This window comes from Bufo gargarizans, chromosome 1 (genome assembly GCF_014858855.1).
Source record: "Bufo gargarizans isolate SCDJY-AF-19 chromosome 1, ASM1485885v1, whole genome shotgun sequence".
Taxonomy (NCBI): Eukaryota; Metazoa; Chordata; class Amphibia; order Anura; family Bufonidae; genus Bufo; species Bufo gargarizans.
Window position 1 is genome coordinate 748,009,433 of NC_058080.1, and position 288,358 is coordinate 748,297,790.

The following is a 288,358-nucleotide window of genomic DNA, read 5'->3' on the forward strand; positions in this document are numbered from 1 at the left end:
AGGAGCAGGAGTCTCAACGGCCAAGCAACACAGGGGGATAGAAAAACAGCTATGGCAGTGGCAGGCAAATGGAAACAACTCATCACTCACCTGCCACAGACAACACAACCAGGAACCCATGTGCAGGTGCTGTGAGTATAAGACAACAACGGACACAGCACACACCAGACATCACACAGGAACCCTGGACCATAGGCTGCAATAACACAATCCCATTCACACCTAAATAACCCCGTGAAACATAGAATTAACTGACAATGGTTTATGACCAGAAGGATGGTCCCCACCAGGCAGATGGAGGAGACAGGAGGCTGCTCCAGCCAGCATGGCTGAGAGCAACCTACTGAGCCCAGCCAGGGACTGAGGCTTTATAGGCCAAGAGGCCACACCCAACGATCAGCACACACCCAGTGAAATCACACACACTGGGAAGGGAGTTAACCCTTCCAGCAACACAGAAGGGAAACTCACAAAAAGGGGAAAGCACACAACCTTACTCACCTGTCTCCGACGGCAACGGCATGCGTGGCAACCGTGTCCTCCAGAACAGCCCACAGGCCGAGACACTTCCACAGCATGCAAACATCACCAGACGTTGCCGCGGACAACCGCAGGTGAAGGGAGGAGTCCAGGTGCATATTAAACATCACCTCGTGCACAACAAACACACAAAGGGAGTGCACATAAAACACGTTGCCAAGGGCAACCGCATGCATGCGTGTTATCCGCGGCAACCGCACCTGAGGTAAACCACCAAGTGCCCCCAGCTGCGGTTGTCACAACACCAAAACCGCGGGTAACTGCATGCGGCTCCCAAGGAGTCACGACCATGACCAAGGGTCGTGACAGAGAGACACCATATTTATGTTGAGAATGTGGGAAATGTTTTGCAGGTAAATCAAGTCTTGTTACACATGAGAGAATTCACACAGGAAAGAAACCGTATTCATGTTCAGAATGTGAAAAATGTTTTACAAATAAATCGCATCTTGTTACACATGAGGGAAGTCACACAGGAGAGAAACCGTATTCTTGTTCAGAATGTGGGATTTGTTTTGCACAAAAATTGAATATTATTAGGCATAAGAGAAGTCACAAAGGAGAGAAGCTGTATTTATGTTCAGAATGTGGGAAGTGTTTTACAAAGAAATCAGATCTTGTTATGCATGAGACAATTCACAAGGAGAGAAGCTGTAATGCCAAAATGCTATAACAGCAAAATGGAATTTTATTTCTATGTTTTTTTTAATTTATTTAAGAAAATAGTTTACTAACCAACCGCATGGAAGTAAAGAAGCAGTACATAAATAACCGTATCAATCACATAAAGCTAATAAAGGAGTTAACTGTAAAACAGACGAGGGTGCATGCATCTTAAATATTTCTCATCAAGCAATAACTAGAGTTCTGTCCATTTCAAAAATCACAATATGTAAGACCCAACGTAGAAATTCAAACAGTATAAAAAGGAAAAATAATTAAAACAAGCTAACTCCTCTCGATAGGTCATAAATATCAGATCAGCAGGGGTCTGACTACTTGCACCCCTGCCGATCAGCTGTTTGAAGAGAAGGCCGTGCTCCTACCAGTGCTGCCTTCTATTCATTGTTTACCTGCTTGCCATCGTGACCGCAGCGGTGAGCAGGTGTAATTTCACCTAGGCCGTCCCATTCACCTCTATACAATCGCTCTCAACTATACACTTGAATGGAAGGAGCCATCCCATAGAAGTGAATGGGACGGCTTGGGTGTAATTTTACCTGTTCACTGCTGCAGATGCGACAGTGAGCAATAAACAATGAAGAAAAGGCAGCGCTCGTAGGAGCAAGGCCTTCTCTTCAAACAGCTGATCTGATAAAACCTCCCTCACTTGGCCAGACCTATAAAGGGAAGCTTATTTATCTGACTTCCAACTATGGGCCCTGCTCCTTCTTTGCCCGTCCTGTTAAAACATCTGGTTTGACATGTCCTGCAGCCAATCACTGGTGACTGGATAGCCTTGCATCATGTGACATGATGTAAAGGGAACTGGCCACTGCCACACCCCGTGATTGGCTGCAGGAGATGTCAAACTTCAGTCCAGTCCTTAAGTATGTAAGTTTACAACCCCCCCCCCCCCCCCCCCGGTCATACACATATACACACATTCTTGCACAGCCCCTTTAACACCAACCATCCACTCAGGAGTACTGGAGAGGCAAGTAGCAGCACCCAGACAAACAACAACAATTATTAATCAAACTTTAGGAAAGTGTCTATCAGAAAATTAACTTTTGTTTAATTCACACTTTTATGTTAAACATGTTTTCAAATAATTTTTGGTGATGTTATACTTTATTTTTAATGTTACTATCTATATTTTAAAAAAAACAACAACATAAAATCCTCAATTTTTCGCACTGGCTGCTGAGCGCCATATTCCTGGCATTTGGCCTAATGTACACAGTTACATAAAGTATGCAACAGTTTGTAAAATACTATAATTCACTGCCTGTATGGACGGGCACTGTACTGTGTCGTAACTGACCGACACAGCTAGTTACATGTGAACTATCCCAGAAGCATATCGCTACCACCAGAAACCATCTAGCTGTACTATCTCAGCCTGCTCGACGCGTTTCTCTGTCGATAGAGCGGACACTTCTTCAGGAGCATGGGCAGTAAGACTGAGAAGCAATAGTCTGCCTAACTGCGGGAGCCGGCGGTGAGTGCTACACGTGTGGCAAGCAGCATTATCGGCGCTAGGGTGGCTGTACGCAGCTGACCGTTCTCACTCATTAAATAGGGATGCACCAGAGAGAGAGATTGGCAGCTTGAGACAGAGCCTATCATTGGAGGGGCTCTGTCCTCAGCCTGTCCATGACTACAGTTTAGCCTGATGCCTCATTACTCTGTCCGCACTAATTTCTCACAGGACATCTGTCAATCATACAGAGCAGCCTGGTGGTTGCCCGTTCTTTTTTACTTGAATAGGAATGAGCCATTCCATTGAAATGATTGGCAATATCAACGGTGAGCAGGTAAACAAACAAGGGAAGGCTTCGCGCTCATGGAACGCAGCCTTCTCTTGAACCAGCTGATTGGTGGGGGTGCCGGGTGCCAGACCCCACCATTCTGATATGTCATCAATATTAAAATCTCATAAAACCCCTTTAAAGGGGTTATCCCATCATAATGATCACTGTTAAATCTGTTAATAATTTGACAGTGATCAATTTTGTAAATATATTGGATTAAAAAATTCCCACCGTTTAGGATAAAATTCATCCCCACTTACCTCATTGTTGTCATTCGGTCTCCCCTGGTTACGGTCACCGCTCTTCTCCAGAATCCCAGTGGCCGCGCTTGCGCAGAAGACTCCTTTTCTCCTGGCCGGGCCGCTCGCTGTCCTGAACGCGCACGCCGCCGCGCATGCGAGATGGTGACTTCTATCCAGCCAGAATAGTACAGAGCCGCAAACGCGCACGCCATCCCTGTACTATACTGGCCAGGAATAAGTCACCATGGTGCATGCGCGGCGTCGTGCACGTTCAGTCCAGCACGCGGCCCGGCCGGGAGAAGATTTCAATCAAGATGAAGCCCAACCCCAGCCAGAATCCAGGAAGTGAACGGCGCACTGGCAGCAGGTAAGTATGAAACTGTGAAGTGGGATAACCACTTTAATACCACTTCAGCCTGCCTGAACACCTTAACCACTACCACTCTGTGACACAGCGAGGCGTTTTGTATGGGAAGGCAGGTATTTTCCTCCCAACATGTGCAGCTAGGCTCGTTTTCATCCAGGTGAGCTCAAATACCGGACCGGAGTTTAAGTGCCGGTCCGGGTTTTGGCAGCACCTGGTTGTTCTTTAATAGACAGCTGGGCTCAGAACCAGGGTTGTGTCTGTGTATGAGGCTTGTGGCTGGATGCATGCCTGCGACTTGCCTTAGAGGGCAAGGGAACGACATCCAGGACTGGGACTCTTTAAGCGGTACCCGCAGCATGGTGTGAAGTGAACACCAGGATTTAAACTAAGGTGACTTTGTTTATATTTTGTTAACCTGCCAAGTTTGAATAAACACTGAACTGTTTAAGTTAAAGACTTTGTTGTTGCCTCTATACTGCGTCCGCTAACCTGCCTACCAGAGCGAATCCCACGATTGGTGGCTTGGAGAGGGCACACGCAGTGAGGCTGGCCTGAAGGCCGAAAAGTTTTAGTTTTTCCGGGCACGGGTGTATGTCTTATATCAAGCGGGCAAGGTTACGACCCGTGTCCCCTGACAAAATGGAGACGGTCATGAAAGCCCTCGTGGAGGCTAACTTGCAGCAGCGGGAGGCTAACAAGCAGCAGCAGGAAACCAACCAGCTGCTATTACAGCATGTGATAGCGTTGCAAGCAGCAGGAGCGTCCCAGAACGTCCACGATGCCCAGAAAGCTGTCCGTGTGGCGATCCCTAAGATGACCCCCTTGGATGACATCAAGACCTATCTGCCGGTATTCGAAAAGGTGGTCATGATGGAGAAGTTACCTCGAGACCAATGGGCTGAGGTCGTCACTCCGTTCCTGGCATCTGAACCCCAGCAGGTGTTTTTCGACCTACCAGATAATCAAGCAGCCGACTACCTGACCGTAAAGGGTGAGATTCTGGCAAGACTGGGGGTGAATGTATTGGTCCGGGCCCAGCGGGTGCATCAGTAGGAATTTAACCCGGCTAAACCCGCCAGACCGCAGTATTATGATCTGCTACACTAGTTGCAAAAATGGCTGCAGCCTGACGTACTGAGTCCCACTGCTATGCTGGACCGTCTGTTGTGTTCTGGAGGGCTTGCCGTACCCTCTCCACCACTGGATCAGCCAGGTATCCCCTGATAATGCCCTAGATATGGTCGACCTGGTAGAGCGCTATGAGGCCACCAGGAATCTACAGGGGGGTTCTTTTGGGAGGGGGTCAGTTAAAACCTGGAAATCTCCACCCTTGAACAGGCGGCCAGTGCCAGCAAAACCCGCTCGGGATATACTCCCTACAGACCCAGCTCAGATGGTTTGTTGGCAGTGTCAAGAGCCTGGTCACATAAGGGCCAACTGCCCCCATCGGGGGGAACCCATGGACACTAACTATGGCTACCGCCCCTCAATGTATGCCAGGAGGTTGTGTGCAACCGGTACCCCTGAGACAATAGTCACCTATGCCAGGTGCAAGTGGGAGATACACTGGCGGTGCCGCTGCTGGACTCAGGGAGCCTGGTGTCCCTGGTAAGAGCTGCCCTGGTGTGGCCCGTCGAGTATACTGGCTGAAAAGTCGGCGTCATGTGCATCCATGGAGACTTAAAGGACTATCCCACCGCCATGGTGTCTCTATCGACGGTGGCCAGCAGGTGGACTCATGAGGTGGCCGTCGCCACAAAGTTACGTTGGGAACTAATAATTTAAGAGACTTCTCCGATTTCCCGTCACTGTGGCCTGAGGCGAGAGTCACCAATACCCATGAGACAGGGATAACCCTAGCAGAGTGGCCCAGCTCAGGGGGAAGACCAGATCTCTGGGAACCTGAGACAGAAGGGCCAGCAGTAGGGGTGACCGCCACTTCGGTGGAAGAGGGGAAGACAACCCCGTTAAGTGTGATGGTTGGAGACGTGGAAGATTTGCCCCCGGCTCCAGAGTTGGCAGACCTCAACGACTCCGAAGACAATTTTGGTACAGCACAGCACCAGGACCTGACTCTATCTTAAGCCTGGGAAAATGTGGTAGTAGGTTGAGGCTAAGCCGCAACAAACGGGGGCTAGACAAAAGTCTATGATCCCCCATTTTGTGGTTCAACAGGAGATGCTGTACCAGGTAAATTAACTACGGGGTGAGGATATTGAACAGTTGGTGGAGCCCAAGGCGTATCGCAAGCTCGTGTTGGAGTTAGCCCACCAACATGTTCTTGGGGGACACCTATGCCAGCAGAAAACTCAGGACCAGATTCTACAGCGGTTTTTATGGCCCAGTGCGTTCAGAGAGGTGGAAGAGTATTGCAAGTCCGTAGTCCCCTGGTCCCTCTCCCGATTATTGAGGTTCCATTCGAGCGGATCGCTATGGATCTCATAGGCCCAGTACCGAAGTCCGCTAGAGGGCACCAACACATCTTGGTAGTCCTGGACTGTGCCACCCAGTACCTGGAGGCAGTGCTGCTGCGACATACCTTGGCCAAACTCATAGCCAAAGAGTTAGTGGAGATATTTTCCCAAGTAGGCCTACCGAGAGAGATTCTTACCGACCATGGGACTTTTATGCAAAAAGTCATGAGGGAACTCAGCAAACTACTACAGATCAAACATTTGCAGACGTCTGTCTATCACCCCCAAACGGACGGCTTGGTAGAAAGATTTAATCAAACCTTTAAAAACATGCTAAAGCAGGTGGTGTCTAAAGATGGGAGGGGTTGGGATATTTGACTGCCCTATCTCATGTTCGCAGTCCGAGAGATGCCCCAGGCCTCTACTGGGTTCTCGCCCTTCGAACTTCTGTATGGCTGACATCCGCATGGTTTGTTGCCAAAGAGGCATGGGAGCAACAACCCACACTGCATAAAAGTGTGATTGAGTATGTCACTCGGATGCAAGAACGGATGGAGACGGTGTTGCCGCTGGTTAAGGAACATATAGAGGCAGCGCAGCGAGCCCAGAGATCGGGTTTTGGTTCTAGTGCCAACAGTGGACAGTGAGTTCCTGGCTAGGTGGCAGGGTCCCTATGCACGAAAAAGTTGGGGAGGTAACCTACAGGGTACACCAGCCAGGGCGAAGAAAGCCAGAGGAGGTGTACCATGTAAACTTACTGAAACCGTGAAAAGATAGGGAAAACTGTGCTGAAGACAGCCCGCGGCCAGGTTTTCTAGGGGAAGCGGTTTCGGTCCCAAAGTCTGATACGAGGGAAGCAGTTGCCACAGTAAAGATTGCTGACAACATTTCCTCTAAACAGACTCAGGAGGCCAGGGAGTTTGTCAGCAGAAACACGGATGTGTTTTCGGACCTCCCTAGATGCACTTCTATTATTCGACATGACATTGTCACTGAGCGTCATGCTCAGAATCAGGTTGAAACCCTACCGGGTACCTGAGTCGTGGCGACAAGCCATCTCGTAAGAAGTGCAACTAATGTTACAGCTAGGTTTCGAGGAGTCAAAAAGTGAATGGGCCAGTCCAATAGTCTTAATACCCAAGCCGGACGGGACGTTACGATTCTGTAAGGACTTCTGAAAACTTCTGAAAAGGTTTCCAAGTTTGACACATATCCCATGCCCCGAGTGGATGAGCTTATTGAGCAGTTAGGCCAAGCCCAGTATTTTTCTGTTTTGGACCTTACCAAAGGGCACTGGCAGGTACCCTTGACGGAGGCTGCCAAGTTAAAAACGTCTTTCATCAAACCAGAGGGGCTTTATCAGTACAAGGTATTACCCTTTGTTCTACATGGCACTCCCGCCACGTTTCAAAGCCTAATGGACATTGTACTCCGACCACATCATCGGTACGCTTTGGCGTACCTAGACGATATCGTTATCCACATCACTGACTGGGAAAGTCACCTACCTAAAGTACAGGCCGGAATCCCTTAGGAATGCTGGCTTAACCGCTAACCCAAAAAAGTGTGCAATAGGGCTAGAAGAGACCAAGTACCTGGGGTATGTGATTGGGCATGGAATTATCTAACTTGAGGTGAACAAAATTGAGGCAATTCGGAATTGGCCCCGACCTGTCACTACTCGACAAGTAAATTAAAGAAAAAGATGTTACAGCAGCATCCCCAACGATCTCCTTTATTGTGGTATTTCAAAGCATATGTGCAAACAGACAATGCAATGTTTCGGCTGTCCTCAGCCTTTGTCAAGCATACAATGGACATCCCTTGATTTCACATATAAATAGTAAAATACTTATACCGCCCCCAACAATCCACTCCAATCATCAATGTGTGGGTAGATACCTATTCCCCAAACAAAGACATCTCATTGGGCAGAAGGACAATTTGGCTTCACTACTTGTGATTCCGAATCTACAGATGCATCCTCTACACCTGCTTTTTTAGGGGTCAAAAGATTAGGTGGCGAAGATGTAGGAGAGGCGGAAGGAAAAATCACCAGCCCTGGAAGAAACATGCCACCCTTACATCCGGGCTCCAACAGGAATGCAAAGATGAGATCCACGAAACGCAACCCAAAGAAATGACACAATTGGTTGTCAACATATCCTCAGTAGAACTGAGTGCTGATCAGATCCAGGTGTTAAGCCGGGGTCTCTCTTTCTCCCTACAGATGGATGTGATTGGTTCAACCTTGAATTAGACCTACAGAGGTTTGTTAGGAGGCTACGCTTGAAAAATTATTTTTCATTGAGACACACTGATGATACTTTGTCACATAATAGAGCTAAAAAAGAGGTTGAATTGAGTTTGAGTAGGTTTCAACTGTCAAAAAAAAAATAATAATTCCCCACCGCACGACAATCACGTTGTTGAATCATACATTGAAATTGTACACAAACAAATAGAGGTCTTGAAAAACACGGAGACCAAGAGTGTGAGGGGGAATCTCTCTGCATGGGAGAGACAAGCCGTCAAAACTCTCAAGCAAAATAGGTGCATCACCATTAAACCAGCTGACAAGGGAGGGGCCGTGGTCGTTATGGATACTAATAAGTATACAAAAGAAGTCATGAGACAATTACAGGATATTGAGGTATATGAGACACTGAAGGGTGATCCCAAATGGGAGATTATGCGTGACATAGAAGTGATCCTGGACAGGGCCTTGCAAGGTGATATAATTGATGATGATCTGTATGATTATCTGAAAGTGAGTTGTCCGGTCACTCCTATGCTATACATACTCCCAAAAATACACAAACGGTTGGAGGATCCACCTGGCCGACCTATTGTGTCGGGCAGGGGATCAGTGTTCAACCCCCTTTCGGTGTTTCTTGATAAGCTGCTTCAGTATCATGCGACCACGGCTCCTTCCTATGTCAAAGACACAGGACCTTTTTTATCACTAAGTTACGGCAGTTACATTTACCTGCACAGTTTTTGCTCGTGAGCTTTGACGTTGTCTCTTTTTATACATCTATAGACCATACCTATGGATTAAATGTCGTCGATGTGGCCCTGGCCGACACGGGACTCTCCCTAGGGGCTGGCCGATTTGTCCTTCACCTTTTGGAGGTGGTCCTGAAGAAGAGTTACTTCCTCTTTGGGGACACCTTCTATTCACAGAAGCGGGTTGTGGCCATGGGGTCCAATGTGGCCCCAACCTACGCTAACATCTTCATGGCCGAGGTGGAGGACAGATTGGTCTATCAATTCCCTGTTATTGGGCGAGTCCTGTGCTGGTGGCGCTACATCAACAACATTTTTATGGTTTGGAGTGGTACTAGTGGAGTGGTCTGGAGTGGCCCCTAGGAAGAACAGCAATCTTCCATGTCTGTCCTGTTGCAATTGCAGCAGTATCATGAAATGGGATACGTTTTCGCATCCATATAGTGGCAAAAAAATCCGAATTAATGGATTTTTCACTTGTAGATCGAAATACGTTGTGTATATGGTCCAATGTCCCTGTAGTCTCATATATGTGGGCAAGACCACGATGGAGATCAGGGAACGGATCAATAAACATAGCACAATTAGGAAGAAGATGCTGGACAAACCAGCGGCGAGGCATTTTATTTGGGCGTCGACACTATCAATCAACTTCGGTTCTGGGTAATAGACGCAGTGGGGACACTCACAAGATGGGGTGATAAGGACAAAATATTGAGGAAAAAAGAACTCAAATGGATATATACTCTAAGATTAATGCAGCCACATGGGTCGCTCCAGCTGTTATTATTATATGGATTGTGCGTTCTTTTTTTCCCTCTCTTGAGGGATTTGATTGCACTTAGTAACTAGCGAGTGTTGTGTCCTTGGCAACATGATGTCAGGCGAGTGGGAGGAACGAGCTGTTCGCAACACATAGGTCAGGTGACCATGATGACGTCTGGTGATGCGGAGGTATGAACATGTGATTGTGAACGAGATCTTGCTGATTCCCGTGATGCTAGATGTGCGCACGATGTTGCCATGTACACACAGGGCGCTTTGCAGTCAGGCATGCGCAGTAGCGCTTGATGGACACCAACATGCAGCTGGAATGTACTTAGACATGATTACTCCTTGGAGGTAAGAACTCAGTTGCGATCATCTACTATGCAAAGCAAGCATTGGGATTTCTACCAGATGGGATGTCTTTGCTTGGGGAATAGGTATCTACCCACCCACTGATGATTGGAGTGGATTGTTGGGGGCGGTATAAGTATTTTACTATTTATATGTGGAATCAATGGATGTACATTGCATGCTTGACAAAGGCAGAGGACAGCTGAAACGTTGCATTGTCTGTTTGCACATCTGCTTTGAAATACCACAAGGAGATCGTTGGAGATGCTGCTGTAACATCTTTTTCTTCAATTTTTCTGTGTCCATGTGGGATCCGTGGTGTTGGATACAGCTGTTGCATTCCACATATAAGCTCTGGGATACCATTGTGTGCTGCTTCTACTTCCCTTGATTTACTTGGCAAGTAAACCCCTTCAGAGTTGAACAAAGGTGGGGGGGTATGGGAAACAGCGAGGGGTTTTGTATGGGAAGGCAGGTATTTTCCTCCCAACATGTGCAGCTCGGCTGGTTTCCAGCCAGGTGAACTCAAATACCGGACAGGAGTTTATGTGCCGGTCCGGGTTTTGGCAGCACCTGGTTGTTCTTTAATAGACAGCTGGGCTCAGAGCCAGGGCTGTGTCTGTGTATGAGGATTGTGGCTGGATGCAAGCCTGCAACCTGTCTGGGAGGACAAGGGAACAACATCCAGGACTGGGATTCTTTAAGCGGTACCTGAAGCATGGTGTGAAGTAAACATTCTACTTTCCCCATGCTATGAAGGTGACCCCAAGTTATGCCAAGGATTCTCAAACCAGCGTACCATACGCTTCGAGTTACAAGCCCATCAGTTTCCTTCTGATCATTCCAAGGTTGCATTTCTGGTTTCCCTCCTCTCTTGTGAAACACTGGCCTGGTAGGGAAGTGATCCACTGACCTATAATCTTTTGACTTTTTGGCTACCCTCCGCTAGGTCTTTGAGTAGCCTGGTTGCACGACTTCTGCAGCTTATTACCAAATCTTCTGGACCAAATGACTACACACTGGATCTTAAGCAGAGGAGAAACCAATTAGGTGAAGACATCTGGCCAATTGCGGGGCGAAGAGCTGCATTTATATGCAGCGATCAGTTGCACAGTATGAGAACAATGGATCGCTAATCCTTATACAGCTACATTGTTTCTGGGCAGCAAAGTTCTGTTCAGACCGCACAATCTGCTGCCCAGAAATTATGATTTACTGGTCTGCAGTTTCACCAAATAAACAAGAGTTTACCTTGTTCATCAGGTGTTTGGCTGCACCTTTACACGAGCATATTGTTGGAAACAAGTGTTCGCAGGAATGTTCGCTGCTGTTAATCTGCCCAAATATCAGGCCGTGTAAATCCACCATTGGTAGAACAAATCACTCCTTCTCTCTTGAGCTATTACAACAATGTCCTACACACAGACTCGATGCTGGATTCTTATACAGGTGGCTTACAGCAAAGTGTTACCCAAAAGGGAAACAATTCCACAAGTTCATAGCACCGGATTTTCTTGACAGACCTTACCTTAAAGCTATTGTCAAAATTGCTGAGTAGTAGATTGACCTCACTGCTTCTTAATAAATTCAGTACATTCTAGGTAGGATTTGTTGAGGGATGAGCGTCTCTTATCTGACAGCTATACGTAGGTACAGTATACCACTTTATTAGCATTACCGGTACATGCAAAGAAAACTTCTAATATTGTCAGGTGGAGCTGGCTGGCATAGGTTCAAGACAAGATGAGGGATAGGGGAAATTTCAGAGTGTTCACCTTGGACCTATGTGAAAATCCTACAGCTCAAATACAAACTCAAGGTTTTCTTTTAGAACCATGGAAATTGACCAGGGAAACTACTCAAGTTTGCTCCCTGAAGGCCTTACTATGTAATATAGTGTAGCTTTTGAAGCACTGGACTATCTCGAGGACTAATCAGGAAATTAAAAGAAATCTGTCACCACTGGAAAACCCTATTAAACCCAGAAACACATCTATAAAACATCTGCCGCTGACTCCATATCAGTAGTTATGTCGATGCTAACTCCCATTCCCCCGCTGTATGAAACAAACAGACCATGGAATGAATGAAGAATCTGTGCAGACCAAAGCGTTCTATATTATGAGCTCTCTCTGATACTGCTCATGTCCTATGTTTGGACCATATGGGATTTGTATGCATAAACAAAATGGCAATATAAATAAGAATTACGAGTGTCGTGGTAATACTTTACTTTGGACTTGACGTTTGCCCCCTGCAGGATCCATAAATATAATAATTGGAGTGTGCGTCACATTGGTTATTCTTCGACATACAAATTACTGACATAGAGTCAGCAGTATTACTGTACTTAATAGGGCTTGCCAGAGGTCGAAAATTCTCTTTAAACCCCCACCTTCTACCAAAACTGAAAAACTCATAGTGCATTTGTGTATGAAAGGTTTAATTTAGTGATTCTTCTACTTTAAGACTATAAAGGACAGTTAACAGATATCAAAGCTGGTAGCTAGCAAAGATTATAACTATATCATATTGGTGAAATTTTGACAAGCAATATAGTGGAATATTCAGTATTTATCCTAGTGGTGGCACTAAGCTATAGGAATACTCCTTTTCCTGGACCTTCTATGGCAGCACACAATAGGTTAATCTTGTAGCCCCCCACCCCCTTAGAACAGAAGACATGTTAATAGCAATTATGCAAATTCAACAATTAAGACCTACTGTATTTTATTTTCTTTTAATACTACTGAAGGCACGTTAGTAGGTTCACCTACTCTAGATCCCTTTGAATCCTGCCTATTTATCAGACTGAGAGCTCTGTAAACCTGAGCTGTCCTGGGTCCTTCAGATATGTTCTCCAGATTTAAGAGATCCAGATTTAAATTCCCAAGTGGGAAGCTCCACCTGAAGTTGATCTGGCTGTGGTGAGACTTTCAAAAAGGTATATTCTTGTCAGAGGAATCTTTGTTGAAAGATCCCATGGACAGAAAAGCAGAGTCCTTCCTGTGGCAAGAGCACTTAGGATTTAGCTGAGCCAACTATCTCAAGATATTCAAGATGGAGTAAGCAGAGAGGATGCCTAGAATACCTGCCTATGCTAAAATCTGCAGCCGATTTTATATGCGATAGGCCGCTGGACATACAAAAAAATAAAAAAGTAAAAATCCATGGTTGCATCGAACTCTGCTAGAAGAGATTTAAGGTTAAAGCAATGGGCAGGAGACACCACGTCCCAAAAACATTTTTGTGTGCTTCCTTTTCAGCCCACAGGCCTCTTTGGTCCTCAGCTTAAGAATATTTTGAAGAAGCTAAATTAAGGAAAAGGTGTGGCATTACTGCAGTAAAGAAAAGAAAAGAAAAAACATGCTCTCAGTTCCTTTCGCAGGTAGTTTAAAAAATTGCTAAATTTCCAGGATAGGTTCTCTTCAGGGAAAGCCTAATGTATCAGACTCCAAGAAGAAAGTAACTTCCCAAAAAACAGCTGGTCTATGATGCCAGTCCTCCAGGTACAGTAGGAGATTGACTCAATTTGCTCACATTTAGGCATCTACCTTCACAGATGTTTGGTTCTCTTCTCTCATCAAAATGTTCTCTAAAATTCAGACAAATACCTCCCGATCGTTTCTTCCTAAATACTGTCACAAGTCCGATTATACCACAGTTGGTTCAGAAGTTCATTGAAAAGAAAGCTCTGGAGGCAGTTCTATTTCCCCAGTGTGGCAAAGGAGTATAATCCAGAATTTTTCTGTTACCAAACTAGGGGGGAAATGGCAACTTATAATAGTCATCACATTTCTAAAGAAGTTCTTAATAAGAAAAAAGTTTAAAATGGAAAACATTTGCTCTGTTATTTCCATCCTATGATAATAAGACTTCTTAGTAACAATAGACTTGCAAGATCTCCACATTCACATCCTTCCAGCTAACAGGAGATTTCTAACAGTTGCCGTGAAAATGAGGTGTCAAGAGAGTCACTATCAGTTTACCTGCCTACCTATCAGTAGCGTCTTGAGTATTTACTAGGGTAGCCGTAGTGCTGACATCAGCCCTGAGGTTACAAGGAATTTATATAGTTCCATGTATCAATGACTGGCTAGTAAAGGCTTCTTCAGAGCTTCAGCTAAAGTCCCACCTGCAGACTACACTGTAAATGTCCAGGCATGGCTTTATAGTCAAAGTCCATTCTAGTGCCCACCAAGGAATTCAGGTTCCTCAGTTGTTATCAATTTGCAAGCAATGACCATCAAGACAGAGCGTGGAAGATATGGAAAGGGGTCAAAATCCAAATCAACAGGCACAAGGTCTCTGTCAGAACAGCAATGAAGGTATTGAGGTCCTTGACCTCTTCCATAGATACAGTTGCCTGGCTGAAAGATCATTTCAGGATTTTTCAGAAAAACATACCGACAAAATAAATTAACCTCTCTGGACCAACTCGACACGATATCTCTGCTCACGAAAGTAGATCTTCAGTGATGGTTAACGCCTCAGCAATTGTTAACAGGGATTTGTCTGACTCAACAGTCTCTGATTATCCGCAAAACGGATGCATCCAGTTGGGGCTGCAGTGCTTATGTAGAGGAATTATAGATCCAGGGAAGATGGTCCCCAGAAGAAAGCAGTTTGTGTTCCAATATGAGAGAAATCAGAGTGGTAGAGTCGGCCCTCAAGCTTTTTCATAGTGATCTTCATCACCTGGTGGTACTGATACAGAAGGCAAACTTGGCGAATTATATTCTATATCAACAAACAGGGAGGGACAAAATGTGCCCTCCTAGAGAAGGAATGTCAAGAGATCTTCAAGTGGGCAGAATCAGAAGTGAACAGCATTGTAGTAGTCCATATTCAAGAAACATCCAGTGTCAGAGAGGATTGGCTAAGCTGCAGTCTGATTCATCCAGGAGAGCAGAGTCTAAATGACCAGATAACATGCAGGATAGGAAAAACAGAAATACATGTGATGGCCAACAGGCGCAACAAGAATATTGCCTCTAGTAATGAGGGTGTTGAACAAGATACTGAAAGACCAGGCAGAATCAATAGCAATAATTACATTCTGGATATGCATAGCCTGGTTCCAGCTGGCACTGTCTCTCTCAAAGTTAAATTACTGAAAGATACCAATGATTCCAAATCTGATCTTGCAAGTGGAAGTCCTCCATCTGGAGATCAACAAGCTACACATAACGGTCTGGAAAAGGAGCAGGAAGACTTACAAAGTCAGGGGATGTCAGATAACCTTATCTCCAGTCTGCTGTCTTATAGAAGACCTGCCATGGTTGAAGTCTACTCCAGAACCTAGAAAATATATTGCGCATGGTTTTCCAACTTACAAGTGTCATCTACTGATCTTACAGTAATTCTTCAATTACTACAGGCAGGTCTTGAGTAGTGATGAGCGTCGGGGGCAATATTCAAATTCGCGATATTTCGCAAATATTTTGTAGAATATTCGTCATATATTTGCAAATTCGAGAATATTTTCTTGATTGCGAAAATCGGCAATGTAATATTTGCGTAATGCGTGCAATACAGGCGTGGGTCACTTTTGCTACATGTTTCCTGAGACTGTAGAAAATGGTTGGCACGACAGAACATTACAATAGCAGGCCCTATAGAGAAGCACATGAAACCCCAAGTGTCCTTAATCTAATTTTTTTACATAAACACAACTTCAGGTGTATGCATATGGAACAAGTCAGAGTATGTTGGCATTATTTGGGTGTTAATTAACATCTGATATATAACTCTGTTCCAGTATCTAGATAGGTTTACCATTAAACCATAGGAATGTACATATGGGAGTTAATTATAATAATTAATCAACCAAACCTGGTCATATAAATCAGTGATATAGTCATCATGCCACCAATACCACTGTCTCCACACAGGAGGGTTAGTCTGTAGAAGCAATGAATGTCACAGCACTAGGGGAAAGTATAATATGAGCCAAGAAGACAATGTCTGTCAGTGACAATGGTGACGCTGTCGTGGAGAAAATAGATGTCATTTTATCTGTAAAAACAGTTTGAAGCTAAAAAATGTATATGTCCACATACATTATAAAACTATTACATGGGGCGTCGTTACTTCTCCCCATGTAACTCTGGACTCTCCCGAAGTGTGGGTGGAGGTGTAAATACAGTGATAAGAAGCAAGGTTCATGGGGACAATCTTCACTGCTCTGGAAGTAAACAAGGCTCTTCTTGCCTTCCTTATATCCACAATACTTTTCCTTCATGGATCCCACGTTCACAGTTAACCTCAGAGAAATATAATATGGTCGTTTGGCAGATTCAGGATAATTCCACCCAAAAAATAAATATTATTATTGGCTTTTAAGATCTATAAAATCTACACAGTGATGTGCCAGGTAATATAAAAATCTCAATGTTGTATTGTGACACTGGATCGAATAATAGTCAATAGGGTTACAACATGAGAGTCACGAATAATCCAACACTTGGATTTCTGGTCACAGGCCATATGTGATTTTGCCATCATAGAACACAATGTAGATCACATGCGGCTGCAATTTGATTGTGACTTTTCTGCAATTTGGATGATTTTATTTTACAGCCATATCTCAGATCTAAAATAGCTGCACAACAGTAATTTGTAGACCAGTTGCGGGACTATCCCGAGACTGTGGTGTGACACATTGCCATGTAGCCTTTGTATAACATGGGGTGAAAATTAGTTCCCATATTCTAAAAAATAATATAGTTTCTTGTGATCCGAGTTTTAGAATTTTATTTTCTTACAAAACATCTTCCACATATAAAATATTAAAACAGCTGATCTTCTGTGTGACTTCTCTGATGCTTCATAAGTTTGGCTTTAGTAGTAAAACATTTCCCACATTCTGAACATGAGTATGGTTGCTCTTTTGTGTGACTTCTATGATGTGTAACAAGATTTGATTTGCGTGTAAAGCATTTTCCACATTGTGAGCATGAATATGGCTTCTCTCCTGTATGACTTCTCTGATGTTTAACAAGATATGATTTTTGTGCAAAACATTTTCTACATTCTGAGCATGAATATGGCTTCTCTCCGGTGTGAAATCTCTGATGTATAATGAGATGTGGTTTTTGTTTAAAACATTTTCTACATTCTGCGCAGGAATACGGTTTCTCTCCTGTGTGAAATCTCTGATGTATAACAAGCTTTGATTTCTGTGTAAAACATTTCCCACATTCTGAACATATATATGGTTTCTCTCCTGTATGAATTCTCTCATGTTTAACAAGACCTGATTTATCTCTAAAACATTTTCCACATTCTGAACATGAATACGGCTTCTCTCCTGTGTGCATTTTCTTATGTGTAATAAGATATGATTTCTGTGTAAAACAACTGCCACATTCTGAACATGAATATGGCTTCTCCCCTGTGTGACTTCTCTTATGTATAACAAGACTTGATTTCATTGTAAAACATTTCTCACATTCTGAACATACATATGGTTTTTCTCCTGTGTGACGTCTCTGATGTTTAACAAGATATGATTTCTGTGTAAAACATTTCTCGCATTCTGAACATGAATACGGCTTCTCCTTTCTATGACATCTCTCATGTATAAAAAGACTTGATTTATCTTTAAAACATTTCCCACATTCTGAACAGGAATATGGCTTCTTCCCTGTGTGCATTTTCTCATGTGTAAGAAGAGTTGATTTTTCTGTAAAACATTTCCCACATTCTGTACAGGAATATGGCTTCACTCCTGTGTGAATTCTCTGATGTGTAACAAGATGTGATTTCTGTGTAAAACATTTCCCACATTCTGAACATGAATAGGGCTTCTCACCTGTGTGAATTCTCTCATGTGCAACAAGACGTGATTTATTAATGAAACATTTCCCACATTCTGAACATGAATACAACTTCTCTCCTGTGTGACTTCTCTGATGTGTAACAAGATGGGATTTATATGTAAAGCACTTCCCACATTCTGAACAGGAGTATAACTTATCCCCTGTGAGAATTTGCCTGGGAATAGAAAGACTTAATCTGTTTGCGGATTTTTCTCCTGACGAGCGCGGCATGATATCTTCATCGTCTACTTTATAATTTAGTGATAACATGAAGTTTCCCTCAAAGTTCTTAGTGTTATCTTCTGTGAAGATAAAAAAAAATAATTTGTGATCAAAATATAGAACATTTATATTAGACTAGAAGTGGATCCAGGAGGAACTAAAGGTATGTAGCAAGTCATTGATTTTGAATGCACTTCTGGCTTTGGCTCAAAAAACTGCATGTGTGATGCCAAGTGGGTATCACATTAATACAATAAATTGTCAAGCACAAAGTGAGAAGCTCTTAAGTGTACCCCCTCCTCTGCTGCTGCTGAAATCTCAGTACAAGCTGCAGTCTCACTGACTCAGCAGTGAAAGATCCCTTTTCTTCTGGCAGCAGTTTCAGAGTGGAATTTACAGCTTCTAATAACATCTGCTGCTGTATTTTACTGCTGGATGCACTCAGCACATGTGAGATAGCAGCAGGGGAGAACATACACTGAAAATAGCTTGTCAATTAAGCTATAGGTGAACGGAGAATGAGTTTAGCTTGTGAATACAGGACTCATGAGCTCTGCACTCTCTAGCTAGAGTCATAATATGCTCATTTTAACATCATACAAGAAAATGTTCAAAAACAATTATACAGCCATTAGGACATGGAGTTTGAAAGTAAGTACACCGGCCTCCTCAGGTCTAAGAAATCAATTTAATGCTACAAGCAACTTGTATTGTTAAAAAGTCTAGTGAGAGATCCTCTTTAATATTGATATAGACAACCTGATCATGGGTACTGTATACATTTAATAAGCATGGGTGCACCATTCATGAGGCAAATTGAGTCTCTGGCTTTATGAGTAACTCTGCTAGGACTGCAGGAGGCAAAAGATTAGCCTCCAGCTCTGCACATCTTATTCTGTGTATATGGACACTGCACAGTACCACCTCTCCTGTCCTGTATACTGGGTGTAATTCTCAGTATCTCCTCTTATTCTGTATATATGGACACTGCACAGTACCACTTCTCCTGTCCTGTATACTGGGTGTAATCCTCAGTATCTGCTCTTATGCTGTATATATGGACACTGCACAGTATCACTTCTCCATTCCTGTATACTGGGTGTAATCCTCAGTGTGCAGGAGCCAGTGGTCGGGTGTGGTTGTGTGTGGAGGAGCTCCTGCTGATTGCAATTAGACTTCCAGGGATTTTTCCAGCTATCCCAGCCCAGGCCCTGCCTCTCTCTCCCCAGGGAGGTGGTGGGGTCCTGGGCTATGAAGCTGTGCCGGCATACATACATAATTCCTTTGGGTAGCCATCTTATATGCTTCTGGCCTATGTAAAAAACTGTGAACTCTCATCTTTCTGAAGCCTGGGTCGCCTATGATATAGATGGACACTTTTATTACCACTACTCTGTAAGGCCAGCAATAAAAGGTCATAAAAGCTACACCAGGCCCAGCTCATCCTGTCCAAGATCAGCTCGCTGTCAAGCCTGGCTGGAGCGTGACGTCATTAATTTCCAGGTCTGGTTTGAGGAGAGCTAATAGCCCTTAATTAGCTCTGGGGATAAAACCAGTCCACTTTCATATTTCATTTATGAATCAACTTATGCCCTTTCTGACACCAGATCCAGGCTCTACAGAGTATTGTGGTTAATTGGGTATCAAACATGACTAGAGGATGCGATTCCTTAGCTGACCTATGGGTGGTAGAAGAACTACAGGTCCCAGCATTACCGTGTGTGGTCTCATTCTGTAGGTAAATAAATAAGGATCGCAAATATGTATTCTGTATAACAATATGCCGATGTATCAAGGAGATACGGGCTTAAGTATATTTCCTCATTGTAGGAACTGAACTTTGATGGGGTCATAAAACACTTGGGGGCAATCCCTAGGATTGACAGTCACTCTGCTGCCATTGGCTGACAGGAGTAAGTCTCCTGCCCATGGCAGAGTTCATAAAAATCCATGCACAAGGACAGAGGAGAGAGACCCATGGAACATCACCAGACACTTCATTGGACATTGACGGCAGATCCCTGTATCAGAAGAACTTTGAGGGTCTCCCCTGATACATACTGAAAAGGGGTTTGCAAGGATTCAAAAAGGACATATGAACGACCATCTGAAACCCTGCAGAGAAACTAAGTATTCTTTCCTCTTTTTCCCTTTCATTTGAACTGTCGTGATTATTTATATTGTTATTATTATTCTGTAGATTTATAGTCATTGTCATTAGACTTGTCTGCACTGCTTTTTACCGCTTATTAAAGATTATAAAATCTAAGTGGCCAAGTCTTCCATATTCTAAGCTGCTGAACAACGTACCTTGCCTTTGAAGAGACGTTACCAGGTAGTTAGTTAAATTGCATTTAGGAATTGTAGCTGGGGGTGATTGACTGCGGTTGGTCAGTAAGTGATATCCGGTTCATCCACTGATCTGTGTGATAGTGAATGACCCGGATAGTCGGCTCGTGGACCGGGAACCCACGTGGTGGCAGTTACCGAAGTGTAGTGGGGGGTGTTAGCTCCGCCCCTCCCAAATTGTGTGCCCAAGTCCTTGCCGGGGTTCCAGTCTCCTCTGCCCCGGTCTGCTCCGCTTCGGTCACTTCCGCTGGTATTGTCGTGGCGGCGGGGAGTGGAGGCGCAGTGGGAGTGGGGCTTCGGAAATCCACAAAGGAACTCAAAGCAGTGTGTCTGTAGGCAGAGAGGGAGGGGGCGGTCCTGATGCGAGTATGGTGCGCACCGCCTCTCCCTCCTGCACTGTCCATCAAGTGGATAAGGCCGGCGGGGCTGGGACCAGTAGTTCTACAGCCCGCTGGCCCGAAAAATCAGGAAAGACTTTTAAAAATGTGTCCAGCAAAGAATTGCTGGACAAAACGAATAAACTGACCTCTGTCCCCTCTGGCCCAGCAGTGTGTGTGGGTGGAGGGGAGAGTGCGGTAGTGGCCACTGAAGAAGTGGTCACTTGTGTGAATACGGTTTATGTTAGTGGTGTTGCCCCGGGCCCTGATGGAGGGGTGAATGTTGGAGGTCGGCCGGCCACTGTACAAGTGGCGGGTGCACCTCATGTAGCCCCTTCAGAGGGGTCTGGAGTGACACCTGCTGTAGATAGGTCTGGGGGGGGTGGGGGCGGGCCCGGTCCGGCTGCCCCTCCTGCGTCGGTTACGCCTGGCAGAAGTTATGCTGGTGTGGTCGCCGGCGCAGGGGGGGAGGGGCGGCCCCCATTGTCCTCCCCATTACCAATGTCTGGTGACGGTAACTTGCAGCGGCAACTTCTAGAGGCTCTTAGGAGAGGGGAGAATTCTATTACAGTAGGGGGGCAGCAGGTGGATCTATCCTTCTGGATAGACAGGCATGGCCTGCGTGCCTTCCGAGAGCAAGGCGGGGGCGAGACCACCTGGTCCTCACCCACAACCGGCCCTGGGTCAGCCAGACGGAATGTTGTCTGTCTGAAATGGAGAGGCAATGAAGCGTGCCCTACCACGCTTCTATGGTGGCAGAGCTTCTCTTTCAGATGGGCATCAGGGCATGTGACATCTTGATACATCCGTATGGCACCCGGGAGTTTGATGTCAGTTTTGCCCGGCCAGAGGGTCTTGAACTTTTCTGGTCTGGGTATGAACTGGCAAAAGACCAGCCGGACTGGCAGGGGTTTTTTGTGCAAGCGATAACCCGCCAGAATGAGGTCAAGAAAGTGACCGTTCTGACCCGTAATGAGTCACTTTCTTGTGTTGACATCTTGACCTGGTTGAGCAGGTACGGGGACGTCCAGGGTCTTCCTAGCAAGAACCTGGATGAGTTTGGCATCTGGTCGGGTGCCTGGACGTTTCAGATTAAGTTGAAACATTCAGGGGGGTCGGTTTCCCACATACCGTCATCTGCTTTCCTTGGTCGGGATAGGATCATGGTGTTCTACAGGGGGCAGCCTAAGCTGTGTTACAAGTGCGGCAGCCCTTCGCACTTCAGCGCCAGCTGCCGAGTGCAGAGGTGCGCGTTGTGCGGGGGTGAAGGCCATCTAGCTGCATCTTGTGGGCAGATTAGATGCAACCTGTGTGGTGAGCTAGGGCACCCGTTCAGTCGTTGCCCTCGCTCTGTCGCCAACGTGGCTCGTGCACGCGCAGAGGCGAGCCGGGAGGCCCCCACTTCCGAGGCGAGTGCTGGCGAAGGCGACAGGGCAGTGGGGTCGATGAAGAGAAAAGAAAGCCCGTCCCAGCAGAGACGGAGGGAGAGGCGTCAAACAAGAAGGGGAAGGGAAGGAAGAAGGCCGTCTAACTTAATCACTCTGTATGGCGGCACTCACTCAGTTGACGCTGGCGACCACTAATGTCGCCAGTATTAAATCGGATGCGGCTAGGTTTGCAGCCTTTGATTTTTTTCAGCCGGGTTGAAGCTGACATTTTATTTTTGCAAGAGACCAGGCTGCCAGATTTGGCGGCTGTGTATAAAGCAAAAAAGGAGTGGAGGCGTGGTCCATCATATTGGTCTCTTGCGGCTGAGCCGTATAGCGGAGTGGCGGTTATTTTTACCGCACCAGTAGAAAGCCGACGAGTGATTGAGTTAGAAATGGGGAGGTGTTTGATTTTAGATGTCCTCATGAAGGGTCAAGAGCTTCGCCTGATAAACATCTATGGTCCCCAAACCAGGTGGGATCGGAAGCGTCTCTTTATGAGGATCAAACCTTTCCTTTTTACGAGTCGGCAGGTGGTCTTTGGCGGGGACTTTAATACAGTCACAAGGTCCCAAGACCGGGGAGGCGCCAGGCTAGCCTGGTGGATGTCCACATTAGGCACACCCCAGGCCACGGTGGTTTCACTTATTATAGAGGTAGTCAGATTAGGTCTAGAATAGACAGGTTTTATTTAAAGGAGGAGACTACTTTTTCACCTTTAGAGGTGGTAGAGGTGGAATTCTCTGATCACTGTATGATTATGTTCTCTTTGAATGTTGCAGAATCCCCCCAAATGGGAAGAGGCTATTGGAAGCTAAATTCGGCCCTCCTGGAGGAAGCAGAGGTGAGACAATCCTTTAAGGACTTCCTTCAGAGTCAGGTAGAGTTGCTGGATCTTTGTGACACTAAGTCTGAGTGGTGGGAGATATTCAAAGATCGGGTGGCAAAATTCTTCCGCCAGCTCTCGAGCCTCAGGTCCCTGGGCAGGTACCGCTTGTATCAGGGTCTGAGGAGGAAACTCGAACAACTGGTCTCGACTGGAGGTAGCCGAGAGGATATCTCCAGGGTGAAATCTTTGCTTAAGAGGTGCCAGTACGATAGGCACACATCTTTGGTTTTTGAGAGGGATTTCGGGAAGTACCGCTCGCCCGACCCTTACAGAAACTGTAAGATGTCAGTGAAAAGTAAGTTGGTGACGGGACTGGTCGATGGTACGGAATCTCTGGATAGGTCCAGATCAGGGATCTTGGAAATCGTCAAGTCCTTCTACTCGTGCCTCTTGAGGAAGAAGGATCTGAATCGGGACAGGATTTCGGCTTTCCTGGCTGAAACCATCCCTGAGTCAAGAGTAGACCTCTCTCTTGGCGTTTTGATAGAAGAAATCAGAGAAGAGGAAGTCAGCCTGGCGATCGAAGGGCTTGCCCTAAAGAAGTCGCCAGGCCCGGATGGCTTAACATCCGAGTTTTATAAGACCTTTAAGGACTCCTTGGTTCCCCTCTTGACTAAGGTATTCAATGAGTGCCTTTCCTCGGGTGCTCTGCCGAAGTCAATGAGGAGGTCAGCTCTGATCCTTATATCAAAGGGTAAAGATCCGAGCCGTATTGAGAATTGGCGTCCCATAGCGCTTCTCAATACGGACAGAAAGATCCTGGCCAAGATACTGTTTAAACGGTTGGTGCAGTTTGCGCCCCGGCTCCTTTCGGAGACCCAACATTGCTCAGTTTCAGGACGAAGCACGTTTAGTGCTGTGCTCGGTGTCCGAGAGGCAGTGGAGCAGAGTAGGGTGGGTAACTGGAAGGGGTACATGCTGGCTTTAGATCAGGCAAAGGCTTTTGATCGGGTTGACCACGAGTACCTCTGGGCAGTCCTTCTGAAATATGGCCTGCCGGGGGGGTTTGTCGATTGGTTAAAGATCTTGTATGCAGGGGCAGAGAGTTTCCCGCTGGTGAACGGTTGGTCTGGCAGCCCTTTTGAGGTCGGGTCTGGAGTCCGCCAGGGTTGTCCATTGAGCCCGCTCTTATACGTGTTTGCGATTGATCCTTTTATTAGGAGGATTGATCGAGGACCGTTGGTGGGAGTCAGGATGAGTCTGGAGGAGCCGGAAGCCACTCTGAGGGTGGTGGCGTATGCCGATGACGTCACTGTTTTCGTGTCCTCGGGAGGGGAGGCGGAATACGTGATGTCGGAGGTAGAACGCTACTCGGAAGTTTCCAGGTCCGTGATTAACCGGGATAAGTGTGAGAGTCTCTGGCTGGGAGGGGGTGATCCATCTTTCGGTCTCCCGGACACCCTCCCAGAGCCCCAGTCGTCAGCCAAAGTCCTAGGCGTTCAATTCGGCCATGGGGATTATCCCACCCAAAATTGGGACAGCAGGCTCACGATCGCCGCTCAGAAGGTTGACCAGTGGAAGGGTTGGTCTTTGACCCTCAGGGAAAGGGTGAACCTGATCAAGACTTAGCTTCTCCCTTTGCTTATCTATTTGGCCAGTGTATGTGTCTTGCCAGAACCTCTCTGGACTCGGGTTTACAGTCTGTTCTTTCAACTGTTATGGGGGAATAGGCTGAACCTAGTCAAGAGAGAGGTGACATACCGTACGAGGAGATTAGGGGGGTTGGGTATGGTCAACCCAGTGGTGTTCCTCGTGAACACCTTTGTTAAGATCAACCTGGCAAACCTCTGGAAAGAGAGGGCTCCTCCGTGGGTAGTCTCTTGCAGGGGTTGGTTTCGGCCTTTCTTCCAGGAGTGGGAGACAGGAGGGCAAGTGAAGGATTTGCGTACACCTCATGGATATCTTCCGGCTTATGTCACCCCGATTCTGAAGGTGATCCGCCGGTGGGGTTTGGGAGTGAGGGAAATCAAGACCCAGTCAAGGAGATCCCTTGACGAGAGGGTCTTGTTGACCCACTTCCGAAAGCCCCTGGCCCTTAAGGATTGCCCAAGCCGGGATCTAGACAGGGGTTTACAGTTGTTAAATTTGGCAAGGATCCCCTTGAAGTTTTGGGACTTGGCTTGGCGCTGCTTTCACGGGAAGCTGTATGTAAGGGGCAACTTGAGGTATAGGAACTCTGATGAAAGGGGTTGTCCCCGGGAGGAGTGTGGTGACATACTGGAAAGTATGGAGCACTTCCTGCTTCAGTGTCCCTTTAATGCAGAGGTATACAAACGGGTGGGCGCATCCATTGGCTGGCCTAGGCTAGCCAACCTCTCCTATGCGGAATGGGCTTATGGAGCATTCAAAGGTTTGGGAAGAAGGGACCCATGCACAGCTTTTGTAGTTAGCATAGTGGTCAGGTACTTCACATGGAACGCACGGTGTTTAGTTTCAACCCAGCAGAAAGTCCTCCCTGTGGAAGAGGTGTGTAGGAACATTCTAGGTGACCTGGCAAAGGTTCGCTCTCTTGAGTGCGAGAAGGTGGGTACGGATGGGGTCTCTTACCTCTGGAGAGGCTTCACCTTTGATGTACCTTAGCCTCAGTAGCACTTTTCCTGGTGTTGGGCTGAGGCTTTCACATTAGGTTTTTGTTTTGTATTTAAGATGAGTTTTTGAAGAAAGGTTTGCAAATGACTGAACTTGGGCCTTCGGGTGGATTTTAATATTGGTTTGTATAGATAGATATGGTTGTTATAAGATGTATATATTGTATGATAGGGTAAGTGGGGTGTAGTTAGGTTGGGTGGGATGGGGTGGGGGGGGGGGTTCATATTTATTTATTTATTTTCGTGTGGGGAGGCCTGCATCCAGCCCTGGACTATGCGGACATAGGAGGACATGAGGCGAGGGGCTGGGTGTGGGTGGTGGAGGAAGGGCTGGCCTCATGGAGGGACAAGAGGCGGAGGTTGGCCCTGGGTGAAGGTGATGGGATAGATAGATTGGTAGGGTTAGTATAGGTTTGTTTTTGTTTTTCTCATATATGTGTGTGCATATAAAAAATAAATAAAAAAAAGTTATTATTTATTGTGACAAGTTGTCATTTATTTCTGTTAGAAATAATTTGTATATATTTGTATATAGTCGGGGTTCAGCCGGATCGGATGTTTACATTAGGCTAGGTTTTATTTTCTCTTTTCAGTAGGTATGAATGAGATAGTATGCATGGAGCTGGGCCAGTAGGGTAAGTGTATATATTTGTTTTATATATTGTTTGGAAATTTTATGGCAAAGTTTTGTATTTTTGTATAAAATTAAAAAGAGTTCCTCAGTATCTGCTCTTATTCTGTATATATGGACACTGCACAGTACCACTTCTCCTGTCCCTTATACTGGGTGTAATCCTCAGTATCTCCTCTTATTCTGTATATATGGACACTGCACAGTATCACTTCTCCTGTCCTGTATACTGGGTGTAATCCTCAGTATCTGCTCTTATTCTGTATATACGGACACTGCACAGTACCACTTCTCCTGTCCCTTATACTGGGTGTAATCCTCAGTATCTCCTCTTATTCTGTATATACGGACACTGCACAGTATCACTTCTCCTGTCCTGTATACTGGGTGTAATCCTCAGTATCTGCTCTTATTCTGTATATACGGACACTGCACAGTTTGTATATTTGTGGACAGTCTAAATATTGTAGGTGTTTTTTCTGCCATCTGTAGTTTCTGATAAAGAAAAAACCCTGTCTGATTTTTTTTTTCGGTTTCCATTATGCATATGCAAATACATGTGATGTGAAGTGTAGACCACTTGCGTTCAGCCTTTTCTGCAATCAGGGCTCTGAGGAAGGGGTCTAAATTAAAAGGGACAGTCCTGGATTTTTTTTAACATGGTGCTAAAAGTTTTTTTTACTTTAAAGGTATTTTTCGAGATTTTGATACTGATGACATATCCTCAGGATAGGTCATTAGTATCTGATTAGTGAGTGTCCGACACCCGGAATACCTACTGATCAGCTGTTTGAGAAGGCACCAGAGATCCTGTGAGTGGCGCAGACTTCTCGTAGCTTACCAAGCACAGCGCCGTACATCGTATAGTGGCGGTGCTTGGTATCACGCTCAGCCCTACACTGAAGTGAGCGGCGATGCCTTCTCAAACAGCTCATCGGCTTGGATAGGTCATCAGTATCAAAATCTCAACCCTGGAGTGTGGTCTGGTCCGAGGTCTGTAGTTGTTTTGGTGATTATACTTCTTTTAAGTCTGAGGTCTGTATTTATTCTTAAGTTTGGAATATACTTTGGGGTCTGGGATTTAAATTCACTTTCGGATGTGATAAAGATGTCGAATGCACGACTTAAGTAGAAGTTAGCGATATTGGGGGGGTATGTAAATGGTGAGCATCACATAACACATTCTGTGTATGCATCGGAATCACACTGAAAAATAGTGACATAGTTACATAGTAAATACATTTGAAAAAGACATAAGTCCATCAAGTTCAACCAAGGGATAGGTGGGGACGTGAATCCCAGAAGGAAGTTAGATTCTAGCTAGATTTCTACACGTTTTCATAAGCATTAATGTCACTTACTTTTAAGAATTCATCTAAACCCTTTTTGAAACTGTCCACTGCTCCTGCTGTGACCACGTCCTGAGGAAGTCTATTCCACAGATTTACAGTTCTTACAGTAAAGAAGCTTTGACGCTTCTGGAGACTAAACTTTTTCTTCTCCAGTCGGAGGCAGTGCCCCCTTGTCTTTTGAGGGGATTTTACATGAAACAGTTTTTCTATGTCCCACCATTTTTCCTAATGATTGCTCCCCAGACAAAACGAGCCATTATAAATAATGAAAGGTATCTGGGAATACATTTATAATGAAGTAATATTTAAGTATTTTCATTTTCTTAATATCACGATCGGCGTGACTATCACATACGTGACACAGAGGGAGGGAAAGAGGAAGGCCCTGCCCAAGTGAGAGGGAAGGTGGTGACCCCTGACTCACCTTGCGGCTGGCACCTGGCTGCCCTGACGTCCCTAGACGGGTTCCTCACCCGTACGCCGATCACGTGCCTAAAACCCTGGCTTTCCCTAAGATGAGCCCTAGATAGTGAACAGGGCGGTGGGAACACTAGTCCGCACCACTAGCTCTAAAGGAAAACACCAAGGGGAGGACAGACAATACAGACTCAACATATAATCCCAGGTGGGCGACAACAGGAGACAACAAAAAGCCCAACAGGGATCCGGAGGGTAGCACTCTGGAACAACAACCAGGATTCACAGCTCCAGTGGGTCAGTATAGAAGTCCAGGCAGGAAGCTCTATAACTGGCAACTAGAGAAGTGTGAGAGGAGAATATAAGGAGGTTGGGAGTGGCAGACAAGAAACAGCTGAGGAGGAGAAGCTACGGATCCCTGAGTGAGACAAAAAGGATTGCAAGGCAAACACAGAAAACAATCACTAAGAAACAACGTGATCTTTAGACATAGAGCGCGCAGCCACCCGCTGCGACTTCCTGACCCCTGGGTATAACGGAGTCAGACGTGGCTCTTGACACCCTCGTGACAGTACCCCCCCTTTCACGAGGGGCCTCCGGACACTCAGGACCAGGTCTCTCAGGATGAGAGGCATGGAAAGCCTGAATTAACCTGTTGGCGTTTACCTCTGATGCTGGAACCCACATTCTTTCCTCGGGACCGTAACCCCTCCAATGCACCAGATACTGAAGAGAGCGGCGGACCCGACGAGAATCAACAATTCTGGATATTTGAAACTCCAGATTACCATCCACAATAACAGGAGGAGGTGGCAGCGGTGATGGTTCTAGAGGTGGAACATACTTCTTGAGTAACGACTTATGGAAGACGTTATGGATCTTAAAAGTCTGAGGTAGCTCCAGGCGAAAAGCCACAGGGTTAATGACGGCTACTATTTTATAAGGACCAATGAACCTAGGGCCCAGTTTCCAAGAGGGAACCTTCAACTTAATATTCCTAGTAGACAACCACACATAGTCATTCACTCCTAGGTCCGGACCTGGCGACCGTTTCTTATCGGCCATGCATTTATATTTACCACTCATATTTTTCAAGTTAGCTTGCACCTTCTGCCATACCGATGAAAGAGATGAAGAAAACCGTTCCTCTTCGGGAACCCCAGAAGACCCCCCCTCTTTGAAAGTACAAAATTGGGGATGAAAACCGTATGCACCAAGAAATGGTGACTTGCCAGTGGATTCCTGACAGCGATTATTTATGGCAAACTCGGCTAACGGTAAATATGATGACCACACCTCTTGGTTTTCAGACACAAAACACCTTAAATATGTTTCTAGGTTTTGGTTGGTACGCTCAGTCTGTCCATTCGACTGAGGATGGAAAGCTGAGGAAAAGGACAAGTGTACCCCCAGACGGGAACAAAAAGCTTTCCAAAACTTAGAAATAAACTGGGTTCCCCGATCCGAAACCACATCGGAAGGGACCCCGTGAAGCTTCACGATTTCACTGATAAACACCTGAGCAAGAGTCTTAGCATTAGGAAGTGCGGGTAGCGCAATAAAGTGTACCATTTTGCTAAACCTGTCTACTACTACCAAGATAACTGTTTTACCCGCAGACAACGGTAAGTCAGTGATGAAATCCATTGACAGATGTGTCCATGGCCTATTGGGGATGAAAAGTGGCAATAAAGACCCTGCTGGACGTGTATGAGAGACTTTCGCGCGTGCACAAGTAGAACAAGTAGACACGAAATCCATTACATCCTGACGCAACCTTGGCCACCAAAAACGACGAGACAATAGCTCCAAGGTTGCTTTACTACCCGGGTGCCCAGCAAGTGCCGAATTATGATGTTCCTTTAATAATTCAAGACGCAGGTTTAACGGTACAAACAATTTCTCTGAGGGGCAAGAGGCCGGGGCGTCCCCCTGGGCCTCTAACACCTTTCCCTCTAGAACAGAGTGTACAGCAGAGACAACCACTCCTCTTTGTAAAATAGGTACCGGATCACTAACATTACCCCCTCCAGGGAAACTACGAGATAATGCGTCTGCCTTGGTATTTTTTGCCCCAGGACGATAGGCGATTACAAAGTTAAATCTGGTAAAGAATAGCGACCACCTAGCTTGTCTAGGGGTGAGACGCTTAGCCGATTCTAGGTACAGAAGGTTTTTGTGATCCGTAATCACCGTGACGGGGTGGATTGCTCCCTCTAAGAAGTGACGCCACTCTTCAAACGCCAGTTTAATCGCCAACAGTTCCCTATTTCCAATATCATAGTTCTTTTCTGCAGTAGATAACTTTTTGGAAAAGAAAGCGCAAGGACGCCATTTGCCAGGAGACGGACCCTGAGACAATACAGCCCCCACTCCCACCTCTGACGCATCTACTTCAACAATAAAAGGCTGGGAGACATCAGGTTGAATTAGAACAGGTGCCGAGGTAAATCTCTCTTTTAGAGAGGAAAATGCAATTTTAGCGGCGTCAGACCATTTAGAAAAATCAGTCCCCTTCCTAGTCATGTCAGTAAGGGGTTTAACGATCACTGAATAATTTTTAATGAACTTTCTATAGAAATTCGCGAAACCCAAAAACCGTTGTAGAGCTTTAAGGTTCTCAGGAAGATCCCAATCTAAAATTGCCTGGACCTTCCTAGGATCCATACGGAAACCTGAAGCAGATAATAGATATCCCAGGAACTGTATTTCCTGAACAGCGAAGACACATTTTTCAATTTTCGCATATAATTTATTCGTCCGTAGGACCTGCAGTACTTGCCTGACATGTACTTCATGTGTTTTCAGATCAGCCGAATAAATTAAGATATCATCTAGGTAAATGACTACAAACCTGCCGATGAGATGACTAAAAATATCATTAACGAAATGTTGGAAGACAGCAGGGGCATTGGTCAGACCGAAAGGCATGACTAAATTTTCATAATGCCCCTCAGGGGTGTTAAAAGCTGTCTTCCACTCATCCCCTTCCTTGATACGAATCAGATTGTAGGCCCCCTAAGATCAAGTTTGGAGAACCACCTAGCACCCGCAATCTGATTAAAAAGGTCAGGAATGAGAGGAAGAGGGTATGGGTCTCGGATGGTTATCCGGTTTAGCTCACGGAAATCTAGGCAAGGACGCAGGCCCCCATCTTTCTTTTTAACAAAGAAAAACCCTGCAGCCACGGGTGAAGAAGAGGGTCTGATGTGTCCCTTAGCCAGACTCTCGGAGATATAATCTTTCATGGCTTGTCTCTCGGGACCCGAAAGATTATACAACCTGGACTTGGGTAATTTTGCACCGGGAATCAGGTTAACCGGGCAATCATGACGATGAGGTGGTAGCTTCTGACAACCCTTTTCAGAAAAAACGTCCTCAAAGTCCGAAATAAATGTAGGTAGGGAAGCTATGGAGGCGATTAAGCAATTGTTATTTAAGCAATTCTCTCTGCAATGCTCACTCCACTCCAATATCTCCCTGGCCTGCCAATCCACCACTGGATTGTGCGCTACCAACCAGGGAAGACCCAATACCACAGGAGAGGGAAGGCCCTCCAGAACGTAACATGAAAGACACTCATTATGGTGGTCCCCTACCCGAAGGTGTAAGTTATGGACAATGTGAGTGAGGTTTCTCTGAGACAGAGGAGCAGAATCAATAGCGAATATGGGAATAGGTCTCTGCAGCGTACAGAGAGACAAACTCATAGTGCGGGCAAAATGGGCATCTATCAAATTTACCCCTGCTCCACTGTCTAGAAAAAAAAGAAATAGACTCCGTCTTAACACCAAAAACAATAACCGCTGGCAACACAAATTGAGATGTTCGTATGGAGGAAACATATACCCCCCGGCTGACATCCTCCGCACAGCCTGGGGTTAGTAGTTTTCCGACGGTCTTTTGTTTTTGAGAAAGGAGGGACAGACATTAATGAAATGACCCCTCCCCCCACAGAAAAAACAAGCCCCCCACCTACGGCGAACCTCAGGAGGACGGACCTGACGAGAAGTTCCTCCTAGCTGCATAGGCTCAACTAAGTCAGTACAGACTAACTGTTGCCTGGGAGAGGTTACCAATTGCTCAGGAATTTTCGATCTCTCCCTAAGACGTCTATCTATTCTGATAGAGAGGGACATAACAGCATCAAGGGAAAGGGGGGTCTCATACAGCGCCAGCGCATCCTTAACCCTTTCAGATAACCCAGAGCAGAACTGACTCCTGAGAGCCGGGTCGTTCCACTGAGTATCCGTAGCCCACCTACGGAACTCTGAGCAATATTCCTCTGCTGGCCGATCTCCCTGTAGGAGTCTCCGTAACTTCGACTCAGCCAGGGCGACTCGGTCAGGGTCATCATATATGAGACCCAAAGCCCCAAAAAATCCCTCCACTGACCGGAGAGCCTGGGAACCAGGGGGTAACGAGAACGCCCAGGATTGCGGGTCCCCCTGAAGCAGGGAAATAACAATCCCCACCCGCTGTTCTTCATTACCTGAGGAGTAAGGGCGCAGCTTAAAATATAATTTGCAGGCCTCACGGAACGTCACAAATTTGTCCCTTCCCCCAGAAAATCTGTCAGGAAGAACAACCTTGGGTTCTGTAACAACCTGGTTACCCATAGCAACCGCTGGGCTTGCGGTCTGCTGCATTTGCTGCTGTTGTTGGAGGACAGACGCCTTCAATCCTGCCACCTCCAAAGACAGGCCTTGAAGCTGTTTTGCCAAAGCAGCAATAGGATCCATATTGGAGTCTAAGTAGAGAAAAAAAAGAATTTCTTTTTTTTTTTTTTTTTCTCCCAAAAAATAAGGGCCAGTTATGATATCACGATCGGCGTGACTATCACATACGTGACACAGAGGGAGGGAAAGAGGAAGGCCCTGCCCAAGTGAGAGGGAAGGTGGTGACCCCTGACTCACCTTGCGGCTGGCACCTGGCTGCCCTGACGTCCCTAGACGGGTTCCTCACTCGTACGCCGATCACGTGCCTAAAACCCTGGCTTTCCCTAAGATGAGCCCTAGATAGTGAACAGGGCGGTGGGAACACTAGTCCGCACCACTAGCTCTAAAGGAAAACACCAAGGGGAGGACAGACAATACAGACTCAACATATAATCCCAGGTGGGCGACAACAGGAGACAACAAAAAGCCCAACAGGGATCCGGAGGGTAGCACTCTGGAACAACAACCAGGATTCACAGCTCCAGTGGGTCAGTATAGAAGTCCAGGCAGGAAGCTCTATAACTGGCAACTAGAGAAGTGTGAGAGGAGAATATAAGGAGGTTGGGAGTGGCAGACAAGAAACAGCTGAGGAGGAGAAGCTACGGATCCCTGAGTGAGACAAAAAGGATTGCAAGGCAAACACAGAAAACAATCACTAAGAAACAATATGATCTTTAGACATAGAGCGCGCAGCCACCCGCTGCGACTTCCTGACCCCGGGTATAACGGAGTCAGACGTGGCTCTTGACACCCTCGTGACACTTAATTCCCGGAGAACCACTTTAATGACACAAGTCCAAAATAATCAATACCCAGTCGAAGGAACCTGTCCTTTTTGATGAAGAATGCTGCTCCTGAAGGGGAAGAGGATTCCCAGATCAAACCCCTGTAGTCAGACATGGCCTGGGTCTCAGGCAGGAACAGCACACAGCCACGTGGCGGAGTGGCTCCAATGAGGAAATCAGGTCAATGAGGAAATCATAAGGACGACTTGGAGAAAGGGTCTTTGCATCCTTCTTGTAAAAAAACATCAATATACAGTAGGCGGAGAAAGGCGGAGGCTGGCCCTGCAGACTGTGGAGCTCAGACAGGCATCATTGGACACAACAGGCAGAACCCCATCGAAAAACCTGCCCGAGTTCCAGTTAAGAACTTAACACCCAGGTCAGTCCCAGCAGAAAGGGACTGGGAGACACAGGTAGGAAATAGAATGAAATCTTATCCAAGTGAAGTGCACCCATGGGCACAATGATGTACTGGATGGATTCTGGAAGCGCCATCCCCACCAAGAATTTCTGTAGGCACTGGGTAGGTATAGGGTATTGGTTCACTAAGGCCTGATGCAGCACATTACTTTTGTCAAGAACGTATTTTACCCCACAGTCATCTCTCCTACTGATCCTAGGCTCTGGAGTTTCCTGCCTTGAGAGCGCAGGTACAGACATATGGGGTCATTTATTAAACTGGTGTAAAGTAGAACTGGCTTCGTTGCCCATAGCAACTAATCAGATTCCCCCTTAATTTTCCAAAGGAGCTATCAAAAATTAAAGGTGGAATCTGATTGGTTGCTATGGGCAACGAAGCCAGTTCTACTTTACACCAGTTAGATAAATGACCCCAACAGTGATTGTTGGCTCTGCAGTAGACACACAAGTCGTTAGTGTGATTGTGCCCATGCTCTTCTTATAACAGCCTGGGATGCTCCACCTGCATGGGTTCCTGTACTGGAGCCGGAGGAGTTAGGGGTTTCTAAAAGGATGGTGCCAGGCTGGGAGCTCTCCTAGCATGTACAACCTCCTTGGTTAGCTCCCTGAATCGGAGGTCAATGCAGATGACCAGGGAAATCAGGTTGTCAATGTGGGTGGCATGCGCGGCCGCCCGAACAGAAGGAGAAGGCTGTAGGGGGGGGGGAGAATGATTTCCTGTCAGCGGAGGAGGAGAGGAGCTGTCCGGGCTTTCAGTGTTCAGCAGTGCAGCCCGGATCTCCTCAGTGAATGGTGAGGAGATCGGGGCTGCGCTGCTGTGTATAACTGTGCCAGCCCCCCCTTTCAATTTCAGGATGGCCGAGCGGAACCCCATGCCTGCACTGATGTCGGCCGTTAACCCCTTCCACCCCTCTGTCCGTAGGGACCGCTGTATGGAAGGGGGCGCTCCCTTCCCCATCGAGCGCTGCGCTGCTGTGTCAGCCCCGATGGTCACCATGGCAACCGGACGCCTTTACAGGCATTCGGCTTGCCATGGTATATCTAAGGCAGGAGCCTGACCAGGCTAAGTGTAATAGAAAATACACTGCAGTACACTATACAATGTACTGCAGTGTATTAGAGAGGCATCAGACCCAATGGATCTTCAAGAACCAAGTGGGTATGGGTCAAAAAAGTGTAAAAAAAAAAATGGAAAAAAAAGTTTTAAAAAATTTCCCATATATGCACTTTTATAATTTAGTAAAAATTAAGAAAATAAAATACCCTAAACATGTTTGGAATCGCCACGTCCGTAACGACCAGCTCTATAAAAATATCACATGAGCTAACCTCTCAGGTGAACACCGTAAAAAATTAAATAAAAAGTGCCAAAAAATAAAAAATTTTGTCACCTACTATCACAAAAAGTGCAACACCAAGTGATCAAAAGGGCATATGCCTCCTAAAATAACCGTCACCTCATCCCGCAAAAAATGAGCCCCTACATAAGATAATCGGCCATACAATTAAAAAGCTATGGCTCACAGACTATGGGGACACTAAAACATTATTTTTTTTGTTTAAAAAAATGCTATTATTGTGTAAAACTTAAATAAATAAGAAAAAGTATACATATTGGGTATAGCTGCGTCGCCCATAACGAACAGCTCTATAGAAATATCACATGACGTAACCCTTCAGGTGAACACCATAAAAAAATTTAAAAAAAGGTGCCAAAAAAGTTATTTTTTGCTACCTACCATGACAAAAAGTGCAACACCAAATCGATCAAAAGGGCGTATGCCCCCCCCAAAATAGTACCAATAAAACCGTCATCTCATCCCGCAAAAAATGAGCCCCTACCTAAGACAATCGGTTAAAAAATAAAAAAACTATGGCTACTAAATAATAAAAAAAAAAGCTATGCCCTGCTGTATAGGAATAGGCAGCCCGACGTGCTCTTATGAGGTAGTAAATTGCCATAGAAGCCAAGAGGAAGCTTGTTTGGCCTCCATCAGGTGAACACAGGACTATGGCTACATACGCCAACTGCGTCCACCGACTGCAGTGTGAACGCAGGTTTATCAACACTGGCGCATGGTACAGAGCAGCGCTTCATAAATACAGCATTTTGTCCAGAAAATTGACAGATATGCCCCGTTATTTTTCAGTTATTTGCGTAAAAGGACATGAATAAGGGTAGGTTCACACAGAGATTTATGGAGGAGGTTTTGAGACAAATTTTCCTGCAGGTTTTTCATTCAAAACCAGAAGTGGGTTCGAAAGGAATCGGAAATGTAAAACAAGGACGCAACGTCGCCTTCCTTCTGGATTCACTGCTGACGTTGGCTGAAAAAAATCTGAATGGAAATCTGCCTCAAAACCTGCTTCAAAAAACCTCAGTGTGAACCTACCCTTGGGGCTCATGCACAAGAAAGTATTTTTTGTCCGTTCCATATTTTTTTTTTCTGCCTGTATATGGAACTATATACAGTCAGGTCCATAAATTTTGGGACATCAACACAATTCTAACATTTTTGGCTCTATACACCACCACAATGGATTTGAAATGACGTGAAGATGTCCTTTACCTGCAGACTGTCAGCTTTAATTTGAGGGGATTTACATCCAAATCAGGTGAACGGTGCAGGAATTACAACAGTTTGCATCTGTGCCTCCTACTTGTTAAGGGACCAAAAGTAATGGGACAGAATAATAATCATAAATCAAACTTTCACTTTTTAATACTTGGTTGCAAATCCTTTGCAGTCAATTACAGCGTGAAGTCTGGAACGCATAGACATCACCAGACGCTGGGTTTCATCCCTGGTGATGCTCAGCCAGGCCTCTACTGCAACTGTCTTCAGTTCCTGCTTGTTCTTGGGGCATTTTGCCTTCAGCAAGTGAAATGCTCAATCGGATTCAGGGCCGGTGATTGACTTGGCCATTGCAGAACATTCCACTTCTTTCCCTTAAAAAACTCTTTGGTTGCTTTTGCAGTATGCTTTGGGTCATTGTCCATCTGCACTGTGAAGCGCCGTCCAATGAGTTCTGAAGCATTTGGCTGAATATGAGCAGATAATATTGCCCGAAACACTTCACAATTCATCCTGCTGCTTTTGTCAGCAGTCACATCATCAATAAATACAAGAGAACCAGTTCCATTGGCAGCCATACATGCCCACGCCATGACACTACCACCACCATGCTTCACTGATGAGGTGGTATGCTTAGGATCATGAGCAGTTCCTTTCATTCTCCATACTCCTCTCTTCCCATCACTCTAGTACAAGTTGATCTTGGTCTCATCTGTCCATAGGATGTTGTTCCAGAACTGTGAAGGCTTTTTTAGATGTCGTTTGGCAAACTCTAATCTGGCCTTCCTGTTTTTGAGGCCCACCAATGGTTTACATCTTGTGGTGAACCCTCTGTATTCACTCTGGTGAAGTCTTCTCTTCATTGTTGACTTTGACACACATACACCTACCTCCTGGAGAGTGTTCTTGATCTGGACAACTGTTGTGAAGGGTGTTTTCTTCACCAGGGAAAGAATTATTCGATCATCCACCACAGTTGTTTTCCGGGGCCTTCTGGGTCTTTTGGTGTTGCTGAGCTCACCGGTGCGTTCCTTCTTTTTAGGAATGTTCCAAACAGTTGTTTTGGCCACGCCTGATGTTTTTGCTATCTCTCTGATGGGTTTGTTTTGTTTTTTCAGCCTAATGATGGCTTTCTTTACTGATAGGGACAGCTCTTTGGATCTCATCTTGAGAGTTTACTGCAACAGATTCCAAATGCAAATAGCAGACTTGAAATTAACTCTGGACCTTTTATCTGCTCATTGTAATCGGGATAATGAGGGAATAACACACACCTGGCCATGGAACAGCTGAGAAGCCAATTGTCCCATTACTTTTGGTCCCTTAACAAGTGGGAGGCACATATGCAAACTGCTGTAATTCCTGCACCGTTCACCTGATTTGGATGTAAATATCCTCAAATTACAGCTGACAGTCTGCAGTTAAGGCACATCTTGTTTGTTTCATTTCAAATCCATTGTGGTGGTGTATAGAGCCACAAATTTTATAATTGTGTCAATGTCCCCATATTTATGGACCTGACTGTATATATATATATATATATATATATATATATATATATATATGTGTAAAAGAAGTAGGACTGCACTCCGGAATAGTGGTAAAAAGGAAATAGTGGTTGTTTCACCCATGATATGGCAAGTCTTGCAACGTTTCGGCTCACAAGAGCCTTCCTCAAGCATGGAAACAGTGAAAGTGAAGACATATAAAGGCATTTCAAAAGTGTCCAACCCATCAGGGTGTGGTTACAATCAATTGAAATTACATACATCTGATACATGTGAGTAAATAAAGTGCATGTGCATAAAGTGACAGGTGCCGTACGATCTACACCTTCAGGATACTATCCCCTTTGTGTAGAATAAAATATGTACAAAACTTTGTTTCGATTGAATTCACAATTACATAAGTGATAATATAATGAATACGGATCATAGAAATTCGACCTTAGGCAGCCATGGGGCCCGCATATACCATTGCGTTCATTGAGCGTCTCCATCTCTTCATTGCGCAAGACCAGACTGCCATCATCATATGAGTCATAGTGCAGAGGTCGTGCGCATGCGTTCTGTGAGATCAACTTAGAACCGCCATTTTTCTTGAGGGAAACATGCCCTATCGTTCCGTTCGTATTCAATACCTAAGTGCTGACTAGACGGAGTAATTACTGAGAGAGATATATGACCGCTGTAGGGATCTCCTACATGCCCCAGAATCTGGACCGGGATCCCAACCTTTCGGGAAGGACACCAGACCAAACGGCTGCGAGTGTCAGAGGGGGACACTTCCATGATCCCCGCCGACAGTCAAAGTACTTTGCTGAGATTGATCCTTGAGAATAATTACTTTCTGTTCCAAGACACTTTCTTTAATCAAAAACGTGGCGTTGCGATGGGGTCCAATGTGGCCCCAACGTACGCAAATATCTATATGCGCCACATGGAGGAGGACTTTATCTATGTATCCCACCACTTTCAGCATGTTATTAGGTGGTGGCGGTACATAGATGACGTCTTCCTCCTGTGGTCTGGTACGGAATTACAATTGAGTGAGTTTCATACATACCTCAATGGTATTGACGCTGATCTTCAATATACTATATCCCATTCTAAAACACAATTGTCATTTCTGGATACTAATGTCAAACTGATTGATGGTACAATTAGTACAGGCCTGTATGTTAAGTCAACAGACAGGAATACGATTTTACATTATGAAAGTAACCATCCCCGCAGCTTAGTCAAACATCTCCCTCATTCACAATTCTTACGTACGAAACGTATTGTATCGGACCATACTGAGCTGGTGACCACACTACAATCAGAGTATGTGGACATGAATTTAGGGAACGGGGTTATCCCCGTAGACTGTTAGATGAACAAAAGAGTAAAATCTTACACATCAATACAGAAACAATACCAACTACCCCTGAAAAAACCCAAAGGATACCATTCATGTCCACATACTCTGACTGTAGTATGGAGATAGGACGTATCCTTAAGGATAACTGGAGTATCTTAAGTAGGTCCATCAAAGATGTACCAGAGTTCAAACTTCCTCCCCTTCTATCATATCGCAAAAATAAAAATATTAAAGACCATCTGGTCAAAGCGGATGTAGGCCCCAAAAAAATCTGTATACAGCGAACATTGACGCACCCGGGACTTGGATGTTATCCATGTCTCAATTGCGTCAATTGTCGCCATATCTGTAAATCTAGCTCCTTTATACATCCATCCACAAACAAAGAGTATCCCATTAAATTTCATCTGAACTGCTCTTCATCATATGTAATCTATGTGTTGGCTTGTCCTTGCAACCTATTATATGTTGGAGAAACGTCCACAGAATTGAAATTGAGGTTGAATATTCATAGAAATTCAATAAGGAAAAAACGTACTGATCTACCAGTTTCCAGACATTTTGGATCCCTTGGGCATTCCGAGCGGGATCTAAGATGCTGGATTATTGACCAAGTTGCACTCCCTAGAAGAGGCGGCGATCGCCTAACAATTTTGAAGAAGAGAGAGTTACGTTGGATATATGATCTGGAGAGCTTGCACCCTAGAGGTCCTTAATGTGGAGTTCAGGTGAGAGCCACTGGATTTGCGGCTCGCTCTCGTTTCCTCTGCATGTGTGTGGTGGACTTTTCTCACACTTGTATAATAGTGTAGGAGAACTGTGAAAGACCAATGTGTAATTGTAACATAATAATATATATCTAGAAACTAAAACATTTATCTCTCTTTGCCTTTTAGAAATTTTAATCTCCACTACATTGGATGCGGATCTTTGAACCTTGAGCTTTCGGAAGCGATGCGGCCCAATGTGGACATTAGCGTTCTCTATTTTATGCGCCACTCCAGACATATAACTGTCCTTTAATATGATGCTGCCTCTGTAACGTTAGAGGGATTACCCCTCCACGACTGCATTATTGCCAGCAATTGGGCTTTGACTGTCGGCGGGGATCATGGAGGTGTCCCCCTCTGACACTCGCGGCCCTTTGGTCTGGTGTCCCGCCCGAAAGGTTGGGATCCCGGTCCAGATTCTGGGGCATGTAGGAGATCCCTACAGCGGTCATATATCTCTCTCAGTAATTACTCCATCTAGTCAGCACTTAGGTATTGAATACGAACGGAACGATAGGGCATGTTTCCCTCAAGAAAAATGGCGGTTCTAAGTTGATCTCACAGAACGCATGCGCACGACCTCTGCACTATGACTCATATGATGATGGCAGTCTGGTCATGCGCAATGAAGAGATGGAGACGCTCAATGAATGCGATGGTATATGCAGGCCCCATGGCTGCCTAAGGTCGAATTTCTATGATCCGTATTCATTATATTGTCACTTATGTAATTGTGAATTCAATCAACACTTTTGTACATATTTTATTCTACACAAAGGGGATAGTATCCCGAAGTTGTAGATCGTACGGCACCTGTCACTTTATGCACATGCACTTTATTTACTCACATGTATCAGATGTATGTAATTTAAATTGATTGTAACCACACCCTGATGGGTTGGACACTTTTGAAATGCCTTTATATGTCTTCACTTTCACTGTTTCCATGCTTGAGGAAGGCTCTTGTGAGCCGAAACGTCGCAAGACTTGCCATATCATGGGTGAATAAACCACTATTTGTTTTTTACCACTATTCCGGAGTGCAGTCCTACTTCTTTTACATATATATATATATATATATATATATATCTACAGTATATATAGTACAGACCAAAAGTTTGGACACAGCTTCTCATTCAAAGAGTTTTCTTTATTTTCATGACTATGAAAATTGTAGATTCATACTGAAGGCATCAAAACTATGAATTAACACATGTGGAATTATATACATAACAAAAAAGTGTAAAACAACTGAAAATATGTCATATTCTAGGTTCTTCAAAGTAGCCTCCTTTTGCTTTGATTACTGCTTTGCACACTCTTGGCATTCTCTTGATGAGCTTCAAGAGGTAGTCACCTGAAATGGTCTTCCAACAGTCTTGAAGGAGTTCCCAGAGATGCTTAGCACTTGTTGGCCCTTTTGCCTTCATTCTGCGGTCCAGCTCACCCCAAACCATCTTGATTGGGTCGAGGTCCGGTGACTGTGGAGGCCAGGTCATCTGGCGCAGCACCCCATCACTCTCCTTCATGGTCAAATAGCCCTTACACAGCCTGTAGGTTTGTTTGGGGTCATTGTCCTGTTGAAAAATAAATCATGGTCCAACTAAACGCAAACCGGATGGAATAGCATGCCGCTGCAAGATGCTGTGGTAGCCATGCTGGTTCAGTATGCCTTCAATTTTGAATAAATCCCCAACAGTGTCACCAGCAAAGCACCCCCACACCATCACACCTCCTTCTCCATGCTTCACAGTGGGAACCAGGCATGTAGAATCCATCTGTTCACCTTTTCTGGGTTGCACAAAGACACGGTGGTTGGAACCAAAGATCTCAAATTTTGACTCATCAGACCAAAGCACAGATTTCCACTGGTCTAATGTCTATTCCTTGTGTTCTTTAGCCCAAGCAAGTCTCTTCTGCTTGTTGACTGTCCTTAGCAGTGGTTTCCTAGCAGATATTCTACCATGAAGGCCTGATTCACACAGTCTCCTCTTAACAATTGTTCTAGAGATGTGTCTGCTGCGAGAACTCTGTGTGGCATTGACCTGGTCTCTAATCTGAGCTGCTGTTAACCTGCGATTTCTGAGGCTGGTGACTCGGATGAACTTATCCTCCGCAGCAGAGGTGACTCTTGGTCTTCCTTTCTTGGGGCGGTCCGCATGTGAGCCAGTTTCTTTGTAGTGCTTAATGGTTTTTGTGACTGCACTTGGGGACACTTTCAAAGTTTTCCCAATTTTTCATACTGACTGACCTTCATTTCTTAAAGTAATGATGGCCACTCGTTTTTCTTTACTTAGCTGCTTTTTTCTTGCCATAATACAAATTCTAACAGTCTATTCAGTAGGACTATCAGCTGTGTATCCACCTGACTTCTCTACAACGCAACTGATGGTCCCAACCCCATTTATAAGGCAAGAAATCCCACTTAATAAACCTGACAGGGCACACCTGTGAATTGAAAACCGTTTCAGGTGACTACCTCTTGAAGCTCATCAAGAGAATGCCAAGAGTGTGCAAAGCAGTAATCAAAGCAAAAGGTGGCTACTTTGAAGAACCTAGAATATGACATATTTTCAATTGTTTTACACTTTTTTGTTATGTATATAATTCCACATGTGTTAATTCATATTTTTGATGCCTTCAGTGTGAATCTACAATTTTCATAGTCATGAAAATAAAGAAAACTCTTTGAATGAGAAGGTGTGTCCAAACTTTTGGTCTGTACTGTATATATATGTAGCAGAGCTGTATCTGAAGCGGTTCTGCCAGAGTGCTAGAGGGTACTGGCGGAGACGGATGTAGCAGAGCTGTATAGGAAGCGGTTCTGACACAGTGCTAGAGGGTACTGGCGAAGACAGATGTAGCAGAGGATCCTGATCAGTCAGAAAAATGCATTGAAATGCCAGATCCGTCTTTCCGGTGTCATCCAGCAAAACGGATCTGGCATTTATTTTTTTCGGTCTTCGGTCCGGCATTCCGGTATTCAGGCAAGTCTTCAGTTTTTTTTGGGCCGGAGATAAAACCGTAGCATGCTGCGGTATTATCTCCGTCCTGAACAGTCAAAAAGACTCAACTGAAGCCATCCTGATGCATCCTGAACGGATCGCTCTCCATTCAGAATGCATAGGGATAAAACTGATCAGTTATTTTCCGGTATTGAGCCCCTAGGACAGAACTCCGTGCCGGAAAAGAATAACGCTAGTGTGAAAGTGCCCTTAGGTTTATACACAACTGTAGTAGACCTGTAATGGAAACAAATCTGCATCAGTGCTGGTCAGTGGGGGATGGTAATATTTTAAGCGAGGCAAAAGCACAGATCATTTGGCTACTAGCTAACATGCTTTTGGGCTGATGTAAAGTAGTGAATTATTGTTTTGCTGCTTAGAATGGGTTTTGTGTGTGAAACTGTATTAGAATGCAGGACAGCCACACGTTCCTGTACACTGAGCTCACTTATCACAGCTCTCTGATGATTCCCAAGCCGGGGGGAGGGGCCTCACAGACACTGCAGGCTGCCAGACTGATGACTCATACTCTTCACATGAACTAGCACGCAAGGACTGAGTTCTCAGTGTGATGTCATAAGGAGGCGTGGCCAGCCTTCACTCAAACTTCCTAAGCCCGCCCAGCCTTTGCAGCAGGAAACCAGGAAGTGAACAGCAGAGCTGGCAGCAGGTGAGGATGAAATAGCAAGATGGGAATACCCCTTTAAAGGAATTATCCAGTACTATAAACTGCCCCCCATACGCCCGGGCCCCTCACAAGGAATATACTTACTCCGCTTGCTGCGCCGCTCCTGGTCCCCGCACCGCCGCTGCTGTTTCTCCCCGTGTGCCGATGAAAACATCCGGTGTCGGGGGGGAGCAGCCAATGGCAGACGGGGGGAGAGCCTCCCTAGCATCGCGGGTGACGCTAGGGAGGCTCGTCCCTGCCTGCCATTGGCTGCGCCCCCCTGACACCGGATGTTTTCATTGGTGCACGGGGAGAAACAGTAAGGGAGTAAGTATATTCCCTGTGAGGGGCGCGGCACATGTTGGGACAGCTTATGATATTGGATAACCCCTTTAACCCTTTATTGACAGGGCTGCTGAAGCCTGGTTGTCATTTAATTACCAAGAACTTCTTTTCGTCACATCACATGACCCACAACTTTTAGATTTTCCTGTCAATGTAGTCGAGGGCTTGTGTTTTGTGTGTCGAGTTGTACTTTATTAATGTACGTCATTTATTCTTAGGTTTCATTAGTTTTTTTTTAAGAAACACAAAAACCCCACTAATTCCCCCACTGTTCTTTGCAGTTTTTTTTTTTTTTTTGCCGTTTATCATCTAGTAATATAATGTTAATCTATGGGGGATTCATGTCACATGACCGCTGCTAAGAAAGAAGAGTCGCAGCCCAAAGTGAAAGAGGAGAGCACTTAGTCACGTGTCTTAGGAGGACAGTTTTACAGCAGTTATTTCCTTTTTTACTGCAAAAATACTTTAATCTTCATAAAGAAAATCATCAAAATCTATAACTTACTGTTTAATATTTCTTTACTATCCCAACATCATGGTTAACCCTTTCCTGCACAAGGAGGTACATGTAGGTCACTGGCAGCATGTAATTGCTGCACAATGCCGTACATGTATCTATCATGAAAGCACAGACACAAAAGCTGTGCCCCCATAACCCCCAGTGGGTGTGTGGATGTGACTGACCGTCATGTCCTGCAGGAACAGCCGGGATCAGAGAAGAATCTGATTAGAGATCGCCGTCAGCTGGATAAGGAGAACACTTCATGATGTGATGGGGACATCTACAAATCATCAGATTCTCCTCCTGCCCTGAAGGCACCAAGGACAGAATCTGAAGTCACTTTCTCCATTCATGATTCCATACCTGTGGTGACATCTCCTGGAATGTTCTCCTCCACCTCACTCTTACACGGGGGATCGCCCATCATCCTTTCTTCTTCATCCTCCACTTTAATATCAGTCAGATCTTCCCCCTGATTTGTCATCTGTAACAATTCAGTACAATACAGCGGACAGGTGGGAAATCTAACAGATCCACATAAGAGACCCCCACAATCTATAACCCCTCTATGACTGCAGGACCCCCCTATATAGATGTGTATAGGACTCAGCTCCATCTACCTGAGGATTCTCTGGGACCTTCTCCTCTGGACAGTCCTGGGAATACAGAGGACGGGGACATCTCTCTGGTGGATTTGTCCTCCTGGATCCATCTGTGGAGACACAAGCACACAGTGACTGAATACATGGCCTCCTGTAGATCTGTCTATAGACCAGACACTTCTCTGAGCTCCTTCACTTCTAGGTTTAGTTATCAGGGGAAATAACAATGTTAACAATAATCACATGTGACATAGGAGCTTCCTGATAATCACGGAGCTGAGGACAGGAGTGCACCGGAAGGAAGGAAAAAACACAACAACCAAACAGCTTTAACCACTTAATTACTAGGCTGGTTGTCATTTAATGACCAATTTTTTTTCTTTCTTTCACTGGAACCATTTACATATAATTTATTGTTTAGCTTTTTTTTTTTTTTAATAACATAAAAAGCCCAGATATCGTCTCATTTTGTTTTGTTTTTTGCTGTTCTCTTTGGCGTTCTGTCATAAAGGGAGTTTAAAGAAATAAGTGTGACATTCTGTCTAAGGGATGGGGCAACAAAGAGGGGAAGTCATATGGTCGGCAGATATCATCTGGATAAGGAGAACACTTCATGATGTGATGGGGACATCTCCAATCAAAGAACAGCAGCCGGTGATCAGATTCTCCTCCTGCCCTGAAGGCATCAAGGACAGAATCTGAAGCCACTTTCTCCATTCATGATTCCATACCTGTGGTGACATCTCCTGGAATGTCCTCCTCCACCTCACTCTTACACGGGTGATCGCCCATCATCCTCTCTTCTTCATCCTCCACTTTAATATCAGTCAGATCTTCCCCCTGATTTGTCATCTGTAACAATTCAGTACAATACAGCAGACAGGTGGGAAATGTAACAGATCCACATGAGAGACCCCCACAATCTATGACCCCTCTATGACTGCAGGACCCCCCTATATAGATGTGTATAGGGCTCAGCTCCATCTACCTGAGGATTCTCCGGGACCTTCTCGTCTGGACAGTCCTGGGAATACAGAGGACGGGGACATCTCTCTGGTGGATTTCTCCTCCTGGATCCATCTGTGGAGACACAAGCACACAGTGACTGAATACATGGCCTCCTGTAGATCTGTCTATAGATCAGAAAAAACAACCACTCCCAGTCTCCTCTCCACTAGGCACAAGAAACCACAAAGGATAAAGCTCTACATTTACGTATATATATCTGACAACATTGGTTTTCTCTGACAAAAACATGAGAGGAACTGCCGCCTTGCTGGACAGGAACAGGAACCTTGAAGATCACTGAGAGACAGCTTCATTAGAAGGACTGTAATGCCCGTCTTGTGTTGATCCTGCTGCAGTTTTATTGATACATTTTTATAAAATGTACACTTATGGCAGATACAACATAAAAACCTCTAAATGGAGAATACGCCCCAAAAGAAGTTGAAACTGAGGCAATACGGGTTCAACATTGTTGATGTGCTGTGAATTTAATATATCTTGGGATTAGAGTGAAATTGGATTTAATTGGCCGCCTAGTATTCTACAACAGCAGAGCAAGATGTGTTTGTGTCAAAATGTCGCATCCTGCAAGTGCTAAGCAAAGGTGGTCAGCGCTCCACTGTATCAATTGCTCACATTGCAGTGCATTGGAGCTACAGATACAGTGAAGAACAGCAAGCTATGCTGTTTCCAAGTTAAGCCCCGCCCCCGCAGAACTTTCCTGTTATCTACTGTCTCCATATGGAAGTGACATTACCCCAGATCCACATGTCACTGCACACACGTGTATACACTGCAGATGATGGCTCTTACCTTGTGATATAAGAGGCTGGTGCTCCTCCATTACATGTCACTGCACACACGTGTATACACTGCACATGACGGGTCTTACCTTGTGATATAAGAGGCTGGTGCTCCTCCATTACATGTCACTGCACACACGTGTATACACTGCACATGACGGCTCTTACCTTGTGATATAAGAGGCTGGTGCTCCTCCATTACATGTCACTGCACACACGTGTATACACTGCACATGACGGCTCTTACCTTGTGATATAAGAGGCTAGAGCTCCTCCATTACATGTCACTGCACACACGTGTATACACTGCAGATGACGGCTCTTACCTTGTGATATAAGAGGCTGGTGCTCCTCCATTACATGTCACTGCACACACGTGTATACACTGCACATGACGGCTCTTACCTTGTGATATAAGAGGCTGGTGCTCCTCCATTACATGTCACTGCACACACGTGTATACACTGCACATGACGGGTCTTACCTTGTGATATAAGAGGCTGGGGCTCCTCCATTACATGTCACTGCACACACGTGTATACACTGCACATGACGGCTCTTACCTTGTGATATAAGAGGCTGGTGTCCTCCATTACATGTCACTGCACACACGTGTATACACTGCACATGACGGCTCTTACCTTGTGATATTAGAGGCTGGTGCTCCTCCATTACATGTCACTGCACACACTGCACATGACGGGTCTTACCTTGTGATATAAGAGGCTGGTGTCCTCCATTACATGTCACTGCACACACGTGTATACACTGCACATGACGGGTCTTACCTTGTGATATAAGAGGCTGGTGCTCCTCCATCACATGTCACTGCACACACGTGTATACACTGCACATGACGGCTCTTACCTTGTGATATAAGAGGCTGGTGCTCCTCCATCATGGTCTCCTTGTACAGATCCTTGTGTCCTTCTATATACTCCCACTCCTCCATGGAGAAATAGACAGTGACATCCTGACACCTTATAGGAACCTGACAACACAATGACACCGTCATCACCCAGACCCCTCCAGTGCCGTTACTGGAGAATTTCCCAGCATTCCCAGCAGTGTCACCTCTCCAGTCAGCAGCTCCATCATCTTGTGGGTGAGTTCTAGGATCTTCTGCTCATGTATCAGGGGGTGAGGGGGAGGCTCTGTGATGGGGGGAGGGGTCCTGCTCCGCCCTCCTGACTCCTGGAGATGAATGATGGGAGTCACACAGTCCCCCGATGTCTTCTTCACTATTGTGTACTCCTGTGGATGGAGAGAGACACTTAGGGAATAAACCCTTCAGGGGCCATGTGCTCTCCTCCGGCCCTTTCCTCCTGGGTACAACGTGCCTACTTACCTTCTCATGGCTCCTACAACATGACTATTGGTCACTGGTCACATGATACATCACTCACCATACTGGGGGCTGATCTTCAGGGTCTCCGTGACTTGGAAGGTCTGGAGGCCGTTCTTCAGGACCCTGGACTCTTCCTATCACTTCCTATGATGGATTCTCCTTCCCGATGTCTGACTTGTTACAGAATACAATAAAGAGGAGAGAAATCTAGAAAAGTTTACCTCTCCGCTCAGCAGGGAGATGATCTCCAAGGTGAGGTCTAATATTCTTCTGCTGATCTCCTTCCTGTCCATCCTTGGTGGTCATTCAGGAGAAGAGGAGAGAACTGGAGGAGCTGGAGGCTTCTAGTACTGCAGGCGCCTTTATGAGAAGAGGAGAGGAAATTATCCAGGGGACAAGACCAGATGTCACCTCCAGAACCGCACTTCCTGAGCCTAAAGGGGCCCCGCTTCTCAGAGCCCCCACCACATGGATTCCAGGGGCCCCAACATGGAGATTTCTGGTGGCTCCACAGGAGATAAATGTCTGATAGATGCAGGTCCCACCTCTGGGCTGTGCTCAGCTGTGTCCACAACTCCTAGAGAAGAGACTGGAGAGAGCTGAGCTCAGGCCGGGCCCCCACTCCATTCATTCTCATCCTGGAGGCAGGGGCCCCTCACCAGGACAGAGTCCAGTGAAGGATGACAACCCCCACTATCCCCACTACTCCTCCCCCCATCATACTAAGCTGAGGAGCGGAGAAGGATTCCTTGTGTGTAATGGAGGAGAATCTCCAGAGGTGACATGTCTGAGCTCTCCACCACACTGTCTCCTCACAGCTCATCTTACCTGCAGGCTGGAGGAATGGCTGATACCAGAGAGAACAAGAGCCCTGACTACCGACCAGGAACTGCCCAGTATCTGCTGCACTGCCAGAGCTGAAGGACCTGCGGTGACATCACTGTCATGTGATCAGTGCAGGGGGCGGGGTCCGCAGTGGTGAGAGGAGGTGATGATGAAGGACCTGGGGTGACATCATAGTCATTTGCCCAATGCAGGCAACCGAGTTCCGCCCCCTGCACTGATCACATGACGGTGACGTCACCCCAGGTCCTTCAGCTCTGGCAGTGCAGCAGATACTGGGCAGGTCCTGGTCGGTAGTCAGGGCTCTTGTCTTGTTCTCTCTGGTCAATGTAATTGTCTATCTGAAACACTAGGAGTCAGGGCCCTGCTCTCAAGAGCTTACAATCTATGTAGAAGTGGGGGTGACATAAGAGGTAGTTGATTGTTATATGAAGCGGCCCGGCCATCTCTGTACAGAAAGTAGTGATGACGGCCGGTCTACTTCAGGTGTGGGACTGTTAGAAGATTGAGTTCAGGCCTGGGGGGTTTGGTGAGGTGACCCGGGGAACAGTCTGTAAGGGAGCTCGATAAGCTTGTCTGAAAAGAGGTGTTTTTTAAATGGAGTCTTTCACCTAAAATCACCATTATAGAACACTAACATCAGGATCTCCATTACATTCTCCATGTTAGAATGCTGCCTTCCGTATTGCTGTCCATCACCGATTTTCTGAGGAAAACACTTTTATTCAATACGTTAATTCGCTTCTGAAGGTGCCCGGGCCCCTCGTCGCTTTTCATACGAAACCCCTCCACATTTTCCCCTCTGGCCCGCCCCAGGTTCTTCTGATTACGTCCTCCTCTTAGTGAGAACTCCAGCGCCTGCGCACTTCATTCCCCATTATGGGCAGAGGCACAAAAGCGTTTACTGCGCATGTGCCGGCCCGTACATCTAGCCGGCCTTGTGCCTTTGTGCATAAGGGCGAATCTGTTCAACAGCGCTGGATTTCTATTCGTGGCATGATGACTATATCACTGATTTATCTGACTGGGTGATCGGTGATAATTAACCCCATATGTACATTCCTGCGGTTTAATGGTAAACCTATCTCGATACTGGAGCTGAGGGATATATCGGTGGTGGGAATCGCTGGTGATGTCACATCTGTTAATTAACCCCTGAATAATGGGAACATGAATTCAGTGACCAAGTGATGCTCATATATGTGTTTCATATGTATCCTGCCTCCTTCATTACCTGCAGAACATGAATGGAGACATGTGGATGAATTATTAGTATCTTGTTTGTCTCAGGTAAGTACTGGTCAGTAGGTCGCCCTCTCATTTGGTCTGTGCGTGTTGAATAACGAATACACTTCATGCATTTTTTTATTTTTAACACAGAATTTCAGTTAATTTTCAAACATTTTAACAGATTTTATCGATATAACATCGAACCCTGCGTGTTGGGAATTATAAAACTATAGCAAATAATAAAATATACAATTGTGCAGGAGCGACACAGTTATACAGCTAAATGGTGTGACGCAGTGAGAGGTTTGGTCTGGGAAAACAGGTATTTTCCCCCAGCATGTGCTGCTGGGCTGATTTACAGCCAGGTGAAGCCAAATACCGGATTTTAAGTGCCGGTCCAGGTTTTGGCAGCACCTGGCTGTCCTTAACTAGGCAGCTGGGCTCAGAAGCCAGGTCTCTGTGTTGGGATCTGGAATCCTTGTGTCTGGATGAAGGCTTGCTACCTGTTTGGCATGAAAACAGGTTGGTGCTGCTATAAGCAAGGACTCTTTGAGCCAGAATTTCCGCATGGTGTGAATTACCATCAACACCGCTAGGTGACTTTTTGCTTGAATATGACTGCTTGTTTTGTCACTTGCCTAAAGTGTGAATAAAACACAGAACTTCGATCCAAAGAACTTGTTGTTGCCGCTATACTGCGTCCGCTAATCCTGTCTACCAGAGCGAAACCCCACAATGGTTATAGAAAATGGTAAACACTATTGGGGTCATTTATCAAACTGGTATAAAGTAGAACTGGCCTAGTTGCTCATAGCAACCAATCAGATCTTCCAAAGGAGCTGTGAAAAATGAAAGGTGGATTCTGATTGGTTGCTATGGGCAACTAGGCCAGTTCTACTTTACACCAGTTTGATAAATCTCCCTCTTAGTTTGCACTGTTCTGATCTTGTAACCATCGTTGAATAAACCATTAGTTTTGTGCCCATTCTATGTCCTGACGCCTTGTCTGAGTGTTTGATACGTTCAGAGGTTCTCATAACCCCAGAATGTGACATTCATTGTTTTTCTACATTGTTTCTCAGTGTTCACCATCTGGGAGGTTGTTTTTTTTATGTCCCACAAGGGGACTTGAACATATGATGGTCTGATCACTAGTACAATACACTGCAATACTTACATATTGCGGTGTATTGTACCTGTCAGTTTTGCCTCTCAGACCCCGCCTCTGACAGGGCCTGATAGGTTTCCATACATGGCAGACCTGGAGGCCTTTGTAGGGAATTCAACCACTGGGACCCTATGATTGCACCTACCTTTCAAACGATCTGCTAATCTTAAAGGTTCACTTGTGGTTATTGGATCTTCTTGGACTTCATACGGCAGCACACAATGGGTTAACTCGATTGACCAACCCCCCCCCCCCCAACCCAAAGCAGAAGACATGTTAATCAGCAATATTAATTAAATATGAAAACAATCAATCACTTTGGCGCATCACCTTTTGGTGCCTATAAAGGGTTGCACACCAGCGGCCCTCGAGCTGTTGCAAAACTACAATTCCCACCATGCCCTGCTGTAGGCTGTCCGGGAATGATAGGAGTTGTAGTTTTGCAATAGTTGGGCCGCAGGTTGAGCATGCCTGCTCTAGTGCAAGAGCTATTGGTGCAGGGTGACATCTGGCTAACCCCATTCAAGGGGTTAGAAGGTTATGAAATTCCCATAACAGGAAACGCAAATCTAGACACAGAGTGTGTTCACACTGCCAGCGGCCCCTACCTGATGATATCGAAGGGAGCATATGTCTGAACTGCCAACAGCTTTTCAAACCCAGGCCTCTTCATTTATGGACTGGTTCAAGTCTCAGGAGACATTGCAGAATCTGCTTCCAGTTCATGCGGCTAAAAAAGCTAAAAGAATGTACAGAGAAACGACACCACAATTGGTACAGACTGCCTCCGATTCTGACAGCGCGGAGGAAGGGATATCTTCAGACGATTCATCTATCATTTCCTCTGAGGATCTCTACCTGTTCCATCGTGATAGAGTCTCCTCTGTCATGAAAGAGGTTAAACTGAATGTGGAATTGGAAAAGAACACAGAAAATAAATCTAAAAAAGATCAACTCTTTTATTTCCCTGCAACTAAGGGCAAATACTTCCCTTCTCATCCTGTGCTCAGAGTGACTAGAGAGTGAGTGGCCAAAACCAGATAGAAGAACAGATCAAGGTTTAATGCAGTTTACAGACTTGACCCAATTTTTTCAAGTTGGGAAGTGCCGCCTATGGTAGATTTGGCAGTCGCCAGGCTCTCGAAAAGATCTGTGTTCCCTTCTCAGGATTCCTCTCTGCTTAAAGAGTCTTTGGACAGAAAGGCGAACTCCTTTATAAAGAGAGATTACGTGGCCGCAACCTCATCTGCACACATTGCCTTGTCTTCAGCTCCAGTAGCAAGAGCTCTAAGGATCTGGCTTCGGCTACTTTCACACTCGCGTTTGGTGCGGATCCATCATGGATCTGCACAGACGGATCCAATAATACAACCGTCTGCATCCGTTCATAACGGATCAGTTTGTATTATCTGTAACATAGCCAAGACGGATTCCTCTTGAACACCATTGAAAGTCAATCGAGGACGGATCCGTTTTCTATTGTTGATTGATCGTGGGGATAAGCGGGTCTCAGTGTCACTGTTGCTGGTTGTACCTGTATTGTGGTGACAAAAATAAAGACCGGGATTTTTCACTACGTCCTTCTGGTGCCGGAGCCTTTTTCTACTTTGTGTATTTACCTTCGGACTGGCTTGAGTCCGCCCCGTGCACCGTCACACAGGATCGGAAGGTGAGCTGGCTACAATCTTTTCTACTATATACGTTTTCTATTGTGCCAGATTGTGTCATAGAAAACTGAACCATCCCCATTGACTTAAATTTTGTGTCAGAACGGATCCGTTTGGCTCAGTTTCGTCAGACAGACACCAAAACGCTGCAAGCAGCATTTTGATGTTCACTTCCAAAGCGGAATGGAGACGGAACGGAGGCAAACTGATGCATTCTGAGAGGATCCTGATCCGTTTTGGACTGCTTGTGAGAGCCTTGAACAGATCTCACAAATGGAAAGGCAAAACGGCAATGTAAAAGTAGCCTTAGTCAACTGACAAATGACCTACAAGAAAGGGTTCCTAGGGAAGAAATGTTGGAGGATCTTCCTATCATGAAATCTGCAGCAGATTTTCTGTGCAATTCTCAAATGGATGCGCTGAAGTTCTCCTCCATATCCATGGTTTTGTCAACAGCAGCCAGAAGAGCGTTGTGGATCAAACTGTGGTCTGGAGATGTACCATCGAAGTATCACTAGTCATGAAAATAAAGAAAACTCTTTGAATGAGAAGGTGTGTCCAAACTTTTGCTCTGTACTGTATATTTGTGAGATTAAGATGTTCTCGCGAAAAAACGGCTGCCATCTTAATCTGGCTTCATCAGAAAGAACATATTTTAACAGCGCAAAAAAAATGTGGTGAATCGCTTTGCTCATCAGTAGTATAAATATACATACTAGGAGGGAAGGGATGCAAATGAGCTCTTTACAAGCTCTGCCTCTAATGCCACCAGATGTAAGGCAGCTATCCTAATATACATACTAGACATAAGCAAATCAATTCTATCAATTTGGGATTCATCCGGAGTTTTCCAAAAAGTTTGGATTTTAATCAGACAGGAGCAAAAATCTTTAAATTTGTTTCAGGTCTTGTTTGTCAAACTTTTTGAAAAGTTAATTTAGGGCTCAAATTGACTTTGGCCTAATCAAATATGATATATAACACCTTCTGGTATTCAAAGCATCACTGAATAAACATGTCTAGAAATTGAGAGAGACCTCCACACAGAATATTCAACTGAAAGTGGGGCATGCAATCCAATTCTCCAACAACAAGAAAACTAGAATATCCCATCCAGGCTTACATCTAATGAGACATGCATGCTAGATCTCCTTCCAAAGGTGGGGGGGGGGGGGGCAGTACATCTCAAAATATAATTGCCTTGCTAAGCTGACTGACTTCGGGGAGTATTGTTTGCAGTGCTCTTTATCATTAGGGGGACCAAAAAATGTTCATAGACTTGAAAATAGAGGAAAATCAAACATAGCGCAAAACATAGGGTGAAACCCAACACATATGGTGCAGTGGTGTAATGCAATTATGCTCACCTTAGGAAGTTGTGAATAGTCACAATTAGAAGCACATGTATGCTAGATCAGCATATAGGGAGACGCTTCCTGGCTGGGCTTTATTGGCCATGTCCCAATGGTTTGTGCCACAATCTAGAGCTGGAGATGATACAAGCTTATGTATAAGAAAAATAACCAGGATCCTGCCCTTCCTCAAAAAAATAAAAATAAATTTATTAACAAAACAAACGTATTAAAATAACTAAATAAAAGATAAAACGGCTATAAAGTGTAACAACTTGGTGCGTTGTTGCAAAAAGTCCATATAATGCGTTTCAGGGATTGGTCCCATCTTCAGAAGCTGGACTGATACAAGATGATAATCCTAGTTGTATATACACTACTCACAAAAAGTTAGGGATATTTGGTTTTCGGGTAAAATTTATGGAAAACGTATAAAGTTCACCTTACAGTTATATTATATCATGAAAGTAGGACATTTAAGTAGAAGCAGCAATGATGATTTCTTCATCTCAAACAATTTATTAAAACAAAGGCCGACACCAGTGGTGGGTATACCGCCACAAAAAACTTCAGTGTCTCAGTAACTTGTCATGTGGCATTGAGCATCAATTACTGGGGTACACTAATCACATGACCCTACATTTTCACTATGCATTTCATTTGAACCATTGATTTAAATGAGCAGTTCACTGAAATGATCATTTAAAGGGGAAGGCACAGATTCTCCAGGAGTTTCTTCACTGGTTGCAGAAGAGGTTTTCTTCTCCCATAACTTCCAAAACAATGGGAAGCCCCGGCCAAATATCACATCATGCACCATATGTCACAGTTCCAGCCGGAGTCACTAACTTAACCCGAGCCACCGGGTAAGACTTGGCATCCCCGTGAATATACAGCACATTTTTGCTTTTATCCGCACATAGTTTCCAGCCACGAAGCTGGACATGCAATAAGGTGACTAGACTACCGGAGTCCAAAAGAGCCCTGACTGAGCAGTCATTTACCACCATGGTACATATCTGTGGCTCAGTCTCTAGTCCTGGGGAGGCAGCACAAACTGGCACTGCATACAGCGACTGTCTCCGGCTAGCCTCACACTCCATGGGCTCTGAGGTAAGAGGGCAATGGGCAGCAATGTGTCCCTATTTACGGCACCTCCAGCACTGGAGCATCCCAGGTCTCCTTGGTGGGATGACCTCTCCGGGACCAGACTGCCCGTGGGACTCAGTCTTATGCCTACGCCCAACCTCTAGAGCCTTGCTCCCTCTTGCACCCTTCCACACACCCCCAACAGCCAGAACTCTCTTACCGACAGATGACACGGGTCTGATACTCCGGAGAGGTGTTGGTGTGGCACGGACATCACGGGAGGTATTCCTCAGTCGCCAGAAATCTTTCCACCAGATTGACGAGCAGATCAGCAGTTTTGGGGTCTCCATGTCCGACCCACCGTTGTAGCTCTGCAGGGAGGGCTCTGAAATAATAATCGACCGCCACTTTTTCCACGATCTGGGCCGGTGTAGAGGACTCAGGTTCCAGCCACTTCCGTACCAGATGGATGAGGTCATACATCTACGATCGGGCAGGCTTGTCCATGGTGTAGCTCTACGTGTAGACCCTCCCGGCACGAACCGCTGGTGTAGCGTCCAAGCGAGCAAGGACCTCCTTTTTTTTATTTGGCATAGTCCCGGACATCCTTCTCTCTGAGGTCATAGTAGGCCTTTTGTGGTTCACCGGACAAGAAAGGGTGCAAGGACCTCTGCCCACTCTGCTACAGGCAGTCTCTCTCTCTCCTCCACTCTTTCAAACACTGTGAGGTAGGCCTCAATGTCGTCATTAGGCGTCAGCTTTTGCAAGGCCCGCTGCACAGCCCTCCTCACATTGAAAGCCTCTGAGGGGCTTACTTCCACTTGTTGGGCTGGAGCTATAACAGTCTCTCTCAATGCAGCAATCTGCTCCAACATCAAACAATTGGTTTCCTGCTGCTGGACCTGGGCCTCAACATGAGCCTGCCGTTATTTATTTATCCTCAAGGTTGGCCTACAAAACAACTTAATCATTTCCTCAATGCTTTGCATAGTAACTGCAGCATTAACCCAGGACATAAAGCACCAAGTTGTCACGCTGTTGCCCGCATCCTCTACCAATTGTAAGGGATTGCTCTCTCAAGCAGGGCGGCGATGACAGATTCCTTCGCAGACAACAGGATTCAAGTCCAAACAATGCTTTATTTTATGGCACTTCGGCAATTACAGCTGAACCCAGTTATAACTCACTGGGTAAGATAAGGTTCCAGCATCGCCAAAACATTAACCAAACAAAATAAACTCTTGCCCATCTGGGCTCTAGCTAATACAAATTTGTTTCTAGCTCACCTATTGAACTCAGGTCACACTCAGAGAATCAGGCTTCCCTAGCCAGCAAGGCAGCCAGCTTCCTAGGCTTTTTCCAGGCATAACTCCTTCTCAGACTGACAGCCTGGGATGAACTTTTATTTCCCCCTAACCATCCCAGCTAGACTACACCTGGGGATCCCTCAGGCTAGGGGAAAACATTCCCTAGAATGGGGTTGGAGTGGGGAGGTCCCACTACCAAACCTACTTTCGCAGTCCAAATAAAATCTAGCCTTTGAACTTTAACAAAAAAAATAGCTCCAGCAACTAGGTTTGCTGAAACCAGCACCACGTTCCTGGATTTTACTTACCTCACCCAGTTGAGGAACCTGGGTGGGATATACACCCCTTCCAGGACTTTACCATACACTTTACCACAACAGTTACAAGCTTCTGAACGGTGACTCAGCTGATCTCATAGGTTTTCAATGGGATTCAGGTCAGGAGAAAGTGCAGACCAGTACATTTGAGGTCTCTAGCAGCCATTACCTAATGATTCAACCTCGATGAGCTGGTGGATTTTCCTCCATAAAGATTAAATTAGGCCTGTGTTGTTCATGCAGAGGCACAATGACTGGATTAATCATGTCATTTAAGTAGTATGGGCTTGTCACTAGACCATTCACAAAGTGTAGGGCAGTTCTGTATTGACTAGACACACCTGCCCACATTGCAACACCACCACCAAAGGCTCTTCTGGTGACAACAGTGGCTGATGCATAGCGCTCTCCTTGACGTCTCCAACATCGTTGGTGGCCATCATTTCTGCTCAGTGTGAGTCGACTTTTATCAGTGAACAGCACTGAGGCCCATTGGTACCTCGTCCAGCGTTGATGCTCCCTGGTCCATACAAGACGATGATGCCTGTGCCTGGTGGTGTGGTCAGGTACCCTTGCAGGTCATCTAGCACGCAGACCACGCTGATGTAAACAGTTTCAAATGATATGACGTGACACTTGGGTGCATCTCACCTCCCTTAGGCCTCTTGCCCACGATCGTATACCCTCCCGTGCCCACGATAAATGCTGCTCCGGGACATATGGCCCGCTCACGGACCATATATCTCGGAGGGCATACGGTCGTGGGCAAGAGGCCTTAAATGTGCCTGGAGCTGTGTGGCACTCATAATCCGGTCCTGCAGGGCATTGTTCACAATTAAGCGGTCATCAGTGTGAGATGTGGCCGAAAGGACGTCCACTTCTCTGCCTTTCTGCGACTCTTCCAGTCTCTCTGATACAACCTGCTGATGACACTCTAAGTTCAATGGCCACTTCCATCTGAGAATATCCTGCTTGAAGCCTCGCAATGGTGAGGTACTGTTGATCAATTGTTAGGTGTCATCTTGGTCTCATGATATTAAAATGTGAACAGCATGATGAGGAGGACTGTTTAAATACCAATTCTAATTGAACCCAGAAATGTGATGGGTGACTCACAGATGAAACACCTATTGTGAATTTTGCCATTAAGCTCCTTGTTAAAGAACAGCAATATGTGCAAAAAGTACTGAAACATTGAACAGTGGGACATGTGCATTCAAACGTTTAGAGAAGCTCACATTAAGTTCACCAGTAAAGGTTAGAATTCATTTTTAGGTTCATCCTGATATTTCACCCACAAACCAAATATCCCTTTTTGTGAGTAGTGTATATGCCTGCAAATATACAAAAGGCCTCCAAGACCACCAAAATGGGGTTGGGCTATTGTCAGAGAGACATAAGGGCAACAACACTGCCGAAAAGGGACAGGACTACTGTCAGAAAGAAATCAGGGAATTCAACAAGGTGCTGCAAATGCATATTTATTAGCTTTTCTTCCAAAAAAGAAAAAATGCTAATCTTATCTGATGTCAGCCAAATTAAGATATGCTAATTAGCATTTTTTTTCCCCTGGTCTTCCTAATAATAAAGAGCACCCTAAAGTGTACCACCAATGCCTCTTTTGTCCATCTGGAAAGAGAGCTATCTTGGTTTTCTCATTGAGGGAAGTGTAATCTTGGGTGGGATATTCTAGTTCTCTCATCGCATATTCAGTTGCACCTTATGTTGGGGATCTAGCTCTGGTTTATTTGTGAATTCCCCAAAAATTGTCTTGCTTAGAATCTGAATATTTTGGGGGGACACTTGTGATGGATTTTGAAATAGTACAATAGATTTGCTCACTCGTAATTCTAACAAGCCCAAATAATTTGCAATCAGTTTCAGGCAAATAAAGAGACATCCGCTTATAAAAAAAAAAAAACGCCCAATGCAGCTTTCTTTCCAAAAGAATAAAAAAAAAGCCTGAGTGTTTCACAACTACATCATATACTTTAGTCATTGTTCATACTTATTCATACATAGCTCATGGTCATAAATAAACAAAGCGGGATGATACTAAACACCTTCTAAAAAATGTCAAATCTGACAAAACTGCCAACTGAGTCCCCAAATGCTTTCTTGTTGGTACTCCATGACTGCCATTGCGGCCCTTCGCTCCTCTCCACCGCAGAGCACCATCTCTGCAGAAAATTATGTATCCAGTGCCAACTACAAGGAGCCCCCATTAGTGAAGGAGAGCACATTGTGCATGTGCCACTTGTACTGCCTTCACTACTATGGGAGTTCCAAAAAAAGCCCAGCAAGTGCACATGTGCACAGCTGTTCTCTTCACACTTAAGGGTCCTATTCTGGACATGGGTGTCAGTCTCACGTCTGGGACCAATACTATCTGACATTGATGGTATATCCTAGTGACATGCCCTCAATGTCTGAGATGGGAATACCACTGTAATTCAATGGTGTCTGGAGGTAAAGAGGTCTGAAGGTCATCAGGGCTCATTCAGAAGGTTTTTAGGGCTCATTCAGACGGCTGTATGAATGATACCGCATCCGTTTCTGAATTTTGTGGAACAGGTGCGGACCCATTCATTTCAATGGGGCGGCTCAGCGGAAAAGATAGAGCTTGTCCTATTCTTGTAGAATAAGCATTTTCTATCATGGTTGCGGCCATCTGCGGTCTGCAAATTGCGGAATGCACACGGCCGGTATCTGTGTTTTGCGGATCCCCAAAGCACTGTGGCCGTCTGAATGGGCCCTTAGTCTAGGATCTGTGAGCTTTATATGTATCTAAGCTCCTGGCATTGCAGCTTGTGGAGGCAGGAGACTCAGAGCTGCAATGGCCGGGTTTGCAGTGGCCCCAATGCTACACTGGGTCCCCTGGACACCGTCCAGGTGTCACCACGTGTTGCTGCTCACCGGAAAAGTTGGTAAGGCGTGGTGCACCCAAATGGGAAATAAGTCCAGAGAGTCGGGGTCTGCAGTAACCAGGGTGTTTCTTTATTGAAGGAATTCAGGTGCAAAACAATACAGGAGAGGCATAGGGCCAACTTCTCCAGTATCCTCCCTGGCAGAAGAAGGGTTTGATGCTGAGGAAAGGCCTGAGCTAGCTGTCCCTCTCTCTCAGAAGGCTGGTACCGTGGTCAAAGGCCCACGGTCTGTAGCTCAGTAGTCCAGGTGGCTTGTTGGTCACAGGGCTGGTGACCCATGGCTCAACGTCCCCATCTCAGCGTCTTCTTCTAGTCACTCATGCAGACTGGCATGAGTCTCCACTCCAACCACTGGTCCCTAACTGCAGCACACTAGGGGCTCTGACTGCTCTGCTTATTTACAGTTTTAGCTAGACTGGAACCTTCTAGTGGGAGGGGTGGAGTGGAGAATCTCAGCACAAACAGATACATTGTTACACTTTCCATCTGTCATAGACTTACATTAGAACTTCAATGATACTCAATGGCAATGACACAGCAGTTTTTCCAAACAAAAACAAGTTTCTAGATATAACAACAGAGCTAAACCAGACATTCAAAAGGTCAGTCTGTCTGGTTTGGTGGTAAACAGTGTCTGGCTCTTTAAACTCTATGGCAGCTGTTGAAAATTACCAGCTTCTCATTCAAAGTCATAACAGTCTCTCAGTATTCATTACCCTTTCCACAGAGTCTTGCAAATACAGGGATAATGAACAGGATCTATATATCAGAACATATAAAATACAGTAACACAGTAATAAACAGTATAAGTTAACCCTTTCAAGTGAAATAAAGTAAGACTCTGAGCTCCTTGTTTATCTAAGCTTCTGGCAGTGCAGTGTGTGGGGGCAGTAGACTCTGAGCTCCGTGTATAGCTAAGCTCCTGGCAGTGCAGTGTGTGGAGGCAGGAGACTCTGAGCTCCCGACATGTCCTGAGTTTCCTGGCATGGCCCCTCAGTCTGTGACTTGTACCGGTCGTCTCACAGACCATTGCACACGCAGATCGCACATGGAGGAGAACACACGCGTGTGAATCAGGCCTAAGGCGGCCGTACACCTTCTATATCGCTGAGATTAACCCTTCTTCTCCCCCCGAAGCTCTTCCTCTAACCCCTCATACAAATACTCCAGGGTCTGCTTCCATGTCTTGTGAATTGGGAGTTGGCAGGTAGCTGCTGCCAGACAAGAGAAACGGGCATGATGAACTCAATCTGCCCGATCCTTCTTCCCCTCACACAATCTTTTTGGGGTACAGTCAGGAGCCCCCTATACACATCAGATAGTCGTCCATTCCCGCCAACATCAACCAATGGTAATTTATTCTGTACAGACACTTTTTCTTTTATTCTATATTCTTTGTTGAATCACATAAAACATCCATGTAAAACAACACATGCTGCCACATAGACCTAACGTTAATGTCAAAGGGAATCTACCATCTGAAAATGACCTATTGGTTAATATCGCCAGACACAGCCTCAGCCAACAAAAAACAAATCACTGCATGCTGCTGCTCTTTCATGGGGCAGCCATTCTTTCTCTCACTGGAGTGACAAATAAACTGATTTAACACGTTCAAACCTATGCAGCCGCGACTGGGATTATTTAAAAATGTAATCTGTTTTTTTTTCTGAAATTTGATTAAAAAAAATTCCTTCAGCCAGAGGGCAGATAATTTTTGACTCACCCTTATAGATAAACACAGGACCCACCATAAACAACAGGTCATATTACAGTTTATCTTCTCCCTCCCGACCTCTGCACAGGTCTTAGAGCATGCCTAGTAAACTCTCCCATTGAAAACATAGAAGTCAATGAGGTCCTCTCCTGTCCATTGTGTCTATGGCCCAGTTGGCTGCTGTAAAGTATATCTCTAAATCGTATTAATAACAGCTCAGGCAAGGTGGCCCCCATAATCATGTTCAGGATATAATAGAATAGAATAAATAGACTAAAAACATGTACAATCCATTTTTTAATTTTTTTTTGCTCGTATAGCATTTTAGCTTCTCTCCTGTGTGAACTCTCTCTTGACTAATGAGACTTAATTTGTTTGTGAACCACTTCAAAACATTCTGAACAAGAGTATGGCTTCTCTCCTGTGTGAAATCTCTGATGTGTAATAAGATATGATTTTGACTTAAAACACTTCCCACATTCTGAACATGAATATGGCTTCTCTCCTGTGTGAATTCTCTTATGTGTAACAAGATGTGATTTTAGTGTAAAACATTTCCCACATTCTAAACATGAAAATGGTTTCTCTCCTGTGTGATATCTCTCATGTGAAACGAGATTTGATTTATCTGCAAAAGATTTTCCACATTCTGAACATGAATACGGCTTCTCTCCTGTGTGAATTCTCTCATGTATTACAAGATCGGATTTTTTTGTGAAACATTTCCCACATTCTGAACATGAATATGGCTTTTCTCCTGTGTGACTTCTCTCATGTGTAACAAGATTGGATCTTTGTCTAAAACATTTCCCACATTCTGAACATGAATATGGTTTCTCTCCTGTATGACATCTTTCGTGTGTAACAAGATTTGATTTATCTGCATAACATTTCCCACATTCTGAACATGAATATGGCTTCTCTCCTGTGTGAATTCTCTTATGTGTAACAAGATGAGATTGATTTGCAAAACATTTCTCACATTCTGAACATGAATATGGCTTCTCTCCCGTGTGAAATCTCTGATGTGTAACAAGATTTGATTTTAGTGTAAAACATTTCCCACATTCTGAACATGAATACGGCTTCTCTCCTGTGTGACTTCTCTCATGTGAAACAAGACGTGATTTATATGTAAAAAATTTCCCACAATCTGAACATGAATATCGCTTCTCCCCTGTGTAAATTCCTCTTTGTGTAGAAAGACTTGATCTCTTTGAGGACTCCTTACCACACTGAAACCTTTTCCGACCTTTCTGATGTGTACTTGTGGTAACAATGTGTGATTGGTCAGAAGAAGGTTCCTGATGATTAGGGGGATTACATGATAGATCAGTAGAATGAAGTCCTAGGCGTACATTAACAGTAATGCGGGTTTCTCCTGAAGGGCGCCTCATAATATCTTGATCTTCTACGTTATAATTTAATGATATCATGATGCCTCTCTTAAAATGTTTACTGGCATTCTCTGTGAAAATAAAAAATTTAATTTTTACTTTTTTCATCATTATCATCATCATCATAACATCAGTAAGCAAACTTTCCTACTAGGGTGCAAGTCAGGCTATAGTTTAAAAAAGCATATGTGATTCTAAACTTATAAGCCTTTCTATAACTATATATTCTGGTGGTACAACTGGTCACCACTTTTACTTACAGAAACAAACTGTAGCTTAAAAATCTAAAAAACCCTATTATCGGGCTGTGGGAAAATCACTTAACTGTTCTGTCCGAGCTGGGCTCAGGCAGAAGTGGAAGAGGGGGTGGCAGCTTTAGCTGCTGATATCTCCTGATTGGTAGCAGCTAGAAGTCTTTCATACAAGATCAAAATGACAGCTCAAGATAAGCAGGAGACATCACTGTTAGAAATCGAGTCAGGAATAATGGCGGATAAAACCTGATTTCACTTTCAGCCTCATTTAATGCATCTCGATTTCTAACAGTGATATCTTCCCATGTAGTGAAGATAATTATATTCTGGTTTTGTTTGACAGCTTGGAAAGCCCATATCTCTAGCCGCTACCAAACCTGAGATATGAGCAGCTAAAGCAGGCACCCCCCTCCCTGACAGCCTGCAGGAGGAAAAGAAAATAGTAAAAAATATATAGAAATGTTGCATTACCATCATTGTCCGGACCACAGTAAAAATTATGTTATTTGTACCACACAGTGAACTGCGTAAATAGATTCCACAAAATAATGTTAAAATTGCTGTCCCCCCCCCCCCCCTAAAAATAAAATAATTATTTACTACACTTGGGCTGCAGCTAACGATTATTTGAATAATCGGGAAAAAACACCAAAATGACAAAAAAAGGGGTTTATATGATTTTACTTGAAAATTTTTGTTCAAAGGCCATATTAAAACAAATTGTGAATGGCACTGTTATGGAGGGGATCTGTGGATGGCACTGTTATGGGGAGGGGGATCTGTGGATGGCACTGTTATGGGGAGGGGGATCTGTGCACTGTTATGGGGAGAGGGATCTGTGGATGGCACTGTTATGGGGAAGGGGATCTGTGGATGGCACTGTTATGGGGAAGGGGATCTTTGGATGACTATGCTATGGGGGGATCTATGGATGACATTATATAGCATCTTATGCTATATGTGTCATCCACAGATCCCCCTCCCCATAACAGTGCCATCCACAGATCCCCCTTTCCATAACAGTGCCATACACAGATCCCCCTCCCCATAACAGCCCCGGCCCCGCCGCTCGCAGCAGTATTCCTTAACCGGAAGTAACTTTTACTTTAAAGGGACACTGTCAGACCCAATAAGCCTTTTTAGCTATATATATATATATATATGCAGGCATAGGTCTTCTAATGTGTATTAAAAACATATAAGTATACCCCCTGTCCACCTTATAAATACAGTAAAATCATGTTCGATAACCTGATAGAATCGATCTCCTTTGCGCCCAAGGGGCGGCGTTTCAGCTGCACTTGTGCCTAGCCGCGCCCCAACTGTTGTTTTCAAGCGCCGCCCAGCTCATCAATATTCACTTTGCTGGGCGGCTTCTGCTGTCCCTGACGCAGGCGCTTTTTCACACATATCTGCAGCAAGACATGTAGTGAATGTGATCACAAAGCCGGCGCAGGCACAGCTGAAGCCGCCTCAGCGATGTTTATAGGACGCAGGCGCAGTATCATTGTGGCCACTGGGAGTGCCGGGCAAGGTATCCCGCGCATGCCCAAAAGCTGCAAGTGAGGCCGATGCCCATAGCTTTCTATTGGGCATGCGCGGGATCTCGGAGCGTCATGGACAGCGATTCTATCAGATTATCAAACATGATTTTACTGTATTTATATTGTTAGAATTACAAGACCCAGACCTACATTTTGACGCTTAGTATGTCTCTGAAATATTAAAAATGAAGGCACAGTCGCAGTTTAGAAATTGCCCTTCAAATTTGAGGTGGCTAGAGTGGAGTTTCAATGAATGTCAATGGGCAGCATGAGTTGCAAACAAATGGTCATATTGTGAAAACTATCAATATGGCTTAGCCGTGGACATTTTTAGTGGCAGTGGTGGCAGTTTAGAAATCATGTCCTGATTTTTCAGCTCACACTCTAGCTTTTGTCAGCTCCCACTCTAGTTTTGAACATTCCGCCATTCATTCCTATGTGACCAATTTCACCACAAAAACGCCGATATTTTGTGAACCATTCGGCGAAACGTTCCATAAAGTGGCCCCTCAGATAAATCAGGTGGTTAGTACCTGCCACTACCAGCTGAAACTTCTGGGGAGGATTTTAAAATACATCGAATCCCCGCTCAGGGAAGCCTTGGTCGGAGCAGCGATCAGCAGTTGGTTGGACTATTGTAATGCCTTGTACATGGGACTCCCTAAGAAGAACTTGCATAGACTTCAACTTGTGCAGAATGCCGCAGCAAGGCTCCTAACGGGTGTTGCCCGCCGAGAGCATATCACTCCCTCTCTTAATGCCTTGCACTGGCTCCCCGTCCAACAACGGGTGATGTTCAAGATTGGATGCTTCATGCATAGGGTATTCCATGGTGTGGGGCCCTTGTACCTGCAACGTAAATTCACCAGGTACTAGACCGTTGAGGACATTGAGGTCTAGTAACTCTGCGAATTTTAACATCCCGCAAGTTAACAAGATCAGACGTGGAGGTAGATCCTTTTCGGCTCAAGGGGCCAGATTTTGGAACCACCTACCTCTGGCCCTGAAAATGATTCCCAGTCCTCTCTCATTCAGACGTGCACTGAAAACCTTACTTTTCAAACAGGTGTTTGATCTTCCTATATAACACTTATTTGGTTTATATAATTTTGGTTTTTTTTCTTAAATCTTAGGGCTCTTTCACACTTGCGTTCTTTTCTTCCGGCATAGAGTTCCGCCGTCGGGGCTCTATGCCGGAAGAATCCTGATCAGTTTTATCCTAATGCATTCTGAATGGAGAGAAATCCGTTCAGGATGCATCAGGATGTCTTCAGTTCCGGAACGGAACGTTTTTTGGCCAGAGAAAATACTGCAGCATGCTGCGCTTTTTGCTCCGGCCAAAAATCCTGAAGACTTGCCGCAAGGCCGGATCCGGAATGAATGCCCATTGAAAGGCATTAATCCGGATCCGGCCTTAAGCTAAACGTCGTTTCGGCGCATTGCCGGATCCGACGTTTAGCTTTTTCTGAATGGTTACCATGGCTGCCGGGACGCTAAAGTCCTAACAGCCATGGTTAAGTGTAGTGGGGAGCGGGGGAGCAGCATACTTGCCATCCGTGCGGCTCCCGGGCGCTCCAGAGTGACGTCAGGGCGCCCCCACGCGCATGGATGACGTGATCGCATGGCAGGTCATCTATGCGCATGGGGCGCTCTGACGTCATTCTGGAGAGCCCCGGGAGCCGCACGGACTGTAAGTATACCGCTCCCCCGCTCCCCACTACTACTATGACAACCAGGACTTTAATAGCGTCCTGGCTGCCATAGTAACACTGAACGCATTTTGAAGACGGATCCGTCTTCGAATGCTTTCAGTACACTTGCGTTTTTCCGGATCCGGCATGTAATTCCGGCAAGTGGAGTACACACCGGATCCAGACAACGCAAGTGTGAAAGAGGCCTTAGTCTATAAATTCACGGTTGGTAATGTTCTTTTATTTTAAAGATACTTTTTCCCTACGTTTATTAAATTGTTCTCTTCACATTCTCTATATCTCGTCCGAACCCTTTGACCTTGAGATCCCCCTACCTTCCCTCCCTTTTTCTTGACTCTCCATTTGATAAGTGCTAGGAAATTGGTCTCTGGAATAGGTGCCTTATTCTCTAGGCCTTTGTGGCCCTTGGCAAAGTGTCAAGCCTTTTTTTCCTCCCTGTTGAATTAGTCAGTTAAGCGCATCGAGGCCCGAAGTGTAAGACTGCGTGTACACAAGACTATACATCATCATCATCACCATCAAAGTAATAGCACACCAATCAAGAGCAATCCGAACGTTTCGGTATACTACTGTCTATGTAGTGTAAAAACTGTGGGAGGCGTTAGGGTGGTAAATTTGGCTATAATAAGAATATACACTCACCTAAAGAATTATTAGGAACACCTGTTCTATTTCTCATTAATGCGATTATCTAGTCAACCAATCACATGGCAGTTGCTTCAATGCATGTAGGGTTGTGGTCCTGGTCAAGACAATCTCCTGAACTCCAAACTGAATGTCAGAATGGGAAAGAAAGGTGGGCTACAACAGCAGAAGACCCCACCGGGTACCACTCATCTCCACTACAAATAGGAAAAAGAGGCTACAATTTGCACAAGCTCACCAAAATTGGACTGTTGAAGACTGGAAAAATGTTGCCTGGTCTGATGAGTCTCGATTTCTGTTGAGACATTCAAATGGTAGAGTCCGAATTTGGCGTAAACAGAATGAGAACATGTATCCATCATGCCTTGTTACCACTGTGCAGGCTGGTGGTGGTGGTGTAATGGTGTGGGGGGTGTTTTCTGGGCACACTTTAGGCCCCTTAGTGCCAATTGGCCATCGTTTAAATGCCACGGGCTACCTGAGCATTGTTTCTGACCATGTCCATCCCTTCATGACCACCATGTACCCATCCTCTGATGGCTACTTCCAGCAGGATAATGCACCATGTCACAAAGCTCGAATCATTTCAAATTGGTTTCTTGAACATGACAATGAGTTCACTGGACTAAAATGGCCCCACAGTCACCAGATCTCAATACAATAGAGCATCTTTGGGATGTGGTGGAACGGGAGCTTCGTGCCCTGGATGTGCATCCCTCAAATCTCCATCAACTGCAAGATGCTATCCTATCAATATGGGCCAAAATTTCTAAAGAATGCTATCCGCACCTTGTGGGATCAATGCCACGTAGAATTAAGGCAGTTCTGAAGGCAAAAGGGGGTCCAACACCGTATTAGTATGGTGTTCCTAATAATTCTTTAGGTGAGTGTATATGTGAGATAACAGTAAGTGGTCATGCAAGAACACTTAATTAGAAGCTCAGATATTCTGTTTGCACCGAGCTCCTACTAGTGGTCTCTGCAGGTCTTTAACATGATGTTAAAAGAGCATAACTTGTGTAGTTCCACCATTACATGTCACTGCACACACGTGTATACACTGCACATGACGGCTCTTACCTTGTGATATAAGAGGCTGGTGTTCCTCCATTACATGTCACTGCACACACGTGTATACACTGCACATGACGGCTCTTACCTTGTGATATAAGAGGCTGGTGCTCCTCCATTACATGTCACTGCACACACGTGTATACACTGCACATGACGGACTCTTCACCTTGTGATATAAGAGGCTGGTGCTCCTCCATTACATGTCACTGCACACACGTGTATACACTGCACATGACGGCTCTTACCCTTGTGATATAAGAGGCTGGTGCTCCTCCATTACATGTCACTGCACACATGTGTATACACTGCACATGACGGGCTCTCACCTTGTGATATAAGAGGCTGGTGCTCCTCCATTACATGTCACTGCACACACGTGTATACACTGCACATGACGGCTCTTACCTTGTGATATAAGAGGCTGGTGCTCCTCCATTACATGTCACTGCACACACGTGTATACACTACACATGACGGGTCTCTACCCTTGTGATATAAGAGGCTGGTGCTCCTCCATTACATGTCACTGCACACACGTGTATACACTGCACATGACGGCTCTTACCTTGTGATATAAGAGGCTGGTGCTCCTCCATTACATGTCACTGCACACACGTGTATACACTGCACATGACGGCTCTTACCTTGTGATATAAGAGGCTGGTGCTCCGCCATCATGGTCTCCTTGTACAGATCCATGTGTCCTTCTATATACTCCCACTCCTCCATGGAGAAATAGACAGTGACATCCTGACACCTTATAGGAACCTGACAACACAATGACACCGTCATCACCCAGACCCCTCCAGTGCTTTTACTGGAGAATTTCCCAGCATTCCCAGCAGTGTCACCTCTCCAGTCAGCAGCTCCATCATCTTGTGGGTGAGTTCTAGGATCTTCTGCTCATGTATCAGGGGGTGAGGGGGAGGCTCTGTGATGGGGTGAGGGGCCCTGCTCCACCCTCCTGACTCCTGGAGATGGATGATGGGAGTCACACAGTCCCCCGATGTCTTCTTCACTATTGTGTACTCCTGTGGATGGAGAGAGACACTTAGGGAATAAACCCTTCAGGGGCCATGTGCTCTCCTCCGGCCCTTTCCTCCTGGGTACAACGTGCCTACTTACCTTCTCATGGCTCCTACAACATGACTATTGGTCACTGGTCACATGATACATCACTCACCATACTGGGGGCTGATCTTCAGGTTCTCCATCACTTGGAAGGTCTGGAGGCCGTTCTACAGGACCCTGGACTCTTCCTATCACTTCCTATGATGGATTCTCCTTCCCGATGTCTGACTTGTTACAGAATACAATAAAGAGGAGAGAAGTCTAGAAAAGTTTACCTCTCCGCTCAGCAGGGAGATGATCTCCAAGGTGAGGTCTAATATTCTTCTGCTGATCTCCTTCCTGTCCATCCTTGGTGGCTCATTCAGGAGAAGGGTCGTATTGCTGGTTTTCTTCATGATGCCTCCAAAATAAAGGAATAAAGGTTAATCAGTGAGTCCCATGTCCCCGATAATGAGGCTGAGAAAAAGTACAACTCATCCCGCAAAACTCAGACCCTCATTAAGCTGCACTGACGGGAAAAACCCTGAGCTCCGGGTGTATCCAAGCTCCTGGCAGTGCAGTGTGTATCTAAACTCCTTTGATTTGTCCTTGTCAGCGCACAGTCTACTGCACACACGGATCACACATGGAGGAGAATACACATGTGTGAATCAGGCCTAAGGAGGCCATACACTTTCAGTAACGGTCACATTAACCCCTCTGCTCCTGGAAGCTCTTCCTCCAACCCCTCATACAAATACTCCTGCGTCAGCTTCCATGTCTTCAGGATTGGGAGACGGCAGTGAGCTTCTGCAGGACACCACTAGTCGAAGAGAGAAACGGGCATGATGAACTCAATATTCCCGTCACATTATCTTTTTTAGGTACAGTCAGTAGACCCCAATACACATCAGATAGTCGCACTGCCCCTCCAACATCGGCCGAGTGTAATTTATTGTGTATGGACACTTTTTACTTTATTCTATATTTTCTGTATTAAATCCTATAAAACATCCGGATATAACTTCTCTCCGGTAAAATCTGCTCTTTATTCAAAAGGACTTCTATAAAGATCCCGTCTGTGTGAGCTGAAGCGGGAGGTGGAAGCAGTGGCCCCCCAGCCACTCCGCGGTCACTCCTGTCCAGACCGCTATTAACTCGCCTTCTATTTCTTCCCTCCATATCCAGGGAGTCACCGACGTTCCCTACATCTTATCCCATCCCCTGACTGGATCAAACCAAGAGATCAAAATTCAACCCCTTACTTGCCTTATATCCAGGCTCTTAAAGGGGTTGTCTCATCTCAGACAATGGGGGGCTAGGATATGCCTCCATTGTCTTATAGGTGTGAGTCCCACCGCAGGGACCTATCGGGAACTGAGCCCCGCAAAGTGGTGGCTGGAGGACTCCGAACCGGCCACCAAGCGCTCTCCCCATAAAAGTGAAAGAGAGCGCACCGCTCATGACCGGCCACCACTCACATTCACTTATATAGGCCCAACGGAATTAGCTGAGACGGTTTCTGGTTATTTTCGTCGAACCCATAGAAATGAATGGAGGGTGGCTGCGCAGTGATTCCTCCACCACTTTGAGGGCTCCATTCTCCATATAGGTGTGGGTCCTAGCAATATGCCCCCATTGTCAGAGATGAGACAACCACTTTAACCCTGCACCACACTATATGAGTGACCATTCACCACAATCCAAACAAGGCACCAACCTTATCTCCATTTACCTAGGAGGTGTATGATCACCTGTAGACACAGGACAGAGCGCCCCCGGTACACAACTTCTAGACTCTTGGGTGCCTTCCACCAAGACCAAATAGTAGGGCTCCTCCTTATAAAGAGCGGTACAGACTGTATATCACTGCACACACGTGTATACACTGCACATGACGGGTCTTACCTTGTGATATAAGAGGCTGGTGCTCCTCCATTACATGTCACTGCACACACGTGTATACACTGTACATGACGGCTCTTACCTTGTGATATAAGAGGCTGGTGCTCCTCCATTACATGTCACTGCACACACGTGTATACACTGCACATGACGGCTCTTACCTTGTGATATAAGAGGCTGGTGCTCCTCCATTACATGTCACTGCACACACGCGTATACACTGCACATGACGGCTCTTACCTTGTGATATAAGAGGCTGGTGCTCCTCCATTACATATCACTGCACACACGTGTACACACTGCACATGACGGGTCTTACCTTGTGATATAAGAGGCTGGTGCTCCTCCATCATGGCCTCCTTGTACAGATCCTTGTGTCCTTCTATATACTCCCACTCCTCCATGGAGAAATAGACAGTGACATCCTGACACCTTAGAGGAACCTGACAACACAATGACACCGTCATCACCCAGAACCCTCCAGTGCTGTTACTGGAGAATTTCTCAGCATTCCCAGCAGTGTCACCTCTCCAGTCAGCAGCTCCATCATCTTGCGGGTGAGTTCCAGGATCTTCTGCTCATATATCAGGGGGTGAGGGGGAGGCTCTGTGATGGGGTGAGGGGTCCTGCTCCGCCCTCCTGACTCCTGGAGATGGATGATGGGAGTCACACAGTCCCCCGATGTCTTCTTCACTATTGTGTACTCCTGTGGATGGAGAGAGACACTTAGGGAATAAACCCTTCAGGGGCCATGTGTTCTCCTCTGGTCCTCTCCTCCTGGTACAACGTGCCTACTTACCTTCTCATGGCTCCTACAACATGACTATTGGTCACTGGTCACATGATACATCACTCACCATACTGGGGGCTGATCTTCAGGTTCTCCATCACTTGGAAGGTCTGGAGGCCGTTCTCCAGGACCGTGGACTCTTCCTATCACTTCCTATGATGGATTCTCCTTCCCGATGTCTGACTTGTTACAGAATACAATAAAGAGGAGAGAAATCTAGAAAAGTTTACCTCTCCGCTCAGCAGGGAGATGATCTCCAAGGTGAGGTCTAATATTCTTCTGCTGATCTCCTTCCTGTCCATCCTTGGTGGCTCATTCAGGAGAAGGCTCGTATTGCTGGTTTTCTTCATTCTCCTCCAAAAAAAGGAATAAAGGTTAATCAGTGAGTCCCATGTCCCCGATAATGAGGCCGAGAGAAAGTACAACTCATCCCGCAAAACTCAGACCCTCATAAAGCTGCACTGACGGGAAAACCCTGAGCTCCGGGTGTATCTAAGCTCCTGGCAGTGCAGTGTGTATCTAAGCTCCTGGCAGTGCAGTGTGTATCTAAGCTCCTGGCAGTGAAAACCTTATTCACATTAAACAGATTCTCTCCTTTAGCAAAGAGTGATGACAACCCCCACTATCCCCACTACTACTTCCCCCCATCATACTAAGCTGAGGAGTGGAGAAGGATTCCTTGTGTGTAATGGAGGAGAATCTCCAGAGGTGACATGTCTGAGCTCTCCACCACACTGTCTCCTCACAGCTCATCTTACCTGCAGGCTGGAGGAATGGCTGATACCAGAGAGAACAAGAGCCCTGACTACCGACCAGGACCTGCCCAGTATCTGCTGAACTGCCAGAGCTGAAGGACCTGCGGTGACGTCACCGTCATGTGATCAATATAGGGGGCGGGGCTCAGCTGTGGAGAGAAGAGGTGGTGAAGGACCTGGGAGTGACGTCACCGTCATGTGATTAATATAGGGGACGGGGCTCAGCTGTGGAGAGAAGAGGTGGTGAAGGACCTGCGGTGACGTCACCGTCATGTGATCAATATAGGGGACGGGGCTCAGCTGTGGAGAGAAGAGGTGGTGATTGGTGAAGGACCTGTGATGAGGTCAGTTTCATGTGATCGACATCTGAGATGCGGTTCTCAGCGGAATAGAAGAAAAATAGTAGGGGAGGATCTGTGATGACATCATTGTCATGTGGTCAGTGACCACTCCGAGCCCCGCCCCCTCAGTATACTCACTACTAACCTGCTGGATGGGAGAATCTGCTCGGGGACATATTTCCAGCATCCAGGCGCGTCTTCCGTGCTCGCTTGGTGGAGGGGAAGGTGAGAGCTGCTTTGTGCTTCAGTGTGATAATCCGCTCCGTGTGAATGAGGTTTTATTATCTATTGGGGGAAATCCATCATGTAATACAGAAATGTCCAGTGTCCTCCTCTCCTCACAGGCCGGACTCAATAGTTACTACAGATTGGCGTGGTATTAAAAAGCAGGAAGTGCTCAACCCCATATGCAGTGGCGCATCTATACCGGGGGAGCAGATCCTGCACTTGTGGCCCGTTGCTAATGGCAATCCCCAGAAAAAATGCATACGGTGGAGGATGCCTGCAGCGGACCACAGGTACCACAATGGACATCCTACACAGGATAGCAAATGTGTGGATGTGATAAGCAGTCAAAATAACATAACAAAAACAAAGACAGGTGCACTCTGCGGTCTCACTGACCCTTGTACTGGTGTAAAATTGAGAATTAGCCAAGATATCCTGCTTGGAGGACGTGTCTGAGCCCGAGCACCGCGCCAAGGCTTCTCAAGTAGCTCGGAAGGCTAACGCTACACCCAGGTACGTTTAGCATTAGGTCCCGAGCTACTTGAGAAACCTTGGCGCGGTGCTCGGGCTCAGACATGTCCTCCAAGCAGGATATCTTGGCTAATTCTCAATTTTACACCAGTACGAGGGTCAGTGAGACCGCAGAGTGCGCCTGTCTTTGTTTTTGTTATGTTATTCGGACTCAATAGTTACCATGGAGACTGTACCCGCCCATCGAGTATGTGGCCAGGGGTCTATTAATGAGGGAGGAGCTTGGAGGACGCTGTAAGGCGATAACTCCCATCGTCCTTGCTGACAGCCTCATCATTCCTGCTATGTGGTGAATGTGAATTGTGATGTAACGGGTTAGGCGGCTTTCACATCTGCGTTTTCCTTTCCAGTTTTGAGGTCAGCACAGGCTCTCAGAGCCGCAGCTCAGCGCTTCAGACAATTCATCGTCAATGGGGAGAAAACGGAACGGAGGGCACCAGACTGCATTCTGTTCCGGTTTATTGCCTTGCAATCTACGTTTTTGTGTGCGACATGGCAAACTGAACGTGTCGGATCCGGCACCAAAAACCATGGAACTCAATGGCGCCGGATCTGGTCTCTTAGTTTTCAATATAATACAACCGGATCAGAACCGCATGTGTAAAAGCAGGAAATGTCTGACATCACATGACTGTAGATGCAGTCAGCGGCGGTGTGAGAGGAGCAGATGGGGGACAGTGGAGGGGGAGCAAGGATAGCGGTGGTTGTCATTATTCGCTGGCCCCTGACTGTCCTTGTGAGGGGCCCCTGCCTCCAGGAGGAGAATGAATGGAGTGGGGCCCGGCCTGAGCTCAGTTCTCTCCAGTCTCTTCTCTAGGAGTTCTGGACACAGCTGAGCACAGCCCAGAGGTGGGACCTGCATCTATCAGACATTTATCTCCTGTGGAGCCACCAGAAATCTCCATGTTGGGGCCCCTAGAATCCATGTGGTGGAGGCTCAGGAAGTGCGGTTCTGGAGGTGACATCTGGTCTTGTCCCCTGGATGATTTTCTCTCTTCTTCTCCTATAGGCGCCTGCAGTACTAGAAGCCTCCAGCTCCTCCAGTTCTCTCCTCTTCTCCTGAATGACCACCAAGGATGTACAGGAAGGAGATCAGCAGAAGAATATTGGACCTCACCTTGGAGATCATCTCCCTGCTTAGCGGAGAGGTAAACTTTTCTAGATTTCTCTCCTCTTTATTGTATTCTGTAACAAGTCAGACATCGGGAAGGAGAATCCATCATAGGAAGTGATGGGAAGAGTCCAGGGTCCTGGAGAACGGCCTCCAGACCTTCCAAGTGACGGAGAACCTGAAGATCAGCCCCCAGTATGGTGAGTGATGTATCATGTGACCAGTGACCAATAGTCATGTTGTAGGAGCCATTAGAAGGTAAGTAGGCACGTTGTACCAGGAAGAAAGGGCCGGAGGAGAGCACATGGCCCCTGAAGGGTTTATTCCCTAAGTGTCTCTCTCCATCCACAGGAGTACACAATAGTGAAGAAGACATCGGGGGACTGTGTGACTCCCATCATCCATCTCCAGGAGTCAGGAGGGTGGAGCAGGACCCCTCACCCCATCACAGAGCCTCCCCCTCACCCCCTGATACATGAGCAGAAGATCCTAGAACTCACCCACAGGATGATGGAGCTGCTGACTGGAGAGGTGACACTGCTGGGAATGCTGGGAAATTCTCCAGTAACAGCACTGGAGGGGTCTGGGTGATGACGGTGTCATTGTGTTGTCAGGTTCCTCTAAGGTGTCAGGATGTCACTGTCTATTTCTCCATGGAGGAGTGGGAGTATATAGAAGGCCACAAGGATCTGTACAAGGAGGCCATGATGGAGGAGCACCAGCCTCTTATATCACAAGGTAAGAGCCATCATGTGCAGTGTATACACGTGTGTGCAGTGACATGTAATGGAGGAGCACCAGCCTCTTATATCACAAGGTAAGAGCCGTCATGTGCAGTGTGTACACGTGTGTGCAGTGACATGTAATGGAGGAGCACCAGCCTCTTTATATTATAAGGTAAGAGCCGTCATGTGCAGTGTATACACGTGTGTGCAGTGACATGTAATGGAGGAGCACCAGCCTCTTATATCACAAGGTAAGAGCCGTCATGTGCAGTGTATACACGTGTGTGCAGTGACATGTAATGGAGGACCACCAGCCTCTTATATCACAAGGTAGGACACATCATGTGCAGTGTATACTTGTGTGTGCAGTGACATGTAATGGAGGAGCACCAGCCTCTTATATCACACGGTAAGAGCCGTCATGTGCAGTGTATACACGTGTGTGCAGTGACATGTAATGGAGGAGCACCAGCCTCTTATATCACAAGGTAAGAGCCGTCATGTGCAGTGTATACACGTGTGTGCAGTGACATGTAATGGAGGAGCACCAGCCTCTTATATCACAAGGTAAGAGCCGTCATGTGCAGTGTATACACGTGTGTGCAGTGACATGTAATGGAGGAGCACCAGCCTCTTATATCACAAGGTAAGAGCCGTCATGTGCAGTGTATACACGTGTGTGCAGTGACATGTAATGGAGGAGCACCAGCCTCTTATATCACAAGGTAAGAGCCGTCATGTGCAGTGTATACACGTGTGTGCAGTGACATGTAATGGAGGAGCACCAGCCTCTTATATCACAAGGTAAGAGCCGTCATGTGCAGTGTATACACGTGTGTGCAGTGACATGTAATGGAGGAGCACCAGCCTCTTATATCACAAGGTAAGAGCCGTCATGTGCAGTGTATACACGTGTGTGCAGTGACATGTAATGGAGGAGCACCAGCCTCTTATATCACAAGGTAAGAGCCGTCATGTGCAGTGTATACACGTGTGTGCAGTGACATGTAATGGAGGAGCACCAGCCTCTTATATCACAAGATAAGAGCCGTCATGTGCAGTGTATACACGTGTGTGCAGTGACATGTAATGGAGGAGGTGCACATGTTGGGCTCTATTAACATCAGATTAGGGCCTTGTATTTTCCTCATCAGTCAGACATATGGATAAGGCTCCGCGCTGCTGGACGGACGGTAAGTGGTCTCTCCTATTGGTATCTGTCGGGCCGGTATATTCTAAGCAAAATAAAAGTATTATGACGCATTCATTGCTTTTTAAATGGAAGTCTATGAGCGATGTGCACATCTGTGACTATTCAGTGTCATAATGTATCCACGAGATTCCAGCTCGCCTCTGCTCCCAGCACTTCCACCGATCTCCATACACGGACCTTGCTAGGTTCAGGTAGGTAACAGCGTTCAATGATGATGTCCAGCACCAGAATATAATCCAAGGTCTCTTTACTGAAGACACGTAGGATCACAGCGGTACGTGTGGGGGGGCCGCACTTGTTAACGAGACTTGTTGGGGTGCTGTCTCCCCATTATGTACCGCTATGTCTTCAGTAAAGAGAACCTTTGGATTTTCTCCTGCTGCTGGACATCATAACTGAACAGTGACCAGCCTGTTTGGGGCCTTACTAACCAAGCGTTTTTCTTCCTTTTTTCATCATAGCCTTCGAAGAGCTATAACTTTTTTATTTTTCCATCCATGTAAAGTGTTAAACAGCCCGTATTGGCACTCCTCGGTCATGTGAGAACTGAGCCCCCGCTCCTGTGCAGCGCTTAGACTGGGCTGCCGTGAAAAAGCGGTGGCCCAGGCTAAGGCCCCTTAGTGAATGCCGTAAAAAGGCGTATGGGTGGTCACTCGGGGGTTAAAGGGGTCATCCCATTATTAATGTAGAAAATTAAAATCAGACCTCATATAGCACATGGCACAACCTCTTTCTAACAAAGCCTAGAACCAGCCCTGCACCTCACATGGATCCAGAGATCTCCACATTCATTGCTCTGCTAGATTTATATCAATCTGACAGATCAAAGGTTGTGTCCATTCTGCTGCAGCTCAGGGGGCGTGTCTCAGCTCTCCCTATCACAGCTCAAGGGGCGTGTCTCAGCTCTCCCTATCACAGCTCAGGGGGCGTGTCTCAGCTCTCACTATCACAGCTCAGGGGGCGTGTCTCAGCTCTCACTATCACAGCTCAGGGGGCGTGTCTCAGCTCTCCCTATCACAGCTCAGGGGGCGTGTCTCAGCTCTCCCTACCACAGCTCAGGGGGCGTGTCTCAGCTCTCCCTATCACAGCTCAGGGGGCGTGTCTCAGCTCTCCCTATCACAGCTCAGGGGGCGTGTCTCAGCTCTCCCAATCACAGCTCAGGGGGCGTGTCTCAGCTCTCCCTATCACAGCTCAGGGGGCGTGTCTCAGCTCTCCCTATCACAGCTCAGGGGGCGTGTCTCAGCTCTCCCTATCACAGCTCAGGGGGCGTGTCTCAGCTCTCACTATCACAGCTCAGGGGGCGTGTCTCAGCTCTCCCTACCACAGCTCAGGGGGCGTGTCTCAGCTCTCCCTATCACAGCTCAGGGGGCGTGTCTCAGCTCTCCCTATCACAGCTCAGGGGGCGTGTCTCAGCTCTCCCTATCACAGCTCAGGGGGCGTGTCTCAGCTCTCCCTATCACAGCTCAGGGGGCGTGTCTCAGCTCTCCCTACCACAGCTCAGGACAACGAATTAGGAAAAAAACTAACAGCAGATGGCGCTATACAGATACATTTTATGGAATAACTCAGAGGCTATGCAAAATGTTTAATTACATTCAATTACAAAAGAATTCAGATCCAGGTGCTCGTTTGCAAACTGTAGAATATTTTTTGTGGCACAACGCCTTTAAGGATCGGGTCAATTTTCATTTTTGTGTCGTTTTTTTTTCCATTTTTCTTCCCCACCTTCTGTTCATTTTTCCGCATTTCTTAACTGCATAATTTAATTGACTATATCTTGTACTGTGAAATGTGGAAAAAAATCTTTGTGGGCGAAATTGACGAAAAAAAGGAATTCCACCGGGATTTTTTGGGTGTTGCCTTTATGTCATTTATTGTATGCTACAAAAGACATGATAACTTTATTCTGTTTGCCAATACGATTAAGACGATATCAAGAAAATGCCGAATCCTGCATTTTTATTCTTTCTCTTTATGGCAGTCATCGTTTTTTGACATGGCCGTTTTTTTTTTTTTTTGCTTTTTTTATTGGGATAGAAGGTGGTTTAGATTTTTTTTGTGGACGGGGCAGACAGACTGAGAAACCTGCAACATGAACCAAACTAAATTGAAAAGTGCAGGAAGACAAAGGGAGGACAGGTGCAGAGCTGGAGCACAGGCAGGAATAATTCACGATAATCACAAAACATCTTTGCTGGTCACCAGGGAACCTTATGCTCAGGCACCTTCTGCCTGGTCATGCTTAAGAGGTCTATTTAAAAATGAATACATAATGTGTTGAGGGATGTGGTAAAAAATTACTTGGCATTGAAGGTGAAATGTGTAGGAAGCAGGCTTTATTGTTAGGTATAATTAGCTTTTTCAAATTTCAAGCTACAGCACATTTGTGTAATAAAAGTGGATACCAGGTATATACTAGGACAGGGACAGGCAAACTTGGCCCTCCAGCTGTTGTAAAACTACAAATCCCAGTATGCCTAGTCTGCCTACAGCTATCAGCCTACAGCAGGGCATGATGGGATTTGTAGTTTTACAACAGCTGGAGGGCCGAGTTTGCCCATCCCTGTATGGTCCCCTTTCACACGGGCGCAGTATTCCGCGCGGATGCGATGCGTCAGTTGAACGCATTGCACCCGCACTGAATACCGACCCATTCATTTCTATGGGGCTGTTCACATGAGCGGTGATTTTCACGCGTTGCGTGAAAATCGCAGCATGCTCTATTTTGTGCGTTTTTCACGTAACGCAGGCCCCATAGAAATGAATGGGGTTGCGTGAAAATCGCAAGCATCCGCAAGCAAGTGCGGATGCGGTGCGATTTTCACGCACGGTTGCTAGGAGACGATCGGGATGGAGACCCGATCATTATTATTTTCCCTTATAACATGGTTATAAGGGAAAATAATAGCATTCTGAATACAGAATGCATAGTCAAATAGCGCTGGAGGGGTTAAAAAAAAATAGAAAATATTTAACTCACCTTAGTCCACTTGTTCGCGTAGCCCGGCATCTCCTTCTGTCTCCTTTGCTGAACAGGACCTGGGGTGAGCATTAATTACATGAACAGGACCTGTGATGACGTCACTCTGGTCATCACATGGTCCATCACATGATCCATTCACCATGGTAAAGATCATGTGATGGAACATGTGATGACCGGAGTGACGTCATCACAGGTCCTGTTCATGTAATTAATGCTCACCCCAGGTCCTGTTCAGCAAAGGAGACAGAAGGAGATGCCGGGCTACGCGAACAAGTGGACTAAGGTGAGTTAAAATTTATTATATATTTTTTAACCCCTCTAGCGCTATTTGACTATGCATTCTGTATTCAGAATGCTATTATTTTCCCTTATAACCATGTTATAAGGGAAAATAATACAATCTACAGAACACTGATCCCAGACCCGAACTTCTGTGAAGAAGTTCGGGTTTGGGTACCAAACATGCGCGATTTTTTTCACGCGAGTGCAAAACGCATTACAATGTTTTTGGTATGGTGTTCCCGTAACGCACCCGCACATTTTCCCGCAACGCCCGTGTGAAAGGAGCCTATTAGAATCTAGACCCTTGTCAGGCAGTGTTATAAAAAGCTTTATAAGGCTAGGATGATACATGCAGTCTTTGGGGCAGATTTTGGGGGGGGGCTTTTAAAGTAAATGACTTACTGTATACTTCTGGTTTCTGCTGGATCCACTTACAGCCTAATAGGAATGTTGTACGTTTGTCTACTCTGTTTGAAAAAAAATCACAAATTCCAATTTTTATCTTCACAGAGAATCCCAATAAACAGTTTAAGGGAAGCTCCATGTTATCACAAAATTCTAACACAGATGAAGATATCATGCAGCTCTGTTCAGCAGAAAACTTACATTCAGGACTTCACAGTACAAATCTCTCATATAAGTCCTCTAAATGTGCAGAACCTTCTCTTGACCAATCACAAATTGTTACCACAAGTACAGGTCATAAAGTGGGGAAAACGTTTCAAGGTGGGAAAAAGTTTAGAAAAAGATCATGTCTTCCTTCACACAGAAGAATTTACACAGAAGAGAAGCCATATTCATGTTCAGAATGTGGGAAAAATTTTACACATAAATCACGTCTTCTTGTACATGAGAGAATTCACACAGAGGTTAAGCCATATACATGTTCAGAATGTGGGAAATGTTTTACACAGAAACCAAAACTTGTTATACATGAGCGAAGTCACACAGGTGAGAAGCCATATTCATGTTCAGAATGTGGGAAATGTTTTACACAGAAACAAAAACTTGTTATACATGAGAGAAGTCACACAGGTGAGAAGCCATATTCATGTTCAGAATGTGGGAAATGTTTTATAGATAAATCAAATCTTGTTGCACATGTGAGAATTCACACAGGAGAGAAGCCATATACATGTTCAGAATGTGGGAAAAGTTTTACACAGAAATCAAATCTTGTTGCACATGAGAGAAGTCACACAGGAGAGAAAAGATATTCATGTTCAGAATGTGGGGAATGTTTTACTAGAAAATCAAGCCTTGTTAGACATGAGAGAATTCACAGAGGAGAGAAGACATATTCATGTCTAGAATGTGGAAAAAGTTTTATACACAAACCACATCTTGTTATACACGAGAAAAATCACACAGGAGAGAAACCGTATTCATGTTCAGAATGTGGGAAATATTTTACACGTAAATCAAATCTTGTTCATCATGTGCGAATTCACACATTAGAGGTTTAATGCTGAAATGTTCTAAGAGCAAAAACAGAATTTTAACCAAGTTATTTAAAGTTGGGGCTACATGGCAACATATGTCACATGACTGCAAGCCTCAACATAGTTTTGTAGCTATTTGTCTGTAAAAAAAAAAAAAAAAAAGCCAAATTGCAGAATAAGTTGCATTCGAGATGCAGTCGATTTGCTTTGTGTTATATGATGGCCTGCATATGGTCTCTGACCAAAAATCTAAGTGTTGGACTTTTTGTGACTGTCACATTGTGACCCTATTGACAGTCATTAGACATATAGGTGAAACTCGAAAAATTAGAATATCGTGCAAAGTTCATTTATGGCTTACAGCTTATAAAAACCCCTAAAGTCGCAATCTCGGGTACCCTTGTTCAGGGGGTATGGATTAATTAGCTGACTAGAGTGTGACACTTCGAGCCTAGAATATTGAACCTTTTCACAATATTCTAACTTTAAGTTGCATTGCTGAAATAAATGAACTTTTGCACAATATTCTAATTTTTCGAGTTTCACCTGTAGTGTTACGGACGTTACTCTCTTAATATCACATGACCCATGTCACCATGTAGCTCCAGCCTAACAGCCGATAAGAATATGTATTTTTTGGGGTGGCATTATCCTGGATCTGCCAAGTGACTAATATTTCTTAGAAGAGAAGAAGAGCCTTGTTTACTTCCAGAGCAGTGAAGATGAACTGTCCCCATGAACCTTGCTCCTTATCACTGTATTCACACCACCACCCACACTGTGGGAGAGTCCAGAGTGACATGGTGAGAAGTAACAATGATCCATGTAATAGTTTTATAACGTATGTGAACATATTAATATTTCATCTTCATCCAAACACTATTTAATCCCTACTACCCTGGGGCCAGTTTTCACCTTTCTGCCATTTTTTTGCAAATCTGACATGCCCATTTTATGTGGTAATAACTTTGGAACACTTTTACTTATCCAAGCCATTCTGAGATTGTTTTCTCCTGACACATTGTACTTTAGGACAATTGTAATTTTCAGTCGATATGTTTTACCTTTATTTATGAAGAAATCCAAAATTACCCAAAATTTTAGAAAAATTGGCAATTTTCAAAATGTCTTTCTCTGCTTTTAAAACAGATAGCGATACCTAATAAAATATTTATTACTTAACATTCCTCGTGTGTCTACTTTTATGTTGGCCTCATTTTGTACATATCATTTTATTTTTTAGGGTGTAGAATTTTAGAAGCAATTCTTAAAATTAAGAAAATTTCCAAAAACCCACTTTTTAAGGACCACTTCAGTTATCAAGTCACTTTGTGGGGCTTACATAGTAGAAACTACACCCCTCAAGTTATTCAAAACTCATTTTACAAACTTTGTTAACCCTTTAGGTGTTCTCAAGAATTAAAGGAAAATGGAGATTGAATTTCTAAATTTTACTTTTTTGGGTAGATTTTCCATTTCAATCAATTTTTTTCTGTGACACGTCAAGGACAAACTCAATATATATTACTCTTATTCTAAAGTTTACAGAAACATGTGGTAAACTGCAGTAAGGGCACACGGCAGGGCGCAGAAGAAATGGAGCACCGTATGGTTTTTGAAGGCCAGATTTTGCTTGACTGGTTTTTAGACACCATGTCCTATTTGAAGCCCCCTACAGTAGAAACTACCAAAAAGGGACCCCATTTTGAAAACTACAAGATAAGGTGAGCGTTTTATTGATACTATTTTGGGGTACATATGATTTTTGATTGCTCTATATTACGCTTTTTGTGAGGCAAAGTAACCAAAAAAACGGCTGTTCTGGCACAGTTTTTGTTTTACTTTTTTTACAGTGTTCATCTGACAGTTTAGATCATGTGCTATTTTTATAGAACAAGTTGTTATGGATGTGAAAATATCAAATATGTCTACTTTTTTGTTCCCGTTTTACATAATAAAGCATTTTTGGAAAAAAATATTTTTGTGTCTATTTTCTGAAAGACATTTTTATTTTTATTCTGATAATCATCTTCTGCAAGGGCTCCTTTTTTGCAGAAAAATTTAACATTTTTTATTAGTACCATTTTTGGGCACATATGTTTTTTTGATCATTCAATATTATACTTTATGGGGCAAGGTGACCAAAAAATGTGTTGTTTTGGCACAGTTTTTATTTTATTTCTTTATGGCATTGACTTTAGGGCGTAGATTATGTGATATTTTTTTAGAGCAGGTTGCGGGTGCAGTGATACCTAATATGTCTCCTTTCTCTTTTTTAATTTATTTGAGTCTTACACATTAAAAGCATTTTTAAAACAAAAAAAATCATGTTTTATTGTCTCTGTTTTCTGAAAGCAATATTTTTTTGGGGTGATTGTCTTATTATGGGGCTCATTTTGATGAGGTGACTGTTTGGTACTATGTTGGGGTACATATACATTTTTGATCGATTAATATTGCACATTTTGTGATGTAAAGTGACAAAAAATTACTTTTGGCACAGTTTGCCACATTTATTTTTTATGGCATTGATCTGACATGGTGGATTATGTGATCTTTTTATACAGCCAGTCGTTATGGACACAGCAATACCTAATATGTATATTTTTTTTATTTATTTCACTTTAAACTAAAGCGCACAAAGCAGACGCACGATGCGATCCCGGCCATTGAGGGTGCCGGGCGCATGCACTGAAGATGGCCGGGGACACTAGTACAGCACTTCAGAGCAGCCGCCCAGCTCAGTGAATATTGATGAGCTGGGCGGCGCTTCAAACGGCAGTTGTGGTGAGGCTGGCTGGGCGCAAGTTGATATGAAGCACCGCCCCTTGGGCAGATTGAACACCAGGAAAGCAGGTTATAAAACTTCAGATTACTGTATTTATAAGGCGGACAGGGGGGATACTTAGATGATTCTAATACCCTTTATAAGACCTATACTGTCATATATACCCCTAAATATGCTTTTTGGGCCTGTCAGTGTCCCTTTAAAGAGAACGTCCGGAAAGGTCTGGTACAGGCCAGACCTGAATGAAGATCATTACAATCTTTCATTATGTTGCAAGTTGCTAAAGGAGTGGAAACAGAACTTATGCGTGGCTGCCATTATGAAAGAAGGCCAAAGCAGGAACCCAAGGCCAAAGCAGACGCAAATGCAGCAATTAAAATTCTCCCATTCATATCTGAGTTATTTTCAAAGACCAAATCTACCAATCTTTGCTGGTGTAAGATGATGGTATTTCTACATTCTCCTGTGACTGTATCCTACTTAAGTCTGAATAAGGACTAAGAGTTGGTGCAGCCCTAGATTGATAAGATTGGTCCGGAACACCTCTGACTGGCAACATAGGGGCCACAACTGCAGGCACATTTGTAGCTGGTGGGACATACAACATAGAAGGATTGTTGGCTGATACTACTGGATATAGCCCTGTGCTAGGGGCAATAACTAGAGTTGAATGATGTCTAGGTGCAGATTGCCCCCATTCTTGGTCTTTCAACATGCAACATCTCTCAAGTGCAACTCTTTAAGTGCACAGACTGAATTATACCAGAATGTAATATTATGGATATTGATTCCACTTTGTCATCACTGCTTACTGACCATCACCCAATTCTCTCATCTCCAGGTATGTCTGCATTGAACCTTACTGCTACACCCAGCTTTTCCAGTCTGATATTGTCCACCCCCTCTCATCTCTCCTTCTAAATCCTGGTATGTCTGCATTAAACTATTAATGTCTCTTTTCCTGCTGGATTTATTGAGTATTTGTTTACATTGACTATTTCACCCCTGTATCTGGTCCTATCTTGATTAGGCCATATGTAGCCCCCTCCCCTCTTGGTCACACCTGATTGATCACTGAGTGGTATAACTCTAAGGTCTTAGGTCTTTTCAGACCTTGGTCTTTCAACATGCAACATCTCTCGTGCAACTCTTTAAGTGCACAGACTGAATTATACCAGAATTGGACCAGAAGGGGACCACAGGTAATTCCAGACATAATCAATGCAAACAATGTTTACATTTTTCCTCTTACTCCTCCTACTTTTCCACAACCTCCTGAAATACCCCCACATCCATTCACCCAGCAAGGAACTATTCATCTCTTCCTCCATCTTACCTTCTCATCTGACCGCTTGCACAAACCTGTTTGCAAACATAAAACACTTCCTTCCCAAACACACACAGACACCTCATGCCCTCTCCTATTCTCATCTATTAACACTTTCTCTGCTTCTCCTTACTGCTGGTGATATCTCTCCAAATCCAGGACCCCCTCAGCAAATCCCCACTATCACTTCCATGTCCCACTACAAATCTCCTTCTGCAAAATTCTGCAACCCCTTAAACCTAATTACCATTCCTCTGACCCCTGCCCCTTTGGTTCCTCTTGCAGGAGCATTATGGAACGCGCGCTCTGTCCGTAACAAACTGTCGTACATTCATGAACTGTTTATCTCTCAAAACCTTTCCTTTCTGGGTCTCACAGAAACATGGCTGACACCCTCAGACACCTCCTCCCCTGCTGCACTCTCTTATAGTGGATTTCAATTCACTCACACCCCCCGCCCCGGCTGCAAACATGGTGGAGGAGTTGGTATTCTCCTATCAGACACCTGCTCCTACAGCCCAACTCCACTGCCACCCTCCATTACGCTCACCTCATTTGAAGTACACTCTGTTCGCATCTACTCTCCCTCCAACCTTCAAGTAGCAGTCATTTACCGCCCTCCAGGCCCAGCCACCATCTTTCTTGACCACTTCAACACCTGGCTACTACACTTTCTTTCTGCCGACATCCCCACTATCATCATGGGTGACTTCAACATCCCTATTGACACCTGCCACTCGGCCACCTCTAAACTCCTGTCGCTCTCTTCCTCCTTCGGCCTATCACAGTGGTCTTCAGCTCCCACCCACAGAGATGGTCACACTCTGGATCTGATCTTTACCCGCTTTTGCTCCCTATCTAACCTTTCTAACTCGCCTCTCCCCCTATCCGACCACAACCTACTCACCTTCTCTTCACTGGTCTCTTCTGTAGCCCCCCCGGTCCACACACCAGCACACCCCCGCAGGAACCTTAAACATCTCGACTTTCGCTTGCTTTCTGACTCTCTTCTCCCACTCTCTACCATCTGTTGCCTCCAAGACCCAGAAGCTGCTACCACCCTATATAACACCACAATAAGTACAGCTCTGGACACTGTTGCCCCCCTCACACATAACAAAATCCGGAAAATCAACAGACAACCCTGGCACACCAACCTGACCAAGAAACTCAGACAAGCTTCCAGGGCTGCTGAGCGGCGATGGAAAAAATCCCCTTCTAAAGATCATTTCACTGCATACAAGCAATCCCTTCTCATATTCAAATCCTCACTCGCTGATGCAAAACAGGCCTACTTCTCATCTCTCATATCTTCCTTGTCACACAGCCCTAAACAACTTTTTAGCACTTTTAACTCCCTTCTCCGCCCCCCAGCGCCCCCACCCTCTCCTCTCTTCTCAGCTGAGGACTTTGCCAAATATTTCAAACAAAAGATAGTCCACATCAGAGAAAGCTTTACTACACAGTCCCCACAGACCCTCTACACAACTGCTCGGTCCTCTCCCCCCAAAACCCGCTTCTCCACCATTACAGAAGAAAAACTCTCCACTCTACTCTCCAGATCACATCTCACCACCTGTGCACTTGACCCGATCCCATCCCACCTCATCCCTAACCTCACCGCAGTGTTTATCCCAGCCCTAACTCATCTCTTCAATCTATCACTAAACTCTGGTGTCTTCCCCTCTGCTTTTAAACATGCTACCATTACACCCATCCTCAAAAAGCCTTCACTTGACCCATCTTCCTTGTCCAGTTATCGCCCCATATCACTTCTTCCGTATGCCTCAAAGCTACTTGAACAACATGTCCATTCAGAACTGTCCTCCCACCTCTCCTCCTGCTCCCTCTTTGACCGCCTACAATCTGGCTTCCGAACCCACCACTCGACCGAGACTGCCCTTACCAAAGTCACCAATGACCTACTGACAGCCAAAACCAAGAAACAATACTCTGTCCTCCTTCTCCTTGACCTGTCCTCTGCCTTCGACACTGTTGACCACTCCCTTCTGTTGCAAACTCTCTCATCTCTTGGCATCACTGACCTGGCTCTCTCCTGGATCACATCATACCTCACAGACCGGACGTTTAGCGTCTCCCACTCCCGCACCACCTCCTCGTCTCATGCCCTCTCTGTTGGTGTCCCGCAAGGCTCTGTCCTAGGACCCCTGCTCTTCTCAATCTACACTTTTGGCCTGGGACAGCTCATAGAGTCCCATGGCTTTCAGTATCACTCCTATGCTGATGACACACAAATCTACCTCTCTGGTCCAGACATCACCACCTTACTATCAAGAATCCCACAATGTCTATCTTCTATATCATCCTTCTTCGCCTCTCGCTTTCTTAAACTTAACATGGATAAGACAGAATTCATAATCTTTCCCCCATCTTGTTCAACCCCCCCAACAGACCTATCTATCACGATCAATGGCTGCACATTATCCCCAGTCAACAAAGCCCGCTGCCTTGGAGTGACCTTAGATTCTGCCCTTTCCTTCCGACCGCACGTCCAAGCCCTTTCCACCACCTGCCGCCTCCAACTCAAAAACATCTCCCGCATCCGTGCTTTCCTTAACTTTGAATCTGCGAAAATGCTCGTACATGCCCTCATTATCTCCCGCCTAGACTACTGCAACATTCTCCTCTGTGGCCTTCCATCTAGCACTCTCGCACCCCTCCAATCTATCCTCAACTCTGCTGCCCGACTAATCCACCTCTCACCTTATTACTCCTCTGCCTCTCCCCTCTGCCAATCCCTTCACTGGCTCCCCATTGCCCAACGAATCCACTTCAAAGTACTAACAAACACATACAAGGCCGTCCATAACCTGTCCCCTCCCTACATCTCTGAGCTACTTTCCCGATACATCCCCACACGCACTCTCCGATCCTCACAAGACCTCCTTCTCTCCTCTCCTCTTATCGCCTCTTCCCACAATCGACTCCAAGATTTCTCCCGTGCATCCCCCATACTCTGGAACTCGCTACCCCAACATATCAGACTCTCACCTACAGTGGAATCCTTCAAAAGAAACCTGAAAACCCACCTCTTCAGACAAGCCTACAACCAGTGACCCTGCTGCCTCTATACCGCCATGACCAACTTAACCCGCACCTACTGTGTCCTTCTCCCATACCATGTAGATTGTAAGCCCTCACGGGCAGGGCCCTCTCTCCTTCTGTACCAGTTTGTAACTCATCTTGTTTATGATTAGTGCAATTGTCTGTGTTATGTATGTGCACCGCTTATCATATGTACAGCGCTATGGAATGAATGGCGCTTTAATAATAAATAATAATAATAATAATAATAATTCTGGGTATTTTGTACTCTTATCCTCCCAGCCTCCTCCATATAGGGGATGGAGCATTCTGCACGTTGGAGGGGGCTATTACTTCAGGAGTACCTGAGGGAGGAGAAGAAGAAACACTACACACAATGGGAAGTGTTCCTGTTGGAGCACATTCCAGGGAGGGGGCCAAAGTACTCCTCACATCAGTGGAGGTAGTTTTAGGAGTGGTACTACACACGGTGGTGGGGGCTAATGAGGAAGTGCGTGGCACCTTCTTTTCATAAAAATACTGGCCATTCTTTTCAACTTTCCATCAGTTACTTCTGCAGACGCTTTCCACCATAATTCAGCCTGCTCTAACCTGTCGTTGTCCTTCAACCAACCTCTCTTTTCCTCCAGTATTTCTTTCCATAATTCCTCATTCAGTCTACCTCCTACTGGCATTCCTACAGACTGCATAAATGATATAACTTTCTAACTGCACTTCTTCCCTCTCGCTCTAAAAACTCTCTGAGCAGCAGTTAAAGACTGAACATTACACCCTGTGATGTTAGAATTACCCATTTCCTCCAAATCTTAGCAGGAATTTGTGCCATACACACAATAAGATTTGGCCCAAAATCTAAGAGGGAACTCGTATCCACACTCTGTTTGAAATAAGTGAATTTCTCAGCGGGAACTCGTATCTAACACGCTCACCCCTCAGACCCTCGTCAGAGCCTGGTTTCCTAATGGGTTTCCTAATTTGCTTTCCTTCTTATGCAGTTTCGATATGCAGCCTCTAGGGAGAGCTCCTACACAATACTACGTACTTCCAGATATTACTGGATAGCTCTTCTACACAGTATCGCAAAATAACATAAAAACCATCACAAAGAGGGAAACTTCAGGTTCTTTCGATTTAAAAGACTAGGCAGCCTCACTTACATAGTTACATATATGCTGTCTCCTTCCTCTTTGTGCGGGTCTGAATCACTGAGACAACAGGCTGGCTAAACACGTGCAGGGCTCCACTTACCATTCATGATTTACTTACCTGTACTGTCGCACACTGTGGCGCGTGTGATCGCAAATACGTGGTCTCCTTCCTCTTTGTGTGGCTCCGAATCACTTGGGAATATGAGCGCTCATAAAGCTTCACATAAACACCAGAGCATTTGTATTATATAAAAAGTTCCCTTCCTTTATTCACAGTACACGTCCTTATATAACAGAAATGACATACAGGAGTTTACAGACGTTGGTTACATTGTAATGATTGGTTTTCTAATAAGATGGGAGTGTTCACTATTAGTTGGTCCCTGAGTTAACTGGCTCCTTTAAACCATAACTTCCCCCAGCTGGCCAGATTTTCACCCAAAGCTTTAACCCCTTCCTGACATATGACGTAATAGTATGTCATAGCGGGAAGTGACTTTCTGCAATTTGATGCACTAGTACGTCATGCTGGTCAGACAGGCCCCGGAGCGGTACACGCCCGATCAGTGCAGGGGCCTGACAGTCACTGTATCCGCCGGCATCACTGTAAAAGCCGATGCTGGTGGATTAACCGCTGACCACGGCATAGATGGTGTTTGGGGACGTATTGTAAAGTATTGTGAAAAAAGTGTTTTTAATAATAAAAAAAAACCTGACATATTAGGTATCGCTGCATCCGTAACGACCTTCTCTATAAGGATATCACATAATCTACCCTGTCAAAAAATAAATAAATAAAAACTGCCATTTTTTGTCATCTTACATCGCAAAAAGTGTTATACCAAGCGATCAAAAAGTTGTATGTACCCCAAAATAGTTCCAATCAAACTGTCACCTCATCCCACAAAAAAGGAGCCACTACATACAGTAAGACAATCAGCCAAAATGTTTGGGGTCACCTTGCCCCTTAAAGTGTAATATTAAATGATAAAAAAATCATATGTACACAAAAATGGTACCAATAAAGAAAAACTCTTGCAAAAAAATAAGCTCCTGCACAAGATGACCGGCAAAAAAATAAAAAACAATATGGTTTTCAAAAAATGGAGACACAAAAACAGAATTTTTTTCCAAAAATGCTTTATTATGTAAAACGGATACAAAAACAGTAGACATTTGATATTTTCACATACATAACAACTTGCTCTATAAAAATAGCACATGATCTAAACTGTCAGATTAACATTGTAAAAAACTATAAATTAATACTGTGCCAGAACAGCCATTTTTTGGTTACCTTGCCTAACAAAAAGCGTGATATCGAGCTATCAAAAATCATATGTACCCTAAAATAGTATCAATAAAATGCTCTCCTTATCCTGTAGTTTCCAAAATGACGTCACTTTTTGGTAGTTTCTACAGTAGGGGTGCATTGGCCTAAAAAACTATCTAGCTAAATCTGCCTTCCATACGCATACGCTCCTCAGTGAGCTACAACTACAATTGCAGAATGGCTTGTGGGTAGGGAAGGGACTAGTAGGATGGAATAGACCATATACCAGAGAAAGATAAAGACATATAGTGTAGTATAGTATATCCAGCTGTATTCTAGTCCGGAGAGCAACCGGAAGTGCGCAACCAGAATCTAATAGGTCTACTACGAATGAAGTTGATACTTAATATGGGATATACAGTCAGGTCCATAAATTCTGGGACATCGACACAATTCTAACATTTTTGGCTCTATACACCACCACAATGGATTTGAAATGAAACTAACAAGATGTGCTTTAACTGCAGACCGTCAGCTTTAATTTGAGGGGATTTACATCCAAATCAGGTGAACGATGTAGGAATTACAACAGTTTGCATATGTGCCTCCCACTTGTTGAGCAACCAAAAGTAATGGGACAATTGGTTTCTCAGCTGTTCCATGGCCAGGTCTGTGTTATTCCCTCATTATCCCAATTACAATGAGCAGATAAAAGGTCCAGAGTTCATTTCAAGTGTGCTATTTGTATTTGGAATCTGTTGCTGTCAACTCTCAAGATGAGATCCAAAGAGCTGTCACTATCAGTGAACCAAGCCATCATCAGGCTGAAAAAACACAACAAACCCATCAGAGAGATAGCAAAAACATTAGGGTGGACAAAACAACTGTTTGGAGCATTCTTAAAAAGAAGAAACGCACCGGTGAGCTCAGCAACACCAAAAGACCCGGAAGACTACGGAAAACAACTGTGGTGGATGAGCGAAGAATTCTTTCCCTGGTGAAGAAAACACCCTTCACAACAGTTGGCCAGATCAAGAAAACTCTCCAGGAGGTAGGTGTATGTGTGTCAAAGTCAACAATCAAGAGAAGACTTCACCAGAGTGAATACAGAGGGTTCACCACAAGATGTAAACCATTGGTGAGCCTCAAAAACAGGAAGGCCAGATTAGAGTTTGCCAAACGACATCTAAAAAAGCCTTCACAGTTCTGGAACAACATCCTATGGACAGATGAGACCAAGATCCACTTGTACCAGAGTGATAGGAAGAGAAGAGTATGGAGAAGGAAAATAACTGCTCATGATCCTAAGCATACCACCTCATCAGTGAAGCATGGTGGTGGTAGTGTCATGGTGTGGGCATGTATGGCTGCCAATGGAACTGGTTCTCTTGTATTTATTGATGATGTGACTGCTGACAAAAGCAGCAGGATGAATTCTGAAGTGTTTCGGGCAATATTATCTGCTCATATTCAGCCAAATGTTTCAGAACTCATTGGACGGCGCTTCACAGTGCAGATGGACAATGACCCAAAGCATACTGCAAAAGCAACCAAAGAGTTTTTAAGGGAAAGAAGTTGAATGTTCTGCAATGGCCAAGTCAATCACCGGACCTGAATCTGATTGAGCATGCATTTCACTTGCTGAAGACAAAACTGAAGTGAAAATGCCCGAGGAACAAGCAGGAACTGAGGACAGTTGCAGTAGAGGCCTGGCAGAGCCTCACCAGGAATGAAACCCAGCGTCAGGTGATGTCTATGCGTTCCAGACTTCAGACTGTAATTGACTGCAAAGGATTTGCAACCAAGTATTAAAAAGTAAAAGTTTGATTTAGGATTATTTTGTCCCATTACTTTTGGTCCCTTAACAAGTGGGAGGCACATATGCAAACTGTTGTAATTCCTGCACCGTTCACCTGATTTGGATGTAAATACCCTCAAATTACAGCTGACAGTCTGCAGGTAAAGCACATCTTGTTCGTTTCATTTCAAATCCATTGTGGTGGTGTATAGAGCCAGAAATGTTTGGATTCTGTCGATGTCCCAATATTTATGGACCTGACTGTATATCCATATGAATGTTTAACAATACCTTGTAATATATATGTAAGGTTCCCTATGAATATGACTATAATAGGTTTTATGTATATAAAAAAAACTTTGATGTTGTCATGTATATCTATATCTATATTTATGGATTATTTTTTCAATTGTCACACAGTGTTTGATAAAGGTCTTTTGACTGAAACGTCACATTTGGTGAAGTTGCCTTGCAAAATAAAAAAGTCTGAACTGAAGTTCTCAACAGAGTGCGGTTGTCTATTTCAGTGTTTCCCAACCAGTGTGCCTCCAGCTGTTGCAAAACTGCAACTCCCAGCATGCCCGGACAGCCTTTGGCTGTGTGGGCATGCTGGGAGTTGTAGTTTTGCAACAGCTGGAGGCACACTGGTTGGGAAACACTGGTCTATTTCATGATCGATGATTCTGGCTGGGAAGCCAGCACAACAAACGCCACCATTTTATTAGACAAGAGTGCCACTTCTGTAGTTTGCAGAAACACCCCATATGTGGCAGTAAACTACTGTACAGAGTTATTGTCAAATGGAGATGAAATTTAAGAATTTCAATTTTTTGGGCAAATTTTCCATTTTAATCCATTTTTTCCAGTAACAAAGCAAGGGTTAACAGCCCAACAAAACTCAATATTTATTGCCCTGATTCAGTAGTTTGCAGAAACACCCCATATGTGGCCGTAAACTACTGTACAGGCACACAGTAGGGCGTAGAGGGAAAGGTGCGCCGTGTGGTTTTTGGAAGGCAGATTTTGCTGGACTGGTTTATTTACACCATGTTGCATTTGAAGCCCCCCTGATGCACCCCTAGAGTAGAAACTCCTCAAATGGGACATGGTGCCAAAAAAAAGGCCATCAAAATCTGCCTTCCAGAAACCATACGGTGTTCCTTTCCTTCTGCGCCCTGCCGTTTAGTCATACAGCAGTTTACGACCGGATATGGGGTGTTTCTGTAAACTGCAGAATCAGGGTAATAAATATTAAGTTTTGTTTGGCTGTTAACCCTTGCTTTGTTACTGGAAAAAACCTGTTAAAATTGAATATTTGCCAAAAAATAGCTGTTTTGGCTTTTTTTTTGGACCGTGTTCATCTGAGGGGTTAGGTCATGGGGTATTTTTATACAGCAGATTCTTATGGACGCGGCGATGCCTAATATGTCTACTTTTTTAACATTTATTTAGGTTTTACACTATATTATCCTTTTATTTAAAAAAAAAACATTTTAGTATCTCTATAGTCAAAGAGTCATTTTTTTTTTGTTTTTATCTTAGGTAGGGGCTCTTTTTTTGCGGAATGAGAGGATAGTTTTATTGGCACTATTTTGGGGGGCATATGACTTTTTGATCGCTTGCTATTAGACTATTTGTGATGTAAGGCGACATAAAAATACCTTTTTTTGCAGTTATTTATTTTTTGCACCGTGTTCATCTGAGGGGTTGGATCATGGGGTATTTTTATAGAGCAGATACCTGATACAGTATGTCTATTTTTTTATTTTTTTTTCGTTTTACAAATTAATATAAAAAAATAAAAAAAAAAAGAAGTTTTTTGTTTTAGTGTCAAGTCTGAGAACCATAGTTTTTTCCCCCCGATCGTCAGTGGCTAAATGGAATCAAAATTTGGGAAAGGGATTAGAAAATTTAGTACTCCATGGAAGTGTGGTACTCCCTGAAGCAACCAATAATGCAGAGGCCCGGATGATCGGGGCACGTGTCACACTGAGTAGTGGTGTCCTTCCGTATCCCCCTCCTGTGACACACTCTGCACCTTTTTTGGGTCCATCCCTTCTTTCCAGTATGGGGGACCACACCTGGAAAGTGTTGGCCAGGGACGATCCGGGCGCCTCCAGTTCCCGAGGTACTCCGGCCTGCTCTTTCCCGGTCAGAAAAAAATCAGGGCCTTGAGGACTGCCTCATAGAACTGAAGGGATGTCCCTGTGTTGCCAGCGCTCCGGGACAGCACAAAAGAGTTGTACAAGGCAACCTGCACCAAGTAGACCGCAACTTTTTTGTACCATGCCCGGGTTTTGCGCATGGCATTATATGGCTTGAGGACTTGACCAGAGAGATCAACTCCTCCCATATACCGATTGTAGTCGACGATACAATCGGGCTTGAGGACCGTTACCACGGTACCTTGCACAGGGACAGGGGTGATGCCGTTACCGTGAATTGTGGACAGTACAAGGACATCCCTCTTGTCCTTATATCTGACCAGCAACAGGTTTCCACTGGTAAGGGCACCCATGGGGATAGGTACCTGGAGGGGGTGGATAGAGAGGCCCCAGAGCTGCTCGTACTAGTGTGGGCCACAGGGTCCCTGGCATGGCGGGCCCCTTGCTCCGCCTTGGGGGCTCATCATCATCCTCACTGGGGCTCTCGGAGTCGGAGGCAAGCTGGGCGTATGCCTCCTCGGCCAAGAACATCCGGCAGGTCATAGGGGAGTGTGTGTGTGTGTGCATGCATGTGTGGAAATCTTTATTTAGTGTGCGTGTGTGTGTGGGGGAACGGGTGTTCACGTACTTATCCCTGAAACTAACAGAAAAAAAAAAACCACTAAATAAAAAAAATGGGCAAAAAAATGGGAAAAAAAAAAAATACATTATTCAAAGTCGCTGATCAGCCGTCCGAAGCTGATCAGCGGTGGGGTGTGCGATGCACTAACAGTGGCCGGACGCTAAGAGTGCCGGCCACAGTCAGCATACGCAGAATAAAAAATATATAAAAGCTGCAGCACCCCTGGGGGTTCTAGGTGGACCCCAGACACCCGATTAGGGTGATGCAACTTTTTTTTTCCACTAAACTTTCCCTGCATATCCCTGCCTAACCTAACCTTTCCCTAATTACCTTTTAGTGCTAGTGGAGGGTCAGAAGGGGGGGGGGGGGGGGGTGCTGGGCAGATATGGGGGTTGCTGGGCACAGATCAGATGCAGCCTCCTCTCTCCACGGGCTCCGGACACAGAAAGGAAGAGGAGAGCTGCATCAAGTTAAACCTCCCGCCCGCCCTGCAGCCAATCAGAAGCAATACTGAGAGATGATGTCACAATCACCTGTCAGGATCGCAGGATGGCGATTAGTGGTGTTTTATCACACCACCGATCACCATCCTGTTCCAGGTTATTGGGTCACCAGAGACCCGAATAACCCGGAAACGCAGCAAACCGCAGATCGCCGATACAGGGGGGTGGGTCAGAGGACCCCCCCGCGCATTGTCCCAGGGTCCCTGCTGATTGATTTTAGCAGGCACCCAGCTCCAATCACCGCCCGCCGCACAGCGGTGATCGGAAATACACATGACGTACCGGTACGTCATGTGTCCCCAACAGGTTAAAGTGGGTTTTGGAAATTTTCTTTAAAATTTTTAGAATTACTTCTATAATTCTACGCTTTCTTACATCCTAAAATATAAAATGGCATCTTCAAAATAATAGCAACATAAATGTAGACATATGAGGAATGTTAAGCAATAAATATTTTATGAGGTATCACTATCTGTTTTGAAAACAAAGAAATAGAAATGTTGAAAATTGCAAATTTTCTAAATTTTTGCCAAGTTTTTAATTTTTTCATAAATATAGGTGAAATATATTGACTTAAATTTTCTACTGCAAGCTGCACAACTATTTTGAGGCTTCCAGTCATGTGACATATATTGCCATGTAGCCCTAAACATTACACCTCTCCTGTGTGAATTTTCATATGTTGAACAAGATTTGATTTACGTGTAAAACTTTTACCACATTCTGAACATGAATATGGTTTCTCTCCTGTGTGAATTCTCCCATGTTCAACAAGTACTGATTTCTGTGCAAAAGACTTTCCACATTCTGAACATGAATATGGTTTTTCTCCTGTGTGACTTCTCTCATGTCTATCAAGAATGGATCTTTGTTTAAAACATTTGCCACATTCTGAACATGAATATGGTTTCTCTTCTCTGTGACATCTCTCATGTCTATCAAGAATGGATCTTTTTTTAAAACATTTTCCACATTCTGAACATGAATATGGTTTCTCTCCTGTGTGAATTCTCACATGTGTAATGAGATTTGCTCTATCTGTAAAACATTTTCCACATTCTGAACATGAATATGGTTTTTCTCCTGTGTGAATTTTCTCATGTTTAACAACTCTTGATTTATTTGCAAAACATTTCCCACATTCTGAACATGAATATGGATTCTCGCCTGTGTGACTTCTCTTATGTGTATTAAGATGGGATTTTTGTCTAAAACATTTGCCACATTCTGAACATGAATATGGCTTCTCTCCTGTGTGAATTCTATCATGCATAACGAGATGTGATTTATTTATAAAACATTTCCCACATTCTGAACATGAATATGGTTTCTCTCCTGTGTGAATTCTCTCATGTGCAACAAGTGTTGATTTCTGTGTAAAACATTTCCCACATTCTAAACATGTATACAACTTCTCCTTTGTGTGAATTCTCTCATGTCTAACAAGGCTTGATTTTCTTGTAAAGCTTTCCTCATATTCTGAACATGAATACGGCTTCTCTACTGTGTGAGTTATCTCATGTGCAACAAGATATGATTTCTGTGTAAAACAGTTTCCACATTCTGAACAGGAATATGGCCTCTCCCCTGTGTGAATTCGTACATGTGCATCAAGACTTGATTTATTTTCAAAACATTTTCCACATTCTGAATATGAATATGGCTTCTCACCTGTGTAAATTATTCTGTGTGTTGGAAGACATGATCTTTTTCTAAACTTTTTTCCACCGTTAAATGTTTTACCCACATTCTGAACTGTACTTGTGGTAACAATTTGTGATTGGTCAAGAAAAGGTTCTGCACATTTAGAGGACTCATATGAGAGATTTGTACTGTGAAGTCCTGAATGTAAGTCTTCTTCTGAACAAAGCTGCATATCTTCATCTTCTATGTTAGAGTTTTGTGATAACATGAAGTTTTCCTTAAAATGTTTATTGGGATTCTCTGTGAAGATAAAAATTGGAATTTGTGATTTTTTTTTAAAACAGCAAAGTAAACAAACTTACAACATTCCTGTAAGTGGATCCAGAAGAAACCAGAAGTATACAGTAAATCATTCACTTTAAATGCACTTTTTATAACCCTGCCTGACAAGGGTCTAAATCCTAGTAAATACCTGGTATCCACTTTTATTACACAAATGTACTGTAGCTTAACATTTAAAAAAGCCAACTATACCTAACAATGAAGCCTGCTTTCTGCACATTCCACCTTCAATGCCAAGAGGGCATTGTATTGATGCAACAAATTTACTTAGGATTTCTTACGACATCCCTCAACACAAACTGCATTCATTATTAAATAGACCACGTAGAGCTTAAATGACAAGCTCTTTGCAACCCTTTCATCACTGGGCTAAAAAAAGGCTTGAATGGCCAGGCAACTTTTTGTGATTTTTGTGCACGTGGTGGTTTACGGACCCTAGATTTTTTTATTTGTTTGACTACCAAAATAACTTTTGCAATTGTTCCCCCCCCCCCCCCCCATTTAAAGGTTTAAAGGGGTTGTCCGGGTTCAGATCTGAACCCGGACATACCCATATTTTCACCCAGGCAGCCCCTCTGATGTAAGCATCTTAGCATGTCATGCTCTAATGCGCTCCCTTGCCCTGCGCTGAATCGTGCAGGGCAAGGGCTTTTTTATTTACAATAGTACACTGCTGGGCAGAAGCTTCCACCCAGCAGTGTATTCGGTGACGTCACCGGCACTGATGGGCAAGCTTTAGCGCTGCCCTAGCCATTTTACAGGCAAGGACAGAGCTAAAGCCTGACGTCACCGGGCTCACTGCTGGGCGGAAGCCTCCACCTGGCAGCCCTAGGGAGAGCCCGGTTCATCACCATAACTCCTGAAAATGCCTTTGCCCTGCGCGATTTAGCACAGGGCAAAGGAGAGCATCGGAACATGAACTGCTCAGATGCTCTTGTCAGGGGGGCTGCCTGGGTGCAAATATGGGTATGTCCGGGTTCAGCTCTGAACCCGTACAACACCTTTAATTTGGAGGAAAACTGCTAATTATTATTAAAAGTACATATGTTTTAACTATAGCTTTTTATTTCTTAAATATTAAAACTGAAACAAAAATTAATTATTGCAATGGGTTCCCTATTTTGTGACAATCGTTTTCAGATATAACATTTATAGGTTTGAGCGAAAGGGGTGACGGTTTCTGTTAGCAACTGCATTTTTAATTTAATTTTTTAAAACTTTTTTAATTAGTATTTTTTATTTTTACTTTACTTATATTTTAATTTATTTTTGGCACATATGTCCTCTAGTAGGTCATTAAAAGACCTCTGGAGGACACTGACTTTTTTTATTCCACTGTTTCCACTGTAACTGGGACATCCACAGGAGCCCCTTGTGGGGGCATGACAGACTGGCAGAGCAAATCAGGGTCTCCTTAGATCCTCCAGCTCTGCTCCTGCCCCAGACACCCCTGGTGGTCATGTGACCACTGGGACTAACAGAGGAAGCGGCTTGGCCCTCAGAGAAAGCAGTAATAAATCGCTCCTGTCTTCTCCTCAGAGTCCCCGCTGTGTATCACAGCTGGGACCCGACCTGCTCCTGAACGTTTATATACGTGCTATCTCCACGGGGTATGTGCAGATAGGAGGTATATATCCAGTGGGCACTAGGGAAGGGGTTAATGTACCTCCTCCACTGCTGCTGCTGAGATCTCATACTTGGTCAGTACAAGCTGCAGCCTCCCTGACTCTGCACTGACAGATCCTCCTCCTATCAGTAGTTTCAATGTGTTTCAGCTTCTAATTTCATCTGCTGCTTTATTTTACTGCAGCCTGTAGGGAGCAAGTGTGAGACAGAGGAGGAGGTGCACTGGAAGGAACTTGTCACCTGAGCTATAGGTGGATGGAGACACAGTTTAGCTTGTGAACACAGGATTCCCGAACACTCTCTCTAGCTGAAGTCATAATATGCTAACTTTAATATCAGACAGTAAAATATTCAAAAAGGATTATACAGCCATTCTGACAAGGAGTTTCAAAATAAGAACACTGGCCTCATCAGATCTAAGAGATCTGACTGGTTACGTAGAGGGTGGGGGCTCCTGTTGTCCTCCGATCGATGGGCTCTGATCGGCTTCTATGACAGCCTGGGGCCTGCAGCATAGCTTTACAGGAAGCCTGTTACAATTCCATAGACTGCAATCGTATTCTAGCAATCAGGAGATCGAATATTCAAATAACCCTTAGAAGACTAAAAATTACTGTTAGGACAGAGATCCATGCACATCGCTGCCATGTGGTTTCTTGTGAGTGTGGACGCCATCCGGCGTCCTCTGAATGCCGCTGCATCCATGCTCCTGCCTAGTGCTCCAACCTCTGTCTCTTTAGGGTGCGTACGCCACTCCAGCATCTTAAAGGGCCAGTACAATTGCTTGCAAATCCTCCCCCACCTGATCGCATGGGTATTTAAGGCAAACTCTCCAGGCAGATGGTGCCTGAGCATAAGGTTCCTTGGTGACCAGCAAAGGTGTTTTGCGATTCACCTGAGTTTATCCTGAATTATTCCTGCCTGTGCTCCAGCCCTGCACCTGTCCTCCCTTTGTCTTCCTGCACTTTTAATTTAGTTTGGTTCATGTTGAAGATTTCTCAGTCTGTCTGTCTTGTCCACAAAAAAAAAATCAAAACCACCTCCTTTCCCAATTAAAAAAAAATAATAATTTAAACATTAAACATAATTGGCCGTGTCCAAAAATGATGAATGCCGTAAAGAGAAAAAATAAAAAATGCAGGATTCGTCACATTCTTTGATCATCTTCCCCCCAACATACTGAATTAAAAGTGTAGTCTGCACCCTAAAATGGTACCAATAAACACAACAGCTCATAACGCAAACTTCAAGCCCTTACACAGCTTTCTATGTGGAAATATAAAAAACTATGGGTGTCAGAATATGGTGATGCAAAGAAATATAAAATTTTTAAGTAATTAAACAAAATGAAAAACAATATAATTTGATATTGTCGTAATCGTATTGGCAAACAGAATCAAGTTGTCGTTTGTAGCATACAATAAATGATATAACGGCAACACCCAAAAGAATCCCGGTGGAATTCATTTTTTCTTTAATTTCGCCCACAAAGATTTTTTTTTTTCACATTTCTAAGTACAAGATATAGTCAATTAAATGATGCTGTCAAGAAATATGGAAAAATTAACAGAAGGTGAGGAGGAAAAAGGGAAAAAAAAAGGGGAGGGGAGGAAAAACACAAAAATGAAAATTCACCCGATCCTTAAGGGCGTTGTCCCACAAAAAATATTCTACAGTTTTAAAACCAGCGCCTGGATCTGAATTCTTTTGTAATTAAATGTAATAAAAAAATTTGCATAGCCTCTGATTTATTCCATAAAATGTATCTGTATAGCGCCATCTGCTGTTTGTGGTTTTCCTAATTAGTTGTCCTGCTCACTGAGATGGCCGCACATGCTCAGTTTCATCCTTCAACTGCCGCCTGAGCTGTGATAGGGAGAGCTGAGACACGCCCTCTGAGCTGTGATAGGGAGAGCTGAAACACGCCCCCCTGAGCTGTGATAGGGAGAGATGAGACACGCCCCCTGAGCTGCATCAGAATGGCCACTCCCCTTGTCAGATTGATATAAATCTAGTACAGCAATCAATATGGAGATCTTTGGATCCATGTGAGGTACAGGGCTGGTTCTAAGCTTTGTAGCCATGTGCTATATCATGGCTGATTTTGATTTTCTACATTAATCATGGGATGACCCCTTTAACCCCTGGGTGACCACCCATAAGCCCTTTTACATAGGTCACTAAGGGGCCTTAGCCTGGGCCACTGCTTTTTCAGTCTAAGCGCTGCACGGGAGCGGGGGCACAGCTCTCACATAACCGAGGAGTGCCAATACGGGCTGTTTAACACTTTACATGCCACGGGCAATGACGCCCCGCTTCATGTAAAGCAGTGACAGAGGGGGAAGACTCCCTTTGTCTTCCGTTGACATCCCGCAAATGTTATCGCAGGGTGCCGATCTGTGTAAAGGCTGGGTGGGGTCTGATATAGGCCCCAAGCCTGCTTTGAGTAGTTTCCAGCAGTCTGTGCCTCACTGGTGCAGCCTGCTGGTCAATGTCAGTATAGCTCTAACATTAAAATGCAATGCACTATAGGGATAATGTATTGTATTTTAAAATCAACCAAAATGTTGTCTGTTATAGTCCCCTTGTGGGACTATTAAGTGGTTAAAAAAAAACACATTTATTAATAAAAAAGTTCCAGTAAAAAAAAGACAATGCTTGTTAATGAAAGAATTGCAAAAAAATACCCCCCCCCCCCCATATGTATGGTATTGCCGCCTCTGTAACGACCCGCACTACATAAATATTATGTAAATTATACCCTATACCCTACGGTGAAAAAAAATAAACTTGCTAATTTATTCTTAGTTGCCACCAAAAAAAAGAAATTACAATTAATAGCAAGCGATCAAAAAGCGTAATTTACTCCAAAATGAAACCAATGAAAACTACAAGTTGTCCTTCAAAAATCAAGCCCTCACACAAATCCATAGAAAGAAATTATAGGTTATAGGGTTTTATTGCACAAAAGTAGCAAGTTCAGAGAAGAGCTAGTAAACTAGTACATGGATTGCAGGATAAAACTTACCAGGAAAGATTAACCCCTTAAGGACTTAGGGCGTACCGGTACGCCCTGTTTCCCGCCCATATCGGCGATCGCCGCAAACCGCAGGTCAATTCAGACCTGCGGTTTGCGGCTTTACCTGCGGTTTGCGGCGGCGATCGGGCGTGCCATCGGGTCCCCATGCGGCTGTACGAGGGACCCCATGGCATAGAAGGCAGCGCGATGTCTAAGGAAGGGCTGCCTTCCGGTGACGAGCCTGTGAGATCCAGCCCCCAAATGCATTGTAAAGGAATAGACCCCCAAAGGTTCAAGTCCCAAAGTGGGACAAAAAATAAAAGTAAAAAAAAAATGGAAAATCAAAAAAGTAAAAAAAAATTGGTCAAAAATAGGGGGGGAAAAAAAGTATACATATTAGGTATCGCCGCGTCCGTATCGACCGGCTCTATAAAAATATCACATGACCTAACCCCTCAGATGAACACCGTAAAAAATAAAAACTGTGCTAAATAAACCAATTTTTGTCACCTTACATCACAAAAAGTGTAATAGCAAGCGATCAAAAAGTCACACGCACCCCAAAATAGTGCCAATAAAACCATCATCTCATCCTGCAAAAATCAAACTCTCAGACTATGGAAACACTAAAACATGATTTTTGCTTAAAAAAAGAAATCATTGTGTAAAACTTACATAAAAAAGAAAGTATACATATTAGATATCGCCGCATCCGTGACAACCTGGTCTATAAAAATATCACATGATCTAATCGGTCATATAAATGTTGTAAATAACAAAAAATAAAAACGGTGCCAAAACAGCTATTTTTTGTTATCTTGCCTCACAAAAAGTGTAATATAGAGCAACCAAAAATCATATGTACCCTAAACTAGTACCAACAATACTGCCACCCTATCCCGTAGTTTCTAAAATGGGGCCACTTTTTGGGAGTTTCTACTCATGGGGTGCATCAGGGGGGCTTCAAATGGGACATGGTGTAAAAAAAAACAGTCCAGCAAAATCTGCCTTCCAAAAACCGTATGGCATTTCTTTCCTTCTGCGCCCTGCCGTGTGCCCGTACAGTAGTTTACGACCACATATGGGGTGTTTCTGTAAACTACAGAATCAGGGCCAAAACAGCACAGATGGTGCAATCCATACATCTGACCATCTTTAAACATCTGCATAGAACATCTTTTACGACCAATTGTCGCAGGGACTGGTTCGTTCTCAGAAAGGCTATCTGAATGGATTGACTCATTACTTCAACCCCTCATTTCACAGATTCCAGGTTATTTGAAGGACACTAGGTCTGTACTACAGGCGTTTTGGGCCTTTGAATGGAAGATTGAATACACCTGGGTGACGGCAGATGTAACTGCTTTATATACCAGCATCCCACACAATTTAGCTTTAACATCACTTCATTGGTTCCTTAACAAATATAGTGACTATTCAGAAGAATTACAGGAATATATGGGTTTAGTGGTGAAGTTCCTTCTCCAGCACAATTTTTTTTATGTTTGATTCCATTTTTTACCTACAGGTTACTGGGGTGTCGATGGTGGCCAAGTTCTCTCCCTCTATAGCCAATATTTTTATGGCATGGTGGGAGGGGTGCTTTCTCCTCATCGACACCCACCCTTTTAGTGGTCTGGTGCAGTGGTAAAGTCGTTACATCGATGACCTGCTGTTAGTATGGTGTATGGGGATGTGGCGGCCATACCACTGTTTTCTGACTACTTAAATTCTTGTGTGGAGTCTATTTCCTGTAGTCTCCAGCATCATAGTTTTTGTTTTCTGGATTTGTGCTTGGCGGGGGGGAGGGGGGGACCCCACCACTTCCCGGGTCACCACTACCACATACAGAAAGGAACTTGCTGGTAATACTATTTTACATGCTTCTTCGTGTCACCCGCCCCACACCATACGCAATATTCCCAAGGGTGAACTAATCAGGGCTCGTCGTAATTGTTCTGACATGCAAATGTTTACCCAGGAGGCTAAAAGTATAGCGAAGAGACTAGTTAGTAGGTCATACTCACAGAGGTGCATTTCATCTTTCATTAATGAGGTGTCAGCGACAAAAAGAGACTCTTTGATTTTTCCAAAAAGAATGGTACGGGCTCAATGCGGGGATACAGCTGAGCGCAAGCGCGCCTTTACCTCCTTTGTGACACAATATAGTGAGGAATTTGATCACATCTTCCACTGTTATCTTGTGACAAACAGTGGATGGATATTGTCACAGATGGGGTGAAGTGTGTGGCTAGGAAAGCTCCGACATTGGGGAATAGGTTAAGACCGAGTCTTTATCAGGAACACAAAATACAGAGGCCGGTCTGGCTGGTGAACGAAGGAAGCTACAAATGTGGCCATGGCAAGTGCATCTGCTGTGACCACACAAAAATAGACACTTCAGGTCTGCTGCAAACAATAAAGAGTCTGTCATACAGTCAGATATTAATTGTAATACTAAGTTTGCAGTATACCTGATAACAGGTGAGCTGTGCAGATTACAATGTGTGGGTTGCACCACAAATGAAATAAAAACACGGATACGTAAACACATTTCTGATGTTCCACATTTTAAAAACCGCAATGTATCTGCTGTCAGTGTACAGTCATGGCCAAAAGTTTTGAGAATTACACAAATATTAGTTTTCACAAAGTTTGCTGCTAAACTGCTTTTAGATCTTTGTTTCAGTTGTTTCTGTGATGTAGTGAAATATAATTACACGCACTTCATACGTTTCAAAGGGTTTTATCGACAATTACATGACATTTATGCAAAGAGTCAGTATTTGCAGTGTTGGCCCTTCTTTTTCAGGACCTCTGCAATTCCACTGGGCATGCTCTCAACCAACTTCTGGGCCAATTCCTGACTGATAGCAACCCATTCTTTCATAATCACTTCTTGGAGTTTGTCAGAATTAGTGGGTTTTTGTTTGTCCACCCGCCTCTTGAGGATTGACCACAAGTTTTCAATGGGATTAAGATCTGGGGAGTTTCCAGGCTATGGACCCAAAATGTCAACGTTTTGGTCCCCGAGCCACTTAGTTATCACATTGCCTTATGGCACGGTGCTCCATCGTGCTGGAAAATGCATTGTTCTTCACCAAACTGTTGTTGGATTGTTGGAAGAAGTTGCTGTTGGAGGGTGTTTTGGTACCATTCTTTATTCGTGGCTGTGTTTTGGGGCAAAATTGTGAGTGAGCCCACTCCCTTGGATGAGAAGCAACCCCACACATGAATGGTCTCAGGATGCTTTACTGTTGGCATGACACAGGACTGATGGTAGCGCTCACCTTTTCTTCTCCAGAGAAGCCTTTTTCCTGATGCCCCAAACAATCGGAAAGAGGCTTCATCGGAGAATATGACTTTGCCCCAGTCCTCAGCAGTCCATTCACCATATTTTCTGCAGAAGATCAATCTGTTCCTGTTTTTTTTTAGAGAGAAGTGGCTTATTTGCTGCCCTTCTTGACACCAGGCCATCTTCCAAAAGTCTTCGCCTCACTGTGCGTGCAGATGTGCTCACACCTGCCTGCTGCCATTCCTGAGCAAGCTCTGCACTGGTGGCACTCCGATCCCGCAGCTGAATCATCTTTAGGAGACGATCCTGACGCTTGCTGGACTTTCTTGGACGCCCTGAAGCCTTCTTAACATGAATTGAACCTCTTTCCTTGAAGTTCTTGTTGATTGAGGTGCAATCTTAGTAGCCACAATATCCTTGCCTGTGAAGCCATTTTTATGCAACGCAATGATGGCTACACGCGTTTCTTTGCAGGTCACCATGGTTAACAATGGAAGAACAATGATTTCAAGCATCACCCTCCTTTTAACAGGTCAAGTCTGCCATTTTAACCCAATCAGCCTGACATTATGATCTCCAGCCTTGTGCTCGTCAACATTCTCACCTGAGTTAACAAGACGATTACTGAAATGATCTCAGCAGGTCCTTTAATGACAGCAATGAAATGCAGTGGAAAGTTTTTTTTTTTTTATTAAGTTAATTTTCATGGCAAAGAAGGACTATGCAATTCATCTGATCACTCTTCATAACATTCTGGAGTATATGCAAATTGCTATTATAAAAACTTAAGCAGCAACTTTTCCAATTTTCAATATTTATGTAATTCTTAAAACTTTTGGCCACAAATGTACATTTTGGGGTTATACATGGGGGCGACACTTCAGGATTGATTGCACAGAGAATAGAAAGAGTTAGTTTTCCGGTCAGAGGGGGTGATCATAGAAGAAAACTCCTAAACAGGAAAACCTTTTGGATTTTTCAGCTTTGTTTGAGACAACCAATGGGTTTAAATAAAAGACATGACCTTGTATTACACTATGAGGAGAGTTATTGTATATATACAGGGCTGCCCATAATTATTCATACCCCTGGCAAATTTTGACTTAAAGGGACACTGACAGGCCCATAAAGCATATTTAGGGGTATATATGACAGTATAGGTCTTATAAAGGGTATTAGAATAATCTAAGTATCCCCCCTGTCCACCTCATAAATACAGTAATCTGAAGTTTTATAATCTGTTTTCCTGGTGTTCAATCTGCCCAAGGGGCGGTGCTTCATCTCCACTTGCGCCCAGCCAGCCTCGCCACAACTGCCGTTTGAAGCGCCGCCCAGCTCATCAATATTCACTGAGCTGGGCGGCTACTCTGAAGCGCTGTACTAGTGTCTCCGGCCATCTTCAGCGCATGCGCCCGGCACCCTCAATGGCCGGGATCGCATCGCGCGTCTGCGTCCGCTTCAAACGGCAGTTGTGGCAAAGCTGGCTGGGCGCAAGTTGATATGAAGCACCGCCCCTTGGGCAGATTGAACACCAGGAAAGCAGGTTATAATACTTCAGATTACTGTATTTATGAGGTGGACAGGGGGGATACTTAGATGATTCTAATACCCTTTATAAGATCTATACTGTCATATATACCCCTAAATATGCTTTTTGGGCCTGTCAGTGTCCCTTTAAAGTTACTTTTATTCAACCAGCAAGTCATTTTTTGACGGGAAATGACATAGGTGTCTCCCAAAAGATAATAAGATGATGTACAAGAGGCATTATTGTGGGGAAAAAACATTTCTCAGCTTTTATTTACATTTGAGCAAAAAATACAAGATGTTCCACACTGTGGAAAATCTCAGAGGACGTGGTCGGAAGCCAAAAGTGACACCTGTGCTGGCCAGGAGGATAGTTAGAGAGGTGAAAAAGAATCCAAGGATCACCACCAAGGCCATCCTGGTGAATCTGGGCTCTGCTGGTGGCAATGTCTCAAGGCAGACAATCCAACGGACACTGGTCAATGCAGACTAAGGAGGACGCCACTTCTCCAGATAAGGCACACAAAAGCTTGCTTGGCCTTTGCAAAAGCACATCTGGACAAAGAAGAAGACTTCTGGTCTTCTGTGTTATGGTCAGATGAAACAAAAATTGAATGGTTTGGTCACAATGATGTTTCCTTCATTTGGCATAAAAAAGGAGAAGCCTTCAACCCAAAGAACACAATCCCCACTGTCAAACATGGTGGTGGGAACCTAATGCTTTGGGCGTGTTTTTCAGACAATGGACCAGGGAACCTGATCACAGTAAACGGCACCATGAAAAAAGAGCAATACATGAGGATTCTCAATAACAACATCAGGCAGTCTGCAGAGAAACCTGGCCTTGGGCACCAGTGGACATTTCAGCATGACAATGACCCAAAACACACAGCAAAAGTGGTGAAGAAATGGTTAGCAGACAACAACATTAACGTTTTGGAGTGGCCCAGCCAGAGTCCAGATTTGAATCCAATTTAGAATCTGTGGAGGGAGCTAAAGATCAGGGTGATGGCAAGAAGACCCTCCAACCTGAAAGATTAGGAGCTCATTGGTAAAGATAAATAGGCAAAAATACCTGTGGAGACCTGCAAAAAGCTGGTCTGCGATTATAGGAAGCGTTTGTTCTCTGTAATCGCCAATAAAGGCTTTTCTATTGATTATTGAGAAGGGTATGAATAATTTTGGACTGGACACTTTTTGCTCAAATGAAAAAAATAAAAGCTGAGAAATGTTTTTTTTCCCACAATAATGCCTCTTGTACATCGTCTTATTATCTTTTGGGAGACACCTATATCATTTCCCGTCCAAAAATTACTTGCTGGTTGAATAAAAGTAACTAAGTCAAAATTTGCCAGGGGTATGAATAATTATGGGCAGCACCGTATGTGTATATTTTTTGCTAGATATATATACAGTTGCAAGAAAAAGTATGTGAACCCTTTGGAATGATATGGATTTCTGCACAAATTGGTCATAAAATGTGATCTGATCTTCATCTAAGTCACAACAATAGACAATCACAGTCTGCTTAACTAATAACACACAAAGAATTAAATGTTACCATGTTTTTATTGAACACACCATGTAAACATTCACAGTGCAGGTGAAAAAACTATGTGAACCCCTAGACTAATGACATCTCCAAGAGCTAATTGGAGTGAGGTGTCAGCCAACTGGAGTCCAATCAATGAGATGAGATTGGAGGTGTTGGTTACAGCTGCCCTGCCCTATAAAAAAAACACACACCAGTTCTGGGTTTGCTGTTCACAAGAAGCATTGCCTGATGTGAATGATGCCTCGCACAAAAGAGCTCTCAGAAGACCTACGATTAAGAATTTTTGACTTGCATAAAGCTGGAAAGGGTTATAAAAGTATCTCCAAAAGCCTTGCTGTTAATCAGCCCAAGGTAAGACAAATTGTCTATAAATGGAGACAGTTCAGCACTGCTGCTACTCTCCCTAGGAGTGGCCGTCCTGTAAAGATGACTGCAAGAGCACAGCGCAGACTGCTCAATGAGGTGAAGAAGAATCCTAGAGTGTCAGCTAAAGACTTACAAAAGTCTCTGGCATCTGCTAACATCCCTGTTAGTGAATCTACGATACGTAAAACACTAAACAAGAATGAATTTCATGGGAGGATACCACAGAGGAAGCCACTGCTGTCCCAAAAAAACATTGCTGCACGTTTACAGTTTGCACAAGAGCACCTGGATGTTCCACAGCAGTACTGGCAAAATATTCTGTGGACAGATGAAACCAAAGTTGAATTGTTTGGAAGAAACACACAACACTATGTGTGGAGAAAAAGAGGCACAGCACACCAACATCAAAACCTCATCCCAACTGTGAGGTATGGTGGTGGGGGCATCATGGTTTGGGGCTGCTTTGCTGCGTCAGGACCTGGACGGATTGCTATCATCGAAGAAAAAATGAATTCCCAAGTTTATCAAGACATTTTGCAGGAGAACTTAAGGCAATCTGTCCACCAGCTGAAGCTCAACAGAAGATGGGTGTTACAACAGGACAACGACCCAAAGCATAGAAGTAAATCAACAACAGAATGGCTTAAACAGAAGAAAATACGCCTTCTGGAGTGGCCCAGTCAGAGTCCTGACCTCAACCCGATTGAGATGCTGTGGCATGACCTCAGGAAAGCGATTCACACCAGACATCCCAAGAATATTGCTGAACTGAAACAGTTCTGTAAAGAGGAATGGTCAAGAATTACTCCTGACCGTTGTGCTCGTCTGATCTGCAACTACAGGAAACGTTTGGTTGAAGTTATTGCTGCCAAAGGAGATTGAACCAGTTATTAAATCCAAGGGTTCACATACTTTTTCCACCTGCTCTGTGAATGTTTACATGGTGTGTTCAATAAAAACATGGTAACATTTATTCTTTGTGTGTTATTAGTTAAGCAGACTGTGATTGTCTATTGTTGTGACTTAGATGAAGATCAGATCACATTTTATGACCAATTTGTGCAGAAATCCATATAATTCCAAAGGGTTCACTTACTTTTTCTTGCAACTGTATATGTACATATTTTTTGCTATTGTTTTTAGTGCATTTGTATATGTTGTACATTTTGTGTATGGTTTCTATTTAATTATGTGCTATTTTGTGACATGCATATGAGGATGGTCAGATGTATGGATTGCACCATCTGTGCTGTTTTGGCCATGTGATCCTTTGATTACATGGCCAGGTGTGTAAATGGCATGTATGTTACAAGTATTTGGAAGTTCAATGTGTCATGAGGAAGGACCGCAAACTATTTATGGTCTGAAACGCGTAACTGAACTTGTCCTGTATTTAGAAGATTTTAAATAACAGCAAATAAAGCTACGATTTTCCGCTATTCTGGAGCTGGAATTTCTTCATTTTGTTGCTTAAAAAAAACAATGTACTTGGTATCGCTGTAATCGTACTGACCCAGAGAATAAAGATATATGTTATTTATACCAAAAAATGAACGCTGTAAAATTTATAATGTAAAAACTCAATGGCAGTATTGCTGTTTTTTCCATCTCCCTCCCAGAAAAAGTTCATAAAAGTTAAATTAGAAAAATTTGAAAGTTATGTGCACCCCAAAACGGTGCCATTAATACTACAACTTGTCCCGCATAAAACAAGCCCTCATACAGCTACATAGATGGAAAAATAAAAAAAGTTATAGCTCTTGGAAGGGGACAAAACAGTCTGGTCACTAAGGGGTTAAGGTGCTAATGACCTTTTTTTTGTATTTTCATTGTCCGATTCCAAGACCTTAGTACGAGGGATTGGTTTTCAGTGGCAGAATTTAGATATAATTTATTTTTATTTTTTTTTCCTTAACCATCTATTGGAGGAATACATGTCTGACACTGAACAGCGTTCAGTAATGGTGTCCAGCACCAGGAGAAAATCCAAGGTTCTCTTTACTGAAGACACAGAGGATCACAGAGGTACATAATGGGGAGACAGCACCCCAACAAGTCTCGTTAACAAGTGCGGCCCCCCCACATGTACCGCTGTGATCCTACGTGTCTTCAGTAAAGAGACCTTGGATTATATTCTGGTGCTGGACATCATCACTGAACGCTGTTACCTGCCTGAACCTAGCAAGGTCCGTGCATGGAGATCGGTGGAAGTGCTGGGAGCCGAGGTGAGCTGGAATCTCGTGGATACATTATGACACTGAATAGTCACAGATGTGCACATCGCTCATAGACTTCCATTTAAAAAACAATGAATGCGTCATAATACTTTTATTTTGCTTAGAATATACCGGCCCGACAGATACCAATAGGAGAGACCACTTACCGTCCGTCAGCAGCGCGGAGCCTTATCCAGAGCCTAACATGTGCACCTCCTCCATTACATGTCACTGCACACACGTGTATACACTGCACATGACGGCTCTTACCTTGTGATATAAGAGGCTGGTGCTCCTCCATTACATGTCACTGCACACACGTGTATACACTGCACATGACGGCTCTTACCTTGTGATATAAGAGGCTGGTGCTCCTCCATTACATGTCACTGCACACAAGTGTATACACTGCACATGACGGCTCTTACCTTGTGATATAAGAGGCTGGTGCTCCTCCATTACATGTCACTGCACACACGTGTATACACTGCACATGACGGCTCTTACCTTGTGATATAAGAGACTGGTGCTCCTCCATTACATGTCCCTGCACACGTGTATACACTGCACATGACGGCTCTTACCTTGTGATATAAGAGGCTGGTGCTCCTCCATTACATGTCACTGCACACATGTGTATACACTGCACATGACGGGTCTTACCTTGTGATATAAGAGGCTGGTGCTCCTCCATTACATGTCACTGCACACACGTGTACACACTGCACATGACGGTTCTTACCCTGTGATATAAGAGGCTGGTGCTCCTCCATTACATGTCACTGCACACACGTGTATACACTGCACATGACGGCTCTTACCTTGTGATATAAGAGGCTGGTGCTCCTCCATTACATGTCACTGCACACACGTGTATACACTGCACATGACGGCTCTTACCTTGTGATATAAGAGGCTGGTGCTCCTCCATTACATGTCACTGCACACACGTGTATACACTGCACATGACGGCTCTTATCTTGTGATATAAGAGGCTGGTGCTCCTCCATTACATGTCACTGCACACACGTGTATACACTGCACATGACGGCTCTTACCTTGTGATATAAGAGGCTGGTGCTCCTCCATCATGGCCTCCTTGTACAGATCCTTGTGTCCTTCTATATACTCCCACTCCTCCATGGAGAAATAGACAGTGACATCCTGACACCTTACAGGAACCTGACAACACAATGACACCGTCATCACCCAGACCCCTCCAGTGCTGTTACTGGAGAATTTCCCAGCATTCCCAGCAGTGTCACCTCTCCAGTCAGCAGCTCCATCATCTTGTGGGTGAGTTCTAGGATCTTCTGCTCATGTATCAGGGGGTGAGGGGGAGGCTCTGTGATGGGGTGAGGGGTCCTGCTCCGCCCTCCTGACTCCTGGAGATGGATGATGGGAGTCACACAGTCCCCCGATGTCTTCTTCACTATTGTGTACTCCTGTGGATGGAGAGAGACACTTAGGGAATAAACCCTTCAGGGGCCATGTGCTCTCCTCCGGCCCGTTCCTCCTGGGTACAACGTGCCTACTTACCTTCTCATGGCTCCTACATCATGACTATTGGTCACTGGTCACATGATACATCACTCACCATATTGGGGGCTGATCTTCAGGTTCTCCATCACTTGGAAGGTCTGGAGGCCATTCTACAGGACCCTGGACTCTTCCTATCACTTCCTATGATGGATTCTCCTTCCCGATGTCTGACTTGTTACAGAATACAATAAAGAGGAGAGAAATCTAGAAAAGTTTACCTCTCCGCTCAGCAGGGAGATGATCTCCAAGGTGAGGTCTAATATTCTTCTGCTGATCTCCTTCCTGTCCATCCTTGGTGGCTCATTCAGGACAAGGCTCGTATTGCTGGTTTTCTTCATGATGCCTCCAAATAAAAGGAATAAAGGTTAATCAGTGAGTCCCATGTCCCCGATAATGAGGCCGAGAAAAAGTACAACTCATCCCGCAAAACTCAGACCCTCATAAAGCTGCACTGACAGGAAAACCCTGAGCTCCGGGTGTATCTAAGCTCCTGGCAGTGCAGTGTGTATCTAAGCTCCTGGCAGTGCAGTGTGTATCTAAGCTCCTGGCAGTGCAGTGTGTATCTAAGCTCCTGGCAGTGCAGTGTGTATCTAAGCTCCTGGCAGTGCAGTGTGTATCTAAGCTCCTGGTAGTGAAAACCTCATTCACATGAAACAAATTCTCTCCTCTAGCACAGAATGATGACTACCCCCACTAATAGAGTTGAGCGAACCCGAACTGTAAAGTTCGGGTTCAAACCTAACTTTACGTTTTTTGGTACATGGACCCGAACCCAGACTTTTTCACTGAAGTCCGGGTTCGGTGTTTGGGTTATTTAATTCTAATACAGAGGTGTTCCTGTGGTGATGGGGACGCTTGAAGTTAAAATATACCATCAGATTGGAGAAAACTCAGATCCGATGGTATATTCTAAACCTGAGGCGTTCCCATGGTGATGGGGACGCACCTCTGACAGGGCACTGCCACCCGCGGCACCTCAGGGGCTAATTGCGCGACGGCAGCTCCCTGTTAGAGGTCGGGTGCCGGGAATGTTTCTACAATGTTTGCATTGGTGGGAAGTGCGCCCCCCCTCCCCAGTATTAAAATCATTGGTGGGCAGTGCGCCCCCTCCCCAGTATTAAAATCATTGGTGGGCAGTGCGCCCCCCCCTCCCCAGTATTAAAATCATTGGTGGGTAGTGCGCCCCCTCCTCCCCCCCATCATTGGTGGCAGCGGCAGTTCCGATCGGAGTCCCAGCAGCGTAATCCTGGGGCTCTGATCGGTTACCATGGCAGCCAGGACGCTACTGAAGCCCTGTCTGCCATCTTCAGTTATTCAGCAGCATTATACTTACGGCGCTCCTTTATGTAACTCACAGGTCTGTGCGGCGCATTGCTTATGCTTACGTCCTAACCCCGGACCTGTTTTCACCTTCCTGCCCAGGCCATTTTTTGCAAATCTGACATGTGTCACTTTATGTGGTGATAACTTTGGAACGCTTTTACTTATACAGGCCATTCTGAGATTGTTTTCTCGTCACATATTGTACGTCATGACAGTGCTAAAATTGAGTCAAAAATAATAATTACCCAAAATCATTTTGAAAATTACATTTTGGGGGGGGGGGGTGGGCGTTAGGAGGCTTAGAAGTTTGGAAGCAAATCTTGAAATTTTTCGGAAAATTTCCAAAACCCACTTTTTAATTCCCAGTTCAGGTCTGAAGTCACTTTGTGAGGCTTACATAATAGAAACCATCTAAAAATGACCCCTTACGGGATAAGGTACCAGTTTTGTTGGTACTATTTTGGGGTACATATGATTTTAATTGATCTATATTATGTTTTTTGTGAGGCAAGGTAACCAAAAAATTTATGTTTTGTCACCGTTTTAATTTTTTATTTTTACAGCGTTTACCTGAGGGACTAGGTCAATTCAGACCTGCGGTTTGCGGCTTTTACCTGGTGCGGCGGCGGTGGTCAGCGGTGCCATCAAGTCCCCATGCGGCTGTGGGGGGGGACCCGATGGCATGGAAGGCAGCGCGCTGCCTTCCGGTGAAGAGCCTGTGAGATCCAGCCCCCTGGATCTCACAGGCCGGAAGCTGTATGAGTAATACACACAGTATTACTCATACAGCCAATGCATTCCAATACAGAAATATTGTAATGCATTGTAAAAGGAATTAGACCCCCGAAAGTTCAAGTCCCAAAGTGGGCCAAAAAATAAAGTGAAAAAAATAAAAGTTTTCCCCCCAAAAATTAAAAGTTTCAAGTAAAAATAAACAAAAACATAATTTTCCCCAAATAAAGTGAAAAAGAAATTGGTAAAAAATAGGGGGGGGGGGGAAAAAAGGTATCGCCGCGTCCGTATCGTCCGGCTCTATAAACATATCACATGACCTAACCCCTCAGATGAACACCGTAAAAAAATAAAAATAAAAACTGTGCTAAATAAACAATTTTTTTGTCACCTTACATCACAAAAAGTACAACAGCAAGCGATCAAAAAGGTGTTTGCCCACCAAAATAATACCAATCTAACCGTCACCTCATCCCGCAAAAAATGAGCCCCTGCCTGAGACAATCGCCTAAAAAATTAAAAAACTATGGCTCAGAATATGGAGACACTAAAACATCATTTTTTTAGTTTTAAAAAAGCTGTTATTGTGTAAAACTTACATAAATAAATAAAAAGTATACATATTTGGTATCGCCGCGTCCGTATAGACCGGCTCTATAAAAATATCACATGACCTAACCCCTCAGATGAACACCGTAAAAAATAAAAACTGTGCTAAATAAACAATTTTTTGTCACCTTACATCACAAAAAGTGTAATAGCAAGCGATCAAAAAGTCACACGCACCCCAAAATAGTGCCAATAAAACCGTCATCTGATCCCGCAAAAATCATACCCTACCCAAGGTAATCGCCCAAAAACTGAAAAAATTATATGGAAACACTAAAACATGATTGTTTTTGCTTCAAAGAAGAAATCATTGTGTAAAACTTACATAAATAAAAAAAGTATACATATTAGGTATCGCCGCATCCGTGACAACCTAGTCTATAAAAATATCACATGATCTAACCGTCAGATGAATGTTGTAAATAACAAAAAATAAAAACGGTGCCAAAACAGCTATTTCTTGTTATCTTGCCTCACAAAAAGTGTAATATAGAGCAACCAAAAATCATATGTACCCTAAACTAGTACCAACAATACTGCCACCCTATCCCGTAGTTTCTAAAATGGGCTACTTATTTGGAGTTTCTACTCTAGGGGTGCATCAGGGGGGCTTCAAATGGGACATGGTGTCAAAAAAAAACAGTCCAGCAAAATTTGCCTTCCAAAAACCGTATGGCATTCCTTTCCTTCTGCGCCCTGTCATGAGCCCGTACAGTAGTTTACGACAGGGCTCGACAAATCCCAGGCACCAGGTCGCCATGACGACCAGGAGTTTTGTCCTGGCGCCTGGGTATTTGCCCCTGCTTGAAAATAGGCCCAGCACACCAGCAGCCGGGCGCAGCCACTGGATGGTTAAGACCCCGAGCAAAATGAAACTCTTTTTTTTTATTTTATTTTTATCACTTGCTCCCAGGCTCGGACTGCTACCCTGCCCGGACCCCTCAGCATTCGGCTCCATCGTGGTTTGGCCACTCTCTCTCGCCGTCTATCGGTCGCAGTGTAATGATGTCGCCATGCTTCATCTCCAGGACTGTTGAAAATGGCGAAGCCTTTACCGGAGCCCGGCCGGTACTTATGTGATAACTGTCCGGCAGACATCGGAGCCCGTGTCCCGGTGAGAGAGCCTCGGCAGGGGAAGAGGAGTTAGTGCAGGGGAGGCAGAGCTGGAGCACAGGTAGCGGCGCTGCACTCGCTGACAAGTGGAGGGAAGACAATCAGCCCATCATCATTCCTCCTGCTGTATACCAAGTGCTGCCAGGTCCCTGCACGGCCGGCTCTGCGGCGGTAAATGATGCGCTCTGCACTTATCCGCCAGGCTTAAAGTTTGTAATGTCTGCCTGCGGCAGCCAAGTTGGCCTCGAGCACGGCCATGAATCCAGCGGGGAGCTGCATAGCTGCTGCCGTCATTAGGCCGGAGCTCCTGCTAGCCTCAACTGGTGGCCATTCCTGCACCGTGCGCCATCCCTGCAGTTACCATTCGGCCATTTCTTAGTTCTGTCCCTTTCTAGGAAAGCTGGGTGACCGCCTGTATACCACACAGAAAGCCGGGTGGCAGTCCCCAGGAGAGCTGTGTGGTATACAGGCTGTCTGTCACCCAGCTTTCCTGGTCTCCTGAGGAGAATATATCTCAGTATAGGAACATTTAGATACGTTATCATATGATTTACCCATTTAGGAGTCTTGGAAAGCCGGGTTGCAGCTCCTATGAGAACTAAGACTACTGAATGGCCAAATCATCTGATGACTTCTCTATATGTTCCCATACTGAGATATATTCTCCTCAGGAAAGCTGGGTGACAGGCTGTATACCACACAGGTCTCCTAGGATCTGCCATAAGACTCCTGAATGGCTAAATCCTCTGATGACTTCTCTATATGTTCCCGTACTGAGATATGTTCTCCTCAGGACTAGGAGACCAGGAAAGCTTGGTGACCATCCATGAGAGAGCTGGAAGGCCCCTCAGTCTTCCTAGAGTAATTCCAATGGAAATATTTTCCACAGAGGATTACCTGTTGTGGATTTTTATCAAACTCTACAGATACACAATGGATGTCGTATATCTGGACTTCTCCAAAGCATTTGACACTGTACCACATAAAAGGTTAGTATATAAAATGAGAATGCTCGGACTGGGAGAAAACGTCTGTAAGTGGGTAAGTAACTGGCTCAATGATCGAAAACAGAGGGTGGTTATTAACGGTACACACTCAGATTGGGTCACTGTCACTAGTGGGGTACCTCAGGGGTGAGTATTGGGCCCTATTCTCTTCAATATATTTATTAATGATCTTGTAGAAGGCTTGCATAGTAAAATATACATTTTTGCAGATGACACTAAACTGTGTAAAGTAATTAACACTGAAGAGGACAGTATACTACTACAGAGGGATCTGGATAGATTGGAGGCTTGGGCAGATAAGTGGCAGATGAGGTTTAACACTGACAAATGTAAGGTTATGCACATGGGAAGGAATAATGCAAGTCACCCGTACATACTAAATGGTAAAACACTCGGTAACACTGACATGGAAAAAGATCTAGGAATTTTAATAAACAGCAAACTAAGCTGCAAAAACCAGTGTCAGGCAGCTGCTGCCAAGGCCAATAAGATAATGGGTTGCATCAAAAGGGGCATAGATGCCCGTGATGAGAACATAGTCCTACCACTTTACAAATCATTAGTCAGACCACACATGGAGTACTGTGTACAGTTCTGGGCTCCTAGAAACAAGGCAGACATAGCAGAGCTGGAGAGGGTCCAGAGGAGGGCAACTAAAGTAATAACTGGAATGGGGCAACTACAGTACCCTGAAAGATTATCAAAATTAGGGTTATTCACTTTAGAAAAAAGACGACTGAGGGGAGATCTAATTACTATGTATAAATATATCAGGGGTCAGTACAGAGATCACTCCCATCATCTCTTTACCCCCAGGACTGTGACGAGGGGACATCCTCTGCGTCTGGAGGAAAGAAGGTTTGTACACAAACATAGAAGAGGATTCTTTACGGTAAGAGCAGTGAGACTATGGAACTCTCTGCCTGAGGAGGTGGTGATGGTGAGTACAATAAAGGAATTCAGGAGGGGCCTGGATGTATTTCTGGAGCTTAATAATATTATAGGCTATAGCTACTAGAGAGGGGTCGCTGATCCAGGGAGTTATTCTGATGCCTGATTGGAGTCGGGAAGGAAAATTGGCTGCTACCTCACAGTTTTTTTTGCCTTCCTCTGGATCAACTTGCAGGATAACAGGCCGAACTGGATGGACAAATGTCTTTTTTCGGCCTTATGTACTATGTTACTATGTAGCGTGTGGATTTGCTGTGGAATTCAGCCACAATCAGTTACACATGGTGAAATCCTATATTACCGCGGTGCGGATTGGAAATGTGCACAGTACGTTCATTTCCGTGTGGATTTTATGAAGTGTGAGGATTTTTGGTAAAATCTTATCCATTTTGCTGGTATTTGCTACAATACGCTGTGGATTTCATAGCTGCAGTTCTAGGAGATGAATGAGCCCGGACCAAACATCCTGGGGAAGGGATCTCCGTTCTGTCAGCTGCAGCGCAGTGATTATACACGCAGTGACATCACAGTACACTGATAATAAACAATGCCCATGTTGTTTGGTTCTAGACTTCTTTATATGTTAAATTTAAGAGGTGTTATTTTTGTCGCTGAAAATAAGGCTTTATAAGGTAAAAAAAACAAAAAAAAACAAAAGGCTCCTAACTTTTTTCGCTGGCTCCTAGATTCCAAGGAAATTTGTCAAGCCCTGGTTTATGACCACATGTGGGGTGTTTCTGTAAACTACAGAATCAGGGCCATAAATAATGAGTTTTGTTTGGCTGTTAACCCTTGCTTTGTAACTGGAAAAAAAATATTAAAATGGAAAATCTGCCAAAATTTTGAAATTGTATCTCTATTTTCCATTAATTCTTGTGGAACACCTAAAGGGTTAACGACATTTGTAAAATCAGTTTTGTATACCTTGAGGGGTGTAGTTTCTTAGATGGGGTCACTTGTATGGAGTTTCTACTCTAGGGGTGCATCAGGGGGGCTTCAAATGGGACATGGTGTCAAAAAAAAAAACAGTCCAGCAAAATCTGCCTTCCAAAAACCGTATGGCATTCCTTTCCTTCTGCGCTCTGCCGTGTGCCCGTACAGCGGTTTACGGCCACATATGGGGTGTTTCTGTAAACTACAGAATCAGGGCCATAAATATTGAGTTTGGTTTGGCTGTTAACCCTTGCTTTGTAACTGGAAAAAAAATATAAAAATGGAAAATCTGCCAAAAAAGTGAAATTTTGAAATTGTATCTATATTTTCTATTAATTCTCGTGGAACACCTAAAGGGTTAATGACGTTTGTAAAATCAGTTTTGAATACCTTGAGGGATGTAGTTTCTAGAATGGGGTAATTTTTGGGCGGTTTCTATGATGTAAGCCTCGCAAAGTGACTTCAGACCTGAACTGGTCCCTAAAAATTGGGTTTTTGAAAATTTCTGAAAAATTTCAAGATTTGCTGTGATATAAGAGGCTGGTGCTCCTCCATTACATGTCACTGCACACACGTGTATACACTGCACATGACGGCTCTTACCCTGTGATATAAGAGGCTGGTGCTCCTCCATTACATGTCACTGCACACACGTGTATACACTGCACATGACGGCTCTTACCTTGTGATATAAGAGGCTGGTGCTCCTCCATTACATGCCACTGCACACACGTGTATACACTGCACATGACGGCTCTTACCTTGTGATATAAGAGGCTGGTGCTCCTCCATTACATGCCACTGCACACACGTGTATACACTGCACATGACGGCTCTTACCCTGTGATATAAGAGGCTGGTGCTCCTCCATTACATGTCACTGCACACACGTGTATACACTGCACATGACGGCACTTACCTTGTGATATAAGAGGCTGGAGCTCCTCCATTACATGTCACTGCACACACGTGTATACACTGCACATGACGGCTCTTACCTTGTGATATAAGAGGCTGGTGCTCCTCCATTACATGTCACTGCACACACGTGTATACACTGCACATGACGGCTCTTACCTTGTGATATAAGAGGCTGGTGCTCCTCCATTACATGTCACTGCACACACGTGTATACACTGCACATGACGGCTCTTACCTTGTGATATAAGAGGCTGGTGCTCCTCCATTACATGTCACTGCACACACGTGTATACACTGCACATGACGGCTCTTACCTTGTGATATAAGAGGCTGGTGCTCCTCCATTACATGTCACTGCACACACGTGTATACACTGCACATGACGGGTCTTACCCTGTGATATAAGAGGCTGGTGCTCCTCCATTACATGTCACTGCACACACGTGTATACACTGCACATGACGGCTCTTACCTTGTGATATAAGAGGCTGGTGCTCCTCCATTACATGTCACTGCACTCACGTGTATAATCTGCACATGACGGGTCTTACCCTGTGATATAAGAGGCTGGTGCTCCTCCATTACATGTCACTGCACACACGTGTATACACTGCACATGACGGCTCTTACCTTGTGATATAAGAGGCTGGTGCTCCTCCATTACATGTCACTGCACTCACGTGTATACACTGCACATGACGGCTCTTACCTTGTGATATCAGAGGCTGGTGCTCCTCCATTACATGTCACTGCACTCACGTGTATACACTGCACATGACGGCTCTTACCTTGTGATATAAGAGGCCGGTGCTCCTCCATTACATGTCACTGCACACACGTGTATACACTGCACAAGACGGGTCTTACCTTGTAATATAAGAGGCTGGTGCTCCTCTATTACATGTCACTGCACACACGTGTATACACTGCACATGATGGCTCTTACCTTGTGATATAAGAGGCTGGTGCTCCTCCATTACATGTCACTGCACACACGTGTACACACTGCACATGACGGGTCTTACCTTGTGATATAAGAGGCTGGTGCTCCTCCATCATGGCCTCCTTGTACAGATCCTTGTGTCCTTCTATATACTCCCACTCCTCCATGGAGAAATAGACAGTGACGTCCTGACACCTTATAGGAACCTGACAACACAATGACACCGTCATCACCCAGACCCCTCCAGTGCTGTTACTGGAGAATTTCCCAGCATTCCCAGCAGTGTCACCTCTCCAGTCAGCAGCTCCATCATCTTGTGGGTGAGCTCTAGGATCTTCTGCTCATGTATCAGGGGGTGAGGGGGAGGCTCTGTGATGGGGTGAGGGGTCCTGCTCTGCCCTCCTGACTCCTGGAGATGGATGATGGGAGTCACACAGTCCCCCGATGTCTTCTTCACTATTGTGTACTCCTGTGGATGGAGAGAGACACTTAGGGAATAAACCCTTCAGGGGCCATGTGCTCTCCTCCGGCCCTCTCCTCCTGGGTACAACGTGCCTACTTACCTTCTCATGGGTCCTACAACATGACTATTGGTCACTGGTCACATAATACATCACTCACCATATTGGGGGATGATCTTCAGGTTCTCCATCACTTGGAAGGTCTGGAGGCCGTTCTCCAGGACCCTGGACTCTTCCTATCACTTCCTATGATGGATTCTCCTTCCCGATGTCTGACTTGTTACAGAATACAATAAAGAGGAGAGAAATCTAGAAAAGTTTACCTCTCCGCTCAGCAGGGAGATGATCTCCAAGGTGAGGTCTAATAGTCTTCTGCTGATCTCCTTCCTGTCCATCCTTGGTGGCTCATTCAGGAGAAGGCTCGTATTGCTGGTTTTCTTCATGATGTCTCCAAAAAAAAGGAATAAAGGTTAATCAGTGAGTCCCATGTCCCCGATAATGAGGCCGAGAAAAAGTACAACTCATCCCGCAAAACTCAGACCCTCATAAAGCTGCACTGACGGGAAAGACCCTGAGCTCCGGGTGTATCTAAGCTCCTGGCAGTGCAGTGTGTATCTAAGCTCCTGTCAGTGCAGTGTGTATCTAAGCTCCTGGCAGTGAAAACCTCATTCACATGAAACAAATTCTCTCCTCTAGCACAGAATGATGACAACCCCCACTATCCCCACTACTAGAGTTGAGCGAACCCGAACTGTAAAGTTCAGGTTCGTACCGAACTTTACGTTTTTTGGTACATGGACCCGAACCCAGACTTTTTCACTGAAGTCCAGGTTCGGTGTTCGGGTTATTTTAGTCTAATACAGAGGCGTTCTCGTGGTGATGGGGGCGCTTGAAGTTAAAATATACCATCGGATTGGAGAAAACTGAGACCCGATGGTATATTCTAAACCTGAGGCGTCCCCATGGTGATGGGGACGCACCTCTGACAGGGCGCTGCCATCCACGGCACCTGAGGGGTTAATTACGCGGCGGCAGCTCCCTGTCAGAGGTAAGGTACGGGAATGTTTCTACAATGTTTGCATTGGTGGGCAGTGCGCCCCCCTCCCCGGTATTAAAATCATTGTAGGCAGTGCGTGCTCCCCCCCCCCCCCGTATTAAAATCATTGGTGGGCATTGCGCCCCCCCTCCCCAGTATTAAAATCATTGGTGGCAGCGGCAGTTCCGATCGGACTCCCAGCAGTGTAATGCTGGGGCTCCGATCGGTTACCATGGCAGCCAGGACGCTACTGAAGTCCTGTCTGCCATGTTCAGTTACTCTGCAGGATTATACTTACATGCGCTGTGGCCGCCCGGCGCTCCTTCTTGCAACTCACAGGTCTGTGCGCCGCATTGCTATAAGCATCAGCAATGTGCCGCACAGACCTGTGAGTTACAAGAAGAAGGAGCGCTGGGCGGCCACAGCGCATGAACTGCTGCTGCCACCAATGATGGGGAGGGAGGGGGGGGGGGGGGCGCACTGCACACCAATGATTTTAATACTGGTGAGGGGGAGGGGGCACTGCCCACCAATGATTTTAATACTGGGGAGGGGGGGGCACTGCCCACCAATGATTACTGGGGAGGGGGGGCACTGCCCACCAATGATTTTAATACTGGGGAGGGGGGGCACTGCCCACCAATGATTTTAATACTGGGGAGGGGGGGCGCACTGCCCACCAATGATTTTAATACGGGGGGGGGGCGCACTGCCCACCAATGATTTTAATACGGGGGGGGCGCGCACTGCCCACCAATGCAAACATTGTGGAAACATTCCCGACACCCGACCTCTGACAGGGAGCTGCCGCCGTGCAATTAACCTCTCAGGTGCCACGGATGGCAGTGCCCTGTTAGAGGTGCGTCCCCATCACCATGGGAACGCCTCTGGTTTAGAATATAACATTGGATCTGAGTTTTCACGATTGTGAAAACTCAGACCTGAAAAAGCTAATAGTATTATTTTCTGTTATAACCATTTTATATCGGAAAATAATAAAGTGAAGTTTGGGTCCCCATTGACTTTAATAGGGTCCGGGGTCAAGTTCGGGTCCCAAACCCGAACTATGACCTGAAGTTCGGCCAAACCCAGTGAACCCGAACATCCAGGTGTCAACTCAACTCTACCCACTACTACTCTCCCCATCATACTAAGTAATGGAGGAGAATCTCCAGAGGTGACATGTCTGAGCTCTCCACCACACTGTCTCCTCACAGCTCATCTTACCTGCAGGCTGGAGGAATGGCTGATACCAGAGAGAACAAGAGCCCTGACTACCGACCAGGACCTGCCCAGTATCTGCTGCACTGCCAGAGCTGAAGGACCTGCGGTGATGTCACTGTCATGTGATCAGTGTAGGGGCGGAGTCCAAAAAGAAAAGCAAAGATCACATGACGGTGATGTCACTTAAGGTCCTTCACAACCTCCTGTCCACTGCTGAGCCCCGCCCCCTGCACTGATCACATGTTGGTGACGTCACCGCAGGTCCTTCAGCTCTGGCAGTGCAGCAGATACTGGGCAGGTCCTGGTCGGTAGTCAGGGCTCTTGTTCTCTCTGGTATCAGCCATTCCTCCAGCCTGCAGGTAAGATGAGCTGTGAGGAGACAGTGTGGTGGAGAGCTCAGACATGTCACCTCTGGAGATTCTCCTCCATTACTTAGTATGATGGGGAGAGTAGTCGTGCGAATAGTGGGGGTTGCCATCATTCAGTGCTGGATGAGAGAATCTGTTTCATGTGAATGAGGTTTTCACTACCAGGAGCTTAGATACACACAGAGCTCAGAGTCTCCTCCCTCCATACACTGCACTGCCAGGAGCTTAGATACACACTGCACTGCCAGGAGCTTAGATACACACTGCACTGCCAGAAGCTTAGATACACACTGCACTGCCAGGAGCTTAGATACACACTGCACTGCCAGGAGCTTAGATACACCCGGAGCTCAGGGTTTTTCCCGTCAGTGCAGCTTTCTGAGGGTCTGAGTTTTGCGGGATGAGTTGTACTTTTTCTCGGCCTCATTATCGGGGACATGGGACTCACTGATTAACCTTTATTCCTTCTTTTTTGGAGGCATCATGAAGAAAACCAGCAATACGAGCCTTCTCCTGAAGGACCCACCAAGGATGGACAGGAAGGAGATCAGCAGAAGAATATTAGACCTCACGTTGGAGATCATCTCCCTGCTGAGCGGAGAGGTAAACTTTTCTAGATTTCTCTCCTCTTTATTGTATTCTGTAACAAGTCAGACATCGGGAAGGAGAATCCATCATAGGAAGTGATAGGAAGAGTCCAGGGTCCTGGAGAACGGCCTCCAGACCTTCCAAGTGACGGAGAACCTGAAGATCAGCCCCCAGTATGGTGAGTGATGTATCATGTGACCAGTGACCAATAGTCATGTTGTAGGAGCCATGAGAAGGTAAGTAGGCACGTTGTACCAGGAGGAGAAGGCTGGAGGAGAGCACATGGCCCCTGAAGGGTTTATTCCCTAAGTGTCTCTCTCCATCCACAGGAGTACACAATAGTGAAGAAGACATCGGGGGACTGTGTGACTCCAATCATCCATCTCCAGGAGTCAGGAGGGAGGAGCAGGACCCCTCACCCCATCACAGAGCCTCCCCCTCACCCCCTGATACATGAGCAGAAGATCCTAGAGCTCACCCACAAGATGATGGAGCTGCTGACTGGAGAGGTGACACTGCTGGGAATGCAGGGAAATTCTCCAGTAACAGCACTAGAGGGGTCTGGGTGATGACGGTGTCATTGTGTTGTCAGGTTCCTATAAGGTGTCAGGATGTCACTGTCTATTTCTCCATGGAGGAGTGGGAGTATATAGAAGGACACAAGGATCTGTACAAGGAGGCCATGATGGAGGAGCACCAGCCTCTTATATCACAAGGTAAGAGCCGTCATGTGCAGTGTATACACGTGTGTGCAGTGACATGTAATGGAGGAGCACCAGCCTTTTATTTTAGGCCTTTGGCCCGCTAGGTGCTGGGACCTCAGCTCAGGTGGTAAGGAGCACAGTGTTATTTCCCCCTGATAACTAAACCTAGAAGTGAAGGAGCTGAGAGAAGTGTCTGATCTATAGACAGATCTACAGGAGGCCATGTATTCAGTCACTGTGTGCTTGTGTCTCCACAGATGGATCCAGGAGGAGAAATCCACCAAAGAGTTGTCCCCGTCCTCTGTATTCCCAGGACTGTCCAGAGGAGAAGGTCCCAGAGAACCCTCAGGTAGATGGAGCTGAGCCCTATACACATCTACATAGGGGGGTCCTGCAGTCATAGAGGGGTCATAGATTGTGGGGGTCTCTTATGTGGATCTGTTAGATTTCCCACCTGTCTGCTGTATTGTACTGAATTGTTACAGATGACAAATCTGGTGGAAGATCTGATTATTATTAAAGTGGAGGATGAAGAAGAATGGATGACGGGCGATCCCCCGTGTAAGAGTGAGGTGGAGGAGGACATTCCAGGAGAGGTCACCACAGGTATGGAATGATGAATAGAGAAAGTGACTTCAGATTCTGTCCTTGGTGCCTTCAGGGCAGGAGGAGAATCTGATCACCGGATGCTGCGCTGCTCTTTGATTGGAGATGTCCCCATCACATCATGAAGTGTTCCCCTTATCCAGCTGACAGTAATTTCTAATCAGATTCTTCTCTGATTTCGGCTGTTCCTGCAGGACATGATGGTCAGTCACATCCACACACCCACTGGGGATTATGTGGTCACAGCTTTTGTGTCTCTGCTATCATGAAGATCTATATGTTAGCCATTGTACAGGAATTATATGCTGCCAGTAACCTACATGCCAGAACGGGTTAAGTATTATTTTGGGACTGGCCTACTGTGAGAATTCCTTAGTGGGGAGGCCGCGGAGGAAGTATGCCTAGGTTCCTGAAAAACTTTCCAAAATGCGCCCAAAATCAGTTGCAAATTATTTGTGATCGGATCACTTTTCTCCCTTAAAGACTTATTCCAGGCTAGTGCTTCACCATACAAATGAGAAATCATAAATGCCCCCTTGGCATGGTCAGAAAAAACTGTAGGGGTAACAACTCAAAATGGATTGTGTCTTGATTTATGTGGGAGATGACAGACTTGGGCCAGAACCTACTCTGTGAGTAACTTAAGGTGATATGGAATGTTGCGGTTCTGTTACAGTGGTAGTTAGGGTGACAAGGCTGGCGGACACAATGTACAGATATGCTAGTATTTGATCCTGGTGATCATGTTGCTGAGCAACTTCTTGAAACCATTCAGGCAGACCCATACGGGGTGGGCCAGAGAGATCCAGGGTCAAAGCTTAGTGTTACGGGCAGTGGGCATGGACCCATAGTGGCAACTAACCAGTTTTACTTTGGCTAAATCTGAGCAGTGTGAGATTTTAGCAGCAGCAGAGGAGGAGGTACCCTAGAAAGTGCTTGTCGGTTAAACTCTAGGTGGACATTATAGCATGGGTTTTTCTGGTGAATACACCCGTTTCATCAGGTCTAATTAATCTATTTAGCAATGAATGCAGTTTGTGTTGAGGAATGTAGTAACAATCCTTTTTAAGTTATCTTATACATTAATGTGATGCCCAAATGTCATTGAAAGGCCAATTTTCTTGAAAGAATGTAATCTTGATTGCCATACATGTCAATTTTTTATATATTTTTAGCTATTTTCGTGTAAGGAAAGTGGTGACTAGATGTTACACAAAGCTTAGTATAAGGCTGGAAACCATTTTTGGTGAACCAAAGTCGTGAGTGTATTCAAAATGAATGGTGTGTACCTCTAGTTCCTGCTGTATACACTTCCAGCCTAATAGGAATGTTTAGGTTTGTCTATTCCGTAGTTTAAAAAAAATCACAATATCTATTTTTTACCTTTCTTCTTTTATCTATCTTCACAGAAAATCCCAGTAAAAATGTTAATGAAAGTATATTATCACTGCATTATAAAGCAGAAGATGAAGATACCATGGACTGCTCTTCAGAAGAAAACCTCATTACCCTTAATGTACATCCAGGACCTCACAGTACAGATTTCTCATATAATCCCCTTAATCATGAGGAGCCTTTTTCTGACCAATCACAGATTGTTACCTCAGGTACAGGTCAGAAAGGTGGTAAAGAGTTCACAAAAAGATCAAGGCTTTCTACAGGTGGAAGAATTCACACTGGGGAGAAGCCTTACTCCTGTTCAGAATGTGGGAAGTGCTTTAGATATAAATCACATCTGGTTACACATGAGAGAATTCACACAGGAGAGAAACAGTATTTATGTTCAGAATGTGGAAAATGTTTTACAGAAAAATCTAATCTGGCTAGGCATGAGAGAATTCACAGAGGTGAGAAGCCATTTCCATGTTCAGAATGTGGCAAATGTTTTACACTGAAATCACATCTTGTTGCACATGAGAGAAGTCACACAGGAGAGAAGCCATTTTCCTGTTCAGAATGTGGGACATCTTTTAAATACAAATCAGATCTTGTTACCCATAAGAGACGTCACACAGGAGAGAAGCCATATTCATGTTCAGAATGTGGGAAATGTTTTATAGATAGATCAAGTCTTGCTATACATGAGAGAAGTCACACAGGGGAGAAGCTGCATTCATGTTCAGAATGTGGGAAATGTTTTACATATAAATCAAGTCTTGTTTCCCATGAGAGAATTCACACAGGAGAGAAGCCGTTTTTATGCTCAGAATGTGGGAAATGTTTTACATATAAATCACATCTTGTTGCACATAAAAGAACTCACACAGGGGAGAAGCCGTATGAATGCTCAGAATGTGGGAAATGTTTTACATATAAAACAGATTTTGTTAGACATGAGAAACGTCACACAGGAGAGAAGCCGTTTTCCTGTTCAGAATGTGGGAAATGTTTTATAGATAAATCACATCTTCTTAGACATGAAAAAAGCCACACAGGAGAGAAGCCGTATTCATGTTCCGAATGTGGTAAGTGTTTTACTGATAAATCACATCTTGTTAGACATGAAAGAATTCACACAGGAGAGAAGCCATTTCCGTGCCCAGACTGTGAGAAGTGTTTTACTACTAAAGACAAACTTAAGGATCATCAGAGACGTCACACAGGAGAGAAGCTGTTTTGATGTTTTATATGTGGAAAATGTTTTGTTCTGAAATTAGTTTCTAAAAATCATCAGCTCAGAAGAAACTATTCTTTTTTGGAATATGGAATATGTCACAAGAGCAAAAAATAATTTTAGACCCATTTTCTTCAGACAGGTAAATAACTGGGGCTACATACCAACATGTCTCATACTTCAAGTCTCTGAATAGTTGTGGAACTTGTCTGCAACTCTCTGTTGTGCAACTACTTTAGAGCTGAGATTTCGCTGTAAAAATTCAGCCAAACTGCAGAAAAGTTGCAGTGAAGTTGCACTGGCATGTGACTTGCATTGTGTTCTATGACCTGCAACCAAATATCCAAATGTTTTATGACCATCATGGCATACCATGTGTCACATTGTGACCCTTTTGACATTCATTAGATGCAGTGTCACAGTGCAACATTCCGATCTTCATATCACTTGACACATCACCATGTAGCTCCAGCCTAACAGCCCATAAGAATAGGTATTTTTGGGTGGAATTATCCTGGATTTGCCAAACAACCAAATTATATTTCTCTGAGGTCGACTGTGACCGAGACCCATGGAGGAAAAGTATTGTGGATATAACGAAGAGAAGAGCCTTGTTTACTTCCAGAGCAGCGAATATGAACTGTCCCCATGAACCTTGCTTCTTATCACTGTATTCACACCTCCACCCACACTGTGTTAGAGTCCAGAGTGACATGGGGAGAAGTAACGACACTCCATGTAATAGTTTTATAACGTATGTGGACATATTAATAATTCTTTTTTTTTTTTTAAATAGTATTTAAAAATTTAAGTAACTGTCTTTTTTTGGGGGGGTTTCTCGTAGGGCCATTTTTGTCATTTTTGTAATATACTTTAGTAACTGTAATCATCCATTTCTAAAGTGACCCATTTTGTGCCTTAGCAGCACTGTGTGTCCTCTGATTACTTAAAGAGTAACTAAACTTTTGATTAAATTTTTGTTAAAATGTCCCTAAGCCATAATAGGACTTTTTGTAATATACTTTATTAGTGCTTTTTGTATTTTTAATAGACTTTACCCCCCCCCCCCCCCCCCCCAAAGCGCACCTTTCTCTGTGCGCTTAAATAGATTTTTCTGTACACCACTGAGAGCTAAGAGCTGACACGCAGGACTCTTAGCTTAGCGGAGCTGGCAGAAGCAGGAGCCGTTCCGCTCAGCTATTCCTGAAATAGCATGTGGTTACAGTGCTATGCCAGCATTTAGTTGAACTGCGGGGGGCTCGTGCAGGAGCAGCAATGTGCCGTCCCTGCCCGTACTCCCTGCGGTCCCATTGAGAAACTGTAAACTCGTTACAGAGGCGCTAATAAAGTATATTATAAAAAGTGTTATTATGGCATTAGGGACATGTTAACTGAAATGTAATCAAAAGTTTAGTTACTCTTTAACTGTGGAAACACGCTCCACGCTGACTGCTGCTGCCCTCACTGCCTCTCTCTTCATATATATAGAGAGAGAGAGGCAGCAGCAGTCAGTGTGGAGCGTGTCTCCACAGTAATCAGAATATAGAGCGTTGCTAAAGCACAAAATGGGCCACTATAGAGCTATTTTTCGAATAGAAATGTATGATTTTAATAACTAAGTTATATTACAAAAATGATCAGCGTCACTGTCCCTACACATTACAAAAAAATAATTATATTTGCAACCATCCTGCTTCTGTCATGATGTGCCTCTTAAAGTCTGTTGACTGGGAAAAAATTAGCTTTTTAGATGAATGTCTAGCAATCAACAATCTCTCACAAAGGTACACTACCCAAAAGTAACCTCTCAGAGGTTTTTTTATAGGGCAGTAGGGGAAGCACTTTTATGTCCTCTTGTGGCAAAGGGTCTAATCAGATGACACCTGTAATCATTTACATATCTGCCAAAGACAAATGTTTTTCAGCAATAAAACATTTCTAGCTGAGTGCATTTATTTTATTTTTGTCAGTAAATTAATTTCTCAGATGAGTACCGGCCAGTAGGTTGCCCTCTTATTTGGGTTTTGCTTTGGGTTTTGAATATCAAATGTACTTTATGCACGTTTTTATTTTAGTTCCAAACATTTTATTAGAGTTGGGTGTGGGGATTAATAACACTATAGCAAAATGAATATCATATAATATATATATTGTACTTATTGTATATTTGTAATCTTACAATTAAAGGGGTATTCTAAACCCGGAGAACTGAGAGAGGAGGCCTGGTTTGCAGATACAGCCAAGCTCACTGTGCTACGCTGTTTCGTTAAGTTTCATTCACTTCTATGGATGTTACAGAAACAGTATTGCAGGTTGTTTGGCTGTTTTTGTAAACTCAACCAGATCTTGTAGCTTGCATATGGTGGCCCAGAAGTGGAACCCACATCTCAGATATGCCATCAATGTGTGAAATAATAAAACAACTTTACTATTTTAATGATCTTGAAAATAGCATTATATAAAATTGTCGGAAGTTAAATCCTTTATGACTCTCTACTTCTGTGAGTTACTCCATTTGCTGTGCTCGAGGAAGAATTTAGATTATCCAATACTAAAATAAAGGCCCAGACCTGTCCGACCGAGACCTGTCCGACCCATGCTTATCTGATCCCCACCGCTGTATTGGCTCTCTTGGACTCCCAGGCCGGCAGTTCTGCTCCCACATCCATAGACATCACATGGGACGCAGGGGGAGCAGGTCACTGCTGTGGGCTGTGATTGACTGCAGCGGTCACAAGTGCCCCTGTCGACAGATGTTGTCCTCAACACACATGGGAGGGTAACTGCCAACCTGGGAGCCCAAGAGACTGGATCCAGCAGTGGGGATCAGGTAAGCATCACCCCCTACCCTGGGTCGGGCAGGTTTGGGCCACTATTTTAATATTGGATAACCCCTTTAAGGACACTCAATTCCTTGAGGTTCACTGTAACAAACCATTGAGAGCATTGATGTGTTGTCATAGACTTGACTATTTTTGTTCTCGGACAATCTTTACCAATAAGGTGATTTCACCTGTCAAATAAATTTTGGTGTTTGTGATCTACTTATGTCCTCTCTAGACTCAACAACTTCTTTAGCTATTAGTTTTATTCTTGGGTTTCTTAAGAATGAGTACGATGTCTGGTGAACAATGCTATTTTAGATTTACTGAACTCCATTTCAATTCCCTGATAAAGGGATGAGTCCTTGAGTCCCACAATCCAGTAATTCCCTGGTACAGTTAAATTGTTCTAAAAGAAAGCTTGAGTAGGGATTTGAGCTGTATTCTCTTCATATAGGTCCAATATGAACTGTCTAAAATTACCCCTAACACCCATCTTGCCCTGAAGCTTCCCCAGCCAGCTCAACCTAATAGTTTTTAAAGCTCTCTTTCTGTGCAAGGCTAGCATCGTGGTATACTTACCTGGCTAAGGATGGTTCTGGACCATGTCTGAAGTTGTCAGGTCCTTGCAGATGTTTATAAGTGATACACAGTTGGCCTGGGGATGCCACTGTCCTGCTTATCTTGTCCGGTGGGACAGACTTTCCTACTGCTGTCTTTTTTGTGGTGGGTCTGGTCACCAGGTGTACTCTGTTCCTCCTTGCAAGCTGAGGACTGCATAATGGCAAGGCCTCTCCTCCTTTACCCATAGGACACGGGGCACCTGCTCCATCTGGCTCAAAATAGGCCAGCACGCACCCTGATTTTCAACAGCCACTGGATGGCATTCTGTTTCCTGTGGGAGGTGCCTGACAAATAGTTTGTCTAGCTTGCTAGCTCCCTGCAAAGGTTTGTTTAGTTGTCTGCCCTTGTACTGACTCTCTGCCCAGTTACTGAATTCTCACCCTCCACTGCCTGATCTCTGTGCTAACTATTCTCTGCCAGTCTTGCCCTTTAATCGTTTACTGTATAGCACATACTTCGCCTGCCCTTGGTCCCGTTCCCTGGCGATTTTTCCTGACCCCTCTGTGTGCCCCACATTGGTGTCTCTGACCACTGTGGATCATCTTTCAATCACACCAGAGATCATGGCCTGTTGGATCTGCCAGGATAAGGTCCTTAGGTTTAAACCAAAGTCAAATCTGTTGGTTGACACAGTAGATCTAAACTCACTACAGTAACAGTGTACTTAGGCCATGGAACCCACTAGCCCACCCAAGAGGAGCCTATCTGAAGTATATAAGGAGTTTACTACTTATAGTGGTGCCCACATAAATGACTTGTCCTCTACAGTAACTACAGTGTCTGCACCATCACCACCTGTCACAGTTTATGTTGCCTCCAGTTTATATCTCTTACTCTCCCATGCTATGAAGGGTATCCTAAGCTATGTTGTGGATTTCTGAACCAATATACCATCATTTCTACCTACTGGTTTAAAATTGCATTTCTGGTCTCCCTTCTGTCTAGTGAAGCACACACTTGAGCTACTCCCCTATGGAAATGCAGTGACTCTGACCAGTAATCTCTATGAATTCTTGATTACTTCCCACAAGGTTTTTGAGAAGCCTGGCTGTACCTCTTCTGGGCCTCTGCCAGGGAAACTTCACAATTGGACAACAGCTTACAATTGGACAACAGCTTACGTCACTGGATAAAGTCTGATTATCTGAGGAGAACTTTCAGCATAGATGTATGTGCATACCTGCCCTCTCAAGGAGGCTAACTCCAGTACTTAGAGTCGATTGGAGAGATGACCCTTTCTCACTTGCTGTAAGACTCCGTTTACCAGGTACAGGCCTTCCAGGACTCTGGCTTGGCAGTAAACTTCCTGCCTCAGGCCTTGGTAATCCGCCACCGCATACCCCCGAGTGTCTGGAGAATTCCTTGGTGATGACATTTATAAATGGGATGACACCTCCAGAATCTATACAATATGTCACTATGCCCAGGGAGCTTCAAGTGAAAATTCTGAGCACAGAGAAGATGTAATTCTACATCCGACACATGTCCACTAGTTATCTCCTACTGGATCTGCCCTGGCTTTGCATGCACAGTTCTATTTTAGACTACAACTTGGGGCAGATTCAACATTGGAGTTATGCCAGTCACACTCACTGTCTAGCATCAGTACAGCTTGACCAAGTTCCACCAGTTCTTCAGAATATTCAGGGCCTTCGTCCTGCCTATTGTATGCTAACTATTTGGATGTGCTTAAACTCTGCCACATTATCCCTATGACTGTTCCATCAACCTGGTGCCAGGTACTACTCCACCATGGGGCTGTGTTTACTCATTGTTTGTACCTGAAACACAGGCCATGGCTGATTATATAAAGAAGAACCTTGAGAGGGGCTTCATTCGGAAGTCCTCTTCACTGTCAGGTGCTGGTTTTGTTTGTTTGTTTTTTTCAAGAAAAAGGATATGTCCCTCCAGCCAAGTATTGATTACTCAATAAAATTACTGTGAAAAACAAATACCCTTTGCCACTAATACCGGATCTCTTTAGTAGACTCCATGGGGCCAGGATCTTCACTGTGGATCTCCAAATAGCTTATAATCTTATTTGGATTCAAGAGGGAGATGAGTGGAAGACTACTTTTAACATCTGAAACAGTCACTATAAACATCTTGTCATGCCCTTTGGCCTCAGTAAAGCACCTGCAGTTTTTCTAGAATTTTTAAATGATGACTTTTGTGACCTCCTCTATACCCATGTAGTGTTTAATTTGGATGACATCTTCTCACCCGACCTGACTTCACACCCTAGAGACCTAGAGAAATGTATTCACAGTCCTCCAGCACTTGATTGACAATAGACGTAATGCTGAGTTTGAAAATCGCATCCATGAAAAAAAAACTCTCTTCCCTTCGAGTGGTTCCCGGGCTTCGCTAATTAACAGAAAAATAATTTCTCACTTTTCCACCTTGACTACCCCAAAGGAGTGGTCTCTAAAGGCCAAGTCAGCGTTCCAGTCTCTCAAGCCAGCCTTTTCTTCTTCTTCTTCTTCAATTCTTTATCTTCCAGATGTCTCCAAACCCTTCTTTCTGGAGGTGGACACATCCTTCATGGAAGCAAACATGTTTTCACTCAAAAAGGTGCCTCTTGCTAGATGCTTGCTGCTTTTTCTCTGCGACAGAACTGAATTATTCCATTGGTGACAGAGTTGCTTACAGGAGTAGTGTCATTTGCTAGAGGGTGCCTCCCATCCTGTCATTATTTATACAGACCACACAAACGTAACTGATTATTCAGTCAAACACCTCGATCCTCGCCAAGCTTGTGGTTGTTCTTTGAACACTTCAATTTCATTCTACATTTCCATTCATCTGATCTAATATATAAAGCCGAGTGTATGTATGTATGTCCGCTAAGGGAATCCGCACCGTCGCATCTACAATAACAAAAGGTACATCAGGTGTCCGGGAAGGTTTTAGACCAGGTCTCAGCTCTCATGTACCATTCCTGAGCTATTCCCCAAAAATGCAAATATGGCACCATCACATGACTCTCATTACTACATTAGCCAATAGAAGCCTACAGGTCTTTCTCCTCATATCCCAACTGCCATAAACATGGTCACATGATCAGCCAATAGAAGCTTGCAGGTCCTTCAGTTTCGACATGCACACAGTTTTACACCAGGTTTCCATAACAACCCAGCCATTTTTCCTCACTGCTGTAGGTCAGCTTTAAAGGGGCAGGGTGCTGTGGATGACACTGCTAAGGGAGCAGAGTGCTGTGGAGGTCACAATTAAAGGGCTTCTGTCACCCCACTAAATTCATATTTTTTGGGGGGCTAGTTAAATTCCTTATACTGCGATATATGAAAATATAATGGTGTTACTTACTTTCCTTCAGCAGTTTCTTATAAAAACAAACTTTTATAATATGTAAATCCGGTCTCTACCAGCAAGTAGGGCGTCTACTTGCTGGTAGCCGCCGCAAAAAACCGCCCCCTCGTCGTGTTGATTGACAGGGCCAGCCGCGATCTCCTCCTCCGGCCGGCCCTGTCAGCATTTCAAAAATCGCGCGCCTCTGTTCATTCGGTGCAGGCGCTCTGAGATGAGGAGGCTCGCCTCCTCAGCACTCCCTCAGTGCGCCTGCGCCGATGACATCACCGAAAGAGAAGACATCATCGGCGCAGGCGCACTGAGGGAGTGCTGAGGAGGCGAGCCTCCTCATCTCAGAGCTCCTGCGCCGAATGAACAGAGGCGCGCGATTTTTGAAATGCTGACAGGGCCGGCCGGAGGAGGAGATTTCGGCTGGCCCTGTCAATCAACAGGAGGAGGGGGCGTTTTTTTGCGGCGGCTACCAGCAAGTAGACGCCCTACTTGCAGGTAGAGACCGGATTTACATATTATAAAAGTTAGTTTTTATAACAAACTGCTGAAGGAAAGTAAGTAAGAGCATTATATATTCATATATCGCAGTATAAGGAATTTAACTAGCCCCCCCAAAAAAAAAATATGACTTTAGTGGGGTGACAGAAGCCCTTTAAGGCGGCAGGCTGCTGTGGAGGTCACAGTTAAGGGGAAGGTCTGGTATGGAGGTCACTGTTAAAGGGGTGGGCCGCTGTGGAGGTCACTGTTAAGGGGGCGGGGTGTTGTGAAAATCACTGTTATGAAGATGGGGTACTGTGGAGGTCACTGTTAAAGGGGTGGGCTGCTGTGGAGGTCACTGTTAAAGAGGCAGGCGCTATGGAGGTCAGTGTTTAGGGGCGGGGTGCTGTAGAGGTCACTGTTCAGAGGGTGGGGTGTTGTGGGGGGTCATAGTTTAAGGGAATGGAGCTCTGTGGAAGTTACTGTTAAGGGGCAGGGGACTGTGGATGTCACTATAAAAGGGGCAGCTGCTGTGGAGGTCACTGTTAAGGGGGCGGGTTATTGTTGAAATCATTGTTAAGGAGACGGGGTACTGTATATATCACTAATAAAGGGACGGCCGCTGTGGAGGTCACTGTTAAAGGGGCGGGTGCTGTTAATGTTACTGTTAAGGGGGCAGGCCACTGTGGAGGTCACTGTTAAAGGGGCGGGCGCTGTTAATGTTACTGTTAAGGGGGCAGGCCACTGTGGAGGTCACTGTTAAAGGGGCGGGCGCTGTTAATGTTACTGTTAAGGGGGCAGGCCACTGTGGAGGTCACTGTTAAAGGGGCGGGCACAGTGGAGGTCACTGTTAAGGGAGGAGGGGACTGTGGAGGCTACTGAAAGGAAAGGATAAGCGGGGTACTGTAAGGTTACTTTTAAGGCAGCTGGGTACTGTGGCAGTCACTGTTAAAGGGGCAGTTGCCCTGGAGTTCTCTGTTAAGGGGGCAGGGAATGGTGGAGGTCACAGTTAAGGGTCCATTCAGACGTCCGCAAAATAGATCCGCATCCGTTCCGCAATTTTGCGGAACGGGTGCAGACCCATTCATTTTCAATGGGGCCGGAATGTGCTGTCCGCATCCACATTTGCGGATCCGCACTTCCGCATCCGTGCTTCCGTTTCCGCAAAAAAATAGAACATGTCCTATTCTTGTCCGCAATTGCGGACAAGAACAGGCATATTCTATTAGTGCCGGCAATGTGCGGTCCGCAAAATGCGGAACGCACATTGCCGCTTTCCGTGTTTTGCGGATCTGTGGCTCCGTGTATCCGCAAAACACATTGCGGACGTGTAAATGGAGCCTAAGGGGAGTGTAACCTATGGTCAGTGTTAAGGGGCGGGTGCTGTAGAGATCACTGTTAAAGGGGAGGGCCCCTGTGGAGGTCACTGTCAAGGGGGTGGGGTACTGTAGAACTCACTGTTAAAGGGGCGGGCTGCTGTGGATGTTACTGTTAAGGGGGCAGAGAACTGTGGAGGTCACTGTTAAAGGGCTGGGCACAGTGGAGGTCACTGTTAAGGGAGGAGGGGACTGTGGAGACTACTGAAAGGAAAGGATAAGCGGGGTACTGTAAGGTTACTTTTAAGGCAGCTGGGTACTGTGGCAGTCACTGTTAAAAGGGCAGTTGCCCTGGAGTTCTCTGTTAAGGGGGCAGAGAATGGTGGAGGTCACAGTTAAGGGGAGTGTAACCTATGGTCAGTGTTAAGGGGCGGGTGCTGTAGAGATCACTGTTAAAGGGGAGGGCCCCTGTGGAGGTCACTGTCAAGGGGGTGGGGTACTGTAGAACTCACTGTTAAAGGGGCAGGCTGCTGTGAAGGTCATAGTTAAGTGGGTGGGCTGCTGAGGAGGTCCAATTTTAAGGAGGCAGGGCACTTTGGGGGAAGGTCAGTGTTAAGAGGTTGGGGGGCTGTGGAGGTCACTGTTAAGGGGGTGGGGTACTGTAGATGTCACTGTTATAGGGGATACTGTCGATATTTTTTAAGGACACACAGACATTAAATGAAATATACTAAATATACCTGTGCAAAGCCGGGTCCTTCTGCTAGTTAGAATATAAAGGCAAATACCCTCTCCCATTCTTTTGACCCTGTAGATCGAACAGAGGGTCCCCAGCAAATCATTGATCCAGCCCACATCCTCCCTGCTGCTCCAGTTCAGCTGAAGAACATCCCGTCTGGCAAGATATTTATCTCCGTGGCAAATGGAAAGCAGGTTCTTGTCTGAGAACATCACTCCAAAGGTACTGATCACCTTGATCTAAATAAAACAGTTAATCTTATTTTATATTATCATTTACAATTTATAATGATGGATGAGACTTTCTTGCTGCCTGTCCTACCTGTGCCCAGAACAAACCTCCTAAACAAAACCCTGCAGGCCTCCTACATCATTTGCCAGTGACCGATATCCTGTGGCAACTTATTGCTATGAATTTTAGCAACGACTTGCTTTCTTCCTAACAATGCACAGTACTAAGGGTGGTGGCTGATCAATTCCCGAAGATGGCTCATGACGTACCTCTATGGCTATGTCCCAGACAGCTGTAGACCCCAAGAGTCCTCTATGACTATGTGCTAGACAGCTGTAGACTCCAAGAGTCCTCTATGACTATGTGTTAGACAGCTGTAGACCCCAAGAGTCCTCTATGACTATGTGCTAAACAGCTGTAGACTCCAAGAGTCCTCTATGACTATGTCCTAGACAGCTGTACACTCCAAGAGTCCTCTATGGCTATATGCTAGACAGCTGTACACTCCAAGAGTCCTCTATGGCTATGTGCTAGACAGCTGTAGACCCCAAATCCCCCTATGAGTAGGTGCTAGAGAGCTGTAGACTGTAAGAGTCCTCTAGAGAGCTGTAGACTGTAAGAGTCCTCTAGAGAGCTGTAGACTCCAATAGTTCCCAATGGCTATGTAATAGATACTTGTAGACTCCAAAAGTCCTCTATGACTATGTCCTAGACAGCTGTAGACCCCAAGAGTCCTCTATGACTATGTGCTAGACAGCTGTAGACCCCAAGAGTCCTCTATGACTATGTGCTAGACAGCTGTACACTCCAAGAGTCCTCTATGGCTATGTGCTAGACAGCCGTACACTCCAAGAGTCCTCTATGGCTATGTGCTAGACAGCTGTACACTCCAAGACTCCTCTCTCACTATGTGCTTGACAACTCTAGACTCCAATAGTCCTCCAAGGCTATCTGCTAGACAGCTGCGGACTCCAAGAGTATGACTATTAGTGATAAGTGGCAGGGGCAATATTCAAATTTGCGATATCTCGCAAATATTTGGGTGAATATTCATCATATATTCACGAATTCGTGATTATTTTCTTGATTGTGAAAATCGGCAATCTAATATGTGCGTATTCCGTGCACAATACAGGCGTGGGTCACTTTTGCAAAATTTTTCAAGCTGCTAGAAGTTTCCTGAGACTGGAGAAGATGGTTGGCACGGCAGAACATTCCAATAGCTTTATATGCAGATGGAGCGCTCCAATATATTCGTGAGTGCACAAATCGGCAATTAATGATGCGCATATTTTGGCGCAATACGTGCAACTTCACATTTTTGCAGGTCTGACCACATATTACTGATTGGTGCACTAAGTATTGTTGTGACATCCCAGCACTATGTCTGTAGCAGGTATGTATGGACAGCAGAACCTATCAGCTCCACTATATCACTATCTAACCTACACTGACTATCTGTATTATATATATAGGCTAACTAACTAACTATCTAATGTAATGACACAGGAAAGCAGAGAGCACAGCAATAACACTGCTCTCTCTTTTAAGAACTGCAAAAAATGGCTGCTGGGGAGGTTCTTATATAGTAAGGGGTAGGCAACTGTCCTATTGGTGAATACGAATCTATAGATCTATATTCTAAATCTTCGCGAATTCTCGAAGTGACGATATTTGCAATACGAATATTCGCGCCCAACACTAATGACTATGTGCTAAACAGGTGTAGACCCCAAGAGTCCTCTATGACTATGTGCTAGACAGCTCGATACTTCAATAGTACTCTATTACTTCCAGAGGATGCAGGTACCAACATGCATGCTGAGCCCACGCCATACCTATCCTGGCGCCGGACGGCCTCCAATAAATGTAGTGAGAGCAGGCCACAGCTTTATACTGAGACTAATTAAAATCAGTATAAAGCTGTGACCTGCTCTCACTACATTCATTGGAGGCCGTCTGGCACCAGGAGAGGTATGGAGTGGGCTCGGCATGCATGTTGGTACCTGCATCCCTTGTAATGGAGGCCATTATGGCACCAAAAATGGTAAAACGCAGAGTGGACTCAGCATGCATGTGGATCCAACACTTCCTGAACTTTATGGCGGCCATTATGACGCATAACAGGTAGTATTTAGTGTTAGGACCCGTCTTACAAAATGCATTTGCCAAGCATCTCACTTTATAAATAAGCGCAGCATTAGCACTATAATGTGACTATGGCATTATTGTACTTTATCTGGTTTGCAGGGTGCTGCTGCATTGTCTGTTTTCTCGATGTTTTCAGCCATGGCAGCGTGCACCTGCGCATTGGGAGGTGCTGACTGACCCCTTTTTTGGGCAGGTGTAGACTCCAAGAGTCCTCTATGACTATGTGCTAGACAGTTGTAGACCCCAGGAGTCCTCTATGGCTATGTGCTAGACAGTTGTAGACCCCAGGAGTCCTCTATGGCTATGTGCTAGACAGTTGTAGACCCCAGGAGTCCTCTATGACTATGTGCTAGACAGCTGTAGACCCCAGGAGTCCTCTATGGCTATGTGCTAGACAGCTGTAGACCCCAGGAGTCCTCTATGACTATGTGCTAGACAGCTATAGACCCCAGGAGTCCTCTATGGCTATGTGCTAGACAGCTGTAGACACCAAGAGTCCTCTATGGCTATGTGCTAGACAGCTGTAGACTGCAGGAGTCCTCTATGACTATGTGCTAGACAGCTGTAGACCCCAGGAGTCCTCTATGGCTATGTGCTAGATAGTTGTAGACCCCAGGAGTCCTCTATGACTATGTGCTAGACAGCTGTAGACCCCAGGAGTCCTCTATGACTATGTGCTAGACACCTATAGACTCCAGGAGTCCTCTATGGCTATGTGCTAGACAGCTGTAGACCCCAGGAGTCCTCTATGACTATGGGCTAGACAGCTATAGACCCCAGGAGTCCTCTATGGCTATGTGCTAGACAGCTGTAGACTCCAAGAGTCCTCTATGGCTATGTGCTAGACAGCTGTAGACCCCAGGAGTCCTCTATGACTATGTGCTAGACAGCTGTAGACCCCAGGAGTCCTCTATGACTATGTGCTAGACACCTATAGACTCCAGGAGTCCTCTATGGCTATGTGCTAGACAGCTGTAGACCCCAGGAGTCCTCTATGACTATGGGCTAGACAGCTATAGACCCCAGGAGTCCTCTATGGCTATGTGCTAGACAGCTGTAGACATCAAGACTCCTCTATGGCTATGTGCTAGACAGCTGTAGACTGCAGGAGTCCTCTATGGCTATGTGCTAGACAGTTGTAGACCCCAGGAGTCCTCTATGACTATGTGCTAGACAGCTGTAGACCCCAGGAGTCCTCTATGACTATGTGCTAGACACCTATAGACCCCAGAAGTCCTCTATGGCTATGTGCTAGACAGTTGTAGACCCCAGGAGTCCTCTATGACTATGTGCTAGACACCTATAGACCCCAGGAGTCCTCTATGACTATGTGCTAGACAGCTATAGACTCCAGGAGTCCTCTATGGCTATGTGCTCGACAGTTGTAGACCCCAGGAGTCCTCTATGACTATGTGCTAGACACCTATAGACCCCAGGAGTCCTCTATGACTATGTGCTAGACAGCTGTAGACTGCAGGAGTCCTCTATGACTATGTGCTAGACAGCTGTAGACTGCAGGAGTCCTCTATGACTATGTGCTAGACAGCTATAGACCCCAGGACTCCTCTATGGCTATGTGCTAGACAGCTGTAGACTGCAGGAGTCCTCTATGACTATGTGCTAGACAGCTTTAGACTCTAAGAGTCCTCTGGGGCTATGTGATAGACAGTTGTAGACTGCAGGAGTCCTCTATGACTATGTGCTAGACACCTATAGACTCCAGGAGTCCTCTATGGCTATGTGCTAGACAGCTGTAGACCCCAGGAGTCCTCTATGACTATGGGCTAGACAGCTATAGACCCCAGGAGTCCTCTATGGCTATGTGCTAGACAGCTGTAGACACCAAGACTCCTCTATGGCTATGTGCTAGACAGCTGTAGACCCCAGGAGTCCTCTATGACTATGTGCTAGACAGCTGTAGACCCCAGGAGTCCTCTATGACTATGTGCTAGACACCTATAGACTCCAGGAGTCCTCTATGGCTATGTGCTAGACAGCTGTAGACCCCAGGAGTCCTCTATGACTATGGGCTAGACAGCTATAGACCCCAGGAGTCCTCTATGGCTATGTGCTAGACAGCTGTAGACATCAAGACTCCTCTATGGCTATGTGCTAGACAGCTGTAGACTGCAGGAGTCCTCTATGGCTATGTGCTAGACAGCTGTAGACCCCAGGAGTCCTCTATGACTATGTGCTAGACAGCTGTAGACCCCAGGAGTCCTCTATGACTATGTGCTAGACACCTATAGACCCCAGAAGTCCTCTATGGCTATGTGCTAGACAGTTGTAGACCCCAGGAGTCCTCTATGACTATGTGCTAGACACCTATAGACCCCAGGAGTCCTCTATGACTATGTGCTAGACACCTATAGACCCCAGGAGTCCTCTATGACTATGTGCTAGACAGCTGTAGACTGCAGGAGTCCTCTATGACTATGTGCTAGACAGCTGTAGACTGCAGGAGTCCTCTATGACTATGTGCTAGACAGCTATAGACCCCAGGACTCCTCTATGGCTATGTGCTAGACAGCTGTAGACTGCAGGAGTCCTCTATGACTATGTGCTAGACAGCTTTAGACTCTAAGAGTCCTCTGGGGCTATGTGATAGACAGTTGTAGACTGCAGGAGTCCTCTATGACTATGTGCTAGACAGTTGTAGACCCCAAGAGTCCTCTATGACTATGTGATAGACAGTTGTAGACTGCAGGAGTCCTCTATGACTATGTGCTAGACAGTTGTAGACCCCAAGAGTCCTCTATGACTATGTGCTAGACAGCCGTACACTCCAAGAGTCCTCTGGGGCTATGTGCTAGACAGCCAAGGGCGTAACTACCATAGAAGCAGACCATGCAACTGATATGGGGCCCAGTTGGGATCACTTCCTCTTCTACTGGGGGTAAAAACCTGGTCAGGACCCTACCCTCAAAAGGAACAACCTTTAGCAAATGAGGCAGTGGAAAAAAATGGCCCAAGGGTCATTAACCACTTCAGCCCCGCTAGGTGAAACCCCCTTCATGACCAGAGCACTTTTTACACTTCGGCACTACACTCCTTTCACCGTTTATCGCTCGGTCATGCAACTTACCACCCAAATGAATTTTACCTCCTTTTCTTCTCACTAATGGAGCTTTCATTTGGTGGTATTTTATTGCTGCTGACATTTTTACTTTTTTTGTTATTAATCAAAATGTAACGATTTTTTTGCAAAAAAATGACATTTTTCACTTTCAGCTGTAAAATTTTGCAAAAAAAACGACAGCCATATATAAATTTTTCGCCAAATTTATTGTTCTACATGTCTTTGATAAAAAAAAAATGTTTGGGCAAAAAAAAAATGGTTTGGGTAAAAGTTATAGCACTTACAAACTATGGTACAAAAATGTGAATTTCCGCTTTTTGAAACAGCTCTGACTTTCTGAGCACCTGTCATGATTCCTGAGGTTCTACAATGCCCAAACAGTAGAAAACCCCCACAAATGACCCCATTTGGGAAAGTAGACACCCTAAGGTATTCGCTGATGGGCATAGTGAGTTCATAGAACTTTTTATTTTTTGTCACAAGTTAGCGGAAAATGATGATGATTTTTATTTTTTTTATTTTTCTTACAAAGTCTCATATTCCACTAACTTGCGACAAAAAATAAAAAATTCTAGGAACTCGCCATGCCCCTCACGGAATACCTTGGGGTGTCTTCTTTCCAAAATGGGGTCACTTGTGGGGTAGTTACACTGCCCTGGCAATTTAGGGGCCCAAATGTGTGAGAAGAACTTTGCAATCAAAATGTGTAAAAAATGGCCTGCAAAATCTGAAAGGTGCACTTTGGAATATGTGCCCCTTTGCCCACCTTGGCAGCAAAAAAGTGTGACACATCTGGTATCGCCGTACTCAGGAGAAGTTGGGGAATGTGTTTTGGGGTGTCATTTTACATATACCCATGCTGGGTGAGAAAAATATCTTGGTCAAATGCCAACTTTGTATAAAAAAATGGGAAAAGTTGTCTTTTGCCAAGATATTTCTCTCATCCAGCATGGGTATATGTAAAATGACACCCCAAAACACATTCCCCAACTTCTCCTGAGTACGGCGATACCAGATGTGTCACACTTTTTTGCTGCCAAGGTGGGCAAAGGGGCCCATATTCCAAAGTGCACCTTTCAGATTTTGCAGGCCATTTTTTACACATTTTGATTGCAAGGTACTTCTCACACATTTGGGCCCCTAAATTGCCAGGGCAGTATAACTACGCCACAAGTGACCCCATTTTGGAAAGAAGACACCCCAAGGTATTCCGTGAGGGGCATGGCGAGTTCCTAGAATTTTTTATTTTTTGTCACAAGTTAGCGGAAAATGATGATTTCTATTTTTTTCTCTTTTTTCCTTACAAAGTCTCATATTTCACTAACTTGCGACAAAAAATAAAAAATTCTAGGAACTCGCCATGCCCCTCACGGAATACCTTGGGGTGTCTTCTTTCCAAAATGGGGTCACTTGTGGTGTAGTTATACTGCCCTGGCAATTTAGGGGCCCAAATGTGTGAGAAGAACTTTGCAATCAAAATCTGTAAAAAATGGCCTGCAAAATCTGAAAGGTGCACTTTGGAATATGTGCCCCTTTGCCCACCTTGGCAGCAAAAAAATGTGACACATCTGGTATCGCCGTACTCAGGAGAAGTTGGGGAATGTGTTTTGGGGTGTCATTTTACATATACCCATGCTGGATGAGAGAAATATCTTGGCAAAAGACAACTTTTCCCATTTTTTTATACAAAGTTGGCATTTGACCAAGATATTTTTCTCACCCAGCATGGGTATATGTAAAATGACACCCCAAAACACATTCCCCAACTTCTCCTGAGTACGGCGATACCAGATGTGTGACACTTTTTTGCTGCCAAGGTGGGCAAAGGGGTACATATTCCAAAGTGCACCTTTTGGATTTCACCGGTCATTTTTTACACATTTTGATTGCAAAGTACTTCTCACACATTTGGGCCCCTAAATTGCCAGGGCAGTATAACTACGCCACAAGTGACCCCATTTTGGAAAGAAGACACCCCAAGGTATTCCGTGAGGGGCATGGCGAGTTCCTAGAATTTTTTTTTTTTTGTCGCAAGTTAGTGGAATATGAGACTTTGTAAGGAAAAAAGAAAAAAAAAGAAAAATCATCATTTTCCGCTAACTTGTGACAAAAAATAAAAAATTCTAGGAACTTGCCGTGCCCCTCACGGAATACCTTGGGGTGTCTTCTTTCCAAAATGGGGTCACTTGTGGCGTAGTTATACTGCCCTGGCAATTTAGGGGCCCAAATGTGTGAGAAGTACCTTGCAATCAAAATCTGTAAAAAATGGCCTGTGAAATCTGAAAGGTGCTCTTTGGAATATGTGCCCCTTTGCCCACCTAGGCTGCAAAAAAGTGTGACACATCTGGTATCGCCGTACTCAGGAGAAGTTGGGGAATGTGTTTTGGGGTGTCATTTTACATATACCCATGCTGGGTGATAGAAATATCTTGGCAAAAGACAACTTTTCCTATTTTTTTATACAAAGTTGGCATTTGACCAAGATATTTCTCTCACCCAGCATGGGTATATGTAAAATGACACCCCAAAACACATTCCCCAACTTCTCCTGAGTACGGCGATACCAGATGTGTCACACTTTTTTGCAGCCTAGATGCGCAAAGGGGCCCAAATTCCTTTTAGGAGGGCATTTTTTAGACATTTGGATCCCAGACTTCTTCTCACACTTTCGGGCCCCTAAAAATCCAGGGCAGTATAAATACCCCACATGTGACCCCACTTTGGAAAGAAGACACCCCAAGGTATTCAATGAGGGGCCTGGCGAGTTCCTAGAAATTTTTTATTTTTTGCATATGTTAGCGGAAATTGATTTTTTTGTTTTTTTTCTCACAAAGTCTCACTTTCCGCTAACTTAGGACAAAAATTTCAATCTTTCATGGACTCAATATGCCCCTCAGCGAATACCTTGGGGTGTCTTCTTTCCGAAATGGGGTCACATGTGGGGTATTTATACTGCCCTGGCTTTTTAGGGGCCCTAAAGCGTGAGAAGAAGTCTGGAATATAAATGTCTAAAAATGTTTACGCATTTGGATTCCGTGAGGGGTATGGCGAGTTCATGGGAGATTTTATTTTTTGACACAAGTTAGTGGAATATGAGACTTTGTAAGAAAAAACAAAAACAATAAAAAAATTTCCGCTAACTTGTGCCAAAAAAAATGTCTGAATGGAGCCTTACAGGGGGGGGGTGATCAATGACAGGGGGGGGGTGATCAATGACAGGGGGGGGTGATCAATGACAGGGGGGTGATCAATGACAGGGGGGTAATCACCCATATACACTCCCGGATCACCCCCCTGTCATTGATCACCCCCCTGGTAAGGCTCCATTCAGACGTCCGTATAATTTTTACGGATCCATGGATCGGATCCGCAAAACGCATGCGGACGTCTGAATGGAGCCTTACAGGGGGGTTATCAATGACAGGGGGTGATCAGGGTAATCAGGGTGATCACCCCCCTGTCACTGATCACCCCCCCTGTAAGGCTCCATTCAGACATCCGCATGATTTTTTACGGATCCATGGATACATTGATCGGATCCACAAAAAACATGCGGACGTCTGAATGGAGCCTTACAGGGGGGTGATCAATGACAGGGGGTGATCAGGGAGTGTATATGGGTGATCACCCCCCTGTAAGGCTCCATTCAGACGTCCGCATGTGTTTTGCGGATCCGATCCATGTATCCATGGATCCGTAAAAATCATGCGGACGTCTGAATGGAGCCTTACAGGGGGGTGATCAGTGACAGGGGGGTGATCAATGACAGGGGGTGATCAGGGAGTGTATATGGGTGATCACCCGCCTGTCATTGATCACCCCCCTGTAAGGCTCCATTTAGACGTCCGTATGCGTTTTGCGGATCCGATCCATGTATCCGTGGATCCGTAAAAATCATACGGACGTCTGAACGGAGCCTGACAGGGGGGTGATCAATGACAGGGCGGTGATCAATGACAGGGGGGTGATCAGGGAGTTTATATGGGGTGATCATGGGTGATCAGGGGTTTATAAGGGGTTAATAAGTGACGGGGGGGGGGGGGGGGTGTAGTGTAGTGTGGTGTTTGGTGCGACTGTACTGACCTACCTGAGTCCTCTGGTGGTCGATCCTAACAAAAGGGACCACCAGAGGACCAGGTAGGAGGTATATTAGACGCTGTTATGAAAACAGCGTCTAATATACCTGTTAGGGGTTAAAAAATTCGGATCTCCAGCCTGCCAGCGAACGATCGCCGCTGGCATGCTGGAGATCCACTCGCTTACCTTCCGTTCCTGTGAGCGCGCGCGCCTGTGTGCGCGCGTTCACAGGAAATCTCGCGTATTGCGAGATGACGCGTATATGCGTGACTGTGCGCCAGCCTGCCACCTCCGGAACGCACATGTGCGTTAGGCGGTCCGGAGGTGGTTAAAATGGGTTTAGGCAGAATCCTTTCTTTCCTATGTGGGGGGCCTGGATTGATCCTTGCTATGGAGCCCTTACTTCTCTATGTACGCCACTGTAGACTCCCCATGTACAGGGTTCAATTTTTCTCCTGAGACTCCATACTAGAGATCTCTACTCCACTCCTCTACTTCCTTCTCAGCACAATTACAAGAGATCCGCCCCTTATGTCACATGACCATCATCACTGTCCCTTCCCCACCTCATCTGGTTTCCACTGCAAAGCCCCGCCCCCTGAACAGATCACATGATGGTGACATCACCCCAGGTCCTTCCCCACCTCTTCTCCTCTCACTGCTGAGCTCCGCCCCCTGCACTGATCACATGACGGTGACATCACCGCAGGTCCTTCCCCACCTCTTCTCCTCTCACTGCTGAGCCCCGCCCCCACACTGATCACATGCCGGTGACATCACCGCAGGTCCTTCAGCTCTGGCAGTGCAGCAGATACTGGGCAGGTCCTGGTCGGTAGTCAGGGCTCTTGTTCTCTCTGGTATCAGCCATTCCTCCAGCCTGCAGGTAAGATGAGCTGTGAGGAGACAGTGTGGTGGAGAGCTCAGACATGTCACCTCTGGAGATTCTCCTCCATTACACACAAGGAATCCTTCTCTGCTCCTCAACTTAGTATGATGGGGGAGGAGTAGTGGGGATAGTGGGGGTTGTCATCATTCAGTGCTGGATGAGAGAATCTGCTCCGTGTGAATGAGGTTTTCACTGCCAGGAGCTTAGATACACACTGCACTGCCAGGAGCTTAGATACACACTGCACTGCCAGGAGCTTAGATACACCCTGCACCGCCAGGAGCTTAAATACACCCGGAGCTCAGGGTTTTCCCATCAGTGCAGCTTTATGAGGGTCTGAGTTTTGCAGGATGAGTTGTACTTTCACTCGGCCTCATTATCGGGGACATGGGACTCACTGATTAACCTTTATTCCCTTCTTTTTGGAGGCATCATGAAGAAAACCAGCAATACGAGTCTTCTCCTGAATGAGCCACCAAGGATGGACAGGAAGGAGATCAGCAGAAGAATATTAGACCTCACCTTGGAGATCATCTCCCTGCTGAGCGGAGAGGTAAACTTTTCTAGATTTCTCTCCTCTTTATTGTATTCTGTAACAAGTCAGACATCGGGGAGGAGAATCCATCATAGGAAGTGATAGGAAGAGTCCAGGGTCCTGGAGAACGGCCTCCAGACCTTCCAAGTGATGAAGACCCTGAAGATCAGCCCCCAGTATGGTGAGTGATGTATTATGTGACCAGTGACCAATAGTCATGTTGTAGGAGCCATGAGGAGGTAAGTAGGCACGTTGTACCAGGAGGAGAGGGCCGGAGGAGAGCACATGGCCCCTGAAGGGTTTATTCCCTAAGTGTCTCTCTCCATCCACAGGAGTACACAATAGTGAAGAAGACATCAGGGGACTGTGTGACTCCCATCATCCATCTCCAGGAGTCAGGAGGGCGGAGCAGGACCCCTCACCCCATCACAGAGCCTCCCCCTCACCCCCTGATACATGAGCAGAAGATCCTAGAGCTCACCCACAAGATGATGGAGCTGCTGACTGGAGAGGTGACACTGCTGGGAATGCTGGGAAATTCTCCAGTAACAGCACTGGAGGGGTCTGGGTGATGACGGTGTCATTGTGTTGTCAGGTTCCTATAAGGTGTCAGGATGTCACTGTCTATTTCTCCATGGTGGAGTGGGAGTATATAGAAGGACACAAGGATCTGTACAAGGAGGCCATAATGGAGGAGCACCAGCCTCTTATATCACAAGGTAAGAGCCGTCATGTGCAGTGTGTACACGTGTGTGCAGTGACATGTAATGGAGGAGCACCAGCCTCTTATATCACAAGGTAAGAGCCGTCATGTGCAGTGTATACACGTGTGTGCAGTGACATGTAATGGAGGAGCACCAGCCTCTTATATCACAGGGTAAGAGCCGTCATGTGCAGTGTGTGCAGTGACATGTAATGGAGGAGCTCCAGCCTCTGATATCACAAGGTAAGAGCCGTCATGTGCAGTGTATACACGTGTGTGCAGTGACATGTAATGGAGGAGCACCAGCCTCTTATATCACAGGGTAAGAGCCGTCATGTGCAGTGTATACACGTGTGTGCAGTGACATGTAATGGAGGAGCACCAGCCTCTTATATCACAAGGTAAGAGCTGTCATGTGCAGTGTATACACGTGTGTGCAGTGACATGTAATGGAGGAGCACCAGCCTCTTATATGACAAGGTAAGAGCCGTCATGTGCAGTGTATACACGTGTGTGTGCAGTGACATGTAATGAAGGAGCTCCAGCCTCTTATATCACAAGGTAAGAGCTGTCATGTGCAGTGTATACACGTGTGTGCAGTGACATGTAATGGAGGAGCACCAGCCTCTTATATCACAAGGTAAGAGCCGTCATGTGCAGTGTATACACGTGTGTGCAGTGACATGTAATGGAGGAGCACCAGCCTCTTATATCACAAGGTAAGACCCGTCATGTGCAGTGTGTGCAGTGACATGTAATGGAGGAGCACCAGCCTCTTATATCACAAGGTAAGAGCTGTCATGTGCAGTGTATACACGTGTGTGCAGTGACATGTAATGGAGGAGCACCGGCCTCTTATATCACAAGGTAAGAGCCGTCATGTGCAGTGTATACATGTGTGTGCAGTGACATGTAATGGAGGAGCACCAGCCTCTTATATGACAAGGTAAGAGCCGTCATGTGCAGTGTATACACGTGTGTGCAGTGACATGTAATGGAGGAGCACCAGCCTCTTATATCACAAGGTAAGAGCCGTCATGTGCAGCGTATACTCGTGTGTGTAGTGACATGTAATGGAGGAGCACCAGCCTCGTATATCACAAGGTAAGAGCCGTCATGTGCAGTGTATACACGTGTGTGCAGTGACATGTAATGGAGGAGCACCAGCCTCTTATATGACAAGGTAAGAGCCGTCATGTGCAGTGTATACACGTGTGTGCAGTGACATGTAATGGAGGAGCACCAGCCTCTTATATCACAGGGTAAGAGCCGTCATGAGCAGTGTATACACGTGTGTGCAGTGACATGTAATGGAGGAGCACCAGCCTCTTATATCACAAGGTAAGAGCCGTCATGTGCAGTGTATACATGTGTGTGCAGTGACATGTAATGGAGGATCACCAGCCTCTTATATCACAAGGTAAGAGCCGTCATGTGCAGTGTGTACACGTGTGTGCAGTGACATGTAATGGAGGAGCACCAGCCTCTTATATCACAAGGTAAGAGCCGTCATGTGCAGTGTATACACGTGTGTGCAGGGACATGTAATGGAGGAGCACCAGCCTCTTATATCACAGGGTAAGAGCCGTCATGTGCAGTGTATACACGTGTGTGCAGTGACATGTAATGGAGGAGCACCGGCCTCTTATATCACAAGGTAAGAGCCGTCATGTGCAGTGTATACACATGTGTGCAGTGACATGTAATGGAGGAGCACCAGCCTCTTATATCACAGGGTAAGAGCCGTCATGTGCAGTGTATACACGTGTGTGCAGTGACATGTAATGGAGGAGCTCCAGCCTCTGATATCACAGGGTAAGACCCGTCATGTGCAGCGTATACTCGTGTGTGCAGTGACATGTAATGGTGGATGTACACAAGTTTTGCATTTGCCTTATTAGTCAGACATATTGATGGGCTCCACTCACACGAAGAATTTTGGGAGGTTCCTGCTGGAGTAATTCTCCTCCAGGATCTGCTGGGGATGTCCAGGGGCAGATGTCCCTCTTTGATGCAGTAGATGATTGGTGAGTTCTTCATCACGTCATTGGCCCAGTTACTAGAGAAGGGGGATAAGAGGATCCGTCATCTGTCTCTCCCATTCCTGCATGATGGGTGGCTTCCTTTATTGTGCTAGGGATTCCAGAACTTTCCTTCTAGGTCTTCCACCCTGGAGCTATGCTTCGTCCACCACAGTCTCTAAGATAGTGTTAGTCTTTTGTGGCTCGCTCTCTGGCCTCGGACCTGCAGTCACTCAGTGGCGCCTCCAGTGTTTCTCCTGCACCTCCACAGCTCGATACATTTAACAGCAGAAAACGGACACACCTTTGACCAGGAATCTACTCTGCTCTCTGGCAGCCGTAGATTTCTTTGCCGCACAGAACTCCTGAAGATGCTCCAGAATCATTACCTCCTACTAATTCTCCCACATCGTACACCAGTGGGGTTCACTATATAGACTGGTGTAAGATCCGACAGTCTTACTACAGCCCCCCCACTCTATCTATATCACAGCACATCCAATGGCGCCAAAATATCCCCTTTTATAAACTCCTCCCAGGAATAGTGTAGGGTCAGTTATAAATGTTGTCACGTTCCCAACCGCCATCAGTGCCCCACACAGTAAAGGAACATTATGGCGTACAGGACATGACATAAGGTGGAATAGACAGAACAGGAGGTGGACAGATTCAAGCTCAGCAGACGACGGAGGGCAATGGGTAAAAGGAATCCCATAGTAACTGCCTCAGATACAAGTCGGTCAGGATGGGAGCTAACTGCATCTTTCCCACTTCAGGGGAGGTAGAATACGGCTTAGGAGGAGGATTCTCACCATGTGAGGGAGTTAGGAGCGATTCTCCTCACGTTCATTCAGTGACCATAGCCCAGGTCTACAGACAAGAGGAGACCAGCTTCTAAGGCAGGTCCTGTAAGTTACTCGGTTGGGCCTAGAAACACCCAGCTGTCCACATGAGGTAGTGTGAGTTATCAGACTAGGCATCTTCTTCCATTGCTCCTTTTCTAATGGTCTGATGCCCTTTAGGCCGCCCCGAGTCTCAGTGATGTAAAAGATATACAGTTGCAAGAAAAAGTATGTGAACCCTTTGGAATGATATGGATTTCTGCACAAATTGGTCATAAAATGTGATCTGATCTTCATCTAAGTCACAACAATAGACAATCACAGTCTGCTTAACTAATAACACACAAATAATTAAATGTTACCATGTTTTTATTGAACACACCATGCAAACATTCACAGTGCAGGTGGAAAAAGTATGTGAACCCTTGGATTTAATAACTGGTTGAACCTCCTTTGGCAGCAATAACTTCAACCAAACGTTTCCTGCAGTTGCAGATCAGACGTGCACAACGGTCAGGAGTAATTCTTGACCATTCCTCTTTACAGAACTGTTTCAGTTCAGCAATATTCTTGGGATGTCTGCTGTGAATCACTGTCTTGAGGTCCTGCCACAGCATCTCAATCAGGTTGAGGTCAGGACTCTGACTGGGCCACTCCAGAAGGTGTATTTTCTTCTGTTTAAGCCATTCTGTTGTTGATTTACTTCTATGCTTTGGGTCGTTGTCCTGTTGCAACACCCATCTTCTGTTGAGCTTCAGCTGGTGGACAGATGGCCTTAAGTTCTCCTGCAAAATGTCTTGATGAACTTGGGAATTCATTTTTCCTTTGATGATAGCAATCCGTCCAGGCCCTGACGCAGCAAAGCAGCCCCAAACCATGATGCCCCCACCACCATACTTCACAGTTGGGATGAGGTTTTGATGTTGGTGTGCTGTGCCTCTTTTTCTCCACACATAGTGTTGTGTGTTCCTTCCAAACAACTCAACTTTGGTTTCATTTGTCCACAGAATATTTTGCCAGTACTGCTGTGGAACATCCAGGTGCTCTTGTGCAAACTGTAAACATGCAGCAATGTTTTTTTTGGACAGCAGTGGCTTCCTCTGTGGTATCCTCCCATGAAATCCATTCTGTTTAGTGTTTTACATATCGTAGATTCGCTAACAGGGATGTTGGCATATGCCAGAGACTTTTGTAAGTCTTTAGCTGACACTCTAGGATTCTTCTTCACCTCATTGAACAGTCTGCGCTGTGCTCTTGCAGTCATCTTTACAGGACAGCCACTCCTAGGGAGAGTAGCAGCAGTGCTGAACTTATTCCATTTATAGACAATTTGTCTTACCGTGGACTGATGAACAGCAAGGCTTTTGGAGATACTTTTATAACCTTTTCCAGCTTTATGCAAGTCAACAATTCTTAATCGTAGGTCTTCTGAGAGCTCTTTTTTGCGAGGCATCATTCACATCAGGCAATGCTTTTTGTGAAAAGCAAACCCAGAACTGGTGTGTGTTTTTTATAGGGCAGCTGTAACCAACACCTCGAATCTCATCTCATTGATTGGACTCCAGTTGGCTGACGCCTCACTCCAATTAGCTCTTGGATATGTCATTAGTCTAGGGGTTCACATACTGAATGTTTACATGGTGTGTTCAATAAAAACATGGTAACATTTAATTCTTTGTGTGTTATTAGTTTAAGCAGACTGTGATTGTCTATTGTTGTGACTTAGATGAAGATCAGATCACATTTTATGACCAATTTGTGCAGAAATCCATATCATTCCAAAGGGTTCACATACTTTTTCTTGCAACTGTATGTGCCGAATTTCAAGAAGATTGGATTATATTTAGAGGTTGCACACTTTGATCAGTTATGTAAAAGTAGGCAAAGAATAAGATTTTTCAATGTTAATTACTTTTATTGGGAAAACTAGAAATCACAAACTTAAAATAATATTAAAACTAGACACTAAGGCCTCATGCACACGACCGTTCAATTTTTTGCTGTCCGCCAAACGCAGGACGGGCGGCCCATTGTGGAAATGCCTATTCTTGTCCGCCAATTGTTTTTTTTTGCGGGGCCACGGAACGGAGCAAAGGATGCGGACAGCACACGGAGTGCTGTCTGCATCTTTTGCGGCCCCATTGAAGTGAATGGGTCCGCATGTGAGCCCCAAAAACTGCGGCTCGGATGCGGACCCGAACAACAGTCGTGTGCATGAGGCCTAAGACTAATCGGTAGTATGACAGGCAAAACATGTGTTCTATTAATCAACTTTGAACGATGCAATCCCTTCTCTTGTTAGCTCGGTGACGACTTTTCTGTGACGCTCGACGACCCTCAACAAGAATAGTTTTTGTTACTCGTCCCTGACCGATTCGTTAAACTTTTTTATCAGAGCAAATACTCTTTCTGAGGTATCATTGACCACCTTAAGAGCGTTCACATGGCTTCTTAGAGAATCACTGCAGTATTCTGTCACGTCGTGGATCCCAAACTATTCAGAGAACGTCTTTGTTTTAATAGTAACGAAATGGCTAAAAAAAAAAGCCAATCCTACGTTTGTTTCTGACAGATATCAAAGGTGTCTCTTAGCAACTGTGAGAGCACTTTTTTTGACGTCTGCATCTGGGTAAGTGCTCAGAAGCCGGAGCATATCCAAATCATTCTTTGGAGCCCATCGACTTACAATTGCCTCGTGCAAAAAGCGAACATACATGAGGCTGACAAAATGTGCAACCCGTTTCATTCCTTTTAATTCTCATTGAGAAATATTCAACTGTTTAGTGAAGAGGACAATTTTAAGTGCATATATTGCCTTTGCCATCCACCTTGCTTGATGCAGAGCCCCCGGGATCCTGAAACTGAAGTCGTTTTAGACCAACCTCCTAGGTACAGGAGTGAGAGTAGTAATAAAAGTGATCAATGTGTGCAACCCCTGAATATTATCCAATCTTCTTAAAATTTGGCATATATATCTTTTACATCACTGAGACTCGGGACGTAAGCGAAGTCATATGAAAATCACATCTTTGGAAAAGTGAAACATCCTGATGCCCATTGTAGTGATTTTCATTGATGGACAGGGGTCACTTGGACACTCCAACAACTTTGCAGCTACACTACCTCCTACACAACAAGCTGTACTGTCCTGTGTGTCCTGACACCTTCGTATCACCAGTATTGTTGTCAGCAATTAGCTTCATAGTAGATCTTCTATGGGACCAGACCAGATGGGCTATCTTCACCCTCTACGCACTGCAATGAATCTTGGGCACATGACCCAGTCATCAGTTCACTGGCTATCCTTTTTTAGGCTGCCTTGGTAGGTATTTACCTGGAACACCCCACAACACCGGCCACTCTGGTGATGCTCTGATCCAGCCATCTGCATATCTTGTTAGGCATCCTTACTCCTACCTATATCTGACTATTTACCATCTTTACCAGATAATCCTTGTCATTCACTTTGTCAGTGCTATTAATGTTATGGCTGATCAGGGCATAACTGTCCTTCTAATCAGGGCCGCTCCACCAAGTAGGCGAGTTGAGGTGGTTGCTTCAGGCGACAGAATCTGATCTCTCTGTATTCAACTGTATTGCCTCAGGATGGCGATAGTTAGATACTGCGGCAGGGCACGGGAGTAACGTCTCTCCTACCCGTTCCCTCTAGTAGGCTTCAGGCCTAGTGCCTGAAGAGGTCGGCGCAGGTGGCACGATAACGCCATCATCATCATGCAGGACACAGGCCAGAAGAGGTCTGCATCGCATCCCTGAAAGCTGCATGGAGGTAAATATTTGAGTTTATTTTTTTCATTTGCCACAATGCTGTTGGCCCACTATGAAGAAAAGGGGGAGAGGTGGCATCTACTGGGGGCACTATATAGGGGCATTTTATACTGGCACTCATTATGGGGACATTAGCTCAACTGGAGGCACAAAGAGGGGGTATTTTTGTACTGGTACACAGTAGGGGGCATTGGCAAACATGGGAACATTAGCTCTATTGGGGGACTAAGAGGAAGACGTTTTTTTGTACTGACACAAAACGGGGCATTTTTTTCTACTGGTACACATGGGGGTATTTTTGTACTGGCATAAATTATAGGGGCATTTTTTGTACTGGCTCACTTTTATTAGGAGAATTGTTACTACTGGGAGTATTATGGTGAGCCTTATTACTACTGGGGGCCTATTGAGAACATGGTTGCCAGTATGGGCACTATGGAAGCAATATTACTTTTGGGGCACAGTGGAAACAGTACAGTAGGGCATAGGGGCACTATTACTACTAAGTGCACTCTGGCAGATAATTATTTCTATTGGTAGGACTTTGGGGAGCACTATTACTGTGGGGGGTTCCCTGGCACAGTATCAGCTTAGTATAATTATTTTTGGGGGTCATTTTGTTTACAACACTATTAGTGTCAGGGACACTATTTGCTGGGCACAGTAATTTTTTAGGACACTAAAAATTATTGAAGGGGGCAGTATCGGTGTGGTACTAGTATTTTCACGGGGACAGTTTCTGCAGTATAGTATTGGGGAGCACAGCGGGCACAGTATTGGGGGTGGAGGGATGGGGAGTTCAGAAGGTGGGAGAATGATGGAAGAGTAAGAAACTAAGATGTCTGTAAACTGCAGAGACGAGTTGGCTGAAATAAATCATCATGGCGGTCTGATCTGAAAGGAGAAGATGAGGAAAGAGAACATCTACATCAGAGGAGATGTCACAGGATGTAAGAGGTATGGGGCGCTGTAATAGCCTGTATGTTCTGTAGTGCTGTATGTAATGTTAGGTTGAGAATTTGGAATTGGAAGGGAAGGGGGTTTTATTGATCTCACAGGGAACAGAGACTTGGAGGGGATATGGATGCAAAGCTTTCTCCAAGACCTTATCGTCTTGTTTAGAGTAGACTAGGAGTAGTTGTTTAGTTTTCTCCATGTACTTTCGTCTGACTGAAGGTTTTCACAGTGGGTTCTCTCTCTAGAAATGTACCTCACCGAGGTGTCATTTTGCCAGGACGATGACCTGACACCTTTTATATGGTTGCTAGGGTGTAGCAGAGCACTTTTAAACGAATCCCTTCTCAATCCTGCCATATATTGTGAAAAAGGTAGCCACCAGCCACTGCCCTCCATTCGCTCTTATAGTACAGAGGTTACTCATGGTCTGCTAGGAGCTGGGCCCTCGGCACAGGTGGTGAGGAGCAGAATATTGTTATTTCCCCCTGATAACTAAACCTAGAAGTGAAGGATCTGAGAGAAGTGTCTGATCTATAGACAGATCTACAGGAGGCCATGTATTCAGTCACTGTGTGCTTGTGTCTCCACAGATGAATCCAGGAGGAGAAATCCACCAGAGAGATGTCCCCGTCCTCTGTATTCCCAGGACTGTCCAGAGGAGAAGGTCCCAGAGAACCCTCAGGTAGATGGAGCTGAGCCCTATACACATCTATATAGGGGGTCCTGCAGTCATAGAGGGGTCATAGATTGTGGGGGTCTCTTATGTGGATCTGTTAGATTTCCCACCTGTCTGCTGTATTGTACTGAATTGTTACAGATGACAAATCAGGGGGAAGATCTGACTGATATTAAAGTGGAGGATGAAGAAGAGAAGATGATGGGCGATCCCCCGTGTAAGAGTGAGGTGGAGGAGGACATTGTCACCACAGGTATGGAATCATGAATGGAGGAAGTGACTTCAGATTCTGTGACTTACTAAATACTCTCTCAGCAAACTTCACTGTAGAAACCAGTGTCAGGCAGCTGCTGCCAAGATCATAAGATTATGGGGTTCATCAAACGGCACATAGATGCACATGATGAGAACATAGTCCTGCCACTTTACAAATCACTGGTTAGACCACACTTGGAGGACTGTGTACAGTTCTGGTCTCCTGTGACCAAGACAGACATAGCAGAGCTGGAGAGGGTTGGATGGACTACAGTACCATAAAGATTATCAAAATAAGGGTTATTTAGCCTAGAAAAAAAATACGACTGAGGGGCAATCTAATCACTATGTATAACGGGACTCCTTACTGTAAGAGCAGTGAGACTATGGACTCTTTACTGTAAGAGCAGTGAGACTATGGGCTCTTTACTGTAAGAGCAGTGAGACTATGGGACTCTATACTGTAAGAGCAGTGAGACTATGGATTCTTTACTGTAAGAGCAGTGAGACTATGGGCTCTTTACTGTAAGAGCAGTGAGACTATGGGACTCTATACTGTAAGAGCAGTGAGACTATGGACTCTTTACTGTAAGAGCAGTGAGACTATGGACTCTTTACTGTAAAAGCAGTGAGATTATGGACTCTTTACTGTAAGAGCAGTGAGACTACGGACTCTACTGTAAGAGCAGTGAGACTACGGACTCTGTACTGTAAGAGCAGTGAGACTACGGACTCTGTACTGTAAGAGCAGTGAGACTACGGACTCTGTACTATAAGAGCAGTGAGACTACGGGCTCTGTACTGTAAGAGCAGTGAGACTACGGACTCTGTACTGTAAGAGCAGTGAGACTACGGACTCTGTACTGTAAGAGCAGTGAGACTACGGGCTCTTTACTGTAAGAGCAGTGAGATTACGGGCTCTTTACTGTAAGAGCAGTGAGACTATGGGCTCTTTACTGTAAGAGCAGTGAGACTATGGGCTCTTTACTGTAAGAGCAGTGAGACTATGGGCTCTTTACTGTAAGAGCAGTGAGACTATGGGCTCTTTACTGTAAGAGCAGTGAGACTATGGGCTCTTTACTGTAAGAGCAGTGAGACTATGGGCTCTTTACTGTACGAGCAGTGAGACTATGGGCTCTTTACTGTAAGAGCAGTGAGACTATGGGCTCTTTACTGTAAGAGCAGTGAGACTATGGCTCTTTACTGTAAGAGCAGTGAGACTATGGGCTCTTACTGTAAGAGCAGTGAGACTATGGGCTCTTTACTGTAAGAGCAGTGAGACTATGGGCTCTTTACTGTAAGAGCAGTGAGACTATGGGCTCTTTACTGTAAGAGCAGTGAGACTATGGGCTCTTTACTGTAAGAGCAGGACTATGGCCTGTAGAGCAGGAGACTATGGGCTCTTTACTGTAAGAGCAGTGAGACTATGGGCTCTTTACTGTAAGAGCAGTGAGACTATGGGCTCTTTACTGTAAGAGCAGTGAGACTATGGGCTCTTTACTGTAAGAGCAGTGAGACTATGGGCTCTTTACTGTAAGAGCAGTGAGACTATGGGCTCTTTACTGTAAGAGCAGTGAGACTATGGGCTCTTTACTGTAAGAGCAGTGAGACTATGGGCTCTTTACTGTAAGAGCAGTGAGACTATGGGCTCTTTACTGTAAGAGCAGTGAGACTATGGGCTCTTTACTGTAAGAGCAGTGAGACTATGGGCTCTTTACTGTAAGAGCAGTGAGACTATGGGCTCTTTACTGTAAGAGCAGTGAGACTATGGGCTCTTTACTGTAAGAGCAGTGAGACTATGGGCTCTTTACTGTAAGAGCAGTGAGGGGACTATGGGCTCTTTACTGTAAGAGCAGTGAGACTATGGGTCTTTACTGTAAGAGCAGTGAGACTATGGGCTCTTTACTGTAAGAGCAGTGAGACTATGGGCTCTTTACTGTAAGAGCAGTGAGACTATGGGCTCTTTACTGTAAGAGCAGTGAGACATGGCTCCTTTACTGTAAGGCAGTGAGAACTATGGGCTCTTTTACTGTACGAGCAGTGAGACTCTGGGCTCTCTACTGTAAGCGCAGTGCAGACTATGGGCTCTTTACTGTTAAGAGGCAGTGAGAATATGGGCTCTTTACTGTTAAGAGCAGTGAGACTTATGGGCTCTTTACCTGTAAGAGCAGTGAGACTATGGCTCATTTACTGTAAGAGCAGTGAGAATAGGGCTCTTTACTGTAGAGCGTGAGAATATGGGCTCTTTACTGTAAGAGCAGTGAGACTATTGGTATCGGCTCTTTACTGTCAGAGCAGTGAAGACTATGGGCTCTTTACTGTAAGAGCGTGAGGGGACTATGGGCTCTTTACTGTAAGAGCAGTGAGACTATGGGCTCTGTACTGTAAGAGCAGTGAGACTATGGGCTCTGTACTGTAAGAGCAGTGAGACTATGGGCTCTGTACTGTAAGAGCAGTGAGACTATGGGCTCTGTACTGTAAGAGCAGTGAGACTATGGGCTCTGTACTGTAAGAGCAGTGAGACTATGGGCTCTGTACTGTAAGAGCAGTGAGACTATGGGCTCTGTACTGTAAGAGCAGTGAGACTATGGGCTCTGTACTGTAAGAGCAGTGAGACTATGGGCTCTGTACTGTAAGAGCAGTGAGACTATGGGCTCTGTACTGTAAGAGCAGTGAGACTATGGGCTCTGTACTGTAAGAGCAGTGAGACTATGGGCTCTGTACTGTAAGAGCAGTGAGACTATGGGCTCTGTACTGTAAGAGCAGTGAGACTATGGGCTCTGTACTGTAAGAGCAGTGAGACTATGGGCTCTGTACTGTAAGAGCAGTGAGACTATGGGCTCTGTACTGTAAGAGCAGTGAGACTATGGGCTCTGTACTGTAAGAGCAGTGAGACTATGGGCTCTGTACTGTAAGAGCAGTGAGACTATGGGCTCTGTACTGTAAGAGCAGTGAGACTATGGGCTCTGTACTGTAAGAGCAGTGAGACTATGGGCTCTGTACTGTAAGAGCAGTGAGACTACGGGCTCTGTACTGTAAGAGCAGTGAGACTATGGGCTCTGTACTGTAAGAGCAGTGAGACTATGGACTCTTTACTGTAAGAGCAGTCAGACTATGGACTCTTTACTGTAAGAGCAGTGAGACTATGGACTCTGTACTGTAAGAGCAGTGACACTATGGACTCTTTACTGTAAGAGCAGTGAGACTATGGACTCTGTACTGTAAGAGCAGTGAGACTATGGGCTCTTTACTGTAAGAGCAGTGAGACTATGGACTCTTTACTGTAAGAGCAGTGAGACTATGAAACTCTCTCCCAGAGGATGAGGTGAAGGTGAATTCACAAAAAAGGTTTAAGAGAAGCCTGGATGTATTTCTGGAGTGTAATAATATTGCAGGTTATAGTTACTAGAGAGGGGTCGCTGATCCGGGGAGTTATTCTGATTTCCTTAAAATGGGAAAATTGGCTTCTACCTTGAGGGTTTTTCCCTCCTCTGGATCAAGTCTCCATCAACAAAAATCTAATGTATAACCATGATAATGACAATGATTAGTGTTGCACTCACTGTCTCTATGATACTGACTTAAGACATTAGTTGGTGAGTGTATAAAAATATCATATAATGTAGAGCAAATCAGATGGGATAATTCATACTCACAATATAAAGCGCACTATACATCTGGCAATGCTGTAGTTTGTGTTGAGTTCAGTTACATCATGGGGCTGGTCTCTGATGCGACCACAAACAAACTCACCAATGCGGAATCACTGTAACACCAGAAATGTCTCCCCTATTCACCTAGCAGTAAGATGGAGTGATCAGAAGCAGACAACTTGCATGACCCTGTGTACAGTAGGTAGACATCTAAGCCATCAATTACCAGGCTTATCAACCTAGATTCTTGCCATTAGGAGTGTCACTCCATGCTCACAGCATAGAACACGGACAGATCTAAATTTCCCTCGGAAGCGAGGAAAAAAGAGAAAAAAGAGCGCACAATAGGGTAGTATGTTCAAACATCGGATAAGGATGTCAGAGTGAGAAATATCCAAACTCACCTTTTGGGGTTGTGCTCCGGCAGGCACAACGCTACTGTAGGCTTGATAGAAACAAGACCTTTTAAACCAGGATTGCAGCCGCAGATTTTAGGATCTCTTGGCTGGGATGTCCAGTGCCCCCAAAAGAATTCGTAGGTAAAGGAAAGAAGAGGTTCTGCATCGGCGCAAATCACCAGTAAGATCGGTCTTGGTAAATAGATTTCTTTTTTTGTTTTAATAAGAAACAACGCGTTTCGGGGATGAAAGACTCCTCTTTCATCCCCGAAACGCGTTGTTTCTTATTAAAACAAAAAAAGAAATCTATTTACCAAGACCGATCTTACTGGTGATTTGCGCCGATGCAGAACCTCTTCTTTCCTTTACTCCATTCTCACAGACATTCGTGATGTCCACATGATGGAAGAGCTCATGTATCAGAAAACCAGCATCTTCTTAATTCTTCATAGGACCCGCGTTCCCCTTAGAACATCATTCTTAGTGTAATGCACCCAACAAGGTGCTGGAAACCTTTATTCCAGATTCTGTTTGATGACCTCACTCTGTCTATTCTACTGCATCCTAAAGATGTCTGTAATCCTGAGCTCCGGTGACTATGCAGCCATTAAGCTAAACAGACCACATTGTCTTGTCCATGGTTCCGTGGTTTCAGCTTGAGGTGTGTGCTTTACCTCATGGTACATTTATCTTGTTAAATGTACACATTTGCCATGATCAGATTGTCCAGAACAATATTAAAGATAATCTATCATTAGATTTAACAATACTGTGCATGTAGTATGAAACAGATCACTTAGACCTGATGAGGCCGGTGTCCTTACTTTGAAACTCCATGTCAGAATGGCTGTGTAATCCCTTTTGAACATTTTCCTCTCTGACATAAAAATTAGTATATTATGACTTGACCTAGAGAGTGTTCAAGAATTCTGTATTTACTAACTAAACTCAGTCTTTGTCCATCTACAGCTTAATAGACAAGATCCTTTCAGTGCACCTCCTCCTCTGCTGCTGTCTCGCACATGCTCAGTACAGGCTGCAGTAAAATCAGGCAGCAGATGGAATTAGAAACTGCAATTCCACACAGCTTCTCATTCCATACAGCAACTGGAAGGAGGATAATCTCTAAATACAGAGTAATAGAGACTGTAGAGCAGCAGTGGAGGAGGTACATTAAGAAGAGCTTGTTAGTTAAGCTCTAGGGGCATTATAGCATGGATTCCACCAGCGTCATCAGGTCTAAGAAATCTATTTAATAATGAATGAGTAATGTGGCAATGGATCTTAAAAGGGTTGTCCAGGCATATATATTGATGACCTATTGTCAGGATAGGTCATCAGTATCTGATCGGCGGGAGTCAGCTGTTTTTAAGAGGAGGCAGCGCTCCATGTGAGCTGTACTTCCTGTTCATTACGCTGCGCCTCGTCTAGGAAGTGCAGTGTAATACAAATACCCGTTCCGTTCAAGTGAATAGAGCGAGTACTTGTAATTACACTATGCAGCCGCTCCACAGAAGATGATGCGTAGTGTAAAGACGAGGAAGCCACGCTTGCATGGAGCGCTGCATCCTCATCAAACACCCGGCCTCTTCTAACAGCTGGTCAGCAGATCTGATATTAATGACCTATCCGGAGGATAGGTCATCAGTATATATGGCTGGACAACCCCTTTTAAGTAATTTTGTTCTCTTACTGTTATTCTCACTTGGCATTTAAGGGCAAATGTGTTGGCAGACTTTGTTGCCAAGCATACAGTTGCAAGAAAAAGTATGTGAACCCTTTGGAATGATATGGATTTCTGCACAAATTGGTCATAAAATGTGATCTGATCTTCATCTAAGTCACAACAATAGAGAATCACAGTCTGCTTTAAACTAACAACACACAAAGAATTACATGTTACCATGTTTTTATTGAACACACCATGTAAACATTCACAGTGCAAGTGGAAAAAGTGTGTGAACCCCTAGACTAATGACATCTCCAAGACTTAATTGGAGTGAGGTGTCAGCCAACTGGTGTCCAATCAATGAGATGAGATTGGAGGTGTTGGTTACAGCTGCCCTATAAAAAACATACACCAGTTCTGGGTTTGCTTTTCACAAGAAGCATTGCCTGATGTGAATGATACCTTGCACAAAAGAGCTCTCAGAAGACCTACGATTAAGAATTGTTGACTTGCATAAAGCAAACCATGTAAACATTCACAGTGCAGGTGGAAAAAGTATGTGAACCCTTGGATTTAATAACTGGTTGAACCTCCTTTGGCAGCAATAACTTCAACCAAACGTTTCCTGTAGTTGCAGATCAGACGTGCACAACGGTCAGGATTCCATTCCTCTTTACAGAACTGTTTCAGTTCAGCAATATTCTTGGGATGTCTGGTGTGAATCGCTTTCTTGAGGTCATGCTACAGCATCTCAATTGGGTTGAGGTCAGGACTCTGACTGGGCCACTCCAGAAGGTGTATTTTCTTCTGTTTAAGCCATTCTGTTGTTGATTTACTTCTACAGGGAGTGCAGAATTATTAGGCAAGTTGTATTTTTGAGGATTAATTTTATTATTGAACAACAACCATGTTCTCAATGAACCCAAAAAACTCATTAATATCAAAGCTGAATATTTTTGGAAGTAGTTTTTAGTTTGTTTTTAGTTTTAGCTATTTTAGGGGGATATCTGTGTGTGCAGGTGACTATTACTGTGCATAATTATTAGGCAACTTAACAAAAAACAAATATACAGACGTGGACAAAATTGTTGGTACCCTTTGGTCAATGAAAGAAAAAGTCACAATGGTCACAGAAATAACTTTAATCTGACAAAAGTAATAATAAATTAAAATTCTATAAATGTTAACCAATGAAAGTCAGACATTGTTTTTCAACCATGCTTCAACAGAATTATGTAAAAAAATAAACTCATGAAACAGGCATGGACAAAAATGATGGTACCCCTAGAAAACACAGAACATAATGTGACCAAAGGGACATGTTAATTCAAGGTGTGTCCACTAATTAGCATCACAGGTGTCTACAACCTTGTAATCAGCCATTGGGCCTATATATATGGCTCCAGGTAATCACTGTGTTGTTTGGTGATATGGTGTGTACCACACTCGACATGGACCAGAGGAAGCAAAGGAAAGAGCTGTCTCAAGAGATCAGAAAGAAAATTATAGACAAGCATGTTAAAGGTAAAGGCTATAAGACCATCTCCAAGCAACTAGATGTTCCTGTGAGTACAGTTGCACATATTATTCATAAGTTTAAGATCCATGGGACTGTAGCCAACCTCCCTGGACGTGGCCGCAGGAGGAAAATTGATGACAAATCTAAGAGACGGATAATCCGAATGGTAACAAAAGAGCCTAGAAAGACTTCTAAAGAGATTCAAGGTGAACTTCATGCTCAAGGAACATCAGTGTCAGATCGCACCATCCGTCGTTGTTTGAGCCAAAGTGGACTACATGGGAGACGACCAAGGAGGACACCATTGTTGAAAACGAATCATAAAAAAGCAAGACTGGAATATGCCAAACTACATGTTGACAAGCCACAAAGCTTCTGGGAGAATGTCCTGTGGACAGATGAGACAAAAATCGAAGTTTTTGCCAAGGCACATCAGCTGTATGTTCACAGACGAAAAAATGAAGCATATCAAGAAAAGAACACTGTCCCTACTGTGAAACATGGAGGAGGCTCTGTTATGTTCTGGGGCTGCTTTGCTGCGTCTGGCACAGGGTGTCTTGAATCTGTGCAGGGTACAATGAAATCTCAAGACTATCAAGGAATTCTAGAGAGAAATGTACTAGCCAGTGTCAGAAAGCTTGGTCTCAGTCGCAGGTCATGGGTCTTGCAACAGGACAATGACCCAAAACACACCGCTAAAAACACCCAAGAATGGCTAAGAGGAAAAAATTGGACTATTCTAAAGTGGCCTTCTATGAGCCCTGACCTCAATCCTATTGAGCATCTTTGGAAGGAGCTGAAACATGCAGTCTGGAAAAGGCACCCTTCAAACCGGACACAACTGGAGCAGTTTGCTCATGAGGAGTGGGCCAAAATACCTGCTGAGAGGTGCAGATGTCTCATTGACAGTTACAGGAAGCGTTTGATTGCAGTGATTGCCTCAAAAGGTTGCGCAACAAAATATTAAGTTAGGGGTACCATCATTTTTGTCCATGCCTGTTTCATGAGTTTATTTTTTTACATAATTCTGTTGAAGCATGGTTGAAAAACAATGTCTGACTTTCATTGGTTAACATTTATAGAATTTTAATTTATTATTACTTTTGTCAGATTAAAGTTATTTCTGTGACCATTGTGACTTTTTCTTTCATTGACCAAAGGGTACCAACAATTTTGTCCACGTCTGTATATACCCATTTCAATTATTTATTTTTACCAGTGAAACCAATATAACATCTCAACATTCACAAATATACATTTCTGACATTCAAAAACAAAACAAAAACAAATCAGTGACCAATATAGCCACCTTTCTTTGCAAGGACACTCAAAAGCCTGCCATCCATGGATTCTGTCAGTGTTTTGATCTGTTCACCATCAACATTGTGTGCAGCAGCAACCACAGCCTCCCAGACACTGTTCAGAGAGGTGTACTGTTTTCCCTCCTTGTAAATCTCACATTTGATGATGGACCACAGGTTCTCAATGGGGTTCAGATCAGGTGAACAAGGAGGCCATGTCATTAGATTTTCTTCTTTTATACCCTTTCTTGCCAGCCACGCTGTGGAGTACTTGGACGCGTGTGATAGAGCATTGTCCTGCATGAAAATCATGTTTTTCTTGAAGGATGCAGACTTCTTCCTGTACCACTGCTTGAAGAAGGTGTCTTCCAGAAACTGGCAGTAGGACTGGGAGTTGAGCTTGACTCCATCCTCAACCCGAAAAGGCCCTACAAGCTCATCTTTGATGATACCAGCCCAAACCAGTACTGCACCTCCACCTTGCTGGCGTCTGAGTCGGACTGGAGCTCTCTGCCCTTTACCAATCCAGCCACGGGCCCATCCATCTGGCCCATCAAGACTCACTCTCATTTCATCAGTCCATAAAACCTTAGAAAAATCAGTCTTGAGATATTTCTTGGCCCAGTCTTGACGTTTCAGCTTGTGTGTCTTGTTCAGTGGTGGTCGTCTTTCAGCCTTTCTTACCTTGGCCATGTCTCTGAGTATTGCACACCTTGTGCTTTTGGGCACTCCAGTGATGTTGCAGCTCTGAAATATGGCCAAACTGGTGGCAAGTGGCATCTTGGCAGCTGCACGCTTGACTTTTCTCAGTTCATGGGCAGTTATTTTGCGCCTTGGTTTTTCCACACGCTTCTTGCGACCCTGTTGACTATTTTGAATGAAACGCTTGATTGTTCGATGATCACGCTTCAGAAGCTTTGCAATTTTAAGAGTGCTGCATCCCTCTGCAAGATATCTCACTATTTTTTACTTTTCTGAGCCTGTCAAGTCCTTCTTTTGACCCATTTTGCCAAAGGAAAGGAAGTTGCCTAATAATTATGCACACCTGATATAGGGTGTTGATGTCATTAGACCACACCCCTTCTCATTACAGAGATGCACATCACCTAATATGCTTAATTGGTAGTAGGCTTTCGAGCCTATACAGCTTGGAGTAAGACAACATGCATAAAGAGGATGATGTGGTCAAAATACTCATTTGCCTAATAATTCTGCACTCACTGTATGCTTTGGTCCGTTGTCCTGTTGCAACACCCATCTTCTGTTAAGCTTCAGCTGGTGGACAGATGGCCTTAAGTTCTCCTGCAAAAGATCTTGATAAACTTGGGAATTCATTTTTCCTTCGATGATAGCAATCCGTCCAGGCCCTGATGCAGCAAAGCAGCCCCAAACCACGATGCCCCCACCACCATACTTCACAGTTGGGATGAGGCTTTGATGTTGGTGTGCTGTGCCTCTTTTTCTCCACACATAGTGTTGTGTGTTTCTTTCAAACAACTCAACTTTGGTTTCATCTGTCCACAGAATATTTTGCCAGTACTGCTGTGGAACATCCAGGTGCTCTTGTGCAAACTGTAAACATGCAGCAATGTTTTTTTTGGACAGCAATGGCTTCCTCTGTGGTATCCTCCAATGAAATCCATTCTTATTTAGCGTTTTACGTATCGTAGATTCGCTAACAGGGATGTTAGTATATTCCAGAGACTTTTGTAAGTCTTAAGCTGACACTCTAGGATTCTTCTTCACATCATTGAGCAGTCTGCGCTGTGCTCTTGCAGTCATCTTTACAGGATGGCCACTCCTAGGGAGAGTAGCAGCAGTGCTGAACTTTCTCCATTTATAGACAATTTGTCTTACCGTGGACTGATGAACAGCAAGGCTTTTGGAGATACTTTTATAACCCTTTCCAGCTTTATGCAAGTCAACAATTCTTAATCGTAGGTCTTCTGAGAGCTCTTTTGTGCGAGGCATCATTCACATCAGGCATAGCTTCTTGTGAAAAGCAAACCCAGAACTGGTGTGTGTTTTTAATAGGGCAGGGCAGCTGTAACCAACACCTCCAATCTCATCTCATTGATTGGACTCCAGTTGGCTGACACATCACTCCAATTAAGTCTTGGAGATGTCATTAGTCTAGGGGTTCACATACTTTTTCCACCTGCACTGTGAATGTTTACATGGTGTGTTCAATAAAAACATGGTAACATTTAATTCTTTGTGTGTTTTTAGTTTAAACAGACTGTGATTGTCTATTGTTGTGACTTAGATGAAGATCAGATCACATTTTATGACCAATTTGTGCAGAAATCCATATCATTCCAAAGGGTTCACATACTTTTTCTTGTAACTGTAGTTGAGTTTTTCAAATTTTTAAGCTACAGTAGATTTGTGTACCGGGTGTAGACAAGAATCCAGAACATTATCAGAGTATTATGCAAAGCTTTATAAGGCTGGAATCACATGTGTTAAAAGTTTCTGTACTCTGTGCCATTTGAAAAAAAAAAAAAACATTTTAATTTTCATCTCCACAGAGAATCACAGTATGAAATCTGAGGAAAACGTCATGTTATCACTAAAATATAAACTTGAAAATGAAGATATCATGCAGTGCTCTTCAGGAAAAAACCTTAATGTACATTCAGGACTTCACAGTACAGATCTGTCATATAATACCCCTAATCCTTCTCCTGACCAATTACTGATTGTTACCACAAATGTAGGCAAGCAAGTAGGGAGTAAAAGGTTTCACTGTGAAAAAGAGTTCACAAAGAGATCAAGTATTTCTACACACAGAAGAATTCACACAGGAGAGAAGTCATACTCCTGTTCAGAATGTGGGAAATGCTTTTCATATAAATCACATCTTGTTAAACATGAGCGAATTCACACAGGAGAGAAACCATATTCCTGTTCAGAATGTGGTAAATGTTTTGCCCAAAAAGCATGTCTTATTGCACATGAGAGAGTCCACACAGGAGAGAAGCCATATTCATGTTCAGAATGTGGGAAATGTTTTAGCAATAAATCACATCTTGTTACACATGAGAGAATTCACACAGGAGAGAAGCCATATTCCTGTTCAGAATGTGGAAAATGTTTTACACAAAAAGCATGGCTTATTACACACGAGAGAATTCACACAGGAGAGAAACCATATTCATGTTCTGAATGTGGGAAATGTTTTGCAGTTAAATCGGTTCTTGTTAAACACCAGAGAATTCACACAGGACAGAAACTACATTCATGTTCAGACTGTGGGAAATGTTTTACTTGGAAATCAAATCTTGTTACACATAAGAAAATTCACACAGGAGATAAGCCATATTCATGTTCAGAATGTGGGAAATGTTTTACTTGGAAATCACATCTAATTACACATGAGAGATGTCACACAGGAGAGAAGCCGTATTCATGTTCAGAATGTGGGAAATGTTTTGCAGGAAAATCAGTTTTTGTTAAACATGAGAGAAGTCACACAGAGAAGAATCTATAGTGCTGAAATTCTATATGAAAAAAATAAGAATTTTAATCACTTGTTATTCATAGACATGAATGTTAGGGGCTAAATGGGAACATGTGCTGCAGATTAGCAACTTGTTTTTGTGCAGCTATTTTATGGCTATTATATTAAAAAAAAACTGCCACATTGCAGTTGCATATGATTTGCATTGTGTTCTATGATGACCTGCTACCAAAACTCCAAGTGTTGGACTTTTTTGACTGCTGAGCCAAGTCACTGTGTGACCCCTTTGATAATTATTAGATGCAGTGTTACATTATGATATTATGATATCTTCATATCATGTGATACGTCACCATGCGGCTCCATGAGATTTATTTTTTGGGTGGAATAATCCTAGATCTGCCAAACAACCAAATTACAGTATATTTCTCAGAGGTCAACTGTGACCGAGACCCATGGAGGAAAAGTATTGCAGATATAAGAAAGAGAAGAGGAGCCTTGTTTACTTCCAGAGCATTGAAGATGTATTGTCCCCATGAAGCTTGTTTCTTATCACTGTATTCACACATCCACCCACACTGCGGGAGAGTCCAGAGTGACATGGGGAGAATTAACGATGCTCCCATGTAACCAGGGACATACTCAGATCTCAAAACTTATTATGGCCCCCCTGCACCTAGTTTTCCAGTCTACGTGCATGAATCAATCACATAACAATGCAGAAAATGCGCAACACCCTGGATTTTTGACAAATATACAAGTGGAAGAAATTTTGTCTTTGGTCTCACCCACTTTATCCAAAATGTATTTAGTAAAAAGAGGAACAGGTGCTTCTAAAATATGTCACTCATTCGGAACACCATCTCAATGTATTTATACCAGATAACTGGCATAATAATATACTGAAAAGTCTCTTCTATTACAAAACTGTTTACCTGAAGCCACCACTAGGGGGAGCTCAGTGCATAAGAGTTGCTACAATGAACATAATAATCTCTTTGCATTGAGCTCGCCCCTCCTGCGCCTGGGCCCCTTAGCAGTTGCCTGCCCTTTATTTATTGTAGGTACGCCACTGCATGTAACGGTTTTATAACATATGTGGACATATTAATATTTCATCTTCATTCAAACCGTATTTACTGATAAAATGAAATCTTATATTTGCTCCACGACATGATCACAAAGATATTAAAAACTATTGCAGCATTATATGCACAAATTTGTGCTGCAAAAAGTAACACAAAGACATACTAATTAGTGATTACAATAGACACCAGTCTTGCATATCGGCTGTAGTGGAAGGAACAGAGCCCCACGCGTATCGCCGCTGTATGCAGCTTTGTCAGGTAGCTGTGATTGTAATATGGTTTTCAATGGTTTTTACTATCTTTATGATCATGTTTTGGATACTAATACCTTTAGAGATTATGCGATTCTTTGGTGTGCACCATTTGTTTTTCATATGGCCTTTAATATATTTGGTGGAAGGCTTACTTAGGAGACTTTGACCACCTTCTTAGTTGAGCTGTCTGCTATTGTCAACTCAAGGCCTCTTGTTCCTGTATCCATGAATCCTCTGTTACTCCAGTGACTTTAAAATTGTTCCTTGTCCACCTGAATAATCTATATCTGGTAACCTATATCAGAGATGGTGGAAACATGTTCAACTTCTGGCTGTTTCTAGAACAATCAATCCAATTACTGTTAGTGGTGGTTAACACTAAAGATACAAAGTTGTCACGTTTAGTGATGTGGGAGGGAACACCACACCGACAACAGCAGCCAGTCTCTTAGATCTTCGGACACCTGTCACGTTAGGGACTGTGACAAAAGTATTGTTAAAGTACTGCTTGACATGGCCACCAGAGCAATCCACCCTGAGCAGAGAACAATGTAAAGTGAGAGATTTACTATCTAGGAATACGTCTATATTAGATGTATTTCTGGAGCAATCTGTGACTTTTCCCCGCTCACGCCAGGTCTAAAAAAGTGAGCTTGGCATGGGCGGGGAACATTCATCGATTGCTACGCCTGTTTAAGATAGACAAGTGTACAAGTACTTTCTTACAGTTTTAAGATTCAAGTTCTGGGGTGTCTATCTGCTCCATCTTTAGAGCTACGAGTTTGATAACACTTTATTTTTCTTGAGATGAGGAGAGGGTGTACCTCTAAGATACCAGAATATGGGAAGTCATTATTTCAATGCTGCTTGCTTGTGAACTTTTGTATTGTGGGAAGAAAGGGATGCAAATGAGCTCTTAACAAGCATCTATCCTATAAGTCAATGTTTGACCCTTTAAATAGGCCTTGAGACATGACTCGGATATTAAATAAGCCAGAACCTCATCTGCAGACGGCTGTTTCGAGGTGCATGCAGAGCAGAGGGTATTGGCTTAACTGGTGAGAGGCCAGGTCAGGATTTGGGGGGTACTATCTCTCCTTCGGGAGAGAGCGCCTTAATCGGCGTGAGGAAACTTATAGGCCATACATGCTCCTTTGGAATAATGGGAAGAAAGGGATGCAAATGAGCTCTCACATTGATTAAGGTTCTCTCTCCCCAAGGAAAGATAGTACCCCCCCAAATCCTTTTGTATTGTGTTCACTGTTGTTGATTTTTTTTTTTTCTGTGTATTGTTCTCACAGGTCCGTAGCCTTGGCTTAACCAGGTAGTATATCTCTAGAGATCCATCTGGTGAGCTAGTACTTGTTCATTGTCTGAGAGCCCTTAGCCATTTCTTGCTTTATCTACTATATTCATCCCAGTATGAAAGTAATCTCATGGAATGTTAAGGGTCTTAGATCCTCCAATAAAAGGATGAAAGTCCTTCGCCATTTGAAACGGTTAAAAGTGGACATCGCTTTTTTGCAGGAAATACATTTAAGATCAGATGACTTTCTTAGAATGGAAACATTATGGGTGGGCACAGTGTATGACTCTCCGGCGGTGAACAGGAAAGCATGTGTTTGGAAATCACCCCGATGCCGTTAGGAAATAATTTAGGTTGAGGCTCACGCCTCCCAGTCTGCCAGATGGTTCCCAATTTGATGCAGCGCGCTGGAGAGTAAGACTTGAGACACAGACACAGTGTGATTCAGACTGACTGATTTATTGAAGACACTTACAAAACCTTTATAGATGTTCAGAGTATTCAAAAGTGTTCAATGAAAACCACCGATCAGAATACTGAGATAATAAGCAATCATCAGTCTTACAAAAAGAACCTATAGAAACATCAGGCACATAACACATTGTGACTTCTTCAGCTTCTTGGAATGTCCAAGCTTCTACTTCTTGTGATACGACTTGACCATCAGAACTGCTGTCCTCTGCCAACACTTTAAATTGCATAAGCTACTTCAACTATCAGAGAGACACAAAATGGAAGTTTAACATGTATATAAAATAGGGGATGAGAATTTAGCCAAGTTGTCCTCACCTTAACAATGGCTACAGAGATCTTTCCCCCTGCTTGCTCTATTTATGCAGGGCTGTTTGGGCAGCCTGGCAGGAGTGCTGACCGGCACCCTGAAGTACTGGTTAGCGCTCCTGCTGTGGCCACCCATCCCCCCAGTGATGGCATTATCCCCAACCCCTGAAGCCCTCCTGCTCCAAATGTCGGCAGGTGAAAGGATGACTTTAGAGATATTTCTCCCTGCTTGCTCTATTTATGCAGGGCTGCTTGGGCAGCCTGGCTGCGGGAAAGGAGCGCTGACCGGCACCCTGAAGCACCGCTCAGCGCTCCTGCTGTGGCCACCCATTCCCCCAGTGATGCCTCCATCCCCGACCCTAAAGCCCTCCTGCTCCAAATGTCGGCAGGTGGAAGGATGACTACAGAAATCTTTCCCCCTGCATGATAACAATGTACAGTACAATGGATTTGCTCTTTCTTTGTGAGGTTGCAGTTTCTAAGAAGAGCCTTTGTGTACAAATTGAACTGTACAGTACACTGTTATTTCTGTCGTCCTCTTTCCAGTCTCTTTGTTTCACTTGTGGACTTCTACTGTACTTCTCAGTGACTTGAAGCAGGAAACTTAAAGTACAGTACATCGTTACAGTGTTACAGTACAGAATTATCAGCAGCAGAGCCCTATTAGGCCGGGCAATTTACAGTACTGCCAACAATCGGCTATGATACTGTAGGTAGTGTGGGCATTCGCTCTGGTAGTGTCACTACTAGAGCTTTGAGACGTTCTCACAGCTCTGTTTCTCCACCCCTGTGATGATGTCACTACTAGAGCTTGGAGGAGTTCCCTCTGCCCTGTTTCTCTGCCCCTGTGATGAGGTCTTTACTTTCGGTTTCCTTCCTCCCAGCTGTCTCTCCTGTGTTTGATTTCGCTGCCTTTAAATCACCCCTCCTCCTTTGTAGAGGTGCGGATTATACTTTTCATTTGAGCTGTATCTCTCGCTTGAGTATCTTCACCTGTGTGATATCTTTTCACTGGATCTGTGTTCTGCTGAAGCAAGTACTTCGGATATTGTCTGCTGACTTTGGATCTGTTTTCACTGCAGCCGCAGCTCCTTCAGATAAGTGTTCAGACATTGTGTGTTTCTGTTTCTTTGCTGACTGGATCCGAGGCGACCCCGGTTCCGTCCATATACTGAGCAGGGCACCGGTGGCCGTGCCCCTTCCACTATTGTAGGGGTTTCAGTGGTCATCAGCCTGAGGTACGCGGGCATGTCTCGATCCACCATATGGATCTGGACATGTGCATAGCAGCTTAGGGAGAGCTTTTAGGGTCTGACAGGGGTCACCCTTTATCCTCCCTAGTTTGGGTCCGGTCAGTTGCTATTTACTGTGTGTTGCTCACTTACAGCCGTGACAGGGAGGCAGGGTAAGCGGACGCAGTACAGAGGCAAAAACAAGGATGTAAATTAAAGTTCAGTGTTTTATTCACACAATAGGAAAAACAAGAAAAAAGTAATGGTGTTCAGTTTTGGTGCTTGCTCACACCACACAAAGTCCACAGTGCACAAAACCTTCACCTGGTCAGTAGATTTCCACCCACATTCCACAGCAGGCTTTAGAGGCCTTTTTTTCCCCCCCAGCATACGGCTCTCACAGCTCCACAGCTTCTCTGTCATGGAGGATAATGCCCCAGCTGAACGTTGCTGGCTGGGTTTTTATATCCTAGCCAAAACACGGCCTGGAACCGTGGGGAACAGCCCCCCACCCTGCTCTTTGGCTGCTCCCAATAAGAACCGGATCGGCTTTACAGCCATACTAACAGCTGAAATGTCAGACTGCACTACAGAACTGACACTTCAGGAAAAAAATCTGGTTCTTACCTTACCGAGGCCAGGAACCTCGGTGACACGTATCTTCCGTCAATGACGGCTCCTTGTTCCTTCTTACAAACCTCCCCCTTTTGTTTAACCCTGAGGGGGTGAACACTTGCCAGACAGTGTACGCGGGACAGGGCATCCGCGTTTCCCTGTAACCGGCCTGCCCTGTGTTCCACGGAAAACTTAAAATTTTGCAAAGATAAGAACCACCTGGTGACCCGAGTATTCCTCTCTTTGGCCTGGCTCATCCATTTAAGAGGGGAGTGGTCGGTCACCAGACAGAACCTTCTCCCCACTTGATGGCCAGGCACTCTCTCTCCACTATACTGTACCTAGTCTCGGCTGGGGTGAGCTTCCGGCTGAGGAAGACAACGGTATGCTCCTCCTCGTCAATATCTTGAGACAGTACAGCACCGAGACCTACCTCGGAGGAATCGGTCTGCACGATAAACTCCCTTTTGATGTCGGGCGTCACCAGAACCGGGGACCCACACAGGGCCAAAGCTGAGAAAAGCTTTTCCGCTTGCTCATTCCAGTGGACCGTCACTGACTTGCGTCCCTTCAAAAGGCCTGTCAATGGTGCGGCGACTGTAGCAAAATTGGGGACAAACCTCATATAGTACCCAACCATACCCAGGAACGACTTTACTTGCCGAGTAGTGACAGGTCGGGGCCAATTCCTAATTGCCTCAATTATGTCCACCTGAGGTTTGATCATTCCGCGCCCAATGACATACCCCAGGTACTTGGTTTCTTCTAACCCTATCGAGCACTTTTTTGGGTTAGCGGTTAAGCCAGCCTTCCTAAGGGAGTCCACTACAGCCTGTACTTTAGGTAGGTGACTTTCCCAGTTGGAGCTATGGACAGCGATATCGTCCAGGTACGCCGAAGCGTACCGACGATGTGGACAGAGTACAATATTCATTAGCCTTTGAAACGTGGCGGGAGCGCCATGTAGACCAAAGGGTAATACCTTGTACTGATACAGCCCCTCTGGCGTGACGAAAGCCGTTTTTTCTTTGGCAGCCTGAGTCAAGGGTACCTGCCAGTACCCTTTGGTGAGGTCCAACACAGAAAAATACCGGGCTTGGCCCAACTTTTCAATAAGCTCATCCACTCGGGGCATGGGATACGCGTCAAACTTAGACACCTCATTAAGTTTGCGGAAGTCATTACAGAACCGCAATGTCCCGTCTGGCTTGGGTATTAATACTATCAGACTGGCCCACTCACTTTTTGACTCTTCGATGACACCCAGCTGGAGCATTAGCTGCACTTCCTCCGTGATGGCTTGTCGCCTCGGGCACCCGGTACGGTTTTAACCAGACTTTTACCTAAGGCTCAGTGATAATGTCATGCCGGATTACGGACGTGCGTCCAGGGAGGTCTGAGAACACATCTGTGTTCCGACTAATGAACTCCCTGGCTTCCTGAGCCTGTTTAGAGGAGAGGCTGTCAGCAATTTTCACTGTGACAGCCGCTTCCCCTGCTTCAGACTGAGGGGCCGAAACCGCTTCCCCTAGGAACCCTGGTTGTGGGCTGTCTTCCGTACAGGTTTCCCTTTCCTTCCATGACTTGAGCAGATTCACATGGTACAGCGGACGCAGTACAGAGGCAAAAACAAGGATGTTCAGGAACGTCCATTCAGAGATAGAGATCCACCTCCCGGACGTTTATAGTCAACAAGCGGACGGGAGGGGATTAAGGGAGAAAGAGACATATTAAAAATGCAATGTTCTGGTTAATAATGGCCATTCTTCTTATCTTGTCTCCTACAAAAATAAAGTTAGAACAGATACAAATCTAATTATTCAAGACAGAACCTGAAAAATGCACATAACAGGATAAACAAAATGAATACAATGCCTCGTGGACTTACTGAGATATATACAGTATATATATATATATATATATATATCTATAAAGTACAGACCAAAAGTTTGGACACAGCTTCTCATTCAAAGAGTTTTCTTTATTTTCATGACTATGAAAATTGTAGATTCACACTGAAGGCATCAAAACTATGAATTAACACATGTGGAATTATATATCGTATTTTTCGCCCCATAAAACGCACTTTTTCTTCCCCCAAAATGGGGGAGAAAAGCCCCTGCGTCTTATGGGGCGAATGCTGCCAGTTTTACATCGCAAGCTGCGATGTATGAGCAGAGCGGGGACTCGGGGAGTTACTGGGAGGAGGAGCTGGGGGCCGGTAATAGCGGCGGGGCGGTGCAGTCAGTGTAGTATAGCGCCGCTCCGGTATACTAATATAAGATCTCATATTCAAGTAATAGTTATTAAACATGCCCCCCAACTGCTATTACTACCTTACATTCTCATCGCTGCTGTAGAATTCAGGCAGGCCGGGCGGGCGGCAGCGTAAATCGTGTCACCCTGCGCCACCTACTTTATGAATGAAGTAGGCGGCGCAGGCAAGTGACGTCAGTGAGACGCGCCGGCCGTCCGGCCTGATTTCTACAGCAGCGATTAGGATGAAAGGTAGTAATAGGAGTTGGGGGGCACGTTTAATAACTATTAATTCAATATGACATCTTATATTTGTATGGCGGGGGGGGGGGGGTGGGGGGGGGGGGGGTTCGGATTGCGATCTGTGGATGGCACTGTTACAGTGTGGGGGGGGGGGGGATCTGTGAATGGCACTGTTATGGGCTGGGGGGGGTCTGTGCATGGCACTGTTATGGGCTGGGGGGTCTGTGGATGGCACATATATAACAGTGCCACCCACAGATCCCCCCAGCCCATAACAGTGCCATCCACAGATCCCCCCTGTAACAGTGCCATCCACAGATCCCCCCTGTAACAGTGCCATCCACAGATCCCCCCTGTAACAGTGCCATCCACAGATCCCCCCCCTGTAACAGTGCCATCCACAGATCCCCCCCCTGTAACAGTGCAAGCCACAGATCCCCCATAACAGTGTCAGTCATCCACAGATACCCCCATAACAGTGTCAGTCATCCACAGATCCCCCCCATAACACTGTCCGTCATTCACAGATCCCCCCATAAGTGTCCGTCATCCACAGATCCCCCCTATAACAGTGTCCGTCATCCACAGATCCCCCCTATAACAGTGTCCGTCATCCACAGATCCCCCCTATAACAGTGTCCGTCATCCACAGATCCCCCCATAACAGTGTCCGTCATCCACAGATCCCCCCATAACAGTGTCCGTCATCCATAGATCCCCCATAACAGTGTCCGTCATCCACAGATCCCCCATAACAGTGTCCGTCATCCACAGATCCCCCCCATAACAGTGTCAGTCATCCACAGATCCCCAGTAATAGTGCCATCCACAGACCACCATTAGTTCCAAACACACAGCACACCTTTTGGTTAAAAATATTTTTTTTCTTATTTTCCTCCCCAAAAACCGAGGTGCGTCTTATGGGCCGGTGCGTCTTATAGGGCGAAAAATACGGTACATAACAAAAAAGTGTGAAACAACTGAAAATATGTCATATTCTAGGTTCTTCAAAGTAGCCACCTTTTGCTTTGATTACTGCTTTGCACACTCTTGGCATTCTCTTGTTGAGCTTCAAGAGGTAGTCACCTGAAATGGTCTTCACTTCACAGGTGTGCCCTGTCAGGTTTAATAAGTGGGATTTATTGCCTTATAAATGGGGTTGGGACCATCAGTTGCGTTGTGGAGAAGTCAGGTGGATACACACAGATACATGCAGTCACAAAAACCATCAAGCGCTACAAAGAAACTGGCTCACATGTGGACCGCCCCAGGAAAGGAAGACCAAGAGTCACCTCTGCTGCGGAGGATAAGTTCATCCGAGTCACCAGCCTCAGAAATCGCAGCTCAGATTAGAGACCAGGTCAATGCCACACAGAGTTCTAGCAGCAGACACATCTCTAGAACAACTGTTAAGAGGAGACTGTGAATCAGGCCTTCATGGTAGAATATCTGCTAGGAAACCACTGCTAAGGACAGGCAACAAGCAGAAGAGACTTGTTTGGGCTAAAGAACACAAGGAATGGACATTAGACCAGTGGAAATCTGTGCTTTGGTCTGATGAGTCCAAATTTGAGATCTTTGGTTCCAACCACCGTGTCTTTGTGCGACACAGAAAAGGTGAACGGATGGACTCTACATGCCTGGTTCCCACCGTGAAGCATGGAGGAGGAGGTGTGACGGTGTGGGCGTGCTTTGCTGGTGACACTGTTGGGAATTTATTCAAAATTGAAGGCATACTGAACCAGCATGGCTACCACAGCATCTTGCAGCGGCATGCCATTCCATCTGTTTTTTTTTATTTTTCAACAGGACAATGACCCCAAACACACCTCCAGGCTGTGTAAGGGCCATTTGACCATGAAGGAGAGTAATGGGGTGCTGCGCCAGATGACCTGGCCTCCACAGTCACCGGACCTGAACCCAATCGAGATGGTTTGGGGTGAGCTGGACCGCAGAGTGAAGGCAAAAGGGCCAACAAGTGCTAAGCATCTCTGGGAACTCCTTCAAGACTGTTGGAAGACCATTTCAGGTGACTACCTCTTGAAGCTCATCAAGAGAATGCCAAGAGTGTGCAAAGCAGTAATCAAAGCAAAAGGTGGCTACTTTGAAGAACCTAGAATATGACATATTTTCAGTTGTTTCACACTTTTTAGTTATGTATATAATTCCACATGTGTTAATTCATAGTTTTGATGCCTTCAGTGTAAATCTACAATTTTCATAGTCATGAAAATAAAGAAAACTCTTTGAATGAGAAGGTGTGTACAAACTTTTGGTCTGTACTGTATATATATATATATTCAAGGAAAAATCAACGCAGCACTCTTCTTGTAAAAAAACGCAGTGTCTTTATTCACACATGTGACACAAAAATAGGCAATGTTTCAATCCCTTTCCGGGATCCTTCTCAAGCAAAGTGCACTTGGATTTTTCCTTGAATATACAAGCCTATGGTCAAAGGCGAGACGCTTGCACCTGATAACCTCTAAAGTGAGTGCTGCCGGATTTCATATACTATATATATATATATATATATATATATATATATATAGGATATCCCTAACTATATGCAAACAATCATCACTGAAATGACTTTTTATTTAGGAGCACATATAACAGTACCGTTTTCTGCACTCAGCAGTCGCAAGGAGATTCTTAATTCAGGGTAATCTGAATACAAGGTATCTTTTTAATTGTGTCGTCCATTTTCTTCAACCTCCAAACTTCCATCTTTTGGCATTCCAGCCTTCACCAACAACCTGCTGCACCCTTCCATTTTCCCCTCATCCCTACCTTCTTTTTCCCGCTTTCCCCGTCACTATTCGTCTAGCAGTATTCCTCTTTTTTGAGAGTTTTTCGACCATTTTCTTGCACAATCCATCCCATACTTTTATTCTCCTTTTCTCATCACACTTTTTAGCGCACTTTAGAAACGTTGCATTCAACCTATACACTATAAAACTTAGGAAGGACTGTGCCCGGTATATATTTCATAGTACCCTTTGTCTACAAGTTATAAAATCATGTCTAGCATTGACCCAAATTTACACTCTAGAACAGCCATGCTCAACCTGCGGCCCTCCAGCTGTTGTAAAACCCCAACTCCCACAATGCCCTTCTGTAGGCTGATAGCCGCAGGCTGTTCTGGCATGCTGGGAGTTGTAGTTCTGCCACAGGTGGAGCATGCCTGCTCTAGAACAAATACACATTTCACAACCTCGGGTGGGACTGGACGCCTGCCAGCAGTACATCTGAATGTAACGCTATCACCCACTACAGGTATTTCTGTATCTACCAGCCCCACCTTTATCTACTAGCCCATTTTTCGGGAGCACCCGTCTTGTGTACCCCCCGATGAACCTAATGACTGGAGGAAACGCGTCAGGGTGACAAGGTACTTATTTATTTGTTAGGGCTAACCAGGGTGGGCATGAGGACGGAGGGTCACCACCTTTAGGACCAATCAGGATCATTAGGGTAAATGTTGTCCCCAGATGGTTGCTCTCCGCCACTTACTCCTGGGGCCTCTTTTCCTCCTGTTTGACCAGTACGGTCGTTTTAAGGATATCAATAAAATGTATGATTTTAGGGTACTAAAGCTTATTTTCTAGGTGTTTTGTCAAATATAATAGGACTCGTCTATCTACTTATTATCTGAATCTTGTTTGCCTCTCGAGTAGCAGGCCCTGACCCTTCACTCTGTTCCGTCAGGTGACAGGCTCCTTATCTCTGACGTTATAGCTCAGTTCTTATAGAAGGCTACTTTCTGCTTTTGATAATACAACCGGCAGATCCGGGGGCGTAGTCTCTAAAACAGCCATGGTGGATCCGGCATTAATACCCCTGTAAGTCAATGGGTGCCGGATCGGTTTTCTTTTGTGTCCGAGAAAACGCATCCGGCACCATTGACTTACATTGTGTTTCACGCTGGATCCGTCTTGCTCCGCATCCCATGGCTTTCATGTCCGACATGGGAACGCATCCAAACGGAACGGAATGCGTTCTTGTGACAATGAATGGGGACAAAACTGAAGTGTTTTCCTCCTGATTTCAAGACCATAATGAGTAAAAATGCAATCATAAAAAAAATGGCCACCGAAGGTGAACATTTATTGTCTGTCTGTAAAAAGCTGCATTAGTTTTTTAAGTTATCTAAATCTCTTCCCTTGTGTAGTCCTCCAGAGTTCCCACAGGGAAAACACCATAGCCTTTCTGATGACTGGATTCAAAGAGCCTGATGAACCCCCCAAAGCTGAAGGACCTGCGGTGACGTCACCTTCATGTGATTAGTGACTGAACTACCAAACCCCGCCCCCTACATTCATCATATGGCGGTGACATCATCACAGTCCTGTCACCACCTCTTTTCTCCAGTACTGAACCCCGCCCCCTGCACTGATCACATGACGGTGACATCACCGCAGGTCCTTCAGCTCTGGCAGTGCAGCAGATACTGGGCAGGTCCTGGTCGGTAGTCAGGGCTCTTGTTCTCTCTGGTATCAGCCATTCCTCCAGCCTGCAGGTAAGATGAGCTGTGAGGAGACAGTGTGGTGGAGAGCTCAGACATGTCACCTCTGGAGATTCTCCTCCATTACACACAAGGAATCCCTCTCCGCTCCTCAGCTTAATATGATGGGGGGAGTAGTAGTGGGGATAGTGGGGGTTGTCAGGAGCTTAGATACACATGTAGCCCAGAGTCTCCCTGCCTCCACACACTGCACTGCCAAGAGTAGTGTTGAGCGAACTTATGTTGTAAGTTCTGCATCAGCATAGACTTCAATTATGATGGAATGTCTCTTATAGGCTTCCACGGTGCATGCCGTCATAGAATTCAGTTATGGTCCATGGTAGGGGAATTCATAACGGGATTCTTCGATAACCTGAACCCGAACTTTGGACTCACTGATTAACCTTTATTCCCTTTTTTTTGGAGGAGGATGAAGAAAACCAGCAATACGAGCCTTGTCCTGAATGAGCCACCAAGGATGGACAGGAAGGAGATCAGCAGAAGAATATTAGACCTCACCTTGGAGATCATCTCCCTGCTGAGCGGAGAGGTAAACTTTTCTAGATTTCTCAGCTCTTTATTGTATTCTGTAACAAGTCAGACATCGGGAAGGAGAATCCATCATAGGAAGTGATAGGAAGAGTCCAGGGTCCTGGAGAACGGCCTCCAGACCTTCCAAGTGATGGAGAACCTGAAGATCAGCCCCCAGTATGGTGAGTGATGTGTCATGTGACCAGTGACCAATAGTCATGTTGTAGGAGCCATGAGAAGGTAAGTAGGCACGTTGTACCAGGAGGAAAGGGCCGGAGGAGAGCACATGGCCCCTGAAGGGTTTATTCCCTAAGTGTCTCTCTCCATCCACAGGAGTACACAATAGTGAAGAAGACATCGGGGGACTGTGTGACTCCCATCATCCATCTCCAGGAGTCAGGAGGGCGGAGCAGGACCCCTCACCCCATCACAGAGCCTCCCTCTCACCCCCTGATACATGAGCAGAAGATCCTAGAGCTCACCCAGAAGATGATGGAGCTGCTGACTGGAGAGGTGACACTGCTGGGAATGCTGGGAAATTCTCCAGTAACAGCACTGGAGGGCTCTGGGTGATGACGGTGTCATTGTGTTGTCAGGTTCCTCTAAGGTGTCAGGACGTCACTGTCTATTTCTCCATGGAGGAGTGGGAGTATATAGAAGGACACAAGGATCTGTACAAGGAGGCCATGATGGAGGAGCACCAGCCTCTTATATCACAAGGTAAGAGCCGCCATGTGCAGTGTATACACGTGTGTGCAGTGACATGTAATGGAGGAGCACCAGCCTCTTATATCACAAGGTAAGAGCCGTCATGTGCAGTGTATACACGTGTGTGCAGTGACATGTAATGGAGGAGCACCAGCCTCTTATATCACAAGGTAAGAGCCGTCATGTGCAGTGTATACACGTGTGTGCAGTGACATGTAACGGAGGAGCACCAGCCTCTTATATCACAAGGTAAGAGCCGTCATGTGCAGTGTGTACACGTGTGTGCAGTGACATGTAACGGAGGAGGTACACAACTACATGACTCCGTTAGGGCCCTGCATTTCCTTTTAAGTTAAACTTATCCATAGGCTCCATTCACAGGATGGTAAATGGGTTTTCTATTGGCTTAAAAATAAAATGTCTGGTTAATGACACAGCAGCAGAGAACAGGTCAATGAAAAACAAAGGACCACGTCTTCTACAAGGGAGAATGTTGGTGACTGTAGTGCAAGTTGCAGCACAGCGAGCACCAGACGTCCAGCCAGTAGTAGTAGGCCGCATGTCTACCTCACATCTGGTAATGAATGGATTGGTTCTGCGGAGGAAGCAGATGAGGTTGTCGTTTGGATGTCTCACTCATCATCTCAGTCTCAGCATGATGAGGTTGATTTTACCTCTGGATCTGACTAGTGGGGTGACTTTTATCTTTAGAAGAGACAATACCCCTGAAGCTATGGAACATATTTAATACAGTCTTCCTGTTGATGAGTTATGTGAGCACAATCAGCGTTTAGAGGATGAGGACTAATATGCATAGCTGTCCTGGTTGTGGTGGTAAATGGTAATGACCCTTGCAGCTGTGGTGTCAGTGGTAAGGGCACTGGTAGCTATGGTGTCAGTGTTGGGGCCACTGGTAGCTGTGGTAGGGGCACTGGTAGCTGTGGTGTCAGTGGTGGGCCACTAGTAGCTGTGGTGTCAGCTGTGGGGCCACTGGTAGCTGTAGTGTCAGCTGTGGGGCCACTGGTAGCTGTGGTGTTAGTGGTAGGGGCACTGTTAGCTGTGGTGTCAGTGGTAGGGGCAGTGGTGTCAGTGGTGGGGCCACTGGTGTCAGTGGTGGGAACACTGGTAGCTGTGGTGTCAGTTGTGGGGGCACTGGTAACTGTGGTGTCAGTGGTAGGGGCACTGGTAGCTGTGGGAATACTGGTAGCAGTGGTGGGGCCACTGGTGTCAGTGATGGGGGCACTGCTAGCTGTATTGTCAGTGGTGGGGCCACTGGTAGCTGTGGTGTCAGCTGTGGGGGCACTGGTAGCAGTGTTGTCAGTGGTGGGGGCACTGCTAGCTGTAGTGTCAGTGGTGGGGGCAAGGCTATCTGTAGTGTCAGTGGTGGGGGCACTGGTAGCTGTGGTGTCAGTGGTGGGGCACTGGTAGCTGTGGTGTCAGTGGTAGGGGCACTGGTAGCTGTGGTGTCAGTGGTAGGGACACTGCTAGGTGTAGTGTCAGTGATAGGGGCACTGGTAGCTGTGGTGTCAGTGGTAGGGGCACTGGTAGCTGTGGTGTCAGTGGTGGGGGCACTGGTAGCTGTGGTGTCAGTGGTGGGGGCACTGGTAGCTGTGGTGTCAGTGGTAGGGGCACTGGTAACAGTGGTGTCAGTGGTCGGGGCACTGGTAGCTGTGGTGTCAGTGGTCGGGGCACTGGTAGCTGTGGTGTCAGTGGTCGGGGCACTGGTAGCTGTGGTGTCAGTGGTCGGGGCACTGGTAGCTGTGGTGTCAGTGGTCGGGGCACTGGTAGCTGTGGTGTCAGTGGTCGGGGCACTGGTAGCTGTGGTGTCAGTGGTCGGGGCACTGGTAGCTGTGGTGTCAGTGGTCGGGGCACTGGTAGCTGTGGTGTCAGTGGTCGGGGCACTGGTAGCTGTGGTGTCAGTGGTCGGAGCACTGGTAGCTGTGGTGTCAGTGGTCGGGGCACTGGTAGCTGTGGTGTCAGTGGTCGGGGCACTGGTAGCTGTGGTGTCAGTTGTGGGGGCACTGGTTACTGTGCTGTCAGTGGTAGGGGCACTGGTAGCTGTGGAAATACTGGTAGCAGTGGTGGGGCCACTGGTGTCAGTGATGGGGGCACTGCTAGCTTTGGTGGTAAAGGGTAATGACTCTTGCAGCTGTGGTGTCAGTGGTAGGGGCACTGGTTGCTGTGGTGTCAGTGGTAGGGGCACTGGTAGCTGTGGTGTGTGTGGTAGGGGCACTGGTAGCTGTGGTGTCAGTGTTGGGGGCACTGGCAGCTGTAGTGTCAGTGTTGGGGGCACTGGCAGCTGTGGTGTCAGTGGTAGGGGCACTGGTAACAGTGGTGTCAGTGGTCGGGGCACTGGTAACAGTGGTGTCAGTGGTCGGGGCACTGGTAGCTGTGGTGTCAGTGGTCGGGGCACTGGTAGCTGTGGTGTCAGTGGTAGGGGCACTGGTAGCTGTGGTGCTGCTTAAGCAAATACAGGATTGGGAGTGAACACATTGAAAGAATAGAGTCAGGATGAGGACTATGATGATGATTGTGTGCTGGACAGGACCTGGAATTCGAGCAGGGTGCACGGCCTCCTACACAACAAGCTGCGATGATCTGACACCTTTCTATCATCGCTAGCAGTGAAGGTGTCAGCTATTTGCTGTACATTAGCTCTTCTGTGGGATAAGACCAGATGGGCTAGTCTTCACCCTCCACATGCTGCGATGAAACTTGGGCGCATGGCCCTGTCACCGACTAAGTGGTTGTCCTTCCTTGGGCCTCTTTGGTAGAGGAGACTGGGAGTAGTTGTTTTCCTTCCATCATGTACTGTGAAGGTCTTCGCTGTGGGTTTTCTCTCTAGAAATTTACCTCATAAGTAGGGTGTTATTTGGTGAAGTAGGGGCTATATAAAGACTCCCACCCCAGACTCTGCCACTAATAACTGTATCCTCAGCATGTACTATTATGGAGAAGGAGCTGTAGTCCACTGCCTGCCATTCCCTCTCATAGACCAGATGTGTCTTCAGTCTTGTGGCCTGCTAGGTGCTGGGACCTCGGCACAGGTGGTGAGGAGCAGAATGTTATTTCCCCCGATAACTAAACCTAGAAGTGAAGGAGCTGAGAGAAGAGTCTGATCTATAGACAGATCTACAGGAGGCCATGTATCCAGTCACTATGTGCTTGTGTCTCCACAGATGGATCCTCCAGGAGGAGAAATCCACCAGAGAGATGTCCCCGTCCTCTGTATTCCCAGGACTGTCCAGAGGAGAAGGTCCCGGAGAGTCCTCAGGTAGATGTAGCTGAGCCCTATACACATCTACATAGGGGGGTCCTGCAGTCATAGAGGGGTCATAGATTGTGGGGGTTTCTTATGTGGATCTGTTAGATTTCCCACCTGTCTGCTGTATTGTACTGAATTGTTACAGATGACAAATCAGGGAGAAGATCTGATTATTATTAAAGTGGAGGATGAAGAAGAGTGGATGATGGGCGATCCCCCGTGTAAGCGTGAGGTGGAGGAGGACATTCCAGAAGATGTCACCACAGGTATGGAATCATGAATGGAGAAAGTTACTTCAGATTCTGTCCTTGGTGCCTTCAGGGCAGGAGGAGAATCTGATCACCGGCTGCTGCTCTTTGATTGGAGATGTCCTCATCACATTATGAAGTGTTCTCCTTATCCAGCTGACGGTGACCTCTGATCAGATCCTTCTCTGATCCTGGGTGTTCCTGCAGGACATGACGGTCAGTCACATCCACACACCCACTGGGGATAATGCGTATGCAGCTTTTTTGTCTGTGCTTTCATGATGAACTATATGTACAGCATTGGCAGGAAAGGGTTAAAGGGACACTGCCATCTGGATTTTACTTACTGAGCTAAGCTGGCGCATGCGCAATGACTTCTGTGAGGTCGATGCCAGGACACCACGCGGGTGCTGACATGTGTATCCAGGGCGCATGCGCGGGATTACGGGCGCTGTACAAACATTACGTCGGCGAAGAGGAGTGAATAAATTAGCAGTGGGGCGGTGCTGGGCTCCAAAGTAATGGGCGCGGCTGGGCTCCAACTGCCGGAGGGACGTCCCCTTGGGCTCCCTATTGAGGTACTTCGCATATTATTAAAACCGATTTTATAGACAAAATAAAAGACACTGGGCAGTAATACTAGTATATTGTAATGTAAATCGTGGAGACTGATGTGGTGATGTTATTAGCTCAGTAAGTAAAATCCAGGTGACAGTGTCCCTTTAAGCACCATGTTGAGGTAGTAAAGGGATGTTAAACAATTATCCAGACATTTTTGTGCTTTTCTTCTTAACCACTTCAGCCCCTCTAGCTAAAACCCCCTTCATGACCAGGCCACTTTTTACACTTCTGCACTACACTACTTTCACCGTTTATTGCTCGGTCATGCAACTTACCACCCAAATGAATTTTACCTCCTTTTCTTCTCACTAATAGAGCTTTCATTTGGTGGTATTTCATTGCTGCTGACATTTTTACTTTTTTTGTTATTAATCGAAATGTAACGATTTTTTTGCAAAAAAATGAAATTTTTCACTTTCAGCTGTAAAATTTTGCAAAAAAAACGACATCCATTATACATTTTTCGCTAAATTTATTGTTCTACATGTCTTTGATAAAAAAAAAATGTTTGGGCAAAAAAAAAAAATGGTTTGGGTAAAAGTTATAGCGTTTACAAACTATGGTACAAAAATGTTAATTTCTGCTTTTTGAAGCAGCTCTGACTTTCTGAGCACCTGTCATGTTTCCTGAGGTTCTACAATGCCCAGACAGTAGAAAAACCCCACAAATGACCCCATTTCGGAAAGTAGACACCCTAAGGTATTCGCTGATGGGCATAGTGAGTTCATAGAACTTTTTATTTTTTGTCACAAGTTAGCGGAAAATGATGATTTTTATTTTATTTTTATTTTTTTCTTACACAGTCTCATATTCCACTAACTTGCGACAAAAAAAATAAAATTCTAGGAACTCGCCATGCCCCTCACGGAATACCTTGGGGTGTCTTCTTTCCAAAATGGGGTCACTTGTGGGGTAGTTATACTGCGCTGGCAATTTAGGGGCCCTAAAGCGTGAGAAGAACTTTGCAATCAAAATGTGTAAAAAATGGCCTGCGAAATCCGAAAGGTGCACTTTGGAATGTGTGCCCATTTGCCCACCTTGGCTGCAAAAAAGTGTCACACATCTGGTATCGCCGTACTCAGGAGAAGTTGGGGAATGTGTTTTTATACAAAGTTGGCATTTGACCAAGATATTTTTCTCACCCAGCATGGGTATATGTAAAATGACACCCCAAAACACATTCCCCAACTTCTCCTGAGTACGGCGATACCAGATGTGTGACACTTTATTGCAGCCAAGGTGGGCAAAGGGGCACACATTCCAAAGTGCACCTTTCGGATTTCGCAGGCCATTTTTTACACATTTTGATTGCAAACTACTTCGCACACATTAGGGCCCCTAGAATGCCAGGGCAGTATAACTACCCCACAAGTGACCCCATTTTGGAAAGAAGACACCCCAAGGTATTCCGTGAGGGGCATGGCAAGTTCCTAGAATTTTTTGTCGCAAGTTAGTGGAATATGAGACTTTGTGGAAAAAAGAAAAATCATCATTTTCCGCTAACTTGTGACAAAAAATAAAAAATTCTAGGAACTCGCCGTGCCCCTCATGGAATACCTTGGGGTGTCTTCTTTCCAAAATGGGGTCACTTGTGGGGTAGTTATACTGCCCTGGCAATTTAGGGGCCCAAATGTGTAAGAAGCACCTTGCAATCAAAATGTGTAAAAAATGGCCTGCGAAATCCGAAAGGTGCACTTTGGAATGTGTGCCCCTTTGCCCACCTTGGCTGCAAAAAAGTGTCACACATCTGGTATTGCCGTACTCAGGAGAAGTTGGGGAATGTGTTTTGGGGTGTCATTTTACATATACCCATGCTGGGTGAGAGAAATATCTTGGCAAAAGACAACTTTTCCCATTTTCCACTCGCTTACCTTCCGTTCCTGTGAGCGCGCGCGCCTGTGTGCGCGCGTTCACAGGAAATCTCGGCTCTCGCGGGAGGACGCGTATATGCGTCCACCCAGAAGAGCAGGGCCGCCGGCAGTACGCAATCCTGCGTACGGCGGTCCTGAGCAGGTTAATGGTTAAAGAGTTTTGCAATGTGAAACACCAACAGCAGCAGAGGAGGGGGAGGAGGTACACTAAAAAGTACTTGTTAGTGAATTCCTACTTGGGGATTATAGCATGGATGTTTCTAATTAATCCACCAGCTTCATCAGGTCTAAGAGATTGATTTATTAATGAATGCCGTGTTTGGTGAGGAATGTGGTGACGGATCCTTTTTAAAGTTCACTTGTATTAATGTGATGCCCACTTGGCATAGAAGGGCCAAAAGCATTGGCAGATGGCAGGCTGGATTGCCAAACAGAGATGGGGTTTTCAAATTTTTGTAAAAAAGTGGTGACCAGGTGTAGACCAGCCTTATAAGCCTAGAATCACAAGACTGGAAGGGATTCATACTGAATAATCCTTCCTCCTGGATCCACTTCCAGCCTAATAGGAATAGTATAAGTCTGTCTATTCTGTATTTGGAAAAAATATATAATAATTTTTTCTTAACAGAAAATCCCAGTATGAATTCTGAAGGAAACTTCATGTTATCACTGAATTATAACGTAGAAGATGAAGATATCATTCCGCACTCTTCAGGAGAAAACCTCTTTACCCTTAGTGTATATCCGGGACTTCATAGTACAGATCTATTATATAATCCCCCTAATCACAAGGAACCATCTCATGACCGATCAAAGATTGTTCCGACGAGTAGAGGTCAGAAAGGAGGTAAAAAATTTAAATCCGGTAAAGAATTCACAAAAAGATCAAGTCTTTCTACACAGAGAAATCACACAGGGGAGCATCCATACACCTGTTCACAATGTGGGAAATGTTTAAAAAAAAAATCATATCTTGTTATACATGAAAGAATTCACACAGGAGAAAAACCGTATTCATGTTCAGAATGTGGGAAATGTTTTACAGACAAATCAAGTCTTATTTGCCATGAGAGAATTCACACAGGAGAGAAGCCGTATTCATGTTCAGAATGTGGGAGATGTTTTAATAAAAAATCACACCTTGTTAAACATGAGAGAATTCACACAGGAGAGAAGCCGTTCTCGTGTACAGAATGTGGGAAATGTTTTAGAGAGAAATCGAGTTTTATTAGACATGGAAGAATTCACACAGGAGAGAAGCCGTATTCATGTTCAGAATGTGGGAAAGGTTTTATACAAAAATCTGATCTTGTTAAACATGAAAGAATTCACAGAAGATGGATGTAGAGATGAGCAAATATACAGAAATTTGTTTTGGGTCAGATTCGAACAAATCAGTCAGCAGATTAGATTCGGGTACAGATAAATTCAACTCAAATCTAAAGTGCTCAGCTTGCCCTGGCAAATAGTGGATGACTAGAGTTGAGTGAACTTCTATTTTCAAGTTCAGTGTACAAGGTTTGGGATATCTAAGAATTCTGTTATGGATTCCGCTACCACGGACCATTATTAACACAGCGGAATCCATAACGGAATTCTTAGATAACCCCTACCTTATACATCGAACTTGAAAACAGAAGTTCGCTCATCCCTCTGGATGACATTCTGGGCTTTCCTAGGACTGGATGCAACTTCTTTCAAACTTTTTAAAGTAGCACCCCCAGAAAAACTTTCTAAAAGGTCACAGAATAATCTGTAGTACAAGTAATCTTCTCACCATTTTCTGTATTTGTGAGTTATCCCCTCCCTTCTGATCCTTATCTGTGTCATGTGACCAGCACTCTGATTTCCAACTGACACAGGACATCAGTAACTTCTCCATTCATTCCTATGAGACTCAGATTGAGGCTTCCATAAGAATACACAGAGAACTGGCTCCCTGTCCACACATAATATGCTGTCTTATTTGGAAAGTCAGACTGTTGGTCAGATGACACAGCTGAGGATCAGAAAGGAGGGGATTACTGACAAATACTATCACTGGTAAGAAGATTATCTTCATTACAGTTTACATCATATACCTTTAAAACTGGTCATAGAATAAAAAAATATGTGGGAGTGCTTCTTTAACGACAAAACAGTATTAGTAATCTTAAAGTGCCAGTGACATATACGGCTATGGGTAAACAGATGGTAGTCGGTGGTCAAAAGCAGCCTGTTTACTAACACATGCCTTTGTTATACTTTTTAAAATAAAAAAAATACAAAAAGATTCCTTTATGGGGAAGGTGTCTGGTGGTGTTTCTGCGCACATGGTGTCAGAAGAGGCAGTGGCTTGTTTTGAACAAGCATTCCAAGAAAATCTTCCTTTTTTTGGGGGAGCAGCAGCAATACACTATAGAACCTGACAGATAAGGCAGAAGATGTGCATCTGTGTAGGGGTAATAGTAGCGGCAGCAGTGACATGATGGGGCCGGTGATAAATAACCACTGTCAGTATTAGCAGATGGAGGTGTATGAAAATCCTCATTGATCCATGCCTAATTCATGTTTTCAATCATGTCCACTTTGATGTGATGACAGAACCTGATTTGCTGAATACTCATTCTGACAATACACTAGAGGTTGGACAAGACAGTACAGCAATGGCAAATTGGACCAGTGCCGGCCACTGGTGTAATCTGCTGATCCAGGAGTCCATAGGGTCAAGACATTTCCTGAAGAAAGGGAACAGCTAAAGTACGACTGTACCTGGTTGTTCAGGTGGTGCTTATGTGAGATGCAGAAACAGGTCTCCTTGTCTGAACACTGTTTGTGTGATTAAATTAAATGTTCTGGACTGACATTCTGCTGTTTGGCCATAAGATGCCGCTGTTTCCTAAACACCGCTACAGACTGCACATATGTCTCCATATTCATGAGAGAGGTGGGGTTTTATTCTGAGCCTGGAGAGGAAGAGAAAGGAGAGAGCAGCCATCTTAGAGGGAGGTGAAAACTAAGGAACTGTGTGAGCAGAGAATCTGACGGCATCCAGGTGTGAGAGCATCCTTCAGTGACCAGAGCTGCAGCTAAGTGAAGCTGATCGTGTCCAAGACCCTGATCCTGTCTAGAGGAATGAAGATTGCTGCCAGGAACGCTGATGAGCGCTGAGGAGCAGAGCAACATACACTGCGGTACCGCATGCTTGTTGGAGAGACATCTGTTCTGTTCAGAGTCACCAGCGGATGCAAAGCAGACCTGGGTCGGTAAGATCGTGCACGCACCCCATTACGGTGACTGAGACCAGTAGTAACTATAGTTAGTTAATTAGGGTTTCTGTTTGTGTCAGGCCATAAGTGTTACTACTGTTCATTGCAAGGACTATTTAACTTAAAGTGACATTTTACATTGGAGATCTAATAAAATTCTCACAAACTCAAGCCAGGCTGGAGTTTTTGCTCAGGAGGAATACTCAGGCATGTGCTACAGGACCAGTTATGGGAGGGTGAATACTGTAGAGATTGGTAAGATTGTAAGCTGTTGTGCTACACCGCAGGCTAGCCCGTACCCCACACACATACAGTAGTTCTTGTTTTGAGGGTAATAACAGGTGTGGCAGTTTAGTTGTGCCCTCCAGTAGGTAAATTACTGCACTTTCTCCCTTCATCCATCAGAGGGCGCCGTGCTGTACAGCACAAGGCTCTCAGCCTTCGGGATGTATGTAAATTTATTGTATGTTCCCAGTATTTGTGGTTGTGTTTATTGCCACATTAAAGTAAAAGTCTGTTTTGGCAAAAGCTGGTGTTGGGGTTGCTTTCCTTGTTCGTGACTTAACTGTATCCTGGGGAGCCCACCCGGTACACAACTTACACTTATCAGTTTGCTGATGTGTGTCAGGTTGGCGCAGCGTTTGGAATTTTTTTTTCATCATGTTCAGCAAACTGTATTGGCATCTGGGCAACGTGGTCAGCGACATATGGACTACAGTATATTTACAATGATTGCAGTGAGCGCTGACAGCACTTCTCTCAAATTGTATTGCATTATCCATGAATGAGTTGTGCTGCAATAATGGCTTTTATATACTTGTCTCATTCCCTGCATTGTATTGCATCAATGAATTTTGCACAATATTTTAATTTTTCGAGTTTCACCTGTATTATCAGTGAATAAGTTGGCTGCAGTAACAGCATTTATATAGCAGTTTCATTCCATGCATTGTATTACCATTGTGAATTGTCAATACCTGTGTGCAGTGTGTTAGAAGGGAAGGGACATTTCATTTCAAAGTCTTTAAATCACAGAAAAAAAGCTTGCAATTTTGCTAGTACCATTTAATAATCTGTGTACCAAACCTATGACTTTTCATATATATGCCTCATAATAAATAAAAATGTCCGGTGAATAGAAGATTTTAAAATGAAAGACCCATGGCTTATCATCCAAAAGTCAGAATGTGGGTGGCTATAGCAGTGCAAACAGCAGAAGTAGCACCAGCCATCCGGCCAGTAGTAGTAGTTGTAGCAGCAGCAGCAGCAGGCAACACTTCTCCTTCACTTCCGATAAGTATGAAATTATTATTTAGGACATAGAAGTTGACATTGTGGAGTGAATGGCTCAATCCTCCTCTTAGACACAACAGGATGATATTGATGTCACCACTAAGTCGGACACCACGCCTTGGAGCCAGGGGTCACAGCATTTATTCTGCTCTCCCTCCTTGTGTCCCCGGAAGCCTTTCAGTTGCATCATCTCTGAAAACCCCATATGCTATGAAAGATACTCAAGATAGTCTCCCTGAAATGTCTGTAAGCATTTGGATTGCCATGAGGAGAAGGTTCATGTGAAGGTGGGGAACTCCATGCATAGCTGTGTTGCTTGTGGTGGTGGCACTTGTAGCAATGGCAGTGGTCGGTTAAAGTGATAAAATGGTGAGGAGTGTGAGGGCTATATGTCACCGCCAGATCTCTGAGAAGCTCTGACAGACGTTCTTCAGTACCTCTTGCTTGAGGTTCTTTTGTTTTGGTTTCGTTTTGTCATCTCGTTTCCCCCTCTCAGCGGTCATCTAGTTGAACTGATTGCATCCCTTTATATCCCCTCCCATACTGCATCACTTTGCGGTTTATACAACTTCCTGGATTGTGCTCACTGCTAGATGCTGCAACTGCTGGTGTCACAACCAGACAGCTGAGAAGCTCTGACAGAGGCCTTTCAGAACCTCCCCCTTGAGTTTCTTTGTTGTGGTATTCAGTTACTCATCTCGTTAGCCTCTCTCAGCTGTCATGTGTTGGACTAATTGCTTCCCTTTAAATTCCTCCCCAGAATGCTTTTCTGGGCGGCCTATACTTCTTCCTGGAGTGTGTGTGCATGCTCATCTGGTTCTCCTCTCTTCTACAAAGTTAAGTGTGGAACATTTATCTGTTATTTTCTGTTTGCTGGATCCCAGGTGACCCTGACTCCCTCCGTATCTTGTGTAGGGAGCTGGTGGTCGTGTCCCCTCACTATTGTAGGGTGCTCAGGGGTTATAAAGTCAAGGTACGTGGATATGCAAACCTCCACCATTTGGATCTTTGCATAGGCTGAGCAGCCAGGGAAAGTGCCAGGTCTTCTGCAGGGGTCTCCCTTTTGTTCCTTAGCTTTTGGATCCAGCGACTCATTTATGCATGTTGTTTTGCCTTGTTTCCTGTACACCGTCCGTGACATTATAGGCCGCCATAACCGTCTCAAGCATGGATCCGGTTTCACTTTTGGCTGAACGCCTTCAGGGTCTTTCATTGGAGGTAGCTGATCTCCGCAGGACTTTTTCTCAGCTTCAAGTGACCGGTTCAGCTGGCGTTCATGGAGTTTGTTTTGAGCCTAAGATCTCGCTCCCGGATACGTTTTCCGGGGGTAGTGAGAATTTTGTGCGTTTTAGAGAGGCTTGCAAACTCCATTTTCGCCTTCTTCCCCATTCCTCTGGTGATGAGGAACGGAGGGTGGGGATCATTATATCGCTGCTCAGGGGTAACGCTCAGTCCTGGGCCTTTTCGCTGCCGGAGGGGGCACGGCCTCTCCGTTCAGTGGATGAATTCTTTTTAGCCCTGGGTCAGATATATGATGATCCGGATCGTATTGCTCTGGCTGAGTCTAGACTACGTCTATTATGCCAGGGTAAACAATCTGCAGAAATATACTGCTCAGAATTTCGGAGATGGGCAGCTGATACTGGTTGGAATGATGCTGCACTCCGAAGTCAATTTTGCCATGGTCTTTCAGAGGGATTGAAAGATGCATTTGCCTTTCATGAAAGGCCTATTTCTTTGGACTCTGCTATGTCTCAGGCCGTTCGTATTGACAGGCGTCTTAGGGAGAGAGGAGAGATCTCTCCTTCCTGTCATACTTGGTCCCAGGACTGTGCAGCGGTCCCATTCTGTGCGCAGGGGTCTCAGTCGCTGTCAGCCCCTTCTGAGCAGGAGCCCATGCAGCTGGGGTTGATTGCTTCTGACAATAGAAGATTCAGCCCGCATGGGAGGGTTTGTTTTTGTTGTGGAGGTATTAATCATTTGGCAAATATTTGTCCCTCTAGGAGATTCAGGCAGTTCTCTGGGAATAATAAAGAAACAAAGAGGAAAAAATCTTTTAAAAATGTTCCGTCTGTTACTATTGGCAGGGTTGAGGCGGAAATTGAAGGTTTTCCGTTTGCTTGCAGTTCCCGTTTTGTCCTGCCGGCTAGGGTGGCGCTAGAGAGCAAGAACATTTTTTGTGAGATTTTTGTGGATAGTGGAGCAGCGGTCAATCTCATTGATAATCAATTTGCGATAACTCATGGTTTCCAGGTGTGCACTTTGGGAAAGGATATTCCTGTTTTTGCTATCGATTCCGCTCCACTTTCTCAGAAATCATTAAAGGGCATAGTTCACAATATCCGTTTAATTGTGAGTGATGCTCATGTTGAGGATGTGTCATGTTTCGTCCTTAGCGATTTGCCTACCCCTCTGGTGTTGGGGCTGCCCTGGCTCACTAAGCATAACCCCACCATTGATTGGCAAGCGAGGCAAATAAATGGTTGGAGTGACTTTTGCAGAGAGAATTGTCTCATGACATCTGTTTCTGAGGTTGCTACTAAGACTGTACCATCTTTTCTCTCTGAATTTTCGGATGTCTTCTCTGAGAGTGGAGTTCAGGATTTGCCCCCGCACAGGGAGTACGATTGCCCTATTAATCTCATCCCAGACGCCAAGCTGCCTAAATCTCGTTTATACAATCTTTCCCAACCTGAGAGGATCGCTATGCGTGCTTATATCTCTGAGAGTCTGAGAAAAGGACACATACGACCCTCGAAGTCACCTGTTGCCGCTGGTTTTTTCTTTGTTAAGAAAAAAGATGGTTCTTTAAGACCTTGTCTGGATTTCAGGGAGCTGAACAGTATCACAATTCGTGACCCTTATCCGCTTCCTCTGATCCCGGACCTGTTTAACCAGGTTGTTGGGGCTAAAGTATTTTCCAAATTAGATCTAAGAGGGGCATACAACCTCGTCAGGGTCAGAGAAGGAGACGAATGGAAGACGGCCTTCAATACCCCTGAGGGCCATTTTGAAAATTTGGTTATGCCTTTTGGTTTGATGAATGCCCCATCCGTTTTTCAGCATTTCGTGAACAGCATTTTTTATCATTTGATGGGAAAATTTGTATTGGTGTATTTGGATGACATTTTGATTTTTTCTCCCGATTTCAAAACTCATAAGGAACATTTACGTCAGGTCTTGCTCATCCTGCGGGAGAATAAATTATATGCGAAACTGGAAAAATGTGTGTTTGCGGTTCCAGAAATTCAATTTCTGGGGTTTCTTCTCTCCGCTTCTGGTTTTCGCATGGACCCCGAGAAGGTCCGCGCTGTGCTTGAGTGGGAGCTTCCTGAGAATCAGAAGGCGCTGATGCGTTTTTTGGGCTTTGCCAATTATTACAGGAAGTTTATTTTGAATTATTCCTCTATTGTTAAACCACTCACTGATATGACCAGAAAGGGGGTAGATTTTTCTTCTTGGTCAGTAGAGGCGCGTAAGGCTTTTTCTGATATCAAGGAGAGTTTTGCTTCCGCTCCCATCTTGGTGCAACCTGATGTTTCTTTACCCTTCATAGTTGAGGTTGATGCTTCTGAAGTGGGTGTGGGGGCGGTCTTGTCTCAGGGTTCCTCTCCTGCCAATTGGCGACCGTGTGCCTTTTTCTCAAGAAAACTCTCCTCCGCAGAGAGAAATTACGATGTGGGAGATAGGGAATTGTTGGCCATCAAGTTGGCTTTTGAGGAATGGCACCATTGGCTAGAGGGAGCCAGACACCCTATTACCGTATTTACTGACCATAAAAATCTGGCTTACTTGGAGTCAGCCAAGCGTCTGAACCCGAGACAGGCCAGATGGTCTTTGTTCTTTTCTAGGTTTAATTTTGTTGTCACGTTTCGCCCTGGAGTTAAGAATGTGAAGGCAGATGCCCTGTCACGTTGTTTTCCGGGAGGCGGGAATTTTGAAGACCCGGGTCCCATTTTGGCTGAAGGTGTGGTGGTCTCGGCTCTTTTTCCTGAATTGGAGGCAGAGGTGCAGGCAGCCCAGTCAGAGGCTCCTGATCTTTGTCCTCCTGGGAGGTTGTTTGTGCCTCTCGCTTTAAGACACAAGATTTTTAAAGAACACCACGATACGGTCCTTGCTGGGCACCCGGGGGTAAGAGCCACACTGGATCTCATCGCTCGGAGATTCTGGTGGCCTGCGCTTCGTAAGTCGGTTGAGGGTTTTGTGGCAGCCTGCAAGACTTGCGCTCGTGCCAAAGTCCCTCATTCACGGCCATCAGGTCCTCTCCTTCCCTTACCCATTCCTTCCCGTCCTTGGACACATCTGTCCATGGACTTCATTACGGACCTGCCTCGTTCCTCGGGGAAGACTGTGATTCTGGTGGTGGTGGACCGTTTTAGCAAAATGGTGCATTTCATCCCTTTTCCTGGTTTGCCCAATGCTAAGACGCAGGCGCAGGCATTTATTGATCACATTGTCAAATTGCACGGTATTCCTTCAGACATAGTCTCTGATAGGGGCACGCAGTTTGTTTCCAGATTCTGGAAGGCTTTCTGTTCTCGCTTGGGGGTTCGGTTGTCATTCTCTTCTGCTTTCCACCCGCAGTCGAATGGCCAGACAGAGCGCGTCAATCAGAATCTGGAGACATATCTGCGCTGTTTTGTGGCGGAGAATCAAGAGGATTGGTGTTCTTTTTTGTCCCTTGCTGAGTTTGCTTTAAATAACCGTCGTCAGGAGTCCTCTGATAAGTCACCATTTTTTGGTGCATATGGGTTTCATCCGCAGTTTGGGACTTTCTCGGGAGAGGGGTCTTCTGGTTTACCTGATGAGGACAGATTCTCCTCGTCTTTGTCATCTATTTGGCAAAAGATTCAAGATAATCTAAAGAGCATGAGTGAGAGATATAAGCGTGTGGCAGATAAGAGACGTGTGCTTGGTCCGGACCTGAATGTTGGTGATCTGGTGTGGTTGTCTACCAAGAATATCAAATTGAAGGTTCCCTCCTGGAAGTTGGGTCCTAGGTTTATTGGGCCTTACAAAATCCTGTCTGTCATCAATCCTGTTGCATACCGTCTTGATCTTCCTCAGACTTGGAAGATCCATAATGTTTTTCATAAGTCCTTATTGAAACCTTATGTTCAACCCATTGTACCCTCGCCTTTGCCTCCTCCTCCGATTATGGTTGATGGGAATCTTGAATTTCAGGTCTCTAGGATTGTGGATTCTCGTCTTGTCCGCGGTTCTCTTCAGTACCTTGTTCATTGGGAGGGGTATGGTCCTGAGGAGAGGATGTGGGTCCCAGTGATGGACATTAAGGCCTCTCGTCTCATCAGGGCTTTCCATAGGTCCCATCCTGAGAAGGTGGGTTCTGAGTGTCCGGAGTCCACTCGTAGAGGGAGGGGTACTGTCACAACCAGACAGCTGAGAAGCTCTGACAGAGGCCTTTCAGAACCTCCCCCTTGAGTTTCTTTGTTGTGGTATTCAGTTACTCATCTCGTTAGCCTCTCTCAGCTGTCATGTGTTGGACTAATTGCTTCCCTTTAAATTCCTCCCCAGAATGCTTTTCTGGGCGGCCTATACTTCTTCCTGGAGTGTGTGTGCATGCTCATCTGGTTCTCCTCTCTTCTACAAAGTTAAGTGTGGAATATTTATCTGTTATTTTCTGTTTGCTGGATCCCAGGTGACCCTGACTCCCTCCGTATCTTGTGTAGGGAGCTGGTGGTCGTGTCCCCTCACTATTGTAGGGTGCTCAGGGGTTATATAGTCAAGGTACGTGGATATGCAAACCTCCACCATTTGGATCTTTGCATAGGCTGAGCAGCCAGGGAAAGTGCAGGGGTCTCCCTTTTGTTCCTTAGCTTTTGGATCCAGCGACTCATTTATGCATGTTGTTTTGCCTTGTTTCCTGTACACCGTCCATGACAGCTGGTTCCTCAGCTAAGTCTTTTCCTTTATTTGTGTTTTCCTGTTGGCTTGATTCTAGGTGACCCTGACTCCCTCCGTATTAAGTGCAGGGAGCCGGTGGTCGTGTCCCCTCACTAGTGTAGGGTTTTCAGGTGTCACTCAGTCTAGGTACGAGGGCATGCAATTTTCTATCATTAAGATCTTTGCATGGGCTGAGCAGTCAGGGAGAGCTCTAGGGCTTTTATAGGGCTCACCCATACGTTCTTTAGTTTGGGATCAAGTCAGTTGGATCTTTATTTGTGACTTCTAGTTTTCTGCAACACCATCCGTGACACTATAATGATGATGATGTGTGCTGTAGCGGCACTAAATAGCAGAGGCAATGTATGAATGTGAATTTATGGTCGAAACCTCCAGAAAAACTGTCGGGGACGAAAAAACTGCTTCAGCTTGAGAACTACTGTTGCTACTGATACGGTGTCTCAAAATGTTGCAGACCTAGACCAAGCCCATCTGCTTCTAGCTCTTTGTGAGTATCTCCTTTATGGTGTTTTTTCTCCACCAGGCCAGCACTTAAAATCACAGCCATGTGCAAGATCTGCCAGATTAAAAATAGCCGTGGACATTTTCCACAAACATAGGCACCAGATCTCTATTGCAGCACTAGGCAGAATCATCGGATCCAGTGGAACTGGCCAGCATTATAAATCACAACAAGTCTGTTCTCTTTCTCCCGGTCCTCTTTGTGGAAGCCAGATTGCATATTACCCACGCATCACTGTGTACTTATCAGCTGCATATCTTTCCTGCTAAGACTCCTCCTCCTTGTCCTCCACTCCATCATGAGACATGCATAACGGACTGCATGGCCATTAGAAAACTATTCTCAACCAGCAATTAGCTCATGTGCAAGCTGAACTTCCAATTGGCCAAGTTGCTGGTGGTGCAGTTGCTGCTGTACCACATAGTTCTGATAAATGTGGTGCAGTTCCACGCCCTAAATGTAATTTTATTCTACAGTTTTACTACTTCTAGCCAGCTGTCCATAAAAAAATGCATTTCCGCGCACTTGAGGTGCTTTTACAAGATCCAGTGGGAAAATTGAACTGCATAGCAATCAGAAAAAGACTGTCCTTCTTCTCCCAGTCTTTGTGACAGCCAGGTCACAACCACAACCAGTACAGTGTCCATGTCATTGTCCTCATCAATTATTTGTTCTCAGGCTCCTCCTTCTCTTCCTCTGCTCTGTCGTCAGTCATTGATAATAGGATGTATGGACAGAAACAACTGTACGCACTAAACAATCCGGTTATCAGCGAGCTGAACTATTATCTGGCTAATGGAAAGAAGTATAAATGATGGTGGCTTACCTAGCTATTCCAGTGTGAATAGGTGCTCAATGTTCACCTGATTCACCCAATCAGAGCTAATTGTCACAAGGTAAGTAAGTATTGTGAACTGGCACCAGGCAGAGAGCAATATATGTATAAACACAATGAATTTTATTTCATAAAAAATAGCCCAAAAATATATACTTACAATGTCACTACTATATCTTATCAATGGTATATTCTGTCAGTGAGAATAAAAATATATAATATATACAGCACTGTTTATTTCATTGTAAATAACATTATAAAAAACATAAAAATAAATAGAAAATAAAATTTTTTGAAAAGTCTCTGCAAGAGGCTACTAAATGGCTTTTAAAAATAGATGCAGTATCCTTATGTTGTCAAAGTATTACCACCAGGAGATGTCACAATATAGTAATAGTAATAATATTGCTTGTATGTGGCAGTTTCAATTGCAGTTTGAATCACAATTTACTTAGATGAAAGTTAATATGTTCATGGGTAACTTGATATAATCAGATGGAGTCCTCCATCCATAATCCAATAGTTGATTCCACCAAATCTATTATGCTAGTATCAGTACTGTGAGCGTATCAATAGTCTGTAAATGCAAAACAGTTCTAATGAAAGCCGTCGGGTATTGTGCTTGTTGTGGCGTCCCACATGGCAATGATACCCTGACTGCTAGTACCTTTTCTAGCAATCTTGCGAGCCTTGACTGCAGGGTTATGGCAGGTACCCTGTCTGGATCTCCTTTTCGGCCTCCCATGTGGGTGTGACGTCACCGCGTTCGGCGTCCCACGTGTTGTGTGCCGGTCCGTGCACGGGTTTCCCCAACACGGCTCTCACAGTTCAATTGGAAGAGATGTTTAGTAATGGAAGCGCTTCCAAAGATGGGGGATTGGTTATTTGTCCATCGGACAATGTGGGTGAACATCTGTCAGACGCGTTTCGAGTCTCAATCTGCCTTCTTCCGCAGTGGTCACCCCCAATATACCCATAGGGCACTTTTATACCCCACCTATGGTTGTCCAAAAAAATCTGGAATGGATAGTGATCTTCAAATGCATCTGGCAGTAAAATAATATTTCTTTTGTGATTATTTCCTATTTTAATACTCTCAACATGAGTCCTTGTGACCAATAAAATGAATGATATAATGTTCTGTCATAGAAACAATGTTGCGTATAGTAACGCTGCATTTTCTTTATACCATTTGCGTTTCTTGTCGTGTCTTGACCTTTAAGAGACTTTTTGTAAAACCCAATTCAGACATATGCATAAGGTCGCCATACTGTATATGCGCTTTATATTTGTATAAAACATTTTTCCTTCTTTTCTCTTTCTTTTCTTTTTTACAAAGTGTCCTATACAGGATTTTAAATGAATCTTCATTAATACGCTATGGTTTCAATATTTGTTTCTTTTCTATAATGTTTTTTATAATGTTATTTACAATGAAATAGACAGTACTATATATATATATATATATATATATACAGGTCCTTCTAAAAAAATTAGCATATTGTGATAAAGTTCATTATTTTCTGTAATGTACTGATAAACATTAGACTTTCATATATTTTAGATTCATTACACACAACTGAAGTAGTTCAAGCCTTTTATTGTTTTAATATTGATGATTTTGGCAAACAGCTCATGAAAACGCCAAATTCCTATCTAAAAAAATTAGCATATCATGAAAAGGTTCTCTAAACGAGCTATTAACCTAATCATCTGAATCAACTAATTAACTCTAAACATCTGCAAAAGATTCCTGAGGCTTTTAAAAACTCCCAGCCTGGTTCATTACTCCAAACCGCAATCATGGGTAAGACTGCCGACCTGACTGCTGTCCAGAAGGCCATCACTGACACCCTCAAGCAAGAGGGTAAGACACAGAAAGAAATTTCTGAACGAATAGGCTGTTCCCAGAGTGCTGTATCAAGGCACCTCAGTGGGAAGTCTGTGGGAAGGAAAAAGTGTGGCAGAAAACGCTGCACAACGAGAAGAGGTGACCGGACCCTGAGGAAGATTGTGGAGAAGGACCGATTCCAGACCTTGGGGGACCTGCGGAAACAGTGGACTGAGTCTGGAGTAGAAATATCCAGAGCCACCGTGTACAGGCGTGTGCAGGAAATGGGCTACAGGTGCCGCATTCCCCAGGTCAAGCCACTTTTGAACCAGAAACAGCGGCAGAAGCGCCTGACCTGGGCTACAGAGAAGCAGCACTGGACTGTTGCTCAGTGGTCCAAAGTACTTTTTTCGGATAAAAGCAAATTTTGCATGTCATTCGGAAATCAAGATGCCAGAGTCTGGAGGAAGACTGGGGAGAGGGAAATGCCAAAATGCCTGAAGTCCAGTGTCAAGTACCCACAGTCAGTGATGGTCTGGGGTGCCATGTCAGCTGCTGGTGTTGGTCCACTGTGTTTTATCAAGGGCAGGGTCAATGCAGCTAGCTATCAGGAGATTTTGGAGCACTTCATGCTTCCATCTGCTGAAAAGCTTTATGGAGATGAAGATTTCATTTTTCAGCACGACCTGGCACCTGCTCACAGTGCCAAAACCACTGGTAAATGGTTTACTGACCATGGTATTACTGTGCTCAATTGGCCAGCCAACTCTCCTGACCTGAACCCCATAGAGAATCTGTGGGATATTGGGAAGAGAAAGTTGAGAGACGCAAGACCCAACACTCTGGATGAGCTTAAGGCCGCTATCGAAGCATCCTGGGCCTCCATAACACCTCAGCAGTGCCACAGGCTGATTGCCTCCATGCCACACCGCATTGAAGCCTCCTGGGCCCCCATAACACCTCAGCAGTGCCACAGGCTGATGGCCTCCATGCCACGCCGCATTGAAGCAGTCATTTCTGCAAAAGGATTCCCGACCAAGTATTGAGTGCAGAACTGAACATCATTATTTGAAGGTTGACTTTTTTTGTATTAAAAACACTTTTCTTTTATTGGTCGGATGAAATATGCTAATTTTTTTAGATAGGAATTTTGGGTTTTCATGAGCTGTATGCCAAAATCATCAATATTAAAACAATAAAAGGCTTGAACTACTTCAGTTGTGTGTAATGAATCTAAAATATATGAAAGTCTAATGTTTATCAGTACATTACAGAAAATAATGAACTTTATCACAATATGCTAATTTTTTGAGAAGGACCTGTATATTATATATTTTTATAGTTATAGAGCATCTATATTTTTATTATCTGGCTAAGTTGCTTGTAATGCAATTGCCGCTATGCCACTTAGTTGCAGTAATTGAGGCGCAATTCTTCTGTAAAATTTAATTCTGGACTTTTTGCCAGGTATCCATTTTTGTCTTTCTAAATGATTGTGGCTTTTATCCAGCACTTACCGTGTTCCCTGACCCCATGAACATTTTTGGGGCAGGCAAATTTAACTGTGGCTGAAACTGGCCCAGTTTGCTCTCACTGTACTATCTTATCCAGCCTCCAGTGTCATCTGTCAGCATGGCAGGGGATGTCATCACAACCAAACATACAAACTTGTCCTCCACAAGGACATCACTTTTGTCAAAATGTATGAGGCATGGATCTGTGAGGATTTTCACTCTCCTCCAGCTGAGGCCGATGAATAGATCATGCTAATTGCTAATGGTGGCTATTTATCGCCGGCCCCATCATGCCACTGCCGCTCTAGGCCTGCCTACCATCATGGTTTGTGCTGTCTGCCACCTCCAACAAAGCTGCTACTCTGCTTTCTGCCACTACCATTAGCTCTACCCCGCCACTACTACTACCCTAACTCAGCTGCCCACAGATCTACTGACTTGTCTGTTACATGCTATGAGCTACTGCTGATGCTATTTTGCTGCCACATGCCACTGTTACCTCTACATAGCTTAGAGGATAAATCATCAGTTTAAAAAAACTGCAGAACCCCTTTAAATTTGAAATATAGAAATGTTAATTGGTTACATAGAAAATTAACTAATATTTGTTTTCCTCTTTTCAAGAGAAAGCTGTTTTTGCAAAAGAAAATATGGGATTACACTTACCGGTAATCGTTTTTCCTTGAGCCTATGACAGCACCCATGGATAGCATCCGCCCCCTTCCTCAGGACAGGAAACAGGAAGCACAGCCTCTTCAAAAGGGAGGTACAACCCCCATCATGCCAGTCCTATTCCAAGAACTAAGGAGACAAAAACCAGACTACACCACAACAAATCTACAACAGAACAAATGCTTATATCCGTGTGTATATAGAAGTACATACAAACACACACGTATATATCTCTCTCTATATATATATAAATATAATTTTTTATTTTTTATTTTATTTTATTATCTCTTTTTATCTTTTTTTTTTTTTTTTTTGGGGAGGGAATTAGGCGGGTGCTGTCATAGGCTCAAGGAAAAACGATTACCGGTAAGTGTAATCCGATATTTCCCCCCTCGCCTATGACAGCACCCATGGATATCTAGGCGAGATAATCTAGGGTGGGACAACTGCTTGGAGGACTTTACGCCCAAACCCTAAACCTTCCTGTGAAGGAAGCTGCAGCCTACAGTGCTTAAAGAAGGTATGAGCAGAACTCCAAGTAGCAGCTCTGCAAATCTGGTCAATAGAAGCGGAAGCTCTTTCTGCCCAGGATGTAGACACCGCTCTCGTTGAGTGTGCTCCAAACCCGGCAGGAGGAGGAACCCCTTTAGAGGAATATGAAAGATAAATAGCTTGTTTAATATATCTGGCAATAGACTGAGAGGAAGCAGGGGAGCCCTTCTTCTGTCCCTGAAAGGAAACCACGAGCTTAGAGGACGACCTCCAGTCCTGAGTGGCAGAAAGGTATTGAATTAGACACCTTCTAACGTCGAGGCAATGGAATTCCCTTTCCCTCTGATTCTTAGGTGAGGAACAGAAAGAAGGTAAAACTATATCTTGAGACCGGTGAAAGGATGATGAAACCTTTGGAAGGAAGGCAGGGTCAGGAGATAAAATAACCCTATCTTCCAAAATATTAAGATACGGTCTCTCGATTGAGAAGGCCGATATTTCACTCACTCTTCTAGCTGAAGTAATGGCTAGCAAGAAAACTAATTTATAGGTTAAGATCTTTATTGGGATATCCTCAATGGGCTCAAAGGGATCCCTGGTCAAGGCAGACAAGACTAGATTTAAATCCCAGGGGGGAACTCTGGACTTCTGGACGGGAGCAAGTTTTGAAATTGCAACGACAAATCTTTTAATCCAGGGGTGGTCTGCTAGCTTATACTCAAAGAGAGCACTTAAGGCGGAGATATGGACCTTTAAAGTACTTGGCCTCAGTTTCTTATTCCAGCCTTCCTGGAGGAAGCTAAGGACTAGAGGCAACTCCGGGGGTTCCAAGACATTAACTGGCTTATTTGCAAATCTAAGGAAGGCCCTCCAAACCCTCAAATAGATCTTAGAAGTAACAGCTTTCCTACTGGACAAAAGGGTGTTTATCACTTCCCCAGAAAGACCCTTCATTTCTAGGATCTGCCTTTCAACAGCCAAGCTGTCAAGTGCAGGCTCTCTAGCTGAGGATGAAGTATCGGCCCCTGCACTAGTAGCCCCGGGAAGACAGGAAGTACCCAGGGATCTGCTACAGACATCCTCCTTAGCCAGGAAAACCAGACCCTCCTGGGCCAAAAGGGGGCTATAGTAATTACTAGGGCCTTCTCCTCCCGAATCTTCTTCAGGACTCTCGGGAGTAGCTTTATAGGAGGGAAGGCATACAGGAGGCCTACTCTCCATGATTGGGCCAATGCGTCCACCGCCGTGGGCTGCTCTAATGGGGATAGAGAGAAGAATCTTTTCCCTTTTCTGTTTTCCCTTGTGGCAAAGAGATCTACCACCGGGAGACCCCAAAGAGCCACAATGTCGCTGAAGACCTGTTGATTTAGGGACCATTTTCCCTGCCGAACACGATGCCTGCTCAGAAAATCTGCCGTCACATTCTCCCTTCCCTTTAAGTGTAGTGCCCTGATCGATGGAAGGAAACCCTCTGCTAGCTCGAAAATCTCTTTGGTGAGAGACATTAGATCTGGAGATCTGGTCCCCCCCTGACGATTGATATGAGCTACTGCCGTCATGTTGTCTGAGTAGATCAAAACATTTCTGCCTTTTAAAAGGTGGAGGCTCTTTTTCAAGGCCATGAGGATCGCTAGAAGTTCCTTGAAGTTGTGAGATTTGGGAACTATCTCCTGATTCCACTGTCCCTGCAGAAGTAGAGAATCTGTGTGAGCTCCCCAACCCCAAGGGCTTGCGTCTGTGGTCAGAGAGAGGGGATCCTTCCTTGACCAAGGGACTCCCTTTTGAAGGTTGGAAGGCACGTCCACCATTCTAGATCTTTTATCGTTTGAGTTGAAAGGGAGAAGAGAGAATCCAAGGATAGGGGATCTTTGTCCCAAACCCCCAGGATCTGCAACTGAAGTGACCTCGAGTGGAAGTGGGCCCATTCCAGCCCCGGGATTGCGGCTGTCATTAGGCCTAGAACTGACATAGCTTCTCTTAGAGAGATGGAGCGGCGAGCTACAATGTCCTGAACCCTGGAGACTAGCAGAGAAACTTTCTGTGTTGGAAGAAAACACATTTGCTTCTGGGAGTCCAGGAGTAGCCCCAGAAAGGTGCATATCTGGCTTGGCACGAGATTGGATTTCTGGAGATTTAACTCCCAACCCAACTTTACCAGCACCTCCCTGACCCAGGAAATCTGTTCGATTAATTGACCTGGTTCCCAAGAGAGAAGGAGGAAATCGTCTAGATAGGGAATGACAATCAGATCCTTCTCCCTCAGATGAGCCATCATCTCTGCTACAATCTTCGTGAAAAGCCTGGGTGCCTGAGACAACCCAAACGGCAGGGCCCGAAACTGTACATGTAGGAGTCTGTCCGGGAACTGAACTGCTACTCTTAGGTACTTCTGGTGACTGGGATGGATTGGAACGTGGTAATAAGCGTCCCTGAGATCCAGGGTCACCATGTAGCAGCCCAGGAATAAATTTGGGATTATGGAACTGATAGTCTCCATACGAAATCTCTCGTACACCAGGTATTTGTTGAGCAGCTTCAGATTTATTATGGTACGGAAGGTGCCATTCGGCTTCTTTACAAGGAAAAGCATCGAATAATAGCCCCTCTCCCTCTCTTGAGCTGGAACCTCCTGCAGGACCCTTTTCCTGAGTAAATCTGAAATCTCCAGACGTAATGCTTCTAGCTTCTCTGGGCTGGAGCGATAGTCCGTCAAAACGAACCTTTCTGGAGGAGTTCTTAGGAAGTTCAGGCAATAGCCCTCTGAAATGACTGAAAGGATCCAGGGGCTGTTCGAGATCTTCCGCCATTGCTCTGCGAAGAGGGAGAGACGACCTCCAATCGGGGATCTGGCGTCATTGCGGAGGCTTTTTAGAGGCCTCTCCACCTGAAAAAAGAAAACCTTTGTTCCTTCTGGCCGCATTACCAGACTGTCTGGGAGTTTCTCTTCTCTTGAAGTTAAATCTGGCAGACTGAGAACGAAAGGGCTTCTTAGGAGGCTGCTGATGTATAGAAGGGAAACCCTTTTTTCTGTCAGAAGCCTTTTCCAGTAGATCGTCTAACGTGGGCCCGAAAAGAAATTCCCCCTGACAGGGAATAGCACACCATTTCGCCTTTGAACCTGCATCTCCTTTCCAATCCTTTAACCAAATCGCCCTACGGGCGGAATTTGAAAGCGCTGCGGCTCTCGCTGACAGCCTCAGGGAGTCCGCTGAGGCATCTGCTAAAAAATCAATGGCACTATACAGAGTTGGAAATGACGAGAGCAATTGTTCCACGGGCGCTCCCTTCTTCATCTGCTCTTCCATCTCTTTCATCCAGACCTTTAAAGACCTGGCAACAGAAGTGGCGGCTATAGCGGGCCTGAAAGAGCCAGCCGTCGCCTTCCAGTTCTTTTTTAAATAGACCTCGGCTCTTCTGTCCATTGCATCTTTAAGAGTTTCCGAGTCTTCAAACGGGAGGGCTGCTCTCTTAGAGATTTTCGCTACCGGAGCATCCAGTTTCGGGTCTCTATCCCAATCAGCTGAGGCTTTGTCCTCGAAGGGATATTTCCTTTTTAAGGCAGAAGGCACGAAAAAAATGTTCTATCCGGCCTACTCCATTCATTCTTAATAACCGAAGTTATGTTTTCATGTACATCAAAACACTTCAGCCTCCCAGGACCTAGGCCCTCGAACATGGAATACCTCATGGACTGGGGTTCTGCTTGATCATCAAGCCCCATAGTTGCCCTGACGATCCCGACTAGGGAATTAATGTTCTCTGGGAGGAACAGGGGTCTCCCTGCCAGCTGCTCGTCCTGGGAGTGATCCGAGGACGGGAGTTCTCCCTCCTCCTCTAATTCTGATAACAACTCCTGATCACTTGAAGCGGGAATAGAGACAGCAGCGGAAGTGCTAGGGCGATCTACAAGCAGATTACTCAAGGATTCCTTCACTGATTCTTTAACCTCATCCTTGATAATCTTTTTTAGGCTTGATAAGAGAGAAGGGGCCTCATCCTCCAATAATTTGCCCATGCAGGTCTGGCAGGCAGGTTTACCCCAACCGGACGGTAGCTTTCTCTTGCAAATAGCGCAGCCCCGCTCCTTGGACCTTGACCCCCTTCTCTCTTTGGAAGTCTAAACACACAAAACAAAGACATCCATCAGGATACTGAAATAAATGGAAAGGCAGGGCATTCGCCCCTCTTACCCCCACCGGTACCGAGGATTCGTTGGTGGTTTCAGTGGGTTCTGCGCGCTGTGTGGGCTCCATTTTCTGCCACTGGCTTTCATCCATGGAGATCACTGCAGGCCAAAACACCAGCCTGCAGTGAAAGCTGGCTGGATTTGAACTTGCCGGGCGCGCACCGGCACCCACCCCTTCCGGCCCAAGGCCACGCCTCCTCCCACTGCTGAAAGCCGGAGGCCAGGATCCGGCGCCGACTAATGACGTCAGCGTCGGCCTGACCTACCCGGAAGTGACTGCGCCGCGCCCCGCGCGAACGCCAGCAGCAGCCGAACATACGGCATGGCCGCAGAGGTTCGCCGTGCCGGGGATACACAAGGCAGCCCCGATGGGGGAGTGACCGGAACGACAGGGGAGTCCAGAGGTCCAGGCTTCAGCAGCGGCTTCCGAAGAAGACTTACGCCGCTCGGGTAGGCCCTCCTCCCACGGGTAACAACCAAGGGGCTCCCGCAGCTCCGTCCTATATGCTGTGCATCCACCCTGTCCCTTAGGACAGGAAACAGAACTGGCATAATGGGGGTTGTACCTCCCTTTTGAAGAGGCTGTGCTTCCTGTTTCCTGTCCTGAGGAAGGGGGCGGATGCTATCCATGGGTGCTGTCATAGGCGAGGGGGGAAAAGAGAATAACTAATATATATATATATATATATGTATATGTATATATATATTTCAGTGCCTTGCAAAAGTATTCACCCCCTTGACTTTTTTTGTATTTTGTTACATTACAGCCTTAAGTTCAATGTTTTGTTAATCTGAATTTTATGTGATGGATCAGAACACAATAATCTAAGTTGGTTAAGTGAAATGAGAAAAATATATAAATAAAACTATTGTTTAGAAATAGAAAACAGAAAATTGTCATGTGCATATGTATTCACCCCCTTTGTTAGGAAGCCCATAAAAAGCTCTGGTGCAACCAATTCCCTTCCGAAGTCACATAATTAGTGAAATGATGTCACCTGTGTGCAATCTAGGTGTCACATGATCTGTCATTAAATATACACACCTTTTTTGAAAGGCCCCAGAGGCTGCAACACCTAATCAAGAGGCATCACTAACCAAATACTGCCATGAAGACCAGGGAACTCTCCAAACAAGTATTGGACAATGTTGTACATCCCAATCTTTGATGATCCCCAGGTGCACCATCAAATCTATCATAACCAAATGGAAAGAACATGGCGAAACTGCAAACCTGCCAAGAGACAGCCGCCCACCAAAATTCATGGACTGGGCAAGGAGGGCATTAATCAGAGAGGCAGCACAGAGACCTAAGGTAACCCTGGAGGAGCTGCAGAGTTCCATAGCAGAGACTGGAGTATCTGTACATAGGACAACAATAAGCCGTACTCTCCCTAGAGTTGGGCTTTATGGCAGAGTGGCCATGTCGGGATTCGAACCCATGACCAGCCACATCCCAGGCGGTAGCCCTGCTTACTAGGCTACCGTCCTCTCAGGACATTCCTCCCTGAAGCCTATTATTTAACCTCAGTCTTGCCAAGCCTTGCTCATCATCCTTGATTCCCCACACCTGGTACAAACCGGATTCCAAAAAAGTTTGGACACTATACAAATCGTGAATAAAAACTGAATGCAATGATGTGGAGGTGCCAACTTCTAATATTTTATTCAGAATAGAACATAAATCACGGAACAAAAGTTTAAACTGAGAAAATGTACCATTTTAAGGGAAAATAATGTTGAATCAGAATTTCATGGTGTCAACAAATCCCCAAAAAGTTGGGACAAGGCCATTTTCACCACTGTGTGGCATCTCCCCTTCTTCTTACAACACTCAACAGACATCTGGGGACCGAGGAGACCAGTTTCTCAAGTTTAGAAATAGGAATGCTCTCCCATTCTTGTCTAATACAGGCCTCTAACTGTTTAATCGTCTTGGGCCTTCTTTGTTGCACCTTCCTCTTTATGATGCGCCAAATGTTCTCTATAGGTGAAAGATCTGGACTGCAGACTGGCCATTTCAGTACCCGGATCCTTCTCCTACGCAGCCATGATGTTGTGATTGATGCAGAATGTGGTCTGGCATTATCTTGTTGAAAAATGCAGGGTCTTCCCTGAAAGAGATGACGTCTGGATGGGAGCATATGTTGTTCTAGAACCTGAATATATTTTTCTGCATTGATGGTGCCTTTCCAGACATGCAAGCTGCCCATGCCACACGCACTCATGCAACCCCATACCATCAGAGATGCAGGCTTCTGAACTGAGCGTTGATAACAACTTGGGTTGTCTTTGTCCTCTTTGGTCCGGATGACATGGCGTCCCAGATTTCCAAAAATAACTTCGAATCATGACTCGTCTGACCACAGAACAGTCTTCCATTTTGCCACACTCCATTTTAAATGATCCCTGGCCCAGTGAAAACGCCTGAGCTTGTGGATCTTGCTTAGAAATGGCTTCTTCTTTGCACTGTAGAGTTTCAGCTGGCAACGGCGGATGGCACGGTGGATTGTGTTCACTGACAATGGTTTCTGGAAGTTTTCCTGAGCCCATTCTGTGATTTCCTTTACAGTAGCATTCCTGTTTGTGGTGCAGTGTCGTTTAAGGGCCCGGAGATCACGGGCATCCAGTATGGTTTTACGGCTTTGACCCTTACGCACAGAGATTGTTCCAGATTCTCTGAATCTTCGGATGATGTTATGCACAGTTGATGATGATAGATGCAAAGTCTTTGCAATTTTTCGCTGGGTAACACCTTTCTGATATTGCTCCACTATCTTTCTGCACAACATTGTGGGAATTGGTGATCCTCTACCCATCTTGGCGTCTGAGAGACACTGCCACTCTGAGAAGCTCTTTTTATACCCAATCATGTTGCCAATTGACCTAATTAGTGTTAATTGGTCTTCCAGCTCTTCGTTATGCTCAAATTTACTTTTTCCAGCCTCTTATTGCTACTTGTCCCAACTTTTGGGGGATTTGTTGACACCGTGAAAATTTGAATCAACGTATTTTTCCTTTAAAATGATACATTTACTCGGATTAAACGTTTGATCTGTCATCTACGTTCTATTACAAATAATTGACATTTGCCATCTCCACATCATTGCATTCAGTTTTTATTCACAATTTGTTTAGTGTCCCAACTTATTTGGAATCCGGTTTGTACTTCCCTATATAAGTTCAGCCCCTTGCACTCCAGCTTGCTGATTATTGAGCTCCTGAGCCTTGATCAAGCTTCTCCGTATCTGCTGCTCTTGCTACTATTGTAAGTCCACTGCTGACCAGGAATTGACTACTGACTACTCTTCTGCTTGTCCCTACCTATTGAACTGCTACCACCGTTGCCCATCCGGATTGTCTGACCACGCTTACTGCCGCCTGCCCTGACCCATCGCCTGCCAACCGACTACGCCTCTGCCAGACTTCCTGCACCTACTACCTGCCTGCGGTCCTTGCCACTGGGCTCCACTCCTACATCCAGCCAGCTGTCCTCTGACTCAGGTGAGCCTGTAGGATTGTTACAGAATAATCAGCCACACTATGGAGTCCGCAATGGCCGTCTGCGTAAGCAGGTCACCGAACTTCAAGAATTTGGTACTACGTATCAGGAGAAATTTGCCCAGCTCCAAAGCGTAGTCCAATGCCAACAGAAGGAGATTATTGAATTACAGAGGCAACTCCTGGACATTCGCGGCGTGGCCGCAGACACCCGCATGCCACTCCCATCAAGATTCGGCGGCGACAGACGCCAGTATCCGGGGTTTCTAAACCAATGCCGCTTCTATTTTCAGATGTACCAGGCCCCCTTCACCACCGAGAAAAAGAAGGTGCTATTCATGGTCAATCTGATGGATGAAGCATTAGCATGGGCATCTCCATACGTGGAGACTAACAGTCAGCTCCTGGACAACCTAAACAACTTCATCACCGCCATGAGCCAAGTCTTCGATAACCCCAACCGCTGTGCGACAGCCGAGGCGCGACTACATGGCTAGCGGCACGAGGCCTGTCCGAATTAATAAAGGACGAACTCGCCAGAGTTGAGGCCCCAGACGATCTGGATGACTTCATTCAGTTGTGCATCCGGATAGATCAAAGACTCTCCGAGAGGAAGAAAGAAAGACTCTGGTCCTTCTCCTCCACCTATGCAGGTCGATGCTCTACGTAGGTCTCTATCCACAGTTGAGAAGGAGAGACGGCTGGCCGAAAACCTCTGCCTCTACTGTGGGGAGCCGGGTCATTTTGCCATCAAATGTCCTAATAAGATCCGAAAAACTATTGCCATCACAGAACTAAAGGAGCAACCACAGACTCCAACCCCGCCAGCAGCCCCTGAAAATAACAACATGGTGGCCCATAGATCCCACTTCATCGTCCCCATCCTCATCGACATTGAGGGGCGACAACTCCCCTGTTCAGCAATGTTAGACTCCGGTGCAGGAGGCAACTTCATGGACCTAACCTTCGCCCGCAAAAAGAACATTCCACTGAAAATTAAGGCAGCCCCCGTTGACCTGGAAACCGTCGACGGATCCCCACTCTCCTCGGGGCCAGCCACTCACGAGACCAACAAACTACAACTCCTCACAGAACCCGATCACCGCGAGAAGTTCCACTTCTCGCTGATCGCCTCCCCGAAGTTCCCGGTGATCTTGGGTATCCCATGGTTGGCCACCCACAACCCCTCGGTGGACTGGGAAACCCGCTGCATACGGTTCCCGTCCTAGTTCTGCTCGCTAAATTGCTCCCACAAACCCGTCCTTCCACACAAAGACACCACCATCTCAAAACTATCTGTCAAGGATCTGCTACCCTCTCAATATGGCGAGTTCCAGGATGTCTGCGACAAGAAAAACGCAGACAAGCTGCCACCACACCGACCCTACGACTGCCCTATAGAACTGCTGCCCGGGGCCGAAATACCCTTTGGCAGTATCTACCCCCTCTCAGAGCCTGAATTCAAGGCTCTGAAAGAGTACCTGAACGAGGACCTGAGGAAGGGGTTCATCCGGCCCTCTACCTCCCCCGCAGGAGCCCCCTTTTTCTTCATAGAGAAAAAAGACTCCTCCCTGCGTAGACTACAGAAAGCTTAACGACATAACCGTAAAAAAAAACTGTACCCGCTCCCACTGATTTCAGAACTCCACAAGAGAGACTACGGGCAGCGAAGATCTTCACTAAACTCGACCTTCGAGGGGCCTACAACCTCGTCCGAATCCGCCCTGGGGACGAATGGAAGAGTGCCTTCCGGACACGTTATGGTCACTTCGAGTACCTGGTCATGCCTTTCGGACTCTGCAATGCTCCCGCCACCTTCCAGCACTTCATTAACGACGTCCTCAGGGACATGCTGGATCTGTTTGTAGTCGTTTACCTGGACGACATCTTGATCTTCTCTAAAGACCTCGAGCAGCACCGCGAACATGTCCGCAGGGTACTACAGAGACTCTCTCTATATCAAGCTAGAGAAATGCGAGTTTGAGCGAACCACCACTCAGTTCCTCGGATACATCATCTCCCCAGATGGCCTAAGTATGGGTCCAAGCCGTGATGAACTGGCCCGTTCCGAGAAACGAGAAGGAGACACAAAGATTCATTGGCTTCGCCAACTTCTATCGGAAGTTTATCCGGAACTTCTCCAAGGTCATAGCACCAATCACCCAACTCACCAAGAAGGCAGTCCCCTTCTCCTGGATACCCGAGGCCCAGGAGGCCTTCACCAAGTTGAAACTTCTCTTTACTTCTTCTCCAATCCTGATCCACCCAAACCCCGAGCTGCCATTTACAGTCGAAGTGGATGCATCAGACTCCGCGGTGGGGGCAGTTCTGTCACAACGGACAGGGGAGAAGATGCTTTTACACCCGTGCGCATATTTCTCCCGCCAGATGTCCCCCTCCGAGAAGAACTCGCTAAGAGACTCTCAGCCAGACAGGCCAGATGGAGCCTATTCTTTTCCCGCTTCAACTTTCTCATCACCTATCTCCCCGGATCACAAAAAATGCAAGGCTGACGCCCTCTCCAGAATGTTTTCCGAGCCCTCACAGAGTAACAAGGGCCAAAACAACATCCTACCCAAAAGAGGGGTTGTAGGGGCCACCTGCTCTAAAGAACTCCTGGGGACAATCCAAGAAGGATACGAAAATGACCCCTTCCTCGCCCACCCCACAAGGAATGTCAGCCTTATGTTTAAGACCGGTCATTGGTTTCATCAGGACCTACAACTATATGTACCAGAAATCGCATGGCTCGAAGTGCTCAAACTCAACCATGATTCTAAGCTGATCGGCCATTTGGGCACAAGAAAGACCCAGGAGCTTCTCTCCCGCTGCTTCTGATGGCCAACTTACAAGGAGGACATCAAGAGGTACATCTCCTCGTGCACGGTCTGTGCCCGCAATAAGACTCCTCATTCCTCTCCCGTGGGTCTGTTACAACCCCTCACGATTCCCTCCCGCCCCTGGGGCTCGATCTCCATGGACTTTGTGGTAGACCTTCCTCCTTCAAAAGGGATGAACACCACCCTGGTCGTGGTCGACCGCCTCACCAAGATGGCCCATTTCATCCCCTACAAAGGCCTACCCACCGCCAAACAGACGGACGATCTTATTCTCAGAGAGGTCTTCAGGCTGTATGGGATCCCAGACGACGTGGTCTCCGACCAAGGCGTATAATTTGCCTCAAAGTTCTGGAAGAACTTCTGCCTGGCGCTCAGGGTTAAAGTGAACCTGTCCTCCGCTTTCCACCCTCAGTCAAACAGGCAGACGGAGAGAACTAATCAGACCCTAGAGCAGTAACATAGAAACATAGAATGTGTCAGCAGATAAGAACCATTTGGCCCATCTAGTCTGCCCAATATACTAAATACTATGGATAGCCCCTGGCCCTATCTTATATGAAGGATGGCCTTATGCCTATCCCATGCATGCTTAAACTCCTCCACTGTATTGGCAGCTACCACTTCTGCAGGAAGGCTATTCCATGCATCCACTACTCTCTCAGTAAAGTAATACTTCCTGATATTACTTTTAAACCTTTGTCCCTCTAATGTAAAACTATGTCCTCTTGTAGCAGTTTTTCTTCTTTTAAATATTCTCTCCTCTTTTACCTTGTTGATTCCCTTTATGTATTTAAAAGTTTCTATCATATCCCCTCTGTCTCGTCTTTCTTCCAAGCTATACATGTTAAGGTCCTTTAATCTTTCCTGGTAAGTTTTATTCTGCAATCCATGTACCAGTTTAGTAGCTCTTCTCTGAACTCTCTCCAAAGTATCAATATCCTTCTGGAGATATGGTCTCCAGTACTGAGCACAATACTCCAAATGAGGTCTCACTAGTGCTCTGTAGAGCGGCATGAGCGCCTCCCTCTTTCTACTGGTAATTCCTCTCCCTATACACCCAAGCATTCTGCTAGCATTTCCTGCTGCTCTATGACATTGTCTGCCTACCTTTAAGTCTTCTGAAATAATGATCCCTAAATCCCTTTCCTCAGATACTGAGATTAGGACTGTATCACTGATTTTATATTCTGCTCTTGGGTTTTTACGTCCCAGGTGCATTATCTTGCACCTATCAACATTAAATTTTAGTTGCCAGATTTTTGACCATTCCTCTAGTTTTCCTAAGTCCTTTTCCATTTGGTGTATCCCTCCAGGAACATCAACCCTGTTACAAATCTTTGTGTCATCAGCAAAAAGACACACCTTACCATTGAGGCCTTCTGCAATTTCGCTGATAAAGATATTAAATAATATGGGTCCCAGAACAGATCCCTGAGGTACCCCACTGGTAACAAGACCTTGGTCTGAATATACTCCATTGACTACAACCCTCTGTTGCCTGTCCCTCAGCCACTGCCTAATCCATTCAACAATATGGGAGTCCAAGCCCAAAGACTGCACTTTATTGATAAGCCTTCTATGTGGGACAGTATCAAAAGCCTTACTAAAGTCTAGATAAGCGATGTCTACTGCACCTCCTCCATCTATTATTTTAGTCACCCAATCAAAAAAATCAATAAGATTAGTTTGACATGATCTCCCTGAAGTAAACCCATGCTGTTTTTCATCTTTCAATCCATGGGATTTTAGATGTTCCACAATCCTCTCCTTAAGTATGGTTTCCATTAATTTCCCCACTATTGATGTCAGGCTTACTGGCCTATAGTGGCCCGATTCCTCCCTACTACCTTTCTTGTGAATGGGCACAACATTTGCTAATTTCCAATCTTCTGGGACGACTCCTGTTGCCAGTGATTGGTTAAATAAATCTGTTAATGGTTTTGCTAGTTCACCGCTGAGCTCTTTTAATAGCTTTGGGTGTATCCCATCAGGCCCCTGTGACTTATTTGTATTAATTTTAGACATTTGACTTAGAACCTCTTCCTCTGTAAAGTTTAATTTGGTAATTCCTTGTTTTAGTTTCCTTTTTTTATTTATGTATCTGAAGAATGCCTTATCGCCTTTTTTCCATGACTGAGCTAATTTCTCTTCTGCCTGTGCTTTAGAAGCTCTTATAACTTGTTTGGCCTCTCTCTGCCTAATCTTATAAATTTGCCTGTCATCCTCGTTTTGTTTTTTTTTTATAATTCCTAAATGCTATCTTTTTGTTTTTAATGATTTTGGCCACTTCTGCTGAGTACCACAGTGGTCTCTTCCTTTTTTTGCTTTTACTGACAAGCCTAATGCAATTTTCTGTTGCCTTCAATAGTGCCACTTTTAAGTAGTCCCATTTCTCCTGGACTCCAATGAAACTGTTCCAGTCTGATAGGGACTTGTATACCACTAATCTAATTTTAGAAAAGTCAGTTTTTCTAAAATCTAAAACTTTTGTTTTTGTGTGGTGTGACTCAGTCACTGTACTTATAGTAAACCACACTGACTGGTGATCACTAGATCCCAAGCTTTCCCCTACAGTAATATCAGATACCAAATTCCCATTTGTGAATACTAAATCTAAAATGGCCTCCTTCCGGGTTGGCTCCTCCACTACTTGCTGTAGAGATAATCCCAGTAGGGAATTTAGAATATCTGTACTCCTGGCAGAACTAGCTATTTTGGTTTTCCAGTTTACATCTGGAAGATTGAAGTCTCCCATAATGATAACTTCCCCCTTCAATGTCATTTTAGCTATTTCCTCAACTAGTAGATCATCTAATTCTTTGACTTGGATAGGTGGTCTATATATCACACCTACACGAGTTACCTTATGATTATCAAGCTGCAAGTTAACCCAAACTGACTCTAAATTGTTCTCGCTAACTTGTATCAAATTAGATTTTATGCTATCTTTCACATACAGGGCCACCCCTCCCCCTTCTTGCCTTCTCTGTCTTTCCTGTATAGAGAGAACCCTGGCATTGATATATTCCAGTCATTACTCCCCTTGAACCACGTCTCAGTAACAGCCACTACATCTATATTCTCAGATGCCATTATAGCCTCAAGTTCATTGATCTTATTCCCTAGACTGCGAGCATTTGTAGACAAGACTCCTGAGCTTGTCATTTCTTAACCTTTTGTGCTACTGGCCTCTTCTGGCATTGTTCCGGGGGGCAGTTGGACTGCTGTATTATCACTCTTTTGCCCCCCTTTCCTAGTTTAAATGCTTCTTAGCAAATACTTGGAACTGTTCACCGAGGACATTCGTTCCCTTGAGAGAAAGATGCAAACCATCTTTTTTGTACAGTTCTTTTCCATTCCAACAAGAGCTAACATGAGACACAAAGCCAAACCCTTGGTTCAGACACCATTCACCAAGCCATACATTGAATTCCTTAATGCGCATCTTCCTGTCATGCTGAAGGTTATGCACAGGCAGAGAATGAAACAGTTGATGCAACCTCCCGTATATCCTTTCCAAGTGTGTGAAAAGCTTCTTTCACCTTTGAAACCTCATTGCAAGCCAGATCGTTTGTCCCAAGATGGAGAATAACATCCACTTCCCGTTCCTGCTTTGCTTGCCTAACAATATTAAGGATCCGTCGTCTATCCCTGCTAGCGGTAGCACCAGGGAGACATCTCACAACACCATTCTCCTCAAACTTCACACCTCTTATGATGGAATCGCCCACCAACAGCTGATTACTATCAATCCTCACCTACCTACGCTGTTTCAGCTCCCACCTGGAGGATGACTGGCTTGACCATCTCCCCACGGCCGAGTTCGCCTACTACAATGCTGAGCACAGCTCAACCAAGCACAGCCCCTTCTTTTCTAACACAGGCTCGCACCCGGTATTCATTCCCCACCTACCCGTCGCCTCCACCCTCCCAGCAGTGGCCGAACGCCTAACAACCCTACAGGAGGCACAAAAGAACATTATAGACAACCTCCAGCTCGCCCAGAGGCGCTTTAAACAGGGAGCAGACAGACGTCGCAAACCCACCCCGGGCCTCCATGTGGGAGACAAGGTGTGGCTGTCCACCAGGAACCTCAGATTGAAGGTCCCCTCCAAAAAGTTGGCCCAAAGATACATGGGTCTGTTCCGGATCACCGCACAAATCAACGAGGTCACGTTCTGGCTCGACCTTCCGGACTCCATTAGGGTGCACCCTGTCTTCCATTGCTCCCTCCTCAAGCCATACGTGGAGAATACCTTCACAGGCCGCCACTCGCTCCCTCCACCACCCGAGAGGGTACAGGGTGAAGAAGAATACGCTGTCGCAAAGATCCTCGACTCCAGGATCCACCGGGGAAGACTACAATACCTAATTGGGTGGGAGGGTTACCCTCCCGAGGATAACTCCTGGGAGCCAGAAGAAAACGTCCACGCCCCCAGACTGGTAAAAGAGTTCCACGAACGGCACCCCGGTAACCTGCCCCTGCGGTGCCCGGAGGTCACCTTGGAAGGAGGGGAGTACTGTCAGGATTCGAACCTGTGACCAGCCACATCCCAGGCGGTAGCCCTGCTTACTAGGCTACCGTCCTCTCAGGACATTCCTCCCTGAAGCCTATTATTTAACCTCAGTCTTGCCAAGCCTTGCTCATCACCCTTGATTCCCCACACCTGGTACTTCCCTATATAAGTTCAGCCCCTTGCACTCCAGCTTGTTGATTATTGAGCTCCTGATCCTTGATCAAGCTTCTCCTTATCTGCTGCTCTTGCTACTATTGTCCACTGCTGACCAGGAATTGACTACCGACTACTCTTCTGCTTGTCCCTACCTATTGAACTGCGACCACCGTTGCCCATTCAGATTGTCTGACCACACTTACTGCCGCCTGCCCTGACCCATCGCCTGCCAACCGACTACGCCTCTGCCAGACTTCCTGCACCTACTACCTGCCTGCGGTCCTTGCCACTGGGCTCCACTCCTACATCCAGCCAGCTGTCCTCTGACTCAGGTGAGCCTGTAGGATTGTTACAGGCCAGAAGAAAGCCATTACTTTCCGTTAAAAACAAAAAGGCATGTTGTAAGTTTGTTAAGAGGCAGGTGGGAGACTCCCAAAATGTATGGAGGAAGGTGCTTTGGTCTGATGAGACTAAAATTAAACTTTTCGGCCATCAAAGAAAACGTTATGTCTGGCGCAAACCCAACACATCAGATCACCCGAAGAACACCATCCCCACTGTGAGACATGGTGGTGGCAGCATCATGCTGGGGGAATGGGACTGGGAAACTGGTCAGAGTTGAAGGAAAGATGGATGGTGCTAAATACAGGGATATTCTTGAGCAAAACCTGTACCACTCTGTGCGTGATCTGAGGCTAGGACGGAGGTTCACCTTCCAGCAGGACACTGCTGAAGCAACACTTGAATGGTTTAAGGGGAAACATGTAAATGTCACAGCGGACAAGCACTCAGACACACAGAAAAACCAACAACCAGGCTCTGAGCGAGAAGCAGGGGAAGGGTCACCTCCTAGCTAATCCCTGACCCTCTCCCTGCACTGCTCAGCCCACTGGCAGACCTTGGTGGTAGGAATGCTGTGTCCTCGTGCCTGGGCTAATACACCCTAAATTCCCTGAGATGGTGAAAAGGGGAAATAGGAGCAGCCTGCTCGCACAGAACCTGGAAGGGAGAGATGACACAAACAAAACTAAAACAGCAAACAACAAAAACAGAAACCACACTTATCTTATCAGAGCTGGGACAGAAAACCTTCCTTCCTTGCTTGCTTCCTAGGCCAGACTGATTTCTATAACCCGCTCAGAGCACTGGAATTGAGAGCCATTTAAACTAATGACCCCACCCAGTGCACCTGATGGGAGGCGGATCCAGCACGACTCCAAAACAAACACTAAACACGTGCTGCTATTCTGGCCGACCTCCGCACATAGTCAGAGCCGGGCATGACAGTAAATGTGTTGGAATGGCCTAGTCAAAGCCCACATCTCAATCCAATAGAAAATCTGTGGTCAGACTTAAAGATTGCTGTTTAGAAGCGCAAACCATCCAACTTAAAGGAGCTGGAGCAGTTTTGCAAGGAGGAATGGGCAAAAATCCCAGTGATAAGATGTGGCAAACTCATAGAGACTTATCCAAAGCGACTGTGATTGCCCCAAAAGGTGGCTCTACAAAGTATTGACTTAGGGGGTGAATAGTTATGCACATTGAATTTTTCTGTTATTTTGTCCTATTTTTTGTTTGCTTCATAATAAAAAAAAAAAAAAAAACATCTTTAAGGTTGTGGGCATGTTCTGTAAATTAAATAATGCAAATCCTTAAACAATCCATGTTCATTCCAGGTTGTGAGGCACCAAAATACGAAAAAAGTCAAGGGGGGTTAATACTTTTGCAAGGCACTGTATATTAGCATCATACTTGTATAACAGTTAAGACCACATGGCATTTAAAGCGATTAAAGCATTTGTGATATCTTTTCGGTTTTAACAAAAAGAATGTTTTTAATTGTGTCTATCAGGTTTGATTACGGAATGAAGACCGGAAGATGGTGGCAAATAATGGCAGAAATAGGCTATAAAGATCATTGTCAGTTCTGGGTGTGGTATGTATATATGTTTCCAGGAAAGCTGGGTGGGTTGTATAGTTTCAGGGATATCACACAGAAGGGACTTGTAGCTGAAAGCAGTGTTGCAACCATAAATCATTCATTGATAGTAAGAGAAAGACGGGGATGGATGTGGCTTTGAGTAGTCAGTAGTTAGTAGTTATTTCTGAATGTGTGAAGTTGTAGCCAAGAAGAATTTGATGTATGTTTAACAAAGTTGTCAGTGCAGTTTGTATTTAACCCCTTAAGGACCTTGCCATTTTTCACCATAAAGGCTATGTACATTTTGAGAGGCAATTTTTTTCTAAAAATCATATTTTCAGTTGGCCTTTAATAAAAATATTTAGCCATTCTGTCACAAAGGGTTAATTGTTTTTCTAGCTGTTTGACTGGTGCTTTCACTTTCACTTTGTGCTGGTCATCTAAAAACTCTTATCTCTAAACTAGTGAGAGGTCATAAACACTTATTTAAGCCACATTCTTATCATTAAGATAAGAACTGAGCTATGATGAGTGTTTATAATGTCAGAGAGCAGAGATAAGGAGCCGTCAGCTCCTGGTCTGATGGAAAAGAGAGAAAATCCAAAGGCTGCTACTAGAGCATGTCAGCTCTGTACAGAGAAAAGAATTTCATATTTTTCATAAAGACCAATTGAAAAAAAGATTTTTAGCTCAAAATAAGTACACTGCAGTACTAAAAATAATTGCCCCCAAAGGTGTACATCTAATATATAAAGCTGAGTGTATGTGTATGTCCGCTAAAGGAATCCGCACCGTTGCATTTACAATCACGAAATTTGGCACACCGGTACATCAGGTGTCCGGGAAGGCTTTAGAACAGAGTCTCAGCTCTCTAGGACGTACCTTTCCTGAGATATTCCCAAAAAAATGCATTAGCCAATAGAAGCTTGGTCACATGACCCTTATCAGCCAATAGAAACTCACAGGTCCTCCAGCCTCCACATACAGGTTTACTCCAGGTTTCCATAACAACCAAGCCATTTATCTTCACTGCTATAGGTCAGCTTTAAAGGAAATCTGTCACCAGGATAATTGCTATTGAAGTAAAGCCATGGCCTAATAGCACTTAGTACCTTATTTCAAGATGAGCCTTTGTTGCAATAGATGTTTTTATCCTCTGAAAATCCAGTTTATTTGGTATGCAAATGAACCAGTAAGGTGCCCAGAGGGGCGTCACTCTTGCAGGAAGGTGTCCACCCTCAAAAGACGAACTTAAAACCCCACCCCCAGGTTCCACTAAGCCATGCCCTGATCCAGTTAGGCCACACCCCTCCCACTCCTTAGCCGACGGGGATTGAAAAAATGAAGTTAAAAATCAACTTCCAGGTCCCGCTAGGCCACGCCCCTGATTCAGTTATAGCCCCCCTCTCCCACTCCTCAGCCGACAGGGATTGAAAAAATGTTGTAAAGGTCAAAGTTAAGGGGGTGGGCTGCTGTGGAGGTCCAATTTTAAGAAACGGGGCATTGTGGGGGGGGGGCAGTGTTAAGGGGCGGTGTGCTGTAGATGTCACTGTTATAGTGGATACTGTCGATATCTTTTAACTACACACACAAACATTAAATGAAATAGATCAAATATACCCGAGCGAAGCCGGGTCCTTCAGCTAGTAGTCTTTAAGGACCAGACTGTTTTTTGGAAATTTGTGGTAATAACTTTGGAATGCTTTTACTTATCCAAGCCATTCTGAAATTGTTTTCTCGCGATACAATGTACTTCATGGTAGTGAAAAATTCAAGTCAATTTTTAAGAAACATTTCCTAAACGCACTTTTTTAAGGACCAGTTCAGTTATGAAGTCACTTTGTGGGGCTTATATATTGGAAACCACCCATATATGACCTCAACTTAGAAACTACACCCTCACGTTATTTAAAACTGATTTTCACAAGCTTTCAAAAAATGGAGATTTGAATCTCTTGGTAAATTTTTATTTTTTTATTGACACCAAAATGTATTGAGTTAAAAGTCTATCTTGTCATGTCTGTATTGTCAGATTTGTTTGTTTCTTTGTTTGTATTGTTATATGTTGACTGTTACATGTTGAATGTTCTACTGACACCAGAGATCTGTCTTGATGACTGGTTAAGGGTAGACTGACTAGAAGAGGAAGGCTCTCACCACCTGACCAGTGGACTTAAATCACCTAGAGGGTAGGGAGGAGAAGAGGTCGGATGTTATAGAAAGAGAAGAAGTCCTTTGTGAATGTATAAAGGTTTCTGGTGTGTGCCCTCATGGAAAAAGACTATATGTTTCAACATCCAGAAAAGCTGGGTACATCTTCAAACCAAAAATACCAAAGGGCATTAAGTGCAGGGTAAACCAAAATACAACACTGTGCCTGAATACATACAATATTAATGGTGTTCAGTTTTATGGTTGACAATCAAAGGCATATGTTTAAACTGATTTTATTGGTTAAAGGGTTTATATTGAGGACGATACCAACAAAAGTATCTTTTTATTATGTTTACATTGTAATTTTTCAATGAATATGCAAATGTATTAGAACAGAAGACAATTGAACAATATTTATTGCTATTGTTCATCTAATGTGTTGAAGATCAAAGATGAAGACTACTATGATGTACAGTACATACTTTGTTACACATTAAGTCAAATATTGATCTCACTATAGAGATAATTAGATGAGTTTTAGGGTTTAGAAAAGTTTATTTTACTTTGGCAGAGGAGCTCTATGGTTCCATTGGAAAATTGTTAACTGCAGTGTTGGACCGACAAAGGTTTGAAGGACTTTTGTTTGTTTTGTTTAATCCATCTGATGCAGGGGTGGTGAGAAAATAATAATAATTTAAAACCATCAGCTGTTTAGCAGAATCAGGACTGACAACCTCAGCAATGCCCAGGTGCTGACCATATTAACACCAGGTGTGGTAAGACAGCGTATGGTGACATGTGCTGCCCAAAAAGAAAAGACTTCAACCACTGGTTTGCCTTGCTGAAAAAGGCCTTGCTCACACGACTGTTGTCCAAGAGTGGATGACAAAGGTAATCATCTGCCCAAGACTTCCTGCAGTACACCAATCAACCAGCAGAGGCAATGACTTAATACAATGGCCTCCAGACCAGGGATGGGAAAAGGCTCCAGTGCCAAAGCTCCTCCCAGAGACAAGGTTATGGATTGTCCTACAACCACTGAAAAGAGGATCTGAAACCTGCACTCAAGATTGTGATTACACCTGCAATCCCCCACATATCAAGACACAGAAAGGAGGGGACTGTGATAGAAAAAGTTGTAAAGGGATCTGCTGGAAAACACATATGTGTTGTGGCACAAAAGGACCATGCAGTAAGGTGCACAGAACATCAAGAAATTGAGAAATGACTGATATTTGTGAGTTCTAAAAAAATTGTTAGTCAAGATCAAGATCCCTATGTTTTAAAGCACCAGAGACTTTGTAAGTTTAGACTCTAAGAAGATCAGAAGTGAAAAGGACCTCTGTAAAAGACACTTTTTTGTTACTCTAACCCACCTAGTTTTTATTTTATTTTATTTTTCAAAATCTAACGGTTCCAAAGTGGTTTTCTGTTAAATTAAAAATATACTTACAGAAAACCTTGGGGAACACTGAGTGTCCTAAATCTGAATTATTCCTTGAACAAAGCTTCAGGTGGAAACACATGGAGCAAGTCAGAACAGTAGATAGTCACACATGATTTCACTTCACGGCAATGATACATTACTTTATCTTCAATATAATTAAAACAGCAAAGAATTCTCATTTCAGACATGTATGGCATATCTGAGATGTGAGTCCCACGTCTAGGATCTGTGTCTGTCTCTAGAATGGGGGTCCTCTGACATTATCCCACTGGCAACCATATACAAACTAAAAGATCTGGTTCGGTTTACAAAAACAGCCAAAGTACCTGCCCTACAGTTGTGATGCCCATAGTTGTGAATGGGAGTTGAAGAAACAGCGTAGTACAGTGAGCTTTGGTATGTGTAAAGCAGGCTACCCCTCTCAGCCTGTGGATATGCAATAAATATCTGAGATAAGAATACAACTTTAAAAATATGTTCTTTGGGATTTTCATATTGATGGCATATTCTCAGGATAGGTCATCAATATGAGATCAGCAGGGGCCAGACTCACGGCACCCTTCCTGATCAGCTGTTTGAGAAACCCGTGGTGCTCACAGGAGCTCTAGTGGGCACCACGGCTCCCTCATAGCTTACCAAACACAGTGTCATCCATTGGATAATGGCTGTGTTTGGTACCGCAGCTGGGCCCCATTCACTTTAATGGGGCAGAATTGCCCCTAAGCCATACAACTGATGAATGTAATGTCACATGGCCTAGGAAGAGGCCTAAGCACTCATGAACCACTGTGGCCTCTTCATACAGCTGATCTCCTATTGATAACCTATCCTGAGGAAAGGCAATCAATATGAAAATCCCAGAGAACCCCTTTAACTGTAAGACTTAAAATATGTCATTAAAAATACATATCTTTCTATACAGAATTTATTAGATGATTCCTAGAAGCAATCACATGGTATCAATGGAGCTTTTAAATCCAAATATACAACCTGAAATGAAACACGTGAATCCCACAAAGATATTCTTTGGATTTACTGTATACAGCTATATAACTGTTGCTCTTGTGCATTTTCCTATGTCTAACAAAACGTACTAAATATGGCTTCTTTCCTTTGTAAATTCTCTCATGTCTAACAAGACTTGATTGATCTGTAAACTATTATCCACATGCTGAACATGAATATGGATTCTCTCCTGTGTGAATTTTCTCATGTCTTACAAGGTGTGATTTATCTATAAAACATTTACCACATTTTGAACATGAATATGGCTTCTCCCCTGTGTGACTACTGTCATGTTTAAGAAGATGTGATTTTTGTGTAAACAATTTCCCACATTCTGAACACGAATAAGGCTTCTCTCCTGTGTGACTTCTGTCATGTTTAAGAAGATGTGATTTCTGTGTAAAACATTTTCCACATTCTGAACATGAATATGGCTTTTCTCCTTTATGACAACTCTTATGTTTAACAAGATTGGATTTCTCTGTAAAACATTTTCCACATTCTGAACATGAATATGGCTTCTCTCCTCTATGAATTTTCTCATGTCTAACAACATGCGATTTATCTGTAAAACATTTCCCACATTCTGAACATGAATATGGCTTATCTCCTGTGTGACTTCTGTCATGTTTAACAAGTTGTGCTTTTTGTGCAAAACATTTTCCACATTGTGAACATGAATATGGCTTTTCTCCTGTGTGACTTCTGTTATGTGTATCAAGATATGATTTTTGCGTAAAACATTTTCCACATTCTAAACATGAATATGGCTTTTCTCCTTTGTGACGTATCTCATGCTTAACAAGACATGATTTCTCTGTAAAACATTTTCCACATTCTGAACATGAATATGGCTTCTCTCCTGTGTGAATTCTTTGATGTGTAACAAGAAGTGATTTTACTGTAAAGCACTTCCCACATTCTGAACATGAATATGGCTTCTCTCCTGTGTGAATTCTCTCATGTCTAACAAGACTTGATTCATATGTAAAATATTTTCCACATTCTGAACATGAATATGGCTTCTCTCCTGCATGAATTCTCTTATGTCTAACAAGAATTGATTTATCTGTAAAACATTTCCCACATTCTGAACATGAATATGGTTTCTGTCCTGTGTGATTTCTCTCATGTTTAACAAGATGTGATTTATCTATAAAACCTTTCCCACATTCTGAACATGAATATGGTTTCTCTCCTGTGTGAATTCTAATATGTGTAACAAGACTTGATTTATTTGTAAAACATTTCCCGCATTCTGAACATGAATATGGCTTCTCTCCTGTGTGACTTCTACAATGTTTAACAAGATGTGATTTTTGTGTAAAACGTTTCGAACATTCTGAACATGAATATGGTTTCTCTCCTGTGTGACTTCTCTCATGTTTAACAAGACGTGATTTATATTTAAAGCATTTCCCACATTCTGAACATGAGTATGGCTTAGCTCCTGTGTGAATTCTTTCATGTCTAACAAGACTTGATTCATCTATAAAACATATCTTATATTCTGTACACGAATATGACTTCTCTCCTGTGTGAATTCTGTCATGTCTAACATGACTTGATTCATCTGTAAAACATTTCCCATATTCTGAACATGAATATGGCTTCTCTCCTATGTGATCCCTCTCATGTATAATAAGATGTTTTTTTTTCAAAAAGCACTTCCCACATTCAGAACACGAGTATGGTTTCTGCACTGTTTGAATTCTTCTGCGTGTAGAAAGACTTGATTTCGTTATGGACTCTTTACTATTTCTTTTACTGCGTTGCTCACTTGTACTTGGTGTAACAATCTGTGATTGGTCAGGAGAAGATTTCTCGTGATAAGGGGGATTATATGACAGATCTGTACTTTGAAATCTTGGCTCTATATTAAGGGTAATCCTGTTTTCTCCTGAAGAGAGCTGCATGATATCTTCCTCTTCTATTTTATAATTTATTGATAACATGAAGTTTTCCTTAGAATTCTTACTGGGATTCTCTGAGAAGATAAAAATTTGATTATTTTTTTTAATACAGAGTAGCCAAACTTATAAAATTCCTATTATGCTAGAAATGGATCCAGCAGGAACTCGAGGTATACAATAAGTCATTCACTTTGAATCCACTTCTGGCTTTAGTACAAAAAACTGTATACATGATTCCAACCTTATAAAGCATTGTATATAATACTCTGGCAACGTTCAGGATTCTGCTGTACACCCAGTCACCACTTTTATTACACACGTAGCTAAAAATGGTGAAAAACCCAACCATATCTGGCAATCAAACGCGCATTCTGCCAGCATATTTAGCCCTTTAATGGCTAAATAGCGTATCATGTGACCCACTGTCCACCACTAAAAGGGACTACAATGGGCACCTGAGCATAAAAAGACACTGAATGAACGTGAGAAGAATCGATCCTAACTCCCTCACATGGTGAGAATCCTCCTCCTGAGCCGTATTCTACCTCCCCTGAAGTGGGAAAGATGCAGGTAGCTCCCATCCTGACTGACTTGTATCTGAGGTAGTTACTATGGGATTCCTTTTACCCATTGCCCTCCGTCGTCTGCTGAGCTTGAATCTGTCCACCTCCCGTTCTGTCTATTCCACCTTATGTCATGTCCTGTACGCCATAATGTTTCTTCACTGTGTGGGGCACTGATGGCGGTTGGGAACGTGACAACATTTATAACTGACCCTACACTATTCCTGGGAGGAGTTTATAAAAGGGGATGTTTTGGCGCCATTGGGTGTGCTGTGATATAGAGTAGGGAGGCTGTAGTAAGACTGATTGATCTTACACCAGTCTATATAGTGAACCCCGCTGGTGTACGATGTGGGAGAATTATTAGTAGGTAATGATTCTGGAGCATCTTCAGGAGTTCTGTGCGGCAAAGAAATCTACGGCTGCCAGAGAGCAGAGTAGATTCCTGGTCAAATGTGTGTCCGTTTTCTGCTGTTAAATGAAACGAGCCGTGGAGGTGCAGGAGAAACACAGGAGGCGCCACTGAGTGACTGCAGGTCCGAGGCCAGAGAGCGAGCCACAAAAGACTAACACTATCTTAGAGACTGTGGTGGACGAAGCGTAGCTCCAGGGTGGAAGACCTAGAAGAAAAGTTGTGGAATCCCTAGCACAATAAAGGAAGCCACCCATCATCCAGGAATGGGAGAGACAGATGACGGATCCTCTTATCCCCTTCCCTAGTAACTGGGCCAATGAAGTGATGAAGAACTCACCAATCATCTACTGCATCAAAGAGGGACATCTGCCCCCGGACACCCCCAGCAGATCCTGGAGGAGAATTACTCCAGCAGGAACCTCCCAAAATCCTTTGTGTGAGTGGAGCCCATCAATATGTCTGACTAATAAGGCAAATGCAAAACTTGTGTACCTCCTCCATTACATGTCACTGCACACACGTGTATACACTGCACATGATGGCTCTTACCCTGTGATTTAAGAGGCTGGGGTGCTTCTCCATTACATGTCACTGCACACACGTGTATACACTGCACATGACGGCTCTTACCTTGTGATATAAGAGGCTGGTGCTCCTCCATTACATGTCACTGCACACACGTGTATACACTGCACATGACGGCTCTTACCTTGTGATATAAGAGGCTGGTGCTCCTCCATTACATGTCACTGCACACACGTGTATACACTGCACATGACGGCTCTTACCTTGTGATATAAGAGGCTGGTGCTCCTCCATTACATGTCACTGCACACACGTGTATACACTGCACATGACGGGTCTTACCTTGTGATATAAGAGGCTGGTGCTCCTCCATTACATGTCACTGCACACACGTGTATACACTGCACATGATGGCTCTTACCTTGTGATATAAGAGGCTGGTGCTCCTCCATTACATGTCACTGCACACACGTGTATACACTGCACATGACGGCTCTTACCTTGTGATATAAGAGGCTGGTTGTCCTCCATTACATGTCACTGCACACACGTGTATACACTGCACATGACGGGTCTTACCTTGTTATATAAGAGGCTGGTGCTCCTCCATTACATGTCACTGCACATGAAGGCTCTTACCTTGTGATATAAAAGGCTGGTGCTCCTCCATTACATGTCACTGCACACACGTGTATACACTGCACATGAAGGCTCTTACCTTGTGATATAAGAGGCTGGTGCTCCTCCATTACATGTCACTGCACACACGTGTATACACTGCACATGACGGGTCTTACCTTGTGATATAAGAGGCTGGTGCTCCTCCATTACATGTCACTGCACACACGTGTATACACTGCACATGACGGCTCTTACCCTGTGATATAAGAGGCTGGAGCTCCTCCATTACATGTCACTGCACACACGTGTATACACTGCACATGACGGGTCTTACCTTGTGATATAAGAGGCTGGTGCTCCTCCATCATGGCCTCCTTGTACAGATCCTTGTGTCCTTCTATATACTCCCACTCCTCCATGGAGAAATAGACAGTGACGTCCTGACACCTTAGAGGAACCTGACAACACAATGACACCGTCATCACCCAGACCCCTCCAGTGCTGTTACTGGAGAATTTCCCAGCATTCCCAGCAGTGTCACCTCTCCAGTCAGCAGCTCCATCATCTTGCGGGTGAGTTCTAGGATCTTCTGCTCATGTATCAGGGGGTGAGGGGGAGGCTCTGTGATGGGGTGAGGGGTCCTGCTCCGCCCTCCTGACTCCTGGAGATGGATGATGGGAGTCACACAGTCCCCCGATGTCTTCTTCACTATTGTGTACTCCTGTGGATGGAGAGAGACACTTAGGTGAAAAAATATGTATTACACTTACTAGCAATCTTTTTTTTTCCAGAATCCATAACAGCACCCATCCTCCTCCCTGGAAAACCAATTACCGATAGGTCTAATTTCTACTTTCCAGGATGTCCTCCATGACAGCAATCCCTAGCAAAAATTCATACAATGGAGGATGCCTGCAGCGGACCACAAGTACCACAATGGACATCCTACACAGGATAGCAAATGTGTGGATGTAATAAACAGTAAAAAATATATAACACAAACAGGTGCACACTGCGGTCTCACTAACCCTCGTACTGGTGTAAAATTGAGAGATTAGCCAACATGTCCTACAAGTAGCTACTTGAGAAACCTTGGCGCGGTGCTCGGGCTCAGACATCTCCTCCAAGCAGGATATGTTGGCTAATCTCTCAATTTTACACCAGTACGAGGGTTAGTAAGACCGCATAGTGCACCTGTTTGTGTTATATTATTCCTCCATGACAGCACCACATGGAGCTATTCTAGATAAGTAGTTATCTTTGGAAGGGACTAGTGCCTGGTGGACTTTCTATCCAAAGTACATCAAGTCTATAATAACTGCAAAAAGTATAAAAGTTTACAGGTGAAGCTCGAAAAAATTAGAATATTGTGCAAAGTTCATTTATTTCAGTATAGCAACCTAAAAGGTGAAACTAATATATGAGACTCATTACAGGCAAAGTGAGATATTTCAAGCCTTTGTTTGTTATAATTTAGGTGATTATGACTTACAGCTTATGAAACCCCAAAGTCACAATTTTGAGGTACCCTTTGTTCAGGGGGTATGGATTAATTAGCCTTTAATATTGAACCTGTTCACAAATTTCAAATTTTAAGCTGCATAAAATCAATTCCTTTTAATTTGCATTACTGAAATAAATGGACTTTTGCACGATATTCTAATTTTTCGAGTTTCACCTGTACATAGGTAGCAGCAGAGCAGATCTGATCTACTGAAGCCTCCACCCTTTCTGCCCATGAAACTGCCACTGCCTTGCTTGAATGGGTTCTAATTGCATCTGGGCATCTCTTGTGATCTGTACGCTTCTTCTATAATCATTTTTAGCCACTTTGCAAAAGTGACACTTTATTCCTTTTTTCTTCTGGAAAATTGAACAAAGAGATTCAAATCCTGCCTCCAGGATCTTGAAGCCTCCAGATAAGCCGGTACGGATCTTCTGAGATCCAGCTTATGGAAGCGGTGTTCTTGTTCATTCCTTGGATTTGTACAGAAGGTTGGAAGGATTATGTCATGGTTATGATTAAACGAAGAATTAACCTTAGGAAGGAAAGTTGGATTGTCTAAACCTTTTAGATGGACAGCAGATATTGATAGAACTGACTTCTCTGTCCAGGTGAAGATCCAAAGACACGGTTCTTGAAGAAGTGGATATTTTGAAACACCTGGGTGTTTGATGGATGAGTCTGCAGACACATTGTCTGAGAGTATCCTCACATGAAGTCCCTTCAGAAGCAAAATTCACTGCTTTAGGGCTTCCTACTTCCCAATTTTATGTTCTTAGATAGAGCTCAGTCGTCTATGTACCCTGAAAAAACTAATCTGCTAGCTGGGCCCCCCCCCCCCAGTCCTTTTTGCTTGCATCTGTGGTCATTGATATATATGGAGTCTGGTTCCAGGCTACTCCTCGGGCTAGATTTTCTGGTGTTATCCACCAAAATAAATGACTGCTTTATTACAGTGTGAGGCAGCATTCTGTGATCCAAGTCCTGAATCCCATCCCGTTATTGTAGAACTGGACTCTGCAGGGGGTCGAGCATTAAATTGGCTCCAAGGAACCATAGGAATACAGGAGGTCATTAGACCTAGCATTTCCATAGCCTCTCTTATGGAACATTGGGATTTCCTTTGAAATGCTGATATCCTTCTTTGTACCATATCCTCTTTTGTCAGAAGTGACAAGGAATGTTGGCTTACTTTATCAGCCTACAAAAAGGAACTAGAGCCTAGATTTTTTTGGAGTGTTAATATCGTTAAATTTGAAGGGTCCCCTGTGACTCTGCAACCAAAAGAAAGTTGTCTAGGTATTACAGTAATGCCCTTCCCTGACAAAATCCATGATTTCTATTATTAGTTTTGTAAACCAGCGTGAAGCAGAGGAGATTCCAAAAGGAAGGCACCGGAACTGACAGCGAAGAACTGCCTCCCTCTCCATCACTGCAAATCTTAGAAACCTCTAGTACCAGGGGTGTATTGGAACATGCCTCCTTTAGGTCGCTTGTACACATGGCTGCCCCTTCAGGCTGTCTTGGCTCAATTTTGAAGCGTCCGTTTTACCCATCTGTTGAGAACCTTTAGAATTATTATAGTACTAAAAGTTCTATCTGGTTTCTTCACTAAAAAGATGGATTTTTTGTTATCTAGTTACATGCCGGCAGAATTTTTTTTTTACAGAGTTGACCCTCCTTTAGGGTATAACCAGACTAACCTTGGTCTTTAGGCGGCTGACTCTTTTGTGGGAATTTAGTCCTCGGAAAAACAGAGTCTTCATTGGTTTTCCTTCAGGAAACCCCTTCTTTTGTTTTCTTTTTGAACTCTGTATGGGTTTTATGAGGCACTTCCTTTTCCACATGAAAGATAGGGATGCCACAAAAACTGCTATAGTAAACATGGGTAACCCTTAATGGCTGAGGGCTCTAGCAACTTGAGCCATACTCACATGGCCCTGGGGTCTGTTTACTGCAGCCAGAGATCTGAACGTCCATTCCAGATAGGTGAATATGTATGGTACATATAGACTACCCCTTATAATATCCCCCAGGACGCCTTACCTTCCAGTTGCTGCAATGCTCCTCCCATGTTCATCTGGGACTCAATCCCATAGGAGAGCCTACTGGACTAATCAGGTCTCAAGCATTTAACTGCTCTTACTGCTTCTCCTAGCGTTTCCCAGTCACATCCGGTACACATGTGAGAAAACCAGAAAGTCATGACAGATGCTGAACGCACCACATCGAAGTTCCTCTACAACTATTTCGTGCACCGAGGGATCCAGAGTCACCGCCAGAGTCCCCATGGGGATGTGGCTAACCAGCTCCCCACACCCGCATCACGATCCAAGCAGTGAAACATAGCTTTATGTCGTTCCCCCAGGTACATCTCGGGGTCGGGGGAAAGGGCTAATCATAGAGGACAGTATGGAGAAGCCTTAGCCTACTCCAACCTGATAAAATGTCTTGAAATAACAGAGATCCTCTCTGTGTCTATCCCCAGTAGGGACAGGAAGAACACTGGAGAGTGGTGATGGTAGGTGCTTTTAATCTCTCTCTGTTCCTGTCCCTACAGAAGGCTAGGACAACCTCAATGTGGTGCTGTCATAAAAAGACATCCTGGAAAACCTGGTTTGTAAGTAAAACCTCGAGTCTAGAGAGCCTGTCTTCCTGCCCCACTTAAAATGTCCATTTGAAGTAGATGAAGTCTGAGCTGGGCCCATTTTACTGTCCGCATGCAGGAGGGAAAAAGGTCCATCACTGAAACACAACATGGGAGAGAAAGAGATTCAGTGAGAACACGCCCTCTATGGATAAGGGGTAAAAATTTCTTAAAGAGCATCTATCAGCAGGGTTGATCTAGTGGGGTTGAACCTGCTGATTTTAATGATACCTGTTTTGTGAAAATTGGTGGCAAAGTTCCTCAGAGAAATGACTTACTTTTTATGCAAGTGAGGACTTTAGTACACTGAGGGGCAGGGCTACCATTAGAAGGAAGAGCTGTTCAGAGTCTAGGCCTCACCCCTCAGTGTACTAAAGTCCTCACTGTCATCTTCTATGAGTCCATATAGATGTCAGACTATTAGTAGAAATCCTCCCTCCAAGCCACACTCCGTCATCTGATCAACTTGTTCCCGGCCCTTTCCTCCTGGGTACAACGTGCCTACTTACCTTCTCATGGCTCCTACAACATGACTATTGGTCACTGGTCACATAATACATCACTCACCATACTGGGGGCTGATCTTCAGGTTCTCCATCACTTGGAAGGTCTGGAGGCCGTTCTACAGGACCCTGGACTCTTCCTATCACTTCCTATGATGGATTCTCCTTCCCGATGTCTGACTTGTTACAGAATACAATAAAGAGGAGAGAAATCTAGAAAAGTTTACCTCTCCGCTCAGCAGGGAGATGATCTCCAAGGTGAGGTCTAATATTCTTCTGCTGATCTCTTTCCTGTCCATCCTTGGTGGCTCATTCAGGAGAAGGGTCGTATTGCTGGTTTTCTTCATCCCCCCTAAAAAAAAAAAGAATAAAGGTTAATCAGTCAGTCCCATGTCCCCTATAATGAGCTCCTGGCAGTGCACTGCACAGACGTGTATACACTGCACATGACGACTCTTACCTTGTGATATAAGAGGCTGGTGCTCCTCCATTACATGTCACTGCACACACGTGTATACACTGCACATGGCGGATCTTACCTTGTGATATAAGAGGCTGGTGCTCCTCCATCATGGCCTCCTTGTACAGATCCTTGTGTCCTTCTATATACTCCCACTCCTCCATGGAGAAATAGACAGTGACGTCCTGACACCTTAGAGGAACCTGACAACACAATGACACCGTCATCACCCAGACCCCTCCAGTGCTGTTACTGGAGAATTTCCCAGCATTCCCAGCAGTGTCACCTCTCCAGTCAGCAGCTCCATCATCTTGTGGGTGAGTTCTAGGATCTTCTGATCATGTATCAGGGGGTGAGGGGTCCTGCTCTGCCCTCCTGACTCCTGGAGATGGATGATGGGAGTCACACAGTCCCCCGATGTCTTCTTCACTATTGTGTACTCCTGTGGATGGAGAGAGACATTTAGGGAATAAACCCTTCAGGGGCCATGTGCTCTCCTCCGGCCCTTTCCTCCTGGTACAACGTGCCTACTTACCTTCTCATGGCTCCTACAACATGACTATTGGTCACTGGTCACATGATACATCACTCACCGTATTGGGGGTGGTCACATGATACATCACTCACCGTATTGGGGGCTGATCTTTAGGTTCTCCATCACTTAGAAGGTCTGGAGGCCGTTCTCCAGGACCCTGGACTCTTCCTATCACCTCCTATGATGGATTCTCCTTCCCGATGTCCGACTTGTTACAGAATACAATAAAGAGGAGAGAAATCTAGAAAAGTTTACCTCTCCGCTCAGCAGGGAGATGATCTCCAAGGTGAGGTCTAATATTCTCCTGCTGATCTCCTTCCTGTCCATCCTTGGTGGTCATTCAGGAGAAGAGGAGAGAACTGGAGGAGCTGGAGGCTTCTTGTACTTCAAGCGGCTTTATGAGAAGAGGAGAGGAAGTCATCCAGGGGACAAGACCAGATGTCACCACCAGGATCTGATGTGTATCTGCAGCACAAGAGCTGAAAGACCTGTGATGATGTCACTGTCATGTGACCATTGAAGGGGCGGAGCTTGGCGGGTTGCAGTACTGATCACATGACAGTGACGTCACCGCAGGTCCTTCAGCTCTGGCAGTGCAGCAGATACTGGGCAGGTCCTGGTCGGTAGTCAGGGCTCTTGTTCTCTCTGGTATCAGCCATTCCTCCAGCCTGCAGGTAAGGCTCCTTTCACACTAGCGTTCGCTGGTCCGCTCATGAGCTCCGTTTGAAGGGGCTCACGAGCGGACCCGAACGCAGCCGTCCAGCCCTGATGCAGTCTGAATGGAGCGGATCCGCTCAGACTGCATCAGTCTGGCGGCGTTCAGCCTCCGCTCCGCTCGCCTCCGCACGGACAGGCGGACAGCTGAACGCTGCTTGCAGCGTTCGGGTGTCCGCCTGGCCGTGCGGAGGCGTGCGGATCCGTGCGGATCCGTCCAGACTTACAATGTAAGTCAATGGGGACGGATCCGTTTGAAGATGCCACAATGTGGCTCAATCTTCAAGCGGATCCGTCCCCCATTGACTTTACATTGAAAGTCTGGACGGATCCGTCCGAGGCTATTTTCACACAGCTTTTTTTTTGCAATTTTAATGCAGACGGATCCGTTCTGAACGGAGCCTCCGTCTGCATTATTATGGGCGGATCCGTTCAGAACGGATCCGCCCGAACGCTAGTGTGAAAGTAGCCTAAGATGAGCTGTGAGGAGACAGTGTGGTGGAGAGCTCAGACATGTCACCTCTGGAGATTCTCCTCCATTACACACAAGGAGTCCTTCTCCGCTCCTCAGATTAGTATGATAGGGGGGGTAGTAGTGGGGATAGTGGGGGTTGTCATCATTCGCTGGCCCCTGACTGTCCTGGTGAGGGGCCCCTGCATCCAGGAGGAGAATGAATGGAGCGGGGGCCCGGCCTGAGCTTAGCTCTCTCCAGTCTCTTCTCTAGGAGTTCTGGACATAGCTGAGCACAGCCCAGAGGTCGGACCTGCATCTGTCAGACATTTATCTCCTGTGGATCCACCAGAAATCTCTATGTTGGGGCCCCTGAAATCTATGTGGTGGGGGCTCTCAGATGCGGGGCCCCTCCAGGAAGTGCGGTTCTGGAGGTGACATCTGGTCTTGTCCCCCGGATGATTTCCTCTCCTCTTCTCATAAAGGTGCCTGCAGTACTAGAAACCTCCAGCTCCTCCAGTTCTCTCCTCTTCTCCTGAATGAGCCACCAAGGATGGACAGGAAGGAGATCAGCAGAAGAATATTAGACCTCACCTTGGAGATCATCTCCCTGCTGAGCGGAGAGGTAAACTTTTCTAGATTTCTCTCCTCTTTATTGTATTCTGTAACAAGTCAGACATCGGGAAGGAGAATACATCATAGGAAGTGATAGGAAGAGTCCAGGGTCCTGGAGAACGGCCTCCAGACCTTCCAAGTGATGGAGAACCTGAAGATCAGCCCCCAGTATGGTGAGTGATGTATCATGTGACCAGTGACCAATAGTCATGATGTAGGAGCCATGAGAAGGTAAGCAGGCACGTTGTACCAGGAGGAAAGGGCCGGAGGAGAGCACATGGCCCCTAAAGGGTTTATTCCCTAAGTGTCTTTCTCCATCCACAGGAGTACACAATAGTGAAGAAGACATCGGGGGACTGTGTGACTCCCATCATCCATCTCCAGGAGTCAGGAGGGCGGAGCAGGACCCCTCACCCCATCACAGAGCCTCCCCCTCACCCCCTAATACATGAGCAGAAGATCCTAGAGCTTACCCACAAGATTATGGAGCTGCTGACTGGAGAGGTGACACTGCTGGGAATGCTGGGAAATTCTCCAGTAACAGCACTGGAGGGGTCTGGGTGATGACGGTGTCATTGTGTTGTCAGGTTCCTATAAGGTGTCAGGATGTCACTGTCTATTTCTCCATGGAGGAGTGGGAGTATATAGAAGGACACAAGGATCTGTACAAGGAGGCCATGATGGAGGAGCACCAGCCTCTTATATCACAGGGTAAGAGCCGTCATGTGCAGTGTATACACGTGTGTGCAGTGACATGTAATGGAGGAGCACCAGCCTCTTATATCACAAGGTAAGAGCCGTCATGTGCAGTGTATACACGTGTGTGCAGTGACATGTAATGGAGGAGCACCAGCCTCTTATATCACAAGGTAAGAGCCATCATGTGCAGTGTATACACGTGTGTGCAGTGACATGTAATGGAGGAGCTCCAGCCTCTTATATCACAAGGTAAGAGCCGTCATGTGCAGTGTATACATGTGTGTGCAGTGACATGTAATGGAGGAGCACCAGGCTCTTATATCACAAGGTAAGAGCCGCATGTGCAGTGTATACACGTGTGTGCAGTGACATGTAATGGAGGAGCACCAGCCTCTTATATCACAAGGTAAGAACCGTCATGTGCAGTGTATACACGTGTGTGCAGCGACATGTAATGGAGGAGCACCAGCCTCTTATATCACAAGGTAAGAGCCGTCATGTGCAGTGTATACACGTGTGTGCAGTGACATGTAATGGAGGAGCACCAGCCTCTTATATCACAAGGTAAGACCTGTCATGTGCAGTGTATACACGTGTGTGCAGTGACATGTAATGGAGGAGCACCAGCCTCTTATATCACAAGGTGAGACCCGTCATGTGCAGTGTATACACGTGTGTGCAGTGACATGTAATGGAGGAGCACCAGCCTCTTATATCACAAGGTAAGAGCCGTCATGTGCAGTGTGTACACGTGTGTGCAGTGACATGTAATAGAGGAGCACCAGCCTCTTATATCACAAGGTAAGAGCCGTCATGTGCAGTGTATACACGTGTGTGCAGTGACATGTAATGGAGGATCTTGAGAGGCTTCCTGCTGGAGTAATTCTCTTCCACGAGCTGCTGGGGATGTCTGGGGACAGATGGCCCTTTTTGATGCAGCAGATGATTGCTGAGCTCTTCATCACTTCCTTGTCCCAGTTAGTATAGAATGAGGATCCATCATCTGTCTTTTCTCTTCCTGGATGACCCAGTGACTGCCTTTAACCCCTTAGTGGGTCTCGTAGGGAGTGAGTCTTAGCTCTCACATGAGAGCCGCGCTCCTACTCTAACCGCCCGGACCGATAGGAGTGCTGATGCGGGCTGTTTACCCCTTACAATACAGGAGCAGACTCCCTCAGTCTCGCATCAGCACCCTACAAATGTGATTGAGGGGCGCTGATGTGTGTAAATTATCCCATATGGTGAATGACGTACAAAACAAAACAAAATGCCAGATTTTATTTTTAGTTGCCACCAAAAGAACTTAAAGGGGTTCTCCAGGAATTAAGAAAATGAAAATACTTAAATACAGACCACTTGAAAAATGGCAAAAAAATAATATTTTACATTGTTGGATCTTAACAAGGTTCCAAGTAGAGCTTCAACATGCAACAAGAAGAAATGAGAGTGAGACAAAACATTTTTTGAGCATTCAATTAATAGAAAATAACGATTAAACTGAAACAGGCTGTTTTTCAGCTGATCCAAATTTTAGGACCACATGCCTTTAAAAGGCCAAATCTGTGCAAAGATGTGGATTCATTGTCATTTTCTGTCAGGTAGTCACACGTTAGGATGGAAAAGGCAAAAAACTCTCCCTTTTTGAACGTGGTCGGGTTGTTGAACTGCATAAGCAGGGTCTCTCACAGCGCGCCATCGCTGCTGAGGTGGGACACAGTAAGACATTTGGAATTTCTTAAATGATCCTGAGGGTTATGGAACAAAAAAGTCAAGTGAAAGACCCAAAAAAAATTCATCAGCACTGAGCCGGAGGATCCTATTGGCTGTCCGTCAAGACACTCAACAATCCTTGACCCAAATTAAGGCCCTTACTGGTGCTAACTGCAGCCCCATAACCATCAGACGGCATCTGAGACTGAAGGGCTTTAAAAACAAAAAACGTCTTCAAAGACCTCGTCTCCTTGAACGCCACAGAACTGCTCATTTGGACTTTGCAAGAGAGCACCAAACATGGGACATTCAAAGGTGGAAGAAAGTTTTATTCTCTGATTAGAATTTTTTTTACCTTGATGGTCCTGATGGTTTCCAACGTTACTGGCATGACAAGCAGATCCCACCTGAGATGTTTTCTATGCGCCACAGTGGAGGGGGCGCCATAATGGTCTGGGGGTGCTTTTTCCTTCAGTGGAACAATGGAGCTTCAGGAAGTGCAGGGGCGTCAAACGGCCGCTGGCTATGTCCAGATGTTGCAGAGAGCATTCCTCATGACTGAGGGCCCTCGTCTGTGTGGTAACGACTGGGGTTTTCAACAGGACAACGCTACAGTACACAATGCCCGCAGGACAAGGGACTTCTTCCAGGAGAATAACACCACTCTTCCAGGAGAATAACATCCTGCGTGTTCCCCTGATCTAAATCCTATTGAGAACCTTTGGGGATGGATGGCAAGGGAAGTTTACAAAAATGGACAACAGTTCCAGACAGTAGATGGCCTTCGTGCGGCCGTCTTCACCACTTGGAGAAATGTTCCCACTCACCTCATGGAAACACTTGCATCAAGCATGCCAAAACTGATTTTTGAAGTGATAAACAATAATGGCGGAGCTACTCATTACTGAGTTCATGTTTGGAAGTTGGATTTTTGTTTTGGGGGGTTTAGTTTTTTTGGGAGGTGTGGTCCTAAACTTTTGATCAGCTGAAAAACAGCCTGTTTCAGTTTATTCGTTGTTTTTTATTAAATTGAATGCTAAAAAAATGTTTTGTCTCACTCCCATTTCTTCTTGTTGCATGTTGAAGCTCTACTTGGAACCTTGTTAAGATCCAGCCATGCTAAATATGATTTTTTGCCATTTTTCAAGTGGTCTAAAACTTTTGATCAGGACTGTATTACTTCATTATAAATATATTACCAAATACCTTTCATTAGTTATAATGGCTTGTTTTGTTTGGGGAGAAATAAAATGTCACTGAGCCTTGGGCACATGACCATGCCGCTGGTTAACTGGTTGTCCTTCCCTGGGCCACTTTTGATAGGTATTAACCACCACATACACAGAACACCCCACAAAACCGGCCACTATTGTCACCAGATAAAGAGTGCTATTCACCTGTCAGTGGTATGAATGTTATGGCTGATGGTTGTACTGTATATACTGAGAGGAGTGTAACTGTCCTTTTAATGAATCTACCTACAGAGAAGGGTGGTAGTTTCAGTGATCTCAGATGTTCCTGTTCCTGTCCAGCAGGGTGGAAGTCTCTCTCATGGTGCTGTCATGGGCTCACAGAAAATATCCAGTAAATCTCATCAGATATTTTTCTTCTTTAACTATAACAGCTCCTTAGGAGAAAAGGAATTGTCTTCCCAGGGAAAGGAGACTTGGAGGGGGATGTAGCTGTAGAGCTGTGGGTTCTCTCTCTATAAATTTACCTTATATAGGGGGGTTTCATAACTGGTGCCAGCATGATGATTTGATGCATGTTTGGTTGGTAGAGTGCTGAAAGATGGCCCTGGCATTTATAACTGTATCCTCTTCCTCAGAATGTACTGTTGTGGAGAAGGAGTCATCCCACTGCCTGCCATTCCCTCTCATAGACCATCGGTTACTTTGGGCCTGTGGCCTGCTAGGTGCTGGGACCTCAGTACAAGTGGTGAGGAGCAGGACATTGTTATTTATCCATGATAACTAAACCTAGAAGTGAAGGAGCTGAGAGAAGTGTCTGATCTATAGACAGATCTACAGGAGGCCATGTATTCAGTCACTTGTGTCTCCACAGATGGATCCAGGAGGAGAAATCCACCAGATAGATGTCCCCATCCTCTGTATTCCCAGGACTATCCAGAGGAGAAGGTCCCAGAGAATCCTCAGGTAGATGGAGCTGAGTCCTATACACATATATAGGGGGGTCCTGCAGTCCTAGATGGGTCATAGATTGTGGGGGTCTCTTCTGTGGATCTGTTAGATTTCCCACCTGTCCGCTGTATTGTACTGAATTGTTACAGATGACAAATCAGGGAGAAGATCTGACTGATATTAAAGTGGAGGATGAAGAAGAGAGGATGATGGGTGATCCTCCGTGTAAGAATGAGGTGCAGGAGGACATTCCAAGAGATGTCACCACAGGTATGGAATCATGAAAGGAGAAAGTGACTTCAGATTCTGTCCTTGGTGCCTTCAGGGCAGGAGGAGAATCTGATCACCGGCTACTGCGCTGCTCTTTGATTGAAAATGTCCTCATCACATCATGCAATGTTTCCCTTATCCAGCTGACAGTGATCTCTGATCAGATTCTTCTCTGATCCCAGCTGTTCCTGCAGGACATGACGTGACACACCCACTGGGGATTAAGAGGGCACAGCTTTTGTGTCTGTGCTATCATGATGGACTACATGTATGCCATTGTGCAGGAATTACATGCCGTCAGTGACCTACATGTACTTCATTGTGTAAGAAAGATTTAAGCAAGGTTTGGGATAACAAAGAGATCACAAAAAAATTATGGATTATTTTTTCAGAATAGCTAAAGGGGTTTTGCAATGTGAGATTTCAGCAACAGCAGAGGAGGAGGAACATTAAACAGTGCTTGTCAGCTAATCCCTAGGTGGTGATTATGGCAGGGATTTTTCTAGTGAATCCACCAGCTTTATAAGGTCTGAGAGAACAATTTAATAATGAATGCAGTTTGTGTTGAGGAATGTAGTTAGGGATCTTTTTATAAGTTAACTTGCCCACTTGGCATTGAAGAGCCAAATATATTGGCAGAAGGCAACTTGGTGGCTAGACATATTTGGGTTTTTCACATTTTTTTGCTAACTTTTTGTAATAAAAGTGGTGACCGGTGTAGACCACAATCTAGAACCTTTTTCAGAGTGTTCTACAAAGCCTTATAAGACTGGAATTTTAGACCCAGAGCCAGAAGTTGATTCAAAATAAATGTCTCTTTTTCTTGATGAAACCACAAATTGTAATGTCATAAGTTTATCTACTCTCTAGTTTGGAAAAACACTCAAATTTACATTTTTATCTTAACAGAAAATCCCAGTAAGAATTCTGAGGGAAATGTCATGTTATCGCTGAATTATAAAGTAGAAGATACATTTCTGATACAGCGCTCTTCAGGAAAAAAGCTTAATGTAAATACAGGACTTCACAGTACAGATCTGTCATATAATGTCTCTAATCATAAGGAACCATCTCCTGACCAATCACACATTGTTACCACAACTACAGGTCAGAAAGGGTTTAAAAGATTTCAACATAGTAAAGAGTTTACAAAAAGCTTAGTTATTTCTTCATACAGAGGAATTCACACAGGAGAAAAGCCGTACTCATGTTCAGAATGTGGCAAATGTTTTAAACAGAAATCAAATCTTTTTAAACATCAGAGAAGTCACACAGAAGAAAAGTCATATTCATGTTTAGAATGTGGGAAATGTTTTACAGAAAAATTTTGTCTTGTTAGACATGAGAGAAATCACACAGGAGAGAAGCCGCACTCATGTTTAGAATGTGGGAAATGTTTTACACAGAAATCACATCTTCTTAGGCATCAGAGATTCCATACAGGAGAGAAGCCATATTCATGTTCAGAATGTGGGAAATGTTTTAAAACTAAATCAATTCTTGTTATACACGAGAGAAGCCACACAGGAGAAAAGCCATATTCATGTTCAGAATGTGGGAAATGTTTTAAAACTAAATTGCTTCTTATTACACATGATAGAAGTCACACAGGAGAGAAACCATATCCATGTTCTGAATGTGGAAAATGTTTTACACAAAAATCAGATCTTATGACACATGAGAGACGTCACACAGGAGATAATCCGTATTCATGTTCAGAATGTGGGAAAAGTTTTCCCAAAAAATCTGATCTTGTTACACATGAGAGAATTCACACAGGAGAGAAACCATATTCATGTTTAGAATGTGGGAAATGTTTTACTGACAAATCAAGTCTTGTTAGACATGAAAAAATTCACACAGGAGAGAAGCCATATTCATGTTCAGAGTGTGGGAAATGTTTTAAAACTAAATATCATCTTGTTAAACATCAGAAGAGTCACACGGGGGAGAAACCATATTTATGTCCAGAATGTGGGAAATGTTTTACAGATAAATCAAGTATTGTTAGACATGAGAGAATTCACACAGGAGAGAAGCCATATTCATGTTCAGAATGTGGGAAATGTTTTACACAAAAAACAATTCTTGCTAAACATCAGAGAATTCACACAGGAGAGAAGCCATATTCATGTTCAGAATGTGGAAAATGTTTTACACAAAAATCATATCTTGTTACACATCAGAGATGTCACACAGGGAAGTAGAGATGAGCAGAATTCTAGAAATTTGTGTCAGGTCAGATTCGAACGAATCGGTCAGGAAATCGATTTGGGCACAAATAAAATCAACTCAAATTTAAAGTGTTCAGATTTCCCTGATTAGTTGTGGATGACATTCTGCAGTCTCCTGGGACTATATTCAACTACATGGAAGCTCTTTAACACCAAGACAGCATTCATAATCTTAAAGTGGCAGTGACATATCTTTGGGTGAATGGATGGTAACCAGTGGTAACAAACAGCCTGTTTAATATCACACAGCTTTGCTGTGCTTGGAAAAAAATGTTAAATTATCCCTTTTGGTTGAAGGTGTTTGGCTGTGTTTCTATGCACACGGTGTCTTCAGAGGAAGCAATGGCTTATTTTGAGCAAGCATTCCAAACATTCTTCCTTTTTGGGGAAGCAGCAGCAGTATGGTACAGAACATGACAGACAAGGCAGGAAATGTGTGACTGCGTAAGGGTAGTAGTCGCTGCAGCAGTACAGTATGAAACCTGACAGACAGGGCAGGAGAGCTATGACTGCGTAGGGGTAGTAGTAATGGCAGCAGGGAAAGTAGTAGCTGCTGATGGACAAGGCAGAAGATGTGAACCTGTGTAGGGGTGGTAGTAGTAGTAGCAGCAGCAGCAGGACTGTATAGAACATGATGGACAGTGTAGGAAGGAACAAGGGGCCGTCATTGATGGTTGGTATGTGTCACCGAGCTTCCTGGCCTTGTTGAGGTAAGAGCCGGTTTTTCTCAAGTATCAGTATTGCAGATTGCAGTCTGACACTTCAGCTGTTTAGTATGGCTGTAAATCTGATCTGGGACGGCTTTTACTAGGAGTAGCCAAAGTGCTGGGGGGTGGCTACTCCGCACGCTCCAGGCCTGGTCTTGGCAGGCTTTAAAAGCAGTCAGCACTATCAGGTGGTGTGGATTTTACCTCCATCTGACAGTGAAGCTGTGGAGCCTCTGTGCTGAAGACTGCAAAGAGGCGTGCAGGCCGCCTGGAAAACTGCCAGTGAACTTTTCTGTGGTTGAGCATTCAGCCGGGTGTGAACTGACACCTAGGATTCCGGGTGACCACTGTTTTGTTTTGCTGTGTGTGAACAAGCACCAAGACTGTTATGTTTTGCTGAGTGTGAATAAAACACTGAAGTTTAATTTGCAACCTGGTTCCTTGCCTCTATACCGCATCCGCTAACCTGTCTACCAGAGCAAATCCCCACAACAGGCAGACAGCAGCAGTAGCATCATTGAGCCGATGATAAATCTAGATCTATTCAGTATCATCAGCCGGAGGTGTGTGAGAATCCTCATAGATCCATGCCTGATTCGTTTTCACAAATGTAATGTTTTCTGCACTTTTGGAGATCATTTTAGTGTGTTGACACCATTGGTGTGCTGACTACCCTCTGATAGTACATTGGAGGCTGGACAAGAATATACACCGATGGCAAACTGGGTAGGTACCTGCGACTTGTCCAGTCTGCTGACCCAGGAGTCAATGGAATCACAATATGTGCTGAGGAAAGGGCACAGAACAGGTACAACTGAACCTGGTTGTTCAGGTGGTGTCTATCAGTCTGCTGATGTGCTTCACGTTGGCGCAGCATGTTAGACAGATTTTACTTAGCCACACTCTTTTAGGGGATCACTAAGGGACGACTTCTGAGCCTGTTTTTAATAAAAGAGAGCAAAATCTCTTGATAAAGTATACTGCAAAAATAGTCCTAAACACATCCTCTACACATAGAAAAATACTTGAAGTGACACTTTATCCCCATATGTACATTCCTGCGGTTTAATGGTAAACCTATCTAGATGCTGGAGCTGAGGGATATATCGGTGGTGGGAATCGCTTGCGATGTCACATCTGTTAACTAACCCCTGAATAATGGGAACATGAAGTCAGTGACCAAGTGATGCACATATATGTGTTTCATATGTATCCTCCTGCTGCTATATTACCTGCAGAACATGAAAGGAGACATGATGATCGGTTATTAGTATTTTTGTACATCTCGTGTGGCTCAGTGTTTAGCACTGGTGTCTTACAACGCTGAGGTTCTAGGTTCAAATCTGACCAAGTACAACATCTGCATGTTTTTTGTATGTTCTTCCTATGTTTGTTTGGATTTTCTCAGGGTCCCAAACTCCAAAGACATACGGACAGGGACCTTAGATTGTGATCTCCTCCGTGGACAGCTTGATGCTAGCGCTATATAAGTGAGTATAATACATAATTACTGGCCAGTAGGCTCCGACTCATTTGGGCCCTGCTTATTGAATAATGAATACACTTCATACATTTTTTTTCTTTTTCAACACAATTTTTCCAAACATTTTATTATATTTACTCAATATAACACTGAACTGAAGGACACTCAGAGTTCCTTTGAGCAGCCTATTGTTGGGAAGGAAGCCTTGAGTATGGATTCCGGTTGTAGGATTTTTTTATAGGTCTGGGACAAAATTGTCCCTAACATCCACCTTGACTGGAACCTTCCCCAGCCCCCTCCAACTAGTGCTAGCAGTGTACTATACTCACACTACTAAGAATGGTTTTGTGCCCGGTCTAGAGCTGTCAGGATATTGTGGTTAAGTTTAGCCCTACTCCTATTGGATAGAAGACAGCATGTTATTCAGCCGTACAGGTAACCAATAAGGATTTGGGGGGTACTATTTCTTCTTGGGGCAATCACCCCAAAACAGCTGTCTGCAGATAAGATGCTGGCTTATTTAATATCCGAGTCATGTCTCAATGAGTCATGTCTCAAGGCCTGTTTAACCGCCTCCGGCCTCCTAACGCAGGATTGCGTTCCGGAGGCGGTCGATTCATTCCTCCTCGACGCGCCGGCACGTCATCTCGCGAGACGCAAGATTTCCTGTGAACGCGCGCACACAGGAGCGCGCGTTCACAGGAACCGGAGGTAAACAAGCTGATCCACAGCCTGCCAGCTGGCAGGCTGTAGATGCGATTTTTTTAACCCCTGAAAGGTATATTAGACGCTGTTATGTTAACAGCATCTAATATACCTGGTCCTCTGGTGGTCCCTTTTGCTTGGATCGACCACCAGAGGACACAGGCAGCTCTGTAAAGTAGCACCAAACACCACTACACTACACCCCCCTGTCACTTATTAACCCCCTGATCACCCCATATAGACTCCCTGATCACCCCCCTGTCATTGATCACCCCCCTGTAAGGCTCCATTCAGATGTCCGTATGTGTTTTGCGGATCCACGGATCTGCGGATCCGCAAAACACATACAGACGTCTGAATGGAGCCTTACAGGGGGGTGATCAATGACAGGGGGGTGATCACCCCATATAGACTCCCTGATCACCCCCCTGTAAGGCTCCATTCAGACGTCCGTATGTGTTTTGCGGATCCACAGATCCGCAAAACACGGACACCGTGGATCCGCAAAACACGGACACCGGCAATGTGCTTTCTGCATTTTGCGGATCCGCACATTGCCAGAACTATATAGAAAATGCCTTTTCTTGTCCGCAATTGCAGACAAGAATAGGACATGTTCTATAGGCTCTACAAAAAACGCAGTGTTCGCCCGATCAGGCCTGATCTTGTGCGCACACTTGCGTTCAGTCCGCCCCACCGCAGTGACAGAATTATTTTTTTCTGATCACTGCAAAAACACCGTAAAATCGCTGCGGCGATAAAAAGATCACCTTTGAGGGGCATGGCGAGTTCATAGAAGATTTTTTTTTTGCGGAAATTGATATTTTTTTTGTTGTTTTTTCTTACAAAGTCTCATATTCCACTAAGTTGTGACAAAAAAATAAAATCTCCCATGAACTCACCATACCCCTCACGGAATCCAAATGCGTAAATTTTTTTAGACATTTATATTCCAGACTTCTTCTCACGCTTTAGGGCCCCTAAAATGCCAGGGCAGTATAAATACCCCACATGTGACCCCATTTTGGAAAGAAGACACCCAAAGGTATTCCGTGAGGGGCATGGCGAGTTCATAGAAGTTTTTTTTTTTTGGCACAAGTTAGCGGAAATTGATATTTATTTATTTTTTCTCACAAAGTCTCCCTTTTCCGCTAACTTGTGACAAAAAGTTCAATCTTTCATGGACTCAATATGCCCCTCAGCGAATACCTTGGGGTGTCTACTTTCCGAAATGGGGTCATTTGTGGGGTATTTATACTGCCCTGGCATTTTAGGGGCCCTAAAGCGTGAGAAGAAGTCTGGAAGCCAAATGTCTAAAAATGCCCTCTTAAAAGGAATTTAGGCCCCTTTGCGCACCTAGGCTGCAAAAAAGTGTCACACATGTGGTATCGCCGTACTCAGGAGAAGTAGGGAAATGTGTTTTGGGGTGTCTTTTTACATATACCCATGCTGGGTGAGAGAAATATCTCTCTATAATGACAACTTTGTATAAAAAAATGGGAAAAGTTGACTTTTAGAGAGATATTTCTCTCACACAGCATGGGTATATGTAAAAATACACCCCAAAACACATTGCCCTACTTCTCCTGAGTACGGCAATACCACGTGTGTGACACTTCTTTGCAGCTTAGGTGCCCAAAGGGGCCCAAATTCTAAAGAGCACCTTTACGATTTTACAGGGCATTTTTTACGCATTTGGATTCCAGACTTCTTCTCACGCTTTAGGTCCCCTAAAATGCCAGGGCAGTATAACTACCCCACAAGTGACCCCATTTTGGAAAGAAGACACCCCAAGGTATTTCGTGATGAGCATAGTGAGTTCATGGAAGTTTTTATTTTTTGTCACAAGTTAGTGGAATATGAGACTTTGTAAGAAAAAAATAAAAATAAAAATCATCATTTTCCGCTAATTTGTGACAAAAAATAAAAAGTTCTATGAACTCACTATGCCCATCAGCGAATACCTTAGGGTGTCTACTTTCCGAAATGAGGTCATTTGTGGGGTGTTTCTACTGTCTGGGCATTGTAGAACCTCGGGAAACATGACAGGTGCTCAGAAAGTCAGAGCTGCTTCAAAAGGCAGAAATTCACATTTTTGCACCATAGTATGTAAACGCTATAACTTTTGCGCAAACCAATAAATATACACTTATTGCATTTTTTTATCAAAGACATGTAGAACAATACATTTTGAGAAAAATTTATATAGAAATGTATTTTTTTATTTTACAACTGAAAGTGAAAAATGTCCTTTTTTTTGCAAAAATTTTGGTAAATTTCGATTAATAACAAAAAAAGTGAAAATGTCAGAAGCAATGAAATACCACCAAATGAAAGCTCTATTAATGAGAAGAAAAAGGAGGTAAAATTAATTTGGGTGGTAAGTTGTATGACTGAGCAATAAACCGTGAAAGTAGTGTAGTGCAGAATTGTAAAAAGTGGTCTGGTCATTAAGGGGGTTTAAGCTAGGGGAGCTGAGGTGGTTAAAGAGTTGAACATTGACTTATAGGATAGCTGCCTTACATCTGGTGGCATTAGAGACAGAGCTTGTTTGCATCCCTTTCTTCCCAGAATTCCAGAGGAGCATGTATGGCCTATAAGTCTCCTCACACCGAATGAGGTGCTATCCAAATGGAGAAAAACGTTGAAAAAAATCTAAATTTTCTTTGCATCGCCATTTTCTAGCAACCATAACTTTTTTAGATTTCCATACACACAGAGCTATATGAGGGATTGTTTTTTTGCGGGATGAACTGTAGTTTTTATTGGTACCATTTTTGTAGTATGTACTTTTTGATAACTGTTATTCAATTTTTTGGAGGGGGGAAGGTGACAAAAAAAATGGCAAATCTTGTGTTTTTGATTTTTTTTTCCGTTGTGGCGTTCACTGCACAGGAATTTTAGAATTTTTTTATGGTTCAGACATTTTTGGAAGTGGCGATACCTATTTTTTATTGTTAATATATTTTTATATGTAAAATAGGGAAAAGTGGTGTATATTTTAATGTTAATCTTAATTTTTTTAAACATTTTTATTTAATAACTAGGATGGCTGGTGCTACTTCTGCTGTTTGCACTGCCATAGCCATATGCTATAGGGCAGGAATGACCAACCTGAGGCTCTCTAGCCTTTGCAAAACTACACATTTTGGGTGGACAGGCGAGACTTCTTGGGGTAACTATGGCCCTCGCCGCACTAAACACCCGCTCTGATGACACACTAATGGATGGACAGGACAGATTTTTCAGGGCAAACTCTGCCAGTTGCGGCCACAAATCCAGTTTGGCTGCCCAGTAGTCCAGTGGATCTTCAATGTGGGGTGGCAGGGTGCTGTCCAAGTATGCCACCACCTGCTGGTTCAGGTCCTGCTCTAGGTCTACCTGTTGCTGCTGGTGAGTAGTTTCTTCACTATGCGGGTGAGCGCAAAGGGCCCCCGGTCAGACCTGCGAGAGAATGGACAATAGCGCACAAAGGCAGCGGCCAACTGACTACATAGGATGTCTCTATAGTAGTTCAGTTTGTCCTCCCTCTCAGCGGGTGTAAAAAAGGCCCCCATTTTGGACTGGTAGTGAGGGTCCAACAAGGTGGAGAACCAGAAGTCATCCCTTTGCTGAATGGTGACAATTCGGCTGTCACTACGCAAGCAAGTGAGCATGCATCGGGCCATTTATGGGAGAGGCTTACCTGTGATGAGGGGGGAAGCGCTTCCCCTGACCTAGCTGGCTGTGTTGTGCCGGAAGCCAGGAGCGAGGGTAAGCCTAGTAGTGGGCGTACCCTAAGGGGAGTGTTTGAGAACAGGGGGGGGTACGAACAGAAGCGCCCTGAGGAGCTGGGGGCTGGAGCTTAAGAAGGTAAGATGCCCCTCCCACAAATTCAGGCTGACTTTTCAGCCTTCCACTTATGGGAGAGGCTTACCTGTGATGAGGGGGGAATCGCTTCCCCTGACCTAGCTGGCTGTGTTGTGCCGGAAGCCAGGAGCGAGGGTAAGCCTAGTAGAGGGCAAAGATAGACGAGGAGAGCAGAGTAGTGACCAAAAGCTTTTAATTCCACTCAGAGAGCAAGACTACAAAACGCCTGGAAATCTCTACATTCGAGTTCGGGATGTATCTTGTGAAGCAGGAAGAGCGCCAACTGACCCATGCATTTGATCACGTGCGCCGGGAACCCGTTTTTTTTTATGTTGAGGACGTGGCCCCGATTCGGAGCGAGTGTCCTATGATGGCCAGTGCGTTATGGCCGAGACCTGAGGCCAGCGTTCTGAGGTAGGACACGAAGCTGGTGTCAGGGGCCCCCCACGCCAAGGAAGCAGCGGGCCATCTAGGGGGGCATCTTGCAACAGGGCTAACAATTGACGGAGGACCATGACCGGGCACCAATTGTTCGAAGGTTTTAAAACCTGACCTCCGAGGGAGGCCCATGCTGATTGGCCTTCGTGGAAGGGAGCCAGAGGACAAAATGGTCATGGGCCCAGGACAACTGCCGCACCTGCAACCCCTGACGTTTAGGGGAGGTTCTGGTAAACTCACCTGGCCTGAGGAACCCGTAAAACCCGAGATACATGGCTGCCTTAATAATTAAACTAGGAGAGTGCCCAAAAGGATGTCTATCCAGCGCGGACGACAGTCTCCCAAACATCTCGCCGGAGACAGGCTTTCTACGGGCGGTAGGGGCATCCCCGCACCTCTGGATCCCCCTGAGGGCTGCCTTGACTGCCTGCACTGAAGAAATGGAACCTCCATTTGGATTATGAAGCATGGCGCAGTGCTGTATCCCCGCTAGGTACAGCCCGATGGTGTTAAATGACAGCCTGAGATTTGCGGTGACAGTGGGCTATGAACGCCAGGGTGTAGGAGACATCGTCCAAGCCACCTGCGGGTGGGACCTTGAAAAACTTTGGAAACCTTGACGCCGGCTTGGTAGTTTCCTGATGGTATGGGAAAACCCCTGAGCGTTTCAGGCAAATATATTGGATCCTGACCGATTCAGGCAAATGCAAACAACCTGTGGGAAATAAGACCTGAGCGATTCAGGGAAATATGTGACCTGAGTGAATCAGGAAAATACATACAACCAGGAAATATTGTCAACCCGAAAGAGACAGGAAAATTCAAACCTGAGCGATTCAGGGAAATACATGACCTGAGTGATTTCAGGGAAAATACGTAAAACCTGGGCCATTCAGGGAAATGAGACCCCCCTCACCCCAGCCCCCCCCCCGCGGAAAACCCCCCAAAAAACATATATATATATATTTCCTTTTTTTTTTTTTTTTTAGGCGGTGGCCGAGTGACCGGGCGAGAGCGGAAAGGAAACAGGAATGACCATGGTATAAAAAGGATCGCAACCTACCCGAATCCACGGACAGCGCTGCCAACTCTCCGGCGATACTGAAGACCTAGTGATGGAGGCTCGTGATGAATGAATGAAGGAGCTGCGGAGGTGCGTAAAGCCGCCACCCGGCTGGACCTTACCTGAAACCTGGCACCGTGGAATGACTGGACACGGAGACACCCTGCGACACAATTGAGGATGGATCGAAATTCCGGTGGCCTGAGGCCCTGCTTACCTGAAATAAACTTGCATTGGTACGAGACCCGGAGAGAGGTGCGATCTGGTGGCACTGGAATGAAGCGACGGAGAACCAGGATGCAGCCTGGGCGTCATGGCCAACTGCTGGATGACCCTGAACTGCCAGAATCAGGGCCGAAGTCGCGCTGCATGCAACAAGACCTGCGGGAAAAAGAAATCCAGACATGCAGGACACGAACCAGGTAACCAGGAACCAGCCGGACCCTGCTGAGAAACCCCCGAGCGTTCCAGGCAGACGCATGGAACCTGAGCGATTCAGGCAAATACATTGAATCCTGAGCGGTTCAAGCAACATGGAATCCTGAGCGAATCAGGCACTTACCTACACCTTTCGTGAAGATGACGGACCCTGGGTGCGTCGGGCATTACCCTGAACCTGGGTGGACCTGGCCACTACCTACCCACTGAGAGACCAGGGAAAATACAGAAGCCTGAGCGATTCAGGGGAATACATAACCAGACTGTTCCTGGAAAAATATGCAATAACTATATGTGACCGGAACGTAGTACGACCACGAGAAGGCTTGTGTCGGTCTGAGTAACGTACCTGGGATTAGAGGCTACTACCTGTACTGATGTCTTGGGTTACCTGACCTTGGTCCAAATGTCGTACAAGTGAACGGTCAGAACACGTTCCTGAGAGGACAAATCCATAAAGTTCGGAAGGGAAAGAGAACATAACTGGGGAGGATGACAGGCCTGGGTGAACCAGGAGACAGGTAGGTGTGAGCCTGGGCGAACCAGGAGACAGAGGTAGGTATGAGCCTGGGCGAGACAGGAGACAGAGGTAGGTGTGAGCCTGGGCGAGACAGGAGACAGAGGTATGTATGAGCCTGGGCAAACCAGGAGACAGAGGTAGTTGCGTGCCTGGGCGATCCAGGAGGCAGAGGTAGGTATGAGCCTGGGCGAACCAGGAGAGAGGTAGGTATGAGCCTGGGCGAACCAGGAGAGAGATAGGTATGAGCCTGGGCGAACCAGGAGACAGAGATAGGTGCGTGCCTGGGCGATCCAGGAGGCAGAGATAGGTATGAGCCTGGCAAACCAGGAGACAGAGATAGGTGCGTGCCTGGGCGATCCAGGAGGCAGAGGTAGGTATGAGCCTGGACGAACCAGGAGACAGAGGTAGGTGCGTGCCTAGGCAATCCAGGAGGCAGAGGTAGGTATGAGCCTGGGCGAACCAGGAGAGAGGTAGGTATGAGCCTGGGCGAACCAGGAGAGAGAGGTAGTTGCGTGCCTGGGCGATCCAGGAGGCAGAGGTAGGTATGAGCCTGGGCGAACCAGGAGACAGAGATAGGTGCGTGCCTGGGCGATCCAGGAGGCAGAGGTAGGTATGAGCCTGGGCGAACCAGGAGACAGAGATAGGTGCGTGCCTGGGCGATCCAGGAGGCAGAGATAGGTATGAGCCTGGGCGAACCAGGAGACAGAGATAGGTGCGTGCCTGGGCGATCCAGGAGGCAGAGATAGGTATGAGCCTGGCGAACCAGGAGACAGAGATAGGTGCGTGCCTGGGCGATCCAGGAGGCAGAGATAGGTATGAGCCTGGCAAACCAGGAGACAGAGATAGGTGCGTGCCTGGGCGATCCAGGAGGCAGAGGTAGGTATGAGCCTGGACGAACCAGGAGACAGAGGTAGGTGCGTGCCTGGGAGATCCAGGAGGCAGAGGTAGGTATGAGCCTGGCGAACCAGTAGAGGAAACAGCATATAACGTGAAAGTACATACATATAACACATGGCACTGTCGCCACCATGGACTGGATGACTGTAGTGAGCATTGTGACCGCTGAATGAGTATGGCGTGTGATGATGACCTGGCCCACTCGTAGTGAGACCCCCAGTTTCTTTAAACATCGTACTGGAACTAGCGCCCTTTCAGCCCAGCAGGGACCCCGGGGCCCCTCCCTAAGTGAGGAAACGTGGATGACCTTGTCTTCCTCCCGCCTAGCGCTGCGTTGCACGGCGGGAGTGCGTATGAGATGGCTTGTGGTTGGGCCCTACTGAGGGATTTTTTATTTATTTATTTATTTATTATTATTTTTTGCTGCTGTTTGTGGAAGTGGCCGTTGTTGCCCAGGGGCTAGATACCCCTACTACGTATGGCCTGTTTTGACGGGGGTGCCAGGCTTGCCTGGGAAAAAATGTGCAGGGGGGTGACCATGCGGACCAGCAGACTGGGGGACGGGGACCACCCGTCCTAAGTAGTACGTAGGGCGGGAGACCTGGTTGTGGGGCCAGAATCAAGGTATGTTTCGAGAGAGGGAAGGACCCAGTGGGGACAGGATTAACCCAGCTGGAGTCACCGCACTGGAGCCGCTACGTCGCATGACTCTGCCGGGCCTGAATGAAGATTCCGGCGTGCGTTCCACCCTGGAGCTCATGCCTGGTGGCGGATTTGCAGCGGAGCCCTAAGTAAGGAGGGGACGGGGGAGGCCGTGTGGAGGGGGGGACTCGCGGGCCGAACCCTGCCCCCCCTTGCTGCCTCGGGAGGGAGTTGGATGGGGAAAAGGAGACAAACAAAAACAAACAACAACAAAAAAACAACCTGGGGCAGGAATGTGTATAGGCATGCGTTCCACGCTGGAACGCACGCCGACTCAGGGAGCCGAAAGTATGGCACAGAATTTACCTCTCCTGAAGACGTGAACAGCAGTGTATGAAACGAAAACGAAGCAGATGAAAGCAACTCACGACGTGCACGGATGCAGTACCAGAGCAAGCGACTCCCTATCCAGGTATGAACAGAAGCGCCCTGAGGAGCTGGGGGCTGGAGCTTAAGAAGGTAAGATGCCCCTCCCACAAATTCAGGCTGACTTTTCAGCCTTCCACTTGTGCAAGTGACTCATAGGGACTCCCTGCCTCCATCTCCACTGCATACTGCCACGGTGTGTCTGGGTCCTCTGCCTCTTCCTCATCGCCCTGTAGCTCCTCTGGCTCCTCCTCTCCCGTCACCTGTGTAGAAAAACCACCCATTTTGCTACACATTGCTTGTGCTCCAATGTCCTCCTCCTCCAGTTCAGCCCCCACAGGGCTCATGTGGCCATGAGATCTAGGCTCCACATCTCTAGTCCCCTGACCAACCAGATTTACCAGCATCTATTCCAGGACATGAAGCAGTGGAATGACATTGTTCATCCCATAGTCTTGGAGACTGACAAATAACATGGCCTCCTCAAAGGGCCTGAGCAAACGGCAGGTGTCACGCATGAGCTGCCACTGGCTGACATCAAAGCTACACAGGGGAGTACTCCTGTCCACTTGGATCATCAAGATATCGTTTATAGCCTTTCTCTGTTCGTATAGCCTGTCTAACACAGGGATGCTCAACCTGCGACCCTCCAGCTGTTGTAAAACTACAACTCCCACCATGCCCTGCTGTAGGATGATAGCTGTAGGCTGCCAAGCATGCTGGAAGTTGTAGTTTTGCAACAGCTGGAGGGCCACAGGTTGAGCATCCCTGGTCTAACATATGGAGGGTTGAATTCCAATGGGTGGAAATGTCGCATATTGGGGGATGCAGTTCTGCCGCTGCAGCTCAAGAAGGGTGTGCTTTGCGGTGTACGAGTGGCTGAAGTGCATGCAAAGTTTCCTGGCCATTTTCAGGATGTCTTGCAGATGGGTGTAAGACTTCAGGAACTGCTTGACAACCATATTGAACAAGTGTGCCATGCAGGGTGCATGGCTCAGCCATCCTTGACGCAGTGTCGACACCATGTTCTTCCCATTGTCAGTCACCATGGTTCAGATTTTGAGTTGTCGTGAAGAAACCCAGGATTCAATTTCTTGATGAAGGACACAGAGGAGTTCCTCCTCTGTGTGAATGTTTGCCCAGGTAAACGAGGTGCAGAACAGCGTGACACGGCCATGCCCTGCACATGTGATATGCTGGAGGGGCACTGTGAATTGTCCCTGCAGTAGAGGCTGAGGACACCATGGAGGATGAAGAGGCAGAAGCGGACATTGTCGCGTGACAATGTGGAGGTGGAAGCGGCGTCACCTGCCCAAGTTCTGGTGTGGCTGTGCAGGAACCACATTCACCCAGTGAGCCGTAAAGGACATGTATAGTCTCTGACTGTAGTTAGAGCTCCACACGTCGGCACTGCCGTGCACTTTGGCAGACACCGACAGGCTCAAAGACTGGCCCACCTTCTGTTCTACATGTGTGTGCAGGGCTGATACTGCCTTTTTGGCAAATAAATGACGACTTGGGACTCTCCACCTCGGCTTGGTACAAGCCATCAGTTCTCTGAAAGGTGCAGAGTCCACCACTTGGAAAGGGAGGGACTGCAGCACCAGCAACTTGGACAGGAGCACATTCACCTTCTGCGCCGTTGGATGAGTGCACGCATACTGTTGTCTCTTGGCAATCGTTTCAGTGATTGATTGCTGACGGAATGACTGACGAGGAGTAGGAGGAGCAGGAACATCAGGACCAGCAGATGATGGAAAGGAGAGACAGATCTCTTCGGCTGAGGTGGTGGAGCCTTAACTGCCTGAAACCGGGTGCATGCCACTGGGTGATGCAGCGCTTGCTGCAGCAGGCTGGACCACCACATCGGAGCCACAGTTGTTCCAGGCCAATTTATTGTGATGCTGAATGTTGACGCAGGGCCATGGTGCCAACATTGGCACCCTGGCCACGCTTCAACTTCTGCCCACATATTCTACATAAGGCCATGTTCACCTCCTCCGGCAGCTTAACAAAAAACTGCCACACTGCTGAGTAGGTGATTTTACCCCCAATACAATGCACTGACTGCTACCGCCGCTGCCTCCGTGAACCCGTGCACCGCTACTTCCCAGGCAGGTAGGCTCCTGCGAAGCAGGTGGATTACCCTGGGCACGTTTGGCTCTCGACTTTCCACTGCTGCCACCCTGCTGACTCCCGGCCACGCTAGCAACTTGCTCATGGCCAAGCTGCCACTCTCTTCTCCCAATGATAATGATGCCCCTTCGTCACCCGCTCCCAAGTGCGATCAGCTACATCATACTCATCGAGTACTGTCTGCACGTCACTGATGTCCTCCTCAACCATCTCTGGGGCAAGAGCCTGAACGCTCGCAACACCAGCTCCCACGCCACTCTCCTTATCACTACTTGCCTTCCTACCGGAGGAAGCGGCAGATGTCTCCTTCACATCTAGGCTGGCCAGTAGCTGCTGACTGTACTCTAGTAGCTTGTTCTCGCTGTATAGTGGAGCTGAGCCCACAGCATATACTTGTCTGGCTGAGGAAACAGAAAAGGACAGAGGCAGGTTGAGGACAGATGAGGGCACAGGGCCTGCTCCCGGGCAATGCCAACTAAGGGTTGTGTCTGACGAACCCACTAACTCTTGGCTGGGGGTGTCTGATGTCACTTGCGGCAAAGTCGAAGATCCAGTCAACCACTTAAGAACCGCTGGGTTGCTAGTCACAACACGACCGCTAGCTGACACTGGGAGTTCAGGCCTCTCGAAGTGACCCCTGCTGCCATGGCCCCTTACTCTGCTGCGACCTCTGCCTGCGCCAGAAACATTTACTCCTCTGCCACTCCCCTGTGCAGGGCCTGGCACTTCTCTGTCTGACATACTGTTAGATCAAATGAAAATAAATAAAAAAGAAATGAAAACATCCCCAAAAAAGTCAGTAATTTTCTCACTTCACCACACAACCGCTAATAAGCCTTTTTTTCACTAAAACACGCCACAACTTTACAACAGATAACTGCACCGCTGAGCGGCAAATATATTCTTTCTTTTTCCGCTAATACACGCCACAAAAGGCTTTAGAACAGATAACTGCACCGCTGAGCGGCAAATATATTTTACTTTTGCCACTACTACACGACAAAAGGGGCTGTAATTTTAGCACTTCACCACACAACGGCTAAAAAGCCCTTTTTTCCCACTATTACAAGCCAAAAAATGCTTTAGAACAGGGGTGTCAAACTCAAATTCATCGGGGGCCGCATCAGCAGTTTGGTCACCCTCAAAGGGCCGGTTGTATCTGTAGGATGTATACGGTTGTATACTGTATGGGGGCAGGGGCCACAGGGTGACGTTATACTGTGCGGGGGCAGCCGTTTGGTGACGTTATACTGTATGGGGCACTAGGGCAGCCCCAAGGTGACGTTATACTGTATGGGGGCCACAAGGAGACGTTATACTGTCTGTATGGGGGCAACAGGGAGACATTATAGTTTATCAAGTGCCACATGCAGTGCAGATTGCAGGCAGGGCCAGAGCCTCAGAAGACAGACAGCACAACCTTTATTTCTGACACCCCTGCAGATGAGCGTTCCTGACATAATGCTGTCAGTGTTATCCAACACATTCCAGAACTGTAAGGGTTACATAGCATCATAAATCAGTATAATGCTATGTGACCCCAGTCAGCGCTTGCAGGTCAGGCCGGGAGCTGCGATGTGGACAGGCTCCGGGAGGAACGCTCATCTGCAGGGGGCCATGGGGTCTCTCACTCCTCTTCTCCCATCTTGGCCTGCAATTACTCTGGAGACGGTGTGCTGACTTACTGTGCGCTCCTGTGCTGGCAGGTGGGCGGAGACTTCGATACAGGAGCCGGGAGGAGCGGGGGCCGCCTGCAGGAAGTGATATGTACGGTACACTCATATGCACGATGCAGGGGCAGGCTGACATAGATGTAGGAGCGGTCAGCTCGCGGCTAGCATATGACCGCTCCTATTACTGCCCAACCGACATGCCCCTGCTACTTTCCCGCACAGGGCTAAACAACTGTTCAAACTACTTGCCCGGCGCCCGGAACTGCATGTCCCGGGCGTCGGGCGATAGGAATTCCACACCCCTGAAAGTGGAGGTTTCCTGTGTAGAACGGCCGGCGCCGCTAGAGGGCAGACGTTCTCTGGCTTGTAGGCTGCCGCGCATGCGCTGAAGAGGCGGCTTTCTTGTGTCAAAAAAAAAAAGCGAGAATAAAAGGTGAAGGCTGGCAGCCGGCGGCGGCTACGTGGGCCACATGACGAGGTCTGGCGGGCCGGATTCGGCCCGTGGGCCTTGTGTTTGACACCCGTGCTTTAGAACATATAACTGCACTGCACAAGGGCAAATAAGACATAGAAATATTTCCTTGTAATAAACCCTGTTAATGCTTGTATCAAACAGCACTTGCACCCTAATAAGAACGGTTTGCTGGAATTACAGAGCTGTATAATGGCAATTTGGATCCCCAGTCAGTGCAGGAAGGTGCCTCCCCTACTGAACCCTGTTCAACATAAATGCTGTGGAATGATTCCTCCCTATCCTTTCCCTACACCTTGAATAATCTTTCCCTGCACGTGTAAATCTTTTTTTTTTGCACAAAGAAGTTTTTTCTAACACTGTCCCTAGCGCCTGCTGACGTCTCTCCCTCCACTAAGTACACTGGTAAATGGCAGAATCTAAGATGGCTGAGGCTATTTATAGGGCTGTGACATCACAGGGCTGGCTGACTGCTGATTGGCTGCATGTATGGCATTTTGGGTGATCCCGCCTTCCCAGAGTTCCTTTCTCCATGTCCTCACACGTGCAGCAGCCATTTTAGGGAAAAAATGCGATTCGTTACCACGAAGCATGAAGAAATTTGGCTTCGGTGCAAATTGAATTTTTCCTGAAATTCTGATCGAATTCCACTTTGTCAGCTTCAATTTGCTCATCTCTAGTAATGACCATAAAGCTGATGTGCAAATATCCTGCAAAGACACTTGAACCCTTTCCACCCAAGAGATGGAGGCTGCATGAGTTGAATGGGCCCATACCAGAAAAGGAGGTGATAATCCATCAGCTGAATAGGCATCAGTAATAATGTCCTTTGCCCACTTGGCCAGGTTCCTTTACTTGCTTTGAGGCCTCTTCTAGGGCCAGCAAAAAGAATGAATATGTTTTCTGCTTTTCTAAGGTCCTTGGTTATACTTAAGTAAATTCCAATGGCCCTCTTGACATCTAAATAATGCAACTCCTTTTGTTGTTCGTCCTAAGGGTTAGGAAAGAAGGTCGGTAAAAACGACTCCTTGTTCACATTCTGCACAAAGGGAACCTTAGGGTGAAAAGTAGGCATTGTACACAAGATGATACCATCAGGCAACATTCTCAAATAAGGATATCTTGAGGATAACACGTCTCCTTGCTGATGTGATCGTCACTAAGAAGAGAACTTTCCGAGATAACCATTTGAAGTCCACCTCCTCTAAAGGCTCAAAAGGAGAATGAACCAAACTCTGCAAGACTAACCCTAAGTCCCAATCAGGTAAAGGTTGCTTAATTTCAGGTTTTATTCTCTTGATGTCTTAAAAAAAAAACTAATTATCAAGAGATGATTGAAAAATGTACCATCCGTCATTGCATTGATTGCAGACACATGCACCTTTAAGGTATTCGTTTTCAGACCTTTTTGGAACCCTTGTTACAGGAACACAAGGACAGTTGGAACATCAATAATTGTTCGGGATGTCTCTGCCATCCAACAGGTAAACTTTTTCCATAGATGTGAAAAAACTCTACTTGTTGACAGTTTTCTCGCCTGAAGCAACGTATTGATTACTTCAGCATCCAATCTTTAACCTGTTAATGTTTGCCTCTCAAAATCCATGCTGTCAGACATAATCTGTTCAGCTAAGGATAGCGCATGCCCGTCTGCAGGAAGAGATCTCCAGTGATCTCCGTTCGACAACCTTTATAGCAACTGGAACCAGGCCCTCCGAGGCCAAAACGGAGTTAGGATGATTAAGGAGGGTCTGTCTAACAGGTATTTCCATAACACTCGAAGGATCATTGCCGACGGGGGAAAAGATATACAGGAACTGATGTTTCCAGGATATCGACAGAGCATCTACCGCAAATGGATGGTCACGGGGATCTAGGGAACAGAACTTCTTGATCTTGCGATTGCTCCTCGTGGCCATCAAATCCATCTCTGGAAGACCCCATCTCTGCACAATTAGACGGAAGTACTTGTGGTTTAATTCCCACTCGGCTGGATTCAGTCTCATCCGACTGAGACGATCGGCTGTGGTATTCTGAGATCCGGCTATATGCGTAGCTCTGCCCAATCAAGAATTATCTTGCATTCCTGAAGCAGTATAGGGGACCTGGTTCCCCCCTGCTTATTTAGATACTATACTATTGCCAGGTTGTCTGAGCGAATCAGGACTGACTTGTTAATGTTTAGGGAAGAATCTTTAAATTCGAGCCAGTGTCCATTTCTTATTATTTGAAGCACCCATTTGTCTGAAGTAATGTTGCACCAAGCAGGATAAAAGTTCGTACGTCTGGCTCCTACTGCCTCTGAATAACCCCTGGCGTCAGAACTCACTCTTCATGGATGGGGCTCCACCTGTATTTGTCCTGAAAGGAAGACTGGTCTTTATGATCTGTTTTCGTTTTGCTCTTCTTCTATATCCTCCTCTGAAGTTAAAACCAGTACCCGACGGCCACGGAATGTGAATGGAGGTCTTTTATGCGTATTTGGAAACGCCAAGCCTTTTTCTACTTTATTGTCTTTCAAAATGGTGTCCAACTGTGTTCTGAAGAGACGTCCAGGCTCAAATGGCAAGGCACAGAAATTGCTTTTAGATGCAGAGTCCCAAGACCAGAGCTTCAGCCAGATTGCCCTTCTAGTGGTATTAGCTAATGCCATATTATTTGCAGATATCTTCGATACGTCTAGGGCAAAATCACATAAAAAGTCAGCAGTCAATTTTAATGATGATAACTGCTCATACAGCTGCTCTCTAGAAACACCCTCCTGGATGTCCTTTCCCAGACGAGACAGACAGAGTCTTAATGCCCTGGCAACCGGAACGGATGCCATGGTAGCCTTGCTCATAGCAGCAAGATTGCTATAAGATCATTTCAAGAGCGAATCCGCTTTATGATCCATGGAATCTTTCAATAGGGAAGAATCGTCTCCTGGAAAAAATGCATGTCTGGAAAGCTTTGCAACAGCTGGTCTACTTTAGCCAGTGTATCCCAGGGCTCGGACTCTGCCGGATCCACTTTATAAACTGCTTTAAATCTGGCCCCAAAGGCCATTCTCTTATCAGGGAAGTTCCACTTCCATTCCATAATTGATTTCAACACCTGATGTGCTGGAAACATTCTCGCTTTCTTTTTGGGAAAACAGAAGAGATTATCTGTAGCTTAATTCGATGTTGTGTCCTTTTCTGACTATTATTTTCTTAACCTCTTTGACCAAACGCCCAACATTTTCTTTTTTAAACAAAAAGCTGTCCTCAGAAATTGGTACATCTGAGTCATCATCAGATGAGAGGTCAGAAGATTGAGATGACGATTCAGGAAAATGCGATAGTTTTCTTAAATGTTTTGAGCTGCGCTTGCGCTTCTTTGACCTCAACCAAGAGTAGATAGAATTTCAAAGCTTGCTGTTTCAGATTAAAATAGTCATCATCCTCTGATACAGCACAGTTTCTACATACATCAGTAGATACATCATCTGACATAGGCTTGATGCACAAGATACATCTTCTAGTCTCCTGCCGTGAGATATGGATAATTCCTTTGCCTCTGGAACCTGGGCTGAACAGACATTACAGACATCCTGCATGAAGTCATCAGATAAAGGCTGCTGGCAACTGACACACATTCTGTGTTTAGTTTTCTGCCTTTTCTTGGTTCCCATTCTGCTTGAGCTGTGACTTGACATCTGCACAATTAAAACATAATCTGAAAGAATATATAAGAGAACAGAACCCCTGTCCTGAACATGCTTCTGCAGATCCACAATTTTACCTTAGGGGGCTTAGGAGGCTGCTGCTTAGGCACACGTCCACCATGTGCAACCTGCAGCCAGAATAAGCCCCACCCCATTTGGAATCAGCAACAGCAGGAAGGTAAAACATAATGCAGGTAATAATATACAGTACAGACCAAAAGTTTGCACACACCTCATTCAAAGAGTTTTCTTTATTTTCATGACTATGAAGGCATCAAAACTATGAATTAACACATGTGGAATTATATACATAACAAACAAGTGTAAAACAACTGAAAATATGTCATATTCTAGGTTCTTCAAAGTAGACACCTTTTGCTTTGATTACTGCTTAGCACACTCTTGGCATTCTCTTGATGAGCTTCAAGAGGTAGTCACCTGAAATGGTCTTCCAACAGTCTTGAAGGAGTTCCCAGAGATGCTTAGCACTTGTTGGCCCTTTTGCCTTCACTCTGCAGTCCAGCTCACCCCAATCTCGATTGGGTCCAGGTCCAGTGACTGTGGAGGCCAGGTCATCTGGCGCAGCACCCCATCACTCTCCTTCATGGTCAAATAGCCCTTACTTTCAAAGTTTTCCCAATTTTTCGGCTGACTGACTGACCTTAATTTCTTAAAGTAATGATGGCCACTCGTTTTTTTCTTTACTTAGCTGCTTTTTTCTTGCCATAATACAAATTCTAACAGTCTATTCAGTAGGACTATCAGCTGTGTATCCACCTGACTTCTCCACAACGCAACTGATGGTCCCAACCCCATTTATAAGGCAAGAAATCCAACTTATTAAACCTGATAGGGCACACCTGTGAAGTGAAAACCATTTCAGGTGACTACCTCTTGAAGTTCATCAAGAGAATGCCAAGAGTGTGCAAAGCAGTAATCAAAGCAAAAGGTGGCTACTTTAAAGAACCTAGAATATGACATATTTTCAGTTGTTTCACACTTGTTTGTTATGTATATAATTCCACATGTGTTAATTCATAGTTTTGATGCCTTCAGTGTGAATCTACAATTTTCATAGTCATGAAAATAAAGAAAACTCTTTGAATGAGAAGGTGTGTCCAAACTTTTGGTCTGTACTGTATGTTAAAATCATATGAAGGGTGAGAAGAAGAAATATCGTTACCAGATGTACCCGGCAAAATAATGAGCAGCGCATAGCTGGAGTGCCTAAGCAGGAGGAACCCGGAAGTGACGTCAGTGGAATACACACTAATAAGAAGTGATGTCAGTGGAATGCACATCAAACAGGAAATTATGTCAGTGGAACACACACCGAACAGGAAACGATGTCAGTGGAACGCACACCAAGCAGGAAATTATGTCAGTGCAACGCACACCAAACAGGAAGTGATATTAGCCTGCTCAGCCATACATCTTTAAGGCCAAAGTGAGGAACTCCGCCACTGTAACAACCACAGGGCAAACAAAAAAACATGACAAACACCGTCGCTACCTATGCCCTTTTTCCTGCAAGATCAAGGTAGCAATTGTGTTGCCAGGCAAAACCCAGAGATCCTCCCTGGAACAAGGGAGTCATTTATCCCCTCTGGCAGAAAAACTAGAGAATCCATCTAGTATGTAATAAAAATCCTGAAGGTTTACCTGAAATAAAGAAAAAGAAAGAGATTAGCGTGGGCTGGGCAGATGCACACACATCTACAATGAGGACAAAATAATACACGCGTGTTGTCAGGGAGGAAGAGATTTTATAGAGGTGAATTAATTATGCTAATTTAATATGCTAATTCTAGTTGTTTAGTTGGGCTGGTCCTAGTATGCTGTAAGACGATGAGGAAAGTTATATTTCACCTAAATACACCCCAGAACTGGTTGTATCACACAGCACTTTCACCCCAATAACAAGCACGGATTACTGGAATTACTGATGTATTATATAGTGCAAACAACCTAAAAGCAGTAGTATTAGAGCAATGTGGATCCCCAATTAGTGCAGCAAGGTGTAATAGTAATCGCTCCTATTACCCAGGCTTTACACTCCCCTATTGGCCCCTGCTCTCTCCCTATAGTGCGGATAATGCCTCCCTATCCCTTCCCTACACTATGAATGATCTTTCCATGAACTGCTCATTCTTTTTTTTTGTGAATAAAGTCTTTCCTGAACACTGTCCCTAGCGCCTGTCACATCTCTCCCTGCACAAAGTTCACTGGAAAATGGCAGAAACCAAGATGGCTGAGGCTATTTATAGGGCTGTGACATCACAGTGGATGGCTGGCTGCTGATTGGCTGCATTCATGGCATTGTAGGTGATCCCTTGTTCCCAGAGTTCTTAGTTCCTCGTTCTAACATGTGCAGTAGCCATTTTAGAAAAATTATAATTAGTTACCACGAAACTCAAGAAAATTCGACTGCTGTTTTGTTTAATTTTGTTGTGTTTGGTTTGCTTCGCTTCCCTCACCATCAGTGACAGTACAACAGTAGTGAGTAAAATATACAAATAGCTTAAATTCCTACTCAGAAGGATTTCAAAGAATGCAATAGTGTGGAAATTCTAAAGCCATTCTGTAATAAAGAGAAGATAATCCAGCTACCATAAAAAGCGTTCATTCTACAGATGACCCCAAAGATAAAAGTCTAAGGGGGTTAGATCGGGAGACCTTGGGGTCGTCGTGGGCCAGTTGAATGGCCCCCAAGGTCTCCCGATCTGACCCCCTTAGACTTTTATCTTTGGGGTCATCTGAAGGCAATTGTCTATGCTGTGAAGATACGAGATGTGCAGCACCTGAAACTACGGATACTGGAAGCCTGTGCTAGCATTTCTCCTGCGGTGTTGCTATCAGTGTGTGAAGAGTGGGAGAAGAGGGTTGCATTGACAATCCAACACAATGGGCAGCACATTGAACACATTTTATAAGTAACATAGTACATAAGGCCGAAAAAAGACATCTGTCCATCCAGTTCGGCCTGTCATCCTGCAAGTTGATCCAGAGGAAGGCAAAAAAAAAAAACTGTGAGGTAGAATCCAAAATATAAAATTCCTTCCTGACTCCAATTAGGCAATCAGAATAACTCCCTGGATCAACGACCTTTCTCTAGTAGCTATAGCCTGTAATATTATTACGCTCCAGAAATACATCCAGGCCCCTCCTGAATTCCTTTATTGTACTCACCATCACCACCTCCTCAGGCAGAGAGTTCCATAGTCTCACTGCTCTTACCGTAAAGAATCCTCTTCTATGTTTGTGTACAAACCTTCTTTCCTCTAGACACACAGGATGTCCCCTCGTCACAGTCCTGGGGATAAACAGATGATGGGATAGATCTCTGTACTGACCCCTGATATATTTATACATAGTAATTAGATCTCCCCTCAGTCGTCTTTTTTATAAAGTGAATAACCCTAATTTTGATAAACTTTCAGGGTACTGTAGTTGCCCCATTCCAGTTATTACTTTAGTTGCCCTCCTCTGGACCCTCTCCAGCTCTGCTATGTCTGCCTTGTTCACTGGAGCCCAGAACTGTACACAGTACTCCATGTGTGGTCTCACTAATGATTTGTAAAGTGGTAGGACTATGTTCTCATCACGGGCATCTATGCCCCATTTTTATGCAACCCATTATCTTATTGGCCTTGGCAGCAGCTGCCTGACACTGGTTTTTGTAGCTTAGTTTGCTGTTTATTAAAATTCCTAGATCCTTTTCCATGTCAGTGTTACCGAGTCTTTTACCATTTAGTATGTACGGGTGACTTGCATTATTCCTTCCCATGTGCATAACTTTACATTTGTCAGTGTTAAACCTCATCTGCCACTTATCTGCCCAAGCCCGCAATCTATCCAGATCCCTCTGTAGTAGTATACTGTCCTCTTCAGTGTTAATTACTTTACACAGTTTAGTGTCATCTGCGAAAATTTATATTTTACTATGCAAGCCTTCTACAAGATCATGTTAGCTCTTGTTGGAATGGAAAAGAACTGTACAAGAAAGATGGTTTGCATCTTTCTCTCAAAGGAACGAATGTCCTCGGTGAACAGTTCCAAGTATTTGCTAAGGAGCATTTAAACTAGAAAGGGGGGCAAAAGAGTGATAATACAGCAGTCCAACTGCCCCCCGGAACAATGCCAGAAGATGCCAGTAGCACAAAAGGTTAAGAAATGACAAGCTCAGATTCTTATCTACAAATGCTCGCAGTTTAGGGAATAAGATCAATGAACTTGAGGCTATAATGGCATCTGAGAATATAGATGTAGTGGCCGTTACTGAGACGTGGTTCAAGGGGAGTAATGACTGGGATATATCAATACCAGGGTTCTCTCTATACAGGAAAGACAGAGAAGGCAAGAAGGAAGGAGGGGTGGCCCTGTATGTGAAAGACAGCATAAAATCTAATTTGATACAAGTTAGCGAGAACAATTTACAGTCAGTTTGGGTTACCTTGCAGCTTGATAATCATAAGGTAACTCGTGTAGGTGTGATATATAGACCACCTAGCCAAGTCAAAGAATTAGATGATCTACTAGTTGAGGAAATAGCTAAAATGACATTGAAGGGGGAAGTTATCATTATGGGAGACTTCAATCTTCCTGATGTAAACTGGAAAACCAAAATAGCTAGTTCTGCCAGGAGTACAGATATTCTAAATTCCCTACTGGGATTATCTCTACAGCAAGTAGTTGAGGAGCCAACCCGGAAGGAGGCCATATTAGATTTAGTATTCACAAACGGGAATTTGGTATATGATATTACTGTAGGGAAAAGCTTGGGATCTAGTGATCACCAGTCAGTGTGGTTTACTATAAGTACAGTGACTGAGTCACACCACACAAAAACAAAAGTTTTAGATTTTAGAAAATCTGACTTTTCTAAAATTAGATTAGTGGTATACGAGTCCCTATCAGACTGGAACTGTTTCATTGGAGTCCAGGAGAAATGGGACTACTTAAAAGAGGCACTATTGAAGGCAACAGAAAATTGCATTAGGCTTGTCAGTAAAAGCAAAAAAAGGAAAAGACCTCAGCAGAAGTGGCCAAAATCATTAAAAACAAAAAGATAGCATTTAGGAATTATAAAAAACAAAACAAAACGAGGATGACAGGCTAATTTACAAGATTAGGCAGAGAGAGGCCAAACAAGTTATAAGAGCTTCTAAAGCACAGGCAGAAGAGAAATTAGCTCAGTCAGGGAAAAAAGGCGATAAGGCATTCTTCAGATACATAAAAGAAAAACGGAAACTAAAACAAGGAATTACAAAATTAAAAACAAAAGAAGGAAGGTATATGGAAGAAGATAATGAACTAGCTGACTGCCTCAATGAATACTTCTGTTCAGTCTTTACGAAGGAAAATGAAGGAAAAGGACCTCAGTTAGGAAAGAAGACTAATGAATCTTTTGATGCATGTGTCTTTACAGAGGAAGAGGTTCTAAGTCAGCTGTCTAAAATCAATACAAATAAGTCACAGGGGCCTGATGGGATACACCCAAAGCTATTAAAAGAGCTCAGCGGTGAACTAGCAAAACCATTAACAGATTTATTTAACCAATCACTGGCAACAGGATTCGTCCCAGAAGATTGGAAATTAGCAAATGTTGTGCCGATTCACAAGAAAGGTAGTAGGGAGGAATCGGGCAACTATAGGCCAGTAAGCCTGACATCAATAGTGGGGAAATTAATGGAAACCATACTTAAGGAGAGGATTGTGGAACATCTAAAATCCCATGGATTAAAAGATGAAAAACAGCATGGGTTTACTTCAGGGAGATCATGTCAAACTAATCTTATAGATTTTTTTGATTGGGTGACTAAAACAATAGATGGCGGAGGTGCAGTAGACATCGCTTATCTAGACTTTAGTAAGGCTTTCGATACTGTCCCACACAGAAGGCTTATCAATAAATTCTAGTCTTTGGGCTTGGACTCACATATTGTTGAATGGATTAGGCAGTGGCTGAGGGACAGGCAAGAGAGGGTTGTAGTCAATGGAGTATATTCAGACCAAGGTCTTGTTACCAGTGGGGTACCTCAGGGATCTGTTCTGGGACCCATATTGTTTAATATCTTTATCAGCGAAATTGCAGAAGGCCTCGATGGTAAGGTGTGTCTTTTTGCTGATGACACAGATTTGTAACAGGGTTGATGTTACTGGAGGGATACACCAAATGGAAAAGGATTTAGGAAAACTAGAGGAATGTATAAATCACAGAAGAAATGCACCAAACGGATATGCCACTGACTATACTGGCTAGTCATAAATGCAGATATTAAAAGCTGAGACTTTTGCCAATATATTCCTGTCAGGAAGATATCGGAGCCCATCATGCACCACTCTCCTTTGCACCTGGTAACCTCCATCACATGGTCTGATATGGGTGTGGCTTACAGTCTTGCTTTGTTCACATTGCATTAGTTGTCCTGCTAGGCGGTTGTGTGGAAGCTTGGCTGTGAGCTGGATTACATCACCTTCAGACCTTGTTCACACCATAGTTAGAGCAGCGGTTAGGACCCCTTGCCATGCTGAGAACCGTGACGTGGTGCATGATGGGCTCCGATATCTTCCTGACAGGAATATATTGGCAAAAGTCTCAGCTTTTAATATCTGCATTTATGACTAGCCAGTATAGTCAGTGGCATATCCGTTTGGTGCATTTCTTCTGTGATTTATATGATTATATTTTCATCCGCACAATGCTCCGTTTTGTGTAGGATGCCTTTGTGGTGCATGTGGACCGTGCCGACATCCTCCACCGTATGCAAAACATTTTTTGCTGGGGATAGTCGTTTGCTGCGGTCCACATGCGGTGGGGCTGCTCCCCCAATGAAAAACACGCTACAGTGTTAGGGGTTGAGCAGCTCCCCCAGGTTATCCACTATATTTCTGTGTTTTTGTAAAACTAGAGGAATGGTCAAAAATCTGGCAACTAAAGTTTAATGTGGATAAGTGTAAAATAATGCACCTGGGGTGTAAAAACCCAAGAGCAGAATATACAATCAGTGATACAGTCCTAACCTCAGTATCTGAGGAAAGGGATTTAGGGGTCATTATTTCAGAAGACTTAAAGGTAGGCAGACAATGTCATAGAGCAGCAGGAAATGATAGCAGAATGCTTGGGTGTATAGGGAGAGGCATTACTAGTAGAAAGAGGGAGGTGCCCATGCCGCTCTACAGAGCACTAGTGAGACCTCATTTGGAGTATTGTGCTCAGTACTGGAGACCATATCTCCAGAAGGATATTGATACTTTGGAGAGAGTTCAGAGAAGAGCTACTAAACTGGTACATGGATTGCAGGATAAAACTTACCAGGAAAGATTAAAGGACCTTAACATGTATAGCTTGGAAGAAAGACGAGACAGAGGGGATATGATAGAAACTGCTAAATACATAAAGGGAATCAACAAGGTAAAAGAGGAGAGAATATTTAAAAGAAGAAAAACGGCTACAAGAGGACATAGTTTTAAATTAGCGGGGCAAAGGTTTAAAAGTAATATCAGGAAGTATTACTTCACTGAGAGAGTAGTGGATGCATGGAATAGCCTTCCTGCAGAAGTGGTATCTGCAAATACAGTGAAGGAGTTTAAGCATGCATGGGATAGGCATAAGGCCATCCTTCATATAAGATAGGGCCAGGGGCTATCCATAGTACTTAGTATATTGGGCAGACTAGATGGGCCAAATGGTTCTTATCTGCCGACACATTCTATGTTTCTATAATACGTATATTGAAGAGAATAGGGCCCAATACTGACCCCCTGAGGTACTCCACTAGTGACAGTGACCCAATCTGAGTATGTACCGTTAATAACCACCCTCTATTTTCTATCATTGAGCCAGTTACTTACCCACTTACAGACGTTTTCTCCCAGTCCGAGCATTCTCATTTTATATACTAACCTTTTATGTGGTACAGTGTCAAATGCTTTGGAGAAGTCCAGATACACGACATCCATTGATTTGCCGCTGTCAAGTCTAGAACTTACCTCCTCATAGAAACTGATTAAATTAGTTTGACATGACCGATCCCTCACCTACTTTTTTTTTAAGTAGTTGGGCTCGCTGGTGTAGACTCATGGAGTACATTGGGGATCCCCAGTAGAGGAGCAAGATCATTTATCCTACAAGGACAGAGATGGGTGTAGCTTTGGGCCCCGTTTGGTTACATTATTGAGTCCAGTGCTCTGTTTTCCTGACTTGTTGGATGTCGGGATCATCGTGGTATAGTTAGAGACAGGAAGAGCCTTGTTCAAGGTAGATAGAAGAATAGGAGTCTCACTTATGAGACACTTCTCTGTATTAAACATAAATTCAACTTAGATAAAAGCACCTCCTGAAGGTTAACACAGGAGGATACTATAGTACACCATCAGACGGTAATACGGTTGAATATGGAGAAAGTCCAGTTTGCTGCTTTATAAATCTTGAGGAGATAGGCCTGCCATGTAGGGCAGTTACTCTGTTTGATGGAGGTAGTGTTAATGGGTTTTTCAGTCCACTCTAGGTTATCACCATAAAATGGGAGTTAGGTCTTGAATGGTTGAGTAAGCTGCCAAGAGTGGTTTCTTGTAAACAGCCTTGATTCAATAATACCCAAGATAGAAGAGTGTGGGTATGGTCGGTAGGTATGATCCTAAGTGATCTGAGGGGTGGAGTGTATTAGCAAAAGTGTGACAGTACAGCAGTGCACACTTGCAGACTCGTCATGTACTGAACTCTCTTAGGCAAGATGGTGGCTGAATCCCACGGTTCCAGTGTCTCTAAAAAGGTGAAGAGCTGGGGCCAAGATGAAGGCAGTGTAATAGAAGCAAGATCGTCCTTACAGGGTGTAGTAATTATTTATTCGATGCACTTATATAGAGCAGCTATATTCCGCAGCACTTTACAGACATTAGCATCTAGCTGTCCCCAATGGAGCTCACAATCTAAGTTCCCTATCAATATGTCTTTGGAGTGTGGGAGGAAACCAGAGAACCCTGAGGAAACCCAAGCAAACACGGGGAGAACATACAATCTCCATGCAGATGTTTTCCTTGGTCGGATTCGGACCTAGGACCCCAGCGCTGCAAGGCACCAGTGCTAATCACTAAGCCACCATGCTGCCCAGTAGCAGGACCGCAACGCCAGGTCACAGTAATAATGGTGCATTGCCCATCATCAGGACTTTCACAGGTCCCTACTGCGAAACTCTGCTCCTCACAAAGGCTTTTCTCCCTTACCCGATTAATAATTTCACACATTAGCTGTCAATTTTCTACAGGTTACACCAGTTAAAAAGGTGTGTCCAGACATATGCCACACCCTATAGAACAAAGCTGACAGTGCAGTGTGTTATTAAACAGGCTGCTTGTTACCACCGGCTAACATCCATTTACCCATAGTTATACTAATGCTTTCTTGGAATTAAAGAGCTTCAAAGTTGTTGCATACAAGCCCCAGTAGAACCAAGAATATCTACATCTGAGCATTTTCAATTTTGGTTGAACTTATTTGTACCAGAATCAAACTCATTCAAATCTGCCCCCCCCCCCCCCCAAAAAAAAATATAAAGAAATTTGATCATCTCTACTACTCAACTGCGCGAGATCTCTGACTTTTGATTCTTATGTAAAACATTTTCCACATTCTGAACATGAAAATAGTCTCTTCCTTGTGTGAAATCTCTGATGTTTAACACAACTATTTTTTTTTTTATCTATTTCCCACATTCTGCACATGAATATGGTTTCTCTCCTCTGTAAATTCTTTCATGTTTAACATGACTTGATTTTTTTGTATAATATTTCCCACATTCTGGACATGAATATGGTTTCTCTCTTGTGTGACTTTTCCATGTGTAAGATTTGATTTAGTTTTAAAACATTTTCCACATTCTGGACATGAAAACGGCTTTTCTCCTGTGTGACTTCTCTCATGTATAACAAGACTTGATTTATACTGTAAAGGGGGAATATTAATTACCAGTATTTATGCAAATATCAATAATTAATATTCATAAATAAGAGGAGTCGTCTAGTGAAGACTCCACCTATTTATACCTTAAATAAAGAATAATACTTTCACTTTGCCCTACGCTAATCACTAAACTAGCTATAAGCGCCTAACTGAGCTAGCTACCGCTAATAACCACACGTTACACAGTAGGTATAATACAAATAATACAAGATATTTATTATCACCTACAGTACACAATACAGCACCATAAATACAGCACTAAATACACTATTCAATCCCAAGTTCCACCCACAAACTAACTATACAATATACTTACATACATTCATTAGCAGCCCACCCCACCTGCCTCTAAACTATCCCTATGAACGAAGGGTTAACGGTGGCGCTGCAAGGGTCATTGCAGGCCACAGACACAGGGTTACAGCAGGGGTTAATAGGAAGCAGGGATACTCCTGCAGGGTTAGGGTAGGGGATAGGTGGTCAAGGGGTAAATTAGCAGGGGTAGCTGAAGGGTAGGGGTACAGAGGTGGTAACTGAAGGGTAGGGGTACAGCAGTCAATGCAAGGGTTAATACCCTGCAGGTGAATGCTGGGGTAACTTGGCAGGGCAATTAGGGTATGTGAGGGTCAAGGGAATATGGGCAGGTAGGGGTTATAGTGAAATATGGGCAGGTAATATAGGTTGTGGTCGTTGGTGGGATAGTGGTAGGGATACGGCATCAGTACTCAGCCCTCCAGGGGTTAATTTCTCATTGTCCAGGGGATGCTCGTCGTCCTGGGGATGATTCTAACTCCCCCAGCGAGCGCTGCCTGTGCTCTCCGTCCTCTGCTGGGGGGTAGGGGGTCTCTTCTCTTCAGGGGGGCGGCTCGGCTCTTCTCCCTTAGTGCAGGGCCTGCCGCCTTAGTGCAGGGCCTTAGTGCAGGGTCTGCCGCCCCGCCCACACTGACAGGCGGGAGAAGCCTTTAATCTCCCGACTTTGCATTTCGGGCAGTGCAATGGTAATGGCGGAATGCGCATAATAGAAGGAGGGGAGGTTTCTACCTTCCTTCTATCATGCATATTTATCTATTATTATAAGGGGACACACTATAAGGGGACACATATATGGGGGCACATGTATAAGGGGGCATGTATTCCCCACAGGGGCCACAATGAGCCCCTGTGGAATATTAAGGGCATATGTGCGCAGATACTGGGCACATCTTCTTATAATGCGCCCATTTATGTATGCGTATATATTATACATGCATGCACGTATATTATGCATATGTCTCAACCCTTCCTCAACATATACGTAAAACATTTCCCACATTCTGAGCATGAATATCGCTTCTCTCTGTGAATTCGTTCATGTGTATCAAGACTTGAATTGTGTGTAAAACATTTGCCACATTCTGGACATAAATATGGTTTCTCTCCTGTGTGACGTCTCTCATGTGTAATTAGATGTGATTTATCTGTAAAACGTTTCCCACATTCTGAACAAAAATAAGGCTTCTCTCCTGTGTGAGTTCTCTCATGGGAAACAAGACTTGATTTATGTGTAAAATACTTCCCACTTTCTGAACATGAATACGGCTTCTCTCCTTGTGAATTCTGTCATGTGCAACAAGATCTGGTTTAGTTTTAAAACATTTCCCACATTCTGAACATGAATATGGTTTCTCTTCTGTGTGACATCTCTCGTGTCTAACAAGATGTGATCTATCTGTATAACATTTCCCACATTCTGTACATGAATATGGCTTCTCCCCTGTGTGACCTTTCTCATGGGAAAGAAGACTTGCTTTCTTTGTAAAACACTTCCCACATTGGGAACATGAATATGGCTTTACTCCTGTGTGATTTCTCTCATGTGTAGCAAGATTTGATTTTCTTAAAAAACATTTTCCACATTCTGAACAGGAATATGGCTTCTCTCCTGTGTGACTTCTCTCGTGTGTAACAAGATTTGATTTTTTTTTAAAACATTTTCCACATTCTGAACAGGAATATGGCTTCTCTCCTGTGTGACTTCTCTCGTGTGTAACAAGATTTGATTTTTTTTTAAAACATTTTCCACATTCTGAACATGAATATGGTTTCTCTCCTGTGTGATTTCTCTTATGTGTAACAAGACTTGATTTCTGTGTAAAACATTTCCCACATTCTGAACAAGAATATGGCTTCTCACCCGTGTGACTTCTCTCATGTCTAATGAGACCAGATTTATCTGAAAAGCACTTCCCACATTCTGAACATGAATATGGCTGCTCTCCTTTGTGAATTCTTCTGTTTGTAGAAAGACCTGAGCTTTTTGTGAACTCTTTGGCATGTTGAAACCTTTCACCCCCTTTCTGACCTGTACTTGAAGTAGCAATCTGTGATGGGTGAGGAGAAGGTTTCTCATTATTAGAGGGATTATATGGTTGATCTGTACTGTGAAGTCCTGGATGTATATTAAGGTTTCCTCTTGAAGAGCGCTGCATGATATCTTCATCTTCTACTTTATAATTTAGTGATAACATGTTTCCCTCACGATTCATACTGGGATTTTCTGTTTAGATAAAAATTGATTTGATTATTTTTCCAAACTACATCGTGGACAGACTTGTCAAACTTGCCTTCTGCCAATAGATTTGGCCCTTCAATGCCAAATGGGCATTACCTTGATACAACAAATTAACTTAACCACCTCCAGACCGCCTAACGCAGATTCGCGTTCCGGAGGTGGCAGCCCTGCGCACAGTCACGCATATATGCGTCATCTCGCGAGACGCGAGATTTCCTGTGAACGCGCGCACACAGGCGTGCGGGCTCACAGGAACGGAAGGTAAGCGAGTGGATCTCCAGCCTGCCAGCGGCGATCGCTCGCTGGCAGGCTGGAGATCCGAATTTTTTAACCCCTAACAGGTATATTAGACGCTGTTTTCATAACAGCGTCTAATATACCTCCTACCTGGTCCTCTGGTGGTCCCTTTTGTTAGGATCGACCACCAGAGGACTCAGGTAGGTCAGTACAGTCGCACCAAACACCACACTACACTACACCCCCCCCGTCACTTATTAACCCCTTATAAACCCCTGATCACCCCATATAAACTCCCTGATCACCCCCCTGTCATTGATCACCGCCCTGTCATTGATCACCCCCCTGTCAGGCTCCGTTCAGACGTCCGTATGATTTTTACGGATCCACGGATACATGGATCGGATCCGCAAAACGCATACGGACGTCTAAATGGAGCCTTACAGGGGGGTGATCAATGACAGGCGGGTGATCACCCATATACACTCCCTGATCACCCCCTGTCATTGATCACCCCCCTGTCACTGATCACCCCCCCTGTAAGGCTCCATTCAGACATCCGCATGATTTTTTACGGATCCATGGATACATGGATCGGATCCACAAAACACATGCGGACGTCTGAATGGAGCCTTACAGGGGGGTGATCAATGACAGGGGGGTGATCAGGGAGTGTATATGGGTGATCACCCGCCTGTCATTGATCACCCCCTGTAAGGCTCCATTCAGACGTCCGCATGTGTTTTGCGGATCCGATCCATGTATCCATGGATCCGTAAAAAATCATGCGGATGTCTGAATGGAACCTTACAGGGGGGGTGATAAGTGACAGGGGGGTGATCACCCTGATCACCCCCTGTCATTGATAACCCCCCTGTAAGGCTCCATTCAGACGTCCGCATGTGTTTTGTGGATCCGATCCATGTATCCATGGATCCGTAAAAAATCATGCGGATGTCTGAATGGAGCCTTACAGGGGGGGTGATCAGTGACAGGGGGGTGATCACCCTGATCACCCTCTGTCATTGATAACCCCCCTGTAAGGCTCCATTCAGACGTCCGCATGTGTTTTGTGGATCCGATCCATGTATCCATGTATCCGTAAAAATCATGCGGACATCTGAATGGAGCCTTACAGGGGGGGGGGTGATCAGTGACAGGGGGGTGATCACCCTGATCACCCCCTGTCATTGATAACCCCCCTGTAAGGCTCCATTCAGACGTCCGCATGTGTTTTGCGGATCCGATCCATGGATCCGTAAAAATTATACGGACGTCTGAATGGAGCCTTACCAGGGGGGTGATCAATGACAGGGGGGTGATCCGGGAGTCTATATGGGTGATTACCCCCCTGTCATTGATCACCCCCCTGTCATTGATCACCCCCCCTGTCATTGATCACCCCCCTGTCATTGATCACCCCCCCCTGTAAGGCTCCATTCAGACATTTTTTTTGGCACAAGTTAGCGGAAATTTTTTGTTTGTTTTTGTTTTTTCTTACTAAGTCTCATATTCTACTAACTTGTGTCAAAAAATAAAATCTCCCATGAACTCACCATACCCCTCACGGAATCCAAATGCGTAAACATTTTTAGACATTTATATTCCAGACTTCTTCTCACGCTTTAGGGCCCCTAAAAAGCCAGGGCAGTATAAATACCCCACATGTGACCCCATTTCGGAAAGAAGACACCCCAAGGTATTCGCTGAGGGGCATATTGAGTCCATGAAAGATTGAAATTTTTGTCCTAAGTTAGCGGAAAGTGAGACTTTGTGAGAAAAAAAAAAAAAAAAAATCAATTTCCGCTAACTTATGCAAAAAATAAAAAATTTCTAGGAACTCGCCAGGCCCCTCATTGAATACCTTGGGGTGTCTTCTTTCCAAAGTGGGGTCACATGTGGGGTATTTATACTGCCCTGGCTTTTTAGGGGCCCTAAAGCGTGAGAAGAAGTCTGGGATCCAAATGTCTAAAAATGCCCTCCTAAAAGGAATTTGGGCCCCTTTGCGCATCTAGGCTGCAAAAAAGTGTCACACATCTGGTATCGCCGTACTCAGGAGAAGTTGGGGAATGTGTTTTGGGGTGTCATTTTACATATACCCATGCTGGGTGAGAAAAATATCTTGGTCAAATGCCAACTTTGTATAAAAAAAAAGGAAAAGTTGTCTTTTGCCAAGATATTTCTCTCACCCAGCATGGTTATATGTAAAATGGCACCCCAAAACACATTCCCCAACCTCTCCTGAGTACGGCAATACCAGATGTGTGACACTTTTTTGCAGCCAAGGTGGGCAAAGGGGCGCATATTCCAAAATGCACCTTTCGGATTTCACCGGCCATTTTTTACAGATTTTGATTGCAAGGTACTTCTTACACATTTGGGCCCCTAAATTGCCAGGGCAGTATAACTACGCCACAAGTGACCCCATTTTGGAAAAAAGACACCCCAAGGTATTCCGTGAGGGGCATGGCGAGTTCCTCGAATTTTTTATTTTTTGTCACAAGTTAGCGGAAAATTATGATTTTTCTTTTTTTTTTCTTTTTTCCTTACAAAGTCTCATATTCCGCTAACTTGCGACAAAAAATAAAAAATTCTAGGAACTCGCCGTGCCGCTCACGGAATACCTTGGGGTGTCTTCTTTCCAAAATGGGGTCACTTGTGGCGTAGTTATACTGCCCTGGCAATTTAGGGGACCATATGTGTGAGAAGTACTTTGCAATCAAAATGTGTAAAAAATGGCCTGCGAAATCCGAAAGGTGCTCTTTGGAATATGTGCCCCTTTGCCCACCTTGGCTGCAAAAAAGTGTCACACATGTGGTATCGCCGTACTCAGGAGAAGTTGGGGAATGTGTTTTGGGGTGTCATTTTACATATACCCATGCTGGGTGAGAAAAATATCTTGGTCAAATGCCAACTTTGTATAAAAAAATTGGAAAAGTTGTCTTGAGACTTTGTAAGAAAAAAATAAATAAATAAAATCATCATCATTTTCCGCTAAGGCTACTTTCACACTAGCGTTCGTCGGTCCGCTCGTGAGCTCCGTTTGAAGGGGCTCACGAGCGGACCCGAACGCAGCCGTCCAGCCCTGATGCAGTCTGAATGGAGCGGATCCGCTCAGACTGCATCAGTCTGGCGGCGTTCAGCCTCCGCTCCGCTCGCCTCCGCACGGACAGGCGGACAGCTGAACGCTGCTTGCAGCGTTCGGGTGTCCGCCTGGCCGTGCGGAGGCATGCGGATCCGTGCGGATCCGTCCAGACTTACAATGTAAGTTAATGGGGACGGATCCGTTTGAAGATGCCACAATATGGCTCAATCTTCAGGCGGATCCGTCCCCCATTGACTTTACATTGAAAGTCTGGACGGATCCGTACGAGGCTATTTTCACACTTAGCTGTTATATGCTAAAATAATGCAGACGGATCCGTACTGAACGGAGCCTCCGTCTGCATTATTATGATCGGATCCGTTCAGAACGGATCCGATCGAACGCTAGTGTGAAAGTAGCCTAACTTGTGACAAAAAATAAAAAGTTCTATGAACTCACTATGCCCATCAGCGAATACCTTAGGGTGTCTACTTTCCGAAATGGGGTCATTTGTGGGGTTTTTCTACTGTCTGGGCATTGTAGAACCTCAGGAAACATGACAGGTGCTCAGAAAGTCAGAGCTGCTTCAAAAAGCGGAAATTCACATTTTTGTACCATAGTGTGTAAACGCTATAACTTTTACCCAAACCATTTTTTTTTTGCCCAAACATTTTTTTTTAATCAAAGACATGTAGAACAATAAATTTGGCGAAAAAATTATATATGGATGTCGTTTTTTTTGCAAAATTTTACAGCTGAAAGTGAAAAATGTCATTTTTTTGCAAAAAAATCGTTACATTTTGATTAATAACAAAAAAAGTAAAAATGTCAGCAGCAATAAAATACCACCAAATGAAAGCTCTATTAGTGAGAAGAAAAGGAGGTAAAATTCATTTGGGTGGTAAGTGTAGTGCCGAAGTGTAAAAAGTGCTCTGGTCATGAAGGGGGTTTCACCTAGCGGGGCTGAAGTGGTTAAAAAGGATCTATCACTACATTCCTTAACACAAACTGCATTCATTATTAAATCACTCTCTCAGACCTGATGAAGCTAGTGGACTCATTACAAAAATCCATGCTATAATGGCCCCCAGGTATAAACTGACAAGCATTTTTTATCTCCTCCTCCTCCCGCTGCTGCTGAAATCTCACACTGCAAACCTTTAAACATTATGGAGAAAAGCACAAAAATATATTGATTATTTTTATATATACTGAATATCATTACTATCCCAAATGGGTGCTTAACCCTTTCCTGCACAATGAAGAACATTCAGGTCACTTGCACCATGTAATTCCTGCACAATGGCGTACATGTAGTTCATCATGACAGCACAGACATAAAAGCTGCATCTGCATAATCCCCAGTGGGTGTGTGGATGTGACTGACCGTCATGTCCTGCAGGAACAGCCGGGATCAGAGAAGAATCTGATCAGAGATCACCGTCAGCTGGATAAGGGGAATACTTCATGATGTGATGGGGACATCTCCAATCAAAGAGCAGCCCAGCAGCCGGTGATCAGATTCTCCTCCTGTCCTGAAGGCACCAAGGACAGAATCTGAAGTCACTTTCTCCATTCGTGAATCCATACCTGTGGTGACATCTCCTGGAATGTTCTCCTCCACCTCACTCTTACATGGCGGATCGCCCATCATCCACTCTTCTTCATCCTCCACTTTAATATCAGTCAGATCTTCCCCCTGATTTGTCATCTGTAACAATTCAGTACAATACAGCAGACAGGTGGGAAATCTAACAGATCCACAGAAGAGACCCCCACAATCTATGACCTCTCAATGACTGCAGGACCCCCCCCTATATAGATGTGTGTAGGGCTCAGCTCCATCTACCTGAGGATTCTTTGGGACCTTCTCCTCTGGACAGTCCTGGGAATACAGAGGACGGGGACATCTCTCTGGTGGATTTCTCCTCCTGGATCCATCTGTGGAGACACAAGCACACAGTGACTGAATACATGGCCTCCTGTAGATCTGTCTATAGATCAGACACTTCTCTCAGCTCCTTTACTTCTAGGTTTAGTTATCAAGGGGAAATATCAATATTCTGCTCCTCACCACTTGTGCAGAGGTCCTGGCACCTAGCAGACCACAGGCCCAAAGTAAGGCTGAATTCACACATCCGTGGAACACGGTCCGTGAGATGCCTGCTTAGTGCAGGAGCACACGGCGTCATTGGTTGCTATGACGCCGTGCGCTTTGTGCCGCCTCCGCAGTACGTAATACACTCGTATGATCTATACGAGTGTATTACTGTACAGCAGCGGCGGCATGAAGCGCACGGCGTCATAGCAACCAATAACGCCGCGCGCTTCTGCATTAAGCAGGATGCCAGTCCGGTATCTCACGGACCATGTGAATTCATCCTAACCGCTGGTCAATGACAGCAAATCGCAGACAGTGGGCTGACGGCTCCTTCTCCACAATAGTACATTCTGATTATGAAGATAGAAACATAGAAACATAGAATGTGTCGGCAGATAAGAACCATTTGGCCCATCTAGTCTGCCCAATATATCTGAATCCTATTAAACCTTTGCCCCTCTAATTTAAAACTGTGTCCTCTTGTGGTAGTTTTTCTTCTTTTAAATATTCTCTCCTCCTTTACCGAGTTGATTCCCTTTATGTATTTAGCAGTTTCTATCATATCCCCTCGGTCTCTTCTTTCTTCCAAGCTATACATGTTAAGGTCCTTTAACCTTTCCTGGTAAGTTTTATCCTGCAATCCATGTACTAGTTTAGTAGCTCTTCTCTGAACTCTCTCTAGAGTATCTATATCCTTCTGGAGATATGGCCTCCAGTACTGCGCACAATACTCCAAGTGAGGTCTCACCAGTATTCTGTACAGCGGCATAAGCACTTCACTCTTTCTACTGCTTATACCTCTCCCTATACATCCAAGCATTCTGCTAGCATTTCGTGCTGCTCTATTACATTGTCTTCCCACCTTTAAAGGGGTTGTCCGGGTTCAGAGCTGAACCCGGACATACCCTTATTTTCACCCCGGCAGCCCTCCTGAGCCTGGCATCGGAGCATCTCATGCTCCGATGCGCTCCAGTGCCCTGCGCTAGATCGCGCAGGGCACAGGCTCTTGTGTTTACAATAACACACTGCCGGGCGGTAACTTCCGCCCAGCGGTGTGTTCGGTGACGTCACCGGCTCTGAGGGGCGGGCTTTAGCTCTGCCCTAGCCGTTTTACTGGCTAGGGCAGAGCCAAATCCCGCCCATCAGTGCCGGTGACGTCACCGGGGTTCCTGTCAGCCCCATAGAGAGCCCCGGTACGTCACCGGAACTCAGAAAAATGCCTTTGCCCTGTGCGATTTAGCGCAGGGCAAAGGAGAGCATCGGAGCATGAACTGCTCCGATGCTCATGTGAGGGGGGCTGCCGGGGTGAAAATGGAGGGATGTCCAGGTTCAGCTCTGAACCTGGACAACCCCTTTAAGTCTTCTGAAATAATTACTCCTAAATCCCTTTCCTCAGATACTGAGGTCAGGACTGTGTCAAATATTCTATATTCTGCCCTTGGGTTTTTACGCCCCAGGTGCATTATCTTGCACTTATCCACATTAAATTTCAGTTGCCAGAGTTCTGACCATTCTTCTAGTTTTCCTAAATCCTTTTCCATTTGGCGTTTCCCTCCAGGAACATCAACCCTGTTACATATCTTTGTGTCATCAGCAAAAAGACAAACCTTACCATCGAGGCCTTTTGCAATATCACTTATGAAGATATTAAACAAAATTGGTCCCAGTACAGATCCCTGTGGAACTCCACTGGTAACATGACCTTGTTTTGAATGTTCTCCATTGACTACAACCCTCTGTTGTCTGTCACTCAGCCACTGCCTAATCCACTCAACAATATGGGAGTCCATGCTCAATGACTGCAGTTTATTGATAAGTCTTCTATGTGGGACAGTGTCAAAAGCCTTACTAAAATCTAGATATACGATGTCTACTGCACCTCCACCGTCTATTATTTTAGTCACCCAGTCAAAAAAATCTATAAGATTTGTTTGACATGATCTCCCTGAAGTAAACCCATGTTGTTTTTCATCTTGCAATCCATGGGATTTTAGATGTTCCACAATCCTATCCTTTAATAGGGTTTCCATTAATTTGCCTACTATTGATGTCAGACTCACTGGTCTATAGTTGCTCGATTCCTCCCTACTACCTTTCTTGTGAATGGGCACGACATTTGCCAATTTCCAATCTTCCGGGACGACTCCTGTTACTAATGATTGGTTAAGATACAGATGTATATGGCAATGTTGGGAAGGGGGAAATCTTTATACAGCTCCCTGAATCAGGACACCATCATGACACAATGACACCTCTGCTTATGAGGCAAATTTCTGAAAAGGAATCCCACAGTGAAGACCTTCATCAGTTAGACACAGTACATAATGAAAGTAAAACAACTACTATCAGTCTCCTCTCCGCCAGGCAACAAGTTGTTGGAGAAAGCTCTGTCCATCCTGTCCACCAAAAGTATCTGCAATAAATACCTCTGACATCAGAAAAACAGGAACTGAAGAATACAGTCTGGTCTGATGAATAAGGGTCATGTGGACAGCCAGGTGCATGTGTCACTTAACTGGGGGAAGATATGGCTTCAGGTGCTATATGGGAAGAATCATCAGAGAAGAATATCCCGCGGCGCAAAAAAAAACATCCAATGGTTTGATTCAGATTTCAGAAATGTATTTTGCAGATGGTACAACGCGTTTCAGGGACAACGGTCCCCTTTATTAGGTACAAACTGTTTATACACAAACATTACCAATGATACATATATGTATACACCTTAGAAAAATGCCCAAAACACTAAAATGGAGGTCAGGGGTTGGGGATGGGCGGTACAGGACCTGCCCTATTGTCTCCGTTATGTGGATAACTTGTAGTTTTTATTAAAATAATAATATAAATATGTGCTCCAATGGTTTGGGGCTTATAGACATTGGTGGGGTAAGTGGAGAGTTAAAACTATATAAATAAGAGACCCTGAAGCGATGCACGGTATTACCAGAGAGATAGCCAAGTTTTGAGTGCTCATGTGACTCAGAGGCCGGTCACGTGATCGCAATGGCGGGCACGTGACCTATGTTGCCTAGTATCGAGACGCTAAGGCGTCTAGTTAGGGCTAGAATGTAGGTCCTGCTGGGAGGAGGATGGGAAAGAGCCATTAGAGCTCTCTCTCCTAGCGCTGACGCCTCTTGACCTCCATTTTAGTGTTTTTGGCGTTTTTTTAGGTGTATAAATACATGTATAATTGGTAATATTTGTGTATAAGCAGTCTGTAGCTGATGAAGGGGACCGTTGTATCTGAAACGCGTTGTACCATCTGCAAAATAAATTTCTGAAATCTGAATCAAACCATTGGATGTTTTTTTGCACCACGGGATATTCTTCTCTGATGATCTACTTGCCTTCTGAGAGACCCCAGGCATTCCTGACCAGATTTACCTGCATCCTTGGCCGCATAGTATCCACCATAAAGGGAATCGAATACCCCTTGACGAGCCTACACTAGAGTTGTGCCTACATTTAGCACAACTCTAAAAGGTAAGCCTCC

The 288,358-nt window shown here is 45.0% G+C and overlaps 6 protein-coding genes, 6 long non-coding RNA genes and 1 pseudogene across 21 annotated transcripts; 6 read left to right on the top strand and 7 right to left on the bottom strand.

The window, feature by feature from the left end:
• Window positions 1-46,289: 46,289 nt before the first annotated feature.
• On the bottom strand, window positions 46,290-72,426 carry LOC122925049 (gastrula zinc finger protein XlCGF17.1-like). 10 transcript variants are annotated; one of them, XM_044276584.1, is made up of 4 exons: window positions 72,379-72,426; window positions 69,542-69,665; window positions 68,062-68,118; window positions 61,071-63,739 (listed from the first exon to the last, which is right to left on the bottom strand). In XM_044276584.1, the coding sequence occupies exons 1-4, from the start codon at window positions 72,400-72,402 to the stop codon at window positions 62,628-62,630; spliced, it is 1,317 nt and encodes a 438-aa protein (XP_044132519.1). In that variant the 5' UTR covers window positions 72,403-72,426; the 3' UTR covers window positions 61,071-62,627. The 10 variants fall into 10 exon arrangements, 4 of the variants coding, with proteins under 4 accessions (XP_044132519.1, XP_044132518.1, XP_044132520.1 ...); XM_044276583.1 differs by lacking the exon at window positions 72,379-72,426 and adding an exon at window positions 69,749-69,798; XR_006387491.1 differs by lacking the exons at window positions 61,071-63,739; window positions 68,062-68,118; window positions 69,542-69,665; window positions 72,379-72,426 and adding exons at window positions 46,290-46,347; window positions 46,484-46,575; window positions 72,172-72,235.
• An 80-nt stretch (window positions 72,427-72,506) lies between these two features.
• LOC122925051 lies at window positions 72,507-73,461 on the bottom strand. Its single transcript, XR_006387496.1, has 3 exons — window positions 73,401-73,461; window positions 72,873-72,996; window positions 72,507-72,558 (listed from the first exon to the last, which is right to left on the bottom strand). It is a non-coding gene; the product is annotated as an uncharacterized LOC122925051 (long non-coding RNA).
• A 2,826-nt stretch (window positions 73,462-76,287) lies between these two features.
• On the top strand, window positions 76,288-172,470 carry LOC122930572 (zinc finger protein 585A-like). Its single transcript, XM_044284066.1, has 7 exons — window positions 76,288-76,346; window positions 81,322-82,274; window positions 127,474-127,594; window positions 129,004-130,207; window positions 136,158-136,228; window positions 139,583-139,666; window positions 170,622-172,470. The coding sequence occupies exons 1-7, from the start codon at window positions 76,313-76,315 to the stop codon at window positions 171,737-171,739; spliced, it is 3,585 nt and encodes a 1,194-aa protein (XP_044140001.1). The 5' UTR covers window positions 76,288-76,312; the 3' UTR covers window positions 171,740-172,470.
• LOC122925048 (zinc finger protein OZF-like) lies at window positions 97,266-113,641 on the bottom strand. The gene is made up of 2 exons (XM_044276582.1): window positions 113,592-113,641; window positions 97,266-98,887 (listed from the first exon to the last, which is right to left on the bottom strand). Exons 1-2 carry the CDS (start codon window positions 113,623-113,625, stop codon window positions 97,596-97,598), a joined length of 1,326 nt encoding a protein of 441 aa, XP_044132517.1. The 5' UTR covers window positions 113,626-113,641; the 3' UTR covers window positions 97,266-97,595.
• LOC122925053 lies at window positions 113,929-122,747 on the bottom strand. Its single transcript, XR_006387498.1, has 3 exons — window positions 122,690-122,747; window positions 114,294-114,418; window positions 113,929-113,978 (listed from the first exon to the last, which is right to left on the bottom strand). It is a non-coding gene; the product is annotated as an uncharacterized LOC122925053 (long non-coding RNA).
• LOC122925055 lies at window positions 123,030-125,391 on the bottom strand. The gene is made up of 3 exons (XR_006387500.1): window positions 125,332-125,391; window positions 123,392-123,516; window positions 123,030-123,076 (listed from the first exon to the last, which is right to left on the bottom strand). It is a non-coding gene; the product is annotated as an uncharacterized LOC122925055 (long non-coding RNA).
• On the top strand, window positions 125,624-126,654 carry LOC122925056. The gene is made up of 3 exons (XR_006387501.1): window positions 125,624-125,687; window positions 126,175-126,299; window positions 126,614-126,654. It is a non-coding gene; the product is annotated as an uncharacterized LOC122925056 (long non-coding RNA).
• LOC122925054 lies at window positions 149,868-150,848 on the top strand. The gene is made up of 3 exons (XR_006387499.1): window positions 149,868-149,928; window positions 150,360-150,484; window positions 150,799-150,848. It is a non-coding gene; the product is annotated as an uncharacterized LOC122925054 (long non-coding RNA).
• An 11,471-nt stretch (window positions 172,471-183,941) lies between the features above and the next one.
• LOC122925052 lies at window positions 183,942-184,901 on the top strand. Its single transcript, XR_006387497.1, has 3 exons — window positions 183,942-184,005; window positions 184,417-184,540; window positions 184,855-184,901. It is a non-coding gene; the product is annotated as an uncharacterized LOC122925052 (long non-coding RNA).
• Window positions 184,902-188,707: 3,806 nt separating this feature from the next.
• On the top strand, window positions 188,708-192,741 carry LOC122925050 (gastrula zinc finger protein XlCGF71.1-like). The gene is made up of 2 exons (XM_044276587.1): window positions 188,708-188,760; window positions 191,863-192,741. Exon 2 carries the CDS (start codon window positions 191,874-191,876, stop codon window positions 192,579-192,581), a length of 708 nt encoding a protein of 235 aa, XP_044132522.1. The 5' UTR covers window positions 188,708-188,760; window positions 191,863-191,873; the 3' UTR covers window positions 192,582-192,741.
• Window positions 192,742-228,291: 35,550 nt separating this feature from the next.
• On the bottom strand, window positions 228,292-233,700 carry LOC122937967 (gastrula zinc finger protein XlCGF26.1-like). Its single transcript, XM_044293201.1, has 2 exons — window positions 233,645-233,700; window positions 228,292-231,260 (listed from the first exon to the last, which is right to left on the bottom strand). Exons 1-2 carry the CDS (start codon window positions 233,676-233,678, stop codon window positions 229,429-229,431), a joined length of 1,866 nt encoding a protein of 621 aa, XP_044149136.1. The 5' UTR covers window positions 233,679-233,700; the 3' UTR covers window positions 228,292-229,428.
• Window positions 233,701-245,251: 11,551 nt separating this feature from the next.
• LOC122925058 (gastrula zinc finger protein XlCGF26.1-like) lies at window positions 245,252-248,484 on the top strand. Its single transcript, XM_044276589.1, has 3 exons — window positions 245,252-245,304; window positions 245,439-245,559; window positions 246,469-248,484. Exons 2-3 carry the CDS (start codon window positions 245,439-245,441, stop codon window positions 247,764-247,766), a joined length of 1,419 nt encoding a protein of 472 aa, XP_044132524.1. The 5' UTR covers window positions 245,252-245,304; the 3' UTR covers window positions 247,767-248,484.
• Window positions 248,485-277,155: 28,671 nt separating this feature from the next.
• On the bottom strand, window positions 277,156-284,407 carry LOC122925061 (annotated as a pseudogene).
• Between the last annotated feature and the right edge of the window lie 3,951 nt (window positions 284,408-288,358).

Bases quoted from the DNA above. Each gene is read 5' to 3' on its own strand.
- LOC122925048 (XM_044276582.1), bottom strand. From the start codon at position 113,625: ATGATGGAGGAGCACCAGCCTCTTATATCACAAG. The intron at 98,888-113,591 runs GTAAGAGCCGTC...TTATCTTCACAG, and splicing joins CCAGCCTCTTATATCACAAG to AGAATCCCAATAAACATTTT.
- LOC122925049 (XM_044276584.1), bottom strand. From the start codon at position 72,402: ATGATGGAGCTGCTGACTGGAGAG. The intron at 69,666-72,378 runs GTGACACTGCTG...TTGTGTTGTCAG, and splicing joins TGGAGCTGCTGACTGGAGAG to GTTCCTATAAGGTGTCAGGA. The intron at 63,740-68,061 runs GTGAGCTTGTGC...TTATTTTCACAG, and splicing joins TCTTCAACAGTCCAATTTTG to AGAATGCCAGTAAACATTTT.
- LOC122925050 (XM_044276587.1), top strand. From the start codon at position 191,874: ATGAATTCTGAAGGAAACTTCATGTTATCACTGAATTATAACGTAGAA.
- LOC122925058 (XM_044276589.1), top strand. From the start codon at position 245,439: ATGACAAATCAGGGAGAAGATCTGACTGATATTAAAGTGGAGGATGAA. The intron at 245,560-246,468 runs GTATGGAATCAT...TTATCTTAACAG, and splicing joins TCCAAGAGATGTCACCACAG to AAAATCCCAGTAAGAATTCT.
- LOC122930572 (XM_044284066.1), top strand. From the start codon at position 76,313: ATGATGGAGGAGCACCAGCCTCTTATATCACAAG. The intron at 76,347-81,321 runs GTAAGAGCCATC...TTATCTTCACAG, and splicing joins CCAGCCTCTTATATCACAAG to AGAATCCCAATAAACAGTTT. The intron at 136,229-139,582 runs GTGCCTCTTGCT...TTGACCCTGTAG, and splicing joins ACATGTTTTCACTCAAAAAG to ATCGAACAGAGGGTCCCCAG.
- LOC122937967 (XM_044293201.1), bottom strand. From the start codon at position 233,678: ATGATGGAGGAGCACCAGCCTCTTATATCACAAG. The intron at 231,261-233,644 runs GTAAGACCCGTC...TTATCTTCTCAG, and splicing joins CCAGCCTCTTATATCACAAG to AGAATCCCAGTAAGAATTCT.